Below are 246,965 nucleotides of genomic sequence, written 5' to 3' on the forward strand. Positions count from 1 at the left end.
CCCCAGCCCCCACCCACCCCGCCCCGCCACCCCTGGGCCACCCTGGGGGCCTGCACCTGCTCTCAGTGTGGGGCAGACCAGCACTTCCTGGGTGCCCTCTGCTAGGTCCCCTGAGCACACAGGTCTGAGACACGAGATCCAGCATCCCTTAGAGCATCCTGGTGGCAGCCAGCACCCATCACCCCAGCGGGGGCCACTCCCTAACACCCCTGTCTGTCCTTGTCGCTCCCCTACTCTCTACCAAGCAAGCATCCTACACAGGGGCCCTCGGCTCCGCCTCCACCTCGGAAGGGACCCCGCTCAGCACAGGGTCTGTTGTGACACTGGCCCTCGACAAGGCGCCTCCAGCTGTGAGTCCCAGAGCGGCTCACACAGCTCGGGGCCTGGCAGAGGGAGTCGCAGGCTGCCGGGTCAGAGGCGCAGTGTGCACGCGTCCATGGCGGATGTGCGTGCTGTGAGTGCTGTGTGCCAGGGCACTTCGCAAAGCTCCAAGGCAATGGAGTTAAAAGATGAGTTTATTTCCGTGCAAAAATTTTGAAACTCATAGAGCTTTTTCATAACGTGCATTTCCACGAACTTTTTGAAGACCTCCTAAGTGTGTGGTGTGGACATTTGTGTGGTGCCCGCATTGTTGTGTGTGCAACTTGAGTTTGTGTCTCTGTGTTGTGTATGCTCTCTGTGCTGTTTGGTGTATGTTGTCTGCATGGGTGGGTGTTGGGATGTGGGGTTTGTATGTGGTATGGGCCACTGGAGATCGAGTGGCCAGACAGGCTTCTCTTGGAAGGTGTCACTGGAGCCAGATGGTCAGGATGATGGCCATGACAAATGCCCAGAAGTGACCCATCCAGGGTGGGTTTGGGGAAGGGGAAGGCGCAAAGTGCCACCCCTGGGGAGATGTGGGGTGTGCCAAGCAGTGGGGCACAGGATTCAGTGCAAGAGCATTGAGGGGGGTGGTCTTCAGGGCACAGGGAAAGGCAGGGACGAAAGGGGGAGTGGGCCTAGGTCGGGAGACAGAGCTGGGGACCTTGGAGGGGCTGCCGTGGCCAGCAGTGACCACCCACAGGGACAGGACCTGCTGGGAGGAGGCCGAGAGCCACTGGGCAGTCTCTCCTGTCCAAGGCCTCAGGGCAGCGGCCCGGGGGAGTGGCACAGGGGGTGGCCCGGGTGGTTGTCACAGCAGTGAGGGGCTTCGGCTCGCAGGGCTGTGAGCCAAGTTAGCGACGGGGAGAGGAGCATGCTGGGAGCGAGTCTGGCAGCAGCTGCATCCAGCTCCCAGGTGCCCGGGCTGGGCACAGCAGCAGGGGCAGCCGCAGGTCTGTGCCCCGAGACCCAGGAGCCACTCCGACCTGGTCCATTTCTGTTGCTACAGTGAAACCTGTGGGGAGCAACTCGGACTAGACTGAGTTACTGGAATTAAGACTTATTCTATGCATCTGCTCTCCCACAATATGGTGCTGAGAAGGGAGTAAACAACTTCTACGCAGCTGTCTCTCGCCAACTTGAGTGATGACCTCCAGGAGCTGATCCTGCTCCTGATTGGAGGAGAGCAGCGACTCAGCGTGTGGGTAGCAGAGTTGGGATTGGTGGAAGAGGACTATAAAGGAGGAGAGAGACAACATGCACCAGGAACATCTAAAGGGAACATCCAGATAACATCTGAGCAGCCCCCGAGAGAGCCGGCCTGCGGTGTGCCGCTCCCCCGCGGAAGTGGGGAAAGTGGCAGGGGGAGCCGCCCTTCCACAGAGGTGGAAGGGTCGGCAGCCAACCCGGGAAGGACCAGCAGCAAACCCGGGAAGGGCTGAGCAGACAAAAGAACGCGCAGGGTCCTGTGTCGTTCCTCCACGAAGAGGGGGAGTGACAGAAACCCCTGAGAGCAGGCCATTTATAAAGGACAGGGGTTCATTGGCTCACAGTCTGGACACTGGACAGTCCCGGAGCATGGCGCTAGCATCTGCCAGGCACCTGCCTAGGGGCTTCCTGCTGCTTCGGGAGGCTGTGGAGGCCGTCACATGGCGAGACAGAGCAACCTCCAGGCTTCTCTTGCTCAACTTTTTGTTTAAGGGATTTATTTACCTGAAAAGCAGAGTAGAGAGAGAGAGAGAGAGAGAGAGAGAGAGATCTTCTGTCTGCTGGTTCACTCTTCGAATGCCTTGAAAGCCAGGGCTGGGCCAGGCCGAAGCTTGAAGTATGGAACTTCTTCCAGGTCTCCCACGTGGGTGCAGGGGCCCGGGCACTCGGGCCGTCTTCTGCTGCTTTCCCAGGTGCGTTAGCAGGAGCTGGATTGGAAGTTGTGCAGCAGGGATTTGAACAAGCACTCACATGGGATGCCGGTGCTGGTGGCTGCATAACCCACAGTGCTGGCCCCTCTCTTATTCAACTTACAAAACCATCCGTGCCACGTGGGGCCTTGCCTTCCCGACCTCGTCTAACCCTGATGACCACCCGAAGGCCCTGTCTCCACGCACCAGGAAGACGTGAATTGGGGGATTCAGTTTCCGACACAGGAACTTTGGGGGGTGTGTTTGAATCACAGCAAGCTCTGAGGTGGCTTTGGGCACCTGTGCTGGCCGCACACCCTCCAAGCCCACCCTCTCTGCGCCCCCAGCCCCAGACGCACAGACCTGCCTTGGCCTCTGAGCCCTGGGCAGAGGGCAGGGAGGGCACGCGTGCTGAGTCAGCCGCCGCCTCCCCTTGCACACTTCCTTTCGGCCGGCCCAGCGCGTGATGTCACCCTCCTTCACTCCCGTTAGATTGCTCAGAATGCCACCGAGTCAACCCAGGAATCCAAAAAGCGACCCCCGGGGAAGGAAAGGTCACCTTCTCGCTCTCTGAATCATGGGCATCTGGGAAGGTAGTCCGCGCGGCGCCCGGAAGGGGGCCGCCCCCACCCACGCTGCCTGTGCTCCGCGGGGGGCCGGGGCTATTTCTGGCAACAGGGAATTCTGGGTCCTGCTCCGGGTTCCTGACGGCTGTCTATTTATGGGGCAGGCGACAGGATGTGCTTGCTCAGGGTTGCCCCAGTGCGGGGCCCACCCCTTCCCCAGGACTCCATCATGGCCCACCAGGAAACGGGGCCACTGGAGGGGCAGAAAGTCTGGGGGCCTGGGAAGTCGTGCCGGATCCCAGACTCCGTGCTGGGCACCTAAGGGGCTCTGACTCTGAGGGCCCCTCCCCCACCACTTCTGGTCTCAGTGTCCATGTGAGAGGTGAGAGCTGGTGCCCACTCCCCCATCTCCTGCCAGCCCCAAGGTCCTTCCCCGGAGGGCGTGCGTGGTCTGTCTGGGTTACAGGGCGCCTAGCGGTCCTCAGCTCCCATGGCTTCTGCCGGTCACTCAGTGGGAGCTGAGTCCTGGCCTTGTCACCTGCAGGGCTGCAGGAGGAGGCCACTGTGGGGCCCGGTGGGGAAGGCCCCTCCCACCTCGGATGGGCTTGTGTATGGGGAGTGGGGGGTGTGACCTTGACAATGAGACAGTCCCCCTTATTGATCCCAGGCCTGGCATGTGGGACAGAGGGGGCCCAGCGGGACCCTGAGAGACGATGGCTGTGGAGATGAGGGGGTCCTGGGGCAGCCGTGAGGTGTCAGGGAGAGGGCGTAGATTGGGGTCAGGCAGAGGCCAGCTTCCTAGCCCACCCTCACCTGCCTGCTCAGTGAGTGAGTGGTGTGGAGTTCATGGCAGCTGCTCGCCTGGGGTCGGCCTGTAGCCCAGACACAGCCCCGCCCTCTGGGAGCTGCCAGCTCACAGCAGACCCAGACCAACACGCAAACACACATGATGCACATGCATGTGCACACACACCCCACATCACATCTCAGACACCCAGTGGAGAGCCCTGGGGGACACACAATGGCGGGGAGGAGAGGAGTCGGCCATGGGGGAGGAGACCGGCAGAGAACACTCTCAGCGGGGAGCATGTCGCGTGTCCTGTGCCCACGTCCTGTGGCAGGACGGTGCTGAGCAGGTGAGGAGCCCCGGGAGCGTGGCAGGGGCAGAGGGGGGGGGGCACAGGACCCTGGCTTCAGGCCCGGGGTGGGGGGGCACAGGACCCTGGCTTCAGGCCCGGCACGGCTGGCAGAGCAGAGGGCTCAGGCTTGATCAGATGCTGCGGAAAACCCAGGGGGTGACTGAGCTAGAAGAGTCATCCGCGGGCAGACACTGGGCACAGCGGTCATGGGAGCACTGGGCACAGCGGTCATGGGAGCACTGGGCACAGCGGGCATGGGAGCACTGGGCACAGCAGGCATGGGAGCACTGGGCACAGCGGTCATGGGAGCACTGGGCACAGCGGGCATGGGAGCACTGGGCACAGCGGTCATGGGAGCACTGGGCACAGCGGTCATGGGAAAACTGGGCACAACAGTCATGGGAGCACTGGGCACAGCGGGCAGACACTGGGCACAGCGGGCATGGGAGCACTGGGCACAGCGGGCATGGGAGCACCTGGACACAGCGGTCATGGGAGCACTGGGCACAGCGGTCATGGGAGCACTGGGCACAGCGGGCATGGGAACACTGGGCACAGCGGTCATGGGAGCACTGGGCACAGCGGGCAGACACTGGGCACAGCGGGCATGGGAGCACTGGGCACAGCGGGCATGGGAGCACCTGGACACAGCGGTCATGGGAGCACTGGGCACAGCGGTCATGGGAGCACTGGGCACAGCGGGCATGGGAGCACTGGGCACAGCGGGCATGGGAGCACCTGAACACAGCAGTTATGGGAGCACTGGGCACAGCGGTCATGGGAGCACTGGGCACAGCGGGCATGGGAGCACTGGGCACAGCGGTCATGGGAGCACTGGGCACAGCGGGCATGGGAGCACCTGGACACAGCGGTCATGGGAGCACTGGGCACAGCGGTCATGGGAGCACTGGGCACAGCGGGCATGGGAGCACTGGGCACAGCGGTCATGGGAGCACTGGGCACGGTGGTCATGGGAGCACTGGGCACGGTGGTCATGGGAGCACTGGGCACAGCGGGCATGGGAGCACTGGGCACGGTGGTCATGGGAGCACTGGGCACGGTGGTCATGGGAGCACTGGGCACAGCGGGCATGGGAGCACCTGGACACAGCGGTCATGGGAGCACTGGACACAGCGGTCAGGGGAGCACTGGACACAGCGATCAGGGGAGCACTGGGCACAGCGGGCAGACACTGGGCACAGCGGGCATGGGAGCACTGGGCACAGCGGGCATGGGAGCACCTGGACACAGCGGTCATGGGAGCACTGGGCACAGCGGTCATGGGAGCACTGGGCACAGCGGGCATGGGAGCACCTGGACACAGTGGTCATGGGAGCACTGGGCACAGCGGTCAGGGGAGCACTGGGCACAGCGGTCATGGGAGCACTGGGCACAGCAGGCAGACACTGGGCACAGCGGGCATGGGAGCACTGGGCACGGTGGTCATGGGAGCACTGGGCACCTGCTTCCTGGGCTCAGGTCTCATCGCTGCCTCAAGCCCGGCTTCTTGCTGATGCTAGCCTGAAAGGTAGCAGGTGACGGCCCGAGGACCTGGCTCCCTGCCACCCACGTGGCAGACCCAGCGGGAGTTCCTGGCTCCTGACTTCGGCCTGGTCCAGCCCTGGCTGTTGCCAGCACTTGGGGAGTGAATCAGCGGAGATCTCTGTCCAGCTCTCTCTCTGCCTTCCAAATATTTTTAAAAGTTTTTTTAAAATCCCTCTGGGGGCAGGCAGGTCGCCCAGCAGTGGGACACCAGGTATCCCCACACTGGGGTACCTGGGCTTCACACCGGACTCTGGCTCCGGACCCCGGCCTCCTGCTTGGGTGCACCCGGGAGGCAGCAGGTGATGGCTCCGGGATGGGACACCTGGATTGAGTCTCTGGCTTCTAACTCTGGCCTGGCTCAGCCCCCACCATTGTAGACATTCAGCAAATGACCCAGCCAGTGGAAGCTCGCTCATTCTCTCCCTCTCTGCCTCCCAAATAACATTTTAAACATCTTAAAAACTCCCTCTGGAAAGAGAGCAGAGCGGTGGCTGCAGGGCTGGGCTCCCTAGAGCACAAGGCCGTGCTCCAGGGTTGCCCTGTGCTGGGGAGCCAGATCCTGCCTCTGTCCCAGCCCACACAGTGACCTGTGCTGTCACTCCAGCAGCTGTGTGGAGGTTTGCCAGCTGGAGGTCTAAGAGGAGACCCCAGGGGAGAAGGGCTGAGCCTGGGTGGGTGGTGGCCACAGGACAGGGACACAATCCAGGCTGTGAGCACTGGGGACCTAGGTTTTCTCTTCGGGGACATGGTGCTGTGGTCCCCACCCCGAGATGACAGCTGCCAGCTGCCGGGCAGGGCCTGGTCATCTCAGGTGCTCGGCTCCTAGGAGCCTGGGGGAGGGGCACAGGGGGTGGTTGAGACTGACCACAGGCCGTTTCCAGGTGTGTGTTCTGGCCAGCAGGGCAGGGAGGGGGCCGCGTTCAGGAATCAGACCTGCAGGTGAACCAGAAGTTCACTGAGCAGTGAAGGGCACCCGGCCGGAGGCACCTGCGGATGAGTGACGTCACCCCGCAGAGGAATGCGCCCAGATTGCTGTGTACCTGGACAGCCTCTCTCTGCCGGGGCTGGGGCTCACGGGGGATCTGACTGAGCACCTGCGGGGGCGGGGAGGCGTGCAGGACAGGTAGCTCCAGGGAGGCCTCTGTGACCTTGGGACCAGAGTCCTGCTCCAGCCCTTGGCGGGCTCCTCGACCTTTCTGCCTCATTACCAGCCCAAATGAGCAGCCTGTGCGAACGCACGCGGGGAACTAGGAAGTGCTCCACGCTGGCACCCTGAGCCCGTGCAAACTCCACGGGCCGCAGCGTCCTTCCAGAACTGGGCTAAGTGTCTCACCTGTGAACGGAGACCGCGCCAGAGTTAGGCATTGCCGGTGAGCACGGCCTGGCCATTCCCCAACAGGCTGAGCACAGGGCCCTGCAGCTCACTTCTGGGTTTACTCCCCAAAGAACTGGAAAGAGACGAGCCAGGACCTTCCTGCGAACACTGGGAGCGACATCCGTCACCACATTGGAAGGGAAAACAGCCCATGGCGGCCAGCTGGTGAGGGGCCGACAACCCTCAGCTCGTCCGCAGGACTGGCACGGGCTGCGGCATGAAGGAGCCTCGGAAACACTTTGCTGGGTGGAAGGAGCCAGACACCAGGGCTGCCACGGTGCGTGGAGGCGACTCCACAGAGTCGGGAAGCAGATCGGGGGTGGCCAGGGGCTGGGGGCGCAGGAGTGGGCGGGGGCTGCCTACCAGGTCCACAGTCTCCCCTGGGGGTGATGAGGTGTCTTAGAATCAGATGGAGCTGTTCAATGCCCTGAATGAACCAAACGCCACTGAAGGGAGCACTTAAAGATGGGTGCTCTGTGCTGTGTGAATCTCACCTCGGATTTTTTTCACAAAGTGGGAGTTCCTGTGGCCACTGCCAGAGGAGCCTGGTGAGGGCTGAGCGCCACCCAGATCCCCACTGGGCCATTCTCGCAGCCCTGGGAGGACTATTATTTCCATTTTACCCGTGGGGAACCCAGGGCTCCTGCCCAAGTCCGTGCAGGTTGAACTTGGCAGCACGTGGCAGCACTGGGCTTGGAGTCAAGTCTGTGCTGTGGTTGCCAGGTCCCTGCCACGGGCCTGTCACCCTGCTGGTTGCCTTGTATCAGTCGTCCCGTGTAAGCTTCTCAGCCTGCCAGGCAGTATTGTCCCTGTTACAAAGGGACACTGATGGTAGGTTGGAGCCCTGTGCGTGGAGCCACCCCCGTGACAGCAGCACCGTGGCCTATGGCGTGAAGGCAAGCGTGTCCTGGGGCACTTGGGAGACCCCACACAGACAGCGAAGTCCTGTGAGTTCAGGAAGAATGGGGGCTCCCTGAGCAGGTGCGTTGGGGTGAGGGGGAGAGCGAGGGGTCGGGACCCTCAGAAACACAAGGAAGGGAGTACAGGTGAGGGGAACAGCACAGCGGGGACCAAGTACCCTGGCCCAGGGGCCTGCAGACTGGGGAGATGTCAGATGGGTCAGGTAGACACAGCCAGATCAGGGGGGCTTCTGCCAGGTGCCGAGCCCCGCCTCCTGTCTCCTCTGAGATATGAAGCCCACTGGGGCTGCCCTGGCGGGCAAAAGGAAGGAATCCGAGTTTGGGACAGAAAGGGCCGATGGGGGTTGGGGGAGAAAATCTGTCCTCCCAGCCCCCCATCTCATCCCCAAGCGTTGAGCCCCACCCCCACCCCAGCCCTGGCGTCCAGTGAAGAGGAGCCTGCAGGGCCCAAGCCCAGCTCCACCACTCACTTGAGTGACCCCCTCTGTCCACCTCGATTCCTGGTTCCCGATGAAGAGGAGGAGAGCAGGGGTGGGGAGGAGAGAGGAGCCAGCCGGGCGGGCTCCAGGCCAGTTCCTGGGTGTGGAACTGGAGCCGCCGTAGCTCGGCGGAAGTGCAAGGGCCCACAGGCAGGGCTGGCTCCTGGATTCTGGCTCGGCGATCCGCAGCAGGAGACGCGGGGCCTGAGGGATGCCGGGAACCAGCCCCACCCCTCACCACGGAGGATTTCCCAGCCTCCAGCCTCGGAAGCCCCCAACCGGCCCCGCAGAGGCAGGAAGTGAGTCACAGGTTCTCCGACCTACCGCCAATGGCCCCAGGGCCAAGGACAGAGTTCGGAAGCTTGGCCAGGCTGGCACGCAGGCTGCGGCTTTGGTCTCACCAAACCGGGGGGTGGGGGGCCATTAAGGATCCTTAACCCAGCAAGGCCAGGTCTCGTCTTCCGAGGACAGACGGAGGGGGAAGGTGGGGGCTGCACGCCTCACTTGGGTCTCCACCCCTCTGATCGCCCAAGCTCTTTGCACTAGGACTGCACGTGGCTGAAGGCTTTGTTTATTCAGAACCCATTTACAAAGCTGTCACAGAGGACTTGGCCACTGCCCCTAACCCCAAGGAGCGTCTGAGACAGCCCAGTTTTCAGGGGACAGGTGAAATATGCACACCATGACTTCTGCAGGGCTGGAATGGACGAAGTCTCTGGGTGGAGAAGTCCCTGCCCCTGCAGGGCATCCCTGCCCGCTCTCCTCGGATGCCCCAGCGACACCCGCACCAGGCCAGCTTCTTCCAGGAGTCGCGCTGGGTCTCACAGCTGGACGCGCAGGTGCTGGCTCGGAGAGGCTCAGTGGGACTGGGAGCGAGGGAGCACAGGTCCCCGCGTTCCTCCAGGGGCCCGCCTCCCGCCACGCCAGGGCTGGGTCACACGGCGAGCTCCGCCACTCACCGGGGGCCACGGAGCCCCGCGGGGTCCTTTCCGCTCGTGTTCCTTCCGCGTGGCCACCCCCACCCACACTGAGGCTGACGATGGGCACCCAGAGGCCCTGCGCCTTCCTCCCCAGGGAGAGGACAGCCCGGTGGTCCGCTGCAGAAGAGCCATGCACATGCGCATGGAGGAGCGGCGGGACACACGCTGTGCCGGCCCAGGGATTTCACACAGGTTAAAGGCACTGTTTGTGCTTTGGTGTAGCAATGAGGCTGCCTCCTGGGACGCCTGCTTGCTGCGTTGGAGGGCCTGAGTCCAGGTTCAGAAGTGGTTCCAGCTCCGGCTTCCCGGCGGTGCACACCCTGGGAGGCAGCAGACGCCGGCCCGGGGACTAGGTTCTCAGCCACCCAGGGAGGAAACCCAGGGCGTGTTCCTGGCTTCAGTCCTGGACCCGGCCCAACCCCGGCCACTGCAGGCATTTGGGGAATGAAGCAGCAGATGTCAGCGCGCTCCACCTCTCTCTCTCCTCCTCCTCCTTCTCAAGTAAAATAAAACTGGGATTGAGCAACACACAGGTGAATGATTAAATGCACACTAGTAATTTGAAATGGTAATTTTTCTGTACTTAGGACAATGTTAAGTAGCGAACAAAAACCCCCATGACAAGTCGGAAGAGAGATCGCAGAAGGACACATCTTGTGGTTTGGCGATGTTTCCTGCTTTTTGAAGAAAGGACTCCACACTTTGACTGCGTATTGAGCCCCCAAGTTGTCACTGTCTGGTTGTCACGTGCCAGGGTGGGTCCCTCAGGGAGGGGTGGCAGCCAGAGGGTGGGCAGCATAGGAGGGAAAAGATCAACAGAACAGGGAGAAATACACAGCTTGAAACAAGAGCCCCCGACAGCCGGTGAGTGGCTCCGCCACACGTGACACCTTCAAGTGTTGTAACACTGGAAGTTCATAGTTGTACACACACACGGGAGCGTGGATGGCGTCGAATCCATAACCACCCCCAGCAGTGCATTCTCAAGTGATCTTTGCTTTAAAAGTTATTTACTTATTAATTTTCATTTTTATTTACCAGAGAATAACAAAGAGAGGTCTTTCATCTACTGGTTCGTTCTTCAAATGCCTGCAATAGCTGGGGTTGGGCGAGGAGAAAGCCAGAACTCAGTCCAGGTCTCTCCCATGGGTGCAGGGACCTAAGGACTTGAGCCATCACCTGCTGCCTCTCAGGGGGTGCATTGGCAGGAAGCTGGGACTGAAATCCAGGCGACCTGATGCAGGGACAGACGTCCCACACGACTTGTTTGCTGCTACACAAATCCCCCACCTGCTTTCCACTTTTTATCTTATATACTGAGCTCAAACAACAGAGAAACAATATATACATATTGTGTGCACTGATCTTTTTTTAATTTATTTAATTTTTTTATTTATTTGACAGGTAGAGTTAGACAGTGAGAGAGAGATACAGAGAGAAAGGTCTTCCTTCTGTTGGTTCACCCCAAAATGGGCACTACAGTTGGTGCTGCGCCTATCCTAAGCCAGAAGCCAGGTACTTCCTCCTGGTCTCCCACACGGGTGCAGGCACCCAACACCTGGGGCATCCTCCACTGCCTTCCCAGGCCACAGCAGAGAGCTGGACTGGAAGAGGAGCAGCTGGGACTAGAACCCGGCACCCATATGGGATGCCTGCGCCACAGGCGGAGGATTAACCAAGTGAGCCATGGCGCCAGCCCCACACTGTTCTTTTTAAACTGCATCTGCACTGGGGGAAGAGGAAGAATGTAACCATGGAGTCAGACTCGGGCTCAAATCTCAGCTCTGAAGTTTGCAACCGCAGGATTTAAGCCAAGTTCAGTACCGTCTCTCAGTCTCGGCCCATTCGTGAAATAGGAATGCTGGTTGTTGTGAGTGGTCAGTGGGATAACCAGAGGCTTGGACCCGGGGAACGAGAGCTTGGCCTGGGCTCGAGAACAGTGCCCCAGCCACGCTGTGCAGCAGGCCTCTGTCAGAGGCTGACAGAGAGGGCAGGTGTGCTGGGAGGAGGGCTGGAGCCAAATGCAATCGCGCTGCCTTCAGGAGCCCATGGGGGCGGCAGGTGGGACGGGGCAGGAGAGAGTGCACTGGGCAGAGGTGAGAGGAGTGCCGCGCCCCGGGAAGGGGTCCTGGCTTAGTGAGGGGATGATGGAGGGCCTCTTTAGGGATGCACCGATGCCTTCAGCAATGCTCCCGGGCAGGCCGGAACCTGGAGTCCTGGAAGGGCTGAGCCACTCCCTGCAGGCTGAGGGGTGAGAGGCATCACGAGGCCGCGCTGCAAGGATTTTGCAGGATTTAGTCAGATTTTCCCATAGCAAACAATGCAATGCGCATGACGTAGTCGTGGAGACAGAAGCCAGTGTGCGTTGTGACTGAGTCGATGCAGAGCACTTTGAAGTGATGGCCCAGCCTGGCTCTGCCCATGTACGGGAGACTGACCACAGGTGGACTCCTCCCAGGCATAGGTGCGCCTGAGCCATTCTCTTCTGCCTGACAACACACTGCCCGCTGTGTGAATGGGTGAGTGGATGGGAGGAAGGATAGAAGGGAGGGAGGGGGAGAGGGAAGGAAGGAGGAAGAGAAGGAGGGAGGGAGGGAGGGGAAGGGTGGGAGGGAGGAAAGGTGGATAGGTGGATGAGTGGATGGCTGAGTGGATGGATGGACAGGAGGGTGAGTAGATGCATGACTGGATAGATGGGAGAGGGGATGGGTGGGTGCACGTGTAGGTACATGAGTATGTAGATGGAAGAAGGGAGATACGAGTGTAGATGAATAGAAGAGTATGCAATTATTTTATGATTGAAAAATAATTTTGATGGCAAGACACAACTTAATGACAAGTACATAGATGAAAGGTAGAGTGTTTTGTGAGTTACAGCTCCAAACGAGAACAAGGCAGGGCCACCCAGGAGTCTGCACCGGGGGACAGGGTACCAGCAAGCTTGGGCTCTAGAAGACAGCTCTGTGTGGCAAGCAGATGTCTCAGGCTCCCTGTGAATCGATTAATATAAAAGATGCCCTGAGTCCCGGGGCATCAGGTCTGCCCATGGCTGTTCGGCCCTGGCCCCAAGGTGGTTAGAACAGGAGCAGGGTGGACCCGAGTGTGCGAGTCTGCTGAGGCAGGTGGCTGGAGTCAGCTGTTCAAGAGCCGAGAGCCCCTAGCCAGGACCTCAGAATTGGGGCAAGACAGCACTTAAAAAAAAAAAAAAAGACTGTACGTGATGGGTGGAGAAGAGTGAAGATGGGCAGGTGCCATGGGGCTGCCCCAGCCGTGGTATCCACCGCTCACTGGATTCAGGCCTTTGAGGGTTTTCTCCCAGCTGTAGGACCTACAGTGTCCAGGCTGGGAGCAGCTTCAGGGCGTCTCTGTGCACGTGGGACACGTGGGACAGCACGCACGCTTGGGATCAAAGATCCCCTCAGTGATGTGGTGAAGGCTCCTCCTCCCTGGGAAAAAACACACGCAGTTCTGAACATTTTTTTAAAGATTTATTTCTTTATTGAAAGGCGGAGTTACAGAGAGGCAGAGGCAGAGAGACAGAAAGAGAGATCTTCCTTCTGCTGGTTCACTCCCCAAATGGCCACAATGGCCAAGGCTGGGCCAGACCAAAGCCAGGAGCCAGGAGCTTCTTCTGGGTCTCCCACATGGGTGCAGGGGCCCAAGCACTTGGGCGATATTTCTGCTGTTTTCGCAGGAGAATTAGCAGGGAGCTGGATCAGAAGTGGAGCAGCCAGGACTCGATCCAGCGCCCATACGGAATGCCAGCGCTGCAGGCGGTGGCTTAACCTACTACACCACAGAGAGGGCCCCAGGAGCACTGTTTTAAGGGGCTTCCCAGAGCCCATCCATGGACCTCGGTCCCCACCTGGGAAGTGCAGACACCCCAGGCCAAGCAGCCCCGATGTGGTTGAACAGGTCAGGGTGCAGATGAGTCAGCAAAGATCAAGTCAGAGCAGGACTTGACTCAAGTTTATACAACCAGGTCACAGCCAGGCCAGGGCCAAGGCCAGATGCCAGGCCTCCCCCAGACTTTCCTGGAGATCATTGGGCTTCATCCCTGGCTTCCACGGAAGAAAGGGTCAGGGGAAGGGGGAGAGCAGCCAAGGCTAGGACCCTCCTGTTTGTACAACTCCATCTGATCCACTCTTACCCGGTATCTCTCTTCTTCTCTCTTAAGATTTGTGTGTTTATTTATTATTTATTTACTTGAAAAAGAGAGAGAGTGAGCGAGAGAGAGAGCGCACTCTTCCGTCTGCTAGTTCACTCCCCAAATGCCTACGACAGCCAGGGCTAGGACACGATGGAGACAGGAGCCCAGAACTCCATCCAGGTCTCCCACACGAGCGCCAGGGATCCAAGTACTTGGGCTATCATCTGCTTCCTTCTCGGGTGCATTAGCAGACAGCCGGAGCAGAAGTGGGGCAGCCAGGACTAGAATCAGCGCTCCTGTATGGGATGTGGACATCCTTGGTGCCAGCCGAACCCGCTGAGCCGCATCCGCCCCCGTGGTCTCCTTTTGCTGGAAGGGTTATAGGACTTCAGTAAGAGTGCTTGAGGGGCAAGCATTCAGCCTTGCAGTGACCGGCCCACCTTTGATATAGGGGTGCCTGGGCCTGACACCCAGCTCCCTGCTGACGCAGACCCTGGGAGGCGGCGTGATGGCTCTCGTCACTGCACTCCTCCCAGCCACCGGGACACCTGCCTTGTGTTCCCAACTCCCAGCTCCAGTTCCGAGTCCAGGCCTGGCCATGGTGGGTATCTGGGGAGCAAACCAGCAGACAGGAGGGTGGGAGCTCTCTCTCTCTCTCTTTCTCTCCTCTCTTTCCCAGCCTCTCTCTCTCTCTCCCCACCCCCGCCCCTGCCTGTCAACTATATATTGTCCAAATATCCCCACACTTCCCAGCCCCTACCTTCTCGGATCCAGGTGAGTTAAGGGCTGTGTCGGGGAGACTATGGGGTGACCTGAGGAAGCTGGGATGTTGGAGGGGGAGCAATGCATCCCAAACATCTCCCAAGGCATGGCCGCACCTCGGGGCAGCACCTGTCAGCAGAGAAAGGACAGGGCCAGGTGCTTGCTCTCTGAGCTTCTGCCCCACTCAGTCACCCTCTGGAGAGAAACAAGGCGCAAAAAGAAATGTCAGGAAACCTCTCCCGCCCCGGGTCCCCTGGGTGTAAATGCTCCCTGCTCACACCCACACCACAGACACAAAACAACCAGGATAAGCTGGGAGTGTTCCGTCTTTGTCCTGGTCAGCCACGGTAGCCCAGGGCCACGGCGGGAACCTCCCTGTGGCTCACAGGGCCCCTGAAGCTCTGAGGGCGGCCACAGCCATCCCCGCCTGGCCTTTGCAGGCCACCGGAGTTGGGGAAACTGCCGCCAGCCGGCCGCAGCCCAGGACAGGGACGCAGTACTGCTTGGCTGGAGGTGGCGGGAGGAGGTGCCCAGGAGGGCGATGACATCACCACCCAGCCCTTGAAAGATGAGCTGTTCCCCCGCCTCTCGGCTCCCGCGGGTCTCTGAGGGGTGGGGAGGACCGGCAGCTCTACTGGCTGGACCCAGGGAACCGAGGGAACCGCCAAGTGCCCGGCCGCTCTGGACAAGGTGAGTGCCGAGTGCCTGGCGGGGGCTGACCCAGCAGCTCTCCTGTGCCCGCGCGGCTGCGGGAGAAGTTTCGCTCGGGTCCTGGGGAGTTGGGGGAAGCTCCCAGGCTCCCCGGGTCTGGCCAGTGACTGAGGAGGGGGTTCCGGGCAGGAGGACCTGTCTTGCGGATTCCAGGTTCCTCTTTTCCTGGAAGCATGCTGCGTGCTGCTTAGGGATTTGATTTCTGTAGACTCTGAGCAGATAAAGCGGCAGGAGGAAGGGCGGGACAGCAGGGGACGGCAGGGCCAGTGTGGGGCCCTTGGCTTCCAGCTGGGCGGCCCGTGGGCCCTGTGTGTTGCTGGATAGGTGACTAAACCTCTCTGTGCCCCTGTTCTGTCCGCAAAGGCCCCTGCTCCTCTGCTTCCTGGGCACGGCAGGAGGCAATCAGACAGCAGAAAGGAGTGGGTTTGGCAAATGGTGGGTGATGTGCTTTGGGGAGGTGGTTGGTGGGTGGTGGTGCCGCCATCTCAGACAGGCTCCGGTCCCTCCTGTCACAGCCCTGGCGTCCAGCATGGAGGGCAGCCCCCGGCTCTGCGGGGGCACTGTCGGGCGAGCTACTCTGTCCCACTCTCCTGAGCTGTAAGGAAGGCCTGGTTCTGTAGGCAGTGTATGCAGTAGGCGGTCAATACTTAGTAGCCGCTACTCAAATTGCTCCGTGAGTCTAGGTGGGGGAGGGCAGTGGGCGTGGCTCTCCCAGGCAGGTTAGGATGCGCCTCACTGAGTCACCGGCTCCCTGTGGCTCTGCCGCCCACAGGAAGCAGAGCTCAAGCCTGGGTGTGGGGCAGTTAGGGGCTCCAGCGCGAACCCCACCTCTTACCTTCTCTGAGAGAAGAGCTTGGGAGGCTGGGGGCAGGGCGAGTGACCCCAGACGATGCCACCGCCGCAGATGGGGTGCCAGGGGACTTTCGGCAGTGGTGAGTCCCACGAGCTTGGAGGGGACTTTGCTCTGTGGGGGCAGCCAGGAGGAGGGATTGTGGGGAAGCATCGGGGGCCGGAAGGCGCACCTGCTAGCCCCACAGGCAGCACCCCAGGGTCTCGTGCCAGCTCTGTCCTGAATGCCCCAGACCCCAAGCCCCTCCCAGGACAGATAGGGAAGCCGAGTCTCAGGGGCACGCGGCTCGGCCACACCCTTTCTTCAATGTCCCCAGAAGTCCCTCCACCTCCTGGGGACTCGGTCTCTGTCCCCTTTACCCACGGGGTGGTCCGGATGATTGATGGAGCCTGCCAGGTGGGCAGAAGCACTCGGGATTAAGCCGCATTTGGCAGAGACTGACCAGCAGGACTGGGCAGGGGAACAGCTACACCGTGTGGCCTCTGCTCACACGGCGACCGCCTGGGTAAGCAGTCATGGGCATCTGAGGGCAACAGCTCCTCTCCCCTGTGCTGCGTGGGGTCAGGGAGGGTCCCCCAGGAGGGCCCCCTCCCCCGGGGCCAGGGAGAGCCCCACGGACTGGCCGAGGGATGACAGCAGCGACGGTGTCTCCACGGCCCAGGACGAGGCAGCACTAGGGTGTCCTGCTGAGCGACCCAACAGTCACTGAACACAGGAACGCGTCTCACGGCCGGCCTCAAAGGACCGGGCTGCACTGAGTCGAAGAAGCCGCTTATGAAAAGGCGACACACGGTGCGGGGCCAATGACACAGGAGAGTCTAGAAAATTCTGGAGAATGCAAACCTGCGGAGTGGGTGGAAGGGTCAGTAGGTGGCCGGGGGATGCAGGGCACAGAGGGGCTGCAGGACAGTGAAGCCGTGCTCTGTGGGACTCCAGCGGCGGGAGGTGACGGTCCACCGCGTCCGAGCCAGAGAGAGCCCCGCGCCGAGAGTGAGCCCTAACAGAGCCGCAGGCTCGGGGTGCCGACGTAGCTGCGGGCTCACCAGGTCTGGACACACAGCCCCGAGGCTGCGCATGCCTGGGGGTCGGGTCCACGGGGCCTCTGGAACTTGCTCCTCAGTTTTGCTGTGAACCTAAACCTGCCAGGAACAAGAGAAAACAGCAACCAGGGGTTGAAAAGGCGCTGAGCACCCCAGGGCTCCGGGGGTCATGGGAGCTCCTAAGCCTGCGTCCCCTCCGTCACCCACCCAGGCTAGGGAGCCCCCGGGTCTCCGCTCAGTGTGCGTGCTTCCGGGGGCGGGGAGTGTCTACACAGCAGCTAGCCTGTTCCATCTCAGGAGAATTCCACTCATGAGGAGCTCTGCCCTGGGCGCAGGCAAACCCGATCCCCATGGAGCAACGGGCCCGCTTTCTGTTCCTTGGAGTTCTCTGATCAAGGGTCCCTAGCCTGCCCCGTAGGAGGACGGCCAGATCCCAATCCCCCCCCCACGTCCTCTGCTTTCCCTGGGGACCCGCTGCCCCAGAACACACCCTAGGTGTCCGGTGTTTGTCAGCATGGTGGGATCTACAGGGCTCTGCGGGTTAACAGGTGTGAGCCCCCACCCCCAAAGTAAACCATCGCCATGCGGAGCAGAGCAGGACAGGGCCTTGGGTTCGAATCCTGCCTGTGGCACTGCTGAGCCTCCGGTCTCTCCCTGTGCCGTGGGAAGCATCACCCTGCCTCTGAGGACCGTCCTGAGGCTGGGGCAGGCACACTGCGGGTGCCCAGGGAGCCCAGGGATGGCCGCAGAGGCAGAAGGAACAGCCTAGGACTGCCGGAGGTGCTGTGTTTGCCTTGTGGTAGGGAACCCGGAGCTTGGGGGACCCCAGGGAAAAGCGCCCCCCCCACAACCGCCCAAGCTCCTAGGCAGCGCTCTGGGAGGCGGTGACAGCAAGGGGCCCTCATCCCGACTCCCTTCAGGGTCCAACCCTGGGTTCAGCCAGACCCCTCCCCACCCACCCACCCGATATCTCTGGCCTCTCTGAGCTCTGCCTCCAGGGCAGGGAGTGGCAAAGGGTCCAAGACCTGGGCAGCTAAGCCACATGGCAGAGCCGGAAGTGGCCAATGCCCGACGGCGCCTGGGGTGTTGTAAACTCTGGAGTGCCGGGCACCGGTCGTGGGGGTTGTTGTAAACTACAGAGTGCCGGGCATTGGTTGTGGAGTGTTGTAAACTCTGGAGTGCTAAGTAGGCACTGACTGTGGGGTGTTGTAAACTCTGGAGTGCCGGGCAGTGGTCGTGGGGTGTTGTAAACTGTGGAGTGTCGGGCACTGGTCATAGGGTGTTGTAAACTCTGGAGTGCCGGGCATTGGTTGTGGAGTGTTGTAAACTCTGGAGTGCTAGGTAGGCACTGACTGTGGGGTGTTGTAAACTCTGGAGTGCTGGGCACTGGTCGTGGGGTGTTGTAACCTGTGGAATGCTGGGCACTGGTCGTGGGGTGTTGTAACCTGTGGAGTGCCGGGCACTGGTCGTGGGGTGTTGTAACCTGTGGAGTGCCGGGCACTGGTCGTGGGGTGTTGTAACCTGTGGAGTGCCGGGCACTGGTCGTGGGGTGTTGTAACCTGTGGAGTGCCGGGCACTGGTCGTGGGGTGTTGTAAACTCTGGAGTGCTGGGCACCACCGATGCAGCCCTGTTGCTCTGTGGCTGTTGCTGTGCTGCTTTGCTCCTCTTCCCTGTAGGGGTCCCACGGAGGAGGGAGGGAGGTGGTCGGGGGCAGGGACCAAACCTCGTTGTGCCTCGGAATCCCTGACGGCTGCCCCTGCTCAGGGACTCGGGATGTGGGTACCAGAGCACCTGCTGATGTCTCTGGGGGTTTTCTTAAACATTTTTTGCTTACTCACTTATTTGGGAGACAGGGTCCCCATCTGCTGGTTCACTCCCCCAAGAAGAGTGGCTCTCCCTTCCTCTCTGCACAGCCCCCCCGGCTATGCAACCAGGGACAGATGATTCGACGTCTTTGAGCCTGAAAAGTGGGGCCACCCTCGTCGGGGGCCTTCATGAGGCCATCGAGGCGCGGCTGACAGATGGCGGCAGGCAGAGGGGCCAGGACGTGGGCAGCAGGTGCATCGTGGTGCTTCCCCTGAGGGTCCCAGCACACCTGCTCATGGGCACACACGTGGCGGCTGGGCAGACACAGGGCGGCTGAGAGTGTGGCTGTGTTGGGGGGAGGGGGAGACAGGACCAGGAGGGAGGCTCCTGTATGGGCACTGTGGTCTCCTTTGTTCTCTGAAATGTGTGTACCCCCTGCAGGGTGCTCCCTGGAGGGCGGTAAGGAGACAGGTCCACACTGTGTCCATCCACCCTGCATCTGCCCCTACGTGGCAGGGAGGGCCTGGGGGCGAGGGGCAGCAGCGGCTCATGGCACCGGGGAGCCAGCACCGCCAAGGGGCCGCTGGGGGAGCCTGGGGGGCGGTGGCGGCACAAGTGGGCCTGGGTCACTGCAGTAGGCCTCCCCCGAGCCCCCACTAGGTGCTCGCTCTGTGCTGGGCCCTGGTGCCGCAGGGGACCCAGAAGTGGGCTCTGCTGCCCGAGGCAGATCCTAGGGAGCGGCATTTTTCTGAAAAGGGAAAAAAAAAAAAAACTTGATTAAGAAGCCTTTCAGCCAAAGGGGAATTCAATCACGTTGTGTAGTCAAGACAGGAAACGCAGGGCTGTAGGAAAGATGGTCGTGACCGCGAAACCCATCAGCGTGCAGGGCTGTGAGCGTGAGGCTCGCGCAGCGTTGTCGCGGTCGGGGGAACAGAACAGAAGAGATCTGGGAGGGGCCTGGGCGAGAGCGTCTTGTACTTCAACCAAAGCAAAAAACGCAGGGAGCTGGCGGGGAGAGTGGGAAGACGTCTGTGTTTTTCTGGGAGGAGAATTTGTCAATGGATGGGATTCCACGACAGCGTGGAAATGGGGTATTTTGCACTGTGCCCTGCAAAGAATACACCCTCCTCACACGCTATGCCCAAGCAGTCTTTACAGAAACCTGCTGTCCTGGTGCCCACAGAAGAGCCCACGATGGGCTTAGAGGAAGGACTCTGACGGGCTGCATGCTGTGGAAATTGACATCAAATATGAAAGTCAATCGTGGCCAGTGCTGCGGCTCACTTGGCTAATCCTCTGCCTGCGGCCCTGGCACACCGGGTTCTAGTCCCGGTTGGGGTGCCGGATTCTGTCCCAGTTGCTCCTCTTCCAGTCCAGCTCTCTGCTGTGGCCTGGGAAGGCAGTGGAGGATGGCCCAAGTGCTTGGGCCCTGCACCCCATGGGAGACCAGGAGAAGCACCTGGCTCCTGCCATCGGATCAGCGCAGTGCGCCTGCCGCAGCGCGCCAGCTGCGGCGGCCATTGGAGGGTGAACCAACGCAAAGGAAGACCTTTCTCTCTCTCTCTCTCTCTCTCTCTCTGCCTGTCAAAAAAAAAAAAAAAAAAAAAAAGCCAGTTGTGGCCAGTGGTGTGGCTCACTTGGCTAATCCTCTGCCTGCGGCCCTGGCACACTGGGTTCTAGTCCCGGTCGGGGCGCCAGATTCTGTCCCGGTTGCCCCTCTTCCAGGCCAGCTCTCTGCTGTGGCCCGGGAGTGCAGTGGAGGATGGCCCAGGTGCTTGGCCCCTGCACCCGCATGGGAGACCAGGAGGAGGCACCTGGCTCCTGGCTTTGGATCGGCGCAGCGCGCCGGCTGTAGCAGCCATTTGGAGGGTGAACCCACGGAAGGAAGACCTTAAAAAAAAAAAAAAAAAAAAACCAAACATCCCAAACCACCTGAAATTTTTAGAAAACACACTTCCTTAAAGCTCTTCCACTAAAGCTATTCTGAAAACTGAAACCACAGGTGTCTGAGAAATGACAAAACGCTGCCTAGCAAACCTGCGACACAGCCAGAGCCGGGGAGAAGTCACTCCTTCTCCAGGTCGGAATCCTTACACCGGGAGGATTACAAATAAGTGAATTATTTGTAAGAATAATACAGAATAGTTTAGCATTGCATGTCGACTAGAGATCAATAGGGGGAAGACAATGGTGATGACAAAACCAGTAGCCGTGTAGGGAGGAACCAGAGAAGGGAGATGAACCATCAGGCCTCGTGTGTGCCATGCAGAGAGCTGAGTGGGTGGACAGAGGTGGGCAGGTAAAGGCCAGCCTGCCGCCAGAGCCAGGCGCGTGGTGTCCCCTCTACTGAGGGCCATCCTCCACTGCCCTCCCGGGCCACAGCAGAGAGCTGATTGGAAGAGGGGCATTCGGGACTAGAACCAGTGCGCATACGGGATGCTGGCACCGTAAGCAGAGGATTAACCAAGTGAGCCATGGTGCCGTCCCCCAAAGCACGAGCTGCCGGGCTGGGGGTTCCATCGCCCACAAACGCCTCCTTTCCGTCTGGAGCCCCGTTCTCCAGGGGGTGTTGCTGATCGTCCGGGGCCTCTGAAGAGGAGGCCCCTCACCTGCAGGCAGGCAGACACGCAAGAGCTCCGGCCCCTCTCACACTTGCTGGCGCAGGCCTGGGATCCCACCCTCCTGGTGCCCTTAGACCCCAGCTCCAAGACAGAGGGGTCTCTGGTGTAGAAGGGTCGGCCGAGCCACGACAGCCCCCAGCCTGAGAGGGCCTGGGGCCCCGGGCCGAGGGCCCACAGCAGCAGCAGCAGGGCAGCTGGAGGCTGGCAGGGGCAAGGCCGGGGAGGGGAGGACGGTCTCGGGCGAAGGGGTGGCGCTGTGGTGCCGCTGCCTGGGGTCGAGGCCAGGTCTCACCGCGCGTCCAGAGACGTGGAAGAGCTTTTGCTGTTGGCCAGCAGCAGCCCACCGGTGGACTCCCCGGCTGAACCCCCACCCCAGCACGCACCCCTTGTAATGAAATTCCAGCATCCCAGAGTTTCCCTCCATTATCACCCAGGTCCCTGCCCGAGCCCGCAGGACACACAGCTCCCAGACAGGACCTCTAGCCTATTGAAAGGACCTGCTAGCCACCAGCATTTTGGTATTTGGGGTCAGAATTTAGAAAGGGGGACCAAGCGGCCTTCTTGTCCCACAGTGCTGAGTTAGACTCAGCCAATCAGGAGGCCCGATTCCAGGGTCCCGCCTCCTCACCTGCTGCAGGGCAGGGGACAAAGGCCACGCAGGTGCTGACACTGCAGGATGGGGGGTGAAGGGCCTGTGCCGTGCCGGGGACCAGGCAGCTGGCTTAACCTTCCCTGCCTGCACCACTCCCGGAGACACCGCTCTGGGTACGCCCTGGCCATGGACCTCTGCCCACAGCCGCTCGGAGCCTAGTGGGAGAGACAGGCGAGGCTCTGCCACAGCCCCATGCGTCTGTAACCCCGGGTCCCATCCCCCGAGGGCCTGGGACAGACACAGGGAGGGTTTGTGCCTACGTGTCCTCAGTCAGGAGCCAAAGGCAGTGTTGCCATCTTCCCCTTCCTGGGCCTCTCTCTGCCTCATCCCCGAGGTACACCCACACACACACACACACACACTCAAATGCACACACATGTACACACAGATACGTGCACTCACACATGTACACACCATGCAAGCACACGTGCACACACATACATACATAGACGTGCACACTCACATGAACACACACACTCAGCCTCTCTACCGCCTGCCCATCCCACCACCGGCTTTTCTGACGCATCTACCCTGTCTCATTCGTCACTGTGGGCAGCTTCCAGGTTGAAGGTCCTGGCCCCAGGCACAGCAGGGTGGGGCTGAATGAGGGGAGCGGTGCCCAGGGGCCTGGGAAGGGCCAGGAGGCTGCCCAGCGCCGGTGTGAGCGTTCCTAGCCCCCTCGGGCCTCGCGCCTCCTCTGGAGGAAGCCCAGCAGGTGCAGTCTGCCTGTGGCTGGGACACCTTGCCCGTCCCCTGGCTGTGTCCTGCAGGTCAGCCCAGTGGTGGGCTCGCACATGTACCATAAGGGTCACTCTTCTCCCCGGGCAGTTTCCTCCGAGAGGAGGCTGCGGTCTCTGTGGCTGAGGGGGTGGATGGGGCACTGGGGACAGCGAGGCCATTAGCGCTCCTGGGACAGGAAGGGGAGCCCACGCCAGGAAGCCCTCAGGGCCGGGGACGGCCACTCCGATTCTCACAAGGACCTCGTGCCAGGAAGTGGTGGCGTGAAGGCTCGGGGGAGGGGGGCCCCTCGCTCGAGTCTGAGTGGGAGTATCGGCAGAGCTGGGATCGGGGTGCCGGCCTGTGGGACTCCAGCATGCCGGCTCTTTCATCACCTGCGGGTTTGCCGCACTCGCCAGACAGGGTGGCCTGCGGAGACCCCCAACCCCAGCCCGTGCTCTGAGCTCCAGCCCCACCCCCGGTGGTCAGAGGGCTGAGATAGGAAGTGAGCTGCAAAGCACCCAAGCGTGCCCGTGGGCTGGGGGCGTGCAAGCGGGAGTGGGGGCAGGGCCAGGCCAGGCACACAGCAGGCACCCACGCTGGTCTCCGGCTTCCACGCAGCAGCAGACACCGTCGCCCACCCAGGAGCTCCTGCGCAGCTGGGACAGGCCGGGCGCTCAGTGACACCGCCCAATCAGAAGGAAGAACGGCGGCTGCAGTATTTGCTCCTGGCCTTGTCCTGTCTCCCTGGGATGCAATTGACGCACCAGGCAGAGTCCTGCGCCTGGGAGGAGGCCTCTGGTCCCCCAGGAAGGCTCCTCCCCAGAACGTGCCTCCGCCGTGCCGGGCTTCTCGGTTCCCTAGATGAATGTAACACATGTGGGAATCACTACAAAGAAATGCCACCACGAACCCATCCATGTTCCACGTCAGCCACCACCTGCTATGTTGCCTCCTGGACTTTCTAAGATTTTTTTTATTTTTTTATTACAATTTTAAAACAATTTTCATTTTATTTGAAAGGCAAAGAGATACACACACATGGAGAGAGACAGGGAGAAGTCCTCCACCTTCATCCCCCCCCCAGATGCCCACAGCAGCCAGGGATGGACCCGGACAGACCCAGGAATTCAAGCTGGGTCTCCCACCTGGGTGACGGGATCCAGGTACTGAAGCCATCCCCTGGGTGAAGTTCCCAGGTGTGCATTGGCAGGAAGCTTGAATTAGGAGTGTAGCTGGGACTCGAACCCAGGACCTCCAAACGCGAGATTCAGGTGTCCCAAGCAGCCGCTGCACACTGGGCCAGGCACGCACCTTGCCACCGGCTTTTTGAGCCACAGGGTCCCACAGTTTGGGCCCAGGTTTCCTGAACATCACAGGCTGTCAGAAGCACCCCTCCTTTCTGGCACCCTTCAAAGCACCCTTATATATATATATATATATATATATACACATATATACATATAATTTTTTTTATTTGACAGGTAGAGTTACAGACAGTGAGAGAGAGAGAGACAGAGAGAAAGGTCTTCCTTCCGTTGGTTCATTCCCCAAATGGCCGCCACAGCCAGAGCTGTGCCGATCCGAAGCCAGGAGCCAGGTGCTTCTTTCCAGTCTCCCATGCGGGTGCAGGGCCCAAGCACTTGGGCCATCCTCTACTGCCCTCCCGGGCCACAGCAGAGAGCTGATTGGAAGAGGAGCATTCGGGACTAGAACCGGTGCCCATATGGGATGCTGCTCCATAGGCGGAGGATTAACCAAGTGAGCCACGGTGCCGTCCCCCAAAGCGCACTTTTCAACGCCTGCTTAACCTTCACTGCATAGACACAGGATCGTGTATTTCTCCAGCCCCTTGGCCCTGACGTTGAGGAAGTTTTCGATTTCCCACTTCTAAACCATGAGGGACGTCTCTGCGCGTGAAGCATTTCCTGTCCCCTTTTGATGAGTTTCAGAAACACGGAGAAAACAGAAAGGAGCTGTTTTTTCAGGTTGTGCATTGGCTTCGCCAAATCATCCAAACATTGACTGTCCTGAGACACGCTGGGGAGCCACCGACTCCTGGCCTCACCCCATTCCCACAGGACAGCAAAGCAGCACTCCACCTGCCTCCCCCTCCCTCCTCCCACCCCGCTCTGCCCCTTAAATCTTGCAGACCATGTTGTCCTGTTGTCCTGGCTCTGGGGGCTCCTGCAGCGTTGGGGACAGGCAGTCAGAGCAGATCCTCAGACGCAGGGGAACGGATGCCTAGCACCCACGATCAGCAACCCCCACTTGATTGACTAGGAATCCGATGCTCGGAGAGGTGGAGCCAGTGAGCACGGACCGATGGATGGATGGACGGACGCAGAACTGCAGGTCCACGGTCCCCTCCATGAGAGCAGAACGTGTGGGAGGGGCGGCCGCCCAGGTGACCCCCTGAGCATGGCCTGGGCCAGGAGGGTGGGACGCACAGCGGGGTAGGCAGGGCATCTTGGGGGATTTTGGTTCAGCTCTGCAAACGTGAGCTACAGGAAGCCGGCAACCCGGAGCAGCCAGGAATTCCCCTCCTCCCTGCTCCGGAGGTGGGAATTTTCCACCTGGGTTAGCACAGAGTCCGCTCTGGGACTCAAGGAAGAGCCTGTCCCCAGGCAGGGCGCGAGAACCCCCTGCCAAGGGAGCTACAAATCAGGGTTCCTCTGCGGGGGGCGGGAAGGGGAGTTGCGTAACAAGAGAACAGAGACCTTCTGTCCCCCAGCAGCCTGGAGGGTCTGAGGCCATAGCCTGCCCTTCAGAGCTGGGGGCCTCCCGCCCACTGTAACCCTCCTACCTGGCCCTCTGGCCACTCACAGCTCGCAGATGTAGACCAGAAAGGCCACGGGGCAGGTGGGATTCAGGCGTTGGATGGGGATTGCCATGCGTGGTCCCAGGACTTAAATCTGCATAATTTAGGGAATCTTGGACCAAATTCCCCAGACACAGGACCCAGATTTTACTTGAATACCTCCGGGGACAGGGGACTCACTGCCACCGAGAGCCACTCCTCAGCTGCTCCGCACCTGTGCAGTGACACAGCGAGTGAGTGGCGAGGCTGCGGTTTGCACCCTGGCGCCCTGCACCCTCTCTATACCGTGACCGTGGCGTAAGGAAGGACCTTAGGGAAACAAGCCGAGTAACCCCCCGCCCTGTACAGACAAGCCTGCTGCTCCCAGGCACACACTGACGCCGTGGCCCAGAGCGCGGGTGCTACACTACGTAGAACGTTAGTTAGCACGGCGACACTGAAGGCTGCCGTGTCGGACATGGGCTCCGAGCCAGCACCCAGCCGGGCGTCTGACCACACTGACTCAGGTCCCACCTTGATGGCCCAGGACATGCGCCCCATCGCTGGTCCTGTCTGTACCCCTCCCTGGAGCCCCGAAAAGCGGCAGGTCGTGGTGGTGGAGGAGCCCCTGGCTCTGAGCAGACGGCGCCCACAGCTGCACAGGGCTGGGTCAGGCGGGAGATTCCTGAGCCCCCTCCGAGCCCAGAGAGCTGGTCTGCCGATAGACTGCAGCACAACCAGCTGGGCTGCTTCCTGCTTCTCTCGTCTCTGCAGGGTTTGTGCGTGGGGTCACCTGGTGATTGCAGATAATCCACTTTCCTCCACGAGCCTCAGTTTTGTCATCTGTGAAACAGGCATAGCGAGTCCCTCGTAGGACAACGATGGGGATTGCTCTGGGTGAGAGCTGCCGCGGAGAACGTACGATGGAGACCACCGGGCACTCACCTCGCTGCCCTCCTGCCCCCGGGGCCTCCCAGGGAGACCCCTGCAGGAAGGCACAGGTTCTCATTCGCTGCTGTGACCACACTACAGAGACAGAGAGGGGAGGCGCCAGGGTTCAGATCCCGGCTTTGCCAGCCACTCACCGGGGGACTCACTACTTCATCGCTCTGCACCTCCACTTTCCTCATCTGTAAAATGGGTGTGGGTGACACAAATTATTTCATGGAAAGTACTTAAGATGCTGCTTGGCGATCATAGTCAGCTGTCCAAAATGGGAGCTGTGATGGGTGCTGGCAGCTGGCAGAGTCGGCACTCAGAAAAACACAAGCCAGGGACTGCAGGGGAAACCCGTCGGCTCTGTGGGGAGCAACCCAGACTGGACTGAGTTACTGGAATTAAGACTTATTCTATGCATCTGCTCTCCCACAATATGGCGCTGGGAGAGGAGAAAACAGCTTCTACGCAGCTGCCTCTTGCCAACTTGAGTGATGACCTCCAGGAGCTGATCCTGCTCCTGATTGGAGGAGAGCAGCGTGCTCGGCGTGTGGGCAGCCGAGTTGGGATTGGCGGAAGAGGACTATAAAGGAGGAGAGAGACGGCATGCACCAGGAACATCTAAGGGGAACACCTGAGGAACACCTGTGCAGCCCCCGAGAGAGCCGGCCGGCGGTGTGCCGCTCCCCTGCGGATGTGGGGAAAGTGGCCAGGGGGAACCGCCCTTCCACGGAGGTGGAAGGGATAGTAGCCAACCCGGGAAGAACCAGCAGCAAACCCGGGGAGGGCCGAGCAGACAAAAGAACAGCGCAGGGTCCTGTGTCGTTCCTCCACGAAGAGGGGGAGCGACATAATGGTGCCGTGACTCGGATATGAAGCCTAGGCAGGGCTTAGTGTCGTTCCTCCATGAAGAGGGGGAGCGACAGGCTCCATGCCAGCGTCAACATCCCCCAGGGGCTGCCCACGCCAGGGTCCCATGGAGAGCCCAGCGTGGCTGAGGCCTGATGTCCAGACGGAGGTGCCCCTGGGGGCCCTGGAGTCAGTGTGGTGGAGCGAAGGGGTCCAGGACAGAGTTCTAAATGTACGTGGGAGGAGCTGCTGGTGGGGTCAGCTCTCTGGGAGGTCTTCCTGGAGGAAGGGGGACTTGCTCAGACGCTTGCACGGTTGAAGCGAGGGGGCCCGTGGGAAGCTCCCAGGTGTGTGGAGCGGCAGGAAAATGGTGGGGAAGGGTACAGAGCATGGAGGAACCGGCGGGGGACCGTGCTGGGATGGACAGAGAGCCCGGCGCAGGAAGGTGCGGGCCGAGGCCCCTGGTGAGGGGAGGGAGGCAGGGCTGACTCAATCAAGCAGGCCACAGGGGCCGAAGCAGGTGCGCTGTACAGGGAAGGCAGCTGTTTCTCACTCACTGCCTCCAACACCGCTCGGCCAGGTGTGGGCGAAGGGGCCGTCCCGGCCCGGCCACCAGGTGCAGGCGAGAGGGGCTATCCCATACCGGCCAATAGACAGCAGCGCTTGGGTGTCCGACGGCTGAGCTCACCTCTACCGTTCCTTACCTGGAGTTAGCACGGACTTTACCCCATGTGGGTTAAGGACTCTGGCCCACTGGACTGCCCCAACGCAGGCGCCAATCACAAGTGCCGGACTGGACCCGTCGCTGTCTGGGCTTCGCTCACTTGCCGAGGGGCTTGTAGGATCAGGGAGATGTTTCCTTACATCTACTGATTCCTGTACAAGGGAGGACCCACCCCCACCGGGACGGCCAATGGGAGGGCTGCATGGGGCACCGACGGGGAGGGGCGTGGTGCTCCCGTGCCGCTCTGGGCGCCACCCTGGCAGCAGCTCCACGTGCTCGCCATCCCGGAAGCTCTCCCAACCCCGTGTAGGAGGGGTTCTGCTGCAGGCTTTCTCACAAGGGCTTGGCTGACTGCTAACCCAACCTCCAGCCGCCCCACCATCCTGGAGGGAGGGCGTGAGGCTTGGTCTTTCTGGCAGGCGGCTCCTGTCCTGCAGTTGGCCAGGAACACAGCAGGAGTCGCCCCCTTAGGACAGAAACACCCAGGAAGTCCCGAGGGTTTTAGGGGCCCCGTGTCAGGACGTGGGGTGAAAGACCCTTCCCACATCTGTCTCTCAGTGGATCACAGCCCCCAGGCTCTGAGGAGGATGCAGTGAGTGGTCACGCTCTCCAGCTGAGCCGCCCCCTGCGGTGGCCACGCGCTGCAGGTGGCCTTCGGCACCTGGACTCGGCTGGGTGAAGCTGGGGTGTATGGTGAGTGTGGAACACGCATCGGTAGGAAATGCTCACTACTGATTCCACACATGGCTTTCGTGTTGCAAGGCAAGTGTCCCGGACTCAGCCTTCATCCGGGACACTTTGCTTTGCTATGGCAAAATGCCCGAGGCTGGGTGACTTAGAGCGAGGTTTATTTGGCTCACAATTCAGGCTGCTGGCCGATCTACACAGCACGGCGCCAGCATCCCAGTGAGAGCGCAGAGGTGGAGAACCACAGAAGGCACTGGTCAGGGGCAGGAGGACTCGTGTGCAAGCAAGGCCGCCAGACAGAGACTGGGCGGGGGTCAGGCTCCGTCTCTTAGAACAACCTGCTTTAGTGGGAGCTAGACCAGTCCTGCCAGGCCTGACTCCTGAGAGCCGAGTCAATCCACCGGCGAGGATGGCATGCCGTGACCCGATGACCGTCCAGCAGCCCAGCCTTTTAATGCTTCCCCCTCGGGCCTCCTGAACACTGCACCTTGGAAACCAAGCCCCCGGGCACCTGAACCTCGGGGGAATAAACCGGCAGCCAAACTGCAGCAGGTGCACTCAGTTAAACCACACATTATTAAAGTTCATTTCACCTTTGCTTTCTTTAACGGGGCTACTAGGACGCTAACCTGGCCTCTCACTCACAGTCTGTCTCTATGCCCCCAGGCTGTGCCAATATCCACTGGGCGAACCCCGGGGGTTGGAAGAAAGGACAGGAAGGGACCTCAGGGGAGCTGAAGGGCCCATCATAGCCTCGCTGCGTAAAGCAAATTGGATTCTGATTTGAGAAAATCCACTCTGGGCAAGCGGGCAGCATGCGATGCTTGGGAGGACGAGAGCTGGCGCACGGCCCGGACTGCGGCACTAGCGCTAATTTCTTGTGAGCTGCTTCTAGGTGTGATAATGGCTGTGTGGTCATTTTCTGAAATAAGAGTCCTTAGCTTGTACGGCTCTGTACTGAGATATTTAGAGATTAAATGATAGACACGCAGGATGTGCATCGAACGATTCAGGAGAGGGCGGAACGGGGCCAAGAAGGCTGGCTGGCTGTGAGTAGGCAGTTATCGAAGCCGGTTGAAAGGCACACACAGTGTCGGGATGCTACCGTATCAGTGTGCGGAGACAGTCAGCCTTTTCCAAAATAAAAAGCTTGAAAAATAAACGAGTAACTAGGATTCTGGTCCACACTGCCTGGATTCAAAGCTCAGCTCTAGTCTTGTCGGCTCTGCCTATTTGCTCATCTGTAAAGTGGGGAAGGGAGTAATGGTCCCTCCGTTGCTTGGAAACATAGGAACAAAATTAAAGAAATAAGGTGGAGAGCCCCACAGTGCCCCCCTCAGGGGAGGTTGTCCCCATGCTACCCAGAGCCCAGGGGCAGAGCCAACACACCAGCCTGACTCCCGGGTCCAGGCACGATGGGAACACCTGTGCTGGGCGCCAACTCTTCTGTCTTCCCTGGGTCTCAGCCTCGTGCTGCCCTGCAGGCCAGCTCTCTGCGACATTTCCGGAAGAGACGTAACACTGGCACGGCACGGCGCCGGGGAATGCCGAGGCTGCCTCCCTGGATTCCAAAGGGCTCCTCTTGTGCAGTGGAGCTGGGCAGAGGGCAGAGGGCTCGTGGCTCAGGCATGGCTTCCGCTTGGGCAGGGCCCTGGCCTAGGCCACCTAGAGGCTGCGGGGAGCCATGTCTGTGGCCCACGTCCTGCACGGGGACCTTGCTGGGCCTGACTCATGGCGTCTGTCTCCAGAAGAGCCTCTGATGCCCAGGGTGAGGAGGTGACCTCTGACGACTCCGTGTGCTGAGCCCAGGGCCACTGCACACAGCTTCAGCCCGAGGTGCTCCCTGCCTCCCCTCTCCAGGGGTGTGGCTGTGCAAAGCCTCCAGACCATCTAGAAAATCCCCTCCATGAGGAAACAGAGACCCACAGTTGGCAAGGAATTTACCCAGGATCAGCTGGTACCCTGGCGGCCTCCCTCGGGGACGCGGGTCCCAGCTGCCCGCTTTCGCCCTGTGGTTTCCGTGGTTGGTGGTCCACTCTCCCTGCTCCTGCTGTGTCTGTGGGACCTGTACTACTATTTCCTTAATAGTGACTTACTTTGGACTGTAACTTCCCATCAGCCATCTAAACAGGACATGAGTAGTGGTTTTTTTAAAGATTTTATTTATTTGAGAGAGAGAGTTACAGACAAAGAGAGGAAGAGACAGAGAAAGGTCTCCCATCCTCTGGTTCACTCCCTAAATGGCCACAGTGGTCAGAGCTGTGCTGATCTGAAGCCAGGAGCCGGGAGCTTTCTCCAGGTCTCCCACATGGGTGCAGGGGCCCAAGCACTTGGGCCATCTTCCACTGCTTTCCCAGGCCACAGCAGAGAGCTGGCCTGGAAGAGGAGCAGCCAGGACTAGAACCAGTGTCCATATGGGATGCTGGCACTGCAGTGCTGGCCCCGTGAGTAGTGCTTGTCACTAAAGAATGGTGACTTAAAAATAAATGCAATGGGATACGAAGTTAGCCGTCAGACTCTGGCTAGACCCTGCAGCCGCTGCCTTGGTTGCAAACCTCGTGTCTGCGGCAGTGGCAGAATTCCTGAGACTGGGTCACTGACAAGCTGAGAGGTTTCTTCTGGCTCGCAGCACTGCAGGCTGGGAAACCCAGCACAGGGGAGTGGTCGGTGCTGCTGCAGCTCATGGCAGAAAATGGGAGGCTGGCCCAGTAATGCATCCGGGTCTCTGAGATGGGGGGGGGCATTCACTTGCGAAAGAAACGCATTGATCCCTTCTCGAAAGCTCCAGCTGCCCGCACTGCCACCACGAGGAAACACACACACACACACACACACACACACGCAGCACGTGAACCCGCAGGGGACGCGCTCCCGCCGTGAGCGCTGGGGAGCTGGTGGAGGCACACGGGCATGTGCCCGATTGTCTGCTCTGCCGTGTGCAGCCCTCACTCAGGGAGGCGCTTCCCGGCTTAACACACAGCCACCAAGCACGGGGGAGGGGAGACCCCTTGCCTTTCTCCCCTCTCAAGTCCTTGCTTGGAGCTCCTGTAGCAAACGGCAGATTCACGGGAGAACAGGTGTTTAAGGGGGTTGATGTGACAGGGGTACCCTCGTAAGGAAATGCAGACGGGAAGAAGTCAGGCAGGCTGCGTATGCAGGAGTGCAGAGTGGCGGAGATGCGGCGAGCAGAGGAAGCGGGGCTGCGGCAAGGCCATGCACGTGTTCAGATTCCCCCTGGTGCCCCCTCCGAGACAGGGAGTGGGGGGGCCCGCTCACCTGCTCCAGGAAGCTCAAGAGTTCTTCCAGGGGCCGGCACCACGGCTCAATTCATTAATGCCCTACCTGCGGCGCCAGCATCCCATATGGGTGCCGGGTTCTAGTCCCGGCTGCCCCTCTTCCAGGCCAGCTCTGTGCTGTGGCCAGGAAGGCAGTAGAGGATGGCCCAAGTGCTTGGGCCCTGCACCCCATGGGAGACCAGGAAGAAGCACCTGGCTCCTGGCTTCGGATCGGTGCATTGCCGGCTGTAGCAGCCATTTGGGGAGTGAGCCAATGGAAGGAAAACCTTTCTCTTTGTCTCTCTCTCTCTCACTGTCTGTAACTCTACCTGTCAAATAAAAAAAATTAACTTAAAAAAAAAAGAGTTCTTCCAGCACCTGCTGTCTCTCAGGCTCCCTCAGCTAAGACAGGGGCAGCGTGCCCAGCACCCATCACTGGCCACGCGTCTGGGGACCCCACAGCAAGGCAACCCTTGGCTGTGAGATGACATCACCACGGCCTCCAGGGCCCCAAGAGGAAGGACCTGGGAGGCCAATGGCTCTCTCTGAGCCGAGGGTGGGATTCATCCCGACAGCTCCAGAGCCAGGGTTTTTTGAGTCAGTGGAGGGAATGGTTTAAAAATAAGTCTGCTTGGATGGGATTCTGAGCGAGATGAATACAAGCGAATCAGTGTTGGCCGTAACATCTAAAACATCCATTTAGAATGAGGGGATTTGGGCTCAGTGGTTAAGACACCACTCGGGACACCCGCATCCCATTTCAGAGGGCCTGGGTTCAAGTCCTGGCTCCACTCCAACTCGAGTTTCCTGCTGATGCACCTTGGAGGCAGCAGGTGATGGCCCAAGTCCTCGGCCCCTGTCACCCACGTGAAGGCAAGGATGGAGGTCCTGGCTCCTGGCTGGGCCAAATGGCCACCCCTAAAATGTGTTTTTACAATAATGATTCACACACACAGCTCTTACCTGAAGCACCCATTCACCCTGCTGGATGGGGGATGGGTGCTGTGTGCTCTCACGGGAGTGCACCCTTAGGTGCTCAGTGACCGGGCCACGTCTGGCTCCCTCCACCACACCGTGAGCTCCCAGGGGCTGTGACTGTTCTCACGCAGGACGTAGGCAGCGCTCACGAATGCAGCCTCCCTCCACCCCTGTCCCCAGTGCAGAAGCCGTGGACTTGGCGGCGCTGGCCCTTCCTGTCCCACTCACCCTCTTTTCTCCTCCGGTCGGCCCAGGCGCAGCCTTGCTTACATCCCCATCGGAGTCCAAATGTTCTCTTCCTTGAAGACATCAATGTTCCTGACAGTCTATGACGACCCCATGCCTGCCACAGCCTCTCTGGGGTGAGTCACAGGGGTTCCCCAGCTCACTGTTTAGGGGTGGGGGTGGGGAGACAACCAGGGGAGCTCCCAGGAGAGCTGGACCCTCGTGTCTTGGACAATGGTTGAGGCACCAGGCAATGTTAAGCCGGAGACAACAAATGTCCCACTCCCAGTGGGACCGCTGGGAGCAGCAGCAGCGTGGATCCGCGGGGCTGGGGTGGGGGCAGGAGGAGGACTCACTCCGGCTGTCGTGGGTGAGCTCCCCCTGGTGAACTTGGAAATGAAGCCAAGAGAGCCACACACTGACATCAACACCCAGGGGGTCTCCCACGAGCCACGTTGCCGTGGACACGTGCTGACATCTGGTGAGAGACCAGGACACTCCAAAGAGAGCCTGTGAGGGGGACAGATTCAGAATTGGGGCAGAGGAAAGGAGCTCCGTGTTGAGGCAGGCAGTGTTGGTGACAGCTGAGGCTGGCAGTGTTGGCGACACGCAGCCCGGGCCCTTCCTTGGTCCCGTGACAGCTGCCGCGCCCAGGGAGACAATCAGATGGGTACGTCAGCCTGGACACAGAGCGCTGGCCCTACAGCTCCAGATTCTGCACCCACTACGGGTCTTTGACCATCCCGAGGTTCCTCAGGACCAGCTCTGGCCCAGGGTGCTCCCCCCTCGGCTACCAGCTGTCTGGCTGAGAAGTTAGGAACGGGCTCGTGAGCCACCCCACGGAGACGACCACACCCCAAGCCCGGGCTTCCGAGGGTGCACTTTCTGTGGCTGCAGAAGCAGGGCTGAGGGCTGGACGGCGCAGAAGGGCCTCCCTCTGGGGCCCCAGGGAGAAGAGGCTGCCGGTTCCCACAGGGCCAGAACATGGAGCTTGGCATGTCTCCTGGGCCTCAGCTGGGGTTGGGACAGGCTGGGGGGCCGGGACCACGGGAGGCCTCACTGGGGCCAGAGGGCCGCTGCCCAGAGCAAGCTGGCTTGCACATGGAGGCTGGAGTGTCCCCACGCTGTAGTGGCTGGCCTCCCCAGGGCAAGCAGCTCAAGAGGCCCTGGCAGAGGCTGCCATACATGTTCTGGCAGGCCTCGGAAGGCCCCCGCCATCACGGCTGCTGCCGGCGAGGGGCGAGCCCCGTGTGCACCACAGCCGTGGGAGGAGCAACCAGTCTGCGCCTTCCAAGGGGAGGAACATCTCAGAAGTTTGGACACTGCTGTGCCGGAGAGATCTTTCTAGAACCTTCTTCCAGCACCATTGCCTCCATGCCTAATGCCCTCAGGGCAAAGCCTCACTCCCAGAGGACCAGTCTTCTTGTCCCTGGCCCGACTGCATCTCTGGGCTTTTCCTCCGCCCCAGCATCTGGTGCCAGCTTCCAGAACAGGCCAGCGGCTTTTCCACCCCCGTTCCCCTCCACCTGGTCCACCCGCCCTCCTCCCCATCTGCTGCTGAAATTCTCACCCTTCAAGACCCAGCTGCAGCCACCCCCAGCCTCCTCCACCTGTCACCACCGCAGTCCCACGTCCCATACCCCACACCCTGCAGCACCCATCACTGGCTGGGCTACAGTTGTCGGGGGCTTGGGCAGGGCAGGAGCCCAACGGCGGGAGCTCCTCTGAGCCCCTGCGCCCGGGGCAGTCGCTCAGCGCGGGGCAGATGCTCAGGAAACACTCACGGGATAAAAGGCTAATTCAAGGGTTACTCACACATCACAGTCTGGCTCCAGCAGGCCAGGCGGCTGCTCTGGGGGAGAGCGGGGCTGCCCCTGGGAAATCCTGGGAGCAGGGAGTAGGCTCCCCCAGGTCTGTGTCTCAGATCCCCCTCCGTGAGCCTGCCCAATACTGGGCTTCCCCGGGAAGAGCTTCGGGTCTGCCTTCCCTTGGCCGCGCTGCAGGTCACCGGGAGGACCTGCCCAGCCCCCACGGCGTGCTGCAGGCCTGTCCACGGGACTTCACAGCCACTCTCTGATCTTTCTTTCTTTCTTTGAGAGGCCGATAGGAAGAGGTGACCTCCACCTGCTGGTCTGCTCCCTACAGGCCCACAGCAGCCCAGCTAGGGACAAAGCCAGGAGCCAGAAACACAATCTGGGTCCCCCACATGGGTGGCAGGAACCTCACTGCCTGAATCATCATCATGCCTTCCCAGGGTCTGCGTTAGCAGGAAGCTGGAGTCAGGAGCTGGGGTCGGGGGTCAAAGCCGGGTGCTCCGGTCCGGGACGCAGACATCTTAACCGCGAGGCTCAATGCTCACGTCCACGTCCACTCTCGGATGGGAGCCTTGCACCTGGCACACAGGTGAGTCAGGAGGGGAGCAGTAGCCTGCTCCAGATCAAGGTGGAAGCTCAGGTCACCCAAGACCACACAACCAGGGTCGAGACCCAGGCCTGGCCAAACCCCCGACTCCTGGCTGAAGGGAGAGAGGAACGACCCTTTTTTTTCTTTTTTTTTCTTTTTTTTTTTTTTTTGACAGGCAGAGTGGACAGTGAGAAAGAGAGAGACAGAGAGAAAGAAAGGTCTTCCTTTTGCCGTTGGTTCACCCTCCATGCTGATCCAATGGCAGGAGCCAGGTGCTTCTCCTGGTCTCCCATGGGGTGCAGGGCCCAAGTACTTGGGCCATCCTCCACTGCCTTCCCGAGCCACAGCAGAGAGCTGGCCTGGAAGAGGGGTAACCGGGAAAGAATCCGGCACCCCGACAGGGACTAGAATCCGGTGTGCCGGCACCACTAGGTGGAGGATTAGCCTAGTGAGCCGCGGCACCGGCCAGGAACGACCCTTGACAGCAACATTTCTGGAAAGCAGCCCGCCTGATGGCCGCAAGACTCACCTGAGAGCGGGAGAGGCTTCATGCTGAGCTCGCTGCCTGGGGAGCAGAAGCCCAGGAGAGTGGTGCTGGCGTGTGAGGCCGGCTGTTTTCATAGGTTGGCAAGAATGGATAGCACCTGCTGTTTACGGAGCCAAACGCAGTGGGTTAGACCAGTGTGCATGACTGCAACACATTACCTGGGACAGGTGAACTTGACAAAGCAGAGGTTTGTGTAGCTCAGAGTTGTGGGGGTTCAGGGCACGTCTCTCTTGCACAATAACCCCCAAGCTGGTTGGAGGTGCTGATACAGAACCCCCAGACCTGGGTCCTCTTGCCCGAGGTGGAGAAAGCAAACGCTGACATCATGGTGGTGGGAGAAAGTCAGTGACTACTGCAAAGCGCAGAGCAAGGAGCTGGGCAGCCATTGCTGAATTCCCGGGCTCCCTGAGGAGTTGGCGGTGATGGTTCTTATGGACCGAGATCGGGGCTGAGAGGTGCCTGCTTGGCTGGTGTCCAAGTTCATGGTTGGTCAGCGGTGCCGTGCTCTTTAGGGGATTTGTGGTTGCCAGGCGGGTTCTGGTCGGTCTCGGGGCAGGGAGAGGGGGAAGGTTCCATGCAAGTGGTAGCTGCCTCTGCCCAGACCTGGGATTTCTCTGCCTGGACCGGGAATTTCCCAACACAAACCCCTCCGGACGATACTGGTCAACAGGGTATGACTGCTGGAGTCTGGGGATGGGGACCCTGTCGGGCCAGCGGTGTCGCCGCCTGGAGTCAGTGAGGTCCTTTTGATAAAGGACAGCAAGGACACGCTGGGCTAAGGGAGACGGACAAGGGCCCCAGCCCAAGTCCCACCAGGGCTTTGCCGCCGCGTCCTGGTTTGCTGCCGAGCGCACGGGCCTCTCAGCCCCCTCGCCTCCACAGCACGGTCCCCCCTTCCTCGCCTGGCCCCGAGGGGTAATAGCCTCTTTTCCACTTTCTTTCAGCGCCGAAATGCTCAACATCACCTCTCAAGTGCTCGCGCCCGCTCTGAACGGGTCTGTCTCCCAGAGCAGTGGCTGTCCCAACACGGAGTGGTCGGGCTGGCTCAACGTCATCCAGGCCCCCTTCCTCTGGGTCTTGTTTGTCCTCGCCACCCTCGAGAACCTCTTTGTGCTCAGCGTCTTCTGCCTGCACAAGAGCAGCTGCACGGTGGCCGAGGTCTACCTGGGCAACCTGGCGGCGGCCGACCTGATCTTGGCCTGCGGGCTGCCCTTCTGGGCCGTCACCATCGCCAACCACTTCGACTGGCTCTTCGGGGAGGCCCTGTGCCGCGTGGTGAACACCATGATCTACATGAACCTGTACAGCAGCATCTGCTTCCTGATGCTGGTCAGCATTGACCGCTACCTGGCCCTGGTGAAAACCATGTCCATAGGCCGCATGCGCAGGGTGCGCTGGGCCAAACTCTACAGCCTGGTGATCTGGGGCTGCACCCTGCTGCTGAGCTCGCCCATGCTGGTGTTCCGCACCATGAAGGACTACCGAGACGAGGGCTACAACGTGACCGCCTGCATCATCGACTACCCGTCCCGCTCCTGGGAGGTGTTCACCAACGTCCTCCTGAACCTGGTGGGCTTCCTGCTGCCCCTGAGCGTCATCACCTTCTGCACCGTGCAGATCCTGCAGGTGCTGCGCAACAACGAGATGCAGAAGTTCAAGGAGATCCAGACGGAGAGGAGGGCCACGGTGCTGGTGCTGGCCGTGCTGCTGCTGTTCGTGGTGTGCTGGCTCCCCTTCCAGGTCAGCACCTTCCTGGACACGCTGCTGAAGCTCGGAGTCCTCTCCAGCTGCTGGGACGAGCACGTCATCGACGTCATCACGCAGGTCGGCTCCTTCATGGGCTACAGTAACAGCTGCCTCAACCCGCTGGTCTACGTGATTGTGGGCAAGCGCTTCCGGAAGAAGTCCCGGGAGGTGTACCGGGCGGCCTGCCCCAAGGCGGGCTGCGTGCTGGAACCCGTGCAGGCGGAGAGCTCCATGGGCACGCTGCGGACCTCCATCTCGGTGGAGCGCCAAATCCACAAGCTGCCAGAGTGGACGAGGAGCAGCCAGTGAGCCGCCAGCAGGGGCTGCTGCGTCCGTGTGTGAGGGACTGACGCGCCACAGCGGGCGCCCAGGAGGGAGCAGAAGCCATCCCACCTGACCGTGCGCGACGCAGCGGTGTCTCCCGTAACCACAGGGGAGCGATTGGTGCACTGCCGTACTGCAGTGAGCGTGGCTATGAGGATGGGAGACCTCACGCACCGGCAAGGGCGCCATAACCACGACAGCGGCATTTGCCCTTGTCGGCTGCCATCCCCGGCCAGCCTGCTCCTTCTCAGGAGTGGAGGGTGCGTGGGGCAGGGACAGCAGTGACTGAGCCTCCCTCCCACGTGGTGTCACTTTCTGCCACAGCGTAACAGCTCAGGTCACCAGAATGGCCACCCCCACTATGGGGCCGTGGCCAAGTGCTCAGTTATCACCCTAGGTTTCTTTAATCTGCTCGGCTGGGACCTTAGAGGATCTGCATTCATGCAGGTTGAACTCTGAGAGATCCCTGACAGGAACCCGGGGACCAGGATCCTGCAGCTGTCCTCCGTGATGGACGAGTTGATGAGCACACAGACGGACTTGCTGCAGGTGCCACACGCTGAATGCTTGGGCAAGAGCGGGGAAAGAAGAGGCAAGGTCCATGTCTTGGATGAACCTGGACTTCTGGACACTCAAGCGAGGATGACTAAGCACTCGGGACCTCCAGGAGGCTCCTCCGTGACGAGGCCAAGCGAGACAGCGTGGGCATCCAGGGGCAGAGGCGTGAGGAGCCCAGGGTTCCACTCAGCCGGTCACCACCCACCTCGTCCCTGCCTCAGTCTCCTGGGGACTGCCGTGTCCCGTGTTTCATGCAGACAGTGGGCATAAAAGGACTTTGAAAAGCAACAGGTGCTATGTACACGTGAGGTCTCACTACGCACACCGAGTGGGGACACGTTCATTATAAGGGACAGACGCTAAGGTTGAGAAGGGGCTCCATGGAGGACACTCAGACTGGAAGCCAGGGATGGTGGACAGCACCCACCAGTGTCCTGCACACAGTAGGTGTTCAGTACCCTGGGCTCCCTGCCACCTTTCCTTCCCATCACCCCGCCCCCCATATGCATGCACAAAGCATGTTTGCCGTGTGACAAGGCAGAGGGAGCGAGAAGCCTGAGGGGATCTGCCCCTGGGTCACGGAGCTCAGACCCTGCCCTGGGCAGGAGCTGCCCCAGGAGTGGAGGCCTGCCCCAGGATGACCCAGCTCTAGTGACCACTTGCACGTGGGCCTGGGAGACCCCCAAGAAGAGCTTGAGTAGGAGGCAGTGGTGGCCACTACAGACAGCTGGCCAGCGACAGGACATAAAGGTCACTGACCCAAAGCCAGGGCCACCAACCCCTGTACGTGGTGGATTGAGCCTTCATCCGTGCAGCCCACAGCCCGGGGCAGCCTGGGCCCTGGCCAAGGTGACCTTGAGGACCCCCTTCTGGGGACAGCACGCCCCCAAGATGGACACTTCCGAGGGCCAAAGGGAAGGAAACAGAACACCCTCCCTCAGGGCCTTCCCTGCCTGTCCCTTTCCACAGAACCAGAGGGCGGAGTTGCTCAGGCTCCGCCTCCAGTGGTCAGCGTGTTGGCGGTGCCCAGGGGAGGAAGCTGGACCAGCCGCATCCTTGGTCAGAAGCCTCAGTCCCCTGGGGAATCCGTGTCTGCCTCCTGTGGCCAGCATGGTTGGAGCCCCGCGGGGAGACGAGAGCCGCATTACCCAGCCGGGGACAGTACCGCAGGAACTCCGACAGCTCTCAGCTCGCGGCCCCCTGGAGAGGCTGCCGCCTGCAGGACCAGGAGCGACGGCATGGCACGGAGCCCCGAAGCCTCTAAATTTTAAACCAGAAAGGATCAAAAAGATGTCCCAGTAACACGCTTGGGACTAGAGGGAGCAAACAGGTGGAATAGGAAGTCGGAACCATTTAGTATCAAATGAAGTCAGCCATGAGCCATGAGTATGGATGGGGGGAGGAGGCCACGCTTTGCCATGTGTAGCTCTCACTCCACCCGCAGAGCTGGGGTGTTCTAGGTCTCCTAGGAGCAGGGCCACACCCCCTGGGCTCCTAATGGTCAGTTAGGGGTCCTCCCGCGGTCTGAGATGCCACTGCTGGGCCTGGGGTAGGAGCTGCCCTGGGCACTGTGCTGATTCCCTGATAAAGAACACCTGTCCTGCAAAAGACCCCAAAAGCTGTCCCACTGTCGGTGTCTCCCATGCCGGGACATGGCGCACCATGGAAACACGTGTCTCTTCTGCATAGCACAATAAACGGATGGACAAGGAGTCTCTGCATAGCTCTCTCATTCCCTACGATTCCCAAAACAGGCCTGGAGTTTCATCTCCAGGACGCTGTCTCGGGCAATCGGAATCCTTGGGAGAATTCCATTTATTTCCTTGGGTTCTGCGTGTGAATCCGTGGTCTGTCAGCTTTCGTGATGCATATCCCTATGGGCTTAACGCAGGGGGTGATGCATACTCAGCGTGCACTCTTATTAACGTGCATTAAATGTACATTCCAAAATGAACTCAGTGCAGTTTCAGAAAATTCCAGAAAGACATGAAAAAAATATATTCACAGAGCTTGAACAGCCTCCCCCTTGCTACATTCCTCTATGGCTACTTCATTGCCAAACTCCTGCCAGGGGCCCAAGAGGCTACTGATCAATCACACAGGCAGTGTGCACGGTGCAGGGCCTGCCGGGGGCCTTCCCCGCAAGTCTGCGGTCTCCTGTCCATACCAGATCTAAAGCCACTGCCTGCATCTACCCGGTGAGGGGGAGCTCATCACCCATTCCCTTTCGGGACTCCTTCGTTGTTCGTATTGAACTCGTGAGTGAGGGACCAAAACTCAAACGGCACTGCGCATCCCAGGCATCCCTCTGTTGGGGGGACTTGGGCTCTGGCTGGCTTCTTCGAGTTCTCAACTGCATGCGAGAACGGGGTTCCAGGAGGAGACGCAGAGGTGTGCAGGAAAGCAGGATTTGTTGAGAGGTTAGCGCACACTGGGGCCAACCTCTCTTCAGGAGGAAGCAGGGGCTGCTGCCCCACCCAAGTTTAGACCAGCGTTTTATTAGGGGGCAGGTGCCAGGGCAGGGCCTATTTGAAATTCAAAGGAGGCAAAATTGGGGTGGGGCTGAGTACTGCTCCCTCTGTGTGCCTTTTTTTGGGATCTTGGACACGTGGCCGTGTCTAGAAGGTAGCAAGCCCTCTCATGCATGCTGAGAAGTGAGGCTCAGGTGCACGATGGGGAAGGGGTGTGCCGAGCCTGCAGCCATGTTGGATCAGCATGGAAGCAGGTGGGGTGCGGCGAGTGCTGCTGGCAATCTCAGTTCCCCCTCGCCAGCTCCTGACCTGTCCACGTCATGTCCACCTGTGCTGGAGACCTGGGGTGTATTGTTCATTGTACCCTTCCACCTAGTGGGTCAACATCTTGTTTAGATTCCCCCTGTGGAGGCCAGCACTGTGGCATAGCGGGTAAAGCTGCCACCTGCAATGCTGGCATCCCAAATGGGCACTGGTTCGAGCTCTGGCTGCTCCACTTCCATCCAGCTCCCTGCTAATGTGCCTGAGAAGGCAGCAGAAGGTGGCCCAAGTGCTTGGGGCCCTGCACCCACATGGGAGACCCGGAAGAAGCACCTGGCTCTTGGCTTCAGTCTGGCCCAGCTCCGGCCACTGTGGCCACGTGGGGAGTGAACCAGCAGATGGAAGGTTTCTCTCTCTCTCTCTCTCTCTCTCTCTCTCTCTCTCTCTGTCAAATCAGTCAATCAACCCAAAAGAAATGTGGCATCTGCCTCTTGGGACTGTGCAGGATTAATGTATGGACAAGCTCAGCACAGGGCCTGGAGCATGGTTGGCCTTGAGCACGCATCAGAATCAGTGACAGTGATGGAGGTGATGATGATGGTGATGAGGGCACTCTTCAAAGGGAAACCCTTCAACAGTGTCCTGCCCTACTTGGGATAAGGCTCCATACCCCTAGCATGGCCTGCCTCGTCCTGTCTTGCAGTCTCGCAGTCTCTACTTCCAACCTTTCTCTCCCCGCAAGCCACATTAGACCCAAGGCTCACACAGGGCCCCAGAGCATTCTCCATCCCCCCTCCAGTGTCTGCTCTTCCCACCCAGCCTGCACCCCCCTCGTTGAACACCTGAGCTCTGAGGACGTTCCCACAAGCGCCAGAGGCAGCTCATGCAGCCGGAATTTTGTCACAAGTGTGCACGTGGCTCGAGGAAGCCTGCAATGCCGAGGGAAGCCACAGGACTGGAAGCTGAGCAGGGCTCTGAGCACACACGACAAGCCAGGGGGGCCTCCTCCTCCCCTCCCAGTCCTACCCAGCCAGGCGACAGGAGCAGGCCCTGCACTCCTGGCCCCTGGGTGGAGGGAAGCCCAGGCAGGATTCAGGGAACCAAGCCAGGGGACTGGCCTGTGAGTCCACCCAGGCCTGAGTAGGCAAGTGCCAGATGCAGCGATGTGACCCGGACACCAGGGGACCTGAGGGGTCCTCACGCTGGCGACGAGGCCACTGGAGAGGCGTCTCCACGGTTCAGAGGTGAAGTCTCCATTTTACACAACCCAGCGAGGGGCTGCGCTCTCTCTTTGCTATGCCCGATCCCACTGCAAAGGCAGACCTCTGACCCTTCACCCTACGCCCGCAGGAAGTGGGGGTCAGCGATGGGCAGCTGAGGTCTGTCTGTGGTTTCCTGTTGCCCGGGGCGAAACGGCCTTGGGTCAAGGAGCCCCACCCCACTGCCAGGCCGGGAGGCAGGTGCTTGTGTGAGGGCCAGGTCAGTGTGGAAACGGAAGGGCCCAGAGAGGGAGGCAGCCAACTGAGGCCACACAGCTCCTCGGGGCAGCGCCTGCTCTTGGAATCCCATGCCTTTGAGTGGCTTCTGCAGGACCGACAGGAGCCAGGGCTTGGGCTGTTTCTGCCACAACAGACCGCATCTCTAGGCCTTGCAGGGCGGCCTGTACTTGGTTCCTGCACAGTGACCTCCTCGGGGTGCTGGCCGGCACCTTGGACTCACAGTGAGAGCTCTATTGAGGGGCCGGCATTCTGGTGTGTTGGGTAAAGGCGACGCCGCATCCTTTATGGGCGCCGCTCCATTCTCAGCTGCTCCACTTCGGATCCAGCTCCCTGCTAATGTACTTGGCAAAGCAGCAGAAGATGGTCCAAGTATTGGGCCCCTGCACCCATGTGAGAGACCTGGAAGAAGCTCCTGGCTCCTGGCTCTGGCCTGGCCCAGCCCTCGCTGTCGCGGTTATTTGGGGCATGAACCAGCAGATGGAGGATCTTTCTCTGTGTGTGCCTCTCCTTCTCTCTCTGTCACTCTGACTTTCAAATAAATAAACCTCTAAAAAAGAGAGAGCTTTATCAATTATAGTCCACATTCCGCACAGTTCATCAGTCTCAGCTTTTCCTTATTTTCAGGGTCTTACTTCATTCCAAAGCAGCATCGTCACCCCAAGAAGGGGTCCCGTTTCCTTCAGTGCCCCCCAGCGCTGCCAGCACCCACTCACCTTCCGGCCTGGAGCCTGGCCTGCCCCGGACCTTTCACATAGGCGGAGTCATAGAACGCATCTCGGGCCTCTGACTTCCTTCACCCGCCTCACACTGAGGTAGGACCTTGAACTGTAAGGGAAGAACTCTGGGGACCCAGCTGGGGCCCCTGCTCTGCCACTGACTGCCCATGTGATGACCATGTGGTCAAGCCACATTGCCCATCCCCCCCTCTGCCCTTGACCTCGGTCTCCTTATCTGGGCCGTGGCACCCTGAGGAAGCCTGGCTCACTCAGACACGGAGACTCTGCAAAGGGGCCCTTGGGGACCATCAAGGAGGCGTGAACAAGGCCGGGGCCACCCTGGGTGGCAGCTCAGCTCTGCCACACCCTGGCTGTGGGAACTCGGGCACGGTCGCTTGGCCCATTGGGGTCTCTGTTGTCCCCTCGGTGACGGTTGGCAAAGATTAAGTCAGATACAGCTGCTATGAAGAGAGCATGCCTCCCCCTACAATCCACGTCCACCTGGAAGCTCGGATTGTGACTTGAGTCGGGAGGGGGTCTCTGCAGAACTGAGAGAGGTCGTGCGAGGTTCAGATGGGCCCTAAATCCAATGACCAGTGTCCTTGGGGTAAAAGGAGAAGACACTGGGACAGAGGAGGAGGCACAGGGGCAGGCGATGATCCCGACAAGCCCAGGGATGCAGAGGGCTGCCTGGAACCCCCAGAAGCTGGGGAGGAGCAAGCGTGGTCTCTGCCCGGGGCCTCCAGGAGGAGCCACCCTGCTGGCCCTGATTTGGGAGGCCTGGCCCCCTGAGGTTTGAGCGGATGGATCTCAGCTGTTCGCTCCACGCTGGGACTGCCAGTCAGCGGACACGCGTGCCTTTTCCCAGCCACGGGAGAGTGCAGCGGGACCTCCCTGCAGATCCTCTTGGAGCTGCAGATTCTAGCCGGGGAGAGGACACTTCCTACGAAAGCCCAGGCCATGCGGGCTTAGGGAGTTTTAGAGGATTTTTCCACCGGAAGGCACTGAGGCGCTTCCCAGGGTCGCACGGCACCAGGTCCCCGCCGTGTGAGCCACAGGCTGGAGGCGCTGGCTTTACAGAGCTGTCTCTGCAGGCCCAGGCCCCAGGCTGCTCCGCGCCTCTCTGCCTCCCCAGACTGTCAAGGGCAGGCTGCTTGGAGGAGTCTCGGAACCAATTAAGCAGAAACCACCAGGCCCAGCTCCCGGCTTGCACGCAGCCCAGCCCCCAAGCCCACAGGGGGTGAGGCGGCGGATCCACAACCCTGAAAGATGGCCAGAGATGGGGCTCCGGGTCTTCTCGGGATGCCTGTCTCCCTGCTGAGTCACCTTCCGGGACCCCCAGCGGGCCCCCCAGGGACATCTGCTTCCTCTCTGCGGTTCTGGCCAAGCTCAAGAGGCTCTTGGGCGGCCCCTCCTGGGCTGACATGACCACTGCCTTGTGCAACAGCAAAATGATAAAATCGGGGACGACCGCTACTGCATGCTTACCCAGGCCAGCCGCCTCGCCGCACTAGCTCATGTGATTTCCACACTCTGCAAAGCAGCCACTCCGTAGATTAGGAAACCGAGCTTCCGGGGGCAGCATAGAAAATGTCCTGGGATCCCTGGTTTGACATCGATGGACTGAGGAGGACACGAGCCCCCAGGTCCCACATCACAGCACCTGGTTTCCTTCCCAGCTCCAACTTCCCGCTAATGCAGACCCTGGGAGGCAGCACTGAGGGTGCAATAGCTGGGAGGCTGCCACGTGGGAGACCTGGTTGGAGCAGGCAGCTGGGGAGTGAACCAGCAAATTGGACCCCCCCCACCCCCTCCCTCCCTTCATCTCTTGCTCTCTCCCTCTCCAATAAATCCAGCAAGGTGACTCCACAGCCTACACCTGCCCAAATCAGACCTCAGGGGCCCAGGTCTTGTCTGGGTTCAGATTTGCTCACAGAGTATCCTGCACCGGGTGGAAGGCAAAGCCGGGATGCACCGTCCCGGGAGACCGGGCCATCTTGCGTGTTGGGGGGCAGTTCCTGGGGCCCTCCTCCTGCTGCTCCACGGGGAGAAGGGATCACCTCCTTCTGAGATGCGGCCTCCTGCGTCCGCGCCTCCAGCCCCTCAGCGCGGGGTTGCACGCTCTCCAGCTCGGTCCTGACCCCACTCTCCTCCAGAGCTGCGCAGCTCACCTTCCAACCTTTTGCTCTTCCACGTGTTGTGGCTTCCGTGGAGTTTCCCAAAGATCCCCCCACACCCTCCCCAAAGCAATCCTGGCTCCTGATTGGTCAAATAAGGCTGAAATGTCTTCCTCGCCCACGGGGCTTCACAACGCGTGGACACACTTTAAAGGCCCTGAGAAGTCCTGCAGGAGAGGCCTGCTGCACTCTGCTGTGTCTGCCCCGGCCTCCCGACTCGACTGGCACAGACTCTGACCCTCACCAGCTGTTCCTTCAGGCTCTGACTGCCCGGCGCCTCCGCTCTGTGTCTCAGGCCTCCTCCTGCTTCTCCTCCCTGACCTGCCCCCCCCCCCAAGCTGCCCCCAGCCAGAATGGTGCTCTGAACACCAGCTGCGGTTGAGAGCTTTATGTGCCAAGCCGGCTGGGCTGCAGGGCCCAGCTGTTTGATGAAACCCAAAGCTGGGCGTTCTGTGGAGGTGTGTGCCCGTGGCGGTGGGGCCTACGCCCAGCCGGCTTCAAGCCATGGAGATCACTCTCAGCCACGTGGCTGGGCCTCCTCTACGCAGTGGGAGACAGATTCTAGCTCAGGACGTAGCACCAACCCTGCCGAGTTTCCAGCCTGCTGGGCTGCGCTGCAGGTTTGGGGTTATCACACCTCTCTGCCACGTGAGCCAGTTCCTTACAGTAGAGAAACAGAGACAGAGAGATGGTAGAGAGAGAGAGAGAGAGAGAGAGGTAGGTAGATAGACAGATTTGCAGATAGATAAATGATTGATGGGTCGATGACAGACAGACAGATGGATGCAGGGCAGCCTAGAGACAGGTAGGCCTCCCCTGGGTTCTGCTTTCCTGGAGAACCTGATGCCTCGTGTTAGTAACTCTCAGTGTGAGGGTATCGTCTTAGAAGCTGTCTAGGCTCCAAATGCCTCTCACATCTCTCTTTTTTAAAGATTGATTGATTGATTTGAGAGGCAGAGTTACAGAGAGAAAGAGAAAATGAAAGAGAGAGAGAGAGAGAGAAAGAGAGAGAGGTCTTCCTTCACTGGTTCACTCCCCAGATGGCCAAAATAGCCAGAGCCGGGCCAATCCAAAACCAGAAGCCATGAGCTTCTTCTGGGTCTCCCACGTGGGTGCAGGGCCCAAGCACTCGGGCCGTCCTCCACTGCCTCCCCAGGTGCATCAGCAGGGAGCTGGATTGGAAGTGGAGCAACCAGGACCTGTGTGGGAGCAACCGGCGCCATATGGGATGCTGGCTCCGCAGGCAGAGGCTTAGCCCGCTGCGCCACAGCGCCGCCCGCACACGCATGTCAAGCTGCAGTCCAAACTGAGCCTTTTGTCCCTAAGAAACATCCTCTCTTCCTCGTCCTGTTCAGCAACTGGAAACCTGAGCTGCCCAGCCAGAAGCCTAGAAAAATCCTCCTTCCCTTGTCTCCTCCTCCCACACACTGGGCTCCACCAGGTAGCCCCGGCTCCACCTGCACCTCCACCTCACACCCACCGGCGCAGCCGCTCCGATGCACCTGTCCCCTAGAGCCAGGCTGAGCTTTGCAAAGGCTCAGGCGCCTCCCGTGGCTCCCAGCACTGCTGGCAGCTGTGCCACACAGGCCCCCCTCTTTCCGAATGCCAGCCTTGGTTCCCACCTGCCAGGGACCTTGCCACGGCCGGCCCTCGGCTGGGAGTGCAGCCTCTCCACGGCACAGCTCTTTGGTGGGAGGCGGGGGAGGCCCAGGCCTCTTGCCCCCGACTCAGCTCCGAAGGCTGCTCCGGCCTTCAGAATCTCCGGGTCAGCCAGGCCTTCTTGGGGCCACTTCACACTCAGTGTGCCCTTTGCCCAACCCTCCTGCCTTCCCCTCCCTGGTCCCCAGACCTCCTGCAGCCTGCCGGACCTGTGGACTAGCCCTCCCCACACTCCCTAAGCTGCCCCGTCTCGCCGGGTCTCAGCCTGCCGGCCGGCTGCCCCATATCTACACGAGCATTCTCAGCTCGCCCAGCACACCAAGCTGTCCTGGCCCCAGGACCTTTGCTTATGCTGTTTGCTCCACCTGCAGGGACGCCTCGTGTGGCACCTGGGTCTTCTCACACTCTGGGATCCAGTGCAAGTTCTCCTGCTGCCTCCCCGGCCTCTCTGGGAGCTTCCTGCAACCGTTCAGCTTCTTCCTGAAACTCACCATGGTCAGATTCACGGGCGGGTCTCCCCGTTGGCACGTCTTTCTCCATCCCGCATCTGTACCCCGACGAATCAGGGGTGATTCCGAGTTTCCAGGAGAAGGTGCCATCGTCTTCAGCCGTTCCTGTTTCCCTGCACCCAGGGTTGTGCAGCTCACGTGACCGCACTAACGATGCTGGCACTGGCATCAGCTTCCCAGCCAGACAGCCCAGGGCAGCTCACTAACCACGGCAGGAAGACCCACCCGCTGGCCCCACGGAAAGCTGCTTTTGTTCAAGGCCCCATTCTTTGCAGTACACACGGGCCAGTTAGACGCCCAGGCTGATGGCAGAGGGGTGTAAGAGCTTTTCCACCAGTGTACACAGAGAGAGCCGGGAGACAGGAGGACACGCCCACGTGCGCACGTTCATTGTGCCGCAGTCACATTTCTCCGGCATCGACTTGAGCCTCACAGCAGTGCTCAGAAGTGGGCGGGGAGGGCGGGCATTCGGGGCAGCGGGCAAGACGCCACTCGGGACGCCCAGATCCCATATCGGAGCGCCTGGGTTCAAATCCTGCCTCCGCCTCTGAGTGAAGCTATCCGCCAGTGTGCTCCCTTGGAGGCAACGGGGGGGGGGGGCGCAAGTAACGGGACCCCTGCCACCCGCCTAGGAGACCCGGAGGAGTTCCGGTGCACAGCACCAGCCTGGCCGGCCCTGGCTGTTGTGGGCGTTTGGGGAGAGAACCAGCAGACGGGAGATGCCCAGCCCTCAACTCTGTTTACGCCCTCAGAGACCGCCGCCCACGTTGGGCTGACACTGTCTGTCTAATTCTCTTCCCTGCACCAAACCCAGAGCCTGCACAGGGCCTGCGCGAGTTTAGGAGCTAAGTGGTGCTCCTAGGAGGAACGGGAGCCCGGGGCCTGGATTTCCTGACTCCAGGTCCTTAGCGAGCCCTGCACCGCAGCTTGCACACATGTGTGTGTGTTTCTGATACACATCAGGAACGTGCTACCTACAAAGCTTTTTCCAGTTTCCCCACCTTCCAAACTCCTATTCATCTATCAAAACCCAGCTCAAATAACCCTCACCATGAAGTCTTCCCAGACCCTGCACATCAGGGATCTCCAAAGACGCAGAACCAGGAGGGGATACAGAAGTGGACAGGGAGAGATTCAGTCATGTGGCGCCTCCGAATTCTCTCTCTCTCTCTCCTCCCCCACCCCACCCCGCCCCACGCCATCTCTGTCTCCCTGCCTTTCAAATAAACAAAAGAAAAGAGAGGCCCCCCCACGACGTGCTGCCCGCAGCCCGGAGACCCGGGAGGGTGAGTGGCGTGGTTCCGGTTCAAGTGGGAGCCCTGAGACCCACGCGAGGGGCCCAGCTGAGGGCACACGACGGTGCCCCCGCTGCGAACAGGCCAGGAGGACGCACTCTCCTTTCTCTTCCACTCGGGCCTGCAGTGTCCGGGTGAGACCCCCCCACACGCTGATCTGACTGTGAGCCCATTCCAGAAACACCCTCAGGACACGCCGGATCGGGGCCCACGGCCCAGCCTGGTTGGTCCATTTCAGCCATCACTCTCGGCCTTGGGCAGGGTGAAGTGCGGTCTTCAGGCTCGGGCAGAGCTGGGGCCACCTTGCCCCGCTGTTTCCCCTCAGCCACACTATTGGGCGCTCCTCAGGGGGCAGGGACCCCCAGCACCCACCCGGGGCCTAGCACCCACAAGGGATGCCAGCCATGATTGCTGACATCAGATCCACCCTTGGGCTGTATGTGAAAAGGGGGTTGTGACTTCACCCAGCCATTGTCCGCACGTCGGCCCTGTTGTGAGGCTGGGGCTCTGGCCCTCATCTAGAGACAAATCCCGGCTGGGTGGAGCTGGCTCCAGTGCAGGAGACAGGAAGTGAGAGAGAAGCACTTGAACGCCTGCCACGCATGAGGGGGTCTGTGAGCGCAGTAGTGATGGACAGGGGAGGGGCTTTGTTTCCAGGAAGGGGGACCCGTGGCAGCAAGCCAGCGGCTCTGCATGTGAGGGGAGCTCCGGGTGGGGAGAATGAGCCGTGCAAAGGCCCTGTGGTGAGGGGGGACGCAGTGCGTTCAGAGCAGACTGAGGAGCCCCAGGGGCGGTAACGCGTGGGGACGCTCAGGGAAGTGCCCGAGTGTGTCACTTGCAGACTTGAGGACCACAGCCATCGCTTAGTGTTGGGCCTGGGCAGAGCCTCGGGGTGGGGTGGGGGGGCTCAAGTGGGGACGTGGCGTGGCCCAACTCGGATCTAGCCAACAGAGCAGCCGATTAGCTCCAGTCATAAAACCCTTCCACGTGCTGCCCTGGGCTGCGCTCACGCCCCATGTCCCAGGTGGGAAAGTCCTCGGTTCCCACGGCACGCCGGCATGGGGAGTGAGAGTCGTAGATGGACGTTTTCTGCACTGTCCTGGTCCGTGGAACCCTGGCCCTGCAGAGCTTCCTCCACCCTCCTGTCCCGGAGTCAGCACCCGGGGCTTGGGCGTTGGCTCAGGCCAGGCAGCACCGAGAGCCTGGACCCTGGGACACACTCGTGTCCCCAGCTGTCATCCTGTGCTTTGCCAAAACCATGCTATGGGGAACGGCCGGTGTGGATGGCTAGGACAGTGAGGAGCCCTCGCCCTCACCCTCGCCCGGAGGGGCGGGGGAGGTCATTCTTAGCAAACCCTCGCAGGCAGGGGAGGCCAGGGGCTGCTGGGAGCCTGTGAGCCATCCTCTCGGCCAGGGGATGGCCGCGGGTGTCACCGCAAGACCAGGGAGGGGTTCAGGGTCCCTCGGGGTCAGGCCGCCGGCCACCATCCTGCAAACTCTTGTGCAGCAGAAGCACAGCCTAAAGGAGCGTGGTCAGGAAGCCCGGAGCCCGGGTTCGAGCCCCGGCCGCAGCCTGCGAGGGGAGAGCCCGCAGACAGCCTCGGGCGGAGCTAACGGTGCCCTGGCCCCAGTTGTGCTCGCTCCTTCGGCTCTGCAGGTGGAGGCGATGAGAGAGGCGCCCCCCCACCATGCTGTGGGGACGCTGCTCATGCTGTGTTCCAGTGAGGTGTGGAAAGATGGGCGGGGACTGCTGTCAGAGCAACCCTCACCTTTGATTAGTTTACAAGGGCTTTTCTGCTCGAAGTCACAGCTTTTTTTGTTTGTTTTTCTTTCTTTTTTTTTTTAAGCTTCTATTTAATGAATGCAAATTCTGTAGGTACAGCTGCAGGAATGTAGCCGTTCTCCCCCTCCCCCATACCCGCCCTCCTACTCCCCTCCGGTGCCCCCATACCCGCCCTCCTACTCCCCTCCTGTCCCCTCTCCCACTCCCTCTCCCATGTCATTCTTCATTCAGATTCATTTTAATTAACTTTATATACAGAAGGTCAACTTAGTATATACTAAGTAAAGATTTCAACAGTTTGCCCCCACACAGATACACAAAGTATAAAGTACTGTTTGAGTACTAGTTATACCGTTAGTTCACATAGTACAGCACATTAAGGACAGAGATCCTACATGGGGAGTAAGTGCACAGTGACTCCCGTTGTTGATTTAACAATTGACACTCTTGTTCATGACGTCAGTAATCACCCGAGGCTCTTGTCATGAGCTGCCAAGGCTATGGAAGCCTCTTGAGTTTACCAACTCCGACCTTATTTAGACAGGGCCATAGTCAAAGTGGAAGTTCGCTCCTCCCATCAGAGAAAGGTACCTCCTTCGTTGATGGCCCATTCTTTCCGCGGGGTCTCACTCACAAAGGTCCTTCATGGAGCTCATTGTCTGCCACCGTGGCTTGGCTCTCCATGCCTGAAAACCGCATGCTTCTTTCTCAGGGGCTTAGTACTAGGAGAACGAGATTGGTTCGAGGAAATATAGTTTCCCTTAACGGAGATAACATTCATGCTTCATATAATCTGGAGGAACAATCTATACTATAAAGGCCAAAATAGTTGCCTTCAGGGCTGGCGCTGTGGCTTACTTGGTTAATCCTCCGCCTGTGGCGCCGGCATCCCATATGGGTGTCAGATTCTGTACCAGTTGCTCCTCTTCCAGTCCAGCTCTCTGCTATGGCCCGGGAGTGCAGTGGAGGATGCCCAAGTGCTTGGGCCCTGCACCCCATGGGAGACCAGGAGAAGCACCTGGCTCCTGGCTTCAGATCGGCACAGCACCAGCTATAGCAGGCATTTGGGGGGTGAATCAACGGAAGGAAGACCTTTCTCTCTGTCTCTCTCTCTCACTGTCTATAATTCTACCTGTCAAAAAAATTTAAAAAAAAAATAGTTGCCTTCAAGGACAGAGATAGCCCGCAGGTGCATGAGAAAAGGAGGTGCGGGGTCCGCCCAAGGACCCCCCAGACCAGTACAGGACACATGGGGACTTTGTTCTTCAGGCTTCTCACGTGCATCTCAGATTCCGCCCAGCCCGCTCTCCACTCTGCTCGTAGGGAACGTGTGTCGAGTCACGTGTTCTAGAATCTTTCCTCTCGGTGGACCAGACAGACCCAGAAAAGGAGAGTGGACAAGGTGACTGCAGACTGGAGTGTGACCCTGTGTCTCCGTCCCCAAGTGCCCCCAACGCCGGGGCTTGCTCCCCTAGAGCGGTCCAGCCAACACATGCGGCAGCAGGTGCAGCCTGCCTGGGGTGCCCGCCAGTGGGGTTAAGGACAAGCCCAGGGCACGGTGGCCTGTCCCAGCAAGCTGGCCAGGTTGTCCGCTCCGTCCAGATGGCAGCCCTGGCCTCTGCGCTGCCTGCCTCTTCACCCATAAGCCCAGAGGACCTTGAGCAAGCGCAGCCCCCACCAGCAGTCAGACAAACAGGGTGACACTGGAAAAGGAAGCGAAGCCACAGCAGAGGCCCCTCCCGGCCCCCTCGCTCCTCTGCCCCTCTGCCCCTCCTGTCCCCGGCCGTGTGTTTTCTTTACACAGATGGGGCCTCACCCCTCCCTGCCTGCTCCCTGATTCCTATCCTGGGCGAGTAACACTGGCAACAAGCATTTATTCCATTCCCACCTAACCCCACCCCCCCTAGAGTGGGACCCCACCGACTCAGTCCCCAGCAATGGCACTTGGTGCCCTGATAGCCCAGACCCTGCCACGGCCACGGCCACGGCCACGTCACACTCGGGCCATTCTCCTGCCGGCCCATCTTCTGGACAAGCCAAAATCAGACCCAGTGCCCCCATCCTGGCAGAGCTGGCCTCCCATTCTCCCGCCAGTAAACACAGGACAGACAGACACACGCACGGCATGAGTGCTCTCCCACATAAACCTGTCGTGACCCACACACGGCCCCACCGCATCCCACCAGAGAGGCCTCCCCTGAATAGGAAAGGACCTTCCCTCCCCAGTGCAGCTCCCTGCTTCCTCCCTAAACCTGCACCTGCTCCTGATCCTTGGCATCTGCCTTTCTGGGGGCGGGCGCTGGGTGCAGAAGTCAAGCTGTTATTTGGGGACACCCACAAGCCACCCTGGCCTGCATTTCAATCCTGGCTCAGCTTCCAGTTCTGCTTCCTGCTAACACCCTGGGAGGCGGCAGGTGATGGCCCCAGGGCACATGGGCGACTCGGATGGTGTTAGCTCCTGGCTTCAGCCCAGCCCACCTCTGACTGCTGTGGGCATTTGGGAGCTGACCCAGCAGCGGAAGCTTCCGAGGTTTCAGTCACAGAAAGGACCCAGGGGACCGCTTCCGTCCTGGGCGTTTGTGGATCGAAGCCAGGAGTCAAGTCCTGAATTCCCGGCGGGTCTCCCGCAGGTCAGTGGTGTTCGGTCGCGCGCCTCTCAAAACCACAGGCGTCTGGTCTGGAGCTCGAGTCTTCCGTGGGGTCGGCTCCCTGTGCCCCAAAGACTCACACAGAAGAGATTTCAGGACTGCCAGGGGAGGCTGGGGAAAAGTGCCTGCGATCTGACTCAGTGCTGAGCAACGCATGAGTCAGCCAGTTTCCCAGCTCCCTGTTTGTATAACGGGGCCCAGACTGATGGATTCCTGGCGTCGCGGCCTTCACGGCCAAGATTCAAAAGACAGCAGTCAAGTTGGCTCCCGTTTAAAAAAAAAAAAAAAAGTGCTTCAGAACCCCCAGACGCACAGGAGCCAGCTGGGAGCGGGACTGAGGCCACCGCTCGGTGCCAGCGGGCGCTGTGAGCCCTTCGGGAAGGCAGCCACGCCCACGTGCGCCCAGGCACAGATCTGGAGCAGGGTGGCGGCTCCTGGATGCTACCCCAGCCAGGAGGTAATTTCCTACCGTCCCTGCAGGGCCAAGGGGAGGAGAGCTCCTCCTCTCCCACCCGGCCGGCCCCTCTGCATCAGACTCACTTTTTCATAGTCGCCCGTGAGGTCACTGGAGGCGAGGTGGTATTATTTAAGGCGGCCACACTCCCACCAGCAGCTCCTGCCGCCAGCCGAGGCCAGCCGGAGTCCGGAGCGCCTGCCTGTCCCGGCCGAGTAAGTAAATGCCCGTCTTCTTCTCTCCTACTGTCGTGAAATAGAACAGAGTTAGTCCCAGAGAGAAACGCCAGCAGAGCAGCCTCCTTTTATGCCAGAATTGTCTGCTTCTGGAAGTGCATTTTTTTCTAAATCAATATAAAAGGATTTTTTTTTTGTTCCGTACCTTGTTTGGGTTTTAATCGCTTTTTCAGAACAGGAAGGAAAGGGAAGCGTTTGGGAAGAAGGTTCCAGCCTCTGTGGAGGTCCAGGGCAGGCTACACGGCCAGGCTGAATCCGGCCGTGAGAGCCCGGCTCGGACCCCGACCACCGGCGTCTCCGGGTAACTGGCCAGGTTACCTGTGGCAGCTTCAGCACCGGTGGCTGCATTTCGAGCCCCTTTATCGTCCCTGAACCGGAGTTCATTCAAAGCGGGCTGAGCGTGGAAGAAATGCTGCCGCCTCCCACAGCACTGCCGAGGTTAACGTGTGCGGAGTCCAGGAGCCATCACGCAGGAGTTCCAGAATCCTCGTCCCTCGCACACTTGCCCCCCGTCCTTTCTGGAATTCCCAGATAGATCCTATCATTGCTAATAATGTCAAAAGCTGCTGTGTCCGGAGCACCTACTATGTGCCCGGTGGAAATCAGAGCGAGAGCTTAGAACGAGGGAAGGGACTTAATGACCCGGCAGCCGCTGGTGACAACAGCCCCTCCGAAAATGAAATGCCTGGCATGGTCGGACGTGGCCGCTGACATCCTTGGTCTGCTGACCTGGTCAGGTTCGAGCTCCGGCCCCGGGCTAGCTGGGGGTCCCTGACTTCCGTGCCATGCTCTTTCTCCCATGGGCACCTTTGTGACTACACAGAGCCCACTGGGTAACCCCGACACCTTCGCTTTTCCCCATCTGTTCGATGGGGATAGCAGTGCCCATCGCTCCTCCCAGGCGTGTGGCTGGGACCGAGCCACTACAGTGAAGCACAGGCCGTGACCCTCGGCAGAGCACAGGCGAGGCCGCCACTGGCAGCCGGGCCTGGGCAGCAGCCCCAGCACTGGGGGAGGCAGGGCCAGGCCTGCCACAACAGTGCAGGTCCTCCCGGGCACCTGCGGAGAGCGGCATGGGGAGCGGTGACCTGAGGCCCAATGCACACCAGGACCCGGGGCAGCTGCTGGGCGCACCCCCGGGCACCCAAGAAGCCAGGTTTTCAGGGTGTGTTGGCTTTCTGGGGTCGCTGCACCTACTAAAGACCTGAGGCTGGGGGGTTGGACATCAGGGTCCCAGGGGCCCAAGCTATGAAACTAAGATGTCTGCGGGCTGGGCTTCCTGGAAGCCCCCCACCGCTGCCTTCTGGCTTCTGGAGGTGGCTGCGTCCTTTGCCCCCTCGGCTTGCAGGTGCCACCCTCCAATCTCCACCTCCAGCTCCGTCCCCAGTGTATCCCCTACTCACAGAAGCTCTGGTCTCTGGATTAGGGGGCACCCTCATCCCGCGCAACTTCCCCTTGAATACACTGGCAAAGTGAGGCCACACTCACCAGGAGTCAGGGCCCGAACCCCCCTTTTGGGGACGTCATTCTGCCCAGGACACTGGGGAAGCTGCACACCCTCCTCTTGCCCCTGCTCACACGAGTCCCGCCTCCTTCCCACCCCACGCATGCAGCCTCCCCCAGGGATGCACACGCCTGCGCTGGAACCAAGCGTGGAGTTCTCTCGCCTCTCTGTCTTCACTGGGCACAGCCGTGGCCCAGGGGCTTGGAGCAGACATCGGGAAGGGGGTTCTGAGACGGGGTCCCTGCAGGTGTTCGGCCGCGTGCTCGGGCTGAGGGAGGCGGGCACAGGACACTCTGGAGGGGAGCGGGCTTTCAGCATCATCCCACGAGGAGGCTGGGGCCTGGCCGGTCGCTGGCGTGCGCTGCCCCTTGGCAAGGCAGCCCCCTGAGGCCAAGGGCAGTGCAAGGACGGAGACCCAGCAGGCCCTATCCCAGCAGCTGCGGGGTGGGGGCCTGTGCCCGGCAGAGGGACTGGGGCAGAGCGGCCCAGTACCCACCGCCCTGGCCAGATCCGGGGCTCTGCTCACTCCAGGCCTGCCCCTCAGCTGAGCATGGCGGGGGACAGGACACAGCCAAGCGGATGGAGAAATGCACAGATTTGCACCTGCAGCATCCAGGAATAGACCTGGCTTTCCTGCCCGTCGTCAGGCCCGAGCTGCGTCGGGTGTGTCACCCCAACCGCAGGGACGCTGCCGGGCGGGGCACCAAGGTGCATCTCTACACACAGCAGGTGGGTCGGGTCCCCCAGCGCTGTCAGAACTATTGGCCAAAGAATTATGACTCCGGGGCAGGCTGGTGTGGAGGCTAAGATGCTGCTTGGGCTGCCCACGGCCTGTCTCAGAGGCCTGGGTTCAGGTGCGCACTCCACTCCCACACCCTGGCAGGCAGCAGTGGTGGCTCAGGTACCTGGGTCCCTGCCAGCCCTGAGGGAGACCTGCATGGGGTTCCGGGCTCCTGGCTGTGGCCTGGCCCAGCCCTGGCTGGTATAGGCATTTGGGAAGTGAACCAGCAGATGGGAGCGATGGGAGATCTCTCTCTCTCTCTCTCTCTCTCTCGCTCGCTCACTCTCTCACTCCCTCTCTCTCTCTTTGTATCTCTGCTCTTTCAAATAAGTATACAGATGTGCAATATATTTATAAAATTATGTAAATGAATAGAAAGATTTATGGACAGATACACATACAACAAAAATTTTGTTATATTGTATCAACAGAGTTATAAAGTAGCTCTAGTCGAAAACAATTTTTAAAAAATCTTTAAACAAGGGGCTGGCACTGTGGCCTAGAGGGTAAAGCCGTCACCTGTAGTGCTGGCATCCCAAATGGGCGCCGGTTCAAGACCTGGCTGATCCAGCTCTCTGCTATGGCCTGGGAAAGCAGTAGAAGATGGCCCAAGTGCTTGGGCCCCTGCACCTGTGTGAGAGATCCAGCAGAAGCTCCCGGATCCCGGCTTTAGGTCAGATCAGCCCAGCTCCGGCCGTTGTGGCCATTTAGAGAGTGAACCTGTGGATGGAGGACTTTCTCTCTCTCTCTCTCTCTCTCTCTCTCTCTCTCTGCCTCTCCTTCTCTGTGTAACTCTGACTTTCAAGTAAATAAATCTTTTTAAATATCATCATCAACTTCACCACAAAGCTGGTAGTTGAGTGAGTTTGTGCCTTTGCTCTAAAATTTTATAAATTCTGTGAAATAAACCATCTACGTCGCTGGCAGAATTCTAAAACTTAATGCAATTACAAATCATGCAGGCACCACAGTCTATTCCATTACCATTCTGTTTTATTGATCTCTTCATTTAGTGAGGACACTGCGGCTACCAGGCCACAATGTGTGCTTGCATTACCCCACAAAAATGCAGTAACTTGTAAAAACTTTAAGCTGAATTTAAAGAAGGCCTGTAGTCTCGCTTGGCTGGAATGAACTTGCAGAAGCCCCCTCTGGTTCCAGGTGAAGGACTGAGTGGCGATTGGAATTCGCTGCTCTTTCTCTTGGAAGACTGTGAGGGTGCTGATAGTGCAGTCTCGCCTGTCAAGTTCTTACTGAGCCGGCGCCTAAGCAGCCATTGCTGTGCCTCTGTGCACGAACAGGTGGAACCGAAGAGCGGCTGTGTGTCCCGCGGCTTCTGTGACTATCGGGGTGAAGCCCGTGTCTTAGGGCACCATCTTCTTAAAATTAGTAACTTCTGGGGCCTGTGTTGTGGTGCCATGGGTTAAGCCATCACCTGCGGTGCCAGCATCCTGTATGAGTGCCAGTTTGTGTCCCGGCTGCTCCACTTCTGATCCAGCTCCCTGCTAATGCACCTGGAAAGCAGTGAAAGATGGCTGAAGTACTTGGACCCCTGCCCTCATGTGGGAGACCCTGATGAGGCTCCTGGCTGCGTCTGGACCCAGCCCTGGCCACCGTGGGTGGAAGATCTCTCTCTCTCTCTCTCTCTCTCTCTCTCGCTCGCTCGCTCTCTGTAAGTCTGCCTTTTAAATAAGCGCATCTTTAAAGGAAGCACTACTAAAGGAGCAGCTTCGAGTCACCACAGCCCCCAGTGATGTCAACGTCCACATTCTGTGCAAATCGCGCGTTCATCATCAGCTTCCTTGAGAAGTTCAGTACTTAGATGTGCAGTAATGTTTGTGTTTTAGCACATCACTGCCAGAATTTATTGCAAAATTTAAAAGTATTGCAAAATAAGAAAATAAACAGACAGTTGTGGATCTACGCCCTGCAATAAATAACAAAGCCGCCGTGGCCAGAGCCTCCAGCCTCGCCCAGATGCTGTGCCTTGGGCGTCTCGCGGGCACCGGGCCACCGTGGCTCATGTTTCCTGTGGGTCTGGCTGCCCAGCGCCTCACTGGCTTCTCTGTGCTTTCCCTCGGTGACTTCATCCAGTCGTGCGGCTTCCAGCTCCATCCATGTGGCTAAACTCCCGGATGTGTGTCCTTGTCTCAGACTCGTCCCTGAGCACGAGACTCATGTATCTCACCGTGCCCTTGATGTCCAGCGGACATCTCAACCCAAACCAGCCCCAAACTGACCTGCTCCCCTTCCCCCAGGTCCCGGCCCCATCTTCACTCTGCCAGCCCCTTCTCAGTCGGTGACAATGTCACACCTCCAGGTGCTGGGGTCAAAAGTGGCACCAGCCAAGTCCCCCCTTCTCACGCCGAAACCCAACTGAAAATGATGGCGGCGGTTCAGCTGCACCTGGAGTCTGACGGCTTTGCGCCGTGCCCACGGCCAGCCCTCAGCCGCTGGCCCGCCAGCCTGCTCACTCCCACTGGTGCTGACCTTCTCCTCCCTCTGGGCCGTTGGCACACGCTGGGCAGGGACTTTTTGTCTGTGTCCCAAATGCCACGCCCAGCGCCTGACTCAAAGGAGGTGCTCAGTGAACACCAACAGCGCACAGGCAGCCGAACACGACGCGGGCACGCACGGCACCCCTGTGCTGATAAAGCTTTATTGTTCACTACAGGCAGCAGGCTGGGTCCGGGCCCCGTGTTATTCCATGTGCTGCTCTTTTCAGGTCACTGTGGATGGCCTCACAGGGCCCCCTGGAGCTCCAGCCCTCCAACCAGAGCCAGCTCGCCCCTCCTAATGCCACGTCCTGCAGCGGCGCCCCGGATGCCTGGGACCTGCTGCACAGGCTGCTGCCCACGTTCATCATTGCCATCTTCACCCTCGGCCTCCTGGGAAACTCTTTCGTCCTGTCCGTCTTCCTCCTGGCCCGGCGGCGACTGAGTGTGGCAGAAATCTACCTGGCCAACCTGGCCGCTTCTGACCTGGTGTTTGTCCTGGGCTTGCCCTTCTGGGCAGAGAATGTGCGGAACCAATTCGACTGGCCCTTCGGGGCCGCCCTCTGCCGCATCGTGAACGGGGTCATCAAGGCCAACCTGTTCATCAGCATCTTCCTGGTGGTGGCCATCAGCCAGGACCGCTACAGGGTGCTGGTGCACCCCATGGCCAGCCGGAGGGGGCGGCGGCGGCGGCGGGCTCAGGCCACCTGCGCGCTCATCTGGCTCGCGGGGGGCCTCCTGAGCACCCCCACTTTCGTGCTGCGCTCCGTCAGAGCCGTCCCGGAGCTCAACGTCTCTGCCTGCATCCTGCTGCTCCCGCACGAGGCCTGGCACTGGCTGAGGATGGTGGAGTTGAACCTGCTGGGCTTCCTCCTCCCGCTGGCCGCCATCCTGTTCTTCAACTGCCACATCCTGGCCTCCCTGCGGAGGCGGGGGGAGCGCGTCCCCTCGCGGTGCGGGGGCCCCCGGGACAGCAAGAGCACGGCGCTCATCCTCACTCTCGTGGCTTCCTTCCTGGTCTGCTGGGCCCCCTACCACTTCTTCGCGTTCCTGGAGTGCCTGTGGCAGGTGCACGCCATCGGGGGCTGCTTCTGGGAGGAGTTCACCGACCTGGGCCTGCAGCTGTCCAACTTCTCCGCTTTCGTCAACAGCTGCCTGAACCCGGTGATTTATGTGTTTGTGGGCCGGCTCTTCAGGACCAAGGTCTGGGAACTCTGTCAACAGTGCAGCCCCAGGAGTCTCGCGCCCGTGTCCTCGTCCCGTAGGAAAGAAATGCTCTGGGGTTTCTGGCGGAATTAAAGCAGCTTGGACCCAAGGGGCTCAGCCTTCTCGTCCATCCTTCCTGATGTAGTAAATGTGGTTGTGGGAGGGCTGAGCGCCGGCCCGCACGGACGCCCAGGCCCCGGCCCTGGGACCCTTGCTGCTGGGGTCCAGTGGAGGTCCTGGGTCGCACAGCGATCCTTGGAGGGGGTTGGGGTCGCAGGAGGCGACGTGACTGCACAGCCCGAGGCCGAGGAGGCGCCACGGTCCCGTGGCCTCTGGACACTGGAGAAGTTATGGGCTCCATTCTTCCTCACACCCCCGGAGGAGCCAGCCCTGCCTCCCCACGCCCGGCCTTACCCATCAACTGGGCTTTTCCTTCCCAGCCTGGGGAATGGTCAGGGGACCAATGGTTGTAAACCTCTGAGTTTGCAGCATCTGTCACAGCAGCAACAGGCAAGCAGGGGCAGTGCCCAGGGAGGACGGCTCTACGTTTCCATCTGCGCGCTCCACCGGCTCTGGTCGACTGCCAGAGACCAGAGCAGACCTGGCTGGAGCGTCCATCCACAGGGACCCGAGACCCACTCCATTGCAGGAAGTCAGGGGGATCCCAGGGATGGATCTGTGACTCGGGTTATCTGGGACACGGTCAGGAAGGGAGCCACCTGGGAGCTGAGTCCCAACACAGCGCGGCATCGGCAGGCCTGGAGCAGAGCGGGGAGAGCCAGGTCGCGCTGCAGAGATGCAGCGGCAGGAGGGCGGGGCTGCTCCAGGGGGCTGCGTGGGGACTCCTCCTGTTCTCACGAGCCAGCGCTGAGCCTGCCCAGGGACCTGCCTGCCAGGAGCTCACAGCAAAGGGACAAGAATTAGGAGAGTGTCCTTCAGCCTGGTGACCGCCACCATCAGGTCCCAAAGAGCTCAGAGAAGGGCCCCAGCCCGGGTGTCCCCAGGAAGAAGCGTAGACGCTGAAACCCAAAAAGCAAGCAGGTAGCCAAGCCAAACAAGGAAAGGGGTGTCCTAGACCCAGAGACAGGCAGGGACGAGGGGGAGGGACCAGACTCTAAGACACTCGGGCAGTGGGCCGGGAGGGGGCACCGCAGCCCCCGGGGATGCATGGGAGGGACTGGGCCCTCTGTAACAGCATGGTGACTCCGGCCACTTGGGCCTGGGAAAGAGGCCACTGTCCCTGGAGCCCGGCAGTGTGCACCCTGGGGGCTCCCTGAGAGCAGACGGTGGTGCAGATGGCCAGGATTTGGGTCAGCAGGCAGGATTCAGCTGCACGCGTGTAACTCAGGCAATGTGGTATCTGCACACTGCTCCTGCAGGGCAGGCGCTCAGAGCTGTGATTCAGAGAGGAGAGGCAGAGAGAGAGAGGGAGGTCTCCCACCTGCTGGTTCACTCCCCAAACAGCTGCAACGGCTGGAGCTGGGTAGATCTGAAACCAGGAGCCAGGAGCTTCCTCTGGGTCTCCCACGAGGATGCAGGGGCCCAACCACTTGAGCCATCTTCTACTGCTCTCCCAGGCCACAGCAGAGAGCTGGATCAGAAATAGAGCAGCCGGGACTCGAACGGGTGCCCAAATGGGATGCCAGCACTGCAGGCGGCAGCTTTACCCGCTATGCCACAGCGCCGGCTCCAATAAAATAAATCTTTATTAAAAAAAAAAAAAAAAAAGGATCCCCGCTGGGGGTGGGGGGAGGGCATGGTTTCCATTCCTGTGCTCAGGTTGATGGGTTTACCCGGCGCAGCTGCACTGGAGGATGAGTTGGCAAACGGCCTTCCGCATCCCTCACTCCGGTGCCTGCACGGCGCCCGCTTTCTCTCTAGAACGGGGCGGGGACGGGGGCTTCTCCTCCAACCCACGCCTGGCACTGGGCCTGGTGCGACTCAGCCATGGGACCCATGCCACATCTTGCCTCTGCTGCCCCTCCTGGCGGGAAGGAAGTGGGCTCTCCTCCTCCCCCTCGGGCCCATCCATCACCCAGGTCACGATAGGGACCGAGCCCATCCACATCGCAGCCCAGAAAACTCCCAGATGTCGCAACGGCCACAGGCATGTTCTTGTTCTCCGGGGCTGAGTCACGAGCTGGCCGAGGAGCAGGTGGGAAGCTGTTCTGGGAAGCGCCGCTCCCCGTCCCAGCTCCAGCCAGCGCCGCTCCCTGCTCCAGCTTCCCGGTCCTTTCTCCACGCCCGGGCCCTTTCTCCAGATTCTGCATTCTCCCTTAGCTTTCTGGGACCCCTGGCTCAGCCTGTGTCCAACCAGGGCCTCCCCACGGGGCCACCCCATGGGTCAGGAGGGCCTACGTGGGGCAGGCGTTTGCCACAGCGGTTACGTTGTCACTCAGGACACTTGTATCCCAGATCAAAGGGCCTGGTTTGAGCCTCAGCTATCCCACTCCCGATCCAGTTTCCTGGCAATGCCCCTGGGCCAGCAGTGGATAACGGCCCAAGTGCTCAGGCGCCTGCCACCCACGTGGGAGCCCTGGATGGAGTTCCTGGCTCCTGGCTTCAGCCTAACTCAGCCCGCATCACTCTACCTTCCAAATGCATCTTAAATTAAAAACAACAACAACAACAACAACACTGCATTGGAGGCAGGAGATTGGCGGTGGTTAAACCACTGATGGGGACTACATCCCGCATGGGGGGGCCAGGGCCGGCTCTGCCTCCCCTTCCAGCTCCCTGCTAACGCACACCTGGGGCAGCAGGTGACAGCTCCCTGCTAACGCACGCCTGGGGCAGCAGGTGACAGCTCCCTGCTAACGCACGCCTCGGGGCAGCAGGTGACAGCTCCATAGCTGGGTCCCCGCCATCCAATGGGAGACCGGGCTGCTGAATGGGGTCTGGCCCAGCCCAGAATGTTGCAGGCATCTGGGGAGTGGAAAGAAATAAAATTTTAAACACGCTGCGTTAAATTGTCTATCTTGGCTACTGGGTCTGTCCTCTGCCCCTTACATTTCGTGCCCCCGACGGGTGCCTCGTTTGCCTCCCCTACTCCCAGCCCTGGGAGTAGAAACCCCCCGAGAGACGCTGCCTCGGCGTCTCTCCCACCGTCACAGCCCACAGGGACCCCAGCACGGACGAGCTTGGTGTGGTCACCTAGGCCCCCTCAGTGCCTCATCAACCTGTCCTGAAAACCTCGGGGCCTGAGACGGCTCTGCGCTCTGTCGCCACCCAGCCCAGACTCAGGGAGACACTCATAGAGACACTTTTGTTTTTCACGTAAGCGGTGTCCGACTCAGAGGAAGCCGCCAGACAACCCATCAAAGAGGACGGCTGGGATTTTTCCAGAGCCTTCTCCACGCCTGGAGGGGTCGGAACCCGTGCAGGCTCGGAGGAGGAGCCTGGCTCGCAGGGGGCCAGTGCCAAGGCAAGTCCCGCTGGGAGGGAGCGGGCGCCCTCTGCTGGCACTGATGGCAGACTGCGCTTTCCCGGAAATAGCTTCTGCACACGTTTTCTTTCCAAAAAGATTTGTCTGTTTGTTTGTTTGCAAGACGGAGTGACAGAGAGAGAGGGAGAGACGCAGAGAGAGCTTATGTCTGCCGATTCACTCCCCAAATGGTTGCAATGGCCGGGGCTGGACCAGGCCAAAACGGGAGCCTGCCACTCCGTCCAGGTCTCCGAGGTGGCACGGGCTGCGCGTCAGGCCGTCTTCCGCTGCTTTCCCCGCCGTTAGCAGAGCAGCTGGGACTCCAAGCGGCAGTCAGACGGGATGCCAGCGTCACAGGCTGCGGCTTCACCTGCCGCCCCACTACACTGGTCCCTGTGCACGATGTCAAAGCGAGCCCCCAGGACAGGGATGACCCCTCTGTTACCCCTGCTTCCAGAACATGCTAACAGACGGGCAGCGACTCCCCTTGATTAGGGTCACCGAGAGATCTCCTCAAGGCAATTTCTTTGAAAATGGTCGGCCTTGAAGATGCGCACGCCCGCAGGCGCAGGCGCTGTGCACGGCCGGCTAGCAACGGCCACCAGAGGTTCAGTGGGCGTCGTGGGTCTCTGACACTTCTCCCCTGGGACTGGCTAATCCCCGGGGATAATGGAGAACACAGGGAGGTGCTTTTTGGGCTTCAAAATGTTTGCTATAAACAGGGCGAGGATTTCTGGCAGTGGGACGCTAACACTTGGTGGCGTATTGAAAAACGGCAGGGGTCCGAGAGTGGTGTTTTCTGGGCCTTGTGCTAACTGCAGAGGGCGCCCCAGACATGCTGCCTGGGAGTCTGCACCAGGGAAGGCACTTGGGCCGCATCTGGGCTGACAAACGCGTGTTAGGAGCCGGCGTTGTGTCGCAGTGGGTTCAGCTGCTGCCTGCGACACGGGCGTCCCAGGGGAGTCCCAGCTGCTCCACTTCCGCTCCAGCTCCCTGCTAACGTGCCTGGGAAAGCCGCAGCAGATGGGCCCCTGTGGAAGGAAGCACGCTCTCTCTCTCTCTCTCTCTCTCTCGCTCGCTCGCTCGCTCCCTCTGTCTTTCAAATAACTAAAGCAAATCTTGGTTCAGACGCCCACGGGAGGGTTTTGGAAGCCAAGCTGGTGCTTTGCACGGAGCAGCCACGCTTTCTGTCCCTCAGTGGGGCCCAGACCGAGAAGGGCGTTCTGCTGTCTCCGGCAGCCTTGGCGATTCTCAGCGTGAGATGTGCTGCCAGCGGGCTTGTGGTTTTTGCAAACATCTCAAGACCCTGAAGACTTTGCCTCTAACGCCTCTCTGAATGTTATTTCCCAGTGACCCCCACGACGCATCCCTCCATCAGCTTTCCCTGTAGGAGTCCTGAACGCCAGGTTCAGGAGGACCCAGCTCCCCCAGCTGCCCCAAGGCTGCACCCACGTTTAACGCCCGTCCAGATGGCCAGGGTGTAGACACGCTGAGGTCTCCGGGATCGGGACTTCCAGTTCTAAAACTGGTCTGAGTGGTGAGGGCTCCTTCCCTCAGCCTCACGAAACACGATGCGAGCCATCGCAGGAGCCAAACAAATCTGTCTACGTTTGTGAGGAACCATCGGCCGGGCTGGGTGCTGTGCCTAGCGTCGGCCCACTGGGTTCTGCGCTCGCTCCCGGGGCCCAAAGATCCCACCTTTCGTCCCCAGCACTTCAGCTCCGAGATCAGACGCCGTCCCAGGCACTCTGTGTATTTAACTCATATAAGCCGTGGGGTAACAAGGCGCCGGCCACAGTGACTGACACACCCCATATCAGAGTGCCGGGTTGGAGCCCTGCCCTGCTCCTGTCTCCGGCTTCCTGCTGATGCACACCCCGGGGGAGAAGCAAGTAGTGGTTCAAGGACTTAGGTCCCTGCTGCCCCGGGGGGACCCTGGATTGAGTTCTGGGCTCCCGGCCTCGGTCTGGCTCAGTCCTGGCTGTTGCGGGTATTGGGGGCGTGAACAGTGGATGGGAGCTCTGTCTTCCACTCTTTGTCTTTCGAAATAAATGAAAATAAATAAATAAGTAATGTGTCGTCCTCAGAGCAGCCCTATGGCCTGTTTTATAGAGGGAACGGGAACACAGAGAGGTTAAGTAACTTCCCCGAAGCCACACAGCTCACCGGCAGCAGACCTGCACATCTCAGCCAGAGCACGGGTGCTTCCTAGACTTGCGTGCATACCCCAGGCACTGGGAGCTGTCAGCCCCCTGCAGGGCCTGTGCTTTCCTTGGTCCTGGGCGTGGACTGGGCTTCGGAGGCTGTAGGAGGTCCCCCAGCGGCTCTGCCGCAGACAAGTTCCGGGAGCCGCAGCTTCGTCCACCCTGCGGCCTCGCCAGCAAGTCTGCTCAGTGCAATGTCTCTGCTCCCGAGGACTTGCTTTCAGGAATATAAACGGATAAACCAGGAGGAGAAACAGAGAAACAAGGCCCTTCCACGGGCAACAGCAAGCTCTCTTGGTGCATAGCTGACGGTGACTCCGAGTGTGGAAGGACGAGGCTCTGCCGTCGGAGGGGCTGGATTCCAATCCTACACCGCTGGTTGTGAGCTGCAGGCGGTAGAGACCGGCCCTCTGGCCTGGGGCTCCTCAGCCAACTTCCTCCCTTCCGGGGCCACCACGGGGCTACACCGCCCACAGGGCTACACCGCCCGGGTTCCCTTCAGCCTGCGGTGGCCACGAGACGGCTCTGATAGGGTGTGGGCAGACACGAGGCCAGGCCCTTCTCTCCCAGGCCTGGGTCCCAGCCAAGCAGAGCCAGTGGACACTCGGCGGAGCAGCGGTCAGGGAGGATAAATTTAGCATTAATGTTGGACTTCTGATTTTATTATTTTTTAAAGATTTTATTTTATTTTTCGAGAGGTAGTTACAGACAGTGAGAAGGAGAGACAGAGAAAGGTCTTCCATCCGCTGGTTCACTCCCCAAATGGCTGCAACGGCCAGAGCTGAGCTGATCCAAAGCCAGGAGCCAGGAGCTTCTTCTGGGTCTCCCACGTGGGTGCAGGAGTCCAAGCATTCGGGCTGTCTTCCACTGCTTTCCCAGGCCATAGCAGAGAGCTGGATGGGAAGAGGAGCAGCCAGGACGAGAACCAGCGCCCATATGGGATGCCGGTGCCACAGGCAGAGGACACGGCTGGGGCTGGGGCTGAGCCCCCAGACCACGAGAAAGGATCTCTGTGGCGTCCAGCCCACCTCGCACGCCCGGCTTCACACTGCATCCACACTTCAGTAAAACAGTGTGCTCTTGGAGAAATGCACCTGCGTGCACAGATAAGTGTCTGTCATCTGCTCACAGAGCCCTGACCAGGGCCTTTGCACCCCAGGGGACATCTGGCCACGCTGGAGCTTTCACAGTGGGGAGACGGCAGGTTCTCCTGGCGCGTGGCAGGCCAAGGCGGCAGGCTCCAGGGAACAGCCCCCACCATGTCAGGGGCTGAGGCGGAGGGACTGATAATTCACCCTCATCCTCAGACTGTGATGTGCACTAGGGGGGTCCTGAGCTTCTGCATCTAAAAGGAGACGTCCCCCGGGTGGCTCCACCCCTGCTCCCAGGCCTGCAGCAGACAGACGGGGGCAGGAGCCGGAGCGCGGTGACATCTGTCCCCTTAAAGGCATCTGTTTTCAAACTAAGTCTCTCCCATAAGCCTCTTCCAAGCAGAAACACTCCCCCAAATAGAAAGGATTCTTCCGGGATTTCCCTAGGGCCTTGAGACCAAACGACACACGGCTCTTGCCACTGCCGCCTTGTAGGAGAGACACACTGATGATTCTTGTGCACAAGGGGGCGTGGGGAGGTTAAGGCTGTACACCCTACATACCCGACGACGGAGACACGAGGTTTGCTCTCAGAAACGCCAGCCCTGTGGGCAGGTGTCGTGGCACCGTGGGTCAGGCTGTGGCTTGGCATATGGGAGTGCCAGTTTGAGTCCCGCCTCCTCCACTTCCCATTCAGTGCCCTGCTAATGCACCTGGATGATGCCCCCAGTACTTCGGTCCCTGCCACTCGTGTGGGAGACCTGAGTGGTGTTCCTGGCTCCTGGGTTCAGTCTGGCCCAGGCCTGGGCCTTCTGGGGAGTGAGACAGAGGATGGAAACTAACTCTCTCTCTCTCTCTGTCTCTCTCTGGCTCTATCTCCACCTTTCAAATGACAAATCTTTTTAAAAAGGAAACAGACGGCAGCATCATAGGAACACGGCTTCCCAGCAGCAGGTGCAGCACAGCCCTGCCCACCCCCTTCCCGAGAGTGTTCCCTGCAGGCTCTGGACCAGTTCTTGCCATTTACAGTTGTGTTTAAAGAGTAAGTATTTTGGGGCTGGTGCTCTGGTGCAGCCGCTTAACGCCCTGACCTGCAGTGCCGGCATCCCATATGGGCGCCGGTTCGAGACCAGCTGCTCCACTTCCAATCCAGCTCTCTGCTATGGCCTGGGAAAGCAGTAGATGGCCCAAGTCCTTGGGCCCCTGCACCCACATGGGAGACCCGGAGGAAGCTCCTGGCTCCTGGCTTCGGATCGGCGCAGCTCCAGCCGTTGCAGCCAGTTGGGGAGTGAACCAGCAGCTGGAAGACCTCTCTCTCTCTCTCTCTCTCTCTCTCCCCCGCCTCTCCTCTCTCTGTGTAACTTTGACTTTAAAATGAATAAATCTTAAAAAAAGTAAATATTTTAATTCTCTTCACGAATACTCAATTTCATAATAATTTCAACAGTCACTAACAAGTTACAGTTCCACAAAAATACTCGCACAGCATCAGTACTCAACATATTCACGGCCACGGTCCCCAGAATGAGCAAAGGGGAAACTTGGCAACGACAGGCGGACCCACATAATGTCGCTTTTCTCGGTTATGGTCAGGACGGGAGCAACCAGATTTCTCAATGAAAAGGCAGACAGCGCCGTGTGACCGGAGGTCACAGAAGCACTGCAAGACACAACCAGCTGGAAACTGGAACTCTACTTCATAGGCACAAACACCATGTGGAACGGGCACTGGGGACAGACGGGGCCAGTAACACCGTGTGGACAGCAGGCAGCACTCTGCTGGCTGCAAGGCAGGAGGCTGAGGCCGAGGAGCCCGCCGTCCCAGGAAGCCAACCGACATCTCCGGCACCTATGCGGACCACCACAGCTGGCATTTCAAAATACACTGCTGACCCTCTAACTTCTCATCTCCAAAGCAGCCTGCCGCGGAAGTGAGTGGGAACGCTTTCTCCAGCTCTGATCTGCAGACTTTCCTGAAACAAAGACAAGACTTCAGAATTCAACTGACTTGCCGGTGCCGCGGCTCACTAGGCTAATCCTCCGCCTTGCGGCGCCGGCACACCGGGTTCTAGTCCCGGTCGGGGCGCCGGATTCTGTCCCGGTTGCCCCTCTTCCAGGCCAGCTCTCTGCTCTGGCCAGGGAGTGCAGTGGAGGATGGCCCAAGTGCTTGGGCCCTGCACCCCATGGGAGACCAGGATAAGCACCTGGCTCCTGCCATCAGATCAGCGTGGTGCGCCGGCCGCGGCGGCCATTGGAGGGTGAACCAAGGGCAAAGGAAGACCTTTCTCTCTGTTTCTCTCTCACTGTCCACTCTGCCTGTCAAAAAAAAATTTTTTTTAAATTAAAAAAAAAATTCAACTGACTTCCAGCAGGGCCTGTCCTCACCATGAGAGGGAGCACTGTGCCACGTGGGATTCCGAAAATGTTGAGAGAAAAATAAGTTGGCGTTAAAGCACTACATTATAGCCGTATGAAAAGTGACCGTCTTCTAGTAGCCAGAAGAAATTTTTTTTGGCCCCTCAATGTTTATACACTATGCAAATAATGTTCCCTTTAACCTCAGATTCAAACATTTTTTATCTTGGAACCAACTGGCGTTGGCAGGTTCACTTGATGCAGATCCACACGTACGTCATTATATGCATGGTCCTTGCTCCCGAGGCGTGCGAACAGCTTTGCTGGCATCCGCTCAGAGGAGGGGAAGCTGCCAGGTCTGGGCTGAGAAAGCACACTCGATGCAGGTGTGAGAAACCAGGCAAAGCGCAGGTCGCACAGCTATTTGCACATACACAACTCAACACTAAGAAAGCAGCCGGCCCCGAGAGCTTGCAGTGCCAGTGTGGTCTCTGAAGTCCTCACTACGACTCCCCTGACGGCCGGCGTACACGCTGGTGAGGGGACCTGGCTTTTCTGAGACTGAGCAAAGGCATCCAACCCACAGGACAGTGTTCAGAGGAGGTGGCTCGGAAGTACACAGTTCCCTGAAAGGCGGAAGTGCTGCACAGGCATCTCCCAGCAGCACGCAGCAGGACGCGGGAGCAGCAGGGATTGGTAGTCCACCACCTTCGGCACGCTGCTCACTTGGATTTTTTTTTCCCCTAAATTCTGCATTACAAAAATACTGATGCCAGATGCATGTATGTATTTAAGAGGACCCCAACTTGTACCCACACTTAATTAAAATGAAAGTCTACTGTTACAATGCTTAGAAGAAACATGTTCTCTCTCTACTAAAAGGCAAATATTAGCGGGCATTTTACTTCTAACAGCAATCTGGGGACAGACGAGGGACATCAGTGGTTCCCAACCAAGAGGAAGAAGCCACGGTCTCTGCGACCTTTGTGATGTGGGGTGATCTGAGCGTGCTGATGACCCTGTGGGGTTCTGAAACACACCAGGTCTTTATCAAGCTTCTGACTTGGACTCCTAGGGGAGAAACTGAGGATTCGGCCGGGCGTGGACACGTGCAGCCTGCTGCAGTCAGAAGTACCACGTGTGACTCCTGCCACGCAGGCACTATGGCTGTCCACAAACAATATCCATCACTCCAAGAGCCCACAGGCCTTAAGGAGCCTGCCAGCCTAAAGCACCGCAGGCCTGGGACGTGGCACCAAAGCACCACGTCACGTGCCATCAGCCACACAGGTGCACACACAGCCTGTATGTCTGAAAACCCCCAATCAGCTGGGCACTGGGGCTCACACAGATTAAACGTCTCGGCCAAATCATCCTCTTGGTAAATCACAGATCTGGCAACCATGGACCTTGCCCAACACTCTTTATTGTCACCCGACACCGAAGTCAGAAAAGACACTATTTAAAAAGGAAAAAACTGTGTAGAAGTGTGCAAGTACAGACAGGTGCAAGTGCGCGACGCTGGCAGGGAGGTGCGCCTGCAGACCACCTCCGAGACACGGGCTCTGTCCCAGACGACTCCGACAGCGGGCGCAGAAGGAACCGTGATCACGTCTTGAAGATAACATGTCTAAACGGGATTCACAAGCTTGACTTATTAAAGGAAGGTTCCACTTGCAACTCCGAGTGCAAAGGAAAGCATACTTATTTCTCCCGGTACTCTAACTATGGAAAGGATATTTGGGGATCCCGATTGAGGGTTTTTCGGTCTGACTGATGCTAGCAGGTGACACACACCGCATTTGGCACCCGGAGGCCGGGTGGGCAGAACCCGTGCCAGGAGCAGATGGCGGTGACCAACACGTCCAGGACTCCTGAGGGAGAGGGAAATTGACCGTGATATGGAACTATTTTTCTAAATTCTAAAGCTTTGGATTTTGGGTTTACATTGCTTTCTTGCTTAGAACATTTAGAGAATAAAACGGATTTAACTTCATTTTCTAAATGCAGTTCTGAAATCTAAATTTAGGTCAATGCCGACCCCCCGGCCCCACCCCGAGAAGCGCGCACTTCAGGACCGGCCGCACACGGTGGCAAGCACCAGCTTCCTGCTCCCGGCTGCACATCAGTCTACGGCCACACGGGCAGCCGCCCTTCCCGCTCCTCGGCGACGGCGATGGTGACGCTGACCAAGATCGGCCTTGAGAAAGTGCTCCCCAGTATCTTGGGGGCAAATCACAGGGCTGCGTCCACGCACATGCTCTAAGAAAAGCAAATACTCAGGGAAGCATGAAACAATTTCACCTTTAAATAAAAATACTTTATTCATTCCTGACAGGTTATCAAAATGTACACTGTTAACCAAGTAGAAACGGTACTGGGAACCAGCTGACTAGGGCATAGCTGGAGGATTTTTATTTCATTTTAAAGAGTGCAAACCACTTCTCGTCTCCCGCTCCACACGTTCCTAACAAGCCTGCGCTCACTCGCTTTAAGTGAACGAATAAACAATTACGCGGGCCCCGGGCCGTGACGGAACGCACGCGGAGGAAGCTGTTCCACTTCGGTCACCTCGAGACGCGTCCACTCGTCTTTATGCTGCAGGGTAAGTTTGTAAATGACATAAAGTACAGCGCACGTGACTTGTAGGAACCCACACACACGGGATAAAGTGCGACAGCAGAACGGCAGGGGCTGAGCCAACAGGAGCGCCGCCGCCGCCGCTCCCAGTGCACCGACACGGACTCCGACCGAGCGGGCGTCTCCTCGCCGCATTTCTGACAATCCTCTGCGCTCTGCTCCCTGGGGCTTTGTCTCTGTCCGAAGGAACTGTTGAGGCTGTGACTCTTCTTAAACCATGAGCAGAACTCCCCAGAGCTCTACCTATAGTGTTTCAAGAGTGCTCTCCAACAGTGTTGGCTGAAAACCACCCGGCCTTGGCCATGGCCGCGGGTGAGATTCCGCGCCTGGAGCCACCAGGGGCAGCAGCTCACCTCCCACTGCTTTGGCGTGGGGGAGGTGAGACCTGGACCCGACAGGTGCCCCCCCCCCGAAAAAAAAAAAAGTGCTCCCCAATGTTTCCGAGCTGTAAAAGGAGGTTTCCAATGAGATCTGGTCTGTAACAGGAAGTACAGCTATCTTAATGGACGTAAGCATTTCACTAACTTGGCAGCAAACACTTCAAGGCCCTTTGACACCAGCCACCAAGCATGTCTGCAGGCAGGCACCAAACCAGCCCTACACCGTCCGAAGCTGCTGGCTGCACGTTGTTTCGACATTAAGTTATTTAACTAAAAAATGCCTCTGTTCCTGAGATGAGCACAATAAAATGAAATGAGTCCCCTCTAAAGCTGCCGCCGGGGCACTACGCTCGTGTTCCCGCCCTCGGGTCTCCCCGGGCGTCGCGCTGGGAGTCAGTCTTCCCCATGGCGCCACTTCTGCGATTCATCCTGCCGCACATCTGGTCGGATCTGGTTTCTCATGCCACCTAGAACGTTTGATGTTGCTTCTGTGGCAACGATCAGAGGTTTCACCACTGCTGGCGGGATCTGGCGCAGGACTTCGCCCACGGCACCAGTGACGCCCCTGCTCTCGTGTTCCCGAGCCGCCGTCTCGTAGATGGTCTGAGCCGTGTCTGCGATTCCCTGCAGTGGAGGGAGGCAGGCAGAGGGAGGGAGCAAACGACAGTCAGAAAACTGGCCAAGTTAGCCCGCAACACACACTTTCAGTGCAGCTGATCTATGTTGTTTGTAAACAGATGTTTAAAACCCTGCTCTTAAGACTACACGGGATAATTATTTTTATGACAAAATTCTAATTATAAGGGAGAGAGGCAATTATTATGATTGAGTATTTTGTTGTGACGCTAGTGCGTGGAAAACGTAGCTAAACCACGATTTCACGTAGGGAAGCTCGCAGTAACGGTTAACGACCCGAGAGAAGTGTTCCTGGCACTACGCATCGCTCCAGTTCAATCAAACCCAAAAAACAGAGCCCCTGAAAAAGTACACTCACTAAAAGAGTACAGTGACAGCGCCACACAAGACAACTTAATCCACTAAGCTCTAGAAAATTATTTGATTTGTTTTAAATGACTGCCTGTGCACTAGGAAAGATAATTGTGGGACATTCAACTAAGATAACAAAGCTAAATAGAACACTGTATTGGATTAACTAGAAAATCCTGAGGACATAAAGCAGGGACATGAAGAACACAAAGTCGTTGAATGATCAGGAATGAAGCTTCTGCGTGAGCATTTTCCATCTTCCTTCTAACAGCGCAGCCACGGAACAGTCGCGACGCACAGCCCTGGAGCTGAGCGCACAAGGTAAGGACAGCTCCGTGCTCCGTGGCCCATCCCACGGGGCTGTGGAATCGCTACCGTCCACTCAGTGCAGAGCCCCAGGGCACGTGAGGCACCACTACGCCGTGGCAGGTTCAGCGATGGCTACGGAGCAAAGCAACCGCGGGTTCTCCAGGGGCATCGAGGACCCCTTGTCCTCACAGAGAACCCAGCCATCGCCTTGAAAAGCCAGCAAAGCATGGTGCTTCTGCCCAGGGCTACAGGCGAAAACCCGTAATCACCACGAGGCTACAGAAAGCAAGCCCAGAAAAGCTAAGCGCTGTTTCTCAAACTGCTAGATGACAGCAGTGAGAACCGTGAGCACAGTGAGGAAAAGGCCCGCCGTGTTATACACATCCCCCTGCTTCATCGCCCCCCGCCCCCCTGCAGCTCCCCCCACACCCCGCCAACAGCAGGAACCACAGCAGGAGGAGTAACGCCACCAGGTTTGGAGACAACAGAAGGAAATTCAGATCTCACCTCCACCCCTTATCAGTGTAGCTGACAGAAGTCAGTCAAACAGGGAATCAAAACACTGTTCGCCTCCTGTGGTGACTGGGATTGAGTGAAACAATTCATCTAAAGAGGCACAGAAGGTTAAGCCTCTGCCTGCAGTGGGCATCCCACGTGGGCGCCGGTTTGAGTCCTGGCTGCTCCACTTCCGATCCAGCTCCCTGCTAACTGCCCTGAGAAAGCAGCAGAAGATGGCCGGAGTGCGTGGGCCCTGCAGCCATGTGGAGACTCAGAGGATCCTGGCTCCAGTCTGGCCCAGGCCTGGGTGAGGCAGCCATCTGGGGAGTGAGCCAGCGGACGGAAGGGCTCTCGCCCGCTCACTCTCACTCTCGCCCGCTCACTCTCACTCTCGCCCGCTCACTCTCACTCTCGCCCCCCCCCCTTTCTCTGTATCTCTGCCTTTCAAATAAATGAATTTTTTAATAAAAAGAGTTTGACACAACTTGGAAGATTATAAATGTCCAACAAATAATTCCTAGGTCACTCCTTGCAAGTACCCAGCTACCATCAAAGGGAATTACACAAAGCAGAGGCCAGCAAATCTTTTCCGTAAAGGCCCAGTTGCTGTCACGTATTCTTCTTTGTCTTTTTCTAATCCTTTAAAATTGTAAAAGCCATTTTGCAGCTCAAAGGCCCACACAAGAACAGGTCTGGGCCACACCTGACCAGCATCTCTGAGAAACACAGGACAGAAAGATGTATTCCATCTTGGCTTCCTGACATCCAAAACAAAGAGAAATCTTTTTTGAACACAGACTGGGCTCCGTATAACCAAGCACATCCTACCGTCTCACTCCACACTTGCTCTCCTCACCCCTGCGCCGCCCCCTCCTACTGACAATGTGGACTCCAGATCAGCTCCCCAGGCCCCCACCCGCTCCTCCCCGGGGAGCCTCACTGTCTGCTCAGGGCTCCGCGGGAACGTCATGCGCCCTTAGCGCTCCTGCACACGGGCAGTCTGTGAAGGACACACACACTTACTTTAAACCACCCACCGCAGATACAGATACGGGCAGGCTGCTCTCTGGCAAAGCGCTTCTATCTCGCTGTGCCTTGAAGCCCAGCACGAGTTTGCATATCTGATTTCTAACATGTCTACTGCAACGACCCAATCCTGACCTCTGTAGGGAACGCTCTCAACTCCCCACACTGAACCTCAAAAAACTGACCCCCAGTCCTACCACAGTTAGCCACTAGCACAGCTCCTGGGACCCTACCTCAGTGGCCTTCCCACCACTAGGAACCAGAGGCTGTCTCTATCAGGACCGAGAGCAACAAAGGGACTGCTGTCCTCAGACGACGACTGGGGAAAATCTCCTTAATAAAATCCTAAAACATGAATCACGAGTAAGATGACCTCAAACCTCCTTATGATATAGAGAGTAAAATGAAAGTCACAGACGACGAAGCAGGCAATGCCCAGCAGCACAGAGTGGAGATCCCTCTTGCACAGAGAGGAGATCCCTCTTAGCACAGAGAGGAGATCCCTCTTAGCACGAGAGGAGATCCCTCTTAGCACGAGAGGAGATCCCTCTTAGCACAGAGAGGAGATCCCTCTTAGCACAGAGAGGAGATCCCTCTTAGCACGAGAGGAGATCCCTCTTAGCACAGAGAGGAGAGCCCTCTTAGCACAGAGTGGAGATCCCTCTTAGCACGAGTGGAGATCCCTCTTAGCATGGCCAGAGCGAGTTAGCATCGCTTACTGCGTGCCGAGGATCCCACAGTGACAGTCCCCCAAGCCCAGCCTGGGGAGCTTCCTGGGCGTACAACAGAGGCACTCACTGAGCATTGCCCACAGCAGTGTGGGAGAGGGGCTCTGTCCACAGGCAGGAAATGAGTAAACTGTGGCATACCCACACGAGGAGATACCAACAGCCATCTGCATGACATCTGCCTGCATCAATGATACAGACAGATGTGGAAGAAGGAAGTGGAGGACGGTACAGAACAACACCATGGATGGCAACTTCTAAAATACAGACCCAAGCATGCTTTGCTTAGGAAGACATTCTTCACATAGTAAAACTAAGAACATGTACAGAAAGAGCATGTACCACCCCAGGATTCTGAGAGAAGGGCTGGGAGGGGACCGGGGTAGGCGACTCAGCTGAAAAGCTCAAGTTCTTAAACAAATCTGAGGCAAACAGAGCAGAGTGTAAACGCAAGTCACACCTAGACGGTGGGGCCGGCATGGTGGTGCAGCGGGTAAAGCCGCTGCCTGGGACACCAGCGTTCCATGTGGACGCCGGTTTGAGACCAGGCTGCTCCATTTCCAATCCACCTCCCTGCTAATGGCCTGGGGAAAGCAGCAGAGGATGCCCCAAGCGCTTGGGCCCCTGCACCCACGTGCGAGGCCCAGGTGAAGCCCCGGCTCCTGGCTCTGGCCCGGTCCAGCCCCAGCAGATGTGGCCATCCAGGAGGTGAAACAGACGGAAGATCTCTCTCTCCTTCCCTCCCTTCCTCTCTGTAACTCTTTCAAATAAATAAACAAATCTTAAGAAAATAAAATAAAAAAGACCTGGACGGTTGAGCATGGGCTAGCTTCCCTCGGTCACTACTCTCCACACGCACCCCAGGCACAGCGAGCCCCCCTCTCACCCAGAGGCTTCTGTGGACAACGAGACCATCGCCCGCTCTCGGGGACAGAGGGCCAAGGCTGCAAGCACTGTGGCTCGTGCTCCCTGTCTTCACGCACCTCCTTCACAACACTGTAGGCCTTGGCTACACCTTCCCGCAGGTCTACCGGCTGGCGGGCCAGGCGGTGGTGAGGAAACCTCTTCGTCTTCCTGGGCTCGATAGAAAGCGTCCCAGGAGACACCATGTCATACGCAGTCTCCGCCGCGGCCTGTGTCACGTGTCAGAAGGAAGAGTTGCATTAGGGGTCTGGAGGTGGGCGGTGACTGAGGAGGACCCGAGGGACTCGCACGGTCACCAAGTCCAGTTTAATCCCTTACACCCAGAGAGCTCAGACCTGCTTACTCAGTCCCCTTCCACTGGGAACACTCGGCACCCCCGTCAGTCCACAGAACTAGCACTGCTCTTGCACAGCGCTTCTTCCAACATGGCTATGATCACTCATGCAAATCCTCCACTAACTAAATGGTTGTAATTAACCTGAAATGGGCAAACTGGACACATCCTCTGTTGCTTTATTCCACTAATTATTTAATACTGAATACTGAAGCAATAAAACAAGCATGATATAGAATAAGAGATCTACTCCCAATGTCTTGTATATTTTCACAGTGTTGTTTTAAAAATAAACCCAGGGGCTGGCAAAGTGGTGCACTGGGTTAAGCCACCACCTGCGACCCCAACATCCCATGAGTGCCGGTTCAAGTCCCAGCCACTCTACTTCCGATCCAGCTTCCTCCTAATGTGCCTGGGAAAGCAGCAGAAGATGGTCCAAGTGTTTGGGTCTCTGTCAGCTAGGTGGGAGACCCAGATGGAGTTCTAGGCTCCTGGCTTTAGCCTGGCCCAGCCCCAGCTGTTGCAGACATTAGGGGAGTGAACCAGGGGATGGAATATCTCTCCCTCTCTGATCTCTGCCTTTTAAATAAATGCTTAAAATAGTAATAAATAATGAAAAAATAAAAACAAAATAACTTGACCGTTGTGCAATGGCTCTTTGACAGAGGAAGTCAGTCCAGGAAAGATACCTGTATGGTCTGAACCATTCTGTTCGTGAGTTCTAGCGCGGCCATCGCTGTGGAGGTACCAAAGGAGGCAGCACCCCTTTGGAACCCTCGCACGATGCGACCGTCCTTCCGGTACTGCTCGATGGGCAGCCAGACCAGGTCCTTCAGGCCTTGCACTAGAACAGCCAACAGAGAAGGCAGTGTGAGTGTGAGGGCAGAGCCGGCATTCCTGCTCCTGAAACTGCGGCCCAGGGCGGTGAGAGCGAGCGCACAGGCAGCTGCTTGGAAAGAGGGCGCGCCTGTGAACTCAGAGGTTATTAGAATCACCGAGAACACCATTATCTCTCAGTTAATGAAAAAGGAAACTCACCTAACTGTACCAGTGAGTGCAGAGGCCCCACACCTCCCAGGATTCCTGGTAACTGGTTCTTCTTAATGTCATTAAGCCACTCAGTGATTGCATATGAGAATAACTTGTCAACACCTAGCAAACTAGAGCAAACAGGAACCAGTGCACAGAAAAGAGAAACAGATTCACACACAGAGACAAGTAACAAAAAGAAAAACCCAATTAGGACAAAACAAATTTTATAAATTCTAAGAAAAAATATTATAGAAGCTCTAAAAACACCTAATATTTTTAAACAAAAAGAAATAAAAATCAGTCATTTACCTCAATCTGAATTTCTCTTAAAATACGTAATAAAAGTCTAGTTGCAATGTCAATAATTTCTACGTCAATTAGGTGGTATATATGAGTCAGTTCAATCATCTAATAAGCTCTGAGATAGGATTAACCCAAGTCTATAAACTGCCACTATTACTAAAAACCGCTACCCTGCGAACTTCTGTTTTTTCAGTGTATAAGCCAAATGACAACTTTAGGAAATTCATAAAAGTACCCTAAACCATAGCTACTTTTGAAAAATACTATTCTTTTCACAATACCCTAATCCCTCATAATAAAAATTTGCCCCTAATCAGTAGACTACTCTAAAAATGAGCTCTCTACAGACAATACTGAAAAACAGTAAATTATGTTTCCTTGCCAAGAAACCCAGTTTTTAACTTACTGCACACTAATTCTAGCGCCTTTCCTTACGGCGTCAAACAACAAGTCGGTTTACCCATGCCGATAGAAGAGCCGCTTCAGCTTCAGCTCAGAGCAGTTCAACTGAGCCAGGCCAATCAAAATCCCCGCTAGCGTACCCTGAAAATGGAAACGCTCGGGTTAATACGCAAATTAAGGAGAGATTTAATACTGAAAATCATCGCTATGTTGAAAGTCCAAAGCAATAGTCACCAATGACACTAAAGTACTTAAGATAGTTACAGCAGAAAAAATACATATAATCTAATGTATCGCACATTTTACTTGAGTCAGTTAAGTAAATGATTTTAATTCGCTTTAAAAACAATTAAATTTAAAAACTTTGCATTCATTTCAAATCTATATGTATGTATGTACATTATGTGTATGTATACATACTATATATAAACTATGACATGGCAAAGTTAAAAAAAAAATCAGAGAAACAAATGAGCTCATTTTGTAGAGTACATGTACGAAGATTGCAAACCTGATCCATGGATACGTGTTTGCCATGATAATCAAGCCGAATAGGAACTTCCGATGTGAATCTAAATTCCCTGAGGATTTAAAAAAAAAAAAAAAAAGAGGGGAATTATTTATATAAAAATACTAATAGTTCTAAGTAGATGTAAATTAACTCGTTCAATTGTATGATAAAAACAAGATCATTCAATCATGTACATATCTTAAGTTCTAACTAAAGAATGTCTCTTAGTTCTACCTTCTTTTAATACAATTAAACAATATTAATCATCTTAAAAAGTGTATTTGTCTATGTTTAAATTTTCTCACAAAACCATTTTCCCAGTTTATGAAATAATGTTCACGTTTAGAGAAAGGTATTCTGATAGGCATGTTTAATTCACAGAGAAGACATGACTAAAGGCAGCTTCACGACTAAGCAAGGTGATGCAGTCACTGTCCAGAAGCAGAGGAGAGAGCGCCATGGGGAGGAGAGGCCAAGTCCCCACCGTCAGTGACGTGGGATGCAGCAGGGACGTCGAAACTGCCACTCCCTGAGCCACAATCCCTGCCTTGGCAAACTTCAAAAAGCGCAGCCCATGCTGGGAACCTTGGTGAGGGTTCTAGAAATGAATGCCCACAAATAGGTGTCAGCATTCAAATGAGATTCCAGCTACACACTGATGATACTCACCAAGCTTTCAGAAGTTGGCTGCATACTGGGCATCTGGAAGTGGAGATGTGCTTTTTCGCACAAACTTCACACTTGTGGTTCCATCCTAAGCCCTCTCACCCACGTCCACACCCCTCCCGTGGAAACACCGTGTCCACACTGGTCCTGGAGAAGCGGGGAGCCGAGCTTCCCTCGCCCCAGTGCCTCCACACCCTCTCCACGCCCCTCCTCCTTTCCTGTGCTGGCCACGGCACACACCGAATACAGCACACTGTTTCAGTTCTTTGTGAACTAGGTCCCCTCGAGTTCTTCTTGCCTTTGTTCACTGTGCCTAGACCAAAAGCTGGCATACACACAGTGAGCGCATGGACAATGTCTGTGGAGGAGGGGGCTACCCCAGCATCACGGGACTCAGAAGACCCGAGTTCTAGTCCTGACTCGGCCACCGCCTGGGTGGCCCTCACAAGTGGCTCCCTCAGGTGCGAACCTCAGGGCCTGGCTCTTTGGGAGCTTTTCAAACTAGAAATTTAAATTTAAAAGCTATTTGAAATAATCTAGTAAAAAAAAAAAGTAGTTGCCTAAAGGATTTTTACTTGAGTAAAACATTTATCAAATTTCTTTTTTTATAAAAACCAAATTGATGGTTTATATGATTAGTATAAAAGAGGCATTTAGATGCAAGGAAAATTTTAAAAATTAAACACTCAATGAGGGAAATAATAAAAGAGGTTCTTTCTCTGTAGTGGAAAGGTTTGCAGCGGCCAGAAACCACCTGCCCTGGCATCTCCGCCCTCTCTGCTTTCCTGTTGTCATCAGTATGTAAGACACCTAGGACAGGACAACACTTTCCTCCAGTCTAACCTTGGCGCCTAGGGGGAAAGACTGAAGTCGGGGACCCCAGATGGCGGTGCGGGCGGGCGCAGAAACCCGGAGCAGAAGTCGGGGACCCCAGACGGCGGTGCGGGCGGGCGCAGAAACCCGGAGCAGAAGTCGGGGACCCTGGACAGAAACCTGGGGTGGGAGAAGTCAGGGGCCCTGGACAGAAACCTGGGGTGGGAGAAGTCGGGGACCCTGGACAGAAACGTGGGGTGGGAGAACTCGGGGACCCTGGACAGAAACGTGGGGTGGGAGAACTCAGGGGCCCTGGACAGAAACCTGGGGTGGGAGAAGTCGGGGCCCTGGACAGAAACCTGGGGTGGGAGAAGTCGGGGGCCCTGGACAGAAACCTGGGGTGGGAGAAGTCGGGGGCCCTGGGCATTGGCGGGGTGGGCACAGAAACCCCGGGGCGGGAGAAGTCGGGGACCCTGGGCATCGGTGGGGGCACAGACACCCAGGGAGGCAGCCAATCTTCTCTCTCCTCCCCCTCTCTGTCCTTCCTCCCAGCCTCCCCCAAACACAACACATCCGTTTGTCTCTTTTTCTCTGTAGGCCTCAACTTTGGCATTCCCGCCCTTTATTTATTATGGGAATTTTCCACCTAATTTTCTGTGCCTGGCCTCGCCCGCGACTGTGGTGCGTTCAGTGACCCCGCCTTCCCCGGCTGCACGGGCACCTCCGGCGCTGCTGCGGGACAGCCGGCCGCACACAGCGGCTCAGCGCTCCCTCCAGGCTCATTCCTCTCCCGTCTGCTCTTTCACAGCCCTTGATGGCAGGAAGGCAGTCCTGGACTGTTGGAGAGAGGGGCAGAGCAAAGCCCCTTCCTCGTGAAGCACTAGAAGTTCGTGAAGAAAAGCGGAGGGAACCCACGGGCACGCGCACAGTACAGACCAGTCATGGACGCTTCCCTTGCTATCAGTCAGTCACCTGAAGAACACCGGCTGGCCGCTGAGTGATGCGTCTTCCGCTGAGAAGTCCGCTTCTGCCCCGGCAGCCTCTCCCAGGGGGCCGGCGCTATCGTTTAGGGAAGGCTGCCTGGGCTCGGGGAAAGAAAGAACCAGATCTGGCTCCTTTGAAGTGCTCAAATGCCTCGGCAAGCTGCAGGTAACATCAGCTCCAGGAGACTTTTTAACTGAAAGTGCAACACACACATCTGAACAATCAGCTACGCTTCTTTAACGCAACCATTTACGTTAAACCAACCATTTAAAGCCAATTTGCTTTCACCTTTTACATAAACTACATTTGCAGTAGTTAAAAAGGTAAACACAGAACAACACATTTATCTAAGTGGGAATTAAAATTCCAAGTACATTCTCAAAAAAGCCCCATAACGATCAAAACCAACCCAAGCACTGCGGGTCTCATATTTAATACCTTCCGGGTCTGGGGTCATGAGAACCTCCACTTCTGTAGAGAGACTTGTGAAGAAATCCTTCAGGAAGAATAAGGCATCCTAAAACAAGAGATGCAATTGTAACTAAAAGGAAAAAAAAAAAAAACTACTTCTAAAACTATAAAATAAAATACTGGGGCCGGTGCTGTGGCATAGTGGGTTAAGCCACCACCTGCAGTGCCAGCATTCCATATGGGCACTGGTTCAAGTCCCAGCTGCTCCACTTCCTATCCAGCTCCCTGACAATGTGCCTGGGAAGGCAGCAGCAGATGACCCAAGTGCTTGGGCTCCTGCACCCACATGGGAGACCCGGAAGAAGCTCCTGGCTCCTCGCTTCAGTCTGGCCCAGCCCTGGCTGTTGTGGTCATTTGGGGAGTGAACCAGCACATGCAAGATCGCTTGCTCTCTCTTTCTTTCTCCCTCTAACTCTGCATTTCAGATAAAATAAATCTTAAAAAATAAAAAAGAAATGAGGTGCCTTAAAGTCTCATATTTTATTCATTATTCAAACAAATACAGCTGTAATTTACTGACCCCTTACTCTGCGTAGGTATTATTCCTTTTCTCTCTCTCTCTCTCCCCCTCCCTCCCTCCCTTCTTCCCCTCTCCTTTCCTCCCTCTTTCTCCCTCTTTATCTACCCTCCTCTTCCCAAAATTCTCAAAATCCTAACAGGAAATTAATTAATACATTTGGAACTTAGAGAAGTTAAAATTACAAAGCTGGGATGGACATCTAAATTAAACCTAGCACTTTGGCTTTCTGTGAAACAGGGCATTCTCAATCCGACGTGACATCAGGTCTCATTCTAAACTGATGTGCTGATATCACTAACAGTAGTAACAGCAGCTAGCATATACTTGATACTCTTGTGTTCCTTAAAGTTCTAAATGACTGCTGCTGGGACCACTCTGCTGGACTCCCTAAACACATTTCCTTCACTGGACATGTCTCAGAAATTTAAAACAAACAAAATCATCCATGCAGTGAGATCTCTTCTGAAATTACATAATTACAAACGAAACTGTGCAGCTGTCTTGCTGTCCTGCTACTGTATACACAAGCCACAGCTGTCAACACTGATGGCTTCATTTCTGCAGACCTCATTCAGTCCAGTATGACTGAGGACATAAACACTAGATGCTGAGGGGCTGGCGCTGTGGTGCAGCGGGTTAACACCCTGGCCTGAAGCACTGGCATCCCATATGGGCGCCAGTTCGAGACCCACCTGCTCCACTTCCAACCCAGCTCTCTGCTTCTGGCCTGGGAAAGCAGTAGAAGATGGCCCAACTCCTTGGGCCCTTGTACCCACATGGGAGACCCAGAAGCTCCTGGCTCCTGGCTTCGGATGGGCACAGCTCCGGCTGTTGTGGCCAATTGGGGAGTGAACCAGCGGGTAGAAGACCTCTCTCTCTCTCTCTCTCTCTCTCTCTCTCTCTCTGCCTTTCCTTCTCTCTCTTTGTAACTCTGACTTTCAAATAAATAAATAAAATTTTTAAATGTTTACAAAAAAACTAGATGCTGAGCATTTTCATTATTTGCCTTCCCTTCCATAAAAAAATTCCTAAATCAATATGACATTAACCATGTACTGAAATGCAATGGGGAGGTGAGTGACAGAGTCACAATATTTGGAAGCACAATTTTTAAAAGTTGGACTGACAATTCACAAGGATCTGACTGCCTACAATCACACTCTGAGAAGCATGAACGATGCAGGGAGAGAGGAAAACCCTGGATAGCACAGCATACAGGAGACGGACGCTGGGCTGAAGAGCAGCCGGGTCACCACAGCAACAGTGGAGCTACTGTGGCTTTGCAGCAGGTGACGGGTTTGTGGACTGGCCATTCTATGGTGAAGCCTACTGACACGTGTTGGTGTATCAGTCGTACACATTATTCATGTCACACACATTAGCTTTATCAAGTATTATGCTAACGAATTAGGCCGCAGATGCCACTCTTGGCCAGTAGGTGGTGATATTTTAATACTATAAATCTTTCGACTCCAAGCGTGCCTTTAAAAAAGCAGAAAATTTCAGGTATCAATTAGCTCTTAAGAAAAAAAGAAGGCTAAAGAGAATACTTCTCCAGTTTCAACACAAATGCACAAAATAACAAAGAAATATGAATTACCAGCTTCTCAAAATGTTGTCAACATTTTCTGATTTCGGTGGTATTACACTAAATTCTCTACAAATCAGTAAGACAAATAATCCAATTTTAAAACCAGAACTACACAGACATTTCAGAAAAGATACAAAAATGGCTAATAACCACATGAAAAGACATTCAAAATCACTAGTCACCAGGGGAATCCAAACTAAGGTAAGAGGCAACATTAAGTAAAATTGCTAAGATTTGGGGCTGGCACTACTTAGGGCGCTCACCTGCAACACCAGCACCCTGTATGAGCGCCAGTTCAAGTACCAGCTGCTCCACCTCAACCCAGCTCCAGCTAATGCACCTGGGATGACCCAAGTACTTGGGTCCCTGCTTCCTACATATGAGACCAGGATGGATGGAGTTCAGGCTCCTGGCTTTGACCTGGCCCAGCCTCAGCCATTGTAGCCATTTGGGGGAGTGAACCAAAGGATGGAAGATCTCTTTCTCTTTCTCTCTTTCTTTGGGGGGATGAACCAGAGGATGGGAAATCTCTTTTCTTCCCTCCCCACCTCTGTAACTCTGCTTTTCAAATAAAGAAACACACACACACACACACACACACACACACACACACAGCTAAGATTTAAAAGATACAACATCAGTTTGGAAGCAGAGAAAGCAGCTGCACTCTTGGGCTGCCGGTGGGAATGCTCAATGACACATCCACTGTGAGGCAGCATCTAGCGACAGTTTAATACAGACCCCTTTCCTGCAACCCTTCTACCTAACAGAGACATGAAAACATTTCTAAAATATAGACCCCTTTCCTGCAACCCTTCTACCTAACAGAGACATGAAAACATTTCTATAATATAGACCCCTTTCCTGCAACCCTTCTACCTAACAGAGACATGAAAACATTTCTATAATATACACCCCTTTACTGCAACCCTTCTACCTAACAGAGACATGAAAACATTTCTATAATACAGACCCTTTTCCTACAACCCTCTACATAATAGAGAAATTAAAACATTTCTATAAAAAGACAACTTCCCAAATTACATACAGCTTTATTCCTAAGAGCCAAAACCAGAAACAACTCAAAGATAAATCAGCAGGTGCACAGATAAACACATTGTGATCTATCTGATATCCACAGAGTGAAAGATAAGAGTTACTTCAGAAAAGTCTGTGGAGGAATGGTTGTCGAGCCACAGGTAAGCCTCCACCTGGAATGCCTACATCCAGTTTGAGTCCCAGCTGCTCTGCTTTGGATCCAACATTTCTACCAATGTGCTGATGGCCTACGTAGTTGGGTCCCTGCCACCCACATGGGAGACCCAGGTGGAATCCTGGGCTCCTGGCTTCAACCTGGCTGTCATGGCCGTCTGGGGAGTGAACAGCAGTTGGAAGGAAGATCTTTCTCTGTCTCTCTCTGTCATTCTGCCTTTCAAATAAATAAATCTTTAAAAAAAAAAATCAGAAGGCGACTTGACTTGTCTAACTTCAATACACTCAAGACCCGTCTTGACCGTCATTACCACCTCCACCTCCAGAGAGCCCCTTCCTGTCCATCCTTCCCCTTCCGAACTGCAGGCCTCGCTCGGGAGGCTCTGCTGGCTGTGCAGGTCGTGCAATGCCTATCTCTATCACGTGGAGTCATCACAGCATATTACAATTACCTGTTTTACGTCATCTTCCCATCATACAGACCTTTGAGAATAGGATATCCTATTCATCTTTCTACCCTCAGCACCCTGGGACAAGCATACTTGTGCTGCACAGATTTCCAGGCAGCACCTGCCAAAACGAGCACTAGACCAGAGGAGTCAGGAAGTCTGCCGCCTTCAGTTCAGATCTCAGCCGCCTACCTGTGTGACGCCCTCACCCACTGAAGCCCCCACATGAAGTCACCTATCTGCCTGTCTACTGCCTTCCCTACGGGCGCGCTGAGCTCCAACAGCAGTGCAGCAGGAAACAATTGTTGCTTTCACACTTTGATTCAATTAAGATGAACAAAGAAGACATGTACTTGGTTACAAAAATATTAGAGCATTATCATTCATCAATTAATTTGTTTTCACAAGAAAAAAATGAACCGAAATTCTTGGTTTTCTACTCAGGTGACTGCTACTTCAAAATATGGTCATTCTTAGAAGATGCAAACTAAAAAGGACTGCTTTGTTTAGTACTGGGTCTCATTAAGGCTTATGTGTTTGTAGCATGGTTTTTTCCCCAAGTTTCACGCTTTGGGGAATTATTTCTCATTCTTCCTAGGTGTAGTCATAAAAGTTACTTCCTGCTTTCATTTTAAGTTCATAATGTTTTTATAGTTCTAAAGAAGAATTATGCTCTTCCACTAGAGAAAATTACGCTTGCCAAGAATGGGAGTCACACCACGAAAATGTATCTTACTCCACACATGAATTTTCCTATAAATACCTCCTGGTATTTCTACTAGGGCAATTTTTATTAAACGAAAATATGGGTATCAAAATATTTTCTTTACATAATGAAAAAAACTAAACTTAGGGGCCAGCCTTGTGGCACACCAGGGCAAGGTGCTTGCAATGCCAGCAACCTGCGGTGCTGATTCCAGTTCTGACTGCACCACTCCCAATCTAGCTCCCTGCCAATGTGCCTGGGGAGGCAGAGGAAAATGACCTATGTGCCTGGGGTCCTCCCACCTGTGTGGGAGACCCTGATGGCGTTCCAGGTTCTTGGCGTTGGCCTGACCAACCCCAGCTGTTACAGGCATTTGGGGAGTTAAGCAGTGAATGAAAGATCACTCTCTCCTTCTCTGTCATTCTGCCTGTCAAATAAATACATTTTTATTAAAAGAAAAAAACAAAAAATAAAATACACACACACACACACACACACCCCTAAATCTAAAGTACTAACTGGCACATCTGATGGTTCAGAGACGTCTAGCATTAATGTAGTTATATAAATGTCTTTACTTCATAGTATATTTTCTCTAAGATAGGTACTCAATTTTGTTTGCAATATAATTATTTAAGCTACTCCTGAAATACCTGGTACTTGTTTTTAGTTGTTTAAATAATAATGAAAGCCAGTCACTATTATTTAAGCAAATGATTAATGCCACTCCAAAAGTCAACAATCTACCTCCACACCTGTATCAACAGAAAGATCTATGAAAAGGACTTTGTTATTTGAAAGTGGATTTTTTTTAAAACTCCATTTTTGTGCTGTAATTGTTATATGCTTCGGTTCATAATCGTAACAGTTAACATTCTTGATCCTTACTACAAAACAGTGCCAGCATCAAGCTGGATGTTTTTCATACACTAGTCTACCTAATCCTCATTTTTTAAAAAAATGTGGTAAACTTATTACTATTTCTTCCATTTTATCAATGGGAAACTGAGGCTTGGAGAGGCTAGGTAACTTACCCCAAGTCACACTACTAGTTAGTTACGGGACTGGGATTTCAATCCAGATCTAACTCCAAACCACATTCTTCCCCATACACTATACTATAACAAGCATCTCATTTTTGTATATCTTAAGCTTCCAGAAGAGTCACCAACTATGTCTTAAACAGCTCTGGGTCAAACGAGCCCAGAGGACTCGATGGGATGCTGCCAGAATGTGGGAATGTGGGTTTCTTTATGCCCTTCAACATCTCTGGGATCTCTTTCAAGTGACAATGTACGGATTTGTTCAGGGCAGAAAAACTTCTCCGCCTGCTGCAATCAAGGCATGGGGTCTGACACCATTCAACGCATCAGGGAGCCCTCTACCACTAGAAAATGTAGGTACATGAGTCAGGAGTCGGTACGAAAGGAAGAGAAAGAACAGGAAGCAGGTACTGAACTCTACATCAAAAAGTCACCGAGTAGTTCAAATCGCAAACACTTAATGAGTCCGCCCAGTTCTTTACCAGAAGGCGCTTTACCTACACGACTTCAATAAAGTCAGTAGTGATAAGCACTTCAGCTCCCCCGTCCTGAAGGTGGTGAGACCCCGGGGCAAACCTGGTCGATGTTGAGGCGAAGCGGCATCAGCGACACTCTCAGGCAGCATTCCTGGGGTGACCTGCCAGACTCCGGGCGCACGTGCAAGGCCTTGATTGTCAGCTGCAAAAACAGTTTACCCCAAAGATATCATGACCCTGCTCTCATTATACAGAAGAAGAAAAAATCCTGTTCCTAGTTGAGAACAAAAAGTGGAGTCCTTTACCCTCTTTCCTTAACAGCCACAGTTAAATTTACTGGGGTCACAACTTCTTCAAGAATCTGATGAAGCGTATGGACTTTGTCTCAATGCAATACTGCAAATGGCACGTGGTACTTGCAGGCTCCAGGGAGCTGAACCTGCTACCCACCCTAGAGGCCCGTGCGCCAGTCTGTCCCTATGAAGAACCCCACTGCCTGGGCTGATCGCTTCTGTCTTAATAAAATGTAAAGCAGTGCTAGAAACCTGGAATACTTCCAGCGACACCAAACATTTTGTGTCGGTGTTTTCCTCATGTATCAATAGACTTCTGGTTTTCCTCATGTAGCAATATGTTGGCCATACATATACATACACATATTAATATGCATATACATACACATATAGGGACATGAAAAATGACTTTAAGTATAAAACTTCAAGCAGCAAAATTAAAAGGTACTTTCTTCATATTAAATTTTAATTTTTCCCACTGTAATTCTTCTGCAGTTAGATACAATGAGAACACTTTTCCAAAGCTAATAGAACAACATCAAAGAAGAGGCTTGCCATGTTCGAATGAGCTTTCCGAGGCATCTCCTTGCTGCAGTAGAGGTACAGGAACTTGTTCATTTGTGACGTTGCCAGGCGGTCTCGGATTTCAAGGTCCTGCACGACGAACACCTGCCGGGAGACCGGGTGCTCCGCGAGACTGGGGCCGCACTCGGGTTTGCAGGGCGGGTAGATCTCGTGCTGAAACTTCACCTTCACAGGCAGGGAGAGAACACAAGCAGGCTTTACATTTTACTTACATTCGAGTCTCTCCTTACAATGTAAACAATCGCTCATTTTCTCTGAATTCCACCTTAGCTTACAATTCCACTTTGAAAGAACTCAACCCTGCTGACACCCCTTCCTTTGTTCAGCTCACTGTTTTACTGACCTACGTGCGCCCTACCTTACACAGGTAAGTGGATAAGCGTGACTGACATTTCTTGTTTAACCTTGGTAAAATCACTTACCCATTTCTAACTAAATCTGCAATAGGAAAAAGACATAAAATTATCATCCTGCATACCGATGAAGCCAACTGAAAATGAGTTAATGGAGGCAGAGTTCAAGTTCCAGGAGTGGCCAAAGACACAACTGAATGCAACACTCCTAAAACATGACCTGGTCATCTCAGACAAGCGGACAGAATTCGGCATGCAACACCGTCAAGGTTTCACCAGAGATCTGCAGCCCCCCGCCCCCCAAACAGGGACTCCAGGGCAGCAGTGCCTGAGTGGCCTGGAAAAAGTAAAACCAGCATCGAGAACTCACTAAAAATGTAAATATTGAATCAGAAACCCTGGGGTGGGGCCCAGAACCCTGGGTTCTCATAAGCTCTCCAGGGTATTCTGAGAGCCACCGCGCCAGGGATAGCCCAGGACACAAAATGTAAAACAACTCAGTCTTCTTAGAATGCTCGAGAGAGAAAAAGAGGTAAGCGTTTATATGAGACCCTTGCACCGTGCGAAGGGCTGGGACTTGCTAAGGTCTGGCTCGAAGGTGCCCTCCAGCACTCACGCTGAAGTCCACTGCCGTTCAACTCCACCAGTACGAGGGGGCGAGGCCTTGCAGAGGGGACGAATGAGCTCATGCCATTACCGTGGGAGCGGGCTCTTCATAAAAGGACACGCGGGGCCTGATGGCCGCCGTCTCCCATGTGCCCACTTGCCCCTCTCCCGCCACATCATGAAGCAACTCAGGCCCTCGGCAGACCCTCCCCCTCCCCCTTGGACGTCCCAGCCTCCCAGACTGTGCTCAATGAATGATGTCTTTTCTTCATAAATTACCCAATCCGTGGCATTTGTTACAGCAACAGAAAACAAAGACAGATTTTAAGGCTCAAGAGACTCTTCAGGGGCTGGAGGTGGGGAGTACTCAAAGAACCCCCACCGACGCTCCTACTTAGTGGGTTTTCCCTTCAGAATAGCTCCTTACCTTGCTTAACTGTATTTCCATTAAAAAGTCATGGTTCCTTCCTTTCCCGCCACACGCTGTACTGCGACCGTGTCTTGTGGGTGTGTGAGAAGGTGAACTGTGCGGACTCCTGAAAACAAGAGAAACACCCTTCGTCAAAGGAAGATCCGATGACAGTCAATGAACGACATCTGGAAATGTAACACGGTGAAAAGGGAACCTAAGATCACAAACCTATCAGGAGGTTTTGCCAGATGCTATGACTATGAATCAGAATTGGATCTTACACACGTAAGAGACTAAAAACATTCATTAATTACTGCCACTAGAGTAATCTGCCTGTTAAATATTCTAAAATAAAAAACCAAATATGAGGCTGGGGTCCCTTTAACAAAATACACTTAGAAATGAAGCCCCTTAGGAGCCTCTTGTTACTCCAGAGACCCTTCAGAGTCCCAGAAACCCCAACTGAAGCAACAGAGGACTCCAGAGGGCCTGATGTGTTTGAGAATCACGTTTAAAAGTTGTTGAACCAACATTCGCAAATCAATCAATGTGATTCACCACATCAACAGACTGCAGAAGAAAAACCATATGATTATCTCAATTGATGCAGAGAAAGCATTTGATAAAATTCAACACCCTTTCATGATGAAAACTCTAAGCAAATTGGGTATAGAAGGAACATTCCTCAATATAATCAAAGCAATTTATAAAAAACCCACAGCCAGCATCCTATTGAATGGGGAAAAGTTGGAAGCATTTCCACTGAAATCTGGCACCAGGCAGGGATGCCCACTCTCACCACTGCTATTTAACATAGTTCTGGAAGTTTTAGCCAGAGCCATCAGACAAGAAAAAGAAATCAAAGGAATACAAATCAAGAAGGAAGAAGTCAAACTATCCCTCTTTGCAGACGATATGATTCTGTACTTAGAGGATCCAAAGAACTCTACTAAGAGACTATTGGAACTCATAGAGGAGTTTGGCAAAGTGGCAGGATATAAAATCAATGCACAAAAATCAACAGCCTTTGTATACACAAGCAATGCCATGACTGAGAAAGAGCTGCTAAGATCAATCCCATTCACAATAGCTACAAAAACAATCAAATACCTTGGAATAAACTTAACCAAGGACGTTAAAGATCTCTACGATGAAAATTACAAAACCTTAAAGAAAGAAATAGAAGAGGATACCAAAAAATGGAAAAATCTTCCATGCTCATGGATTGGAAGAATCAACATCATCAAAATGTCCATTCTCCCAAAAGCAATTTATAGATTCAATGCAATCCCAATCAAGATACCAAAGACATTCTTCGCAGATCTAGAAAAAATGATGCTGAAATTCATATGGAGGCACAAGAGACCTCGAATAGCTAAAGCAATCTTGTACAACAAAAACAAAGCCGGAGGCATCACAACACCAGACTTCAGGACATACTACAGGGCAGTTGTAATCAAAACAGCATGGTACTGGTACAGAAACAGATGGATAGACCAATGGAACAGAATTGAAACACCAGAAATCAACCCAAACATCTACAGCCAACTTATATTTGATCAAGGATCTAAAACTAATTCCTGGAGCAAGGACAGTCTATTCAATAAATGGTGCTGGGAAAACTGGATTTCCACGTGCAGAAGCATGAAGCAAGACCCCTACCTTACACCTTACACAAAAATCCACTCAACGTGGATTAAAGACCTAAATCTACGTCCTGACACCATTAAGTTATTAGAGAACATTGGAGAAACCCTTCAAGATATTGGCACAGGCAAAGAAATTCTGGAAAAGACCCAGGAGGCACAGACAGTCAAAGCCAAAATCAACTATTGGGATTGCATCAAATTGAGAAGTTTCTGTACTGCAAAAGAAACAGTCAGGAGAGTGAAGAGACAACCGACAGAATGGGAAAAAATATTTGCAAACTATGCAACAGATAAAGGGTTAATAACCAGAATCTACAAAGAGATCAAGAAACTCCACAAAAACAAAACCAACAACCCACTTAAGAGATGGGCCAAGGACTTCAATAGACATTTTTCAAAAGAGGAAATCCAAATGGCCAACAGGCACATGAAAAAATGTTCAAGGTCACTAGCAATCAGGGAAATGCAAATCAAAACCACAATGAGGTTTCACCTCACCCCGGTTAGAATGGCTCACATACAGAAATCTACCATCAACAGATGCTGGCGAGGATGTGGGGAAAAAGGGACACTAACCCACTGTTGGTGGGAATGCAAACTGGTCAAGCCACTATGGAAATCAGTCTGGAGATTCCTCAGAAACCTGAATATAACCCTACCATTCGACCCAGCCATCCCACTCCTTGGAATTTACCCAAAGGAGTTTAAATTGATAAACAAAAAAGCGGTCTGCACCCTAATGTTTACTGCAGCACAATTCACAATAGCCAAGACCTGGAACCAACCTAAATGCCCATCAACGGTAGTCTGGATAAAGAAATTATGGGATATGTACTCTTTAGAATACTATACCGCAGTAAGAAACAACGAAATCCAGTCATTTGCAACAAAATGGAGGAATCTGGAACACATCATGCTGAGTGAAGTAAGCCAGTCCCAAAGGGACAAATACCATATGTTCTCCCTGATCGGTGACAACTGACTGAACACCAAAAAGGAAACCTCCTGAAGTGAAATGGACACTATGAGAAATGGTGACTTGATCAGCATAGCCCTGACTGCTAATGGACAACTTAATGCATTATCCCTCATAGTATTTTTTTTTTTTTGTCTGTTCTACTTAATATGACTGGTTTAATTCTGTAATTATCACACAGTTATTCTTAAGTGTTGAAAATTAACTGAAATGTGATCCCTGTTAAACATAAGAGTGGGAATAAGAGAGGGAAGAGATGTATAATTTGGGGCATGCTCAGGCTGACTTGCCCCAATTGGTAGAGTTAGAAACATACCAGGGGATTCCAATTCAATCCCATCAAGGTGGCATGTGCCAATGCCATCTCACTACTCCAAGTGATCAATTTCAGTTCACAATTGATCATAATGAAAGGACTAAGAGTCAAAGGGAGCACATAAACAAGTCTAGTATCTGCTAACACCAACCGATAGAATAAATAAAGGGGAGAGTGATCCAACATGGGAAGTGAGATACTCAGCAGACTCATAGAATGGCGGATGTCCTAAATAGCACTCTGGCCTCAGAATCAGCCCTAAAGGCACTCGGATCTGGCTGAAAAGCCCATGAGAGTATTTCAGGCATGGAAAGCCAAGACACTCTGGCAAAAAGATCTCTGTGAGTGAGATCCCAGTGGAAAGAACAGGTCTTCAAAGAGGGAGGTGCCTTTCTCTGAAGGGAGGAGAGAACCTCCACTTTGACTATGACCGTGTCTAAACAAGATAAGAGTCGGAGAACTCAAGGGGCTTCCATAGCCTTGGAAACTCATAACTGGTGCATGGGGAGATTACTGATGCCATATACAGGAGTGTCAATTGGTAAAGTCAACAGCAGGAGTCACTGTGCACTTACTCCTCATGTAGGATCTCTGTCCTTAACGTGCTGTACACTGGGGCTTGATGCTATAACGAGTACTCAAACAGTATATTTCACTTTGTGTTTCTATGGGGGTGCAAACGACTGAAATCTTTACTTAATGTACACTAAACTGATCTTCTGTAAAAAAAAAAAAAAAAAAAGAAAGAAAGAAATTATCAATTCCCAACTTGACTCTCACTGGGATTAAACATGACAATAGGTCTGATCTGATTTCATCATCATTTAAAAAAATCATCTATTTTTCACTTTATGTTTCTGTGTGGGAGCAAACTGTTGAAATACTTACTTAAGGTATACTAAGCTGATCTTCTGTATATTAAGATAATCGAAAATGAATCTTGATGTGAATGGAAGGGGAGAGGGAGTGGGAAGGGGGAGGGTTGTGGGTGGGAGGGACGGTATGGGGGGGAAGCCATTGTAACACATGAGTCGTACTTTGGAAATTTATATTCATTAAATAAAAGATAAAAAAAAAAAAAAAGTTGTTGAACCAGCCAGTGCCGTGGCTCAATAAGCTAATCCTCCGCCTTGCAGCGCCAGCACACCGGGTTCTAGTCCCGGTCAGGGTGCCGGATTCTGTCCCGGTTGCCCCTCTTCCAGGCCAGCTCTCTGCTGTGGCCAGGGAGTACAGTGGAGGATGGCCCAAGTGCTTGGGCCCTGCACCCCATGGGAGACCAGGAGAAGCACCTGGCTCCTGCCATTGGCAGCGTGGTATGCTGGCCGCAGCAGCCATTGGAGGGTGAACCAACGGTAAAGGAAGACTTTTCTCTCTGTCTCTCTCTCTCACTGTCCACTCTGCCTGTCCAAAAAAAAAAAAAAAAAAAGTTGCTGAACCACTGTGCCACACACCGCTGCTCCGCGGTGCCCTTGCTCTCCCGGTCCCCGCATGTTCACCCTCTCCGCTCCATTCTCTTCCACACTCACTGACACGGCCTCTGCTGGATATGCGAGTTGGGGGCGCGTGGTCTCTGCCTCCTGACACCCCCACTCGACTCCACTGCCCGCACTCGTCCCCAGGGCTATCTCTCCCTTTGGAATTGAGGGCAAGTCTGGGTCTTATGTATTTTTGTGAAGAGGAACATGGTACGTACCTGAAAATTTTTGCTGACTGAAAATCGTAAGTCAACATTTTAGTAAAAATATAAAAAAGCTCACAATTGGGAAACTTTAAGAACAACATTTAAGGGCTGGCACTGTGGCGTAGCGGGTAAAACCGTGGCCTGTGACTCTGGCATCCATATGGGCATTGGTTCGAGTCCCAGCTGCTCCACTTTTGATCCAACTCTCTGGTAATGTGCCTGTGAAAGCAGTGGAAGATGGCCCAAGTGCTTGGGCCCCGGCACCCATGTGGGAAACCTGGAAGAAGCTGCTGGCTCCCGGCCTAAGCTTGGCCCAGTCTTGGCGGTTGTGGCCATTTGGGGAGTGAACCAATGGATGGAAGAGCTCTGTCTCTCTCCCTCTCTCTCTCTTTGTAACTCTGCCTTTCAAATAAATAAAATAAATCTTTAAAATGAAAAGAAGTAACATTTAAATTAGTCTATATTATTCTTCAAGTGACAAATTCTATATATTTTTCTATAAAAAGAACATGTTGACCTAACAAAGTTCTATAGAAATTAACTTACACATAACTTTTTGCTGGAGAAGTAGGGGGTCCTGCTCCGAAATCTTTTCCTCCATAAAGATGCCAGACGAGAGAGACTTCCTTAACGACATACCGAGTTACGGGGAGTGGAAAGTGCAATGGGGTTTTGCTGCTATCTGTCTTCTTAACAGGCAGGCTAAAGTAATTGTCTTTTATCACAATTGTGTCATCAACCATGATCTTTATCACTGGTTCTTCCTCCTTCTCCTAAAACAAACAGGTAACACATGCTCATCTCATTAGGAACAACTGGTTATGCTGCACTTCTCAGGATGATGTCTCGGTTCTACATTCTTGTTAACAACTTAAATATACAAAGTAGGAGAGTAAGTACAGGCATTAATCATCACATACAATATTATGCTTTTACTATCCATAAAATGAATGCCTCTTCTGTTCCATGTAAGTCAATCCATCAAGATTTCTTATAGTTTAACAATTTGGTTTTTACTCTTTGTTTTATAATAAAAAGGTACAAATTGAATGTGTGTATGTGTGTGTGTGTATTCTATTATTTAATTTAAAGTCAATAATGCATTCTAGATCAAAACCTGACAAATTTATATAATTAATGTTGCTAACAATAGATTTATCCTGAGTCTGGTTTAATTTGGTTTTTAAAATTTAACTAGAAGGTTCTTAGAACTTACTAAATATTGTCATCTACTACAATTATACACACACACATACGCACACATGTGCACATACTAGGATACTTCAAAAAGTTTATGGAAAATGAAATTAAAGTTAAAAGTGTACTTTGGTACAAGATTTTTAAAATCCATTCAGTTTCTTTTTGTTTTTAAATATTTATTTATTTGAAGGTCAGGGATAGAGATAGAGACAGAGACGGAGAGACAGACAAAGGTATCTTCCATCCATTGGTTCACTCCCCTAAAGGACAGGGGCCAGGAACTTCATCCAGGTCTCCCATACAAGTGAAGAGGCCCAAGCACTTGGGCCCTCTGCTGCTGCCTTCCCAGGCGTTAGCAGGGAGCTAGATCAGAAGTGGAGCAGCCGGGACTTGTAGCAGCACCCATATCAGATGCCAGCGTTGCAGGTGCCGGTTTATCCACTACACCTCCATCCACAGTTTCTATATAATATGCATTCTTCATGAACTTTCTGAAGACTCCATAAATGCATGATTTCAAAATATCCCCATATCAACCAGCAGTCTTCACACAAACCACACCTCATCTGTTCTTAAACTGACACTCTGTGCACCTCATCTTTCTGCCATTTCATAACCCTGACAAGTCCTGTTAATACATATAACATGGGTACATACATAACAGTTCAATATTCCATGTAGAAAATTTTGCATATGATGAGCATTCATCAGTCTATAAAGACTATGTCATAGAAATAATGAAAGAAAACATTTACAAAGTGCCAACAATAAATTGCAAAGCAAAGTAATTCTAAACTATAAAGAGTTAACACAATGTTAAAAGTCTTCTTCAGGTACCTTTTAGTCAATTCAATCTGTAATGCCATTTTAAGGCTCAATGATGTTATCAATTTATTACCTGGAGGGCGGCTTTTGGTGCAAATAGGATGCAAAAGTCGTCATTTTCAGTGGGCACACCTGTCACTGCATCACCAATCAAGTGGTGAGTAAACGCGGTATAGGTGGGACCAGGCTCCTGGGACGCATTCCCACTCTCATCAGGAAACAGGAAGAGGTCAGAGCAGCAAGGCTCCTGGATTTGAGAAATTTCATCCGAAACACCTAGACAGAAAGATCACACACTGGCACACTGCGGAACATCCACAGCAGTAACACTCATTAATCATGCGCTGGGTACAGGCTCTTTGACTGCCTTCACCTGAAATATCTCATGTATCTCTTACAGTAACCTAGGAATCTGAAGCTGAAAGAAAGCTGAAATCACCTGCCCCAAAGCAGCTCAGCAAAAGGCAAAAAAACATTAAAGACAACTAACAAAACACTAACGACACATTTGGAGCTAAGAAAACAGCAAATGAGAAGCAGACAGTTCCCTGTCAGCCACTCGGCATCAGGGAAGCACTGGAATTCAGCACCAGGCCGGGAAGGGGGAGGGAGTCAGAAGAGGAGAGCACGGACTGGAAGCAAAAAACAAGAGACTGGTTCTTGGGGCACCGGATACCCCAACTGGACGTCTGTTCTCGACAGCTCTCTCGACACAAGCAATACAAAATGTGACCTGTATGCCAACACCTGTATGGAATAACAATTTTTATACCTTTATATTATATATTAGAGTCACTAACTCTTTCTCCATTCACTCATTTGAACTAAGCACTATGGTGCAGTTGAAAACACCAAATGAAGACAGTGACCTTTTGGCCTCGAGAGGCGTGGAGCTGGTGCTGTGGCATAGCCGGTAAAGCCACCACCTGCAGTACTAGAATCCCAATATGGGCATCACTTTGAGTCCTGGCTGCTCCACTTCCAATCCAGCTCTCTGCTGTGGCCTGGGAAAGCAGAAGATGGCCCAAGTCCTTGGCCCCTGCACCCTTGTGGGAGACCTGGAAGAAGCTCCTGGCTCCTGGCTTTGGATTGATTGGTGCAGCTCCGGCCATTGCGGACATCTGGCGAGTGAACCACTGGATGGAGGACCTCTCTCTCTCTCTCTCTCTAACTCTGCCTTTCAAGCAAATAAATAAATCTTAAAAAAAAAAAAAAAAAAAAAGAGGCTCACAGATGAGATTTTAAATTCTCCCACGGCAGCACCTGTGAGACCTATCCTTCTAAGTGTCTGGCCGAGCCTTGTATGGTGATCGAATCTGTTCAGTAAATATCATTTCCCCCAATGCAGGTAGCTGCTAATATTTATTACAAATGATGTAGTATATAGGAAGTGAGAACCCCAGATTGCTTCCTTATTTGTAAGTTATCCTAAATTTCAATGAGAGCATTAGTTAAGGCTAAAGTTTTCTAACACTTTGAAATATTATTTGAAAATCAAGATTTCCTAATATATAGAAACAGTTATGTGCATCAGGTTAGAAAACCACTTCTGAAAGAGATGCTAAACATTTAGGTTCTTCTCTTTTTAAGATTTATTTATTCTATTTGAAAGCCAGAGTTACAGAGAGGCAGAGAGAGAGAGAGACAGAGAGGTCTTCAATCCGATGGTTCACTCCCCAGATGACCACAATGGCCAGAGCTGTGCAGATCCGAAGCCAGGAGCAAGGAACTTCTTCCAGGTCTCCCACCCAGGTGCAGGGGCCCAAGCACCTGGGTCATCTTCCACGGCTTTCCCAGGCCATAGCAGAGAGCTGGATTGGAAGAGGGGCAGCCGGGACTCGAACCGCGCCCATATGGGATGCCGGCACTGCAGTTTTGGGCTTTAACCCGCTGCGCCACAGCACCGGCCCCTAGGTGCTTCTCTTTGGCCTGCAGAAATCACTCGTCATCTCTTGCCTCCCTGCTTCATCCAACTTCAGGGTCTGATTCTTCTCAGTCAGAAGGGAATTTCTGCTCCAGCAACACCCGCACATCTGTGTGTGTGCTCTGCTGATGGTAATGACCTTGACAGGACCACCTTCTCCCTCCTCCCTATGGGCTGAATCTCTATCCACTGTAAAGCCAACTCAGCTCACCTTCACAAAATCTAATGAAGCAATTCCAACCTTCCACACAACAGTAGTGCATGTATGACACCTGTGTTTCCTAACGGCATTCTGTGTGCCAGTGTCAGCACCATGCTAACTGCTGTCTGCAGGCCCTAAGCTACTAGAAAACAGAAGCTTTGTCTTCGCGTATCACCCTGGCCAGAGATCTGTATCTACTGGACACTCAATAAACACAAGTTGATAAAAATTCACCAAGCTCAGATGTGTTCCCAAGTTACCTACCAAAGAATACACGAGAACACAAACCACGGGAGCTGCAGCTGCACATCAGTGCCCCCAGATGGAGAGCCTGGTGCTGGTCCACGTGCTGGGGGCGTGGCCCCATCCTAGCAGTACTCACAGGAGGTGCTCCAAGCACAGGGGCCTAGAAGGCAATGAGATCACGGGGGCACCCACCTGGGAAGGACCCACGCTTGTCTGCTGGGAGTGGGGTGGACAGGACCAGCTCTCAGGAACAGGCTGTGCCCAGGGAAGCCAGCCCACAGGCTCGGGCCCTCTGCATGCAGCCATTTCCTGTCTGCTCTTCCACCACACTGTGGCACAGCCAGATTTCCCCACCACCAGGATCAAGAGCCAAATAAGCCTTTCTTTATAAAGTACCCAGCCTCAGGTATTTTGTTACAGCAACACAGAACAGAGACATCTGGTCTTACCATTGGCCTGCGGTTTCCCAGAGGCAGTGGCTTGCTGTATATCAATCTCCTCCATAGCGTCACTCATCAGGTCTCGTAAGATCTGCTGATCTGCTTCGGGAAGCACTGGACCACGGGAGGATGAGCGGCCACCAGAATCTACCTACAGGCAGAAAGCCGAATGAATACTTGAAATTCTCTTAAGCAGTTTATTGTATCCTAGAAATATGCATCTTTTACAAAATACCAGAAATAAGAACTTACTCATTTGTCTATACTCTGCCCAGCAGTTGCTCCATGTCCAAGTTTTTAGTATCAATACTACCACCCTAACAGCTACTGGCAAATACAAATAAACACGTCATCACCTCAAGCCAGCAGTGAACTGGGATCCTGAGGTGATTAGAAGAGAGGAGTGATGGGAAACGTGCAGAAGCTGGTGGAGAGGAGGACACTAAGTCAAGTCTAATCTGCTCGCGTCTGACCAGTGCAGTGACTTTCACCCTTCGAGACAAAGCCACCATGGGTCAAAGCTGCATTTCTTAGAAGACAGTAGGGGCATAGACAAGAGGGGATTTGCAGAGTTCAATCCCAGGTTCAAGTCAACGTCATACCCAAGCCTCCCTTCTAAAAGTGAGCATGACTCTAAAATCCAAGTGAAAGGAAGTAATTTTTAGTGAACTGGAGAATGTTTTCAAAGAGAATAAACGGGAAGAGATAACGCGGTAAGTCACGTTCTCGGTGAAGAACAGCAGGAGCGAGGAGTCACACAGCAGCGCAACGCAGGTGGCGTGTAAGGAGCTCCTGAGCAAGCCAGCCCCGTGCCAGTCGGAGCCTCCAAGGCACCGCAGCCCCAGGGCAGAGAACTCTGCACAAGGAGGCCGTGCAGAAACACGGGCAGCACGCGAACCAGACGGGAGAGCAGTCAGAAAGGAGACAATCAGGACGTAAGAAAGCATCCAACTGGGAACCAAAATATCTGGGTTTGAGGCTGTTCCTGCTACTGACTAGGGCAAAGGACTCAAAATCTCTGGGTCTGAACTTATTCCTCTGTAAAGAGAGCAATCTTTGGCCGGCGCTGCTGCTCAATAGGGTAATCCTCCACCTGCGGTGCCAGCACCCCAGGTTCTGGTCCCGGTCGGGGCACCAGTTCTGTCCCGGTTGCTCCTCTGCCAGTCCAACTCTCTGCTGTGGCCCGGGAGTGCAGTGAAGGATGGCCCAATGTTTGGGCCTTGCACCCGCATGGGAGACCAGGAGGAAGCACCTGGCTCCTGGCTTTGGATCAGCGCAGCACGCCGGCCATAGCAGGCATTTGGGGGGTTAACCAACGGAAAGAAGACCTTTCTCTCTGTCTCTCTCACTGTCTAACTCTGCCTGTCAAAAAAAAAAAAAAAAAAAAAAAAGAGAGAGAGAGAGAGAACAATCTTTACCCTCTAGTCTTACCATTGGCAAGTTACACACGAGGAAGTAGACTGAAAACTGGGGAGTACTGCAGAAACCAAGTAGGGAAGATGCTATTACAGAAATAAACACCCTGGGGCCATGCTGTGGTGCAGTGGGCTGAAGCCCTGGCCTGCAGCGCACACATCCCATATGGGTGCTGGTTTGTGACCCGGGTGATCTTCTTCCGATCCAGCTCTCTGCTATGGCCTGAGAAAGCAGTAGAAGATGGCCCAAGTCCTTGGGCCCCTGCTCCCGCATGGGAGACCCGGAGGAAGCGCCTGGCTCCTGGCTTCAGATCGGCGCACCTCTGGTTTCGGGTCAGCTCAGTTCAGTTGCAGCCATTTACCTCTCTCTCTCTCTCCCTCTCTCTCTGTCACCTCTCTCTGTAATTGTGTCTTTCAAATAAATAAAATAAATCTTTAAAAAAGAATAGAAGCATCCTGCAGTAGAGCTGCCCTTCAGCCTCCATGGCATTGTTACATAACACTGGCTCATACCAAGCTCTTACAAAATACATGTTTTCTCTCTTCCCTGAGGACCCGCGGAGACCACTCAGTGTGGGTTGAGAAGACCACTGCTCGGAAAGGAAGCACACCACACAGAAGAACGGCTTCCAGAAAGGACCCCATGCCTCAGAAAGACAAGCAGAGGTAGCTTCTCAAAGCTTCTTTTTTTTTTTTTTTTTTTTTTTGAAGATTATTTATTTATTTGAAAGTCAGAGAGTTACAGAGAGAGAGAGATCTTCCATCCATTGGTTTACTCCCCAGATGGCCACAATGGCCAGGGCTGGGCCAGGCCAAAGCCAGGAGCCAGGAGCTACATCTGGGTCTCCCAATTGGGTGGCAGGGCCCAACACATGGGCCACCTTTTGCTGCTTTTCCTAGGCCCCTAGCAGGGGGCCGGATTAGAAGCAGAGTGGCCATATCGAATGCTGGCATCGCATGTGGCAGCTTGACCCTCTAAGCAAAAAGCCTGCCCCTCAAAGTTTCTCTTCTATGCTCTGATTACCATGACCTCAGTGACGTAAATGTGTCACTCACAGGGCAGGAATGCGGGAGTACCACTGCCAGCTGTACCTCTGACTTTCTCTGAGGGGCTCCAGGCTTCACTTCTGCCGTGTCGGGTGCGTGCAAGTCCCCGTAGCTCGCCATGTACTGGATGAGGTTCATTAAGGCTGCACAGGAGTCTGAGCAGGTTCTGATGTGGACAACGTCGCTGGAACAGTGCAACTCAAAGCAGGACTCGGACTGCACAGGACACCACGAAAAAGGGTGACAATATTTTCCAAGTAAGAGACAAAATAAATTTCTTCTCTTGAAAAAAAAAATCATATTAATAGAACATACGATAACTTGTCTTGCCACAGCAAAAAAATGTACTCATAATAACTCAATCTGAATTTCAAAGCATTTTTTGACCAAAATTAAGTAAGTGGAAAAATAATTTTATGGCAAACGCAATTTTTTTTATCTTTCAAAAAACAGAACTGCAGGAACAATTTCCATTTCTTCCAGTACTTACTTCTCCACCAGAATCGGACTTGACTGCAGTTATGGTTAATTCCAAAAGCCCCATGTCCATCACTCGCACGTAATCTAGGGTTGTCAAAGTAATCAATAAGATGGCTGAGTACAGCTTTCAAAATCTGCCGATCAGACCAACACCCAGTAAAACTAGCAGTCCTGTAAAACTCACTGCAGAGAGTGCCAAAAGTGCTTATGATACAATGAAAATAGTTTCATCCTTCGAAACCTGCTACAATTTATCTTCGTTAGAAATAAAAAGTTGTCGTTTAGTAAGTATTTAGGACATATATAATCTTACGCACTTAACTGAACGTGATAAGAACACTGCAATCTTGGCTGGCGCCGCAGCTCACTAGGCTAATCCTCCGCCTCGCGGCGCCGGCACACCGGGTTCTAGTCCCGGTCGGGGTGCCGGATTCTGTCCCGGTTGCCCCTCTTCCAGGCCAGCTCTCTGCTGTGACCAGGGAGTGCAGTGGAGGATGGCCCAAGTACTTGGGCCCTGCACCCCATGGGAGACCAGGAGAAGCACCTGGCCTCCTGCCTTCGGATCAGCGTGGTGCGCCGGCCGCGGTGGCCATTGGAGGGTGAACCAATGGGAAAGGAAGACCTTTCTCTCTGTCTCTCTCTCTCACTGTCCACTCTGCCTGTCAAAAAATAAAAAATAGAGCCGGCGCCGTGGCTCAATAGGCTAATCCTCCACCTTGCGGCGCCGGCACACCGGGTTCTAGTCCCGGTTGGGGCGCTGGATTCTGTCCCGGTTGCCCCTCTTCCAGGCCAGCTCTCTGCTATGGCCAGGGAGTGCAGTGGAGGATGGCCCAGGTGCTTGGGCCCTGCACCCCATGGGAGACCAGGAAAAGCACCTGGATCCTGGCTCCTGCCAGGATCAGCGCGGTGCGCCGGCTGCAGCGGCGGCCATTGGAGGGTGAACCAGCGGCAAAGGAAGACCTTTCTCTCTCTGTCTCTCTCTCTCACTGTCCACTCTGCCTGTCAAAAAAAAAAAAAATAAAAAAATAAAAAATAAACAAACAAACAAAAAAGAACACTGCAATCTCAAACTGAAAACCCAGTGTCTGAATCAAAACTCTGAATATACACCATAAGACCATTACATACTTAAAAACCCTTTAGTCTTTAAAATATCTTTAATGAGACCCTTAGTCCACTGGCATTACTCCAGTTAAAATGCTCAAAATAGTCACAGGCAAAAAGTAAAACCGGGTTCATCTACTGCAGATCTTGTTTAACTCTTACCTCTACTCAGATTGACAGCAACAGCGTTACATTTGTCAGACAGATGTAAAGCTGCTTCATCCAAGATTATTCTGTGAAAAAAAGGTAACAGCAACACTTGAAAAAGCTTTGAATACATTGTCACATGACCGCTGAACACCTCCCCAGGTGTTCTTCCAAATCATACCCAGCTTCTGACAGACACCCACGGTCACGGTTCTCAAATATGTGGCACACAAAATCAGATTAAATCACCTGCTCAAATTAATTCTAAATTTTTGGAAGTTTTTTTTTTTATATTCTTTAAATAGTTTTATTGGGGCCGTCATTGTGGCCTAGTGGGTTAAGCCACTGCCTGCGATGCTGGCATCCCACATGGGTGTGGATTCAAGTCCTAGTTGCTCCACTACCAATCCAGCTCTCTGCTATGGCATGGAAAAGCAGTGGACGATGGTCCAAGTCCTTGGCCCCTGCACCCACGTGGAGACTCAGATGAAGCTTCTGGCTCCTGGCTTCAGCCTGGCCCAGCCTTAGCCGTTGCAGTCATTTGGCGATTGAACCAATGGGTGGAAGATCTTGCTCTATCTGTGTCTCACTCTCTCTCTGTAACCCTACCTTTCAAATAAATTTAAAAATCTTTTTAGGCCGGCACCGCAGCTCAATAGGCTAATCCTACGCCTGCGGCGCCGGCACACTGGGTTCTAGTCCCGGTCGGAGCGCCAGATTCTGTCCCGGTTGCCCCTCTTCCAGGCCAGCTCTCTGCTGTGGCCAGGGAGTGCAGTGGAGGATGGCCCAAGTGCTTGGGCCCTGTACCCCATGGGAGACCAGGAGAAGCACCTGGCTCCTGCCATCGGATCAGCACGGTGCGCTTGCCGTGGCGGCCATTGGAGGGTGAACCAACAGCAAAGGAAGACCTTTCTCTCTGTCTCTCTCTCTCACTGTCCACTCTGCCTGTCAAAAAAAAAAAATCTTAAAAAAAAATTAGTTTTATTTATTCAAGAGACAAGAGAGAAAGCGCCCTTATCCACCAGCTTACTCTCCAAAATCCCACAGTGGTCAGAGCTGGGTCAGTGCCCAAAGCTGGGAGCCAGGCATAAAATCCAGGTCTCCCACGTGGTGGCAAGAACTCAACACCCAAGCCATCACTGCCATCTCCCAGGGTCCACACTGGCATGAAGCTGGAGCCATGAATCCGAGCCAGGAACGGAATCCAGGCACTCTAGTGAAGAGTGCAGGTGTCTTAACCACGAGGCAAAATGCCTGCTCGTTTCCTTTGTTAAATAGAAGCCCAAATTTGAGATGTTTTATTAAATTATAGAGGTGGAGTATACAAAGATTCGGTGCAAATAATACAGTATTATGGGAAGTTTACCGTATGTTTTAAAAACTAAACTGAGAACCTCAAGAATTTCTTCCTTAAAAATGAAATGCAATAATGAAAGGAGTAGATGGAATGAATCAAGTGAGAAGGAGAAAATGAGAAATTTGAATGAAAGGGTATCACTAGAATACGATTCCTGACAGAAGACTGGGCCCCTAACACGACGGTGTACGTTACCGTCCGTTGGTACAGTTTGAACAGTTACACTGAGCACACAAGGTGAAGCTAACACAGTACCTGAGAGTAGAAGAGGATTTGTCCAGTGCAACACTACTAGAAATGCTGAATGTCTCCACGGTAAGAAGAGATCGGATCGGCAAATAAAGTGGTCTAGTACCAAAAAGAAACAGCAGAACATCAACCGGATGCGGCAGCAGAAACCCTGCCGAGTTACGTGAGCTTCCAAAACGTGGAATGTCATTTAAACAAAAACCTCAGTCTGCTCCATTTGTGATCTTACCTATAATCAAGTGCACAGCTCCAAAGATGAACATGGAAAGTTGTAAGTGAAGTTGGAGGATTATATCCCAGAACAGGTTCATCAGCAATATTCAAAAAGTATAAAATCTATAATCACAAAAATATAAAATGCCCTGCTTTAGAAGAAAAAAAAAGTTTTGATATAATATCCTTAATACCAATGTAAAACAAAACATCTTACAGAAAAAGCAACAATTGTAAAATCACAATGCTAGGGGCCAGCACTGTGGCGCAGAGGGTTAAAGCCCTGGCCTGCGGCACTGGTATCCCATATGGGCACCGCAGTGCAAGTCCTGGCTGCTCCACTTCTGATCCAGCTCCTTGCTAATGCACCTGGGAAAGCAGCGGAAGATGACACAAGCCCTTGGGCCCCTGCACCCACATGGGAGACTTGGAAGAAGCTCCTGGCTCCTGGCTTCGGATCGGTTGAGCTCCAGCCATGCAGCCGTTTGGAGAGAGAATCAGCAGATGGAAGACCTCTCTGTCTCTGACTCTCTATGTGGCTCTTTCAAATAAATAAAATAAATATTTTTTTAAAAAATCACAATGCTAAAAGAAAAAGCTAATTGTCAGTTTGAAGAAATTCATTTCAGAAAGTACTCGCATCACTCACTCCTGGAAAAGTAAATATGGAAGGTGACAGACATGTTAATTTGTTTGACTATAGTAACCATTTCATTAACTATATCAAAATATGTTGCACAATTACAAATATATAATAAAAAATTATTTTTAAAAATATGCACAAAATAAGAATTATAAATAAAGAGGCCCATCCAACAACTGCAACAGTACAGGAACCTCAGAAAAGCACATCTTAGGAGTTAAACAACAAAGCTATACATAACATACTATCACATTATTTTGCTTGTAGCAATCTTTGAAAAACTAAATTTTGCTGATTTGCATAACTATCAATCTGGTTTCTTGTACAATCCACTGCTAGGAAAATCTGGTTTACTGTAGAGCTCATTATTGAAGGAAGTACTTTTCTCTGTTTCTTTCCAGCTCAGGCTGAAAAGCAGTCCCTCTCATCAGGATCCACTCTCAATTCTAATCTAAGCAAGCAAGGAGGTTATGCCAAATCTCTCCCTGACGGCCAGTGGTATTCATACTAATCTTTCTACTCCTACCAGACATACAGACAGTGAGACAGATATCCTCATGAGCAAAGCACTTTGAAAATACTCAAGTTCTAAAATAATTTATTATTTTCCCAGCACAATGGAAAGTTCTTTCTAAGGAACATAAAAATCAGAGTGTACTAGTTTTCATTATCACATAAAAGAAAATTAACTTCTTATTCAAAATTTCCTCTGAAAAACATTGCATTTTATTACCCTATATAGTGATTTAACTAGAAATTAATTACAGAAATTTTCAAATATTTTGATTTGAGAGGCAGAGAGACAGACAGACAGACACACACAGAACACTCATTGTCTCATCTACTGGTTCATCCCCCAGTTGCCCTCAACAGCTGCTGAGACGGGGCCAGGCCACAGCTGGGAGCTGGGGACTCCACCAGGCTTCCCACACGGGCGGCAGGGACCCAGTACATGCGCCATCACCTGCAGCCTCCCAGACTGTGCTGTACAAGAAAGCTGGGATCAGACGCAGAGCAGCAATCAAACTCAAGCACTGTGATATGGAACAAGGGTGAATTCGCCAGTGTCTTCACTGCTAGGCCACACACTTGCCCCCAGGGACCGAAATTTAAGGGACAAAATCAATTACACCCTGAGGTAACAAGTCTGTTATATTTTTTAACCTAAGAAATGGTTCCAGACAGCATTTCCTACGTGACGATTCTCTGAGCTGAACATTAGTACAGGTGAACTGGTGCGAACATCAACGTAGTTGCAGAACAGACATAACAAGATCCCCAGCAGCACTCACCTGCTCGTGCCAGCTGAGCCCGGCAGGAAGCACCGCGTGCTGCAGAGTGGCTCCTCTCAGTCCCACAGCAATGAGACATTCCTGCACGGAACAGCAAAGAACAGCATCTGCCACCTCTGCCTCCGCTGGCTTTCAAGACAACAATGTGTCCCCTTCTCCCAATCGTTCTTAGCTCCCGACCAGACAGACAGCAGTACTGAACGGTATAAACATTCAAACACAAACCTTGGTGTTGGACTCTGACTTATCAGACAGGATTTTCACCGCTACTGAGAGCATATTCGGATTCTCTCCCCCCACCCCATCCGAGGCAGTTCTACTGAGGCCGTCTTCTTCAGAGCAATAGATGGTAGGCTCCAACCAGTGCGGGCGGGCTGAAGTGGGCAGGCGGGCTTCTGCGGGAAGAATCACTCCATCCACCACACCTGGGGTGCAGAGTAAGGGGAAAATATTAACAATTACTTGAAATTAGTTTTAAAATTGTTTTTGACTTCTGCAGCCCAAAACAAAAATCCATACAGGTTGAATATCCCTTATCCGAAATACCTGGGGCCACAATGTTTGGTTTTCGATTTCTTTTGCAGACCTTAGAATATTTACATATATTTAGAGAGAGAATATTTGCATAAATAGAACATTTGCAGAGAGAGAGAGAGAGAGACTGGATATACGTACATATATCCTGGAGATACATATGGAGATATCTTGGATAGGACCCAAGTCTAAACAAAAAGCTCATTTATGCTTCATATTCACCTTATACACACATGCAGAAGATCACTGGGTACAACAGTTTTAGTGCACCTGTGTTTTGACTCTGACCTGCATGTCAGGGCAGCTGTGGAATTCTCCACTTGTGCCATCATGCCGTGTCAGCACTGAAGAAGTTTTAGATTTTAGAGTTCAGATTTTGGATTTTCAGATTAGGGATGCTCAACCTGCACTTCCACTGAATATGAAATGATCGTGGAGGCAGGATGGCCAAGTACTGGCCATCCTAGTGTTAATCCACTTCTCTTTGCTAATGAAGGTAGGACTGGCAGTACACAACTTAAAAAAAAAAAGACCCTAAAATGCTAGGAAAGTTAAACTCATATAGGAAAATCTCATAAACATTAATATCTACAAGGTAGCTTAGGCAGATAACTACTCAAAAAATGGTAAATTCTGTATCTGAAACCAAAAAGTTCTTTAAGAGAGAAAAAAAGATGAAGTCCCATCAACCAAGATAAGTAAGAGATGGCACATCCATGCAATGGAATATTATTCAACAATAAAGAGGGATGAAGTACTGCTAAAACTTAAAGGAACCCTGAAATCATCAAGTCAAATGAGAAGACTGTATGTTATATGATTATAATATACAGTTACATGAAACTTCCAGAATATGCAAATCCGCAGAGCCAGAAGGAGATCTGAGATTGCTCAGTGCTGCTTCTAAGTGTGGAGGGTTAGAGCTAAAGTATACGGAGCTTCCTCTGGGTGATGAAATGTACTAAACTTGAATTTAGTGATAACTGCACAACTGTGAAACACCAAAAATACCACTGAATTGTGAGCTTCAAACAGGCCAACTGCATGATATGTGAGTTATATCACAATAAAGCCATGACAAAAAAAAAAAAAAGTCAACCTCTAATTTATAGAAAGTGTTACTTCAACAGCAAAATCAGAAACTCCCCACAGAAAATAATTCCTAGTATCAAAATTCTTTTCTTAGTCGATTATTAAATAAGAAATCTAAACATGTGTAAGCAGAAGTGAACAAAACACACATTTGTCCTACCTTTGTGGTACAGACTGAAACTGTTAGAATGAAGGCAAATGTAGTGCTTGTCATCAAAACCTTCATATTTCGTCACACAAAATAATGAGCCACTATTGAACTCTAACCAGAATTCACCATGCTTGTTTTCCAACAGATCTCCATTATCTTGCTAATGAAAAAATCAGAAAAACATGGAAATCATTATGTAAACATGCTGAAAGTAAGAATTTTATAATGTTTTTGCAGAAAAGCAAGAGCTTTTCGATTCAGCTTCATGAAAATCTCCCACATCATGGCAAAGCACTCTAATTTTTGAACAGTTATGGCGGTACTAAAATCTCAGTAATTTAAGCACTATGTGCGATTCTTCCTGGCAAATGGTTCCAGACTTTTCACAGCAGATCAATCACCAGATATCACCTCCAGAAGAAGAATCAGCACCTGTTACCTCCCAAAGAGGGGGCCGCGCACGAAGCCTGGCATGCAGTGCAGGCAACATCCCCCACAGTGCCGTCACCGCGCAGGCCCTGAAGCAACCTCAGCCGAGTTCCAGCCATGGATGTACAGTTCGGTATATTTATTTAATATTTATTTATTTATTTAAAGTAAGGTATGTTTAAAAAAATTCCTACCTTTACATCTGTGAACACCGCCATTAATCCATGATTAATGTTCAAAAGAACTGAGAGAAAACTCTGTGAGTTCTTGTTTTGAGAGTCGAGTTTTTTTTTCCTACGGGAACGATAGTTGGGATCAATAGTAGAAAAATACTGCAAAGTCTCCTCCTCAGATCCACTTTCCTCATCTACGAGAATAAACACACAATTACAAGGTTCTGATCGCTCACTGAAATAAAACAGCAACTTACAGATTTTCAAGAAAATGTTGTATATTTATAACCTGCTTATTTTAACAAAGAATGTACATAACAATAAAAATGTACTTTCTATGTTTTTCTTTTTAGTCCTGAACTTTAAACAATGTGTACATTATCACGCTAAAGACAACATATTTAAGTGATAGTGATATTATAAATATACAGACAGAAATGGGGAAACGCAAACAACTAAAAGAAATTATAAAAGAGTTACATATGGAAAAATAGTCAAATATTTTTAAACCCACACTAAAAAGGTTATCATTTCATATATTGATAAATTAGGCATTTGATTCAAAGAAATTTAAAATACATTACCATAATGAACTGTTGATTTAAATGGACTAAAACTATCTTTGTTGAAGGTATTAATCAGCTGGCTGGCCACTGAAAGCCCAACACCATAGGAAAGATTTTCAAATGTCTCTACCGGTGAAGGAGCCGTGGGTTCCCACAGTAGCAAGTCATTAAAGACCCTAGAAGACAAGGTTGAAGGGTAAGTACATGACCAGTCAGTGAGGCAAACAAAGATCTCCTTAAGGGATGACACCAACAATGACTTTTTTTTTTTTCTTCAAATTGTAAAGTGGAAATCAGATCCTATGAACAAGTTTTCAAAGCAACACTTAGGTGCTCTCAAAGGAAAAATATCTGCTATGGCCACAATACAGAGCAGCAAGAAAGGAAACTGCACAGTGAGATAACTGGACGCCCGCCTTGTCTTATCTATGCCATATGCGTCAAACGACAAACTCATATCATACCTCTCAATGTACCTTAAAGACAAAACTAATGCAAAAGAACAATTCACAAAGAACAAAAGGAAGACTGCTTACACAGAGCTTCGTAAACTGCAACTTACCAGGCATCACCACACGGGACACACCCCACTCATCCTGGGGGGTGCCCAGTGCAGCCATTACTCTCTGTGCGCCTTAAGAACTAGCTCATAAAGGTTAAGTGACCTGCCCAAGGTCACATGGCTAATTAGTAGACGAGCCTGAACGAGAGGGCAGGCTATGTTCAATTCCCAGCCCAGCTCTTTTCTCTAGAACACCTGCTTTTCCTCTCTTCCAGGAAAACCTGTGCCACTAGGAAGACTGTATCAAATGAAGAAGGCAGGAAGCAGGGAAGCCATGAGGAAAACCTTCCCAACCAGCTACGACAGCACAGGCGACTCAGTCTGTTCTGATCCCGGTCCCCCGACACCCGACACAGGGGTGGGGGCCCTACCGTGGCGCCCTATCTGCCCATCTGTCCTGGCCTCTACCCTCATCCCCTCTAAGCTTTCAGGAAAACTCAGACTTGACAATGTCAGACTCAGACCCAAGGCATATCCTTATTCCAACTGCTGTATTCTCTCCTTCTCTCTCCCCAGATGCATGCCCCCTGGGAAGGGGCTGTGTAGTCGTCTCTATCTGAGCCCAGCACAGGGGCCCCTGGGAAGGGGCTGGGTAGCCATCTCTGTGTGAGCCCAGCACTGGGGCCCCTGGGAAGGGGCTGTGTAGCCGTCTGAGCCCAGCACAGGGGCCCCTGGGAAGGGGCTGGGTAGCCATCTCTGTGAGTCCAGCACTGGGGCCCCTGGGAAGGGACTGTGTAGCCGTCTGAGCCCAGCACAGGGGCCCCTGGGAAGGGCTGTGTAGCCATCTGAGCCCAGCACAGGGGCCCCTGGGAAGGGGCTGGGTAGCCGTCTGAGCCCAGCACAGGGGCCCCTGGGTAGCCGTCTGAGCCCAGTACAGGGCCCCCTGGGAAGGGCTGTGTAGCCATCTGAGCCCAGCACAGGGGCCCCTGGGTAGCCGTCTGAGCCCAGCACAGGGGCCCCTGGGTAGCCGTCTGAGCCCAGCACAGGGGCCCCTGGGTAGCCGTCTGAGCCCAGCACAGGGGCCCCTGGGAAGGGCTGTGTAGCCGTCCGAGCCCAGCACAGGGGCCCCTGGGTAGCCGTCTGAGCCCAGCACAGGGGCCCCTGGGAAGGGCTGTGTAGCCATCTGAGCCCAGCACAGGGGCCCCTGGGTAGCCGTCTGAGCCCAGCACAGGGGCCCCTGGGTAGCCGTCTGAGCCCAGCACAGAGCCCCCTGGGAAGGGCTGTGTAGCCATCTGAGCCCAGCACAGGGTCCCCTGGGTAGCCGTCTGAGCCCAGCACAGGGGCCCCTGGGTAGCCGTCTGAGCCCAGCACAGGGGACCCTGGGAAGGGCTGTGTAGCCGTCTGAGCCCAGCACAGGAGCCCTGGGAAGGGGCTGGGTAGCCGTCTGAGCCCAGCACAGGGCCCCCTGGGAAGGGCTGTGTAGCCATCTGAGCCCAGCACAGGGGACCCTGGGAAGGGCTGTGTAGCCGTCTGAGCCCAGCACAGGGGCCCCTGGGAAGGGCTGTGTAGCTGTCTGAGCCCAGCACAGGGCTGTCACACAGCAGTCACTGGGAGCTGAAGGGGAAAGGCCACGTGGATGACTCACATGGAAGCACTGTCCAACAGACTCATCAGATAGCCCAGCATGGACACCAACCACAGCCCTGGCCTCCCTGGAGGATGCTGAGCCAGCACTCATCTGCAACTCCCAGCCAAGAGTCCTCTTGGAAGCACCACTGTGTTAGAGAGAGCAGGGATTCAGGACAGAAAGCTGCCGCACCCAGACGCCTGCGGAGCACAGCTTGCTGCTCCTCGGGCACAGTTCAGCAGCGTAAAGTCAGCCTTGGCTTGAACGCCTATGCACAGGGGGGTGAAGGCAGAAGATGAAGGTTTGCTCAGGAGTGTTCCTCCCCCTTAGTCCCTACAAGCATTCTCTCATCTTCCCAGACTCAGAGAAACTATTATTTTAAATAAAACCTGGAGTTTGTGGCATATGAACTATATAAGTTTCATAAGATTTCACTTCTTTTTCTTATTTATATTTTGATCTAAACACAACTGTGACACCATTAATACTATAAAATATTGCGTGATATTTCTAATGTCAAAAAATAAAACTATGTTTAAGATATTTAAAGACACATCACCGCTGGCGCCGCGGCTCACTAGGCTAATCCTCCACCTTGCGGCACCGGCACATCGGGTTCTAGTCCCAGTCGGGGCGCCGGATTCTGTCCCGGTTGCCCCTCTTCCAGGCCAGCTCTCTGCTGTGGCCAGGGAGTGCAGTGGAGGATGGCCCAAGTGCTTGGGCCCTGCACCCCATGGGAGACCAGGAGAAGCACCTGGCTCCTGCCATCGGATCAGCGCGGCGCGCTGGCTGCAGCGCACCGGCCGCGGCGGCCATTGGAGGGTGAACCAACGGCAAAGGAAGACCTTTCTCTCTGTCTCTCTCTCTCACTGTCCATTCTGCCTGTCAAAAAAAAAAAAAAAAAAAAAAGACATATCACCATGATCCTGTGTCTATAAGACACTAAAAGAATAAACCAGTATTTTAAATCTATAAAGATTTGTTTATAATGCCTATTCATAAATAAAAGATTTAATGGGAATAAAAGGATAAAAGGCCATTGTTAGAACATTCAGAAGACCTTGAAGAGGGTATGAGAACCAGATGGTAGCATAAATATTTATTTCCTGATTTTGGTGGTTAAAGTAAAGTTATATAAAATATTGTTGCTTGGGACCAGCATTGTGGCATAGTGGGTAAAGCCACCCCTGCAATGTTGGTATCCCATATGAGTACTGGTTCAAAACCCGGCAGCAGCACTTCCTAGCCAGCTCCCTGCTAACATGCCTAGGAAAGCAGCAGAAGATGGCCCAAGTGCCTGGGCCCCTGCACCCACATGGGAGACCCAGATGAAGCTCCAGGCTCCTGGCTTTGGCCTGGCCCAGCCCTAGCTGTTGTGACCATGTGGAGAGTGAAACAACAGATGGAGTCTCTCTCTCTCTCTCTTTCTCTAACTCAGCCTTTCAAATAAATAAATAAATCTTCAAAAAAAAAAAACATGCTGTTGTTTGTAGGAAATACATACTCAGGTACTCAAGGTTAAAGGGGCATCAGATCAACAACTTATCTCTAATAGTCTGGGTGGCAGAATGCTCTCTGTACTGTATTTGCAAATTTTCTCTAAGAATATCTGAGAAAGTTTCAAATAATATTAATTTGAAAATATAAATCCAAATAAGGAACAAAGAATTCACATCCTGAGGAAGCTAGACATGAAATCTATATGATACATATACATCTGTATGGAACGCTTCCATAATTATTTAACTCCAGAGGCCTGAGAGAATGGGAAGTGGGCAGAATAAGATGGAACAGGAATTTTCTCAAACATTCCCCATTTAACCAATCGCCCAGGTCAGCAGACATTCAAGCACCCTGAATTCAGCACTCAGCTCCCCAGTTAACCCCTCGCCAACTAGCATGCCAACTGCTTACTGCAGTGGACTGCTCTCTCGCACACCTGAGAACTGCTCCCATCAGCGGAGTCACATGCTTCATATATTCACCAAGGGTCACTTTTGTTTGGTCTCAAATCTGCTTGTATGTTATTCTAAGTACAATTTAATTAAATACTGTGATAACTGATTAATTTCAAGTATCCAGGCTGGGGTGAAAAACTAATCTTAAAAACCTACAAGCATTCTGCTCTGAATGCTTTGAAAATTTTTTTCACTCTACTTTAAAGAATCTAGAACTAAAAACTAAAGACAATGCCTTCTGAGTATAATTGATGACACCACACACACACACACACACACAAAAAAAAAAAGAGAGAGAGAGAGAGACAAGGTCTAAATACAATCAGTTAGTGGTTCATCCTCAATGAAAAGGCCTTGGCCTATACCTTAACACAAATTTGTAAGTTAGAATTTAGAATTTCAACATGATCCCTTTTTGAATTCTGAGAAAAGATTCTCCTTGTACATCTGACTCTAGGATTCCGATTCTACTCCAATATCTGCTGGCCTATATACAGATATCTACTAACTCTTTTTATATCACTTCTCACAAAGAAAAGGTGGTATTTACTGCTGTGCAGTAAGTTGACACAAAACAATAAACCAACTGAGGACATAAGCATCTCACATACCAGTAACTCAGACACCACACCCTGGTTAGAAACCCTGCTATGACAAAGCAAACAATAATGGCAATAGTTCTAGGGTCACCATCAACACCATACAAAGCACATGGAGATGCTGGACAAAGAGTAAAGCAACGCAAGAAGGGGGGCCGGGGGGAAGGGGCGGGAGGCAGCTAGGCAGAAAGCCAGATTCCAAGAGTTCAGCTGCATGTGTTTACACTCACCTATTATAAAGCTTCTCATAAAAGCCTTTATTAGGCAGTGTCATGTGAATGTTTGGGAACGTCAGCTCCAGCACGTAGTGAGAATTGCTGATCGCTTTGTCCTGAAACTCTGTCATTTCTACAGGGTCTCCAGGCATCACCATCTAAAACATAACGGTTCAGTGCAAAAAAAGGCATCGAATAACCATCCTGTTTAAAATAGTGGAAGCACCATAGGACTTGGTACAGAGTAAACAAATAAGCACAGAACATTTAAGCAGGGAAAATACACATAAAGAAAAAAAATTAGATATCCAACCCTGGAGTTAAAAATCCAGCAAAAATAATAGAATATAAAATAATATAAAGCATTTTTCAAAGATAAAGAACACCACTGCTACATGACAGAGGGCACAGTTTCCCTTGTTACTTGTCCACGTTTTCATTCTACCTGCTCGTTCTCAAACATCACTCTCCGAGAAGAGAAAGGAGACGGGGCTGGTCGCCTCAGATCACAGACATCCTTCAGGGAGTGTGCGCCGCCCTCCTCTTCCTCCTGGTAGTGACCATCATGCTCCTCTTCTTCCTCAGCTGCTATTCTCTCCAAAATGGAGTGCATGGCAGGTGGGCTGATTTTCAATACTATTCTGATAGCAAAGACAAGAAAGGAAGATCGAGAGCTAAGTAGAGACGGCAAATCTTCAACTTGGGTGCAAATTAACAAAAAGATCAGGATTAAACTTCTCTACAAAATCTACTTAGGTCTGACGTGACGACTTATGACCATGTTGTAACTTCAGTGAACTGAAAGCAATAAAGGCATTAACATTTTATAGTTAAGTAACAGAAAGCCTGATAAAATATGATAGCTAGTTAACTCTACCCAAGAATTCTAGTTTTCATCATTGAACCAAATCTCAGTCTCTTGCTATAATGGAGGACTTGTCTAAGAAGTCTCATGTTACACAAATTGTTCAAGTGGAAAAAAAGACAAACTGATTAGGAACGCAAAGGGACTTCAATCAGCTTGTGGAAAATGGAATTAAAAGATAAGTTTATTTTGGTGCATAAAAACTGAAATCCATGCATATGAGAGGTCTTTAAAAATTCTGTGGAAAACATATGAAAAACCGAATGACAATAATGCTATCTTTTGCTGCAGAAATTTCAATAATACAGGGTAACTGCTACTGTTTTGTAGGTGCAAACTCAGCACCACAGAGCTAAGGCAGCCTTTGACCACAACACAAGCTCATGAACTTTAGATCAAGAGCAGAGTTACATTCCTTTCCTGATCTTCTGCAGAACACCACTGACACAGGCCTTGCATTCTCCATTATTATGATGTGGCACGAACAGGTGTGTGGTATGCACACTGACCCCAGGTCAGTAGGTGGCGCCACTCTGTCTAGTGCACCGTCACAAACCGCTTTCTGGTGTACAGTCATCCTGATGTAAACTGTGCTTCAGGACACCTCCTGGATGCACATTCGATTCTCATGAAGACCCATGTTCATTTTCAAGCACGGATCGCCAACGCCTGTCTACACGTACCAAGGAGGAGGCTGGCAGAAAATGCCTCACACAGGATCATTTTCAAGATCACTGAGCCTTCAAATACTCAATTTTCCATATAACAATGGATCTTTATTTTAAGTAAATGAAGTTCTCTTAAATATGACCCAAGCCCCCCGTCAAGCTAATAGAATTTAAGAAATGATTTCTCTGCTTGAGAAATCCTGGAGCAGCTGGGCTTTGAGAAATAGTGAAATTACCTGGCGCCAGGGCCCTATCCCAAAATGTCAGGGTGGGGCTCAAGATTCCATTGTAAGTGCTCCCCAGATTTGAACAATTCTGTCCAAAAGCAATCGATGACTGCAACATTCACTTGACAATTAGCAATGGTACACTGTGACACCTCCTCTGCTGTAGCCTTGAAGTTATTTTAATAAGGAGATTCTCTTGTCCCTCTACAAAGACTAGATAGCTCAAGATAAAAAAATACATTTTAGGAGCCAGCACTGTGGGGTAGCAGGTAAAGCCACTGCCTGCAGTGCCAGCATGCCATATGGCAACCTGTTCAAGTCCTGGCTGCTCCACTTCCAATCCAGCTCTCTGCTATGGCCTGGGAAAGCAGTAGAAGATGGCCCAAGTCCTCGGGCCACTGAACCCATGTGGGAGACCTGGAAGAAGCTCCTGGCTTCAAATCAGCCCAGCTCCAACCATTGTGGCCATTTAGGGAGTGAACCAGCAGATGGAAGATCTCTCTCTCTCTCTCTGCCTCTGCCTTTCAAATAAAATAAAAAATAAATATTTAAAAAAAGAACACATTTATATTTCATTCTACCTCTTACAATATCTAACATATACCTTTCAGAGAGTAACATTCAATATTAATTTTTTATTTGATTTGTCTTTCTCTGGATTTTCTCATCAAGGCTAGACATCTGGGGCATAAATGTAGTAGCCAAAATGTTTGTTAAAAGGACCAAAGCATTTTATTTTTAAAAAGAAAACTCTATGAGAGCTATACATCTTCCTACTCACCGTGGCCAGTCAAAGTCATCTGCTGACGCTGTATCTCCATCCACCCCACTAGACGCCTGGAGAAACTGGACACATGGTTCTCCTTTCTCTTCCTGGAATGACCCTGATAAAACAAGACCCATTTACTGAGGGGCATGCCTTCTCTAGTGCCAAGAGAAAAGATCTTTCTTCTCATAGTGGCATTCAGTGGTTTCTGGCTACTATCAGCCAGAGCAAGTTACGTGGTAGGTAATAAAAATATAGGCCAAGCACTACATTTCCCTGCAGAAAATAAGTCTTTACACAAAGTGAACAAACTGCCATGCTTAGAAGAGTTCTTAAAAACTGACACAAAATACACATGTAACAAAACATCACGTGGTACCCCACAAAACGTACAAGCTTATGTCAGAAAACAGTACGTTTTTCAAAGACTGACTGTATCACATATGAGAAAAATCCCACATATAGTGAGGAAACACTTTGTGCTCTTGCTTTCTAACACGGCTCTGTGTGCTCGGGCTGTCTCACACGTCTGTGATACAGGCTGCAGGAGCAGCTGTTTGCATCTAGTCTGGCTCCTTCTTTCGCAGGCACATCAGTCTTACCAAAGAGTTCTCTAAAGGTAAGTTCCAATTTAATTTGTTCTGGAGCTGATCCTCCTATAAATTCCGTCTTAAATTCTAGATCTGTGAATGCCAAGTGAAGGATCTCCTTCTGAAGAGACTTCTTAAACCACGGGCCTCTCTCTTGATCTGATCGAAGATCAGGTATTGGGAAGCGAACAGAAAGATTCAGTGCTGGTGTGGCGACTTGCACCGATATCCGCCAGTCTGCAGGATTATGTGAGTCATCTAGAAATACTTCAGTAAAAGCCTTGTGCTAAAACACAAAACATGAACAATATGCCCACATATTGATATAAATAAGCACAAATGCATTCGTATTCAACACTGCAGTATGTACAATCACTAGTTCCCCATTTGGTACAAATAATACATTAAAATACAACTGAAATTAATTACAACCATAATAAGTTATAACCAAGTTAATTACAACCATATTAATTAATTAATACAACTATGAGCAGAAGCTAGAACTGCTAGTAAAGTTAAACCTTGATATTAAAAAAACTAAACCAATCTAAAGACAAAAGCACTATAGATGTGTACACATCTTACTATAAACTAGAAAAGGAATAATATATAAATTAGTCTAAGTAACTTCCTTCAAGTTGCTATCCAACATAAAGTAAGATCTCATTACATAGCTCTTAGTACCCAAAATGTGCGCACTGCTTATCCAAAGCCAAGTATGGTAAGAGGCTCAAAGAACATGCCAAGAAGTCCATCTTCAATTTTTCTCCAAACATACTGACACTAACAACGCCTTAGTCTACTGCAGGTTTATCAGTCCTCAATTTCTTGAATCAGTCTCTAATTGCCTAGATTAGAAAGTTCCCCTCTTATGCTAGACTTGGATTTTTTTTTTTTAAAAAAACTTATTTATTCATTTGAAAGGCAGAGTGACGCAGAGAGAGAGAGAAATAATCCATCTGCTAGTTGACTCCCCAAATGGCCACAACAGCTAGCGCTGGGCCAGCCTGAAGTCCCAGGAGCCTGGAACTCTAACTGGGTCTCCCACATGGATAGCAAGAACGCAAGCATTTGGGTCATCCTCCACTGCTTTCTCAGGAGCATTAGCAGGGAGTTGGATCAGAAGTGGAGCAACTGGGGGCCGGCACTGTGGCACACAGAGTAAAGCCACCGCCTGAAGCACCAGCATCTCATATGGGTACCAGTTTGAGTCCCGGCTGCTCCACTTCCGATCCAGCTCTCTGCTGCGGTCTGGGAAAGCAGTGGAAGATGGCCCAGGTCCCTGGGCCCCTGCATGCACATGGGAGACCTGGAAGAAGCTCCTGGCTCCTGGCTTCAGATCAGCATAGCTCCGGCCGTTGCGGCCACTGGGGAGTGAACCAGTGGATAGAAGATCTATCTCTCTCTCTCTCTCTCCCTGGCTCTCTTTCTGTAATTCTGCCTTTCAAATAAATAAATACATCTTTAAGAAAAAAAGAAAAAAAAATGCAGCAACTGGAACTCAAACCAGAGCACAATGGGATGTTGGTGATGCAGGAGGCAGCTTACCCAGTGACCCCACACCAGCCTCTAGACGTGGGTTCTTACCATCTATCCCACACCTCCCCTGCTTAACTTTCAAGTACTAATCCTCACTCTCGGGCAAAACAGCTCAAGAGATTAAACCAGCATGTCTAATACATCTCTGGAAAACAGCAAAAAGACTAGTCTACAGAATTTAAAGTAACTAACTGGGGATGGAAGAAAATAAAGAATTTATTTAATAATTTATTGTGAATTCTCATACAGAGAAAGCAAAAAATATATTTTTTTCTGTTTTAACAGTCCTACTGCCCCCTCCAGTCCCCAAATTCCTAACTGACGTCCTGCAAATCTGACTGCATGATGTGCTTAGGAAAGTTCACAAGCGCCAGATCTGAGTAAAAGTGACAGAATGTGACAGTCAACGTAGTACTTTCGCATTTTCAAAAGTGCATTCTGTATTTTTGGGCTACATTTTAGGTGGTCTATTAAATGTGAGTGAATAAAAGGTGAAGATTATAGTCATATTTTTTAAATTGAAATTAACACAGAAAAGTCAAAGAAGCTAAACTCCACTATAACAATCAATGTTAACAAATGCATATTTCTACCCATTATTTTCCTCTACATAAATGTTATTAAGTGTACATGAAGGGGCCGGTGCTGTGGCATAGCAGGTAAAGCCACTGCCCACAATGTCTACATCTCATATGAGCGCCGGTTCGAGTCCCGGCTGCTCCACTTCTGATCCAGCTCTCTGCTATGGCCTGGGAAAGCAGCAGAGAATGGCCCAAGTCATCTTTCTGCATGGGAGACCCAGAAGAAGCTCCAGGCTTCTGGCTTCAGATCAGTGCCGTTCTGCCATTGTGGTCATCTGGGGAGCAAGCCAGCAGATGGAAGTGTGTCTCTGTCTCTGTCTCTCTCTCTCTCTCTGCCTCTGGCTCCCTGTAACCCTTTCAAATAAATAAATACATCTTTTTTTTAAAAAGTGTACATGAAAATTATTCTACTTTTTCACTTAATACCCCTTGATGAGCCTTCTCCATGGTGCTACACTATCTTGACAGTCATCATTTAAAATGGCTGCAGAGGGGCAAGTGTTGTGGCACAGCAGATTAAACCACCACTTGAGATGCCAGCATCCTGTAACAGTGTGTCAGTTTAAGTCCTGGTTGCTCTGCTTACAACCCAGCTTCCTACTCATGTGCATGGGAAAGCAGCTGATGATGACCCAGTGTTTCAGTCCCTACACCCATGGAGGAGGCCAGGATGAACTTCCTGGCTGGCTGGCTGGCTGTGTGCTGCAGGTCCGCCCAACCCTGGGTGTTGTAGACAACTGGGGAATGAATCAGCAGATGCAAGATTGATCTTTCTGTCTCTCCCTCTCTGTTACTCTGCCTTTCAAATAAATGAATAAATCTTTAAATAGTAAACAAAATGGCTGCATAAAATGTTATTTAGCTAATATATTTCAAACTTTATTTAGCTAATCTACTTCAAGATACAAAAGATGTCTCCATTCTTCCAATATTACAAATAATGCCATTCTAAGGACATCTCAATTCTGAGTCGCTAAGCTACCCAAATTCTAGGTCATAAGACACAGTAAGATGTGTTCTGTGATATTTTTATAAAATTAGCATCCAATAAGTAATCACAGAAATCATAGAAAATTATGGTATGTAATTTTTTCCTCTTTAAGGTTATGATGTAATTATTAAATATATCTACAATTATTATTTTTAAAATACTGATATTTGGAATTGAATAGCTGTATATGGCTAAAGAGGGTCCAAAGAATGGAATTCTCCCTATTTAATCACTTTGAAGTGTATAGCTAGCATTTTTTTTTAGTTTTGTTCTGAAAGCTTTACAAAGAATTATATTAGGCATTTTATCATCCTTTTAACTTTAGTTTGCATGCATTTTCTTGTGTAGATTTGAAAATTGTATACCAGTTTTTCTGAATACTCTAAGATAAACTGCACTTTTTAAAGAAAAAAATTAAAGATAATAAAATATATATTGTAAAGAAGGGGTACCAAGAAATTTATATAACACCTTGAAAAAGATGGTTTATGCTATTAGCAAAATGCCCTTATGTTAGGAAGCTGTCCATGTGCTCTATTGAAATAGAACAGTAGTGAATGTTCTACACAGATGCACAGACAATGTCCTATTTATTTAAAGATAATTGGGGGAACAGAGAAATAAATACATGGAATATTATTATTAGAATATTTACTTATATTAACAATATTTCTGTTCTTTTATATAGTGGCTGATACATAATGTGGTAAAATAAATGTAAATTGCTTAAACTAAAAAAAAGTATAAGTTTCTGAATACTTACCAGACTAATATGCTTATTGTATGAAGTATACATGTGAGATGCCATCATTTCTACCGTAGTAAGTTTTTGTGGTTGAAGCAAGGAATTTAACCTGTCCACAATACTGATATCCAGTTCACAACATACTGGATTTAATTTAATTTGTAATTCTGCCTTCTGAGGAACTGAACTAAGCCTTGCTTGACTACCCTTAAAACAAAAAAAAAAGAGAGAGAAAGAGAGAGAGAGAAAGCATCAACAATCACCAACAGTACAATAAAAATTGGGCTAAATTCTTACTGTGACAAAACAGACATCGAACAAGCAGGTGGTGACCACACAGTGAGCTCTCACCTGGGGTCCTCTGGTCTCACAGTGCTTGTAATGAAGCTGAAGACACGCAAGGGCATGGGCGTCAGCTCCTTCTTTGGAATGGAACGTCAAAAGCTTAAAAATAAAGATAATTTAAAGGTCAGCTATTTCTTTTCTTTTTTTTTTTTTTTTTTTTTTTTGACAGGCAGAGTGGACAGTGAGAGAGAGAGAGACAGAGAAAAAGGTCTTCCTTTTGCCGTTGGTTCACCCTCCAATGGCCACCGCGGCCGGCGCGCTGCGGCCGGCGCACCGCACTGATCCGATGGCAGGAGCCAGGAGCCAGGTGCTTTTCCTGGTCTCCCACGCAGGTGCAGGGCCCAAGCACCTGGGCCATCCTCCACTGCACTCCCTGGCCACAGCAGAGGGCTGGCCTGGAAGAGGGGCAACCGGGACAGAATCCGGCGCCCCGACCGGGACTAGAACCTGGTGTGCCGGCGCCGCTAGGTGGAGGATTAGCCTAGTGAGCCGTGGCGCCGGCAAAGGTCAGCTATTTCTTTTAAAGATTTATTTATTTATTTGAAAGGCAGAGTAACAGAGAGGCAGAGGCAGAATGAGAGAAAGAGAGGTCCTCCAGCCCTTGGTTCACTCCCCAGATGGCCACCACAGTCGGACCTGGGCTGATCCAAAGCCAGGAGTGAGGAACTTTTTCCCGGTCTCCCACATAGGTGTAGAGGCTTGGCCAAGCACTTGGGCCATCTGCTACTCTTTCCCAGGCCACAGCAGAGAGCTGGATCAGAAGTGGAACAGCTGAGACTTGAACTGGTATCCACATGGAATGCCAGAATTGCAGGCAACAGCTTTATCTGCTAAGCCACAACGCCAGCCCCTCTTACAATTCTTAAAAAGTCAAAATATCCATACTCACCTCTGTATAGTGAGGAGGAACAGAATGAAAATCACTTGGAAACAGGCACTCCAAAAACTCCATTTGCCCAATGGAAACATCAGTACTAAAATAACGGGAAGCTGATCTTTGTCTTTGTTCATAGGATATTTTGATTCCAGTACCTATAAACCTATTATTAAAAATACAGCATTAAAGAGTGTCCATATACTCCACATAAATCTAGATTTAAAAATGTATCAAAAAAAAAAAAACAGTGCACAGTATTAAAAGTGTCTAACAATTACGTACTTACTTTGACAAGTAAGGTTGTTAGCAGTAACTATTACTCCTAAAGACATCAACCAGAAAGACTGATTCAAATTTCCCACTCCCTGACATAAAATATTAAGTTCTATTAATGGGAAATTTTCCAGAATATATTTATTTCCAACACTGCTCTTCCTTCTTCCACTTCTAAAATCTTTTAAGCTTGTTATATAATTATATTTAAAATTAAATAGTCTCTTATAATTAACCTAAACCATCATGGAATATTTCTAATACTTGAGTTGGTAAGGTCCAAGTAAAGTCTACCTCTAGTTTCTGTTGATTTTGTCATATTTTCTTCTGGCACATATTTGAAATCTTGTCAAAAATAGGAAGAAAAATGTTTTTATCATTTGATTGTAATTACTACAGTTTCTTTTGGCAAGTGTCAAAACTACTTCAGATACTAATTTTTTATTTATTTATTTATTTATTTATTTGACAGGTAGAGTTACAGACAGTGAGAGAGACAGTGAGAAAGGTCTTCCTTTCGTTGGTTCACTCCCCAAATGGCTGCCACAGCCGGCACTGCGCCGATCTGAAGCCAGGAACCAGGTGTTTCTTCCTGGTCTCCCATGCGGGTGCAGGGGCCCAAGCCCTTGAGCTATCCTTCACTGCTTTCCCAGGCCACAGCAGAGAGCTGGACTGGAAGAGGAGCAACCAAGACTAGAACTGGCACACATAGGGGATGCCAGCGCTGCAGGCAGAGGATTAACCTAGTGCGCCATGGTGCCAGCCCCCAGATACTAATTTTAATACTTAAAAAAAAGTTCAAAATAAAATTCCAAGATATTTTTTAAAAATTGATATATGTGTCTCAACCATTATATAAACTAACACATCACTCACAATTTACAGATCATTTTCATATTAAAATAAACAGTATTTGCATGGTAACAGTACTAACAAATTCAGTTAGCTCACGTATTATAACTCAAGCCATGATAACAGGTCATTGGCTATTTGGACAGCTTTGCTGCTTTCTGGTTTTGTTTTTGAAGCCTTAGTTGCCAGGCATTATCCAAGCTGAGGCGGTAAGAACCACTTTCATGATCAATGGTGTCAGTAGCAATGATGGCAAAATGTGGTAAAACCAGTATGACCAGCAAGGCAAGGCGCTGAAGAGATGATTTTGTAAGACTATCCCAGCTTATATCTGAACTTTTTGTGTGCCAAACACCATGAATGAGACAAACTAAACGTCTCTGTAGCACTGCAAGAAACGCTCACTCATTCTACTCATTTACAAATAAAATGTGAATCAGAAAATAAAAGTAGATAGGCAGAGGAAGATCAAAGCCTACAACTAGTTCTTTCTCAAGGACTACGAATAAATCTAAAGTTTACCGAAGGTGATCGTGTGAGCAAGCTTCTGCAAACACTGCCCGGAAGGACTTAAAGTCCTCTGCTGAAAATCCTTCTGGATCGATCTTCTCTATACAAGTGAAGAAAGCTATCGCCATGGATGTCAAGGGGTTAAGCTTCGAGGCCGTCTCCGGTGGAGACAGAGGATCAATGTGAAGCACAGAGACTGAGAGAGCTCCCACAGCCAGTCTGAAAATAAGCTCAGGCCTGGATTCGTCCACCGAAACAGACCTTGAAGGAAGAGCTGAAAAACATGTGGTAAGTATATAGTCACAAACTTTAATACTTAAGACTCATCTACATACCAAAATTTACTCATGCACTAGCTTTAAAAAACAGGTGATTTCACAATAGTTTTGAATATTAAATAATTAAAGCAAAATAAACTGTTATCTTACTGCATGTTTTATCCATGATCCTTGATATCTGAAGTATATAAGAGTATGTTACATATGAACAAAGCTTTTGCATTAATAAAACCATATTGGACAAATAAACATTAATCAAAAGTTGTTCACCAAATTTTCCTCTAAGCCCTGTGTTTATTTCAATCAAATTTTGCATAGATGAAAGAAAGCTGAGGTTCTCTTTCAAAAGATACATAAATAGTAATACAAAAACTGAGACAACTAAACGACATTAATGATCATAAGAAACTAGTGGTATACTTTCCCACTTCAATATTTATGTATTTAAATTCAATAAATGAGCTACTATTATAAAAACACCTCTCAGGAAACTGTTCAACAATGCTTCATTTTTCTTTCCAGACTTTGTTAAATGACCTTGTTAAATGACCTAACCCAACCCCACTCCCCCTCAAAAAAAGGATGGGAAAGAAAAGAAGCAGAACGGGGGCCAGTGCTGAGGTGCAGTAGGTTAAGCCTCCACCTGCAGTGCCAGCATCCCATGTGGGCACTGGTTCAAGTCCTGGCTGCTCCACTTCCAATCCAGCTCTCAGCTGATGGCCTGGAAAAGCGGTGGAGGATGGCCCAGTGCTTGGGCCCCTGCACCCACATGGGAGACCAGGAGAAACTCCTGGCTCTGGCTGTTGCGGCAATTTGGGGAGTGAAGCAGCGGATGGAAGACCTCACTGTCTCTCCCTCTCTCTCTCTGTAACACTGCCTCTCAAATAAATAATCTTTAAAAAAAAAAAAAGAAGAAGAAGAAGAAGAAAAAGAAAAGCAGAATGACACTTTTTTTTTTTTTTGATAGGCAGAATTAGGGACAGTGAGAGAGAGAGACAGAGAGAAAGGTCTTTCTTCCATTGGTTCACCCCACAAATGGCCGCTATAGCCGGCGTGCTGCGCCAATCTGAAGCCAGGAGCCAGGTGCTTCCTCCTGGTCTCCCATGCAGGTGCAGGGCCCAAGCACCTGGACCATCCTCCACTGAGAATGGCACTTTTTAAAAGGAACAATTTAGGCCGGCGCCGCAGCTCAGTAGGCTAATCCTCCGCCTGCAGCGCCGGAACACCGGGTTCTAGTCCCGGTCAGGGTACCGGATTCTGTCCCGGTTGCCCCTCTTCCAGTCCAGCTCTCTGCTGTGGCACGGGAGTGCAGTGGAGGATGGCCCAGGTGCTTGGGCCCTGCACCCCATGGGAGACCAGGAGAAGCACCTGGCTCCTGCCTTCGGATAGGCGCGGTGCGCTGGCCACAGCAGCCATTGGAGGGTGAACCAACGGCAAAAGGAAGACCTTTCTCTCTGTCTCTCTTTCTCTCACTGTCCACTCTGCCTGTCAAAAAAAATTTAAAAAGGAACAATTTATTCTAGCTTTTAAAATGCCTTCTATTTACTTACCAGTCTTCTGTAAAGACGCTGGATGCACGAGGTTGGACGGAAACGTCGACCCTCTTACTGGCTGTTCTTTACGATGATCAAGGAATTCTCCCCAAGTTGGCTGAAGCTGTAAAAGCCAGTTTTTAAAAGCACATGAATAAAGTGCAAAATTTCAGAAGCAACTTTTCCAGACTGAACAAAAATGAAATGCTCTACCACAGTAGCACTCAGCGGCGATCCTGCTGGGGTGTTCGTGTAAGTGCCAGGCAAGGATGACTCCAGGTCCATGGTTGGGGGGTCCCCAAGGGGTGGAAGAGAAGAGAGGCTATGAGACATGTCCATATCAGCCATGGAGAAGAAAACGTCTTCTTCTAGAGAGAAGTAAACCCTGTCACTTATCTTGTAATTCCACCAAGTCGTTAAATAAGTTAATACAGGTTAACATAATTTCTTCCTTCAGGTGATTTGAATAGAGTGACGCCACAAATTTTATGACTTCCAATGGGGCAATCTATTTGAATCTAATTTATTAATGACATAGTAAGAACTCAACTGAATACAAGAGTTAACAAAAGGTTAAGCTATCCTACTGATGTCCTGGGTCTTTTTAATAGAAACAGTCTTCAAAAAGAATTTTAAAATTTAGTTTATTATGGTGCAAAAATTTGAATTTATACATATGAAGTTTTCAAAAAGTTCTTGAAAAATACATGAGAAAGCTATGCATGAATTTCAAAAATGTTTTGCACCAAAATAAACTCTTAATTTCATTTCCAATAAACTCGTTGAAGCACCCTTGTATTTGACATGTAGGATTACATGGTATACTTTTAAAGTATCATCTGACAACTTAAAAGTTAAAATCCAGATTTTAAAGTAATATATATTACAATCTCCGGTTTCAATAGGCATACCTATTTCTTAAAAAGCCAAAGGAAACACTCAGAATTTTGTATTTCAGCTTCTTCTTTTTGGAGACTATCTACCCTCACACAAAACAAGTTTTCTAAAGCCACAATTTCTGGAGCAGGCTTCAGTTTTTTATCTGGTTTAACATTCCGTAATTAAATTGCTTGTTATTACTTATGGTTTTAGTCCTTATCCATTCTGAAACACTTTTGTAAAGTAATCTAGGTAAAGATCATATTTACATATGATTGATGGGAAGAATAAGAACTAATGGAAAGAAAAGCTTCCTATTTAAAGGAATCATCTGTAAATTACTATGTGAATAAAAATTTGGCAAAATGAATAATTAGTCCTAATACCTGTCATGTAAATCTACATTTTCATAAAATGATTTTCCTAAGAATAAATCATCATTTACAAAATAAAACCACACAATCAAAATGATACTACAGCAATCATGTGTTGATGTATCACTATAATTCTGTGGTTAGATAAACTCACAAATGACAGTTTTCTTAAGAGTACGGATCTTTGGTTCTTTCACTGCTAAACTCCTTTCCACAGATGCCAAAATGAAGGTTATGATAACGTACGACTCTGGTGTCAACCATTTGCATTGCTTACCACGGCTAGATGGCGTACGAGCCGTTTCTGTCTCATAAAAGCTTTGCTCTGAAGATACACCCACAGAGAGGGAATCTTTTCTCAAATAATACCGGTTTAATTCCATCTGAATTCGATACTCGTCTTCCTGCTGCATAGGTCGATTTTTCCTATCTTTATTAGCTAACCCTATTTTGCTAGAATTTTCTACAAGTATACAAAAGGAAAGCAAAACAGTAATTAAATTTGGAGTTAATTAAGTTATTTCTCTACCAAAACCCTCTTATCCAATACCAATGGCAACTTAACATCCTAGTCAGTGCAAAACCACCATTATCTAATATCAGTCAGAGATTTAAGCATAGCTACAAGCAATAGCCACGGATCACAAAATCTTACCTCTGACAGATGTGAGTCATTTAAGGTATTTTCAAATGTATGCTACCTACTTTTGTTCGAGAATACTTTCTCATTTACATGAAGTACTATCCCCCAGCCCAAGAAATAAGTCAGAACAATAATGTGACACAAATAATATCAATGCAAATTTGTGTAATGATAACACAATTAAAAGGACCCATTCAAATAGTTAGATTCTTATTTACAAAATATTACTTTCATATACTCAAAAAATAATAGACTTTCCTACATATGTTACGTATTTTAATATTTTAATTTAAAACTTTAAAGAAATTAAAATAATAATAATAACAGACTTATACTTGCCTGGTCCAGCAACAGCTGCTAACATATCCAAAAGCAAGTGCACCTGTCTTGGTGACAGGAACAGATGAATAGAGTCTATCTGTCCATCAACATCCAACTTAAAAAGCAAAAAAAAAAACTATTTAGGGTGAGCATGCTTTATAAGCTCATCACCTTAAAATTCAATATATTTTAAGCACAGAGATAGAATGCAAAATCTTTAGTCTCAAATTCCTTAGCCCAAAATCCTTTCTACCAATCACAATGTTCATGAAAACACTGAAAGGCTGCCAAACTGTTGTTACAAGAGAAAAATCCTCCCAAGAAACTGCATGTCGGCAAGTCTAATGTCTGCTGTCTCTAAGTCTTCAGGGTAGTTAAGATACTTGAACGGCTTTAAGACCTGGTGTCCAACAGGAACGGGAAAGTAGCAGTATATTCACTGACTCTCTAGTCTTAAAATCACATCCTTCCAGCCCCACTCAAACCAGGGCAAACAGCGGGCTTTCCTAAGCCTGCCGCCGGCCATGCCGTCGATCACCTGCGGGCACTCGCCAGCCACTGCGTGCTTGTTCACCACGCCCTCTCCTCGTGGGCAAGGGGAAGCCACAGCAGAGATGCAGACAGATGATGTTTCTCTTTCCCAATTCTCTGTTCATATTTACTTCTAGAAATAAAAGCTCATCCCACTCTTCTCCTGACTCCTTTGAGGGATACTGACAAAAGCAATGACTGCCCTCTATATAATATCCAAGCTGAATATCCCAGCCTTTCTTTTCATGTTCCTCCTCTTAGCTCTATTCTACTAACACTAACTCCTATTATCTTCACGTCATTTTGCAAGTGCTGAGTAATTCAGCTCATAAATCACATTCACATTTGGAAAACAGGTTCATCCCCAGGAGAAGAACAAATTGCTTCTGATGATAAAAGTGAAAATTAAAATACATTACATAGTGAACTTGAGAAATTTCCATTCTCCAACTAAGTATATAATATATTCTCCAATAACAATAATCATTATTATCATTTTAAGTACATTTAATTATTTTTATTTCTTTGAAAGGCAGAACAACAAAGAGAGACAAGGAGAGATCGACCTTCCACCTCCTGGTTCACTTCTCCCACGGCCAGGCTAGACCAGTCATGGGCCAGGAACTCAATCTGGTCTCCCACATGGGTGGCAGGGATCCAGGTACCTGAGATGTCACCTGCATTAGCAGGAAGCTGGCTAGAACGCTGAGGCAGGGCAGAACCCAGGCCCTCTGAGATGAGATGTGAGTGTCGCAAACAGCAGCTTAACCAATCGGGCACAGTGCCCATCCTATGATATTTTTCTTAGCAGTGGAATACTATACAAGGTGGTTTTATGTATATTTCCTAATTCTTATTCATGTTCTAATTTTAAAGAGGAAACAGGTTCACAAAGATAAGTGATCTGCATAAGGTCATGTAACAGCCCCAGAGCCCGGTTCTAACCAACACTAATTCATATCGATGCCCACACCCCTTCTGTGGCATAGCTTCCCATTTCTGCCCATAGACTGCTTGTTTTTCAGGGCTCTCTACTGACTGCTCACATCCTAGACCATCAATCAGCAAGGAATTAAGGCTGGGGATAATAGGAAAATGTCACATATTTTTAATGTTTCTTATTTGTTTAGTATTGACACAACAGTCTCTGCCCATCATTAAAATGGATGAGCAACAGTTTCATTTCTCATCTTCATAGAAATATCACATTATTTACTAATAATGAGGTTGGCACACAAAATCCAAAGTACACGTTACTTTCTTCTGAAAATATAAAAGAACATAACTGAAAACAAAACAAAACAAAAAGATCAGTGTAACATGGTAACTGAAACAAAACACCGCTAAATTCAAGGCAGGCAGTCCTTTATTTTCATAAACAGTGTATTTCCAAAAACATACGCTAAAACTGAATACATGAAACATCAGACTTACATACTACACAAGAGGGTACTACTCCCAGAACTAAAAAAAAAAAAAAAAATAACAACCTTTTGTAACACTTTGAACTCAACATTGGAAGACTTCAGTCTAGTGAGCATCCGAAAGACACTGAAGACACTGGGCGTCCCTGGTCACTGCCGCCTGTGCCTACTCTGTACGAAGATTATCAGATGCAAGGTTCTCAAGGCAGAACTGGGATTATTTCATTTAGCACTTGTTTTCACTAAATCCAGGTAAAATCTATACAAATACTCAAGTTATTACCCCCAAAAAAAACTGTACAGACAAGAATGGTGGTACCTCCAAATACTCCAGCTGTTCATTTGTCACCTATAATATACAACTCCTACAGTAACACAGAGCGGGCATTTATGCAAATCGATACATTTAATGCTCAAAAGTTTCAGTCTGCACAGAGACCAACAGCACAGATACACTGGGGCAGGTGCTGAGCCTAGCAGTGAAGATGCTTACATCCCATCAGAGTACCTGGGTTTAACACCCACCCTGGCTCCCGACACCAGCTTCCTGCTACTGCAAACCTGAAAGGCCATGGTTATGGTCAAGTAGTCGAGGTCCTGCCACCACATGGGAACTTGCATTGAGCTTCAGCTCCAGCTTTGCCCCCCCACCCCCCCGCCACTGTGGGCATCTGAAGAACAAACCAGTAGATAGGATCTTTGTCTCTCTCATTAAAAAAAATGTTAAGGTATACAAATGTTGAGAATTAAATATAATTAATCAAAACAGAACTATAAAAGTTATTGCTATGGTCTTCCTTCTTAAATGATAAGTGCATTCCACAAAGACACCGATGCATTTATTTCCCGAAGATACTACCACAGCATCAGAGCCCCTGCTGGGGCTTACACATACCTACGACTACCCGCTCTCTTAACAATTCTGTCATATTTTATGAAAAGGCTCAAGACCTAATGGAAGACTCTCCCACCATCTGAGGTAGGACAGAGAGGGAGTGACTAGAGACAGGAATGTTTTCATGCCCATCGTCCCTTTCCTCCTCCAGCCCTCAAGTATTCCAATTAAGGGAAGGATTCCTGGAGACTCCAACCCTGGAAACCTTTTTGTGTACAGTCATGCCTATCTAGGGAGTCCCTCCCATGTTCCCAAGGCGATTTCTATACCCGATTGTGTCTTAAGCCAAGACCGCATTCCACTCATCTCAGCCTCTGTCCCAAGAACTTGCACAGAGGACAGCCTACAGTAGTCACTCAGACGTCTACATCTAGGAGAGCAATAAATAAACAAATGAATATATCAACTATCTCTTATAGAGATTGTATAGAAAGTTAGTTTTCAAAGTATGAAAATAACACTTGACAAATAATATTTCTAACTGACCACATAAAGGCAAGTTTCCAAATTCTCTAACAGACTGCTCAAAATCATATCCTAAGCAACAAGCACAGCGAGTTTTACACAATGTCCTCCAAAAAACGAGACATGATGAAAAAAGTCACTCTTTTCATATATATACAACTATAAAAATGGGCATTCTATGCCAAATATAGATGAGCAGATATTTCACATGAATATAATTAAATATCTTCTACAAACTATTACTTTCAAGATCTCTTCTCCTCTGAACTTAATTTTATAATAGAAAGAGATGAGTTAGTATGTTCCCAGGTATCTGAACTAATGAAACCACACCTCACACAAGAAAGGGGACTTTGTTTTTATAGGATGGGGGAGAATGAGTGAAGACAACGCTTCATAAAATCTAAGTCACCGCATTAATACAGCTCACATGAATTTCGTAACATAAGGATACATGCACCAACTGAGAGGAAAAGTGATGTCTCCAGGAAGGAAGGCACCCTAGTCAGGGGATGATCTAAGCCATCAATCTGCAGGTCGCTGTGTGGATTAAAGAATCTTATATAAAACAGAACACTGACCTTTGCTCCAGGAAGCACTTCATTCTGTTTCAAGGTGAGACTTAACTCCAACCTACCAATTAGCCCTCCGATCTGCACTGGGTCAGAGGGCGCTAGCTCGGGTAAATTTCTAGTTAACTGTGGGTGTGGCTCATAAACAATTTTGGGGTTCCAGCTAGGTGACAACTTTGGCTCAGATTCCTACAATAAAGCAATAAGAACAAGTGATTATGTAAAATAATTTAAATACAGCGAAACAGAAAGTATGTCGGCTTTAGAAGAATAAACTACTTAACATGCAAAACTGTAGGATTATGTTGCCATGAATAAACCAGTAACTTACAACTAAAATGAAACACAGTAGTACGTTAGCAAAGGATATTAATAATAAAGGCAAATCATGGAAAAGGACTTTGTGAATGTTTACACTGTTCAAGTTAGAGCAACACAAAAACCTAACAGATACTGTATTTGTGAATTACCCTACAAGGTGCATTATGGAATGACTGCTTTATCTGTGAGATATATTTGCTTCAAAAGGTAAACATAATCACAGTTGGATTTCCTCTGATTTTACTGTGAAAGGACATTAGATGTTGATAAATCATTTTGCCCCAAGACACAGTCATCAACACTTTTCTATCACACTAATAGAAAGCAAACTGGCAGGAAAGGCATTAGTTGTGTTTTTAAATCTCTGAAATACCTAACTTCATTACAGAATATTTGTGTGAACTCCCAAGCAAGATGGAGACCCATCAATACATACTCTACATCCTAGCACAATTTAATAGGTCTCATTTACACCTTTTAAAAAGCTATGATTACATCTTTTCCCCATTTTGGTTTTCTTACCACTGGTGCTGTTGAACACACTGGGGAAGATTTTGCTGATGCAGAAAACTCATCCCAGAAGAGAGATACTCCAGAGAGCTGAAGCAACTTGTGAGCAAAAGCTGTGGGCTGATGTACATTAATTCCTGAGGATTCATCGGCAGTTTCATCACAGTACACAGTTCTAAAGGTTGAAAACAAAAAGGACATTTGCATAAAATTCCTTGAAAAACCTATCTGCAATAATAAGAAATGCACATGGTTTTTCAGTTAAAGGATTTTTTCAGCGTTAGCACTGGATATGCCTAGAAGGTGGATCAGCATCACCAGCCCTTACTACAGCAAAAACAGTTTCATAAAGAGATCAGAACTTCAAGAAAGATAACTTTGTAAGGCTCTCCAATTTGGGGAAAAAATAACTTCTTAAAGGTAGCTGCATGGAAAACAATTCACAAAACACCTCTTCATAAAACTGAGATATTGAGCCGCCGCCGCGGCTCACTAGGCTAATCCTCCGCTTTGCGGCGCCAGCACACCAGGTTCTAGTCCCGGTTGGGGTGCCGGATTCTGTCCCGGTTGCCCTCTTCCAGGCCAGCTCTCTGCTGTGGCCAGGGAGTGCAGTGGAGGATGGCCCAAGTGCTTGGGCCCTGCACCCCATGGGAGACCAGGAGAAGCACCTGGCTCCTGCCTTCGGGTCAGCGCGGTGCGCCGGCCGCAGCACGCCAGCCGCGGCGGCCATTGGAGGGTGAACCAACGGCAAAAGGAAGACCTTTCTCTCTGTCTCTCTCTCTCACTGTCCACTCTGCCTGTCAAAAAAATAAAAAAATTAAAAAAAAACTTGAGATATTATTTGCCTCCAGGTCACCAATCTAACATGAATGGCATGCCTGGGGCCGGTGCCGCGGCTCACTAGGCTAATCCTCCACCTGCGGCGCCGGCACACCGGGTTCTAGTCCTGGTCGGGGCACCGGATTCTGTCCCGGTTGCCCCTCTTCCAGGCCAGCTCTCTGCTGTGGCCCGGGAAGGCAGTGGAGGATGGCCCAAGTGCTTGGGCCCTGCAACCCCATGGGAGACCAGGAGAAGCACCTGGCTCCTGCCTTCAGATCAGCGCGGTGCGCCGGCCACGGTGGCCATTGGAGGGTGAACCAACGGCAAAGGAAGACCTTTCTCTCTGTCTCTCTCTCTCTCACTGTCCACTCTGCCTGTCAAAAAAAAAAAAAAAATTAAAATAATATGGCACACCTGGAATTCTTATGCAACTAATCTTGTTTTAAAAAGATACAGAACGAGATACAGAATATGGATCTAAATGTATGAGATTTTAGGTCTTTTCTATATATATCATTTCAGGTAATGAACTGTAATATCAAAGACCTGTTAACCATAACTCTTGGGGCCGGCGCTGTGGCGTAGTGGGTAAAGCTGCTGCCTCCAGTGCCAGCATCCCATATTGGCGCCGGTTTGAGAACCAGCTGTTCCACTCTCATCCAGCTCTCTGCTATGGCCTGGGAAAGCAGTAGAAGGTGGCCTAACTGTTTGAGCCCCTGCACCCACATGGAAGACTCAGAAGAAGCTCCTGGCTCCTGGCTTCGGATCAGCACTGCCCCAGCCATTGAGGCCAAATGAGGTGTGAACCAGCGGATGGAAGACCTCGCTCGCTCTCTTTCTGCTTCTCCTTCTCTCTCTGTGTAACTCTGACTTTCAAATGAATAAATAAATCTTTAAAAAAAACAACAACAATAACTCTTACGGACAGATCCATTTTGAGACTATTTTGAGACTAAAACTGTAACATATCTGCTTAAAGTTTGGCCCAGAGCCCTAGCAGATTCTAATACAAAGTATGTCTGGTGCTCAGCGCCTGCACTTCACCCTGCTCCTTTCAGTCTGCAGTTCATTCGGCATCCTGAACAGTTTCCACCTCACAACAGCGTGCAGGTACGCATACGTCAGTGAATCCCTGGTTTAGAACAATTTTTAGGGTGCCAAGTGACACGCACAAAAAGAAAAGCATCATTATTTGTCTTTTTATGTAAGTCACTATTGCAGGTATTGACCTTAACCCTAACAGAATCCTCTCCTGAAGCAGTGGCCTCAGCCTTCTGCACTAAAGCAGCCCTCAGATGAAGCACAGCGAAGCAAACAGCACTCACATTAATGGAGCCCTCCACTGGGAGAGCCTTAAATGCAGCAGCCCTCAATTACTTACTATTTGGTATTAATTAAAAGAGGAGTTGTTGCTTTGAATTCAACATAGTATTATATATAATTACACCCCAACTGATATTTTAAGTTCTCAATAATGGAATTATAATATTGTAACTTGGAGAGAAGCACTTTACTCTCAAATATGTAATAGTTTAATGTAATATTATCACCTCAAATCTCCAAAAGCACCCTGAAATTTAATGTGACAGTTACGGGGCTGGCGCCGTAGTTCACTTGGTTAATCCCCTGCCCGCAGCACCAGCATCCCATATGGGCTCCGGGTTCTACTCTCGGTTGCTCCTCTTCCAGTCCAGCTCTCTGCTGTGGCCCGGGAGGGCAGTGGAGGATGGTCTGAGTGCTTGGGCCCCTGCACCCACATGGGAGACCAGGAAGAAGCACCTGGCTCCTGGCTTCAGATCAGCGCAGCACCGGCCGTAGCAGCCATTTGGGGAGTGAGCCTATGGAGGGAAGACCTTTCTTTCTGTCTCTCACTGTCTATAACTCTACCTGTCAAATGAATTAAATAATAATAATAATAATGTGACAGTTACAATAGTGTCATCTGTTTTAGAGATAAGAATTCTTACCTTTCTATTCGAATTTCAAGTGCAGTTCCAGTTTTAGAATTTTCTGGCACATGTTCAATTCTCAAAACAGTGTCTATAAAAGTGACTTTCACTCTTCTTAGTACTAGATTGAAAACATAATCATCAGTGTAAGAGACTATACAAAGTAAAAACTTCTAAAGAAGTAAATCCTATTAAGGAAACTAATGATCAAACTAATAAGTTTGATAAGCACTTACAAAACAAAGAAACCAAACTTCTTTCCTTTAAAACCCCCAAATTCTGAGTTTTGCAATAAATAGTTTGCCTCACTGAGCACTTCCCCATTCAACACACAATTAGAGTAAAGATTGAAACTAACTGGGGCCATTGCTGTGGCACAGCAAATAAAAACGCCGCCTGCAATGCCGGCATCCCATGTGGACACCAGTTCAAGGCTCGGCTGTTCCACTTCTGATCCAGCTCTCTGATACGGCCTGGGAAAGCAGTGGAAGATAGCTCAAGTCCTTGGTTCCCTGCACCAGCATGGGAGACCTAGAAGAAGCTCCTGACTCCTGGCTTCGGATCAGCGCAGCTCTGGCTGTTGTGGCCAATTGGGGAGTAAACCAGTGGATAAAAGACCTCTCTCTCTTTGCCTCTCCTTCTCTCTCTCTGTAAATCTGACTTTCAAATAAATAAATAAATCTTAAAAAAAAAAAAAGATTAAAGCTAACTGTTAAAGTCTAATCCCTTGATAATAAATAAAACAAAAGAGAAACTAGGATACAGAAGAAATTTGCAATTAAATTCAATGTTTATAATAACTCCAATTCTAAACTTCTGAAGTGAGAACAGCAATTTTTTCAGAAATCACCACAATGCAAACTGGATACACAGCAGACTTCTTGAATGACAAATGCCCTAAACAGCACTCTGGCCTCAGAATCAGCCCTTAAGGCATTCAGATCCGGCTAAAAAGCCCATAAGAGCATTTCAGGCATGGAAAGCCAAGACACTGTGGCAAAAAATGACCTAAATTAAAGATCTCTGTGAGTGAGATCCCAGTGGAAAGAAGGGGCCATCAAAGAAGGAGGTAGGTACCTTTCTCTGAAGGGAGGAGAAAACTTCCACTTTGATTATGGCCTTGTCTAAATAAGGTTGGAGTCTGTGAACTCAAGAGGCTTCCATAGCCTTGGCAGCTCATGACAAGAGCCTCGGGTGATTACTGACGTCATAAATAAGAGTGTCAATTGTTAAATCAACACCAGGAGTCACTGTGCACTTACTCCCCATGTAGCATCTCTGTCCTTAATGTGCTGTACTATGTGAATTAACGGTAAAACTAGTACTCAAACAGTACTTTATACTTTGTGTGTCTGTGTGGGTGCAAACTGTTGAAATCTTTACTTAGTATAAGTTGATCTTCTGTATATAAATATAATTAAAAATGAATCTTAATGAAGAATGGGATGGGAGAGGGAGTAGGAGATGAGATGGTTTGCTGGTGGGAGGGTGGTTATGGGGGGAAGAACCGCTATACTCCCAAAGTTGTATCTTTGAAATTTATATTAAATGAAAGTTTTCTATAAAAAAAAAAAATCACCCCCAATGGACTTGCCTTAAACAAGCAATTTTGTTGAATAAAAGTACTAAGTTATTAAATAAGATCTTAAATTTTGAAAATGCTCAATAGAGTCAAACCTGTTTCAATGGTTTCAGCAAACTTCTCAAGTCCTTCAAAGGGCTGGGATCCTTCTCCTTGTTCATCAGTTAGTTTCTGGCTGAGACATTCTTTTGCCAACTGCATACTGCTGGTCATGAAACTTGACCAATACATGGGCTCAGAACCAGTTGCTGCAGAAATTAAAGATTAATCCTAAACGACTTCTCAGAGTTGCGATTTCTCAAAACAACATCTTTCAAACATAAATTATTAATCCCTATAAGACTTTTACCATTATGGTGCCACCCATAGAAACAATATCCTAGAAATGACTCTTGAGTTTTAAGAATCACCTATAATAACCGAGAAAAAAAAAAAAAAAAAAAAAAAACCACAGATCACAAAAAGAAGTCCAGTATTCTCCTTACATTATATTTTTACTGAATATTACTACATGTACTCATTCAACAAGTATTAATAGGCATTTTCCACATGCATGGTTCTATTCTAAATATGATACAGCAAGAGTCAGCAGATACTTTCTACACAAAGTCAGACAGTTAATATTTTGGACTTTGTAGGCCATATGGTCCACATCACAAACAATCAACTCTCCAACTCCAGTGCAAAAGCAGATGTAAAGAATAAATAAGTGGCACAGGCATTGTGGCATGGTGGGTAAAGCCACCATCTCTGATGCTGGCATCCCATAGGAGTGCCAGTTAGAGCCCTGCATGCTCAGCTTCCAATCCAGCTCCCTGCTAACATGCTTGGAAAAGCAACAGAGAATGGCCTAAGTGCTTGAGCCCCTGCACCCATGTGGGAGACCTAAAAGATCAGATCAGCCCACCTCTGGCCGTTGCAGGCATCTGAGGAGTGAACCAGTGGATGGAAGACTTTTCTCTCTGTCCCTCTGTCTGTCTGTCTGTAACTCTACCTCTTAAACAAATAAATAAAATCTTAAAAAAAAGTAGTAGTCAACTACTGAATGTCAACAAAAAACATTACGAAGCTAAAAGAAGAGTTTAATTCTTCTAGTGGAAGGAATTAACAAGAAATGTGGCAGAGGCAGCAGGAGACATAGGATTTGGAAACTAGCATAAACGCAGATAAAATAGATGAGCATTCCTGGAGGAAGAAACACATGAACTGCAAAAAATTTTTTCCATGTCTTACCTCGTAAGAAAATTCAACCACATGTTCTTATCTTTTTCAAAACAAAATGATAGAGATTACTAGAATTATTCCCTTCCAAAATGGAGTTCAAAAGCCCATCTGATGGAATATTTTAAAAGAGAAAAAATTTTGTGGCTGATGCTGTGGCATAGTAGGTTATGCTTCCACCTGCAACACTGACATCACATATACGCACCGGTTCAAGTCCTGGCTGCTCCACTTCCAATCAGGCTCCCTGCTAATGGCCTGGGAAAGCCATGGTTTAGGTTTCCTGAACCCACGTGGGAGACTAGGAAGAAGCTCCAGGCTCCTGGAGTTACATCGGTTCAACTCTGGCCATTGCGGCCATTTGGGGAGTGAACCAACAGTGGAAGACCTCTTTGTCTCTCCCTCTCTCTGTAACTGTGCCTCTCAAATAAATAAATCTTAAAAAACAAGTGGAAAAATTTTAAAGTTTGACTTTTCCACAGGAAAGCATGTCTATCCATAGTGGTTAAAAGATAATATATTATTGGAGTCAGCGCCTGCAGCGCTGGTTTGAGACTCAGTTGCTCCACTTCCAATCCAGCTCTCTGCTATGGTCTCAGAAAGCAATGGAAGATGGCCCAAATCCGTGGGCCCCTGCACCTGCATGGGAAACCCAGAAGAAGCTCCTGACTCCTGGCTTCAGATCAGCACAGCTCTGGCCGCTGCGGCCATCTGGGGAGTGAACCAGTGGATGGAAGACCTCTGCCTCTCTGTAACTCTGCCTTTCAAATAAATAATAAATAAATCTTTTTTGAAATATATAATATATTCTTGTAAATTAAATACCAGATTATTAAAAAGAATTCCCAAGCATGTATTATCAATATTCAAAATATAAATTACTATAATTCTATTAAGCATAGTTTAAGTTTTGGTGTTTCGGGGCAGGCGTTTGGCCCAGTGGCTAAGATGCCCATATCGGGGTCAGTGCTGTGACTCAGTGGCTTAAAGCCGCAGGCTGCAGCACTGGCATCCCATATGGGCACCAGTTAGGGCCCCAGCTGCTCCACTTCCAATCCAGCTCCCTGCTAATGAGCCTGGGAAAGCAGCAGAGGATGGCCAAAGTGCTTGGGCCCCTGCGCCCTTGTGGGAGACCCAGATGAAGCTCCTGGCTCTGGCCTGGCCCAGCCCTGGTCATTGTGGCCATTTGGGGAGTGAACCAGTAGATAACAGATCTCTCTCTCTCTCTCTCTCTCTCTGTCTCTCCTTATCTCTCTCTGTAATTCCACCTCTCAAATAAATAAATCTTAAAAAAAAAAATGTCCATATTATCTATCAGGGTGCCCGGTTTCCAGTAACCTAACTTTTTCAATTCCATATAACTGTCTGCCAGTCTTTTCCCTACAAGTAGGTATTCTACTATAAAGAGAATTCCCTTCTCCCTGCCCCCGTAGATGCCTATGTATCCATATCAGTATGGAATGAGGGTTTTTCTGGAATGTTGATGATTCATGACTGTTGTCATCCTTTTTAGATTCAAACCATCTGACCTGTCCAGCGTGAGCCCTTTCAAGCCCAGTGCTTTGTCCCTTTAACATTACCCCCCTAGTTCTGAAGCATTCCTCCTTGCTTCTGGCACAATACTCTGAATCTTTAAAAACACAAGGTATCAGCTACCTGCACACACCAAGTCATCTATAGAGTAACCTTCCTACGAATAAACATAGAGAAAAAAACTCTAAGTGTATGATCACAGACATTCTACACAGAGCCAAGTCCTAATATCTTACCAACCAAAAATCTCACAAGTACAGTGCAAGATAACACATCAGATCAAAAATGAATTTAATGTTAATTGGGCTGCTTTCCCAATCGCCGCAGGATTAAGAATGAAGTAAATCAGGCACGGGACACACCTACCTAGGCGCGGTCTCGGCCGGAAGACCATCTCTAAGCCCTTCACTTCCAGGGCACAGTTATCCTGCAGCAAGGAGCCCCATGGCACCGACAGAGAGATGGACTGGATGAATCCTTCTGTGACTTCTAAAGGCGCATCAGCCGACTCCAAGATTTCATTGAGGCTCTACAGAGAACAACAGAGTTCACTCTGAGATCACAGCACCAAGAACACAAATGCATTAACTAATTCGGAGACATCGAATGTGCACACGCTCTGTGTCAGGCACAAGGGGTAAAGAGAGCAGAGCCACCACAAGGTTGAGTCCGGTTCACATTATGCTTACAGGAGAAGTGACGTGAAAGGCACAGGTAATTAAAGTGTAGTGAGCTGTACAACCGAGGAAACACACTGTGCTATTTGAGCTCGTGATAGAACCTAGCTGGAGATTCAAGGCAGGGATCTGAGGAAGTGTTGTTTTAAGCTCAGACCACACAACTGAAAAGCAGTTCACCAGGTAAAGTGACCAGGACGGAGAAGCACACGTTTGAGATATGAGTATTTGAAAAAGAAATGCAGCATAGGCAGAAGAGCCAGAAATAAGGCTAAGAAGACTGAGAGACAGTAGGATCCAAAGAGCCTGTACTTGACATTGAAGAATCAGCCATACACCTTGAGAGCAATGGGAGAACTTCAGGCAAGGGCACCACATGAGATTCAAACTTTTAGTGAGGCTCCCCTGCTGCCATGTAGAGAATGAACTGGAAAAAAGCAAAACTGGGTATTTTCATCTAGGGCTCCGAAGAGCCATCTGGGCTATGGCTGCAGACAGGCACAGAGCAGGGGCAGGTCCTGGCCTGTGCTCGGGCGGCCCACATCCCACCCTGCAGCACCTGGGCTGGATGCCAGGCTGGGACTCCTGACTCCAGCTTCTTGCTAATGCAGACCGTGGGCGACAGCAGGGCTGGCTTAGGTGACTGGGTTTCTTCTACTAATGTGGGTGACCTGGTTTCTGGCTTCAGCCCCAGCCCAGCCTCAGTCACTGAAGGCATTTAGGAAGTGAACAGGTGGATGGGGGAGTGCTCTCGCCCCATGTGCTCGCTTGCTGCTCTCTCTCTCAAATTAACTAACCAGAGAGAGTAACTGACACAACAGAGGCCAGGACAGCCTCTGGGGACTTGCAACACAGAATGGCAGGAGACCTCAGACAGAGCCCTAAGAAACATCAACATTGAAAACATGTATTAACGGTGCTGGTGCTGTGGCGTAGTGGGTAGAGCCGTGGCCTCCAGTGCCAGCATCAAGTCCCAGCTGCTCCACTTCCGATCCAGCTCTCTGCCATGGCCTGGGAAAGCAGTAGAAGATGGACCAAGTCCTTGGGCCCCTGCACCCACACAGGAGACCTGGAGAAAGCTCCTGGCTCCTGGCTTCGGATCGGCCCAGCCCCAGCCGTTGCGGCCATCTGGGGAGTGACCCAGTGGATGGAAGATCGATCTCTCTGTCTGCCTCTCTGTAACTCTGCCTTTCAAATAAATAAATAAATATCTTTTTTAAAAAATGGGTTAAGAAAAAGGAGCTTGCAAAGTACACCACAGAGAAAAGCAGAGAAATGCAAGCAAGTCCGACAGAGCACAATGTCCCAGAAAGTCAAGACGAGAAGTCAAGGGCACTAAAATCCCAATCAGACTGCGACAGAAAGAAGGACAATTATCTGATTTCTTTTTCCACTTATCATGTACTTTTTATCAAATGCCAGCTTATAAGTAAGGTACTATATGCAAAGTTGCAGATCTTCGTCTACTCCCTAACACAAACAGTGCATTTTGGATTGGCTCCTGTTTTATAATCAGAGATCCTATTTTTAAAAGGCTTTCTTGCGGTCACAGACATGGTGCAGTGGGTTAAGCAGCACCTTATGACACCCTGTTCTAGTCCTGGCTGCTCCACTTCCGATCCAGCTCCCTGCCAATGTGCCCGAGGAAGGCATCAGAACACGGCCCAAGTACTCGGGCTCCTAACACCTAGGTGGGAGACTAGCATGTTGAGTTCCTGGATGCTGGCTCCAGCTGGGCCCAGATCCACCCATCAGGGCCATCTGGGGAGTGAACCAGCAGATCAAAGACGTCTCTGTCTCTTCCTCTCTGTTATTCTGCATTCCAAATAAATAAATAAGTCTTTTAAAAAAAAAAAGTTTCCTTCACACTGAGGTATTTGTATCCTAAAGACTTTCCACGGAGTATAAAGATATAGATGGCTCTAAGGCATAAACATCCAGATGTTTGGAAATATAGCTTTTCCTAAACTGAGAGAAGCAAGCACAGTGGTCTGGTCTCCTGTCCCCTAGTATCTGTACAACTTCTGTCCTCCCATTTAGTCAAAAAAGCCATTTCTTTTTTCCTTCCCAACCCCCTACCCCCTGTACAGTCCGAAGGCACAAAAACCTCCAGGCAAGGTTATCAGCATATTTTCTGGTCTTTTCCTATCTCACAGATGTTTTTTATTTCGGCACAACACAGAAATTCACATCAGTGGTTTTGTTACTGCAAAATCCTTCCATTCTCATCTTCCCCTTTATGACGTTAGCATTTCTCAAGCTTGCATCTATTTGTAAAATTGAAAACAAACGTGTGCTGAGCCCTAATGAATTTCAGTTAAGTTTATTTATCTATAGATGCATGAGGGGAAAACAACCCATCCATATCATTAAGAAATTTATTTCCAATAAAAGTTATTATGTTTTATGATCAAAATGTACATGTTGGGGCCAGCACTGTGGTGCAGCAGATTAAGAAACAGCCTGCAGCAGTGGCATCTCCTGTGGGTACCAGTTTAAGTCCCGGCTGTTCCACTTCCAATCTAGCGCCCTGCTAAAGCTCCTGGGAAAGAAGTGGAGAATGGCCCAGGTATTTGGGCCCCAGCACCCAACTGGGAGACCTGGAAGAAGCTCCTGGCTCCTGGCTTCAGCTTGGCCAAGCCCTGGTGTTGCAGTCATTTGGAGAGTGAATCTGCAGATGGAAGACTCTCTGTCTGTCCTTCTCTTTTTCTTTTTCTTTTTTTTTTTTTTTTTTTTTTTTTTGGACAGGCAGAGTGGACAGTGAGAGAGAGAGACAGAGAGAAAGGTCTTCCTTTGCCGTTGGTTCACCCTCCAATGGCCGCCGCGGCTGGCACGCTGCGGCCGGCACGCCGCGCTGATCCGATGGCAGGAGCCAGGTACTTATCCTGGTCTCCCATGGGGTACAGGGCCCAAGCACTTGGGCCATCCTCCACTGTCTTCCCGGGCCACAGCAGAGAGCTGGCCTGGAAGAGGGGCAACTGGGACAGAATCCGGCGCCCTGACCGGGACTAGAACCCGGTGTGCCAGCACCGCAAGGCGGAGGATTAGCCTAGTGAGCCACGGTGCCGGCCTAACTCTCTCCTTCTCTTTAACTCTGCCTTTCTAATAAATAAATGAATCTTTTTTTAAAAAAAAAAAGGATATATGTGTTTATATTGTTTTGATCAACTGCATACTTACAATGATTGTAACAACAACATAATCTAGAAAAAAATTCTTAACACCCACAGGGGATGCTGGCACCACAGATGGCAACCCTGCCCACTCACTATGCCACAGCACCAGTCCCACAAGAAATTTTTAATGTGATGGTTTCAATGATATAAATGTCTTTTTCTTTTAATCTTTCATTTATTTGAAAGGCAGAGCAACAGGCATAGACACACACATGTGGGCACGCACACACACACACACACACACAGCCTACGAGCACACACGCTTCCATGCAGTGGTTCATTCCCCTAATGCCTGCAATAGATAGCGCTCAGCCAGGCAAAAGCCAGGAGCCCAGGACTCAGTTTGGATCTTCCATGTGGGTGGCAGAGACCCAAGTACTTGGGCCATCACTTGCTGCCTTGCAGGGTGACATTAGAAACTGGGATTGGAAGTCGAGCTGAGACGTGAACCCAGGCACTCTGATACAGGATGCAGGCCCCCAAACAGGATCTCAACCTTTGTACAAATGCCCACCTCTGTGTAAATGTCTTAACTGCAGAGAAATGACTGCATGATCAATAAAGACAAGCAAAAAATATATAAAAATATAGAATAGTACAGAGGAAATAGAATGGACATGAGTCCAATGGAAAAACATCCAATGTTAAACTTCCAACAATCAATGGGGTGCTTGGTCATGCACTTTTAAATGGATAATGATCTCTTGTTTTTTAAGATTTATTTATTTATTTGAGAGGTAGAGTTACAGACAGAGAGAGGGAGAGACAGGAGGGTCTTCCATCTGGGGGTTCACTCCGCAAATGGCCTCAACGGCCAGAGTAGGGCCGATCCGAAGCCAGGAGCTTCTTCTGGGTCTCCCACATGAGTGCAGGGGTCCAAGTACTTGGGCCATCTTCCACTGCTTTCCCAGGCCATTAGCAGAGATCAGAAGAGGAGCAGCCGGGGCACAAACTAGTACTCATCTGGGATGCTGGGACCACAGGCAGAGACAGCCCACTATGCCACAGTGTTGGGCAGGAACCAGCGCCCATATGGGATGCTGGCGCCACAGGCTGAGACACACCATTATTAATTAAACGAAGGCATCAGAACTCAAGGAGAGGGGCCAGCACTGTGGCACAGTGGGTTAGCGCCCCGGCCTGAGGCGCTGGCATCCCATACTGGCGCTGGGTTTGAGACCCGGCTATTCCACTTCCAATCCAGCTCTCTGCTATGGCCTGGGGAAAGCAGTAGAAGATGGCCCAAATCCTTGGGCCCCTGCACTTACATGGGAGACCCGGAAGAAGTCCTGGTTCCTGGCTCCTGGCTTCGGATTGGTGCAGCTCTGGCCGTTGCGGCCATCTGGGGAGTGAACCAACAGATGGAAGACCTCTCTCTATGTCTCTACTTCTTTCTGTAACTCTTTCAAATAAATAAAATAAATCTTAAAAAAAAAAAAAAAGAACTCAAGGAGAGATACAAATAGAGCAGAAAAAATTGCAAGAGCTGAGTTATATTAGCATTTAATTAGCACCTACCACACACAGGACACTATATTCTACTATTTAATGATTATGTTATTGCAGTAAGTCGTCACTATAGCCCTCGAATTAGGTATGTTTGTGCCCATTTTTCAGATCAGACACACAAGGATCAAAAAATTTAAGTAATTTGCAAAAAGTCTTTAATCACTGTAGGAAAAAACTATAAAGATAAATATGTACTCACAATAGAAGATTTTGCAGGACGCTATGTAAAATCATGTGCTAACACACCATAACTCAAAAATGTAGTTCTGGAGCTGAGAGTTGGCTTCTACAACAAGCTTTGAAAATTCTATGAAAAACTCCATCCCTCTATTACGAGTGGTTTACAAAATGCAGTCAAGGGCCACATGCATCAGAATCTCTTAAAGAGAACACACATTGCTGATTTCTAGAACCAAAACCACAAGTCCGCGTGTTAGCAAATTCCTAGGTGAACCCAGTGCTGTCTGTCCAGCTCAGGTTTCTTCAGTCTTTTAAGGCAGAGCGGTGTACAAAATGAATACAGGAGCTGGGAAGACCTTGGGCTTCAAATCTTGCCACGCTGGTCACTAATACTAAGCCTGAGCAAGTTACTCAATCTTGTGGTAAAAAGGAAACGTTAGTACTGCCATACGGGTGCCGGTTTGTGTCCCAGCTACTCACTTCCGGCTCAGCTCTCTACTAACTGCGTGGTAAAAGCAGCAGAAGATGGTCCAAGTATCTGGGCCCCTGACACCCACATGGGAGACCCAGAAGAAGCTCCTGGCTCCTGGCTTCAGCCTGGCCCAGGCCTGGCTGTTGCAGCTATCAGGGGAGTGAACCAGCAGATGGAAAATCTCTCTCTCTCTGTAATTGTGACTTGACTTCCAAATAAGTAAATAAACCTATGGGGTGAAAAAAAAGGCCATGTATATGTATAGGCCCTGGCATCCTCATTCAGGCTGTTCCTGTATGGGGACTGGTACACAGAGATGACGAGCAGTTACACAGAGCAGGAGTCAGAATGGTGCTCTCAGCCAGACACCCCATTTCAGCACACCGGAGCTTCCCTCCCTGTGCCCTCTGCACAGTAAAACCAGGTCTTTCAGCAACAGCTTTGTTGAGAGACAATGCATGACAAAAACATTCTGGTTTCCTGGTTTTTGATAGCCAAGTAGTTAAGAGTTAAATTTAGAGACAATTGTTTTCCTTTTACATAGAGAAAAAAGTCTCAGAAGTCCCAACAATGAATGTGATGACAAAAATAACTATCAGTAGTACATGCTACCTGGCAGATATCCCCCAAAATAAAACAAAACACACTTAGTCTGCCTTTTCAAAATAAAGATACACTTTAATAAAGAGTAAGAAAGTAACTGCTTGGACTAGGAGGAGAACATTTTGAAAGCCTGCATTTGGAAATGGATTTGGAACTGTATTTGGCAAGGTTGCTCCTTGAATTTGTTGCTGGAAACAGTGTCTACTGAAAACACTGTCAGTTTTTCCTACAATCATTATCTACAGAGGTTACAAAACATCTGAACACATGGAGACTATCCCGACCAACCTAAAAGTCTGCTCGACAACTTTTAAAAATAGGTTTTATTAATTTGCAAAAATAAGCAACTGAGATCAGAAAAGGCAACGTGATTGCCGACTTCACACTCCACATAACTGACAGTTAAGGACTGAAACGTTAGTAAGGTAGCCAATGAAGTAATTATTCCATCAGGATGTATGCATCGGCACAGGTATCTTTTCTCAGTCATGAAAGTCTTTAGAATCAAGTGTCAAAGGAACTGAATTTAGAATCAGAATTCTGAATGGTTACATGTAAGTGTCATGTCAAGATTTACCTTACTCATCCACAAAGGGGCCAGCACTGTGGCGTAGAGGGTTAAGCCGCAGCCTGCAGTGCTGGCATCCCATATGGGTGCCGGTTCGAGTCCTGGCTGCTCTACTTCCAATCCGGACCCCTGCTAGTGTGCCTGGGAAAGCAGTGGAAGATGGCCCAAGTCTCTGCGCCCCTGCACCTACGTGGGAGACCCGAAATAAGCTTCTGGTATCAGCCTGGCACAGCCTTGGCCGTTGCGGCCATTTGGGGGAACGAACCAGCAGATGGGCGATCTCTCTCTCTTCCTCTAACTCTGCCTTTCAAATAAATAAAATATTTTTTTTTAAGATTTATTTATTTATTTGAAAGAGTTACACAAAGAGAGAAGGAGAGGCAGAGAGAGAGGTCTTCCATCCAGTGGTTCACTCCCCAGTTGGCCGCAATGGCTGGAGCTGCACCGATCCTAAGCCAGGAGCCAGGAGCTTCTTCCAGGTCTCCCAAGTGGGTGCAGGGGCCTAGGGACTTGGGCCATCTTCTACTGCTCTCCCAGGCCATAGCAGAGAACTGGATCGGAAGTGGAGCAGCCGGGACCTGAACCTGCACCCATATGGGATGCCGGCACCTCAGGCCAGGGCGTTATCCACTGTGTCACAGTGCCGGCCCCTCAAATAAATAAAATATTTTTTAAAAAATCATCAACACGGCACTCCAATTTAAATAAATAAATCAGCAGCAGCAAATGCTGCTGTCACTAGATGCTTCGATGTCTTCATGCCAGTTGACATAACCCTGTCCTCAAGAACAGAACAATCCTCAGGTTAAGTTTCGTTATTTATTTAGCCAACAGTCCAGACGTCAAACTATAAAAATCAAACAAGACTATCTCTGATTTCCATTGGAGCAAGTAAAATCACGCGAATGAGGACCCAGCAAACTGCGGCCACACAGGGGCTCAACACACGCGAGCCGTGTGACGGGAACAAAGGAAGCCAGGGCTAGGACCCCGGACAAGCTGGAATCCTCGCTGTGCCCTGCTTTGTGACTCACGGCAAGCAGAACGGCTCCACCTGTACAGAGCCAACGCTCACCTTCTGAGTTAGTGTGAAGTCATCAGAATTGATGCACTCAAAGCCTCCACCACCGAAAACCACAACCACGCATTTCATAAGCACCCAGCCACCCCCTTAACCCGATCCGTTCAAACTTCCAAACGTATAGTCTCGGGTTGTTACTTCAACATCCACCCGAACCCCTGGCTCCAAGGAAGAACCACAGCAGTGGACACTGACAGAGTACCAGGCATTAGCGCTTACGGAAAGCGGCTGGGCCCATCGCGGCGGCCTGGGGTGCCCCGGGACCCTTCCCACCTGCAAGCCCTCCCCTCGCTGATACAGTCACATCTCAGCCCGGAGCAGGGAGGCTACAGCGCTCAGTTAGCAGGGGAGGAGCCGCTGCGGTCCGGTCCAACCAGCCGGTGAGCACGGTCAGACACCGTGCCCCGGACGCAGGGACGCAGGCCAGCGCTTGGGCGCGTGCAAACACACACCAAGCACCCGCAAGACACAATGAGTCAACTCGGCCTCCGACGACCAGTGGAGAACCGGCTTTAAAATGTCTGAAAAGTGCAGCCTCAGCGCTTTTGCAACACCTGCTCTTACGATCTGTCACGTGAAGCCAAAAGGCACGCACACTGTCCGTGTAAACATAGCCTGGTACAAAGGCGTGCAAGCCGGCGGACGAGGCCTCCCCCGCTGTCCCCCGGGCCGGACGCGGCGTGCCCGGGGGCCTCGGCATCCCACGGGTCCCCCTCGCCTTTCCGGAACGCTACGCCGCGACACGGGGTCTGCTGGCCGTGGGACCCCCGATCCGCGGCCCAGACCGCCCCCGCCGCCCGCCCTAACTCAAGCACTCCCCCAGCGCAGGCTCCCATCTGTCCGCTCGGTTTCTGGAACACGTGATGTCCAGCACTCAAAACACGTTTCTCCGGGGCCGGCCACACGCGGGTCCCCAAATCCCGGGGGGACGGCACCGAGGAGGGGCGCGGGGCCCGCCGCCCGCAGCTCTTACCCATTTGTCCAAGGGGACCTGGGCGAGGGACCCGGTGCCCTGGTACAGGTCCAGGCTGAGCTGCTCCAGGCTCAGCTTCTCCTGCAGGAAGTGGCCCAGGTACCTCTGCAGGAGGTACCGACAGGCCCTCTTCTTGATGGACTCGGAAAACGGCCACGGCATGGCGGCGGCTGAGGGCGGCGGCGGCGGGGCCCAGGCTCCGGCTCCGGCCGCGAAGGCGCTCCGGGGCCCGGCCGGCGTCCCCGGGCCGCGGCGGGGCCTAAGCCCGGCGCGGCCCCTTCATGCCCGCTCACCGCCGGGCGCCCTCAGGCCGACGGCATCGCCCGCGCCGGACACCGGTCGCAGGCCCGGCAAGGACCCGGCGCAGAGGCGGCCCCGGCGTCCGGGGCAGGGACTCCCGAGGGGATCCTCCTCGGCCCGGACACGGGAGCGCGCGACAGGAGGCGGCTGACACCTCCTCGGCAGCCGCGCGACGAATTTGTTGTCATCCACGAAGCGCGCTCCCGAGCCTGGGGACGCTCCCGGCGCGTTCGCGAGAGCCCAAGGCGCCTCACGCGCACGCGCGCGGCCGGGCGCAGGCGGAAGTGACGCCACACTGGGGGCCGAGGGAGGCGGGAAGAAGAGCCGGGGCCGGAGCAGTTCCGGCTCCGAGGGGGCGGTGCCGCGGGCCGGCTCCGGCGGCCTCCCGAGGGAGGAAGAGGAGAAGGCGGGCGAGCGCAGGTGAGCGGGCGGCGGCGGCGGCGGGGGACTCAGGGGAACGGGCGGGCCGTGGGGCCGCCCGGACGGGGGCTGCGGCGCGGCAGGCCCGAGCTGCGGGGCCGGCAGGCCGAGAGGGGTCGGGCGGGCCCGGGTCGTCGGGGGCCCCGGGCGCGGCGGCTCGGAGCGCCGCTGTCTGGCTGGGGAGGACCGGGGCGCCCCTCGGGCCTCCGCGCCCGCCCGCTGGGCGCCGAGGGTCCGCCCCCGCCTCCTCAGGTATTGTTCCCGGAGCCGGCCGGCGGCCGGCGGCGCGCCGAGCTCCTCCGGGGCGTGTGGCACCAGCGACCGGGAAACTCGGGAGTTGGAGCATCTGCGGCCAGAACTGCCGCCTCGGGTCGACGGCAGGGCCCGCTGACCGCCGGGGACCCGCGCTGGGGTCCCGGGTCGGCGTCGTGGCCCTGGTGCGCGCCTGCGACCGCTCGGCCCCGGGCTCGCCGAGCCTCCTTCGCAAGGGGGAGGGTATTAACGTGTCTTAGTCCGAGGATGATCGTTAGGAAGGTGAGCGGACGTGAAGCCCTGACACCCGTGCACCTGCCGTGGGGTAGTGAATTCGCGGGGCTGAGGACAGTGCTGACCGTCTCGGTAACTGTTTCGCGAAAGCCTTGGAAGCACTAACAGAGCCCCGAAGCGTTGGCGGATGGGGAGAGGTTGCGTTCCCGTCCACGCTGGCTTCTCCGCGTGGGGACCGTGCGGCCCCCGGGGTCCTCGGTGCCCCTCCCTGTTGTAGACTCAGCCCGAGTGTCCTCAGTAGCGACCCTTCCCTGGCGCCGCGTTCGTGGGGAAGCGCTTACCGGGGGTCCAGAGAGTGGAAGTCGGTGCAGTTCCGTGTGCGAAGATCAGAGCGTCCCGGGAGCTGCGGTTCTAAAGTGTGGATGGGGGGGGCGGGGGTTCACTCAGTAGGAAACGTTTACTGGCTGCGCGCCAAGTGCCGGGGACACCACGGTGGGACAGCGAAGTCTCTGCTCTCATGGAGCCCTTTGTTGAAGGGAGGGGAAATAGGTAACAGCGTGCCATGGGGCGGTGAGCGCTGTGGCAGGGAAAGACAGCGGGCGGGGCAGAGGCGAGAGGTTTGCCTGTCTTGCCTCGGACGGTGAGAGAAGGTGTTCTCCAACTAGGTGACATTTGGCAGAGACGTGGAGAATGCAAGGTGCACAGGTGTTTGGAGAGTTGGTCTCCCCACACGGGGGAGGAGCGAGCGTGATGGTTGAAGGGGAATCGTGAGTAAAATAGGAAGAAGAGACTGGGAGGAGGGACGGGAAGTCTTGCAGGGTTCTGGGCCTTTGGCTCTCACTCTGGCTGAATGGGAGGGTTGAGGAGAGGAGTGACATCCTCTGGCCTCAGTTTGCAGGATCCTGCTAACTGCGGTGTTGAGAATAGGCTGGCGTGGGGGTGGGCGGGTCCAAGGTGAACAGAGCGAGACCAGTTAGGACGGTGTTGCAGTAATGCAGGCGAAAGATGACGGTGGCTTGGACCAGAGTGGTAGCAGTGAAACCTGTTAGAAGCAGTTAGGTTCTGGATATTTGTTGAAGCAAATAGGCTCCCTAAAAGCAGAATAAAGAAAATGATATGAAAAGTCAAAGGTGGGGGCCTGCCTTGTGGTACAGCAGGCAGCCCATTGGGTGCTGCTGCTCCACTTCCAGTCCAGCTCCCTGCTAAGGCACCTGGGAAGGCAGCGGAGGACTGGGCCCCTGCACTCACATGGGAGACCTGGAAGAAGTGCCTGGCCTGGCCCCAGCTGTTGTGGCCATTTGAGGAGTGAACCAGTGGATGGAAAACCTCTCTCTCGCTCACTCACTCTCTCTCTCTCTGCCTTTCAGATAAATAAATAATAAAATGAAAATTGGGCTCTCATCTGAGAGGGCAGTAGAATAGGCCTTGAGAGCTTTGAACTGGGCTTCTGACCTAGCAATATGATTTGGACTTACTTCCGATGACTTAAATACATGGTTTCTTTAGCAATGTAGAATACATTCAGACTGTCAACGGATGCTTGCAATTTCACTTATCAGAAAGGAAAATTAAAATTGAAGGTTTTTTCCATTTAAAGTGTTAAATGCTTCCTTGTGCATTTTATGCTTTTCAGGAGAATTTCAACATAATTTTTTTTTAATTTTCTTTATTTATTTGAAGGGCAGTGTTAGGGAGATACAGAGAGAGATCTTTCACCAGCTGGTTGACTCCCCAAATGGCTGAAATGCTTAGGGCTGGGTCAGACAGAAGCCAGGAGGCTGGAACTCCATGTGGGTCTCCCACGTGGGTGGCAGGGGCCCAAGTGCTTGGGCCATCTTTGCTGCTCTCCCATGTACATTAGCAGGGAGCTGGTAAGAAGTGGAGCAGCTGGTACTCAAACCAGCACTCATATGGAATGCCAGTGTTGCAGACTGTGGCATAACTCTGTGCCACAACGCTAGCCCTAAGATAAATGTTAAGGTTTGGGACCAGTCATTATTATCCCTGTAGCCCAAACAGGACACAAACTCATCCCCAGACACAGTGCTATGTTTGTGTTTATGGAAGACAGAGTACCTAGCACAAAATATTAACACCTGACATTGATTGAGGTAGATGAGAATAATTAATTACCCAACCACATTTTGTCAGCTTTTTAAGAATTATATTGAAGAGTTTAAAGTGACAGAGTAGAAGCTATACATCAGAAGCTAAATAGGTCACTTCAGAACAATCATCCTTCACCATGTTAGGTGGAAAATAAGAGAAACGCCAAAAAGAGGTTTTGACCTCTTTTAAGATTTGCATCTGAAGTAGCAGGAATGTGACGTGGAGGCTGCCGGTCCCAGTGCTCTTGAGTCGCACAGGACAGCAGCAGCAGCCACCCTGCAAAATGTTAGGAGCGTTGACCTTGGAGTCAGCTGGCTTGAGTGTAATGGTCAGCACTGTCTTCCCTAAAGATATTCTTAGATACTTTTTTTTTTAATTTATTTATTTGAAAGGCAGAGTTACAGAGAGACAGAGGCAGAGAGAGAGAAAAGTCTTCCATCCACTGATTCACTCTCCAAATGGCTACAACGGCCGGAACTGGGCTGATCAGGAGCCATGAGCTTCTTCCAGGTCTCCCACACGGGTGTAGGGGCCCAAGGACCTGGGCCATAGCAGAGAGCTGGATCGGAAGTGGAGCAGCCAGGTCTCAAAACAGGTGCCCATATGGGATGCCAGTCCCTCAGGCCAGGGCATTAACCTGCTGTGCCACAGTGCCGGCCCTGGTACTTCATTTAAAAAAAATATGTAATAATTAAAAGATAATATTTACTGAGCTTACCATGTGCTCAGCACCACTCTAAACGATTTCCATATTATCATTCATTTAGTTCTTTCAATTTCACTTTAAGGTAGGTGCTATAATTAGCATCATTTTAGAGAGAAGGAACACGGAGTGAGAGACAGGAAGATATCTTGCCGCGAGTCCCGGTGTAACTAAGGGGCAGATCGAAGAGTCTAGCACCAGTCAGTCTGCTTGAGGGCCGATGGAGCACCACACAGCAGTGACTGTGGTCCCTGCTCAGTGGTGTTGAGAGGAGTTCCCGGACTGTACGTATGCTATGAGGAGAAGGACGGCGCCAGCCCACTGCTGACCGCTGTAGTGTCAGCTGACGAGTCAGACTTCCAGGATGGGTGTTGTGATCTCTCTGCTGCTCCCGAAACCTTCCTGGTGCTGTTCTTGTCAGACTCTGTGTATCTCCGTGTGCCCATGTTCTTGTCATCAAAGATTACTCTGACCACTGCAGTGAGTCTGTGATGAAGCAAAACAAAATCTAGTAAATTGAGTCGAGGTTAAAGGGTTTTAGTAATCAGTATCTTGGTAATCAATTCCATGAATCCTTGAAAAACACTGAACACAGCCTAAATTAATACCAACAGATGGAGAAAAACCTGGCTCCTAAATAATGAATGTATGATGTTGTTAAGAAGTCGCTTTGGAAATGTACAAGGTGGTACAATCTAGCAGAATACCTGACAGCAAGTATAAGGGGTTCCAGTTCTTCAAAGTGCTGGCTGTGGAATATAGCTCAGAGTCTGGTAGAAAACCCATTTCAAGTTTAAAAGCAAGGCAATGAGGTTTTCTATTTCATAACTTTTTTTTAAGGATTTATTTATTTATTTGCAAGTCAGAGTTACACAGAGAGAGAGCGAGGTCTTCCATTTGATGGTTCACTCTCTGGTTGGCCACAGTGGCCAGAGCTGCGCCGATCCAAAGCCAGGAACCAGGAGCTTCCTCTGGGTCTCCCACGCAGGTGCAGGGGCCCAAGGACTTGGGCCATCTTCTACTGCTTTCCCAGGCCATAACAGAGAGCTGAATCAGAAGTGGAGCAGCTGAGTCTTGAACTAGTGCCCATATGGGATGCCGCCGCTTCAGGCCAGGGTGTTAACTTGCTGCGCCACAGTGCCGGCCCTCATTCCTCTTTAGATACTGATTTGTCTCATGTTGGTTAGAATACAAGTGTACTTCATTTAAATATAGTGCCAAATAATCCTGATTTCTTATAAAACTATAGAAATAGTAAACTTGGATTCTTGTATGTTTTTCAAACATTCAATTTTTTTTTAAAGTTTTATTTATTTGAAAGAGTTACAGAGAGAGGTAGAGACAGAGAGACAGGTCTTCCATCCGCTGGTTCACTCTCCAGTTGGCTGCAACGGCCAGAGCTATGCTGATCCAGAGCCAGGAGCTTCTTCTGGGTCTTCTATGTGGGTACAGGGGCCCAAGGACCTGGGCCATCTTCTGCTTTCCCAGGCCACAGCAGACATCTGGATCAGAAGTGGAGCAGCCTGGACATGAACCAGTGGCCATATGGGATGCAGCACTGCAGACTTTAACCCACTGCGCCGCAGCACCAACCCCATCAAACATTCAATTTTTAAGAGTTTTTTTCTGGGGCCGGCACTGTGGCACAGCGGGTTAAAGTCCTGGCCTGAGGCACCGGCATCCCATATGTGCACCAGTTCTAGTCCGAGCTGCTCCTCTTCTGATCCAGCTCTCTGCTATGGCCTGGGATAGAAGTAGAGGATGGTCCAAGTCCTTGGGCCCCTGCACCTGCGTGGGAGACCCAGAGGAGGCTCCTGGCTCCTGGCTTCTGATCGGCGGAGCTCTGGCCGTTGCGGCCATTTAGGGAGTGAACCATCGGATGGAAGACCTCTCTCTCTCTAACTCTTTCAAATAAATAAAAATAAATCTTAAAAAAAAAAAAAAGGCGTCTTTTCTTAGAATCGCATTCACAATTTCTGGTTTTGAAGGGAAAGTTCACTGGATGGTAATGTCACTGGTTATTTACAGTTTAACTGACCTCATATTAACACTAAATTTCTTTACCTTGAGCTAACATTAAAAAAATTTAGTATTTATTTATTTGAAAGTCAGTTACATAGAAAGGGGTCTTCCATCCTCTGGTTCACTCCGCAAGTGGCCACAATGGCCAGGGCGGAGCCTGGTTGAAGCCAGGAGCTTCATGCAAAGTCTCCCGCATGGGTGGCAGGGGCCCAAGCACTTGTGCAATCTTCCACTCTTCTCCCAGGCCGATAGCAGGGAGCCGTGTCAGAAATGGAGCAGCCAGGGCACAAACCATTTGGGATGCTGGCATCACAGGTGGCGGCTTTACCCATAATACCACACTGGCCCCAAGCTAATTTCTTTTTTTTTTTTTTTTTTTTTTTTTTTTTTTTTTGACAGGCAGAGTGGACAGTGAGAGAGAGAGACAGAGAGAGAAAGGTCTTCCTTTTGCCGTTGGTTCACCCTCCAATGGCCGCCGCTGCAGCCGGCGCACCGCGCTGATCCTGGCAGGAGCCAGGAGCCAGGTGCTTTTCCTGGTCTCCCATGGGGTGCAGGGCCCAAGCACCTGGGCCATCCTCCACTGCACTCCCTGGCCATAGCAGAGAGCTGGCCTGGAAGAGGGGCAACCGGGACAGAATCCGGCGCCCCAACCGGGACTAGAACCCGGTGTGCCGGCGCCGCAAGGTGGAGGATTAGCCTATTGAGCCACGGCGCCGGCTCCCAAGCTAATTTCTTAATCAGCAGAAAACACTGTACAATCCTGGTGGCTTGATTTGTGTTCCTAGTGGAATATATGTCTCTGTCATTGCTGCGAATCAGGTGCGCAGCAATTCAATAAACTGATGTAGAAATGGAAAAATAACTTTTTTTGAAATACAAATGCTTCCTATTTGTGATACTATAAATGATTCTGATTTAAATTTTTTCATTTCAACATAAATGTGTACATATCTCAGGGCTATTGAAAACATTAAATGTTATGTGTTTTAAAAATTCAAGATGTATTTGTCAGCTTTTCATTATTAGAACAATACATACATGTAATAATAGATATTTCTTAGCTGGTGCCGCAACTCACTAGGCTAATCCTCCGCCTTGCGGCACCGGCACACCGGGTTCTAGTCCCAGTCGGGGCGCCGGATTCTGTCCCAGTTGCCCCTCTTCCAGGCCAGCTCTCTGCTGTGGCCAGGGAGTGCAGTGGAGGATGGCCCAAGTGCTTGGGCCCTGCACCCCATGGGAGACCAGAAGAAGTACCTGGCTCCTGCCATCGGATCAGCGCAGTGTGCTGGCCACAGCGCACCGCCCACGGCGGCCATTGGAGGGTGAACCAACGGCAAAAGGAAGACCTTTCTCTCTGTCTCTCTCTCTCTCACTGTCCACTCTGCCTGTCAAAAAAAAAAAAAAAATAGATATTTCTTAAATAATGGATTTCCTTTGTGCTGTAGAAAAATTAGGATGTTTTAAAAATGAAAACTATTATCCTAACTTGTAACAGAGAACAGTAGCATAACTGACACAGAAAGAGTTAAAAAAAAAATTAGGAGCCAGTGTTGTGCAGTGGATAAAGCTGCCACCTGTGAACCTAGCAACCCTGTGGGCGCCAGTTCAAGTCCACTTCCTTTTTTTTTTTTTTTTTTTTTTATTCTTTAGACAGGCAGAGTGGACAGTGAGAGAGAGAGACAGAGAGAAAGGTCTTCCCTTGCCGTTGGTTCACCCTCCAATGGCCGCCGCGGCCGGCGCGCTGCGGCCTGCGCGCCGCGCTGATCCGATGGCAGGAGCCAGGAGCCAGGTGCTTTTCCTGGTCTCCCATGGGGTGCAGGGCCCAAGCACTTGGGCCATCCTCCACTGCACTTCCGGGCCATAGCAAAGAGCTGGCCTGGAAGAGGGGCAACCGGGACAGAATCCGGCGCCCCGACTGGGACTAGAACCCGGTGTGCCGGCGCTGCTAGGCGGAGGATTAGCCTAGTGAGCCGCGGCGCTGGCCTCAAGTCCACTTCCAATCCAGCACCCTGCTAATGTGCCTGGGACAGCAGCAGAAGACGGCATATGTACTCAGGTACCTGCCACCCATGAGGGAGAGACCCACATGAAGCTCCTGGCTTCTGACGTCAGCCCCACCCTGTTCTGGCCCCACCCTGACCATTGCAGCCATCTGGGGAGTGAACCAGCAGATGGGAAGATCTGTCTCTCTACCTCTCTGTTAGCTCTGACTTTTAAATAAATAAATCTTGGGAGAGACAGAGAGAGCGCCTAAGTAACCACAGCCCTGGAATTCCTCTTTTCAAGTTAATTCCTTGGGTTAGGGCAGTCTTCTCAAACTTACCTTTTACCCACGTATTTCTTGTTCAGATATTCCTGTCAGAAGCAAAACAAATGGCTTGAGACATCCAAACGTTTGTGGTTTTCTTCATTAAATCTTTTGGCAGGTTTGCATCGTATTACGTAACATTGATGCTATAATGGTGGCGTGCATTTTCTAAGAATATCTACCATGTTTATCCTGTGGCTTCCTATACCACTTGTCACAGAACTGAGTGCCACAGCGGAGAAGCCAAGAGTTAGAACAGTCCTGTGGTTGATTCATTCAGAAAATGTTCAGTGAAGACTTGTCTCTTCATGGGCCTGCAGGCCTACAGCAAGGTGCAGAACGGCAGCGTCAGTGCCGACGTGCGGAGCATGACAGTGATTGAGTCCATCTGGAGGTCAGATACGGAATCCTGAAGGAGGTGTTTCTGAGCTGGCTTTGAAAGGATTGAAAGTCTTCTAAGTAGTGTGAAAATAAAGTCTTCTCTCAGTCTCCACAGGGGATTCGTTCCAGGACCTCCCTCAGACACCAAAATCCACAGATGCTGAATTCCCTTAAAAAAAAATATAGTGGTATTTGCATATAATGTACACATATTCTCCTTTATACTTTAAATCATCTCTAGATTACTTACAATTCCTAATACAATGTTATGCAAGTAAAACAATGTATTGTTGACAGAGTGACATGGAAATAAATTGTGATTACTACACACACAGGAATTTGTATGAATATTCCTACTCCACAGTTGACTCCCATGAAGGGCTGACAGAACATGAATGTTATACAGAAGTGTAGTAAGCACGTACAGAGATGTATTTAATTCATTCAGGGAGGAACCAACAAGACGCTAGAGTTGGTTCAGGGTAATATAGGAGAGACCAGGGTCAATGAAACAAAAACTGATGACATAGAATTGCAGGTGACTGGTAGATTTCCACTTTCAAGACTTTGAGCATCAGGTAACAGGCAGTGATTCCTGACAGAGCAGATACAAACAAAGTGATTCTGTTGCCCAATTTTTTGTGGTTGTTTTTTGTTTTGTTTTGTTTGCCTGGAGAGGTTCCATTCTGGCACTGGTTGGCAAAACCTCGTGGTTCTGTTCTTCCTGAATTAAAGACATGGCACAAGGAGTCCAGAAAGGCCAAGGCAGCTTGGACAGAATGCTCAGAAGTAGAGAGCTTCACAGAAAGCAAGAGCCATAGAAGTACACAGAGGGTCCCCCTCCTGCCTGCAGCTGCACCAGTCACCACATGAGGACGCTACCCAAAGCTGGGGGGAAAACTACCCAGGAGAATTAACAGGAAAGTTTCCTGAGCTCGAGCAGGTCCAGTGACAGTCCTGTTCTGTCACGTGATAAATCTCGTGACTCACAAAGCATTGAATACTCAGATTTTGTTTCTGTAATGGAGCGAAATTCATCAAAGACTAAATGTAGCTCTGGTACCAGCTAAAGAAGTCTAACAGCAAGACCCAGAAGGATCAAGCTGTTTCCAAATAAACAAATCACAGGGTAATACTCATTAATGTTGTAGGAACATACAAATACCTAGCACCAAATTCATAATGTCTAACATCCAACCAAAAATTACCAGGCATGCAAAGCAGCAGAATATAACCCATAACGAGGAGAAAATTCTGTAAATTGAAATTAACGCAGAGGGAACAACAAAACTAGCAAACGACATTGAAAGTATTTCACATGTTCACAACCAGAGAAAATATCAAGAAATGTAAGCTAATATTGAGAAATTTAACACTAATGTTTTTTATAAATACACATAACTTAGATACTGCAGAGGAAAAGATCAGCAAACTTAAAGATCTAGCCCTTGAAGCTTCAGTCCTGTGTCACTTAACATCAGGGCTGTTTTCTGAGAAATGCAGCATTCGGTAATTTTGTCATTGTGCAAACATCAGAGTGTATTTACACAAACTAAGAAAGCCACAACTTCCGAGGCTGATACACTCTCAGAAGACCATTGGCATCAGTTCCATTCATTGCTGACCAGAACGTCACGGCACACACACTTACACTCAAAATGAAACGTAGAACTGAAAACATGAACAGAGCAGGAAGAATTCAGCTTCTCACCTGGACTAATACATGAAATTAGAGTGCGCAAAGAGGGGAAAGACGGATAAATGTTTGAATAAACCATGGCCAAAATTTTACCAAGTTCATTGAAAACTAAACCCATAAAAGCAAGAATCTCAACAGATCCCAAGTGAAAAATGAAAAGAACTACCAAGAGGCACTAAGATAACACATTGTATTTCTCAAGGGGTACAGTGCAAGCAAGATGATAGTAGAGAAACATCTTTGAAGAGTTGGGGGAAAAAACATCAACCTAGGATTCTAAATCCAGCAAAAATATCTTTCAAAACTGAGAATAAGAAGACATTCAGTCACACCAAAACTGGAAGAACTGGCCAACAGCAGTCATACTCGCATGCTGAAGGAAGCCCTTAAGGCAGGAGGAGAAATGGAACATCACACATATGGACATAGATCAAAGGAATCAGGAGCCCCAGAAGTGGTAAGTATGTAGTTAAATATGAAATAATTTTTCTTAGCAACTAACTCTCTGTGAAAAATAATTACTGTTTAAGCAAAAATAATAACATATGGGGGCTGGCACTGTGGCGTAGCAGGTAAAGCCACCACCTGCAGTGCTGACATCCCATATGGGCGAGTCCCGGCTGCTCCACTTCCAATCCAGCTCTCTGCCATGACCTGGGAAAGCAGTAGAAGATGGTCCAACTCCTTGGGCCTCTGCACCTGCATGGGGGACCCGGAAAAAGCTCCTGGCTCCCGTCTTCGGATCAGTACACCTCCAGCCGTTGCAGCCATCTGGGGAGTGAACCAGTGGATGGAAGACCTCTCTCTGTCTCTGCCTCTGCCTTTCTATAGCTTTGCCTTTCAAATAATTAAATATTTTTAAAACATGTATCATGAAGTTTCTAACATGTAGAAGAAAATGACAAAAATAGTGTACTATTTGTATAGTGTACACTTGCAGTGTTCTTTTGCTGTTTGTATATGATGTGGTGTAATATCATTTGAAGATACACTATGATAGAGATTCAGTTTACTCTCAATTCTAATGCAACCACCAAAAACATGCAATAAAAACATAGTTAATAAGCCACCAAATGACATAAAATAGAATCCTAAAACTGGGGCTGGTGTTGTGGTGCAGTGGGTTACACTGTAGTCTCCAACACCAGCATCCCTGGGAGCGCCAGTTTGAGTCCCGGCTTCTCCACTTCCGGTGCAACTCCCTGCTAATGCGCCTGGGAAAGCAGCAGCTGACAGCTCAAGTCCTTGTGCCCCTGCACCCACGTGGGGGACCCAGATGAAGCTCCTGGCTTTGGCCTGGTCCAGCCCCAGCCGTGTTGGCCATTCGGGGAGTGAACCAGCAGATGGAAGCGCTCTCTCTCGGAATCTCTCCTCTTTCTGTAACTCTGCCTCTCAAATAAATAAAATAAACCTTTATTTAAAAAAATCCTAAAAACTGATCAGTACAAAAGTAGGCAGAAAAATAAAGAGAAAGGAGTAAAGTACAGATGCGACAAATAGAAAACAAGCAGCAAGATAGTAGATTTAAATGCAGCCATATCAATATTTACAGTAATTTTAAACGTAAAAGGTCTGAACGTCTTAAAAAGTGGCAGTTGCCATCTTGAATTTAAAAACTGTATACTGCCACTAAGAAATTCTCTAAATATAAAGACATTGGTATTTGCATTCTCAAGATGTTAAAACAACCTAATATATCAAAATCAAATTCACAGCCTGTCAGATTGAGCCTCCCTACCTGCCTCGCTGGAACGACCTGTGTTTCATCTGGGCTCCCTTACCTTCCCGCCAGCCCCTGCGCTGACCCCTCCAGGCGCTCTGTGCTCTGGGAAGAATCCTTCATGCTGTTGCAGGCATTCAGCGTCGCAGTGAGTGACCAGTTAAGACACCCACGTCCCACTCCGGAGCCCCTGGCTTCAATATCTGGCTCTAGCTCCTCATTCCGGCTTCCTGCTGATGCAGAGCATGGGAGGCAGCAGCCATGGCTCAAGTGAACGGTTCTCTGCCCCGCACACTGGAGATCGGCCTGAGTTCTGAGCTGGCTTCAGCCCGTCCCCGCCCTGGCCATTGCGAGCGTTTGAGGAGTAAACCAATAGACTGGAGTTTGCACACTGCATCTCTGCCTCTCGGATAAACAAAAATTTGTAAAGACCTTTCTGCTTACCCATAAATTTTTATCCATGCCTATTTAGGACTATTTTGACTGACTTGTACCATGAGTCAAGCTCCATTGTAAGTAACAATTATGTCATAGTTAGGTCATAGAATGTCATCTCCTAGAACAGGCCAGAATTTCCTGTCTGCTTCCCCTGTTTTATACGTGAGAACACCATTAGCCCGGTGAGGTTATATGGCCAAACCAAGTTCCCTAAGTTTAGTGATGGAGTTTGTCATAGGACCAAAATATATCATTGTTTTCTGTAATTATCGGACACTCAAGTACATTTCTTGGATGTAATTATGGTGTTGATATTTGTATATTTCACATGCCTGTTTCTTTCCCAAGTTAGACTGAGAGCTACAGTAGATTAATATTCTAGTGTTTAGAAAAAAGTGCTGGGAATATAAGTACACAGTGGATTATGATATTTTATTAATAAAGAGTCTAACTAGACAAGATTGTAAAATGTTGGAAGTAGAACAACATGATGGTTTATTCCCCTCCATAGAGTTGTTAAGATTCATTTGTTTCTCAGTTTCTAAATTTTGCTACTCATTTGTAAGTTTAATTCAATGACTTTACATCTACTGGGTTTTTTTTAACCATAATATAAACTCAGGTCATTATAGCATCACACGTATTCCCAGATATCTAGACTTGTGCTATACAGTAGTAGAATGAAAATAAAAATTTAAAATCGCTCCTCCATCACAGTAGCCAAACTTCAAGTGCTTGAGAGCCACATTTGACCAGGGCTGACTGTGCAGCCCCGACGGAGAGCATTTCCATTAGCACAGAAGGTTCTGTTCATCTCTAGGTTCTCATCTGATGATAAGTTGGTTTTGCCTGCATGGGGGGGGGGGGGCAGATTCTTCCAGAGAAACGAGATTGGGGCAGGCATTTGGCATAGCAGTTAGGGTACCGCCTGGGACACCGGTCATCCCATGTCGTAGTGCCCAGCTCTGCCCCTCCCCCACTTCAAGATTCATCCTCTCTCCCCCTTTCAAATAAGGAATAAAATAAACATTTTGACCCTTTTCCCCTCCATGAGGCTGTTGTGGAGCTAGGCCGGTCAGTTTTCAGTTTTTCATTTGGGGCAGACTCCCAAATCCAGATGCCTGCTGTTGCCAGTAACTAATGGGGATGTACTGGGTCCGATACCTGGGAAGGGGGAACCAGATCAGGCTCTGGCTGTGTTTCTCTGTGACTCTCCTGGCTGTCTGTTCCCACTGTCAGCGCCTGTGGCCTACTGGCTCCCAGCAGCAGCAGGCTGTGGGCTGTGACAGCTGTCTGGATCTAAGTGATCAGGACGAGTTCCGTGTACTGACAGAACAGTCTGTGACGGGGGGCTACAGTCAGTGAGGCTGAATTGCTTCCTTCCTTCACCAAATAGGGGAAGAGGGCATTATGATGCGTGTCAGAACATGTGGTTGGTAATAGGCCGGGGCAGAGGCTGTCACAACCAACAAAAATCGGTTGTACTAATGCCTTAATAGCTCCAAGTGTTACTAATTTGTGCAATGCTTCAGTAATAAAGTGTCAATCACCGTAACTCATCAGAAGTTCTGAATTTGATGTTATTCCCATATTTTGGAGAAACTCTCCTGACTCTTCCCAGTCTCTCTTGCAGGCGGTGCCAGCAAGTTAGGTGACGAGTGAGGATTTCTCCACTCTTGGACTGGATTCTTCCTCTTTCCTCGTTGTTAAAGTCCTGACTGCAAGGAATTAGACTCTTGCTATTCAAATAAAAAAGCCTTAGAGACTCCTGGACTCTGTCATATAAACATTTTCTTCATGTCATGATTACTATTTCTGACCTCTGTGATGGAGGTACTTGGTTACTTAAGAAAAATAGATTTAGAATGGGCAATTACATTCCAGAGTATTTAAAACCAACCTTGTAAAAAAAAAAAAAAAGATCATTTCTGACATATAAAATCAAATATATTAAACAGGCACATTGATTATGTATAGAGTAAGGTAGAAATTTTTAGAAAATCACATGCTTTCACAAGTCAGTTTTAGATTTCAGTTACCTAACAAACTGCTCCAGCATTCGTAAGTGGCTGAAGGAGATTTGGAGGAACGCACTATTTGTATATTTGCTGTGTAATTTCTTTAAAGTAGCTTTTCATAGTTCATCATCGTTGCCTGGTGATGTGCACGCGGCATCAGGGTGGAACTAGATAGCTCCTGAAGCAGAGCAGTGACTTCCCAACAGAACCACTTGGAAGCTCGGAAAAAATACCCAGCTCCCGAGATTTTTCACTCCATGTCTCTTCAGTGGGGTCAATGCATGTGTGTTTTTATAACCTTCCCAAGCCATTCTAACGAGCATCTGAGGTTAGGAACCCTCCAACTTAAAACCCCCTAACTTAAAATATTTTGAATAGCACATAAATAGGGCACAAGTTAGTAACTTCAGAAATGTTCATGGAAGTTTTTAGCATTGTCAGGAAGAAGTGACTCTTCTATCTGGTGCAATACCGGTATCAGTGAAGAAGGACCAGACCTTGACCACAGAGCTCAAGTAGCCGGGAACTGAATATTGATTCGATATGTGAACGAATGAGGAGTCACGTTGCACTCAGGATAGGGGGTGCTTAGGGGATGAGAGAAATAAGAAGCTTACCTTGCTCTTAAAGCCTACCACATAAAAAGAAAGCACCATGTCTTTTTTTGTAAAGCCCTTTTTACGGTCCAAAACACTTTCACATTCACTAACTTTGCTCATTTGTATATTCCAAATTTTAACAATACTCACTGCCAAGGATATCCCTGTCAGCTGCAGCCACACAGCAGCCTGGCAATAATGTTGGATCAAGTAAGCATAAGAAATATTTTCCAAAATATAATATTTGGCCAGTTCAAATAAGTGGTGAAAAATGAGTTACTTGGTAAATGGTATTGAGAGAGTAGACTATCCATTTGGAAAATAAAGCTACACAAATTCCAGATGGATCAAAGAGTTAAATACAGATAATAAGAGAGTGAGAATTTAGAAGACAATTAGGGGATTTTTTTAAATGTAGTCCTGGGATGGGGAGGCTTTAAGCAAAGCCCCACATATGCATGTTCTGAAGGGAACGACTAAGAGGTGGGTGAGGATGGGACTTGTGATTGTAGACGACCTGGGTTTGTTTCTATTTCTGCATTTTACAGCTAAATGATGTGGGAACTAAAAAGATCCCGTACACACCCAGAAAGATGTTTATACAGGAAACACGTTTTAAAATAGTGAGTTCTCAGTCTGTGCCTTTTAAATTGTCAATAATTTTTAAAAATTAAAAAGTGTATGGTAAAAAAAATACAGTCCTTCATGTTCTGCTGATAGCATATGCATCAGCAGAGCCATTTGTTGAAGACTGGATTGGAGCATCCAAAATTGAAACAGTGTGTCCTTGGACTCAGCGGTTCCAGTTCTAAATATTTATCCTTGAGGAAGAGCTTCATTTAAAAATGAGCAGGTACTGGTATTTTTAATGAAGCACTGTTTGAAATAGCTAAAAATTATAATTTTTAAATGCAAAGCACTGTGGGACATTTTAGGGGAGAGTGAGGAAGTGAGAATTTTTTTGAAGACCCACACGTCTAATTTTGCCATGAAGATCCACTTTAAATGATTTGAGATAATGTTTTCTCCAACATTACTAGCTCACTCATGTTTTAGACTTAGTAGCAATGGCAAGCAAATTGTAATCAATATTTTGAGTCTCTTCCCATAAACACGTTTTTATGTCTGCTTTCTTACAGAATGGAGACGGACTGTAATCCCATGGAGCTAAGCAGTATGTCCGGATTTGAAGACAGTTCAGACCTTAATGGTTTTGAAGGCACTGACATGAAAGACATGAGGCTGGAAGCCGAAGCGGTGGTAAATGATGTTCTCTTTGCTGTCAACAACATGTTCGTCTCGAAGAGCCTGCGCTGTGCCGACGACGTGGCCTATATCAACGTGGAAACGAAGGAAAAGAACCAGTACTGCCTGGAGCTCACTGAAGCAGGGCTGAGGGTAACTCACTTTCCTTTGTAGAAATAAAAGTGCACCATATCTCTTTATCAGAAGGGAGGAGGGAGTGAGGAGGAGGAAGCGTGTAAATGGGAACTGAACATTGAGCTTCCCAACTTGTCTTAAGGAAAACTTTTCCTCAGAATTAGCCTTTCAGTCAACATGGACAAATTAAATTTGTCAAAAACAAGAAAGCATTTGATTTGCAGAATATTATTTTGTTTTAATCATAACCCCAAAACTAATTTAATATTCACCTGTAGCTAAATGTGTCCACCAAAATTACACATTCTCTGTAATGAGTGAGTTTTGCCATCGCTGTGTTGAAAAGATCTTCATCCACCTCCATGAAAACAGCCCCCCCCCGACTCTGCTGTGCCCCAGCCCTCGGGTAAGTTAGAGCAGAGCGCAGCGTTGTGCCCCCGCCCCCCTGACTCTGCTGTGCCCAGCCCTCGGTGAGTTAGAGCAGAACAGAACGTTGTGCCCCAGCCCCCCCCGACTCTGCTGTGCCCAGCCTCGGGTGAGTTAGAGCAGAGCGCAGCGTTGTGCCCCCGCCCCCCCGACTCTGCTGTGCCCCAGCCCTCGGTGAGTTAGAGCAGAACAGAACGTTGTGCCCCAGCCCCCCCCCGACTCTGCTGTGCCCAGCCTCGGGTGAGTTAGAGCAGAGCGCAACGTTGTGCCCCCGCCCCCCCGACTCTGCTGTGCCCAGCCCTCGGGTGAGTTAGAGCAGAGCGCAGCGTTGTGCCCCCGGGAGCGCCCGAGCCTGCTTGCACCAGAGAGCTCTTCACACAGGCCGAGCCAGAGCCACGCGCTCGCGAGGGTACAAGGCACCACCCGAGAGGCAGCCTGTTACGGAAAAGAAGCCCAAGCCATCCTACTACGCAAATCTCCACCCTGCTGAACAAAGGGATAGATGTTAGAAAAACCTAAAATTTAGCTTTAACTCCACGAATCAGTTGATCTTCGATTTTGTGTTTCTCTGTGTTGAGAGTAGTTCAGTCTGAGCTTAAAATAGTGATCCCCGGTGGCTGGGGAGGGCCAGGGCAGGGAGACTAGAAGGAGGTTGGCTAACAGGTGCCAAAGCACAGTGAGAAGTGGCAGGTCCTGGCCCCACCGCAGTGAGCGACTGTAGTTCTCAGTGCAGCCTCGCTGTGCTGTGCGAGGAGTGGAAGAGGGGCTGGGAGGCCAAGCATAAGGAAGAGAGAAGGCTGCTTGCCTGATGCGCTCGGTCTGTGCTGCATGTACGCTTCGAAATCTTACCTTCCTCCCCTAAAAATGTGCCGGCATTAACGTGCTAATCAAATTCTTCTTCATTTTAAAAAATGACAAAAATTTTTAAGTAGTTGCACATGATGGTAAGGTAGAGGGCGAAGCTGCCAAGTCAGAATGTCACATAGCAACGCATTAGACCAGTGTGTGGGCTTCTCTGTTTCCCAGGGCCCTGTTGGCTTCTGATGAGTCTGTGTGTGCCCTGTGGTCCTTGACAGGAAGTTGCAAAGCCAGCGTCGTGGATACTCTGAGTTCCCTCCCAGCCTCCAGGCAGCTACCTGCGTAGTTTTAGGGCTAGCCTGCGAACTAGCTTTTGTGCACTCCTTTCCAAATCTAAAAGCTACAGTAGCAAGTGGTATAGTGTTTAGAAATGGATCTTAAACATAAATAGGCAAATCAAAGGCAGAGATAAATGACCCCAAGTAAACGAATTCTCTTAGAAGGTGGTTCTGGGGAGGTAGAAGGGGTTGTGATGAACAGCATCTTAATGTGAGGGATGTTGGGCGAGTTGGTCTACCCTCTGAGCCCCTGCTTCTGTGTCTGTAACCTGGAGATAAAAAAGCTGACGAAGGACTTGGAGGACAGTTACATGAATAAGTGATACTGAAAGATCTGGATCGTCTGTAAAACCTGATGCATAGGAGGTGAGCCAGAGCTTGCGTACGGTCTGCCTGAGCAAGCCTTTATTGGATAGCTGTCCTGTGTAGCAGCTGGAAATCAAACCAAAAGTAAAGCCTGAACCCACGGCCCCAGGAATGCGCCGGGCGGCCGAGCCGTCCCGCCAGGAGAGAGCCGGGACCAGGAGGGGTGTGGGCACTTCCCCGAGCGTCCGCCCCTGCCATTCTGTAGCACAGGGCTCAGCTGCTGTTTCGCAGTAACGCGTCCTCTGTGGACTCAGAAGTCCTCCTAGAAATGTAGAGTTTATATGGGCAGTCTACAGACTCTAGAAAGTCAGCAAAAACTAAATTTCCCTCATTCTGTACTGGTGAGGCCTGGCATAGCCTACAGTTCCACTAGAGAGGGAAGTTTTAGCTGTGTTCACAGAGAAAGACAATCCTGTCTCGGAGGATTGAGCCTCTTTCCCTGTCAGATGAAACTGGCCTTTCAGATTGCCAATGATGAGCTAAGCAGTCATGTAAAATAATTATTAATTAGCCATTATTTAAACTAATTACAATTTTTAGAATTCTTTACAGAAGGTAAAACTAAATAAAAAGGGTCCAAACTAAATAATGATAGAAATATGAATAAATTTAAATTATCTAATATGGCATCTTATTGTAATGGACCTCAATGTGTGTGGAATTAAATAGTGTAAAAAAGAGGCAAAAATTTTAAAATAAAAAACAGAGGCAAGTTTTAGCATCACAATGAAATACTGTTTTGTATAGTTTTTTAAAATTCTTTTTCTGCATTCCTTTTAGAAGCTGGAGTGGGCAAATCAAACCTAAATTTTGAAAGAAAATTGTGAAAGGGTCATTTTGCTAGTGTTGTTCCTATGCTGTGTGGTATATACTATAAATTGCGTTTACAATGTACAGATGCTGACTGTTCGTGGAGAACTGTGTCTTGAGGGAATGGCCCGTGTGAACACGTGGATTTTGCTGTCTGTGTCACAGTGCAAACGAGCACCTAACTCACGCTGCCTTGCCTTCCAGGTGGTAGGGTATGCCTTTGACCAAGTGGACGGTCACTTGCAGACTCCCTACTACGAGACAGTCTACTCCTTGCTGGATACGCTCAGCCCCGCCTACCGGGATGCGTTTGGAAATGCACTGCTTCAGAGACTGGAGGCTCTAAAGAGAGACGGACAGTCGTGACTCAGCTCTTTCCTTTCAGAGGGGCCGCTGGGACAGTCATGACTCAGCTCTTTCCTTTCAGAGGGGCCGCTGCTGGTGCAGAGTGTTGACGTCAAGCTTGAAATTCTTGCATATTGTCCTAATAGAAACGCATCTTTGGTTTTATGTCTATCACTTGCTTCAGATTTAGGCTTTTGGCTCAGAACGTTATTGACGAATGAATTGTCTTAGTTTCTGATTTATTAAGGGAATTCTGAGGCCATTGCTATGACATCATTATTAAGACATTCAGATTTCTTCATGTATCTTTGCATTTCAAAACCTGATCAGTATTGCGTACTCTTACCACAGGGCTTTGATGCTGCCAGCACTCTTGTACATAGGAGTTTCTAGATTTGCACAGTAATTTAGGAATTACAATTACCTAACTTCAAACTTGGATTCAGCCTGCTAAATCAGGGGTTTGCTACTAGCTTGGACTGACTTTGTAGTAATTATTTTGCTACTAGCCTTATTGGAAACAAATAATCAACTAGTTTCCCCTGCACAAATTTTAAAATTCACTGCTTCACTTAATGTATTTATATTACTAGATTACACGGATGATAACGAGGAGCTAATTCTGTTCTTTAACTAGTACTAAAGGAAGAGCAGGGACTGAGACAGTTCTGTGCTCCTTGATTCAGCAGCCAGCCAGCGAAGCAGAGGGCAGACCGTTCACAAATGAATGTAGTGATTTCTCGTTTCCAAGATCTCTAAGCACACAAGCAAATGCAGGAACAGGCTCCAATCTTTTTCTTAACAAAAACATCCTCAGTGTGTGTGACTTAAAAGAAGGGAGACTCTGGTTTCCTAGAAGACAATATTTTGGCCTGTGTTGGTTCTTACCCTGAATGTTTGTTTACATAATGTACAGGATATATTCAGAAAGTATTTTTGCTTCAACGTTTACTTTCTATAGTGCAGTGCTTTGGTGTTCCCACGGCACCCTCCTCCCCCAACAGATGTACAGTGTCTGTCTCAGTGCTGAATGTACAACGTGATACGAGTGCACTGTGTGGGTTTGAAACCAAAGGATGAATGGAGCATTCAGAGACTTACTATTTGAAAAAGGGATACTCTGTATTTTATATTTTATTACAGGAACTTGATATTTATAAACTGTACCATGCTGCTGCGTGTTCTCCAGTACATGTTGAACAATAAGGGTTGGGGAGTTGTTGTTTTTAAACAGTCACCTAAAGCAGCTGCTGTAGAAATGCTGAACTGAAAGTCTGCATCCGGACACATTTCATAAATTTGTCATTTGCGGATACTTTAATCACTAAAGCGTAGATACCTGTAGGCTCTGAGGATCACGTGGACCAGAGCAAACTGCAGTTCAGTTTGCATCAGCTGTCGTTGTCAAACGTAATTGGGCTCCTTAATTATGTTTGATGATGCATGTTCATTCTCAGCTTTATGTTCAGATGCTTAGCTGTTTGGGCAATGAAGTCAAACTTCAGGTTGAACTTCCTCATGCTTAATCTCAGGCTAACTGTAAATGATATTTCTAAAATTTGAATAAAATTCTGTTTACTCATTTTGAGTTAAGTATGAAGAAAAGTGTTTAAAAATTGGAATTGTTCATTTTGTGATAAATGATTGACTTCAGGAGCTTCTGTTTCCATTTTTGAATTCTGCATGTAACATTTTGATTGAGTGAAGTGAGTCCCTCTTTTTATTACTATGAAAAAGGAACAGGATGAGAACACGTGGACAGACCCTCGCAGATACACATGAGGAACATGTGAACACGAACAGACCCTTACAGATATACATGAGGACCACGTGAACATGAACAGACCCTTACATATACACATGAGGAACATGTGAACTTGTGAACAGACCCTCACCGATACACATGAGGACCATATGACCACATGAACAGACCCTCACAGATATACATGAAGAACACGTGAACACGAACAGACCCTCACCAATACACATGAGGACCACGTGAACATGAACAGACCCTTACATATACACATGAGGAACATGTGAACTTGTGAACAGACCCTCACAGATACATATGAGGGCCACATGAACACGTGGACAGACCCTCACAGATACATGAGGAACACATGAACTTGTGAACAGACCCTCATATACATGAGGACCATATGACCACAAACAGACCCTCACAGATACACATGAGGAACATGTGAACAAGAACAGACCCTCACAGATACACATGAGGGCCACATGAACACGTGGACAGACCCTCACAGATACACATGAGGACCACGAGAACACATGGACAGACCCTCACAGATATACATGAGGAACATGTGAACACGTGAACAGACCCTCACAGATACACATGAGGACCATATGACCACATGAACAGACCCTCAGAGATACACATGAGGGCCACATGAACACAGACCCTCATACACATGAGGACCATATGAACACATGAATAGACCCTCATAGAGACACATGAGGACCCAGGTAGGAAAAACCTCGCTTTTACCTCCTGTTTAAAGAATTTAACCAGACAAATCAAGCCTTGATTTTTTTTTTTAAGATTTATTTATTTGGGATGCAGAGTTAGAGAGAGAGGGAGAGGCAGAGAGAGACATCTTCCATCCGCTGGGTCACTCCCCAGATGGCCTCAATGGCCAGAACTAGGCTGATCCAAAGCCAGGAGCCAGGCAGGAGCTTCCTCTAGGTCTCCCACACAGGTGCAGGGTCTCAAGCACTTGGGCCATCTTCCACTGCTTTCCCAGGCCATTGGCAGGGAGCTGGATCAGAAGTAGAGCAGCCAGGACTCAGAACTGGTGCCCATATGGGATGCTGGCACTGCAGGCAGGGCTTAACCTACTACACCACAGTACCAGCCCCAAGCCTTGATTTCTTGTAAGGAAAATATTATTTTTACAATTTGAAAAATGAGGACAGTGAGCAGATGCTGTGCTCCAGCAACTCACAGGGCAGGGCTTCAATGCAGTGGCTAAGTTGCCACTTGGGAAACAAATCTCACACTACAGTGCCTGGGTTCAAGTCCCAGCTCCACTCCCCATGACATGCCCTGGAAGGCAGCAGGGATGGCTCAAGGTTATAGGATTCCTGCCACCCACATGGAAGACCTGGATTGAATTCCCGGCTCCTGGCTCAGTCTGGCCCAGCCCTGGCTATTGGCATTTGAAGAGTGTGAACCAATGCATGGCAGATCTCTCCTGTCTGTATCTCCCTCCCCTCCACCCCCCTCCTCCCTTTCTCTGACTTATAAAATATTTTTTTAAATACGGACATCCACTTGAAAGATGTTCAATCCAACCAGTAACCCAAGAAAGGAAAGTTAAAAGTAACTGGACTGTTTCCCCTAGTAAGTTTGTGATTTCCCTTACGTAAGTACAACACCAGGATTCAGTGAAGGGGCACTTTCGCATTCTATTGGAGGGTACTGATATTGGAGCCTTTGCAAAGATTCTGCCTTGGAACTAGCGTGCTGTCTAGGGAAATGATTCACCAGAAGATGAGCTACAATGATACTCCTGTTTTCTCATAAAAAATAGGAAAAGCTCCAAAGAGTGGAAAGTCATGCCATATCCTTTTGATGGAAAAATAGGCAACCATTAAAAATCATGAAAAATGGCAATGGGGAAAAATCACACAACATAAACTACGACAAAACTATGCATACTGCAATCTATACACTGTATTCTATACACACTGTAATCTATACATACTGTAATCTATGCATACTGCAATCTATACACACTATACACTAATCTGTACATACTGTAATCTATACACACTAATCTATACACTAATCTATGCATACTGCAATCTATACACACTAATCTATACACACTGTAATCTATACATACTGTAATCTATATACACTGTAATCTACATACTGTACACACTAATCTATACACACTGTAATCTATGCATACTGTGATCCTCTCTACACGGAAGGCTTTACTGGAGGATGGTGACACATTAACAGTCATCACTAGGTGGTAAAGTAGTTTTCACTTTCCTTACAGTTCCACAGACCCGCTTTAGCACATGTGCACTGATTAGAAGGCGCAACTCCATAGATGGGGGAGGTTTAAACCAGCTGGAGAACCAGCAGAAGCACCAAGCCAGGCTGCGCTGCCCCTGCTCCAGGAGCCTGGGAGAGACAGGAGGGCTGGGAATAGGAGAGTGCACACCCGATTCCCCAGGACTCTGCCAGCTCTCCTCCGAGCCCGCAGCCGGTCATCCTCACAGCAGGACTACTGGAGGGCTCCCTGGCTGCTTCCATCGCACGCTGCACCATCCTCTCCAGGATTCAGAAATAAGGTGCTGCTTGATGGGTGAAAGGAGAACAGAATAGCAAAACTTAGACTGTGGTAGGTGCCACACTGAACGTCCTTCAACGCCTTTCTGTTGTGGGTCACACAGCCAAGACTGGACACATCCGGGAACTGAGCAGTGGAGCCGAATCGGAACCCGGGCCCTCGGGCTCCAACCGCTAGACCTAGAAACTGGATTAATAAAAGCCGTCCCATGAACTTTGTGGTTATATGAAAGCAAAGGAAAAGATATTAGTTGGTTTGACAACAGATTCTCCTTGATATATTTACGGAGCTGTCCCCTCTATAACTGGAGCTGGCTCATTTACCTGGGAGCAGTCATATAAGAATGAAGGGGGCCGGCGCCGTGGCTCACTAGGCTAATCCTCCGCGTGCGGCGCCGGCACCCTGGGTTCTAGTCCTGGGTGGGGCACCGGTTCTGTCCCGGTTGCTCCTCTTCCAGTCCAGCTCTCTGCTGTGGCCCGGGAGTGCAGTGGAGAATGGCCCAAGTGCTTGGGAGACCAGGAGAAGCACCTGGCTCCTGGCTTCGGATCAGCGCGGTGCGCCGGCCTTAGCGGCCATCGGGGGGTGAACCCACGGAAGGAAGAAGGAAAGGCAAGTCACCGTAGCATGACTAGTTGAATATTTTCCAAGTATGTACTTGCCGACCCCTGTCAATACAGGAATGTGGATATAATAACAAAATAAGGAATTAAATGAGTTTTAGAATATTTGAACAAATAATTTGAAAAGATGTTGAAGAATAAATACCACCAAATTTAAAAAAAAATTTATTGAAAGAGTTGCAGAGAGAGAGCCAGCAAGCTTCCATCTGCTGGTTCACCTCCCACGTGGCTGCAACAGCCAGAGCTGGGCTGATCTGAAGCCAAGAGCCAGGAGCTTCCTCTGGGTGGACGGCCTTGGGCCGCCTCTGCTGCTTTCCCAGGCCCAGCAGCAGAGCTGGATCAGAAGTGGAGCAGCTGGGACTCGAACCGGCACCCATATAGAATGCCAGCGCTGCAGGCAGCAGCTTCGCCCACTAAGCCATATCGCGGGTCTCTGCTACCAGACTTTGTATGAACTTGTTTAAACAGATAGCACTTGGGGGCAAGCAATGCTCGGGATGCCGGCGTCCCATGTCCGGGTGCCAGGGTCAAGTCCTCGCCTCTCTGCTTCACGCAGTCTTGGTAACCCACATCCCGACAGGCAGCAGTGCCAGCTCAAGTCCTTGGGTCCCCGCCCCCGCGTGGAAGAGCTAGACTGAGGCCCAGGCTCCGGACTGCAGCCTGGCGAAGCACTGACTGTTGAGGGCATTTGGAGAGGGAAGGAGCAGGTGGAAGCCATTGGTCTCTCCGGCCCCAAATACAGTGAAAATAAAAACAAACTTGACAGCACTTTTGTGCTACCAACTGTTCCTGACTGAGCTTGCAAACAACTTGGCCGTTTATCAAAACAAATCAGTTTTAAGACGAGTTAATACAAAAAAAAAAAAAAAAAAAAAAATAGGGCCGTGACTGGCCTTGCGGCGGTGGGGTAAGCCGCTGCCCGCAGCCCGGCATCCCTGGGAGCAGTTCGATTCCAAGCCCCGGCTGCTGCACGTGGGGCCCGGCGCCCTGCCTGTGTCGGCGGTGGACGACGCCCGATGCTGGACCCTGCACCACGGGAAAGCCGGGCGGAGCTCCGGGCTCCCGCTTCCACCTGGCCCAGCCCTGGCGACTGCAGCCGATTGCGGGGTGAACCAGCGAGCGGATGCTCAGGCGTGGTCTAACTCCCTGTCAAACACAAAACAGACCTTTAAAAGAGTAACAGAGGGGCCAGGGTCTGGCATCCCGGCGCCCACCACCGCGGCGCCGTCCGCCCCTGGAGACAGCACCCACGCAGCCGCGGCGTGCGGGAAGAACGCGCGTGAACGAGACGGAGGCACACATTCCCGGGGTGACTGCGGGGCCAACCGCGGTGCACCCCAGCTCCGCGCGCGAGCCCGCCGCTGTCCTCCCGCTTCTCTCAGCACCGCGGGAAGCGCGCACTGGGAGACGCCCCTCCGACCCACTCGCACAGATCCTTCCAGAACAACCCACCCCCCGTCAGGGGAGCGCCGTGGCCTCGCGCCCGAGGGCCGCGGAGCCCTGGGTCCCTCAGAGCCGCCCGACAACGGTTCGGCCACCCGGGCCCCGGGCACGCGGGAAGGAAAAACACACTGCGAAGCCGGTAGCGCGCGGGCTCCGGGACGGACGCCGGGCCCGGGCCGCGAACGCGGAGGCGCCGTCCGCCAGCGCGGGGGGCGGGGCGTCCCTGCGGACAGCGCCCCGCTGCGCGCGCAGAGCCTCGGAGCGCCGCCCCCACGCCGGCGTCCACCTGGAGCTCCGCCCCTCGGGCCCCGCCCCCAGAGCCAGGCCGGCCCCGCCTCCCAGGCCCCGGAACCCGCCCTTGGCAACCGAAGGGACGCTTTCCCCTCAGCAACCGGAGCGGCTCCCACCATGGCTGAAGAAGAGGACGGTGCTGCGCCGACGGAGAAAATTATCCGGATCCAGAGGGTGTTTATTAACCTGCTGGACACCTACAGCAGCAGAAACATCGGGAAGGTGAGCGGCGGCGGCGACTCGGAGCCGGCCCCTGCCCCAGGCACCAGCGAGGGCCGGAGACGGTCCGCGCCCTGGCGCCGCTGCTGCACCGGGACCCAGTCTGTGCCGAGCTAAGCAAACGCTCCCACCCAGCAGCCCGGTGTTGGAGGCCGCAGGTTCAGCCCCGGTTCCTCCCCGGGGCCGGCGGGGAGGAAGGGACCTGTCCAGGATGGCGCCCAGAGCGGGGGACCGCCCTTGGCCTGAGAGCCCAGCCCCCCGCCGGCTAACTGGGTTCTCCTTCCGCTGGGACAGACTCGGAGAAAGAAGCGGGTTCCGCATCGCCCCTGACGCCTTTCTCAGCCACAAAGCCTTTCTCGTAGGAGGCGCTGCCTGGGGCCCTGAGTCCCACACCCGCCCTCACTTCCCACCGCCTTTCCACGTGGAAAATAGATCTGGGGCGGCCCGTCATTGTCAACCGCTCCGTTGTCGCAAGAAAGCCCGGTTTACCCAGGTGGAACCCCCTAATCTCAACGACTACACTTTCTTTTAGAAATAAAAAGACCTTTTGAAAGGCAGATTTACAGAGGCAGAGACAGAGAGAGATCTTCCATCCCCTGGCTCACTCCCAAATGGCTGCAAAGGCCATGACTGGGCCAGGCCAAAGCCAGGAGCCAGGCACTCTATCCAGGTCTCCCACGTGGGTGCAGGGGCCCAAGCACCTGGGCCATCTTCCTCTGCTTTCCCAGGCCATAGCAGAGAGCTGGATCAGAAGAGGAGCAGCTGGGACTTGAACCAGCGCCCATATGGATGCCCACTTCACAGGTGGCGGCTTTACCCACTATGCCACAGCACCAGCCCTGTGACTACACTTTCCAACAACACAAGCTGCTTGGGACAGGATGGGGCCCAGCCCATTCCACCTGTGCAGGCTTCCTGCGGTTATGCCACCAGCTGCCCACACACTGGTGATGTGGAACGCCAGAATCTCTTGCCTCCCAGTTCTCAGGCACAGAAGTCTGAAATCAAGGTGTTGGCAGGCTTGTGCCTGCTGGGGGTCTCTACAGGAGACCCCGTCCCATGCTTCAGTCCCTGCGGCTGAGGGTCACCAACAGCTCTGGGCTAGTGGACCCATCACTCCAGTCCCCTGGGAGTCTCCCCTCCGTGTCTGCATCCGTCTTCTCGTAAAAACACCAGCCTGTGGCGTGAGCAGCACGGCTGCCTTTGACCTGATGACCTCTGCAAAGTGGCCTATTTCCGAATCAGATCCCATAAGCTTGGTGCACGCAGGAATTTGGTGGTGGGGGGTGGAGGAGCAGCGGTCAACCTAGTACAGTATCTAAACTTCACCGATCAACAATGGAGATGCAGGTGGGCGTTTTATGTTAGAATCCTTAACAACATATGTGGTGTGTATAATGTGTTAAATATATTTACATATATATGCATGTATGTATTGGAAGGGATTCATAACACATTGCACACCTTCCAAATTACCTGACAAGGTTGGAAAGAGAGGGTAGAGACACAAACAGAGCTGGGACAATGCAATTGTTGTTTTAACAAAGAGAAACACCCAAAGGACAGGTGTGGGCGCCGGCACTCGGCCTGGCGGTGAGGAGGTCAGTGTGGACTCCCACGTCGCATAGCGGAGTGCTTAGGTTCAGTGCTTGGCTCCAGCCACTGATTACAGAACTTCCGCTGCCAGGGACCCTGGGAGACAGCGGTAAGCGCTGGAGTCCTTGGGCTTCTGCCACGTACACAGGAGACCTGGATGGCTTTTCCGGCTCCCAGCTTCCGTTCCAGCCCAGCCCCAGGCACTGCATGCATCTGGGAAGTGAACCAGCAAATGGGACCTTTCTCTCTGTCTCTCTCTTATTTCTGTCGCTCTGCCACAGGTATGACAGGATCATATTCGTGTTTTTCAAAAAGTTAGATACTGATACAGAGAAGGTAGACAGATGATAAGTAGGCCGTCTGTATACATGAATGTCTTGAGGGCTATACGCTATCATTGCTTCTGTAGGATGGGTTTCATTCATCCATGAGTACCTGCTAAATGCTAGGCACAGAGGATCACACACACACACACACACACACACGTGCACATGCCCACGCACATGCACACGCCCATGCACACACACACATGCGCACACACTGTTTTGATGTGTGATGATGGCCCTGAAGGAGAAGGAAAGGAGGAGGGTGCTTGTAGCAGACAGCAGCTACTTGCATGCAAGGGTTCTCTGGACAGCTGACACTCATCGGACGTGCGTGCGCAGAGGCTCAGGCCGGGGGGTGGGGGCAGTTACTTCTCAGCAGGCACAGTTCCAAGGTGGGACAAGCTGGAGGGCTTCCCAACTCAGAGTGGCCGGGGTGCGGTGACCCTGGCCTTCCAGGGCCAGCTTATCCATGGGGCATAGCAGGCAGCATGCCGAGGGCCCACAAGACCTGCAGGGGCCTGAAAAGGTGTTTTAATGTCTTTTGAATTCAGAAAGAAATTAAATTTTAGCACCAAACATTTTGCCTAATAACTTGCCATCAAAATATAATGTTTAATAGTTTTTATGGAGGGACGGTCCCACAAAAGTCAGAACGCAGCCCTACAGTGCATCCTAAAGGAGTGGAACACAGAGGGTTGGATCACGCACCGAGAGTTCGGTGCGATGTGGTGCAGCCAGTCAAGCTGCCGCTTGCGATACCAACATCCCATATTGCATGCTGGTTCGTGTCCCAGCCACTCTGCTGCTGGTTGTGAGTGGGAAAGCAGTGGAGGATGGCTCAAGTATACCCGGCCCTGCCACCCGAGTGGGAGATCTGGAGGGAGCTCCTGGTTCCTGGCCTCCTTTTGGCCCACACTTGGCTGTCGTGGTCATTTGGGGAGTGAACCAGTGATGGACGATCGATTGATCTCCCCCCCCCCTTCTGTTTTTCTCTCTGTTCTGTGGCATTCTACGTTGCATTCTAAATGCAGTGAAAAACCACTGGAGTATATGCATCAGAGAGGATTGTGATTAGGAATGAGGGAGGGAGAGGAGTTTAACTTTTTACTTTCATGGAGATGCCCTCTTGATCTCTCATTCTTATAATGTATTTTATAATAAAATGTTTTGAAGATTTATTTACTTATTTGGGACAGAGCAAGAGAGAGAAGAAGAGGTGCAGAGAAAGAGGTCTTCTATCTGCTCTGTCCAGTCACTGCCCAAGTGACCTCAAAGGCCAGAGCTGGGCCAGGCCACAGCCAGGAGCCTGGAACTCAGTCCAGGTCGCCCGTGTGGGTGACAGCGGCCCAGGCACCTGGGCCACCTTCCACTGCCTTCCCAGAGCATTAGCAGGCGCTGGGCTGGAAGGGGTTCATCGGCCGCCCTTCCTCGGGTTTGCTTCCGGGAGTCAGGACACTTCTCTCTTGCAGTTCCTGTCTAACTGCATAGTGGGGGCTTCACTTGAAGAAATCACAGAGGAGGAGGAGGAGGAGGAGGAAAGCAAGTCGGCCATCCTGGAGGCCTCGCTGGCCAAGCTGAAGGAAGGCACGTTCCAGATCGTGGGCACGCTCTCCTCGCCCGAAAGCCCTCGGCCCAACTTCGCGGTGGAGACCTACTCTGTAAGCCCGGGAGGGTATTTGCCTGGTGTAGACAAGGGGAGGAGTCACCCTCTGCTCCAGCGCCTTTAGGGTAGGGCAGACACAGGGACTGGGGGACGGGCAGGGCAGGGCTGGGGGCCCCTCCCTGTCCCCTGTCTCCACGGCACGGCTTTGGCGGAAGCAGTGAGACATTCTTGGGAAGGGTAGATCTCCTTTGAACCTTCAGACTCGCGATTCTTCACCCTGTGCCAAAATCTGCTGTCCTGGGGGACCCAGGGCAGCTGGACCACGGCGGGAGCCACCTGGGAAAGAGGGGCAGCCCTGGGCATCGGCTGCTCAGGAAGAACCGACCACTGTGTTGCCGCCTGAGAAACCGCTGCCTCCACGTGACAAACTGTGTGCGTCCTCGTACTGGGATACTTGCGCACGCCCGGAAGGGTGGCCCTCCGCTCCTTTGGGGCTACCTCCTCCCTCGGCTCTGCCAGCACACGCTGAGCTGTGCCGTGTGGCTTTGCATGCGCCCCACTCCGGAACGGCCTCCCCTCTTTGTTCATGCCATCAGCCGTTTTCGCCCTTTAAGATTTAAGGGTCGCCTCCTCCAGGAAGTCACCCACTGTTGCTGTTGATTTCTCAACAATGTTGCAGTGGATTCCTTTCTGAGAGGAGCAGCGTGGTGGGGGCAAGAGGCGCGGAGTCACCACACAGACCCCGGGAGTCGGGTGAAAGCAGGCTTGAGTCGAGCAGCCCGCAGACTCGTTTATTTCAGTTGGTACAACATCTTATATAGCCAAAACCAGCCAATCTGGTCACGGGGCGGTCTTGCCCCAACCAATCACAGCCAGGCAGTTTCCAAAGCCATCCAATCACAGCCTGTTGCCAGGCAGGCTCTGTTGCCAGGTGAGTTTCAAAGTCATTCCTGAGTAACTGACGCTGGCTTGCCAGTGGCCACCTTGGCATGGCTTTCTCATTCCACCACAACCCACGAATCCCAGTTCTCCTCCACTCCAGGCCTGGATTCTGAGCTCCACACACCCCCTCCCTGCCTGTGGCCACCCCCGTATCCATGGCATCCTTGGCACCTCGCACCGCCGCGGGCACAAAGCAGCCCTCCAGGGACGCTTGTGAGATGGACCAGGATCCCTTCCCGACACCTCTGGGACTTCCCCAACCACCTGTTGCCTTTCTCTTCTGTACGGTCACTCGCTGCTGACCTCGGCCCTCCCCTGTGCCTGTGCTCAAAGCTTCTCTCACTGCGAAAAGCACGGATTGGCCATCGGCACCTTTCTCTGCCCCTGAACTTGAGAAGGGGACAGGCCTCATTTGCAGCCTCACTCTCTCCCCGATGCTGGCAGGCCCTGCCCCCACCCCTGCACAGGGAATTCCTTGGTCAGGGTCACCAGTGATGTCCCGGCTCCCCCGGCTTATCTCAGCCACAGGGCGGCTGACCAGCCCGCCCCGCCTCCCCTGTGCAGCCCGGCGCCCCTTCCGGGGGTTCCTCCATGGCCTCCCTTTCCTCTTTGCCTGCTGATGTGCCCAGAGACACCTTCTCTCCCATAATAGGTGTCTTCCCTAAGTCTCAGGTGTCTCTATGGCTTCAGCTCCATAGCCAGTGCTGTTGCCCAAAGTCCAGCTACCTCCTCTCCCCTCCCACGGCTGTCCTGAAGCACTGCTAAGCCAACCCTTCCCTCTCACATTCCTCTCCAAGACCTTGCTGCCATTGGAACTCCCCCTATTGATTGAGTGAGTGATTTGAAAGGCAGAGTGACCGAGAGGGACACACACACAGCAGATTCCACTTGCTGGTTCACTCTACAAATGGGCAGGACGGCCAGGGCTGGGCCAGGCTGGAGCCTGGAGCCTGGAGCCTGGAACCCCACCCAGGTTCTCCACGTGGGGTGGCAGGGCCCCAAAGGAAAATGTTCCACTGCCTTTGACCCTCGTTATCAGGGAGCTCGACTGGAGACAGAGCAGCCGGAAGGCCCACCAGCTCTGAAATGGGAGCCAGTGTCCAGACAGCGGCTTCACCTGCTGTGCCACAGCGGGCCCCAGAACTCCCGATTATTACTAAGGACCCCGCTGTCTCTATCACTTGGGGCTGATTTGGGCGCAGGTACTTGGGGGGAAAGGCAGTGCAAGCTGACAGAATAGATAAGGAAACCCATCAGCTGCTGCAGCTGGCCGCCCAGAAGTGGCCTGGCTTCAGGGCTGACGTGACTCGGGGACCCCAGCTCCTCTTCCTGCCCCTTCCCGGGCTTGCCCTCCTCTGGGGTGCCTGCATCCCCAGGTACGGTGGGCCGGCTGCAGTAGGCCAGCGCCATGCGCTCGTGCACAGTGACACCCTGGTGAGGACTCACAGACCTGCGCTCAGGAAACCTCTCCTTGAAGCTCACGGTCTCGGGCTCAACCCACGGCCTTCACTGAGCCAACCTCTTACCCTGGATCCGCAGGCTCACTCCTTAAGCTGGAGGCCGAGTTAACTCCCCATGGCAGGGAAAGAGCGAGAGGACCTGGCTGTTGGGGGCTGGCAGCGCGGTCCCCTAACCCGTTCATGGTGCACTCGCTGTGGGCTCCTTCCTCTCCCTTGTCTCCTGTACCCTGCTGGTCCTGGGATCCCCAGCACGACTCTGTGCAGCCTTCCCCACTGCCATGGCTCAGGTCTCCACCCTGGCTCCTGGAATGGGACCCTGTGCATGGGTATGGAGCGCCCCAAGGATGCAGGCAGGGGTGGGCTCGGAGCTCCCAGCTTGGCAAGGACCCCTTGGCAGTGTAATGCGGTGAACATGATGACAGGAGGGACCCAGCACCACCTGGGCCTCTGGTGAGCTCTCAGCCTCACGCCAAGAGCCAGGCAAATGGATCTTCATGTCCCCCAGCCCCCAAAGCTGCTCCACGCCCTGCAGGTAGCCCTCCTCTGGGAGGTCAGGATCTGCTGGAGCTGGGGGCGCAGAGGCGGGACCCCCAGGGCTGGGTAGAGCTTGCCAGGTGGACGTGGGAGGAAGGAGACGCCACTCGGGGCCAGTGCCTAGGGAAGTGCCCACTGTGCTTGGGCATTGAGAGGACCAGGGTAGCTGCCGTGGGGCCGTGGGAGCCAGGGGGAAGCCAGGCTGGCAGAAAGGTAGGGAGAGTTGAGGGTGGGAAGCACCGGGCTGGTGCACGTTGGAATGGGTGCCTCTCTCTGGCCCAGCAAACCACCTGCTGTTCCCTGGGCACTCCACGCTCTGCCAGGCAAGTTCATATTTACCCTGAGAAACCACTCTGTCTCCCCGTCGTCCATCAAACCTCAACAGTGGATCTCTAAGACAGCCCTTTCACATGTTGGCCACTAAGGCTGTGCAGGTTGTGCACTGCACAAGGGTTCCTGGCTAGGGAGGTGAGTATAGAGCTGCTGGTATGCTCTGCCTTCTTATAATTTTTCCACCAACAGCAGGTTTTATTCCAGTTTGTGCAAAGGCTTAGTATGCACCTAGCTGTGTCCTTGTCTGCATTAGACTATGAGAATTTGCTCAGAGGTTTTGCAACAAAACACACACACATACACACACACACACACACACACGCACACGAGGATCCCTGGTTGCAGCCATCTATCCCTCGCTTTTGCCTCCATCCTCGGAGAGAAGGGCCCACAGATGTTTGCTGGGTGGACAAAAGACTGCATGAACCTGGGCGTTCCGAGCGGCCCGGACAACCATCTTCTGGCCCAGCGGTTAAGACGCCAGTTCAGACGGCTGTGCTGCCTGCCAGAGCGGAGCGCCCGGGTTTGACACCCAGCTCTGCTCCTGCTTCCAGCTCCCGGCTAATACCGACCCTGGCAAGTGGCAGTAATGGCTCGGGTGATTGGATTCCTGCCACCGGTGCGGGAGAACCGGCTTCAGTTCCCAGCCCCTGGCTTTAGCCTGGTCCACCCCAGCGGCCCCCACCCCGACTCAGATGAATCAATTAAACAGCACAGTGAGTGCCAGTGACTTAGCTCTCATGTAAGAACTTTACTTTTTTTTTTTTTTTGGACAGGCAGAGTGGACAGTGAGAAAGAGACAGAGAGAGAAAGGTCTTCCTTTGCCGTTGGTTCTCCCTCCAATGGCTGCCGTGGCGGGCGCACCGTGCTGACCCGAAGGCAGGAGCCAGGTGCTTATCCTGGTCTCCCATGGGGTGCAGGGCCCAAGCACTTGGGCCATCCTCCACTGCACTCCCTGGCCGCAGCAGAGAGCTGGCCTGGAAGAGGGGCAACCGGGACAGAATCCGGCGCCCTGACCGGGACTAGAACCCGGTGTGCCGGCGCCGCTAGGTGGAGGATTAGCCTAGGGAGCCACGGCGCCGGCCGAACTTTATATTTTTATCCATTGGAAGTCCTAGTGTTTTCCATGTGGCCCCGACTGTCAGCTGCTCCACGCTCCCCCACGGCTGTAAAGTGAGCAGTTGGAGTCCATCGTGAGGATTCTGAGGCAATCCAGATTAATCACTCGTCGGCACTTGTGAGTGATCCCTGGTATCCATTGCTCAAATAGCCTTGCGTGGAGTCTGCGTTAGGGTTCAAAGCCGCTCTCAGTTTCTTGCAGTGTGTTCCGTTCCTCCCTTCTGAACTGCGGTGTAGACAGAACGCAGTCATAGCGCCTAGGGTCATTATGTAGTTGTGGAATCATCAGTTCCAGGCTGTTTTCACACACTTCTTTGTTACTTGAGAAGGGCGCACAGAAGAGAGCCAGACTTTCATTTTCAATAGAAACCCTTCTGCAAACATTTCCCGTGGGCTCGAGTGTAGCGAATCTCATTTGGAAATCATTGTTCTGTGGAACGCTAAGGTTACCTTGGTAGCTCCCTGCTGCAAAGCGACTGTCGATTTTCTTTTTCAGATCTTCTCTCGAGAAGAACTTCTCCTGCGCCTGCTGGAGTGTGATGTGATCATTTATAACATCACCGAGAGCACACAGCAAGTGGAGGAAGCCGTGTGGGCAGTCTCTGGTCAGTGAGGGGCACTCTTATATCTAAGGGCAGCATTTTTTTTCACTTGACAGGCAGAGTTAGACAGTGAGAGAGAGACAGAGAGAAAGGTCTTCCTTCCGTTGGTTCACCCCCCAGATGGCTGCTATGGCCGGCGTACTGCGCCAATCCGAAGCCAGGAGCCAGGTGCTTCCTCCTGGTCTCCCATGCGGGTGCAGGGCCCAAGCACTTGGGCCATCCTCCACTGCCTTTCTGGGCCACAGCAGAGAGCTGGCCTGGAAGAAAAGCAATCAGGACCAGAACCTGGTGTAAGGGCAGTATTTTTGAAATTTTAGTTGTCATTGGTTTGAAAGGCAGAGCAAGAGAGAGAGTGAGAGCGAGAGCGAGAGCAAGCAAGAGAGGGAGAGCAAGAGGGAGAAATCTTTCATCCTTTGGCAACAACAGCCAGGGTTGGGCCAGGCCTAAGCTGGTAGCTTGGAACCCCATTTGGGTCTCCCATGAGGGTGGCAGGGACCCAGGCACTTGGGTCATCGCTGCTGCCTCCCAGGGTGCACACTCTTGGGAAGCTGGAATCAGACGCAGAGCCGGGACTGTGACCCAGGCTCCGATATGGGATGGGGCATCTCAAGCAGTGGCTTAGCCAGTGCCCCCCAACACCTGCCCCGCTCGTTGTGTTGTTGTTGTTGACACTTTGTAGTTGCTGCTTCGGTGTGGCTTACTCTGCCCGAGAGTCACCAGGCAGATTAGCGCCCTGGAAAAACTGGTGTGAGGCCCAAAGGACGAAGCCCAGGCTGCTGAGGGTGCCTGTGGATAACCAGCCCCAGAGTGGTTATTTTTAATTCAGTAAGTGTTCCCCAATCCCAAAAACAAGGACAGGCTGATAGAACATGCTTTGAAAAGTAGAATGGCAGAAAAAGAGAAAGGATGGGGCCGGCGCTGTGGCATAGGGGGTAAAGCCACCACCTGCAGTGCCGCATTCCATATGGGTGCCGGTTCGAGTCCCAGCTGCTCCACTTCTGATCCAGCTCTCTGCTATGGCCTGGGAAAGCAGTGGAAGATGGCCCAAGTCCTTGGGCCCCTGCACCCATGTGGGAGACCTGAAGGAAGCTCCTGGCTCCTGGCTTCGGATCAGCTCAGCTCTGGCCATTGCAGTCATTTGGAGAGTGAACCAGCGGATGGATGACCTCTCTCTCTCTTTCTTTCTCTCTCTCTGCCTCTCCTTCTCTCTCTGTAACTGACTTCCAAATAAATAAATAAATCTTAAAAAAAAGAAAGAAAGAAAGAAAGAAAGAAAGAAAGAAAGAAAGAAAGAGAAATGAAAAGAGAAAGGACCAAAATTTAAAAATAAACAAACAAGCAATCTACATCCTCTGAGCCCCTCGGGTCTCAGAGCGCAGTTCGGTGCTGTTCGGATTTGTCTCCTCCCTGAGTCTGGAGCAAAGGCCCTAGCACCGGGCATTCCGGTGCCTTCTGGGGAGTTGTGCGGGGGGTCAGCTGGATCAAGGGTCAGCGAACCTGGTCCATCAATGGCCTCGTGAGCCCAGTCCCATTACGGGGGAAAAGCAGCCACAGGCACCATGTTCCCCAAGGGTCAGGTCCCCATAAAACTTACATACAAAATGCAGAGCTCCGTTCTGGCTTCAGTTCAAAGACACGGAAAGGAGCCTTGGAAGCAACCGTGCCACACTCAGGGAAGCGGCGACAGCAAAGCAGTGCCGGCCATGCATGGGTTCCCTTGGCAGCTCGCAGTGTGGGATTTCACATTCACAGCTCTGCAGCCAGATCCCCGGATGGCGGCTCCGACGGGGACGGGGGCAGAGCCCGTTTGAAGCCTGCTCCTGCACGTGACAGGTCATTGCACTGTCTGAAATAGCGAGCAGGTGGAATGTTCGCTGAGCACCCACGTGCACCAGGCTTTGGAAGGTGATGTTTCTTATCGTATGTTCTTGCCGTTGTCTCTGCACGTTTAATGCCGCTCTCTGAAATAAAGCCTCGGCATGTTCCAAAAAGTGAAAAGCGCAGCTGTGTGGGCTGGGCGTTTGGCACCACCGCACAGCCACCACTTGGGAAGCCTGCATCCATATTGGAGAGCCTGATTGGAGCCCTACCTACTCTGCTTCTGATCCAGCTTCCTGCTAATGTCACCCTGGGAGGCAGCCGGAGAGGGCTCAAGGACGTGGGTCCCAGCCACCCAAGTACAGGGGGACACAGGAGACCTCGACTGAATTCAGACTCCTGGCCTCAGCCTGGCCAAACCCTGGCTCTTGCAGGCATTTGGAGGGGAGAACCAGTGGATAAAAGACTGTCCTCTCTCCCTCTCTCTCTCTCTCTCTCTCCCTCTCTTCCCCTCGCTCTCTTCCTTTAAAAACAAAACAAAACAAAAAAGCAAAATAAAAACAATTCCATGTGTTTCCTTCCTACACCGTTATTAGTCCCCCAAAGTGACCTTGTCTATTTAATACACACGGATGCCTGCGTGGGTGCCCCTTGACTGTGAACTTGACATCTGCCACTGAGCTCCTGCTGTGACAGATGAACACCCACCCTCTCCTAGGACCACCTGACGGAAACTGACACTGCAGTTCCTTTTGTGAGCCTTGAAACGTAGACTCTGTTTCTGCTACCTTCTTCATTCTGACAAAGAGCTTTGAAGAATTAAGAAAATGTTACAAAAAAAAAAAAAAAAAAAGCCTGCACCGCAGCTCACTAGGCTAATCCTTCACCTGTGGCGCCAGTACTCCGGGTTCTAGTCCCAGTTGGGGCACCGGATTCTGTCCCGGTTGCTCCTCTTCCAGTCCAGCTCTCTGCTGTGGCCTGGGAAGGCAGTGGAGGATGGTCCAAGTGCTTGGGCCCTGCACCCGCATGGGAGACCAGGAGAAGCACCTGGCTCCTGGCTTCAGATCGGCGCAGCGCCAGCCATAGCAGCCATTTGTGGGGTGAACCAACGGAAGGAAGACCTTTCTCTCTGTCTCTCTCTCACTGTCTAACTCTGCCTGTCAAAAAAAAAAAAAAAAAAAAAAAAAAAAAAAAAAAAAGAAGTTACTTCTCTACTCAGAGAAAAGTTTTAATGGAGTTAATGCAACTTTTAGAAAATTATATGTCTATTTAAAAGGCAAAGAGAGACAGAGATCAGCCTCCCAAATGCCCCAAACAGCCAGGGCTGGTCAAGGCGGAAGCCGGGGACTGGAAGCTCAGTCCAGGTCTCCTGCGTGGGTGGCCGGGACCCGGCTACGTGAGCCTTCACCCACTGCCTCCCGGGAGCACATTAGTAGGACGCTGGATCCGACTTGATCCCAGGCGCTCAGAGGCATGGGCTGTGGGTGGCACAGGTGGTGTCCCGACCATCGCGCCCACGCTCGCCGTGTATCCCGTCATTTGGAGACACGGAGCCTTGTGTCTGCAGGAGAGGACTGCCAGGGGCCCTCCGGTCTGTCAGCGCAGTCACCTGGCTCATGGGGGTCACGGCTCTGGGGACGTAGAGGCAGGGACTCTGCCACTTTTCCTGATGCACAATCTCAGATTGTGTTTTCCTTACAATGGATGTGTATTACATTTTAATAATTTTTTAAAAGATTTATTTATTTATTTGAAAGGCAGAGTTACAGAGAGGCAGAGAGAGAGAGAGAAAGGGAGGAAGAAGTCTTCCATCCGCTGGTTCACTCCCAAAAGGCTGCAATGGCCGGAGCTGCGCCGATCCGAAGCCAGGAGCTTCTTCCGGGTCTCCCACGTGGGTGCAGGGGCCCAAGCACTTGGGCCATCTTCCACTGCTTTCCCGGGCCATAAACATAGAGCTGGATTGGAAGTGGAGCAACTGGGACTCGAACCGGTACCCATATGGGATGCTGGCACTGCAGGCGGTGGATTTACCAGCTACGCCACAGTGCTGGCCCCTTTTAATAATGTTTTATTGAATTATTTTAAAATGTTTCAGAATTCTCCCACCTCACTTTTCACAGACACCATGGAGGGAAGGCAGGATGACTCAGGAGAGAGAGAGAAATGATTAGGGGTGACAGAAAACCTTTGCGTGTGTGGATAAAGGGTGTGTTTAAAGGGAGCAGGCAGGGCACTTTGGAACCATTATAAATATCAGCACTGCAAAGGGTAACCCAGTTTGAGGGCCTCTAAGTGTGCCAAGTACTCACAAAATAGGCCAGTCTGAAGCCCAGCACAGCAGAAAGGGGAAAAGACCAACACTGAATTGTCATTAGAATAGAAATAGGAGCTGAACTGGTGTTGAAGTTTGGCCTGAGGATGTGGACACGGCTCCGAGGCTTGGTTCCGCCAGCCCATCTCGTCGTGGGCTAGACTTTACTTGCCAGGCGAGGAGCTCGGCGTTTCCCGGTTGGTCTGTTGGTTAGAATCGCCTCGCGAATGCAGAGATATGCGGCGATGCCTCTGACACCGGACCTCTGCCGCCTGCTGAGACCTCACTTTACAGCTTAGGGTTTGCCTTCCGGAAAGGGGCACCCCTCACCCCTGGAAGAAGGCGTCAGTGGAATCCCTTGCTGACCACACACAAGGAGGTTCCATTCTCTTTTGTTTTTTTGACAGGCAGAGTGGACAGTGAGAGAGAGAGACAGAAAGGCCTTCCTTTTGCTGTTGGTTCACCCTCCAATGGCCACTGCGGCCGGCGCACCGCACTGATCCGAAGCCAGGAGCCAGGTGCTTCTCCTGGTCTCCCATGTGGGTACAAGGGCCCAAACACTGGGGCCATCCTCCACTGCCTTCCTGGGCCACAGCAGAGAGCTGGACTGGAAGAGGGGCAACCAGGACAGAATCCAGTGCCCCAACTGGGACTAGAAACCAGGGTGCCAGCGCTGCAGGCGGAGGATTAGCCTATTGAGCCACGGCGCCAGCCCAATTCTGTTTTGTTTTGTTCAGTTTTTTTTTTTTTTAAACTTATTTATTTGGAAGGCAGAGTGACAGAGAGAGGTGGGGAGATAGAGCAAGATCTTCCATCCACTGGTTCACTCCCCAAATGGCCACAACAGCCGTGGGTGGGCCAGGCCAAGGCAGGAGCCCAGAACTCATTCTGGGTCTTCCACATGGGTGCAGAGGCCCCAGCATTTGAGCCATCTTCCACTGCTTTCCCAGGAGCATTAGCAGAGCTGGATCAGAAGTGGAGCAGCCGGGACTTGAACCGGCACCCATATGGGATGCCAGCACCACAACATTGTCCCCGACATTTGGCTGTTAAGTTAGTGTGTAGAGAGCTCTCCGATAAAGGGACAAGCACTTTGGAAAGCAAATACTCCCCTTCTGTCCACCTGTATTCTACTTACCCATCCCTAGAGGATAGACGTAGCCAAGCACTCCTGCCTTACCAATGCTCTCCACCAGGGTGTCAGTCCCCAGGGCAAAGCTCCCACAGCCAGGCAGAGCAGAGGGAAGGCGCACCTTCCTCAGCAGCTTCACGAGTCAGGGCTGCTGTATGCGAGATCCCAGTAGGGCTTACTCTCTGATCTGGGGGCTCTGCAGCCCCCCACATCCACCCTGCTCCATTCTCCACGCAGACGGCAAAGCCTGCCTCGATCGTACCCAGCCCCATTACTTCCCTCTATGATTCTGGACCAAGTGTGCCTCAGTTGCCCCATCTGTAAAACGAACATAACAGCAGTCCCTGTCTCATAGGGGTGAGAACTCGGCGAAGCCCAGGAATGGTTCTAATTCCGGTCGCTAGGGTGCGTATTGTCAGCAGCCGCTCGTTACAGAAGGGGTCGGGCAGCGGCAGGGAGGACCGGAAGAGCAAAGCTGGGTGTGTGGCCCTGAAGCAGCGAAGGCAGCACCGCCCTGGTGTTAGGCTGGTCCTGGGGGGCGTAACCCAAGCCCCCTGCTGACTGCCGTGCACGACTTCCAGAGGGAGTGCTGTCTGCACACACATAACCGCTCTGCCTTTTTTTTTTTTTTTCCCTTTTCCCTTGGCCCTGCAGCACTGAATGAAGAAATCATCCATTTTGAAAAGCGGAAAGTATTTATTTTGGTGTCCACGGTGATGACTTGGGCGCGATCCAAGCCCCTGGACCCGGTAAGTAGGGAGCGTCCGCTTCCTCTTGGGCAATGCGTCTCTCACACGGTGCAGAGGGCGCCGTGTTCGGGGAGCTGTGTTTCCTTACACTCCTGAGCCCTGTGCCATAACGGGCACTCAGCAGAGCTCACTGACTGCTTCAGTTGTAGGGACTGCGTTGTTCTTGTGCCACCAGCAGTAGCAGCACTGTTAGACGATGGTCCCACGGAGCGCATGATAACACTGCATCAGCAGCAGCTTGCGTGCAGGACCCTGAAGGTGACTATAAGGTTACAATGGGGACCAGCATTGTGGCGTAGCGGGTTAGGCCTCCACGTGTGACATCTGCATCCCATATCCGAGTGCTGGCTGAAGTCCCGCCTACTCTCTTCTGATCCAGCTTCCTGCTAACGTGCCTGGGAAGGCAACGGAAGATGGCTCAGGTGCTTGGGCCCCTGCCACCCCTGTGAGCCGCCTGGGCGGAGTTCCAGTGTCCTGACTTCAGCCCTGCCCAGTCGTGGCTGTTGCAGTCATTTGGAGAGTGAGCCAGCAAATGGAACTTCTCTGTTCTGTCTCTTCCTCACTCTCTGTCATTCTGCTTTTCAAATAAATAAATCTATTAAGAAGAAAGATTATAACAGAGCTGGAAAATGTCTGCTTTACAGCAAAGTGCCTACAAATAAATGACAGAATGCAAGTGTGGCTCAGAGGTGGACTCAGTGTGAGAAAGTTGGGGCTGGTGTTTGGCACAGCTGTTACCACACTGCTTGGGGGCCTGGGCTGTAGTGGAACAGGTTAAAGCCCTGGCCTGCAGCACCAGCATCCCATATAGGCCATGTATGGAGTCCTGGCTGCTCCAATTCCAGTCCGGCTCCCTGCAAATGCACCTGGGAAAGCAGTGGAAGATGGTCCAAGTTCTTGGGCCCCTGTATACATGTGGGAGACCTGGAAGGAGCTACTGGCTCCTGGCTTCTGATTGGCTCAGCTCTGGCTGATGCAACCATCTGGGGAGTGAACCAGAGGATGGAAGACCTCTCTCTGTGCCTCTACCTCTCACTGTAATTCTGTCTTTAAAATAAAGTAAATCTTTTAAAAATTTAAAATCAATAAACACCACTTGGGACACCCACATGCTGTATCAGAGAGCCTTGGCTTCCTGCTAATGCCCACTCTGGAGGTAGCAGGTGATGGCTCAGGTACCTGGATCCCTACTACACGGTGACCCAGGCTGAGTTCCAAGCTCCTGGCTTTGGCCTGGCCCAGCCCTGGCTGTTGTGGGCATTTGGGGAGTGAATCAATGATAGAAGACCTTTATCTGTCTCTCTTTCAAAAATAAAATGAAAAATTTAAAAGTTTAATATGAATAAGTTTTAGAAACACTATATCCACTACATTTTGGTTCTATTTTCTTTTTGATGCACACCCAAAAATGTTTGTGACAAAAATATAGGTTTAGAAAAGTCAAAAAGAGTGCTCCTTCTTTTTAAATTTTTAATTTATTTTCAGTCTATTCAAAAGGCAAAGAGACAGACAGACAGGTAGAGAGAGATCTTCCATCTGCTGGTTCACTCCCCAAATGCCCACATCAGCCCAGGCTGGGCCAGGCTGAAGCCAGGAGCTTGGAACTCAATCCAGGTCTCCTGTGCGGGTGGCCGTCACCGGCTGCTCTCCAGGGCATTAGCAGGAAACTGAAATTAGCAGTGGACCCAGGACCTGAACTCAGGTATTCTAACGTGGGATGTGGGTGTCCCAAGCGGTGTGTTTAACCAAAAGCTTGCCCTAAACGTGCTCTTTCAATACGTCGGGATCAGGAAGCATACCTGATAAGCAGCACTGCTATACCGCCACACACTGCTTAGCAAGAAGGGACCCAGCGTCTCTGGGCAGCGCACTGTGACCTGTGAATTCGAAGCAGGCAGTGCTGTGGGGGCTGCCTCGTCACCCTTGTTCCTGGTCGGTCTGGAGATCGGCTGTGCATCATGGACCTTTGCTATCAGTGTTCGGGCTGTTCCCTTTAATACGTAAATTTCACTTTTAACAGCAACAAATAAAGTACATGTGAAGTCCAGATTTCAGTTCCTGGCGACTGTGTGTCATTTGCTTTCGGGTGAATGGTGAGACATGGTGTTGGCTCAGCCTGCGTTAAATCCATCATCCTGCTTCACGGTAGAGTCATGGCTACCGGCTTTCCTGGACACTCAGCCTCCCTTACCAACTCTCATTGTGAATACCACGCGTGTCGTCCTCCTGCCGGGAGGAACTCTTCAGAGTTCAGGGCACCAAAAATAGTTTATGGAAAATGAAATTAAAAAGCAGTTTACTTTGGTGCAAAACACCATTGACATCCCGGCAGAGGGGTTTTCAAGCCGTTCACGGAACCTGCAAATTCTGAAAGGATTTTGCAAGGATTTCAAGGTTTTTCTGCACCAAAATCAGCTTCTCTTTTAATTTCATTTTCCACAAACTTTTGGTTTTAAAGATTTACTTATTCAAAAGGCAGAGTGACAGACAGAGGAAGAGAGAGAAAGAGGTAGAGTGGGAACTTCCATCCCCTGGTTCACCCACCCCGCGACAGCCTGGGCTATGCCAGGTCGAAGGCAGGAGCCAGGACCTCCCTCCAGGGGGCAGGAACCCAGGACTTGGGCAAGCGCGTGCTGCTGCCCGGGCAGGGGGTGAGTGAACCAGTGGATGAAAGATGCTTCCCTCTCTCTCTCTTTTCTCTCTCTCTCTCTGTCTTTAAAACAAACTGAAAGTAAATATTTTTAAAATTTAAAAATAAAGTGACATAAGAGTTTAAAAACAGGCAAACAAGAAAAAACCCTTCATGGTGTTCGGTCCCTCTTAGAAGAAATCTAAACTCCACGTGACCCGGAAGCCCGGGTAATCTGGCTCCCGCCCACCTCCTCCCCCGCGGCTCCCCCCCCCCCCCCCCCCGCCCCGGGCACCCGGCGTTCGGGGCCTTCTCCCCACCTCTCAGACACCACGCCAGCGGTTGGGCCCCCACCTTAGGGTCCTCATCCTGGGAGTCTTCTGCCCCTGAGATGACTTTCCTGTAAGCTCCGGGCGCACATGCTTGGTGCAGGTTCACTTAGCCCCAGGAGCTGCGCTGGAAAGTCCTGGAGCAGACACTGGGCAGTACAACCCTGCTCGGACACGGACGCCGGGTCTGGGTGCATCCGGCAAGTCTCCCTGGAGCATGGCTCTCGACTTGCTCTTGGATGCCCCCGTGAGTGTGAGCCCCGTTGTTCTGGGTGAGCCCCTCTCTGGGACTGCACGGTGGGGGGGCAGTGGTGGAGACACTGGACGTGACGGGCAGCTCAGTGGGCCGTCAGGACGCACTGTGAGGGCAGGTGTTGTGGTGCAGCAGGCGAAGTCCCTGCTCGCCTTGCTAGCATCCCATACTGGAGTTCCAGTTCGAGCCCCAGCTGCTCCCCTTCTGATCCGGCTCCCTGCTGGTGCACCTGGGAAGTCACTGGAAGACGGCCCGAGTACTTGGGCCCCTGCACCCATGTGGGAGACCAGGATGGAGATCTAGTCTTCTGCCTGGCCCAGACCTGCCCGTTGCTGCCATTTAGGGAATGAGCCAGAGAATGGAAGACCTCTCTCTCTCTCTCTCTCTCTCTCTCTCTCTCTCTCTTTCTCTCTCTCTCTCTCTCTCTCCCTCCTTCTTCCTCACTTTGCCTTTCAAATGAATAAATAAAACTTAAAAAAGCCAGTGTCGTCCCCATTCCCAGGGTGACCTGGTAGCTCATCTGCCTGTTGAATCGTCTTTAAAGCTCGCCCGTGGACGGTTTTCATGCATGCGATGATGTGATTGGGAGGGAGTGCCAGTGTGGCAGAGGAAACAAATAACAAGATTTAAATTAAAAAAATGAAACTGCAGGCTTCAGGAGAATGAACAAGAAGTGGTTTATTTAGATTTCAAACGTTGGTCAGGTTGAGTCTAAGGATCAGATGTGGCTAGCTGAAGAGGTCTCAGCACAAGTGCATCCCTCGGGTGGGCAGTGGCTCCAGGTCCCGCGTGCGCTTCCAGGAAGGCCTCGTGCGGGTTGGAAGCGCACCGGGTCTCTCGCGTCCAGTCTGAGCCCTCTCCTCCTCCAGGACGACGCCGAGGTGCCCTTTACTGAGGAGGATTATCGAAGAAGGAAGCACCACCCGAATTTCCTGGACCACATCAATGCAGAGAAAATGGTTCTCAAGTTTGGAAAAAATGTAAGTGTGGGGCAGGTGCTGGCTGGGACGTCTACACCCCACGTCAGGGTGCCTGTGTTTGGCTTGGGCACACCTTCCTAGGTCATCCTCTGGCTCATGCACACCCTGGGAGGCAGCAGGTGGTGACTCAGGGCCCTGCCACCCACGTGGGAGATCTGAATGAAGCTCACGGCTCCTGGCTTGAGCCTGGCCCTGCCCCGGTTGTTGTGAGTATTTGGGGAGTGAACTAGCAGATGGGAGAGATCTCTCTTTGTCTCTGCCACTCTGCTTTTCCAAATAGGTAAAAATCAATGTTTAAAAGGGAGAAGCGACACCTTTTTAAACAAAGTGAGTCTGGAATCTGGAGCCTTAGAGGAGGGAATTCTTTTTGAGGCCATGGACTCCCCACCTGCACCGGCATTTGCACAGCCCTGGGCAAGCTAACAGTCGCACTCTGCCTTGAGGGGTGCCTGCTCGGCCAGGACTGTCCTCAGCTCAAGTCTTTAAATCTCCGAGCTTAAGTTCCTCCTACCGGCAGCCACAGGTCTCTGAGTTCCACGCTCCCCCTGGTCTGATTGTCCCTAGGGATCCTGGCCCAGACCAGGTCCGCTCAGCTGAGCGCAGGCCCGGCTTATCAGAGTCGATTGGCCCGAAGAGGCAATACATCAGCATTTTCCCTGCTTCCGTAATGCATCTCCTTTCTTTCTTTCTTTCTTTCTTTCTTTCTTTCTTTCTTTCTTTCTTTCTTTCTTTCTTTCTTTCTTTCTTTTTTTTTTAAAGATTTATTTTATTTATTTGAAAGACAGAGTTACATAGAGAGGTAGAGACAGAGAGAAAGGTCTTCCATCTGCTGGTTCACTCCCCAGTTGGCCGCAATGGCCGGAGCTGCGCTGATCTGAAGCCAGGAGCCAGGAGCTTCTTCTGGGTCTCCCATGCGGGTGCAGGGGCCCAAGGGCTTAGGCCATCTTCTAGTGCTTTCCCAGGCCATAGCAGAGCTGGATTGGAAGAGGAGCGGCCGGGACTAGAACTGGCGCCAATATTGGATGACTGCACTGCAGGTCAGGGCTTTAACCCTCATTTATTTCTTAAACCAGCCCTGGAAAGTTCACACTGAGCTCCTGGTACAAGTACGGAGGCGGAGGCTTCCAGAGGTTACTGTGCTCAAGGTCACAGGGCTAGACTTTCCCCAGCACCGTGCGGAGCTCATCCCAGCCTTCCTCCCAGTGACGCGGGCACCGTGGGGAAGACGTCGGTTGGCAGAGCTCCACCAGCCACCACAAGTGGTGGGGTCGGTTTTATTTTTTATTTCTGACACCGAAACCCTGTCGTTCAACAGTTAACTCTTGACACACCTGTGCCCCTGATTAAGACGTTCCGAGAAGTGCATGCAAACAAGAAGCTGGTCATTCTCCTGTTACTGTGTCAACATACGTGTCTATTATAAAATCATTTTTATGGGCCAGTGCCGCAGCTCACTAGGCTAATCCTCCGCCTTGCGGCGCTGGCACACCAGGTTCTAGTCCCGGTCGGGGCGCCAGATTCTGTCCCGGTTGCCCCTCTTCCAGGCCAGCTCTCTGCTGTGGCCAGGGAGTGCAGTGGAGGATGGCCCAAGTGCTTGGGCCCTGCACCCCATGGGAGACCAGGAGAAGCACCTGGCTCCTGGCTTCGGATCAGCGCGGTGCGCCGGCCGCGGTGGCCATTGGAGGGTGAACCAACGGCAAAGGGAGACCTTTCTCTCTCTCTCTCTCTCACTGTCCACTCTGCCTGTCAAAAAAAAAATCATTTTTATGTCCCCTACCAAAATACATGCAGGGCTCCCAGGCACTGAACGAGAAGTGACTGAGAACTCGCTTCCTGTGTGCATAGCCAGGTGCTGAATGTCTTAGCCGTGGGGCCCTGTGACTCCTCGGTGCCTCCTCCAGGCTCCATGAAGTGGGAACTGCTCTCATCACCGCCATCTAGGGATCTGGACCTTACCCAGAACCCTAAACCCACAGGTGCAAGACCAGCAGGGATATTAAACAACAGTTCTAAGACGACACCTAGTGGTCCCAGAGGATAATACAAGAGGGACTTTAAAGGTCCCCACCTCTGTCCTGCTGTAAAAACCGCATTCACTATAGAAATGCAGTACAAACCCTGTGAGTGTAAACTATTTGAAGGAAGCATGGAATTGGAAATTCGATCCCCTTTTTTGTTAATTAACCTTACCTCGGCTACATCATTAAACCTTTGAGCTTAGACTGAATGAAGGGGCTGGATTAGATGGCCCACATTTCTTCCACTTCCAAATGCTGTAACCACATTATTTTATTAAAATTGATGACTTATTGGTCATTTATGTCCAATTCACTGATTGAAAATGTATGACCTAACAACACTGATTTAAGTGGACAACACTCTAAAAGCAGAAGTGTGATCACGTAGGTATCTTCCCTGTATAAAAACAGTAAACTTGACCTTTAGATGAGTTCCACCTGCTCCACTCCAGATCCAGCTTCCCGCAGTGCCTGGGAGGCAGCGGGTGATGGCCCAAGTACTTGAGTTGCTGCCGCCCACAAGGGAGACTGGGACGGAGCTCCTGGCTCTTGGCCTTGGCCTGGCCCAGCCTCGGCTGCTGCACACATTTGGGGCAGTGAACCAGTGGATGGAAGACCTCTCTCTCTGCTTTTCAAGTGAATAAATAAATCTTTTTTTCAAAGGGAATCCCAGTTAACTTTTACTAGTTGTTAGGCATTCGTGAATGGTGTGGGTGGTGATAAGGGATACATTTGCTATCCTAAGCAATGCTTTAGAAACCTGAAAGAATTCATGAAACTCCCTGCAGTGCCCACTTCAGCTCTAACAGACCCTGGTCCCCTAGGCTTCAGCAGAACACACCAGCAGGACTGCATCAACTTTCCCTGTATTTTCTCTAACAGGTCAAAAAGTTCGCGACCTACGTGGTTGCTGCCGGGCTCCAGTACGGAGTGGAAGGAGGCCTCTTGCACCCTTTTTTTAAGGTCTGTCTAGTCAGTGACCGTGGGTGTAGGCTGGGTGACGGGAGGTCTCACCACGCGGTGGGGTTTCTGTTGCATCCAGCGGTAGCGGGTCAGTGACCACTGGAGAACTTGGACGGCAGCGTCACCACCCACACTCCTTCCCCGTCGTCAACAATCCGTCCACACTCTCGGCATTACTGAGAAAAAGATGGGTCTCCTTTCATTCGTGAGACCGTCACTGGTTGAGTGTCCGTCGTGTCCAAGTCCCAGGACACGGTGTTCTGGCCTCGAGGGAGTGGCGCTCTGGTGAGGTGGGGCAGCAGTCCCTGTCTCACCACAGCAAATGGCCTGCGGCAGCTCGCTGGGCAAGCCAGGAGGCCCCAGAGCTTCCTGGAGGCTCAACATCCAAGGTCACTGGTTTGGCCTCGGGAGAGGCCCCAGCACTGGACGGAGTTGCAATGGCAGGTGCACAGGTAGGGGAAGAGAGTCAGCAATGCTGGGGTCTAACCCCTCCCAAAGGGCAGCTCCCCTGGTGACCCAAAGACCTCCCACTAGGCCCCACCTCTTAAAGGGTTCACCGCCTCCCACAGTGGGGACTCCGTTCCAATGCACGAACCTCTGGGAAGCGCCCTTAAACCGTCTCCAGCCATAGCAGGTGCAGGAGATAACAGACAAGATACTGAGTATTCCAGATGCGGAAACGCGTGTGGCAAACAAGAAAGCGAAGGAGGGTTGAGAGGGCCAGCGGACGTGCTGGGCAGCACTGGCATCTCACGCGCGGGGACTGAGGAGGGCCATTCCTAGAAGTGACATCTGAGCCCAGAGTGGAAGACAGTGAGACAGCCACCCGGTTTCCTTTCTGCAGAAAGATCACGCCAAGTGGTCAAGGCCGTAATTACAGAGAACCGAGCAGAAATGTGCTGGCTGTTGTTCAAGGGACAATAAGAAGTTCTAGGGGGCAGCGCTGTGGCGCAGTAGGTTAATCCTCCGCCAGCGGCACCGGCATCCCCTATGGGCGCCGGTTCTAGACCCGGCTGCTCCACTTCTGATCCAGCTCCCTGCTGTGGCCTGGGAAAGCAGTAGGAGATGGCCCAAGTCCCTGGGCCCCTGCACCTGGGTGGGAGACCTGGCTCCTGGCTCCTGGCTCCTGGCTTCGATTGGCTCAGTTCCAGCCGTTGTGGCCATTTGGGGAGTGCACCAGCGGATGGAAGACCCCCCCCCCCTTCTTCTCCTCTCTCTGTGTAACTCTGACTTTCAAATAAATAAATACATATTTTTTTTTAAAAAAGAAAATATATCATAGTGGAGAAAGTACGGAAGTAGGAGAGGGGAAGCTGCAAGGGTTCTTCACAGAGTTCATGGAAAACGTGAGATTAAAAGGGAAGTTCATTCTGGTGCAAAACATTTTTTATATCCGTGCATAATACTCTGCATTTTTCGTGAACGTCCAAAGACCCTTGGTAGATAGGAGAGTAGTCCCCGAGTCCTGGGTAGAAATGGTGCACGAGACAAAGATTGTTTGGATTTTTCATACACTCTGAAGGTAAATCCGTGGGGTTTGTTCAGAGCTTGGGTGGAAGGGCGACTAAAGGAAAGTAGAGGACTTCCAGGATTCTGGTCTAGGCAGCTGAAGCGTGGTGCTGCCAGTTACTGGAAGGAAGAAGACTGGGACTGGAGTGGGTTGGGGCAGCACTTGCCGTGGGAAGCTCTGGAACTGCGTGTCGGCGTTAAGTCTGAGACGACTGAAACCCAGTGCAGGTGCCCAGGAGGTGTTGGACATCACAGTCTGGGGACCAAGGGAGCGGGCAGGACACGGACGCTGTTTAAACCCATGGGACTGGACGACTCCACTGAGGATGAACACGGAGAAGAGAAGAGGTTTGAGGGCTGGCTCTTGGGCCACTCCCCTGCTGGGAGTCAGATGCGGGAGATAATCAAGTGAGAGGAAACCCGAGAATTGACCACTGCACAGGAACAGGCTCCGGAGGGAGTAAGAGGAAGCAGGATGAGTAGCATCCAGAGCGTGTGTTCTGAGGGGTTTTGCTTTAAGTAGGGGACAGAGAAAGAAGGCAGAGATGAAGGAAGAGGTGAAGTCGAAAGAGAGTAGTTGGATTGATTTTGTTTTAAAGATTATTTATTTGAAAGGCAGAGACGTGGGGGGAGGGAGAGAGAGAGAGAGAGAGAGAGAGAGAGAGAGAGAGGTCTCCTATCCGCTGGTTCACTCCCCAAGTGGCCGCAACGGCTGGAGCTATGCCGATCAGGAGCCAGGAGCTTCTTCCAGGTCTCCCACGTGGGTGCAGGGACCCAAGGACTTGGGCCATCTTCTGCTGCTTTCCCAGCCACAGCAGAGAGCTGGATGGGAAGTGGAGCAGCCGGGACTCGAACTGGCGCCCATATGGCATGCCGGCACTGCAGGCACAGCTCTACCCTCTGTGCCACAGCGCCGGCTCCAAGGATTGGTTTTTAACACAAGAATGAAAGGATAAACTGAAGAGAGTGCTTGTCCGCTGTTCTGGGCTGCCCCTAGCCTTCCTGACCACTGAGTACTGCCCTTCACAGTCCTCGGTCCAGGCCCTTTGTCTTCCCCCTCTGCGTTCTTCCTTGGATTGGTCTGTTGGTTCCCATGGCTGGTACCAACCACTCTCAACTTGTGGTCTCCAGCTGAATGCTGTCTCAAGTTTTAGCTCTTTGGGTCCAGCTGCCTGCTCAGCGCCTCACTTGGACTGTGTCTGTGGTCCCCCAGCACCTGCTCCTCCTCCAGGGCCCTGCCTCAGAGAACGGCCCGCCCTCCACCCAGCTGCACACTTGGAATCTAACTGATCCTCCACAGACCCTCCAAGTGCTATGGGAGACCCCCTCAGTGTCCCACTTCTCTCCACTCCCCGCCCTCCAGCTAAACCACCTCTTGCCTGCACACCTGTGGTAGCCTCCATCTCTCCCTTCAGCTCTTCCTCCCCACCATTGCTTCTCCAGGCAACAAAAGCAAATGTAACACTGTTACTTCACTGCTTCAAAACATTTCAGTGGTCCCCTCCCTCTCCCCTCCCTCCCTCCTTCCCCCCTCCCATCTCTCCCTCCCCTCCCTTCCCCCTTTACTCCTTCCTTTCCCTCCCCCTCTCCTTCCTCCCTCCCTCCCTCCTTTCCTTCCCTCCTCTCCCTCCCTCCTCTTTCTCCCTTCCCTCCCCCTCTCTTCTTCCTCCCTCCCTCCTCCTTCTTCCCCTCCCTCCCTCTCTCCTTTCCTCCTCCTTCCTCCTTTCCTCTCTCCTCTCCCTCCCTTCCCTCCCCCTCCCTCCTTTCCTCTCCCTCCTTCCTTCCCTCCCCCTCCCTCCCTCCCTCCTTCCCTCCCATCCCTCCCCTCCCTCCCTTCCCTCCCCCTCCTTTCCTCCTTCCTTCCCCCTCCCCCACCCCTCCCTTCTTCCTCCCTCCCTTCCTGCTTCCCTTCCTCCTTTCCTTGCCCCCGCCCCACCTCTGTCCCTCATCCAACACGTGATGCACGGATTTGGCCTCTGTGCTACTCAGTCCCGGGAGACCAGGATCTGCACTCAGGACTGGAGCTTAGGCTCAGGGACTCGTCCCAAGTGGAAGCTGCCAGGCGCTTTCTCCACTGAGCATTTCATCTGAAAGCTGATGGTGGAGGTATTTTTAAATTTAATTTCTTTTTTCTGATACTTAAATATATCCTGATGTGAAGCATTTTCTGTCTGTGTAGATGGCATGCACATGACTACTAAAGATAACTGATAATGTTGCAGATCTATTTTTTTTTTTTTTTGACAGGCAGAGTGGATAGTGAGAGAGAGACAGAGAGAAAGGTCTTCCTTTTGCCTTTGGTTCACCCTCCAATGGCCGCCACGGCCGGCACGCTGCAACCGGCGCACCGCGCTGATCTGATGGCAGGAGCCAGGTGCTTATCCTGGTCTCCCATGCGGGTGCAGGGCCCAAGCACTTGGGCCATCCTCCACTGCACTCCCGGGCCACAGCAGAGAGCTGGACCGGAAGAGGGGCAACCGGGACAGAATCCGGCGCCCCGACTGGGACTAGAACCCGGTGTGCCGGCGCCACAGGCGGAGGATTAGCCTATTGAGCCGCAGCACCGGCCAAAGATCTATTTTTAAAAATTTATTTATTTGAGAGGCATAGAGACTTACACACAGACACACTGAGAGAGAGATGGGGGACAGGAGAGAGAGGGCTCTCATCTACTGCTTTGCTCCCCAGATGTCCACAGTGGTCGGGGCTGGGCTGAGTCTGAGCCCAGGAGCCAAGAACTCAATGCGGGTCTTCCGCAGTGTGTCAGGGGCCCAGCTACGTGAGCTGTCACCGCGGCCTCCCAAGCAGCACGTTAGCAGGAAGCTGGAACCGGAAGGCCCAGCCAGGACCGAATCCTGGCACTCTGAGGTGGGAGGCAGGTGCCTTAACAGTGTCTTAACGGCTGGACCAATGCCCCCTCCAAAAGTACGGATTTCTTGAAAGAGCGTTTCAGTCCTGAGACCACACCCTGTTTCTCTCCCTAGGATCAGACCCTGGGCTGGTTCACAGCGGGTCTCCCGGAGGTCCTGCCAGCAGGCAGGCAGGTCTTGGGCTCCCTCACCGTGGACCCGCATGGGAGCTCTGACAGCCGTACGCGTTTAACCGGGACAATGATTTTGCCTTTCTTTCCTTCAGCTAGCTTGGCTGGGTGAGCTTCCTGCGATACCGGTGTTTGGGGACGGAACAAATGTCATCCCAACAATTCACGTCCTTGACCTAGCAGGGTAAGCGTTCTCCCAGAAGTAGAGCTTCCCTCCGTTGAGGAGCTAACCCGGATGGAGCATTCACCCTGTGCTAAAGCCCTTGCTCTTCCCAGCAGCCTGTGCAGGGGGCGCCACTGTTTTCATTTTCCACCGGATGAGATACTGCCCGCCCTCTAACAGCTCTGCAGCGTTTCTGATGAAAATTCGGGCTCATCCCGTAGAAGCATCCTCTGCAGGACCGCACGCCCTCCGGTTGCGGAGGATAGCTTGGTGTGTGCGTCCTGGGGATGTGGTCTCACGTTCCTTGTCTCCGATGAGATTGATATGCACAGCCTTGCGGTGCAGACTGTAGAGACCCCAGGACGAGCTCCACACCGAGGCTCCTCTTCCTGCAGTGGGCTTCACGTCCCAGGGTGCACAGGGCTCCCACCCCTTTCTCCTGACTTAAACCCCAGGTCTGTGAGCAGGTTCAGGAGCCCGCCTCCCTGTGTCCCTCCCCCAGGAGGGACGGCGCAGTGCCTGCCCCTCCGTGATATTCTGGATTCCAGTTTCCCACTCACCTGCTTGTCCGCCAGCCATGGATTTAGTCAAGATCCTGGATGGATTTAAACAGTTACCAGGAAACAAATGAAGCTTAAACCTACGGGCCACGCCCACGCGCGGGTCTCTTTCAAGGCCCCGCACTTATTGTACTGTTGTCCTTGAAGAAAGATGTCCTGGATTATGTAAGCTCCACCCCCACAAAGCCCAGGTCTGCTCCAGTGAACGCTAACTCTGGAAGAGTGAAATGACACCGTCTTTCTACAGAGGTTGTACAGCTCACATTGCCAGGGTTTTTTTTTTTTTTTTAAATAACTTATTTTTAAAGGGAAAGAGAGAGAGAGAGAGAGAGATCTTCCATTTGTTCGTTCACTCCCCAGATGGCTGCAACAGAAAGGGCTGGGCCAAGTTGAAGCCAAGAGCCAGGAACTCTATTCGAATCTCCCACGTGGGTGCAGGGGCCCAAGCACTTGGGACGTCTCCCACTGCTTTCCCAGGCACGTTAACAGGGAGCTGGATTGGAAGTGGAGCAACCAAGACTCAAATGAGCTGCTGGAGCTGCAGGCAGTGGTTTTACCCACTGTGCCACAATGCCAGCCCAGTGTTGTCAAAGAGGGGCTGGTGCTGCCATGTAGTGGGTGGGGCCGCCACCTGCCGTGCCAGCATCCCACGCGGGTGCCAGTCCGAATCCTGGCTGCTCTACTTCCAATCCAGCTCTCTCCTAAGGCCTGGGAAAGCTGTAAAAGAAGGCCCAGGTCCTTGGGCCCCTGCACCAATGTGGGAGACCTGGAAGAAGCTCCAAGCTCCTAGCTTCAGATCAGCGCAGCTCTGGCCATTTTGGCTAATTGGAGAGTGAACTAGTGGATGAAAGACCTCTCTTTCTGCCTCTTCTCTCTCTGTGTAACTCTAACTTTCAAATAAATAAATAAATCTTTTTTAAAAAGAGAGAGATGTCAAAGAGACTTTTACATTACTAAGCCTTAGTCCTAACATCTTAGTCACAAACAGATAAACCAGAGAGTCAAATCACTCCCATTACAGAAGGGTTTGGGGCCCCTTCAAGTCACAATTGTTCCCTAGTGGTTTCTTTGAAGATGGTCCAGTGTTTAACATGGGAAGGAGTCAGAAAGTTGAAATATTCAGAGAAAATAATACAAAATAAACGTGGACTGGGCTTTTGGATTGTTTGCTTTAGTCGCATTTTACTGAAAAGGAAACTAAAACAGGTTTAGAGCTGACAGGCGCCTGGGATGGACTTGTGTTCACTGTTGTTTCTCTGGAACTGCCTAAGTTGTGCCCAGGTCTCTGCTCAGCCTCCCAGCAGCTGTGTGAGTGTGGGGAGGTCACTCACCCTCTCTGTGAGGTCAAGACGGTGGTAGCAGCTGTGGCACGGGTGGTTGGGAGGGCTCAGTATCATTGATTACACTTAGACACCTTGGTGATCATGGCTTAGACACCTTGGTGATCATGGCTTAGACATGGTGATCATGGCTTAGACACGTTGGTGATCATGGCTTAGACACCTTGGTGATCATGGCTTAGACATGGTGATCATGGCTTAGACACCTTGGTGATCATGGCTTAGACACCTTGGTGATCATGGCTTAGACATGGTGATCATGGCTTAGACACCTTGGTGATCATGGCTTAGACATGGTGATCATGGCTTAGACACCTTGGTGATCATGGCTTAGACACAGTGATCATGGCTTAGACACGTTGGTGATCATGGCTTAGACATGGTGATCATGACTTAGACACCTTGGTGATCATGGCTTAGACATGGTGATCATGGCTTAGACATGGTGATCATGGCTTAGACACCTTGGTGATCATGGCTTAGACATGGTGATCATGGCTTAGACATGGTGATCATGGCTTAGACACCTTGGTGATCATGGCTTAGACACCTTGGTGATCATGGCTTAGACACGTTGGTGATCATGGCTTAGACACCTTGGTGATCATGGCTTAGACATGGTGATCATGGCTTAGACATGGTGATCATGGCTTAGACACCTTGGTGATCATGGCTTAGACATGGTGATCATGGCTTAGACATGGTGATCATGGCTTAGACACGTTGGTGATCATGGCTTAGACACGTTGGTGATCATGGATTAGACATGTTGGTGATCATGGCTTAGACACGTTGGTGATCATGGCTTAGACACCTTGGTGATCATGGCTTAGACATGGTGATCATGGCTTAGACATGGTGATCATGGCTTAGACACATTGGTGATCATGGCTTAGACATGGTGATCATGGCTTAGACATGGTGATCATGGCTTAGACACGTTGGTGATCATGGCTTAGACACCTTGGTGATCATGGCTTAGACATGGTGATCATGGCTTAGACACCTTGGTGATCATGGCTTAGACATGGTGATCATGGCTTAGACACCTTGGTGATCATGGCTTAGACACAGTGATCATGGCTTAGACACGTTGGTGATCATGGCTTAGACATGGTGATCATGGCTTAGACACCTTGGTGATCATGGCTTAGACATGGTGATCATGGCTTAGACATGGTGATCATGGCTTAGACACCTTGGTGATCATGGCTTAGACATGGTGATCATGGCTTAGACATGGTGATCATGGCTTAGACACCTTGGTGATCATGGCTTAGACACCTTGGTGATCATGGCTTAGACACGTTGGTGATCATGGCTTAGACACCTTGGTGATCATGGCTTAGACATGGTGATCATGGCTTAGACATGGTGATCATGGCTTAGACACCTTGGTGATCATGGCTTAGACATGGTGATCATGGCTTAGACATGGTGATCATGGCTTAGACACGTTGGTGATCATGGCTTAGACACGTTGGTGATCATGGATTAGACATGTTGGTGATCATGGCTTAGACACGTTGGTGATCATGGCTTAGATGCAGTGATCATGGCTTAGACACCTTGGTGATCAAGGCTTAGACACGTTGGTGATCATGGCTTAGACACCTTGGTGATCATGGCTTAGACACGTTGGTGATCATGGATTAGACACCTTGGTGATCATGGCTTAGATGCGGTGATCATGGCTTAGACACGTTGGTGATCAAGGCTTAGACACGTTGGTGATCATGGCTTAGACATGGTGATCATGGCTTAGACACGTTGCTGACCATGGCTTAGATGCAGTGATCATGGCTTAGACACGTTGGTGATCATGGCTTAGACATGGTGATCATGGCTTAGACACGTTGGTGATCATGGCTTAGACATGGTGATCATGGCTTAGACATGGTGATCATGGCTTAGACATGGTGATCATGGCTTAGACACGTTGGTGATCAAGGCTTAGACACGTTGGTGATCATGGCTTAGACACGTTGGTGATCATGGCTTAGACACGTTGGTGATCATGGATTAGACACGTTGGTGATCATGGCTTAGACACCTTGGTGATCATGGCTTAGACACAGTGATCATGGCTTAGACACATTGGTGATCATGGCTTAGACACATTGGTGATCATGGCTTAGACACAGTGATCATGGCTTAGACACATTGGTGATCATGGCTTAGACACGTTGGTGATCATGGCTTAGACATGTTGGTGATCATGGCTTAGACACGTTGGTGATCATGGCTTCCAAGAAGGAAGTCCTGGGCCCCGCTGCTGTGTTGCTGTATGGCCACAGTGTCTCGGAATCTGAGTCTCACTTTGTAAGACTTCCACCCCAAAGCACCACTGGGACCCTCTGACGAGCCATGGGTGGGCAGAGGCTTCAGAAACTGAAGTCCTGGGGGTCTGTGCCTCCTGGTGGGAGGCAGTGCACTCTGTCAGGGAGGGGGCGAGGCTCAGAGCCAGACGGACGCCCCCTCAAGTGCTGACTCCTGTGCTTCCCTGTAGCCCCTCAGCCTGAGAAATGGCATTTAACCCTTTAGCACCTTCCCCATCTGCGGAGTGCAGATAATAACCCCAACCCTGTCCAAGGTGAGCTAACTCATTAAACCCCCCAGTATGGTGCATGGCCCCTGGGAGTGGCGTTTGGTAAATTCTAGTGTACTCCATCTCTTGCTTTTTTCTCCTCCGGTGATTATTTTCCTGCTCGTCTGCAGAGTGATACAAAACATAATTGACCACGTGCCAAAGATTCACTACCTGGTTGCTGTGGATGAGTCTGTTCACACCCTGGAAGACATAGTCAAGGTACGGTGGTTTCATCCCATAGGCTGACGGCGCTCCTCCCTCCCAGTAGAGTTCTACTATCATGTGCACCTGCCAGCCAAGGGACTCCTGCAATAGAACACCCTCAACACCCACATCTGCTCTCTGTGTTTGCAGCGTATGTGTTGGGAGAGTCCTGCCAGAATGGCCTTGGTCCAGCGTGTGCGTGAAAGGAAACAGGGAAGGAAATAGGGATTGTGGCACCCAGACATGCGCAGATCAGATGCAGGAATTTGAGGATAGGTCTTGAGGTGCTGGGCTCAAAGGGTTCATCTGATTAGGTCACCAGGTCTTCTGACCCTTCCAGGCCTCTGAGGGCTCCCTCTGCCACCCAGGCCGCTCTGGCTAAAGCCGCCACCTGCTAGCCCAGCTGGCCCAGGCAGCACAGCCTTCTCCGGACTTTCCCACGGCCGCTTCCTACTCATCTTGAAGATTCGGCTTGGATCTCTTCCCCTGCATCCTCCCTCACAGGACAGGTGCCTCCCTTCCATACTCCCAGAGCACCTTGGTCCATTCAGGCTGCTCTAGTAGCATGCACAACCTGGGCAGCTTCTACATAATAATAAATTACTGTTCGCGGGTCTGGAGGGTGGTAAGTCCAAGTCCGAGGCGCCGGCTTGTCCAGTGTCTGTTGAAGACCCGCTCTCCGCCTTCCTGGACGTTGCTTTCTTGCCATGTCTTCCCGTGATGGAAGGAGCCTAGGAGTTTTCTTGGGCTTCCTTTTCGAAGAAACTTTGTAAATTGTATTATTTATGTTTATTTTATGTGAAAGGCAGAGAGACAGACAGACAGACAGAGATCTTCCATCTACTGTTTTACTCCCCAGATGTTCACAACAGCCTGGGATGGGCCAGGCTGAAGCCAGGAGCCGGGAACTATGTCCGACTCCATCACACGGAAGGCAGGGACCCAAGTGCTTGACCCACACCTGCCAACTGCAGTGCACATTAGCAGGAAGCTGGAATCGGAGGCAGAGATGGGACAAGAAACCAAGCACTGGGGCCCGTGTTGTGGCGCAGCAGGTTAAGTCACTGCTGTGACTCTGGTGTTGCACATCAGAGCGCCGCTTCCAGTCCCAGCTACTTTGCTTCCAGTCCAGCTTCTTCCCTAATGCTGTATTGTGGGTGTGTGGGTGTGTGTGTGTGTTCAGTTACATTCACATTCATTGGAGAAGTTTATACAAATCCTTACAATTAAACCAAACATCTCTCCCCTACCAGTGCATCAGTAAGAGTACTGGCCCTGGGAAAATCCAGAAACTACCCAAAGAAAACGCTTTCCTAACCAAGGACTTAACAGTGAGTATGTGTGAGGTTGTCTCCCCGGCTCTCTCTCTCTTTTAAAAAGCTGTTTCCTAAAGGCTATGGATTCTGGGGGGGGGTTGGAGCCTCAATGCCTGGCTTCCTATCCATCTTCAGCTCCCCCCACCACCAGCATCCTCAGGGGTCCCAGTCACGAGAGTATCTGGAAGCTCCCTGATGAGCAGAGTGCGGTCTGATGCCTCTTGCACCGCCTCCGGCTCCGTCACGGCAAAGCACTTGGCAGGTCCAGTTGCACCGCGCTCTCTGACGCTTGCTTTGCATTTTTATCTAACTTTATTTATTTGCTTATTTGAAAACAGATATACAAACAGAGACAGACACAGCGCTGAACAGAGATCTTACATCCTCTGGTTCACTCCCTAAATGCCCGCAAAGTCAGGAGCCCAGGACTCAACCTGGGCCTCCCACGTGGGTGCCAGGGGCCCAAGAACTTGAGCCATCATGTGCTGCTCTCCAGGGAAACTGGAATTGAAAGCAGAACCAGGGTTTGAACTGCTACACCAAACACTAGACCTTAAACTTGCTCTAGGAAGGAATTATCTTTTTTTTTTTTTTTTTTTTTTTTTTTTTTTTTTTTTTTTGACAGGCAGAGTGGACAGTGAGAGAGAGAGACAGAGAGAAAGGTCTTCCTTTTGCCATTGGTTCACCCTCCAATGGCCGCTGCGGCTGGCGCACCGCGATGATCTGAAGGCAGGAGCCAGGTGCTTCTCCTGGTCTCCCATGGGGTGCAGGGCCCAAGCACTTGGGCCATCCTCCACTGCCCTCCCGGGCCACAGCAGAGAGCTGGCCTGGAAGAGGGGCAACCTGGACAGAATCTGGCGCCCCAACCGGGACTAGAACCTGGTGTTCCAGCGCTGCAGGCAGAGGATTAGCCTATAGAGCTGTGGCGCCGGCCGGATGGAATTATCTTAAAGAATAAATCAAATATAAACACTGTATTGAATATTTTCCCAGAAGGATGGTGTCATTGTTTACCTTGGAGAGCAGAACAGAGTTTGAGATAAGAGGGAATTCCTCCACACTTATTGTTCTTTTGGATTTTGAACCATGGGACTCACGATGCAGACAGGTAGATGCAATAAAACAATATTTTTTTAAAAACTTTATAGTTGGACTTCCTGCCAACGTCTTCCTATTCAAGCTGCTTGTCCAACTGCAACAGGCTGCTTCCTGACCAGGAGTGCTTAGAAGTCTCCTAGTGTCAACACAGGGGCTCTGTAGACACTTAGTGCTGGGTTAATTGACTTTTATTTTTAGTGACTGTCTATTGGGTCTATACAGACATAGAAGTCTGATTACTGCTTTAAAAATCAGCTTATTTATTTGAAAGGCAGTTATTCGTTAATAACCGTAACAATTTGTAGCTGGCAACATGCAGCAAAAAAAGCCGAATGTCTACTTTTCCTTTGTCTCTTAGCAAGAGTGCCTGGACCACCTGCTGGTCCACTTGAGAATGGAAGCTCTGTTCGTGAAGGAGAATTTTAACATCCGCTGGGTCGCCCAGGCAGGGATTGTGGAAAATATCAGTGCTGTCCTCAGAGAGTACAAGCAGAGCAGAGGACTCCTGGTAACTATGACCATTTTCTGTTTAAACTCCTCACTGAAGCAAAGTGAAAGGAATTTACTTTTGAATTTTGATGCAGTTACACAAATGGAAGTGTTTTCTTTTTCAAATGTCCAGTTTCCTAATGTCAAGCTGTTTTCCAAATTTGTCTTAGTCTAACAATCTGTGTGTATATGGTACAGATACTTGTCAACCAAATATTTGAAAGTTTAAAGTTAATATAGATCATTTTATGCAAATTAGGCATGAGAGTCAGGTCAAGAGTGATTGGCACAGAGTTGTCCGCCTAAGGAGAAATGCTGGGTGGCTCCCTGACCTCCAGGTATACATGTGGGGGAGGGTGTGTAGGAGATAGGAGAAGTCTGATTACTACTTAAAGATAAATCAATTAGCTTATTTGTTATCGAAAAGCTGGTCAGCCCCCCACATGCCTGCACCAGGCCACAGCCAGGAGCTGGGAACTCAGCCCAGCACGTGGTGTCAGGACTCACCGGAGCCTTCCTCCCAGAGTCTGCACAAGCAGGAAGCTGGGGTCACGGCAGAACTGGGACTCGCACCCAGGCGCCCCAGTGCGGAACACAGGCACCCCGCCAAGAGGCTCAGCACCTGCCGGGCCAGGGCATTCACTGGTCATTTCAACCATCCCAACGTTTCAAGGCAGTATTCTTTTTATGAAGAATAAACCGGAAGGGAGGGATAAGGAAAGGCACTAGTTGTAACTAGATAGGAATAAGAAGTTCTGGGGTTCTGGTCACAGCAGGGTGGTCATTAGATAATATTAGTGTATTGTTATTTCTCTGTAAACAAACAAATCAGAAGATTGGATTTTGGGTGTTTTCACTACAAAGAAATGTTACATGTTTGAAGAGATAAATATATTTACCCTGAATGGATCTTATGCAATGTATACGTGTACCAAAAATGTACATATGCATATATGTGTATATAAAGAAATACACATATATAGGTATATAAGACATATACATGTACATAAATTCCACGTACAATTTTCATATGTATGTTAAAATTTTTTAAAACACAAAAATTTAAAAAGAATGATAACTTAAATAAAAATTATATATATTGATTATGTATAACGATGTATTGAAATGTATCTACATTATGGAATGGTTAAATCAAGCTCATTAGCATAAGTACTGCCTCTCACTACGTCTCATTAGTGGAGAGGGGTTGGTGGTCTTATCTCCACATTACAGATGAGGAATCTAAGGCTCAGAGACAGCTCCTTCAAGGTCGCACAGCTGTGAGGGACTCAGGCTGGGAGCGTGCAGGCCTGGCGAGAACAGCGCCCTCTAGCTGCAGGGCCTCTACGCCGCCCTCTCTGAAACGGGGTAGATGCAGCACCTTCCCAGATCCTGGGAGGCATTCTAAAGACAGCGGGCCGCCCCGAGAAAGCACTTTGAAAACGCTCAGCCATCGTGACAGTGGTCATACTAATCCTAGTTAGTGGTGTGCACGGGACGGCTCCGAGTGAGCAAGGAGAGAGTGACCATCAAGAATCACATTCTGCTGAAAGGCATCCGGGTTAAGGAGTGAAAGAGGTGAGGGAGGCTGGCGGCAGCTAAGATCCTCACAGTAGCTGGACCTGGAGGTTATCGCAAAGCACACGCCAAAGCCACGCCAGAGGTCAGACAAGTGTTACCCGTGTGAGTCAACGGTACAACCACGCACAGAGCAGAGATATGACCAGACACGTCCATGGGCCGTGTGGTTCCTGATTAGCAAGTCTGGACAAGAACATGATAGGAGAAGTAACTCAAAACTCAACAGCGTTTTTCTGTCACTAGGGCGGGGGTTAGCCATAGCAGTGGCGAACAAGAAGCACTACCCAGGCCAGTGTAGACAGCGTCGTACCAGCAACACAGGCCAGTGTAGACAGCATCATACCAGCAGCATTCCAAGAAAGATGGAGTCTGAGGCCCGGACTTGCCTGCATCCAATTCCTTCGCAAGGCAAAGTTGTCACTGCCGCACACACAGGTGCAGCCACGCCTCCTTGACCCAACGCCGCCAGGCAGTGCACCTGACGCCCCTGGTTCTGATCAGAGCTCATCACCCTCTGTAGGACCCGCCTCCCGGTGTCTCTGTGTCCCAAGGGAGTACACGTTCCTGCCTCGTGGAGTGTTCTGTGTTCAGTGGCAGTCACACTTCTCATTATGAAGCAGGGAAGAAAACTTGGCATTGTGATTCGTGTCTGGATAAGGCGGCCCCTCAGGGAGCTGCCTGGCCCTCACACCTCGGTGAGTGCTCTGGGGCCATCCAGGGCCCCCAGCCTCACCATCGAGACTCCAGACCCGCAGCGTCTGTTTGCACAGCTCCGCTATCCAGAGGGGCCCCTCATTTCGGCAGTCGGCACACAGAGCCGCCGCACCGGGCCTGTCTTCTCACAGCTTTGCTTTCCTGGCTGCTCAGTCAGCAGTGATGCCAATAATAACGCCCTGGCCGAAGTCATGTGACCTTGAGGCATACGAACGCTCCACAAGTGGAACCTGTGTCGTGTGACTTATTGGTTTGTCTTGCAAAAAAAAAAAGCTCCATTTCCTGACAGTGCGGCCCACTTTTTAAAGAAATGAGTGTGATTGATATTTTGATTTCTGTTAGAAATAAACACGTATACTCAGTGGTTGTGGATGCCATGGAACTTCTGTAGTATTCAAGTGAGTTTTTCAGCAGAAGGAAGTGTGTGTGTGTGTCCGTGTGTGTGTGTGTGTGTGTTTAGTTGAATGTATTCTTTAAAATCAGAGAATCTTACAGTTGAGCCTCCCTCCCCGTATCAGCAGGTTCCACATCTGCACATACGATTGTGTAGATAGAAAATGCACAAGTGGGAGGAATCACTATGTTCCTAAAGCAGTACTTATGAAATGCATAAAGTTTGTATATAAACCTTTTGTAAATAAAAGGTTTCTGGGGAAAAAGAACGTGCACAGGGAAAAAATTGCCCATAGTGAACATGTACAGACTTTTTTTTATCATTGTTCCTTCAGCAATATGGAGACAGCCATTTATGTAGCATTTACATTGTATTAAATATTCTAAGTAATCTAAAGATGATTTAAATGTACAGAAAGTCTTTTGAAAGTTAGCAGAAAAATGTGTATTATGACAAAAACTATACATGGATTTTATAAACATTTTGCACCAACATAAACGTATCTGTTTAACTCCACTTTCCACGGGCTTTGGAAAGATGTGTGTGGGTTGTATGCAACTACTTGGCCCTTTTATATGGGAAGGGACTTGAGCGCCTGTGGGTTTGGAATCCTGGGAGGGGGACGGTCCTGGAACCAAGTTCCCCTGGATACCAACTGTGTAAAAATAACACTTCAAGGCCAAGTTCAGTGTAGAAACAACCTTCAGGCAGTTATTGGGTCTCCTGCACCGCGACCAGGCATTCTTGTTTCCTGGCCGTCGTCATGACGGCGCCGGAGCCCCTGCGAAACTGGTAGCAGGCTACGCCGGAGCACGTACTCTTTCGTCCTTTTGAGGTATTCCTGGCACATCTTGTGCGTCACGGCTGCCGTGCCCTGGTCCGTGCGTGGAGCAAATGCTGTAAAAACCTGCCGAGTGAACGCACACGAACCAGAATGTGAACTATGTGCCTAGGGCGCTGACGCGTGCAGGACAATGTGGCAGCCACCAGGATGGCGGGGAGAGGAGGCAGTGGCCCCGGAGTCCTGAGGAAGGAGCCAGAGTCAGCCCCAGGGTCCAGAGGCGTCAAGAAAGGCACACACACGACACGAGCAGCCCTCGAGCCACAGATTGTTCCGAGTTCGCTGTACAAGAATGTTCCTCGTTCCTCTCTTTCAGCCAATCAAGATCTGCATTCTTGGTCCTCCTGCTGTGGGAAAATCCAGTATCGCTGAAGGGCTGTCCAAGTACTACAAACTGCATCACATTAAAATAAAGGATGTCATTTCCGAAGCCATAGCAAAACTGGTAACACTTCTAACTACTTCATTGGGAATTTTTATATTCTGAAAGCGGTTTCCTTAGTCATGTAATAAGCCAGCAACTAATTTCACATGTCAGTCTACAAAGAGATTTGTTACTTTAATTGGATTTTGTTGTTGGCCCAAGTTATGAAAACATGGAGTCCCCCGGGGCTTTCCACTGTGAGAAGGGAGCGTGTTCATGGCTGCCTTTGAAATGGAGTCTGCTTCCAGTTGTTGTCCAGCGGGTACATGGCACTATCTCTGTTGGTTGGAACATTCTTATTTTTATTTATCCATTTTCATGTTATTGGAAAGGCAGAGAGAGAAAGAGATAGACAGACAGACAGGCAGTCAGAGAGACAGGTGGAGAGAGCATCCATCCACTGGTTCACTCTCAAAACGCCTGCAACAGCCAGGGTTAGGTCAGGCCACAGCCAGGGACTCCATCCAGGTCCCCCATGTGGGTGGGAGGGACCCAGGGACTTGAGTCCTCGCCTGCTGTCTCCAGGGTGAAATCAGAGGTGGAGCCAGGACCTGAACCCAGATGCTCCGACATGGACGCAGGCGTCCCAAGCAGCAGCTTGACCACTACAGCAGGTGCTCGTCCCTGGAGTGTTTTTAGGATTTTTGTTCTTACTGTATGTTTCTCGGGGTATTATCAGATTTTTAAAATTTATTCACTACTTTTTTAAAAAAGATTTATTTATTTACTTGAAAGTCAGAGTCGCATAGAGAGAGAACAAGAGACAGACAGAGAGAGGGAGAGAGAGAGAGAGAGGTCTTCCATCCACTGGTTCACTCCCCAATTGGCTGCAATGGCTGGAGCTACGCCAATCAGAAGCCAGGAGCCAGCAGCTTCCTCTGAGTCTCCCACACGGGTGCAGAGGCCCCAGGACTTGGGCCATCTTCTGCTTTCCCAGGCTATCGCAGGGAGCTGGGTCAGAAGTGGAGCAGCCGGGACTCAAACCGGTGGCCATATGGGATGCCAGCACTGTAGGTGGGGGCTTTACCCGCTACGCCACAGAGCCAGCCCCAACTTTTAATTTTTTTATCGGGCATGGGGGATACTGAGGTACATTCCCATGCGTAATTACTGAAAGTCTTGATTTCTTTTTTTTTATTTTTTATTTATTTTTTATTTTTTGACAGGCAGAGTGGACAGTGAGAGAGAGAGACAGAGAGAAAGGTCTTCTTTTGCCGTTGGTTCACCCTCCAATGGCCGCTGCAGCCGGCGCACCACGCTAATCCGATGGCAGGAGCCAGGTGCTTCTCCTGGTCTCCCATGGGGTGCAGGGCCCAAGCACTTGGGCCATCCTCCACTGCACTCCTGGGCCACAGCAGAGAGCTGGCCTGGAAGAGGGGCAACCGGGACAGAATCGACGCCCCGACCGGGACTAGAACCTGGTGTGCCGGCGCTGCAAGGCGGAGGATTAGCCTAGTGAGCCGCGGCGCCGGCTCCTGAAAGTCTTGATTTCTACAAAACACGGGCTCCCTCAAGCAGGATAGAACCTGGTACCCTAGGAAAGTGCGACTCTTACGCAGTTTTGAAGTGCACACAGACACATTTTATGCTCCTAAAAACAGCGTGAGGCAGACTTGGAGCTCCCCACCCTTGCAGGCTTGGGTGTCCTACAGACTGGCTACCCACGGCCGGTGGGGACGTGCCCTCCTTGGGTACCAGGCTTTTCCTGAGACCAGTTGCCAGGTGACTTGTGACTAGCAAATCAACGCAGGGCACCATCCAGTGTCAATGTCCCTGTGGCATGTAGGAGGCGATTGTGGCACCTAAAGAAGGAGGAGAAGAAGAAGGTGAAGAGGAGGAGGAGGAGGAGAACGTGGAAGATGCCCAGGAGCTCTTGGACGGCGTCAAGGAGAGCATGGAGCAGAACGCAGGTGAGCACGCACGGCGCGCGGCCGCCCTCCTGTTAACAGGGCCAGCTTCTCTATCTGGTTATAAAAGACTCCCTGTGCGCTACTAAAAATGAGTAACAAATTATAACAACAGCAAAGAAATTTCATTGATGATCTCACCCCACCCCACCCCCCAGGAAAGAGAATCACTGGTAACATTTTGGTGACTGTCTGATATTAAGATGGGAAAGAACTTCTTAAGAAAAAAAAATGCGTGCAGTCATAGATATTTTATAAGCATCAAACTTCATGAATTAAAATCAAAGGACGGGCTAGCATTGTGGTGCAGAGCGTTAAGCTGCTACTTGCAATGCCAGCAGCACATATCAGAGCACCTGTTCGAATGACAGCTACTGTGCTTCCGATCCAGCTCCCTGCTGATTGCAACTGGGAAGGCAGCAGAAAATGGCCCAAGTACTTGGACCCCTCCACCCAGGCGAGAGCCCCGATAAAGCTCCTGGCTCCTGGCTTCTTCAGCCTGGCAGACTTGGCTGTTGCAGCCATTTGGGGAATGAGCCAGCAGATGGAAGGTCTCTCTCTCTCTCTCTCTCTCTCTCTCTCTCTCTCCGTGTGTGTGTGTGTGTGTATGTCTTTCCCTCTCTCTGTCACTCTGCCTTTCAAATAAATAAGTAAATCTTAAAAAGAATAAAAGGCTATAACAAACAGCTAATATCCTTGATATACAAGACATTCAGGCAAATCGATAACAATAATTCAATCCTTAACAGAAAAAAAAATGGATGAAAAACACAGACCAGCACTTGATGCAAGAAGGAGTACGAGTTCATGGGGAAACAGACTTAGTCATTTGGCAGCTGATTGTGCAGGTGGTTTAGCCAATGAACCGCAGCAAAGTGTCACGTTCAACTCAAACCCTAGAGTCATTCCTCCCCACCTTTGGATGCAATTGCAGGCTGGTCCCACAGCAAGTCTTAGACAATAACTGAGAAGTCCTTTGTCTATTCATGCTTTAAGAGGGCCATTCCAATCCAATGATCTCAAACTGGGCTTGGGACTGAGATCTTTCTAAGAAAGCTTGCCACTCATCAGGAAAGCGCTAAGATCGTTTGTTTGTTTGTTTGCTTGTTAAAGGCAGAGTGACAGAGATAGAGAGATCTGGTTCACTCCCCACATGCCTACAACAGCTGGGACTGGGCCAGGCTGACCAGGAGCCAGGAACTGCAGCCAGGTCTCCCACGTGGTGGCAGGGGCTCAAGCCCTGCTGCTCCCAGGCACATTAGCAGGGAGCTGGATCGGAAGCAGAGTAGCTGGGACTTGAACCAACGCTCCATTATGGGATGTGGGCGTTCCAGGTAGTGGCTTAGCCCACTGTGCCACGACACCTGCCCGCACTGCATTTTTATACTGGAAGAAGATCGCGATCCTCTACCAAATGGGCTGCATCACCTGGTGTCACCTGCAGACAGTCCCGTGTGACCCACAGCTTGGACTCTATCCAATTCGAGTTTCTTCCCCCACCAACCTCTCAACCATGTCTGTTTTCTGTCTTCTTCCTCTTCTCCCTGCCTCCTCCCCTCTTGCTGTGGCTATTTCTGGCCCTCCAGGGTTGGGCCTGGGCGAGTGGGCATTAGTGGAGGACAGGGGTGTGTGTGACCGACTCAGGGAGGCTGGCAGGGGGTGACAGGTGGCTGCGTGCGGCTCCTTCCTGTGTTATGCTTCTGTGAGTTCTTCAGATCCTCCCACCGGCGTCCACCCACTGAGCACCTGGGAGCACAGCTCTGACTGCCCTCCGTGGCCGTCCAGCGTTGTCTCATGGCATTCACCCTTGTCCCCTTGTCCTTGAGGAGGTCCTCTGCTCAGTGACTCATCTCCACTGTGGTTGGGAGCCTTGTATCCCAGTCCTTGCCTCATGCCGTGCCCTGCTGGGGGTCGTTGCCACCTGCGGCTGCGGCTTGAGCATGTCCCCCGAAGTCCCTGTGCCGGAAGCTTCATCCCCAGTGTGCGGGGTTGGGCAGTGAGACCTCTACCGGTGACCAGGCCATGAGAGCTCTGCCGCCAGGAACAGGCCCCCGCGCTTGTCGTGGGAGCGGCTTAGCCACTGCACGAGTGGGTTCCTAACAACAGGACGAGTTTGGCCCCATCCTCGGCTCTCCTGTCTGCCTTCTCTTGCCTCATTCCCTTCTGCCGTGGGGTGATGCAAAAAAAGGCCCTTACTGGATGCAGGCCTCTCAACCTTGCACTTCCCAGCCCCCTGCACGGTAAGAAGGAAGTCTTTTTCTGCATGAATTATGCAGTCTCGGGTATTCTGTTCCAACAGCACAAAAACTTGTAAGAGCACCTGTATTCCAGGGGGCCCACGCCTGTCCAGGGCTCCTGGATGGGGGAGGAGGAACAGCTCTGGGAGGCCTTGCCCGGTGCCTGGTCCTTACCTCCTGCCTCGCTGCCGCCCCTCTTGCACGTCAAGGTCTCTGATTCCTCCACGCCTTCCCCTGGAACTCAGCCTTACCCTTCCCTCTTTTCCCCCTTCCTTCAGGCCGGGCCAATCCAGTTTTCCAGGGTGGAGGACATAGCTTTGTGTGGCAATTGAGTGTGCGTGCGCTGAAACAGCCAGTTATCTGAGTTTTGTTTTCTGCCCTGCTGTGGGCTGGGCTGTGAGGAATGGAATTTAGAATTCCGGAGGGAAAGGGAGAGGCACAGGGAACACAGAGCAGCACCCAGGGGCATGACGTTGCCTCTGCTTGCCCGCGGGGCATTGAGTCACTCTTCTGGTTTGACAGAGGGGAGCAGAGTCCTGGCTCCCAGCTTTGGGGGTGGGAGGTGGGGGAGAGAATAAGGAAAGTCCGGGTAGGATATTCCATGGTGGGGACATTGGCGGGAGGAAACCTGGCCGCGCTCGGCTGTGGGGTAGAGGGTCAGGATCTTGGGGAGCCCTGCACGTGTAAACCCCGAGGCTGTGGTGTGAGGGCAGAGATGCGGCGGGAGCCGGGAGCTGTCTGTTGGGCAGGGATGTCTGATTCTGAGGCTGACAGGACTACAGAGACTGCTGGGCTGCTCCTCACAACAACCCCGCGGTCTTCCTACGGGCTATGTCACAGGACGTGTGCAGCACCTGCTGAGTGCGTGCCTTGCCCTGGGAGGGGACCGCCCAGGACAGATGGGCTGGGAGCAGTCAGTGAGTCCCACGGCCAAGAAGGGCCCCGTCCTTGGCTGAAGACCCCCTTCCCCCAGAGGCCAAACCTTTTAGGTAGCCTCTGCTTTGCCAGAGGGGCCCCGGGAGGGCGGGAGGGCGCAGAAGCAGTGGTCTTTGGGGAAAGATAAAGTCTTAAGAACAGCAGGGGTCCCTCCCCACTCGGCACCCTTACCCGCCCCCTGCTTCCTACAAGGTTGGACCACTTCATCCCGTCCCCTTACTCTTAGGAAGAGTCCAGTTTCCTCCTATCCTTATTTACCAGAACCTCGAACGTGGACCTTGGTCATGTTTGAACTAAACAGGACCTTTGAACCCACGGCACAGACATGACACAGACATTCCAGCGCGAGGACCTGGAGATTAGCTCCCTTTCCCTCACATGACCCCTTTTGTTATCATACGACGACGGCAGTGGCACTGGCAACGCAGGTTTCACATTGCGCCAGTGGGGCTCCCCTGGGGACAGCCGCAATCAGGACTGCATTGTTTACAGGCCCTTTATGCCCACTTTGATTATTTCAAAAGCATCAATAGTGTTAGAAAGGTAGACTTAAAATCAGGGCGATGTTTTATTAACTTTAAAAAAGCTTTGTTTGTTTAATTTCATTTTATTGAAAAAGTAGGGAGACAGAGAGAGAGCTTCCATCTTCTGGCTCCTTCCGCAAGTGCCCACAACAGTCAGAGCGGGGCCAGGACTCAGTCAGCGCCTCCCGTGAGGCTGGCAGGGACTCGAGTACCTGCCCATCGTCTGTTGCCTCCCGGGGTGCGACAGGAAGCTGGAACCAAGCACTGCTTTGAAGAATGTGCGAGTCCCAAGTGGCAACTGAACCCCTGAGCCAAATGTCTGCCCCCAGAGAGACATTTTGGAAGCTATCCAGGAAGGGGCTACAGCAGTGTGAGGTTCCTAAGGAAATTAAAGATAGAACTGCCATGTGGCCCAGAACCTCTTTTGGGTATATACCCAAAGGGACTAATCTACCCCCTCCTAAAGATATCTGCATTACCATGTAAACTGCAGCATATTCATAATAACCAAGACACGGAAACAATCTAGTGTTCATTGTTGGCTGAATGGATAAAAAATATGTGACTATATATAATATGTATATATATGTGTATGTATGTATGTATATCTATATCTATCTATCTATATCTATATATGTAATGGAGAGTAGGTTACGCTGCTTCCTGAAGTGCTGGCATCCCATATGGGCACCAGTTCAAGTCCTGGCTGCTCCAGCTGATGCAGCTCCCTGCTAATGCACCTGAAAGAGCAGTAGAAGATGGCCCAGTTGATTGGATCCCTGCCACCCACATGAGAGACCCAGAAGAAGTTCCTGGCTCCTAGCTTTGGTCTGGCCCAACCCTGGCCATTGTGGTCATTTGGGGAGTAGACCAATGGACATTAGACTTCTCTCTCTCTGCCTCTGCCTCTCTCTCTCTGTAACTGCACCTTTTAAATAAATAAATACATCTTTTAAATAAAGAAAGACAAAACAGGGAAAAATATAAAAAATAAAAAACTAAAGAAAATCCTGTTTAAAAAGTAAATAAATAAATAAAATAAAAAAATGAAACGTAAAGACTGTGTGATCCACAACGAAGCCATTTGCCACCTGAGGGGACTGGGAGACATTACAGTAGGTGAGTGAAGCCAGGCACAGAAGGAAAACTGCTGTATGAGCTCACGCGTGAGTGGGGTGTACACACATACATCAGATATGCAGAGACAGAGGATAAAACAGTGATTACTGTGGGGAGGCCACGATAGAGGGTCAGGGATCTAGAGCCTAAAGGACTGAACTAGCATTTGTGTAGCATAAACACGTTTAGATTCGAAGTGACTGCAATCGCACGGTGTTAGGGATGTTTGTTAAGTAAGATTTTAGCTGCTCTGGTGAGAAAAGTAACTGAGACGCGGGCACGTTCATCCCTTCCCTGTGGTGGCATTCAGTCTCTCTGCACCTCCCATAGTCTCATCTTATAAACCTCTAAAACAGACAACCAAGTTTACTTTAAAAAAGATTTATTTATTTATCTGAAAGTCAGGGCTACAGAGACAGAGGGAAAGACAGAGAGAGAGAGAGAGAGGAGAGATCTTCCATCTGCTGGTTCACTCTCCAGATGGCCACAACGGCAAGGCCTGACCAGGCCAAAGCCAGGAGCTTCATCCGGGTCTCCCACGTGGGTGCAGCGGCCCAAAAACTTGAACCATCTTCTGCTTTTCCCAGGCCGGTAGCAGGGGGCTGGATCAGAAGTGGAGCAGCCGGGACTCGAACTGGTGTGTATGTGGGATGTCAGTGTCGCAGGCCGTGGCCTTACCTGCTTTGTCGAAACGTCAGCCCCAAGGTTTACTTTTAAAAAAATAAAGCAGAAAGGGGCAGTCAGCTGCCCCAGAGGTCAACATGAGCCAGAGGTCACTGGCGTCTGCCTAGCGGGCCGCAGTGCTCTGGAGCAAGGCGTGGCCCTCGGTGCTCCAGCCGTGCCTCTGAAGTGCGCCACAGTCCCCAGACAGGCTGCTCTGCTTCTTGCTTTCCGGACACTCGTGTTCTGACTCAAACAGAAACGCATGGCAAATCTCAGGCCTGAAATAAACCAAGGGGCATGTCGGGGGGTGCCTGGCTCCCTGACCCGAACAAGGAGAGCTTTGGAAACGGGAAGAGACTGCTTCAATAAAACACGGCTTGCAACGGCAGCGCGTCCCACGGCTTTAGCTGCGTGACCGTCGTGAACCTTTGTGGAAAACAAAGTAAAAATCCCTTGAAGAAATTTCAGTACGTTCAAATGACCTTGGGTCATTTTGTTTTGGACTTGGTCATATTTAAATTTTTTTTTTTTTTTTTTTTTTTTGACAGGCAGCGTGAACAGTGAGAGAGACGAGAGAAAGGTCTTCCTTTGCCGTTGGTTCACCCTCCAATGGCCGCCGCGGCCGGCACACCGTGCTAATCCGAAGTCAGGAGCCAGGTACTTCTCCTGGTCTCCCATGGGGTGCAGGGCCCAAGCACTTGGGCCATCCTCCACTGCACTCCCTGGCCACAGCAGAGAGCTGGCCTGGAAGAGGGGCAACCGGGATAGAATCCGGCGCCCCGACCGGGACTAGAACCCGGTGTGCCGGCGCCGCAAGGCGAAGGATTAGCCTAGTGAGCCGCGACTCTGGCCTCATATTTAAATTTCTGAAAGACACAATTGTTTTCTGAATTCACTGCTGCTTATGATCCGTGTGACACTGAGTGGTAGAAAAAGGAGATGGGCCCAGTGCTGTGGCCTAGTAGCTTAGGCTGCCGTCTGCAGTGCCTGCAGGCCATACGGGAGCCAGTTTGAGTCCCAGCTGCTCCACTTCCGATCCAGCTCCCTGCCAACACACCTGGGAAAGCAGCAAAAGACGGTCTAAGTGCCTGGGCCCCTACACCCAGTGGGAGACCCGAAAGAATCCCCTGGTTCCTGGCTTTGGTCTGGCCTAGCCCTGGCCATTGTGGCCATTTGGGGAGTGAGCCAGTGGCCGGAAGATCTTCCTGTGCCTCTCCTTCTCTCTCTGTCACTCTGCATTTCAAATAAATAAATCCTTTTAAGAGTTCTCCTTTCTCCATATCCTCACCAGCGGTTGTTACTCTTGTGTTTTGGTAATAGCTACCTTAAACAGAGGGGAGATGATACCTCCTGATGGTTTCGATTTGCATTACTCTGATGGCTAGTGGTTTGGAGCATTTTGTTCTTATATTTGTTGGCTATTTGTGTTTCTTCTTTTCAGAAATGTCTGTTCAGGGCCTTCGCCCATTTCTTAACTTGACTGTTGTTGTGGTTCAGTTTCTGTTATATTCTGGATATAAATCCTTGGTCGGACAACAGCTTGGAAATATTTTCTCCCATTTTTGGGTGACTCTCCGCTCTATTTGAATGTTTCCTTTACTGTGCAGAAACTTTGATATAATCCCATTTATCTAGTTTTGCTTTTGTTGGCTGTACCTTTAGGGCCTCATCCAAAAAATCACTGTCTACAACTTTAAGAGTTTATCCTGTGTTTTCTTTTAGCAATTTCATAGTTTTAGATCTTTATTTTTATTTTTATTTTTATTTTTTTATTTATTTGACAGAGTTAGACAGTGAGAGAGAGAGAGACAGAGAGAAAGGTCTTCCTCCCATTGGTTCACCTCCCACATGGCCGCTACGACTGGAGCTACGCCTATCCGAAACCAGGAGCCAGGCGCTTCTTCCTGGTCTCCCATGCGAGTGCAGGGCCCAAGCACTTGGGCCATTCTCCACCGCCTTCCCGGGCCACAGCAGAGAGCTGGACTAGAAGAGGAGCAACTGGGACTAGAACCCGGCTCCCATATGGGATGCCGGCGCAGCAGGCGGAGGATTAACCAAGTGAGCCACAGCGCCGGACCCCACATTTAGGTCTTTATGTTGATATGTATATCCAGTTTTCCAACATCATATATTGAAAGGACTATCTTTTCCCTCACGTATGTTCTTTACATCTTTGGCAAAAATCAGTTGCCTCTGTGTGTATGAATTAATTTCTGGGTATCCCGTTCTGTTGATCTGTGTGTTGGTTTTTATTCCAGCACATTGCTGTTTTAATTAAATAGCTTTGTAGCATGCTTTGAATAATGTATTGTGATGCCTCCAGCTTAAATTCAGCAAATATTTACAGAGCATTTATTTTTAACCAGTCATGTGCCAGATACATAGATGAAGAGAATCTCACTTAATTCTCACGAGAGAAGCATTTACCCCTATATGAGAGCAGAGAGGTGTAACACTGGGCACTTGGCGCAGGTTAGATACCGCTCATCAGAGTGCCTGCGTTCCAGTGCCAGCTTCCCGCTGCTGCACACCAGGAAGGCAGCAGGTGATGCTGCACATCCTTGGGTCCCTGGCACCTGTTGGGAGACCTGGATGGAATTCCAGGCTCCCGGCTTCGGCCTGCCCAGCCTCGGCTGTGGGGGAGTGAGCCAGCAGATGAAAGATATTCTCTGTGTCTATCTTTCTGTCTTTGCCTTTCAAATACATGAAGGTAAGCAGGGGCCAATGCTGTGGCGTAGCGGAAAAAGCTGCCGCCTGCAGTGCCAGCATCCCATGTGGGCGCTGGTTCGAGTCCCAGCTGCTCCACTTCCCATCCAGCTCTCTGCTATGGCCTGGGAAAGCAGTAGAAGATGGCCCAAGTCCTTGGGCCCCTGTACCCATGTGGGAGACATGGAAGAAGCTCCTGGCTCCTGGCTTCGGATTGGGGCAGCTCCGGCCGTTGCTGCCAGTTGGGGAGTGAACCATGGGATAGCAGACCTCTCTCTCTCTCTCTCTCTCTCTCTCTCTCTCTCTCCTCTCTCTCTGCTTCTCCTCTCTCTGTGTAACTCTGACTTTCAAATAAATAAATAAATCTTTTTAAATAAAGGAAAAAAAGAAGATAGGAAAATCAATAAAAATTAAGATACAGAGGTAACTATCAAACAGAATTGAGTAAGCCCTGGACGGAAGAGAGCCCTGCATTGCACCACTCATTCCTCATTGAACTTCCCCCGGAAGTCTGTGCTCACAGAAGACTTGCAAATACAGGGACTCGGTGTCTGCTTCCGTTCCTCTTTCTGTGGCCGGCTTGCTGAGTTCTCAGTTGTGCATTCGAGTTCACACGTCACGCTCAAAATACAAAACCACACTTTTTTTTATTTTAAGAGAAAAATAAGGGAATTTCAATAGAATGCTTGATCCACCCAACAGTGTTTGCGCTAACTTTAGACCATGCCGCCACAATAATATACCTGTATATATTTTTTCTTTTTAACAGGCCGACTAGAAGATCAGTATGTAATTAGATTTATCAAAGAAAAGCTAAAATCTATGCCTTGCAGAAATCAAGGTTACATTTTGGATGGATTTCCAAAGACATATGATCAAGCAAAAGACCTGTTCAGTCGTAAGTCTGAGTGTTCCCTTTAATTTGTTTATATTCAAATAGGTAACAACTTCATCTCGCAAGAAATAGTCATTCAATTAACAAAAAAAAAACATAAAAGTAGAGAAACAATGCGTTTTGAACCTTGACTCACCTTGTATTAGGTGCACAGCTTTTTAAAAATTTTTCAAATTCATTCTATTTAATTATGGCATGAAAACTTAGTGTGAGATCTGCACCTTTCATGTTTAAGCGTACAGCACATTCTTGTTGACTGCTGCCTAGCAGGTCTTCTGGGCTCATTCGCCTTGCTCCGTCAAAACCTCACACGCCTGCGTCAGTGACTCTCCTCCTCTCTCCTCCTCCAAGTCTCTGCACCCACCATTCCACTCTGGCACCCTAATTCCGAATGGAAGAGTTGGCTACTGACGATAGCTCACTCCAGTGGAAACACGCAGTAGTAGACTTCCCATGACGGACTGACCTCATTCAGCAAAGTGCCCTCGAGGTCCACCCGTGTTGCTGCGTGTATCAGAATCTCCTTCTTTCTTCCGAAGCCTGAACGGCGCCTGCTGTCTGCATGTTCCATGTGTCCTTTATCCTCATCTGTCAGTTCAGCTGGTGGCACTGTTCCTAACATACATGCTCTGTTTATGGTTAGCTTCCATTAGTGACTGCTAGTTGGGGTAGTTGAAATGGGTGCTACAATCCATGTAATATGTTACAAACAGAACAATGTGTGTTTTCTTCTCTTAGAGGAAGATGAGGAAGAAGAGGAAGATGTCAGAGGCAAACTATTTCCCTTTGATAAATTAATCACCCCTGGTAAGTAGAAGATATTTCTCCGAGATCACATTGAAAAGAGTGCTCTTCGGTCTCTCTTTTGTGCCCACTGTTTTTGAATTTAATAAAGCAGATCTTCCCCTTTATAGGGAAAAGATGATAAGGTTCAACTTCAAACTAGAGAACGTGCTGGGGGTGAGTATCAGGGATATGAAAGTCCTGCGAGGGGCAGAACCCCCTTTGAGAACAGTCATTTGGGCTGCACTCCCTGTGGCAAAGCAAAAGTGGCGCATCTGCCCCGGCGCTGACTTCCCGGTCAGCAGGCGAGGTGCCAAGGCTGGGCTGCCCCACTTCCCGCTCTGCTTTGGGGGCCGGCAATGCCAGCATCTTTCCGGAAGGCATCGGATCCAGGGCCGGGACTGGGCAGGTTAAACGCTTTTCGATTCCCCATGCAGTCCAGAGCAGGTGCAGCTGTCCCGTTGCTGACTTGGGGGTTTCACCAGGCGCTCCTGACAGCGGAGCATGAACCACCTGCCCTGCCTCTGACCACCCCGTGGGCCTGAAGAAACGCGGCTGTTTCTGGTCAGCCTGCTCGGGGCACGATCGCAGCGATCGCAGGGGAAGATAGCGGATCATGTGATCAACACGAGAGGGAGTTGTAACTACAGAGAACCTGCCCACGGTGTGAGGCGCCCCAGGGAGCCAGTGTGGCTGCGCTCAGCTCCTCTTGGGGAGGCACAGCGTGCAGGAAAGCCTCTGGAAGCCCTGAGCCCGGCAGGCAGCAGCCTCGCCCCTCCTCCAGGCGGGGATTCGGTGTCTGCCTATGGGCTCTGAAACCAGAGGCAGAAATGTGAAATGCCCAAGGGATGAATGCCTCAGATTTCCCGCCAGTTCAGGCAAACACCTCAGGAAAAGTTAAAATTTAATTACTGGGCCCGGCGCTGTGGCATGGTGGCCAAAGCCCCTACCTGCAGCACCGGCATCCCATAGGGGTGCTGGCTCGAGTCCCGGCTGCTCCCATCCAGCTCTTTGCTGTGGCCTGGGAAAGCAGTATAAGATGGCCCAAGTCCTTGGGCCCCTGCACCAGCGTGGGAGACCCGGAAGAAGCTCCTGGCTCCTGGCTTTGGATCGGCGCAACTCTGGCTGTTGCGGCCATCTGGGGAGTGAACCAGTGGATGGAAGATCTATCTCTCTCTGCCTTTCCTTCTCTCTGTGTGTAACTCTGACTTTTAAATAAATAAATAAATCTTTAAAAAAAAAACTTAATTATTCTTTGGCTAGCGTGGTGGCCTAGTGGGTCAAGCTGCTGCCTGCAATGGCAACATCCCATGTGAGTGCTGGTTCAAGTCCCGGCTGCTCCACTTCTGATCCGGCTCCCTGCTAACACGCCTGGGAAAGCAGTGGAAGACGTGCCGCCCACACGGGAGACCCGGATGATATTCTTGGCTCCTGGCTTCGGCCTGGCCCAGCCCCAACTGTCATGGACATTTGGGTACTGAACCAGCAGATGGAAGATCTCTCTGTCCTTGTAACTCTGTTTTTCAAATAAATAAAATCTCAGGGGAAAAAAAAAAACCTTGATTGTTCTAAATAACCAAGTAGTTCCAGTTTCCAAGAATCTATGGACAGTATTCCCTCACTGCAAACTTCATGGACAATCCTCACTCTCCTGCTCCGGTGACGGGATACAATTCAGCCCGACTGATGTCGCCAGGCACCCGCCCCGAGCCGTGAGCTCACTGAGCCGTTCCAACAGCCTGCCAGGTGGCAATCACACCGTGGTTATCCAACCCCACCGAGAACGCCCAGAGGCTGATGTGGAAAATGGGAAGTTTCAAACAGAAGTCTCCCTCCACCACCTCCGAATAAACTTCACGTGAAGCCCATTGCTACAATCAGGACGCAGAAGCACAGAGGGGCAGTGACGATCGCCATCATGGTCCGCCGGGCTGCCCTCCCCCGGGCGGAACACAAGCCAAACAAGTCTGAGAACCGTCCACTTGGAGTGTCCAGTCTGTTCTTACTCAGCTACACTCCCCAGAAATTGTCCTCATTCCCTGCCTTCCTGAAAGACAGCATTGTTGTCTTTGTATCTGTGGGACTGAAATGAATGGAGGGGGCTGGGCGATGGTACAGTGATCAATGCCACGGAGAGAACTTCCCGAGAGGAGCGGCCCACTGTGCTATGCGGAGCTGTGCGGGAGCACCAGGCGTGGTCAGGAGGCGGGGGGCTGTCCAGGTTGGAGCCTTTGTTGGCGTTTCCGCAGGAAAAGCAAAGCAGAAGAGAGTGAACAGCTTAGGACCGGTGACTTTGAACAACAGGTGTGGTCCCTAACAGCCTGGTAGCCGGCGCGGGGATGAGTTCGGCAGGGAGAGGACTGCGTGGTGTGTGTGAGTTAGGTGAAGGCCGTGGAGCTGTTACCAGCTACCTGCACTTGGCCAGTATGAGAGCTGCAGATGTTCTGCAGAGTTCCCTTAGAGACCGCCAACTCCTGGAGCTCTGTCGCATCACAAGGACAAGGAGCTTTTAAAAAACATCTACTGGGACGTATATTTTTTCATATTAAAATTTCTTGAAAATTGGAAAGCCGAGTATGTTACTCGGTATGTGCAATATTTGATTAGTTGAAATCTTCCATCTCCCAATCACTCTGGGAAAAAGGATACATCATTACATTTTGCAGTTCTCAGATTACTAACAATGTTTTCATCTAGGAGTCTGACATCATGGAGCTTAGAGGGAGCCAATTTGCAGTGAATTTATTGACATCATTTCGATATAAGTATTAAGGGTTCAAATGTCTCCTTTTTTAGCATGTAGCTACTTATGAAAATCAAATGGAAAAGCAAAACAGGTCAGAACAGTGGTGGCCTCAGACAGCTGCAGGTTTATAGAATCAGTGCACAAGCTCATCCCCAGCCTTTATTTTCACCATGAGCACACAGCAGACGATGTTCACCTGTGTTCTGCACGCCCCCTGGTCTGGTCTGTTAGCACATGCGATGGACAATGCTAACGCATGCTCCCCTGTCTCCTGGGCTTTTTCCGATACACTTACCTTATTCATCCACACAAGGATGTTTATTAGGAGGCAGGTGAATGAGAATGTTGGGTGGTGAGCCAGCACAATTTTACAACAGTCAACTCTTCCCAAGCTTTGCTGGGCTCCTACAGGTGGCAAAGTCTTTGCGATGCACTTGGCCACTGAACTGGACACTTGTGTCTCTGGTCCTATTGTTGACAAAATTTATTTCACTGACCACCCTCCCCCCAACTCTAGTCTCTTATTCACTTAACAAATATCTGTTGAATTTGTACTAGAAGCTGGAGAAACAGTTTCTTTCTTTCTCTCTCTCTTTTTTTTAAGATTTATTTATTTATTGAAAGAGTTACACAGAGAGAGGAGAGGGAGGGAGGGGGAGAGAGAGAGAGAGAGAGAGAGAGGTCTTCTATTTGCTAGTTCACTCCCCAAATGGCTACAACAGTTGCAGCTGTGCTGATCTGGAGCCAGCAGTCAGGAGCTTCTTCCGGGTCTCCCACATGGATGCAGGAGCCCAACAACTTGGGCAACCTTCCACTGCTTTCCCAGGCCATAGCAGAGAGCTGGACTGGAAGAGGAGCAGCCAGGACTAGAACCAGTGCCCATATGGGATGCCGGCACCGCAGGCAGAGGATTAGCCTATTGCAACACAGCGCCGGCCCCTGGAGAAACTGTTTTGTCTAATCTGGGTGTCATCATTTGCCAAGTGTCATTATGTCTATTGAACACATAGGTGTCCTGTAGCCAGTGGCAGTAAGTGAAGAGAGAGCTGGATCCATGGACATTAAACTCCCAGGGGAGTCCCCACTGTTGGGAATTTGGCAAAGCAGCCCACAGAGCTCTTTGCCCACAGCTGCCATGATGCTCTCGGGTAGCCTGTGAGGACTGTGCCGCTGACGGGGCAGGGTGAGGATGGACCAGGAAGCTGGTGATGTCCCAGGGGGTTACTGGAGCGGTGCCATTTACAATTCCTGCTGCTTGTTGTGGGAAGGAAGGTGGGGGGAGGAAGGAGAGGAGGAAGGGAAGAGAGATTGTACGAAACACCCTCCGTGCCCCATGGAGTGGTCTCTGGAACGTGATGTGTGTGGGTGTTTATCCACCCGGGCACCGGAAGTTTGAGTTAGCAGGGGCCGGTGTGTTTCCCAGTAGCCAGCTAGCCAGCCCTGCCGTGTGGTGCCAACTGTGGAACTTGCTCTCCCCAGAGTTCGTGTGTGCGCTGGACGCCTCGGATGAGTTTCTGAAGGAGCGCGTGATGAACCTGCCCGAGAGCGTGGTGGCCGGGACCCACTACAGCCAGGACCGCTTCCTCCGGGCTCTGAGCAACTACCGGGACATCAACACCGAGGACGAGACTGTCTTCAACTATTTTGATGAAATTGAGATCCACCCGATTCACATTGGTATGAAATGAACTCAAGGGTTATGGGAGCGTTGAGACCCAGGACCCCCGGCAGCCCCCACTGCACATAATGGGGATGGTGGGGCTCGGGAGGACGGGGAGTTCGGGGTGGGGAGCACAAGGAGGCTCCGGGGCGTGGCAAGCCACAGGAGGAGCAGAACCCACCCCCAGGGAGTTGCTTTACTTGGGGATTTGGACGTGGGCGGGTGTTCTTAGTACATGGAAACCTACGGGTAGGTTACAGAATCAAACGTCAAATTGGCAGACTCATAAGAGCACTTCAGAGAAATGTGAGCTTGTTGTCAGCTGCTCTGGGCGCTGCCCCCACGCTGCCCCCAGGTTTCTTGGGGGCAGCGTTCTGTGCCTGTAGCCCTGCCGGCCCTGCTGCACTTCACGGACCCCCTCCTGACCTTCAGCCTAGCCAGCTCACTCCCACCACTCCCCAGAAAAGCAAATAGCTCTCTGTGGCATCCCCCCTCATTTCCTGTAAACACATAACTCAGAGCTTAGCGCACAGCGAGCGCTCGGCAAATAGGATCTGCACCAACCCCATCTTCATCACTGTCACTCTTGGCTCCGAATCTCAGCATCAGTAGCTGTTTCCTGCTCCCCTCGGCTTGGTGAGCCCCTGAACTTCCCTTCTGGTTATCTGGACCCTTGTGCCTCTTTCTCCCTCTGGGTCTGGAGAGAAACAACCAGCTGCCTTCCTGGGAGAAGCTGACTGGACAGCCGCTGCCCTTGACAAGCCGGAGGCGACAGCATTTGGACCTCGGCGTTCTGGGAGGCGGGGAGCGAACGATGGAGTCAGCAGGAGGCACGAGAGCTGATTCCAGCTCTGGCTTGTCCTCAGCCTTCTCGTCTATGAAATCGGAGAATGATCAGGCTTGTAGGGTTGTTACAAACGGTAGAGAGAAACAATAGGAAGTGCCCGTGCTCTGAAGGAGTTCAACAAGTGGCCATGTCGCTATTACTATGGTAATAGAGCGTAAAATGATGTACAGTTGGTAAATCTGCAAATTCTCCTCCTCTGTTTTGCACCCTCATCCGGGACTGGGCATTTGCCCTCACTTGAACATAGTTTTGCATGTTGGATACACTTTATACGGGCTCTACACCTGCCAATATGGAAATTAATTTATGTTAGTTAATCAGTAAATTGGGCCAATGGTGAACAAATTTCAGAAAAGTAGTGATTATCTTTTCAGCAAAGCCCAAAAAATTACTTGCAGGAAGAACAGGAGAGCGTCCAGGGAGAAACACTGAGGAAAGTAGAAATCAGGCCAGTGCCACGGCTCACTAGGCTAATCCTCTGCCTGCGGCACTGGCACCCTGGGTTCTAGTCCTGGTTGGGGTGCCGGATTCTGTCCCAGTTGCTCCTCTTCCAGGCCAGCTCTCTGCTGTGGCCCGGGAAGGCAGTGGAGGATGGCCCAAGTGCTTGGGCCCTGCACCCGCATGGGAGACCAGGAGAAGCACCTGGCTCCTGGCTTCAAATCGGCACGGCGCCGGCTGTAGCGGCCATTTGGGGGGTGAACCAATGGAAGGAAGACCTTTCTCTCTGTCTTTCTCTCTCACTGTCTAACTCTGCCTGTAAAAAAAAAAAAAAAAAAAAAAAAAAAAAAAAAAGTAGAAATCATGGCAGGGAACGAATGAGTGGCCATTGTGTTTTTGCCTCATTCTGAGCTGTCAGGTCTGGCCCCGGCTCCACTCTGACAAGCAGGAGAGAGAAGCAAAGACGAGACTGTACTGTAAAGACGAGCTGGGGGAGGGCGGATTAAAATCAGGAAAATCAGCTCAGCCCGGGAAGAGTCCGGAATGGGACCCTGGAAACACGTTGGGAACCCACTGTCTGCATCTCTGGATTTCGTCTTCCCTCTTAGCCATCTATTTGTTTATGCATTGATTTAGGCAGAGAGAGAGAGATCCTCCATCTAGTGGTTCACTCTCCAGATGCCCGCAACACCTGGGGCTGGCCAGTAGCTGGAGACGAAATCCGAGCTTCCCTTGTGGGAGGCAGGGAACCAAGCACTTGAACTTCGACCTGTTGCCTCCCAGGGGTCACATCAGCAGGGAGCTGGAACCGGGAGTGGAGGTGGGACTCCAACCCAGGCACTCTGAAAGAGGGAAGCAGGTGTCCCAAGGGCAAGGCTTCTCTCCTTCCTCCCTGGCCCCAGTGCTGGGCTGAGGCTGCCCTGCAGCCTTGAAGTGTCCATGTTATCCTGGGAGCTAAGCCCGGGACTGGACACCATCCCAGCCTCCCATTCCTGGCAGAGCCACTGTGCTAGTCAAGCTCTGGTCAGGTACCCACGCCTGTCCATTCAGCAGCTGCACCACTGCAGGGCCAGGGCAGGATCTTTCTGGGGCAAAACTGCTCCCTGTGAACACATTCTCCAAACCCAGAGCCCATTCAAGGACATCTCAGGGCACTTAGTGACACCGAGATTGTAACTACTGAGAAGGATCGGGGGAAACACATTTAAATGCCGGAGGTCAGGCAATGGGGAGGTGGCAGATCTGAGCTTTGTTTTTTTTTTTGTTTTTGTTTTTGTTTTTGTTTTTTTTAAGGTCTTGTTTGTGCTCACCAAACAATGCACTGGTCCTGTGCCTCCCCTCTTGCCCTGGTAATGTGGTGGTGTCTCTGGTCCAGGTCCAGGTCGTACAGATATGGAGAGTGGATATAGCAGGGCTGTGATGGGAAGAGGGCAAGCAGTTGTTCAGAGGAACGTCTGGAGGGCTCAGTATGAACATGTGTCCACGGCACCTGTTCCAAGCAGAACCTTCCAATTCAACCCAAGAGAGTAGTGTAGACATTGCTATTGGGGCTGGCGAGTGGCATGGTGGATAAAGCCGCAGCCTGCGACTCCAGCATCCCACTGTATACTCACAGCCACTGTTTCGAGTCTTGGTTGCTCTTCTTCCAATCCAGCTGTCTGCTAATGTGCCTGGGAAAGCAGTAGAAGATGGCTCAAGTCCTTGGGCCCCTGAACCCACATGGGAGACCTGGAAAAAGCTCCTGGCACCTGGCTTCTGTCTAGCCTAGCCCCAGCCATTGCAGTCATTTGGGGAGTGAAGCAGCAGATGGAAGCTCTCTCTCTCTGTCTCTCTGTCTCTCCCTCTATATGTTTGTAACTCTGCCTTTCAAATAAATAAAATAGATCTTTAAACACAACACAACACACACACACACACACACAAGAATTGCTCTCACAGTGACTCCGCAGGGAGATCACTGTCAGTCAACCGAGCTTTTCTTCTTTCCCTTCCTGCTCCTCTTCCTCATCCCCCTCCTCTGTCTTGATATTAGCAACAGTCAGATGTCCTGAGTTTGCACTCCTTCCTATTCTAGTAGACTAAGTAAAATGGTTAATTTTTTATGGATGGAAAATATATCCCCAAATCACTGATTTTTAGAAACAAAACCCAGAAAGAAACTCAAGGTCGTCCTGGGCAGCCTCTGACAGCTGCAGTCCTGGCTTCTGTGCAAATCTCTGAAGGAAATGTCCCATTGCCTGATCGCTTCTGGGTGCTGGTGGTCCTTTCCCCTCTGCATCCACTCAAACCGGCAGAGACTCTGAGAACTCCTAGACCCACCAAGTGGGTTTATCCTTGGGATGCAGGGATGGTTCAACATATGCAAGTCAATACATTTGTTATGTCACATTAACAAGTTGAAGAATAAAAACCACATGATTATCTCAACAGATGCAGAGAAAGCATTGATAACATACAGCACCCTTTCATGATAAAAACCTTAAGCAAATTAGGTATAGAAGGAACATTCCTCAAGACAATAATGACAAACCCACTTGCCAGCATGATATTGAATAGGGAAAACTTGGAAGCACTTCAGCAAGATCTGGAACCAGACAAGGATGCCCACTTTCAGTGACCACTACTATTTTTTTAAAAAGTTATTTATTCGTTTGAAACTCAGAGTTACAGAGAGAGAGAAGGAGAGGCAGAGGGAGACAGAGGTCTTCCACTCCACTGTTTCACTCCCCAAATGACCGCAACAGCTGGAGCTGTGCCGATCCAAAGCCAGGAGCCAGGAGCTTCTTCTGGGTCTCCCACATGGGTGCAGGTGTCCAAGCACTTGGGCCATTTTCCACTGCTTTCCCAGGCCATAGCAGAGAGCTGGATCAGAAGTGTAGCAGTTGGAACTCCCATACGGGATGCCGGCACTGCAGGCGGCAGCTTAACCGGCTATACCACAGCGCCAGCCCCACCATTGCTATTCAGTATAGTTCTGGAAGTTTTAGCCAGTTTGCAGTTGACATGATCCTATAAAAGGGGAGCCAAAAGATCCCACTAAGAGACTATTGTTACTCATAAGAGAATTTAGTAAAGTTGTAGGACATAAAATCAACACACAAAATCAATAGCTTTTGTATACATAGACAATGCTATGGCAGAGAAAGAACTTGTAAGATCAGTCCGATTCACAATAGCCACAAAAAAACTTAAATACCTTGGAATAAATTTAACCAAGGATGTGAAAGATCTCTATAATAAACGTTATAAAACGGGGCTGGTGCTGTGGCACACAGTGGGTTAAAGCCCCAGTCTGCGGTGCCAGCATCCCATATGAGCACCGGTTTGAATTGGGCTGCTTCTCTTCCAATCCAGCTCTCTGCTATGGCCTGGGAAAGCAGTAGAAGATGCCCAAGTGCTTGGACCCCTGCACCCTTGTGGGAGACCCAGAAGAGCTCCTGGCTCCTGGCTTTGGGTCACCTCAGCTCTGGCCATTGCGGTCATTTGAGGAGTGAACTAGCAGAATGGAAGATCTCTCTCTCTCTCTCTCTCTCTCTCTCTCTCTCTCTGTAATTCTGTATTTCAAAGAAGTAAAATAAATCTTTAAAACAAAAACAAGAACATTACAAAACATTAAAGAAAGAAATAGAAGAAGACATTAAAAAATGGAAAAATCTTCCATGTTCATGAATTGGAAGAATTACTACCGAAAGCAGTTGCAAACTCAATGTGTTCTCAATCAAAATACCAATGATATTCTTCTTCGATCTAAAAAAAAAAAAACTGTTCTTAAATTCATATGGAAGCAAAAGAGACCCCAAATAGCTAAAGCAATCTTAAGCAGCAAAAACAAAGCTGAAGGCATCAAAATACCAGGCTTAAAGCCTTGGCTTGCAGCGCCAGCATCCCATATTGGCACTGGTTTGAGTCCTGGCTGCTCCACTTCTGATCCAGCTCCCTGCTAATGCACCTGGGAAAGCAGCAGGCCCAAGTCCTTGGGCCCCTGCACCCACATGGGAGACCCAGAAGAAGCTCCTGGCTCCTGGCTTTGGATCAGCTCAGCTGAAGCTGTTGTCGCCATTTGGGGAGTGAACCAGCAGAGTAAGACCTCTCTTTCTCTGTTTCTACCTCTCTGTAATTCTTTCAAATAAATAAAATTAAACTAAAGAGAAAGAGAGAGAGAGAGAGAGACTCCAGAAGCACAGGCAATAACGATAAAAATAGACAAATGGGATTACATGAAGCTAAAAAGCTTCTGCACTGCAAAGGAAACACTTAACACAGTGAAGAGGCAACCGACAGAATGGGAGAAAATATTTGCAAAGTATGCAACTGATAAAGGATTAATATCCAGGAACTATAAAGAGCTCAAGAAACTCAGCAACAACAAAACAAATAATCCAGTTAAGAAATGGGCAAAAGACATGAATAATTTTCAAAGTAGGAAATACGAATGGCCAACACACACATGAATGCTCAGGATTGCCAGCTATCGGGGAAATGCAAATAAAAGCCACATGAGGTGTCACCGCACCCCAGTTAGAGAGGGAATGGCTATCATCCAAAAATCAAATAATAAATACTGGCAAGGATGTGGGGGAAAAGGTACTGTAATCCACTGTTGGTAGGAATGTAAACCAATATGGAAGACAGCATGGAGATTCCTCAGAGATCTGAAAATAGATATATCATATGACCCAGCCTTCCCACTCCTGGGAATTTACCCAAACAAAATGAAATCAGCATATGAAAGTTATTTGTACCCCATTCACTGTAGCTAAGCTATGGAGTCGACCCAGATGTCCATCAGTTGATGACTGGGTAAAGAAACTATGGTATATATACACTACAGAATACTCCTCAACCATCACAAAGAATGAAATCCTGGCTTCTGCAACAAAATGGTTACAACTGGAAACCATTATGCTTACTGAAATAAGCTAGTCTCAAAACTACAAATATTATAGATTTTTCTCTGATAATTGACAGTTAATATAGAATACCGAAAAATGTACAGGAATGAGATGGTCAGTTTGGGATGTGATTGTCATTCAGCCCTTGCTGATACTCCTGCGGAACTGTAGTCTTCCTGCTTTTTGCTTGTTTAATATTGTGATTAGTGGCAAATTAACTGTGAAAATGGAGTGGATTAACATTATATCTTTGCAAAAACTGATGAAGAGAGGAGAGGGAGGGAGGGCGATCAAGGGGGACAGGGGAGTGGGGAAGTGTGGTTGTCTTCTTGGAACAGTACCTATGGAGAATAAAATCTATTCTCTTTATATTCACAATAATTATTATAAAGAACTCCTAGACCCAAGCCCAGATCTTCCTGCCCAAAGCTCTCAGAGCCTGGCTTGAAATTCTTGGCCACGCTGGCAACTAGAAAGGGAGGCTCCGGGGCGGGTGGTCGTTTGCATAACTCACTCTCGCGGGTTCAGGGCACCAGAGAATCCCCCAAAGCAGGCCTGGAATGTTAACCCCGGGTTCTGCTCTCTCCTGGTGTTGAAAAGATGTAGGAAAACTCGAAGATGCTCAGAACAGACTTGCGATCAAGCAGCTCATCAAAGAGATCGGGAGGCCCCGGAACTACGGTTTCACGGAGGAGGAGAAGGCGGAAGAGGAGCAGCGGGCAGCCGAGGAGCGCCTGGCCAGGGAGGCGGCCGAGGAGGCCGAGCGCGAGCGCCAGGAGGCGGTGGAGACGGCGCAGAAGATAGCGCGCTGGGAGGAGTGGGTGAGTGGGCATCCGTGCCGGAGCCCCCGGGGCCAGCCCGCCGGAGCCCCCCGGCCAGGTCTGTCCGCCGGTCCAGGCACCTGAGACAGAGGAAAGCCCTGGGCTTCAGGGTTAACGGCGCGATCCAGGCTGCGGCAGCTCTAGTAGGAACGCTCACGCCTCTGCACACCTGTTTCACTCTTGTCCGTCCTGTGGTCAGACTCGGTTTCCCCCATTTACCTCGGCCAGCCTCCGCCCGCCCCTCCTGCTTTCCCAAATCCTCGCCTCCGGAAGTGTTCTTGCTTCCAAAACCAGCTCCGGGTCCACCTGCAGGTCCTGCGTCTGCTCCGGGTCAGTGTGTTTCTGGCCAGAATGATGAGGCACCTGCTCCCCGGGCTTCCCAACCCACCGGGGACCACCCTGGCCTAGCGCCACACTGCTGCCCGGCGAGCCTTCTAGGGTGCGGCCCTACCCCGGGCATTCTGCAAAGACCCTTCCCAGGCCGGCTGTCCCCTAACACAAGAGCCCACTAGGCACTGTGTGGTTGCCTGCCGGCTTCGTCTTTCCCAGTCTCAAACCACGCCCCAGTGGGCTTCTCACATCACTTTCACTTGTTCACATCTGGATTAAAAGTTCACTTTCCACTGAGGCTTGTCCTGGTCATTTCCGGTAAAATTTAACCCCTGCCTCTCCCCAGATCATGCCCCCTCTGTACCTTGTAATTTTCCTTTTGCCATTATTCTGTCTCATATACTCTATGTTATACACATCTATCTTGTCTCCAGTCTTTTCCCTGCACAGAATTTAAGCTAGATGAGGACAGGGATCTGTTCTCCACCCTATTTCCAAAGTGTAGAACAGTACCCAGAGGATAAAGGGAACTCAACAAATATTTGTGGAAGGGAGGCAGGGAGGGAAGGAGGAAGAGAAAGAGGTTATGTGCACATCAGAATGCCTGGCTAATCTTAGCGTAAATCCCTAAAGTTTGCTGGGAATTTCTGTTCCATTGTTTAAGTTTTGATACGTATTTCTGAACTACCAGCCCCCATAAGAAAATGTAAAAAGACAAACCACCCTCAGCAGGGGCAAACCAGTTCACACCGTCTCCCTGGGGCTCTCCCTCTATGCCTTCTCCACCCCTGCTTTCCGTTTTGTTCATGCACGTCCAATGATCAACGAAAACAGTCTGATTGTTTTAACGTGAATTTCTCTGGTCACGAATTTAACTTTTTCTAGCCTTGTTAGGCATTTATGTTTCTCCGCATGCCGCACACGTGCTCTGCCTGTCCTTGGGCACATTTTGCAAGAACTCCTGATGAAGTTGTACAACAGAACCAGGAACACCCCCACCGGGTCTCCCAAGCAGCGTGGCTCCAGGTCAAGTCCTGCTGCGCTCTCTACAGGGACGTGGTCCTTCTCCACCTGTAAATGGGGATTGTGACAGATTGCCCTCACAGGGTGGGGGGCTGTGACATATGTCGTCTGTGCAGGCAATGACTGGCAGATAGCTCTCCATCGTGTCACAGCTTCATGATATCCTGGCTTTTTATCACGTGCTGCAAATAACTTGTCCCGATTCATCATTGCCCTTTTGACGTTATTTATGGTGTTTGCTTTGGCAACACAAAAGTTGTATGCTCATAGGCAGTCAAATACATTGATCTTTGTTCCATTTTGGTTTCTGAGCTTGCCGTCTTGCTAAGACTTCTTTTGAAACCAACATCATCAGTTAGGACTGCTGATTGTGCAAGTGACAGAAAAGCAAATTCAAAATGGCTTAGACATGAAGGAAACATGGATTCATGTAACAGAGGCGTGCCAGAGAGGGCTGGCTTCAGGTGGGGCTTGATCTAGGGGTTCCAGTTATGTCACCAAGGACTGGGATTGCCCTATCTGCTGTCTTCCACGCTTGGGTTCAATTGTGGGCTCTACCTGAGGTGTCCAGGTGTCCATCCTTATCCAACACCCACGACCAGGAAATGGACTGGGCTGGTGGGCTTACGTACCACCCAACCAGACATCCAGGCTGAGAAAGGAGAGCTCCCCAAGGAAGTCTGGATTTATTATTCCTGGGGTTGGGCGCTACATGCCGAGCACAGAACAGCACAACTGTCACACGCCACCAGAACATCGAGTAGCACGTCCATGACTCCTCCCACGATTTTTAACTTTTTTTTTTTTTTTTTTTGTAACTTGGGCAGCTAGAAGTTATTTTGGTAGAAGAAATGGCCTGGTTTATTGTTTTCTAAGTGACCAGGCAGCTGTGATAACACATTTCCCTAACTCTCTGCTGTCTGGAAGCACTGCTGTTCTCGTGAGGTGCTGAAGGTGTGGAGCCGGCTCCAGCTCTCGTGCACCCTGGGGTGGGTGTGTCGAAGTGTTCTCCTTTTCCTGGCTGGCCGCTGCCCACCTCCAGATGTTCTCTTTATAGAATAAGCGCCTAGAGGAAGTGAAGAGAGAAGAAAGGGAGTTACTGGAGGCGCAGACCATCCCTCTGAGGAACTACTTGATGACCTACGTCATGCCAACTCTCATGCAGGGTATGAATGAGTGTTGCAAAGTCAGGCCCGATGACCCTGTTGATTTTCTGGTAAGAGATTTAAATTTTTAAAAAATATGAACTGGGAGGTGGGCATTTGGCACAGAGGTTAAGCTGCTGTTCGGGCCACGTGAGTCCCATATTGGAGTGCCGGGGTTCAAGTCCCAGCTCTGGCCTCCTCCTAATGTGTACCCTGGTGGCTCGAGGGGTTAGGTCCCTGCCACCCATGTGGGAGACCTGGACTGAGCTCCAGTCTCCCGGCTTCAACCTGGCCCAGCCCTGGTTGTTGGGGGGCATTTAGAGAGCAAACCAGCAGACAGAAGGGCTCTCTGTCTCCCTACCTTTCAACTAAAATTTAAATAAATACCTCTTTAAAAATCAAAAAAGAATAAAAATATCAATTAGAAAATAAAATTTGCCTGGATCCTAGGGGTCTAGTTGAGATAGAGAAAACTTGTGTCTGGTTGTTTGGAAAACGGCTTCTAACACATTCACAGTCTAGAGTAAAACTTTATTCATTTGAAAGTAGAAAGCTACATACTTTTATTTTGAACTGTAAACAATAATATAAATGTATAACTAACAATGTCTTCTGAATTATTTACTGACTTTCTTTCTTTCAACTTAGGCAGAATATCTCTTCAAGAAGAATCCCGAAACGCAGTAAAACTTTAAAGATCTTGTACCTTATACCTTTACAGAGCTGGACATCAACTTAACGTCATCATTTCAAAACTGGTTTTCAAAATGTTTTTTCAGTTTTTAGAAAATCCTTTTGTTTCTGTAAGTAAATATCCTATAAAGTAGAATCATTCTTTTTAAAAAAGCAAGCTATGTGGCAGTGAATGACTAGTTGTGGAAAACTGTATTTGGAAGGTAAATTAACGTCTGTGCATAGGTCATGGGAAAATACCAGATTCATATTCATTCCTTAGGTCAGTTCTAAGTATTCTGCCTCTGCACTCTAGTGTTTACAATAATTAAATTTATAGCATGAAGGGAGCCAGACGGTATATTATTCTAACATGTAAGCTAATGGATTTACATGATTTGTTATGGCCCCACCCAATACCACGGTTGTTAAAAATGGAAATAAAATGAAATGGTTTTCACTTGCTGAGTCACAAGAAGTCAGACATTTGTTTCTCAAAGGTTGCTTTTGAGTGAAGGGTCAGAATCGGAGCCAATGAGTCAGAGAGAACTGGAAACTTGGTGACAGAAGGTTTACGTAACAGGATGAGTAATTCCATTTGTGATAATTCGAAATAATCTGAAAGTTTTCAAGAAACTGATTTATAATATAGTCATAAACCATCAAGCCCTATGGTCTTGTCTTGCTCGAAAAATCGCACAGAATTCCTAGAATTACCCTGAATGAGAAATGGGTTTATTTAAGGGCATATATAAAGAGGTGGGAGTGGGGCTGGATGGGCGTTTGGCACTGGTCAGGGTGCTTGCATCCCATGTAGGAATGCACGGGTTCGAGTCCCAGCTCTTCCCCACTTCATCTCCCGCTAATGTGCACCCTGCGAGTCAGCAGCCGGTGAAGGCGCGTACCTGAGCCCCTGCCACCCCATGGGAGACCAGAATTGAGTTCCAGGCTTTGTCCTGGCCCAGCCCCAGCTGCCATGGGCATTTGGGTAGTGGAGCAGCAGACAGAAGATCTCTCTCTCTCTCTGCCTTTCAAAAAAATTAAAATTCAAAAAAGCAATGGTATCTGTCAGTTAATTTCATTCCTTTAAATCATGTAACCTGAATGTAACTGCATTTTGCTTCCGACTGGGGCAGAATATACACAATATAAAGTGTGCCAGCGTGACCGGTTTAAAATGTGCAATTCAGGGCGGTAAGTGCATTCTCCCTCACTAATCAGCTCCAGAAGTTTCCCACCACCCCTAATGGGGAGCCCATATCCACTGAGCAGTCACTCCCGTTTGCTCCCTCCCCGTGGCTCCTAGCAACCACGAAACTGTTTTTGGTTTCTAGAATTTGCCAGATCCCGGATATTTTATATAAATGGAATCACACAATATGTGGTCTTTTGTGTCTGGCTTCTGTCACTTAGCATAACATTTTCGGTTTTTTTTTTTTTTTTTCACATTGTACTGTGTATCAGTACTTCATTCCTTTTTATAGCTAAATAGTGTTCCATTACCTGGATGTACTACACTGTCTTCAATCACTCACTTCTTGATTGGCACGTGGGTTGTTTGCACCTGTTAGCAGCTGACTGGAACTCCCATGAACACAAAAGTACAGGTTCTTATTGGACGCCTGTTAGTAACTCATTTGAGCAGGTGCATGGGATGCCTTCTCATCCTTCCGACACCCTCGCCCGGTCCAGGATACCACGTTGCTCCCCTGGACTAGCGCTGTGGCCCCCTCACGTGGCCGGTGCTTTTCTGGGATGACTCTCAGTGGAGCAGCCACAGCAGCGGCAGTCAGGTCAGCTCCGAGTCCTCCATGGCTTCCTGTCCCCTTTGATGTCAGAAGCAAAGTCCTGGGCCTGTTGAGTCTTGATTCCACCTAACTTCTCACCGTGGCTCTCAAATCACGCCTCACTGCTAACAGCACTGTTCGCGGCCTTTGCTGGGAAATATTCGGCCATGCTCATCCAGGAGGCAACTCAGCCTCACCTCCTGAGAGGGGCCTTCCTGGGACCGTCCTTTCTATGCCTTCCCATTCTGTTCCTTTTCTCTGCTCACCCCAGACACCATTTTACCGTCTGTGTGTTTGTCATCTGTCTTCCCTGCTAGAATGGACGCTCCATGAAGGTCGGGGTTTTTTCTGTAACTGCTAGAGACTAAAAACACACATAGCATGTGGGTGCAAAAAACATTCATAAAGGAATGAATGCGATTTAATTAACATTTGTTGCACATCTCTGTGCTTTTTAAAAGTGTAACTAGTTCAAGTCTCCATTCAGGGAGCTCCATAATCTATTTACTGTTGCGTATGCTGTAATGGGACACTTAACTACCCCTGAGCGTCACCAGGAGGCCACAATCAATGGCATTAGTCTAGGCTAACTCACTGTGGAGTCTGGCCCTCAGCCAGGCAAGTTAGGTAGATAAGACCCTGAACTGCTGACTCGCTTCACTGTTTCCTAAGAGACCTGCAGTGCAGGCTCTGATTGATCAACAGTGAGAACCACAGTGGCCCAGGGGCTGATACTTGGCCCCCACCTCACTGGGACATTCCTCTCTTGGAAGCAGGTTCTTTAAGAAGCCAAGGGATCTGAAGTGCTTGGGAACACAGCACCAGGACAAGGCCCTGGCGCCGGCAGCTTGCTACATCCATCCGAGCCACACCTGCCGGTCCTAACGCCAGTCCTTCCTGGCGGGTGGCACTCTCCCAGGCTTCGTTTGGGCAAGCAGTGGTAACTGTTACCTCTGGGACTCTCTTTGACCTATCCCCTCTTCAGATATGGTGATACAGTCGCTCTTTGCTAGCTGGAGGGCATTTACTCTCTTTAAGGGGCAGTTTTTCACATGTCTGGTTTGAGCCTTAAAAATGATTTTACAACAATGCTCTCTGAAAGAAATCTCCCCTCCAGCCCCAAAATATGAGCAGACCAGTCTGTCGCTGCTGTGTATCCTCTCCAGTCACTATATACTTTTTTTTAAAGATTAATTTTTTGTTTTTTTGAGAGGTAGAGTTACAGACAGAGTGAGCGAGAGATAGAGAAAGGTCTTCTATCCTCTGATGGGATGGAATGGCTGGAGCCAGGAGCTTCTTCCGGTCTCCCACATGGGTGCAGGGTCCCAAGGACTTGGGCCATCTTCTGCTACTTTCCCAGGCCATAGCAGAGAGCTGGATTGGAAGAGGAGCAGCCGGGACTTGAACTGGTGCCCATAAGGGATGCCAGTGTTGCAGGCGTCAGCTTTACTCACTATGCTATAGCGTAGGCCCCTCAGCTATGTTTTCTGTAGGCATATTCCTATATTCAGAGTTGATATCATTTACAATAAAATAGCTATTCATTATCTAAGGAAGAGGGGTAAGACCTCTCCACTGAAAATGAGAAAACATTGCTGACAGTAACTAAACATGAAATCAGCAGAAAAATGGGTAAATGGGGACTGGTATCGTGGAGTGGTGGGAAAAGCTGCCACCCGACAATGGATTGCCACATGGGCGCCAGTTTGTGTCCCAGCTGCTCCACTTCCAATCCAGCTCTCTGCTAATGACCTGGGAAAAGCAGCGGAAGATGGTCCAAGTAGTTGGGCCTGTCACCCTTGTGGGAGACCTGGAAAAAGCTCCTGGCTCCTTACTTCAGCTTGGCCCAGCCCCAGTTGTGGCCATCTGGGGAGTAAACCAGGAGATGGAAGATCTTCCTCTATGTCTCCCTCACTCTCTGTATCTCTTTCAAATAAATAAAATAAATCTTAAAAAAAAAAAATGGGAGAATGGCAGTTGGTGTTGTGGTGTAGCTGATTGAGCCACTGCCTGTGACACTGGCACCCATGTGAGCCAGGTTCAAGTCCTGGCAGCTCCACTTCAGATCTAGCTCCCTGCTAATGAGCTTGGGAAAGCAGATGAAATAGCCTGAGTGCTTGAGACCCTGCTACCCATGTCAGAGACCCAGGTGGAGTTCTTAGCTCCTGGTTTTTGCCTGGCCCAGCCCCAGCAGTTGTGGCCATCTGGGGAGTGAACCAGCAAATGGTGGCTGGCTCTCCTGCCTAATAAATAAATAAATAACTCTTTTTTAAAGAATAATTGGGGAATGGAGGGATAAACCATGTTTTAATGATTTATGAAGCTCAATATTATTAATGCTTCAATTTCCCCACAAATGATCTGCAGAGTCAATCGAATTCCAAACTCCAGAGTCATCTCTCTCTCCTTCTCTCTCTCTCTCTCTCCTTCCTTTTGGGGTAGACATTGATAATCTGCTTCCGGTCCCAAACGTGTTAACGTGAATACCCAACTCATCACTCATTTGTGCAACCTGCGGTGAAGTGGTTGCTGGGTGTATGTAAGGGGCGAGGGACTCCCAGAACGGAAATGGGATTTCAAGGCAGGATCAGGGTTTGTAATCTCTTTCCTCAGCTCCTGAAGCATATTTCTAACCACCTGGGATATGTTTCTGAAGGTTCCCAGGCACTTCCAAAACAGCACATATCAAACGACACTCCTGCTGTCATCCACCGGGCCAGGTATTTGTTTCCCGTTTCATTTACGAGTTGGTAGCTCCATCCACTCGAGTCACCATCCCCAGAAACTTTGACATCACCTTTGCCTTCCTGTCCATCATCTCTCCCATCCCAGAGTGACTGTGCCTCCTACACCTCTCTCTGGTGGTCCCTTCGTCACTTCCTCATTTCAAGCTTCATCATCTCGCCTGGGCTAAGGGACCAAGGGCCTCACCATCTACCAGCTTCAAAACCACTTCCCAGTCCAAATCCATCCCATACCCTGGAAAGTGACCTTTGCAAAAACCCAAGTGTGACCTCACCCCCTCCGCCTTACCCTTTCCCATGACTGCAGTGCAAAGATGGAATCTAAAGCAGTCTTTCAGGGTGGCTTCAGGTCTCAGCTCAAAGGGCAACTCCTCTGAGGCTTGTTTTGTCTGACCACCCTGTCTACACCTGGCCTCCACCGGCTTATTGTTTTCTGGGCTCTTATCACAATCTGTTTATTAGTTTATGGATTTATTGTCTGCCTCTGCCTCCTTTTGCAGGGCCTGTGTGGGTGAGGGTTCTTATTTTTCATAGTGGAAAGTAATCCGACCCCCAGCCCCCCACCCCCGTCCAATGACCAGCTGTTGAATGCAGGCCTCTTATCTTCTGCCTCACCCACGACTATTTCCACCACTCCCCACCATGGTTTTATCTTGTGGTCTCCTCACTTCCAGAGTCTCCCTCTCTCAGCATAAACTTTAAATTATTGGCACATTTAAAAAAAATCACCTGTACCTGATAT

General features: G+C 51.2%; 5 protein-coding genes and 1 non-coding gene across 28 annotated transcripts; 5 read left to right on the forward strand and 1 right to left on the reverse strand.

Annotated features, from left to right (window-relative positions):
• Positions 1-11,641: 11,641 nt before the first annotated feature.
• On the forward strand, positions 11,642-40,336 carry BDKRB2 (bradykinin receptor B2). Of its 6 annotated transcripts, none has more exons than XM_070065600.1 (4): positions 11,763-11,781; positions 33,076-33,183; positions 35,301-35,449; positions 36,941-40,336. In XM_070065600.1, the coding sequence occupies exons 3-4, from the start codon at positions 35,424-35,426 to the stop codon at positions 38,049-38,051; spliced, it is 1,137 nt and encodes a 378-aa protein (XP_069921701.1). In that variant the 5' UTR covers positions 11,763-11,781; positions 33,076-33,183; positions 35,301-35,423; the 3' UTR covers positions 38,052-40,336. The 6 variants fall into 6 exon arrangements, with proteins under 6 accessions (XP_069921698.1, XP_069921701.1, XP_008247599.3 ...); XM_070065599.1 differs by lacking the exon at positions 11,763-11,781 and adding an exon at positions 14,765-14,864; XM_070065597.1 differs by lacking the exon at positions 35,301-35,449 and having other exon boundaries at positions 11,642-11,781.
• Positions 40,337-43,533: 3,197 nt separating this feature from the next.
• On the forward strand, positions 43,534-60,427 carry BDKRB1 (bradykinin receptor B1). Of its 2 annotated transcripts, none has more exons than XM_008249375.4 (2): positions 43,534-43,667; positions 59,343-60,427. In XM_008249375.4, the coding sequence occupies exon 2, from the start codon at positions 59,353-59,355 to the stop codon at positions 60,409-60,411; it is 1,059 nt and encodes a 352-aa protein (XP_008247597.3). In that variant the 5' UTR covers positions 43,534-43,667; positions 59,343-59,352; the 3' UTR covers positions 60,412-60,427.
• Positions 60,428-71,690: 11,263 nt separating this feature from the next.
• ATG2B (autophagy related 2B) lies at positions 71,691-151,233 on the reverse strand. Of its 7 annotated transcripts, none has more exons than XM_070065602.1 (42): positions 150,816-151,233; positions 141,943-142,105; positions 138,918-139,070; positions 137,259-137,361; positions 134,485-134,647; positions 133,651-133,830; positions 129,773-129,869; positions 129,068-129,253; positions 127,751-127,902; positions 127,556-127,661; positions 125,740-126,001; positions 124,105-124,255; positions 123,222-123,314; positions 122,889-123,077; positions 119,027-119,300; positions 118,440-118,542; positions 116,344-116,539; positions 115,914-116,056; positions 111,016-111,173; positions 110,453-110,625; positions 109,839-109,989; positions 108,278-108,477; positions 108,053-108,133; positions 106,134-106,240; positions 105,911-106,003; positions 104,314-104,384; positions 103,058-103,131; positions 102,613-102,783; positions 100,115-100,256; positions 97,367-97,569; positions 95,815-96,041; positions 90,662-90,770; positions 89,246-89,440; positions 88,498-88,599; positions 82,368-82,446; positions 81,918-82,122; positions 79,467-79,536; positions 79,014-79,096; positions 78,257-78,378; positions 77,908-78,062; positions 76,847-77,093; positions 71,691-73,036 (listed from the first exon to the last, which is right to left on the reverse strand). In XM_070065602.1, exons 1-42 carry the CDS (start codon positions 150,975-150,977, stop codon positions 72,837-72,839), a joined length of 6,294 nt encoding a protein of 2,097 aa, XP_069921703.1. In that variant the 5' UTR covers positions 150,978-151,233; the 3' UTR covers positions 71,691-72,836. The 7 variants fall into 7 exon arrangements, with proteins under 7 accessions (XP_069921703.1, XP_069921704.1, XP_069921702.1 ...); XM_070065603.1 differs by having other exon boundaries at positions 76,944-77,093; positions 127,751-127,905; XM_070065601.1 differs by having other exon boundaries at positions 127,751-127,905.
• On the forward strand, positions 72,307-72,432 carry LOC127488142 (small nucleolar RNA ACA64). The gene has a single exon (XR_007915594.1). It is a non-coding gene; the product is annotated as a small nucleolar RNA ACA64 (small nucleolar RNA).
• Positions 151,234-151,401: 168 nt separating the features above from the next.
• On the forward strand, positions 151,402-172,086 carry GSKIP (GSK3B interacting protein). Of its 8 annotated transcripts, none has more exons than XM_070065618.1 (5): positions 151,411-151,535; positions 152,687-152,788; positions 162,959-163,111; positions 167,158-167,416; positions 170,341-172,086. In XM_070065618.1, exons 4-5 carry the CDS (start codon positions 167,159-167,161, stop codon positions 170,500-170,502), a joined length of 420 nt encoding a protein of 139 aa, XP_069921719.1. In that variant the 5' UTR covers positions 151,411-151,535; positions 152,687-152,788; positions 162,959-163,111; position 167,158; the 3' UTR covers positions 170,503-172,086. The 8 variants fall into 8 exon arrangements, with proteins under 8 accessions (XP_069921717.1, XP_069921719.1, XP_069921715.1 ...); XM_070065613.1 differs by lacking the exon at positions 152,687-152,788 and adding an exon at positions 159,282-161,700 and having other exon boundaries at positions 151,428-151,535; positions 162,959-163,122; XM_070065614.1 differs by lacking the exon at positions 162,959-163,111.
• A 5,092-nt stretch (positions 172,087-177,178) lies between these two features.
• Positions 177,179-242,152, forward strand: AK7 (adenylate kinase 7). Of its 4 annotated transcripts, none has more exons than XM_070065609.1 (18): positions 177,180-177,391; positions 180,780-180,968; positions 185,798-185,906; positions 191,819-191,913; positions 195,994-196,104; positions 199,005-199,085; positions 203,730-203,818; positions 208,416-208,506; positions 209,745-209,822; positions 211,264-211,413; positions 215,241-215,369; positions 217,135-217,258; positions 226,210-226,338; positions 227,074-227,142; positions 231,344-231,541; positions 238,302-238,522; positions 240,933-241,091; positions 241,673-241,901. In XM_070065609.1, exons 1-18 carry the CDS (start codon positions 177,287-177,289, stop codon positions 241,757-241,759), a joined length of 2,214 nt encoding a protein of 737 aa, XP_069921710.1. In that variant the 5' UTR covers positions 177,180-177,286; the 3' UTR covers positions 241,760-241,901. The 4 variants fall into 4 exon arrangements, with proteins under 4 accessions (XP_069921712.1, XP_069921710.1, XP_069921713.1 ...); XM_070065610.1 differs by having other exon boundaries at positions 177,182-177,391; positions 241,669-242,152; XM_070065611.1 differs by lacking the exon at positions 199,005-199,085 and having other exon boundaries at positions 177,179-177,391.
• Positions 242,153-246,965: the final 4,813 nt, after the last annotated feature.

This window comes from Oryctolagus cuniculus, chromosome 20 (assembly GCF_964237555.1).
Source record: "Oryctolagus cuniculus chromosome 20, mOryCun1.1, whole genome shotgun sequence".
NCBI classification, from domain to species: domain Eukaryota; kingdom Metazoa; phylum Chordata; class Mammalia; order Lagomorpha; family Leporidae; genus Oryctolagus; species Oryctolagus cuniculus.

Coding starts and splice junctions, on each gene's coding strand:
- ATG2B (XM_070065601.1), bottom strand. CDS start 150,977: ATGCCGTGGCCGTTTTCCGAGTCCATCAAGAAGAGGGCCTGTCGGTAC. Junction 129,870..133,650: donor AAGTGCTTCCTGGAGCAAAG/GTCAGTGTTCTG, acceptor TTGCTTTTTAAG/TTGGATGTTGATGGACAGAT. Junction 97,570..100,114: donor TGGGAAACCGCAGGCCAATG/GTAAGACCAGAT, acceptor CTTTCTGTCTAG/GTGTTTCGGATGAAATTTCT.
- GSKIP (XM_070065613.1), top strand. CDS start 161,614: ATGCTGAAGGAAGCCCTTAAGGCAGGAGGAGAAATGGAACATCACACA. Junction 161,701..162,958: donor AATCAGGAGCCCCAGAAGTG/GTAAGTATGTAG, acceptor TCAAATTCACAG/CCTGTCAGATTGAGCCTCCC. Junction 167,417..170,340: donor TCACTGAAGCAGGGCTGAGG/GTAACTCACTTT, acceptor CTTGCCTTCCAG/GTGGTAGGGTATGCCTTTGA.
- BDKRB2 (XM_008249377.4), top strand. CDS start 14,743: ATGAGCTGTTCCCCCGCCTCTCGGCTCCCGCGGGTCTCTGAGGGGTGG. Junction 14,865..33,075: donor GCCCGGCCGCTCTGGACAAG/GTGAGTGCCGAG, acceptor CGGTCGGCCCAG/GCGCAGCCTTGCTTACATCC. Junction 33,184..36,940: donor CCTGCCACAGCCTCTCTGGG/GTGAGTCACAGG, acceptor ACTTTCTTTCAG/CGCCGAAATGCTCAACATCA.
- BDKRB1 (XM_008249375.4), top strand. CDS start 59,353: ATGGCCTCACAGGGCCCCCTGGAGCTCCAGCCCTCCAACCAGAGCCAG.
- AK7 (XM_070065609.1), top strand. CDS start 177,287: ATGGCTGAAGAAGAGGACGGTGCTGCGCCGACGGAGAAAATTATCCGG. Junction 196,105..199,004: donor TTCTCAAGTTTGGAAAAAAT/GTAAGTGTGGGG, acceptor TTTCTCTAACAG/GTCAAAAAGTTCGCGACCTA. Junction 238,523..240,932: donor TAGCGCGCTGGGAGGAGTGG/GTGAGTGGGCAT, acceptor TTCTCTTTATAG/AATAAGCGCCTAGAGGAAGT.